Source organism: Gymnogyps californianus, chromosome 4 (genome assembly GCF_018139145.2).
Source record: "Gymnogyps californianus isolate 813 chromosome 4, ASM1813914v2, whole genome shotgun sequence".
NCBI classification, from domain to species: Eukaryota; Metazoa; Chordata; class Aves; order Accipitriformes; family Cathartidae; genus Gymnogyps; species Gymnogyps californianus.
The window spans coordinates 2,206,688-2,495,045 of NC_059474.1; the positions used below are offsets into that span (position 1 = coordinate 2,206,688).

The 288,358-nt window shown below is 44.6% G+C and overlaps 2 protein-coding genes across 2 annotated transcripts; one reads left to right on the forward strand and one right to left on the reverse strand.

Annotated features, from left to right (window-relative positions):
* The first annotated feature begins 4,927 nt into the window (after window positions 1-4,927).
* GFRA4 (GDNF family receptor alpha 4) lies at window positions 4,928-77,277 on the forward strand. Its single transcript, XM_050896340.1, has 8 exons — window positions 4,928-4,986; window positions 63,376-63,654; window positions 66,347-66,427; window positions 69,912-70,257; window positions 73,360-73,469; window positions 74,426-74,560; window positions 74,841-74,998; window positions 77,131-77,277. Exons 1-8 carry the CDS (start codon window positions 4,947-4,949, stop codon window positions 77,275-77,277), a joined length of 1,296 nt encoding a protein of 431 aa, XP_050752297.1. The 5' UTR covers window positions 4,928-4,946.
* A 12,893-nt stretch (window positions 77,278-90,170) lies between these two features.
* ATRN (attractin) lies at window positions 90,171-242,372 on the reverse strand. The gene is made up of 29 exons (XM_050895261.1): window positions 242,011-242,372; window positions 206,086-206,169; window positions 201,972-202,085; window positions 192,547-192,675; window positions 190,294-190,499; window positions 188,259-188,427; window positions 186,807-186,897; window positions 184,839-185,082; window positions 183,150-183,333; window positions 180,949-181,103; window positions 176,274-176,358; window positions 174,455-174,675; window positions 173,166-173,287; window positions 172,501-172,639; window positions 170,885-171,066; window positions 167,600-167,816; window positions 166,149-166,334; window positions 164,122-164,355; window positions 163,261-163,398; window positions 158,103-158,196; window positions 157,152-157,204; window positions 155,398-155,492; window positions 154,798-154,876; window positions 154,238-154,395; window positions 130,772-130,833; window positions 119,397-119,475; window positions 107,209-107,316; window positions 93,219-93,333; window positions 90,171-92,173 (listed from the first exon to the last, which is right to left on the reverse strand). Exons 1-29 carry the CDS (start codon window positions 242,355-242,357, stop codon window positions 92,049-92,051), a joined length of 4,215 nt encoding a protein of 1,404 aa, XP_050751218.1. The 5' UTR covers window positions 242,358-242,372; the 3' UTR covers window positions 90,171-92,048.
* Between the last annotated feature and the right edge of the window lie 45,986 nt (window positions 242,373-288,358).

Below are 288,358 nucleotides of genomic sequence, written 5' to 3' on the forward strand. Positions count from 1 at the left end.
AACTGGATTTGCCTCCACTGGATTTTCTTCCTGGGCTAGACTGCCAAATATTTCTGGTGAAGGAGAGACAGTTCATCCTTTTTCCTCCTGTTTCTGAACATCCTCGGCACAGCAGGTAGTGTATTCCTGTTTTGTTCTGCGGGCTGCTTTGGTAAATATTTCTCTTTGCACACAAACTTTTCCTTAGGGCCCATATGTTTTGACCCTGAGAGGCAAAACAGGATCCAGTTTGGAAACTCAGATTATTGCTGAAGTGAAGAAGGACTGGGTTTCTGCAGTCATTTGGTTTATACACAGCTGATGGGAGGCTGGATGGGTTTCCAGAAGTTTTGAGCAATTATAAGACAATCCTATCAATCATATCATCAGCAGCAGGCTTTTTTGAAGCCACAACAAGGAAGCTTGCAGAGCTGACCTGAAAGTGCGTTGCCTTTTTTTTTGGCCTATTTTAGTCCAAATTTTGAGATTTTCCAACTGGTTCCCAACAGTGAGGTCTAGAAACATTTGGGGCAGGGACTACTCTGGTCTTTCCCAGTTTTGGAGATCACGGTAGTCAGTGCGTGGGGCTTCTATGCCACCTCATACTGCCTGGTGCATCCTCCCCACGTCTGTCTGGCTTTTTCTGCCACCCCAGCAGCAGGTTCCACAGATTCTCACATTTCCCATCCCACTTTTCTGGACAGTTTCTTTCATAGTCTAAACCTCCCCATGTCTCCTGGCCAGCAGTCTTGTCCCTTGTGGGTCACGGGCCAAGAGTCTACCACCATTTCCCTGAGAGGCATTTTGAAGCAAGAGACATTTGTGCATGGGTGCTGTCCTGGGATGGATGGATGGATGGATGGATGGATGGATGGATGGATGGATGTTCTGGAATGGTCCTGGCTGTTTTCCAACTTTCCTGAATTGCATGAACCCCTTAATCTCTCAGTCATCACGTCACCATTCATAAAAAGAGACAGCTACAGTTCTCTTGCCTTGTTTCTATGGCTATTTTTGGTTTAGGGGACCATCTATTGTCATGGGAGTGTGCGTAGTAGGGTCCTCCACAGCAATCCTACTCAAGGAAGACAGACCAAAGTTGTGTTCCAGTTTCCATTGTAACGGTTTCACTCGCACAAGTGCATTTCTTTTAATCAGCATATTTTATGTGCCTTCCCTGCCCAGTGATTTCTCCACGGACCTACCCTAACAATTCTTTCTTTCGTTGTCTTTGCTAAACCTGTTTCTGGAGCTCTGGGGAGCAGCTTTTCAGGATAGGTCTAACATAAGTAACAATGGGATTTTTTTACACCTGACTGATCAATACCTTGACTCATTTGTAAGGAAAGGTAGCAGGTAATTTTAGGAGGGAGGTGTTTGTGTGCATGGAAGGAGTGTTTTTTACTTCACTGTTCATTTCAGCATCTACTCAGCGACTAGGAGAAAGCCCAGATCTGATAAATAAGGCAGCAAGGAACAATGATCCCCCTCTCTTCACAGTATTTGCAGCGTGTCTCTTCTGGGTGGCTTTTCCCAGTGCATGGGTGTCCCGTGTCCCCCCCAGCATGCAAGTAATTACAGAAAAGGCAGGAAATGCCTCCCCGTTGGGATGGGCGCTGGGGGTTGTCTATGCCTGGACTTTCCCCACCCCCAAAACCCCCTGGTATTTTTTTTTTTTTTTTCTTCAAACTTAGGAAGAAATGTTGCTTTCATAGCACTGATTCCTTGACAGCTTCCCCTTGTCTAGAGGGGGAGGTTGCAACTTGTCCTTAGCCCAAAAGAGGACGGCAAGGCTGCCTTCGCGTCGCCTCCTCCAGCTCTAGCTGTGCGGACGGAGGAGGTTGGTGCAGCTTCACTGATTTGACCAAAAGGAAGGTTTTCCTGTAGCTCAGACCTCAACAAAGGGACAAGACACAGTGCCAGGGAAAGCAAGTCCCCACCTCCCTGCTTTCAGCACCCTTGTGTGAGGTGGGACACTGAGCCAAACCCATCCCTTCTTTAATGCAGGGGATGATGGGGCTCAGGTCACCTTTTTTGGTCCAAGGGCATCAGAATATCTCGTTCCTGAGGGGAGGGCAGACGTTTTCCAAGGAAAATATTTTTTCGTTTGTTAAAAAACCCACGAAAACTCCCATACGTTCCAGTGATATTATTTTTCCTGGGCAAATAGCTACTTCAAAAATAGAACACTAAAAAAGAATCTGCAAAATAATTAAAAATAATAATAAGCAGAAAAATCCAATCATTTCCCCAGTTTCCCAGCTAGATGTTTCAATTGCATCTCATTGCAATTTCATTTTGAAATTTGCTCCAACATAATCATACTCTTCTTTAAGAAGTCAAAAAAACCCAGCTCGAGAGTAATGCTTTTTTACTCTGAATGAGGTTTTATTAACACTTTCTTTTTCCCCACTGAGTAGCTCAGGAAATGCTCATTTTGGATATGAAATACAGTTATTAAAGACATTCATTTATTTACAACTTTTCAATGCTGACAGAGGACTAGAAAACTCGCTAAATGAACAGCTCCAGACTGGAACACGGTAGAAACTTTCAAAAGGAGAGGAAGGCCAGGGATCACCCTTTCCTTTTGATTTGCCAAGAGGAAAAAAAGAAAACGTAAAAGAAGTATTTTCTCGACTTCTTTATGCTTTATATATAACACCTACAAATGGCTATATGAATTATTTCCCTTCTCTGTTTTGCTCATGAAAAATAAAAATGTGCAATTCCTCTGGTTTTCCAGGAGAACTTGCTGGAGGATTAATGAGGTGATGCCACAAGGAAATGCAAGTTAAGAACTCTGAACAGCTCCAGTGAAAAAACCTTCCCAGAGCATTTAAATACCTGTTTAGCTAAAATACCTGACCCAGCAGTCGAGAAAAGCTCTCGCTGCCAATGTTCAAAAGCACTACCTGAGCTTTCAGTGTGGGAAAAGTGCCCTGGTGCTTCTGTGAATCATCAGAGGAGCCTCTGTGTTAAGAAGAGAGACAGGGAAGGAGGGAAGGAAGGACGAAGGAAGGAGAGGAGAGGAGAGGAGAGGAGAGGAGAGGAGAGGAGAGGAGAGGAGAGGAGAGGAGAGGAGAGGAGAGGGAGGGGAGGGGAGGGGAGGGGAGGGGAGGAAAAGGGAGGAAAAGGGAGGAAAAGGGAGGAAAAAAGAAAGAAAACCAAGGGATAGAAAGCTAAAAGAAAGAAAAAGAAAGAAGAGAAGAGAAGAGAAGAGAGGAGAAGAGAAGAGAAGAGAAGAGAAGAGAAGAGAAGAGAAGAGGAGAGGAGAGGAGAGGAGAGGAGAGGAGAGGAGAGGAGAGGAGAGGAGAGGAGAGAGGAGAGGAGAGGAGAAAGAGAGAGAAAGAGAAGAAGAAAAGAGAAGAAAAGAGAAGAAGAAAAGAAAGAAAAGAGAAGAAGAAAAGAAGAGAAGAGAAGAGAAGAGAAGAGAAGAGAAGAAAAGAAAAGAAAAGAAAAGAAAAGAAAAGAAAAGAAAAGAAAAGAAAAGAAAAGAAAAGAAAAGAAAAGAAAAGAAAAGAAAAGAAAAGAAAAGAGAAAAGAAAAGAAAAGGGAAAAGAAAAGAAGACCTTTGAAAGGGCAAGCCTGCATTAGGAGGAGGAACAGAGGTGGCCGTGTTTACAGGGTACTGGCTTGGAAATGAGGCTTCTTACTCTGTTGGTCAGTTAATTACTGGGTGAACCTGAAGACATTACTTCACATTTTGTGTCTCAGCTACTCCATGCATGAAATGGAGGTGGTGGAATACGATGCTAACTCATCATCATAAAGATTAAGGAGCCAGGCTCTGCTGCCTGGATTCCTAAAGGAGGGTCACCCACCGGGACATGGGGCTTAAAGATGGGGGAGGCTGGGGTGTGGGAGAAGCACCAGGGGACGGTGGCGAGGGACCTCTTGCAGGGGCTGGATGGGCTCCGTGCACCATGGGGCAGGAGGTGTGGGGACCTGGATGGAAGGTTACGGAAGCACACGACCTGAATTTACAGAGGTGGTTTTTGGAGGAGATTCGGAAAATGTTCGGATCATGTTGCAGGGGATTAATGGAAAGTATCATGGCTGGGAGGGGTGGTAGGATGTGGCCCAAGACTTCAGGGCTGTGTCTCTGCTAGCAAACGGTCAAGACCAGGACACAGCTCCCAAGGGGATGGGGCTGGTGCTGGTGCTGTCATCCTGAGCTAGCACTCTGAGGCTGCAAAGAAATGGGGGTTTGGGGGTGTGGGGGGATGCCGGGACCCTCCAGGAGGGTAGCGGGGGAGAAAGAAGACAACCTGGGGCTGGAAGGGGTGAAAGGGGCCGTACCCCGGGGCGCTTGGGGCTCGCTCAAGACACAGGTCCACGACCTGCTCCGGGTTGGGAGACACCCCCCCCCCCCACCCCGGGGACAGGGATCCGGGGCCGGGGAGGCGGGGAGGAGCGGGGCCGGACCGGCAAGCCCCTCCCCGCGGGGCCGCGGCCGCGGAGAGGCGGGGGAGACGGCGGAGGCAGCCCGGGGAAGGCGGCGAGGGCTGCCCCGCCGCTCGGGCACGGCGGAGCCTCCGCCCCGCGGACAGAAGTTTGCTGCTGAAAGAGGAGGGGGGGGGGGGGGGGGGAGGGAAGGGAAAAAAAAAAGGGGGGGGGGAATACATAATTTAATAAGAATAAAATAAGGGAAAAAAAGCAAGGAAGCCCCCCCCTCCGCAGCCGCCCCGGAGGGATGCGGCGAAGAGCGGCCGGCGGGAGCCCGCGCTGCCCGGCCCGGCTGCGGGCATGACCCGGGGCCGGAGCGGGGCTGAGCCGGCAGCGGTGTGAGCGCTCGCCCCGGGAGGGCCGGGCCGGGGCGGCGGGGACGCCTCCCGCCCTGCCCAGCCTCCGCGCATCCTCCGGCACCGCCTGCGCGGGCCGTACCGAGCCGTGCCGAGCCGTGCCGGGCCGGTCGGTCCGAGCCGTGCCGAGTCGGTGTGATCCGAGCCGTGCCGAGCGGTAGGATGAGGGGCATCCTCTACTTCTGCACGCTGATCCTCCTGGGTGAGTAGCGCGGCGGCACGGGGGAGGGAACGGGGTGGGGGTGGGGGGGACGGGGACAACTTTCTGCTGGGGTTTGCTTGCGGGGGCATTTCGGCCACCCCCGGGCACGGGAGGTCTCCCCCTCCCCAGCACCCCAGGAGCAGTGGCAAGCCCTGGGGTAGCATCCCTCAGCTTTCTGTTGTCTCGTTTGCTCTGGACGCAAGCGCTGGGATCTTTCCTACTGTCGCTCCGGATAGTCCTGCTTGCCGCGGAAATGGCTAAATTTACCCCGGGAATTAAGGCACTTCTTGCTGGGGAAGAGGAGCTTGGAGGGCTGTGTGGGGGAGGAGGCAGATTTTTGCACAGCGCCGGGCAGCCCCATGGTGATGGTGAAGCTGGAAAACGTCGAGGTTTGGGGCCGGTGGGAGTGGGCTGGCAGCCCCAGCTCCGCCGCTGTGCCGTGCAGCACCGTGCACCGTGTCCTGAGCGCCGACCTGACCCCAGCGTGTGTGTGCGTGTGTGTGCTCGGGGGTTCCTGCTGCAGATTTCCTCTTCCCCCCCCCCAAAATAAAAAACCCCTGGGCTGTCCTCACGGCTTTTTTTTTGCACCGGGAGCGGGGGGCTAAGGACCCCAGCTGTCTCCCCCGTCCCTCTGTGAGCTCGAAAGGCAGCCCTCATCCAGTGTCGTGGTTGGGAGATGCTGTCCCCCGTGGGATGCCGCCGTATCCGCGCGGACGTGGTCTGCAGCACCCGTGCTTTGAGCATCCCGCTCGCATCCTTCTTTCTCCCCAGCTCGGAGCGGACGGTTCTCCTGCGTGCGATTCCCGGGGCTCCCCGCATCCCTGGGAAGAGCCGTGCGGGAAGGGGCTGCAGCCCCGGGGGCTGGCAGCACAAGGCAGCGGGCAGCCGCGGCTGGGAGCCGCCTCGCTGCCTGGCTTTGCCTGGATGCAACCTCGCCAAGCTCCTCTTAGGGTATTTATTTTTTTTTCCCCCTCCCTGCGTTTCTTTGAGATAGCAAACCCAAGATTGAATCTGTGCTTAAATAGACCGGGAAAGGCTGTTGGGGAGGCAGGGGGTAGGATGCGTCGGTCCTCTTCGGGTGGCCACTGGGGGAAGAAAAGATCTTGGGATGGATCGAAGTGGCTGGGACACCCCGGCCCGCCCGGCATGGCCCGGCACTGCCTCCTCCGCACCCCCGAGCATCCCTGCTGTAAGCCCATCCTCCTGAGGAAGACCCCGAGTAGGTTTTTTCCCTCGGTGAGGAAGGCTTTGTCAGAGCTCCAGGTAACTCCTCTTGCCGGCTCTCCCTGTCACTAGATGTCAGCAGCAGCAACTCTTGCAAGTCCCAAAGGCGGGGGGGGGGGGGGGGGGGGGGCGGATTTCGACCCCCCAAGAGGTGCCGTCTCCAGCCAGGGAGTGCTTTGCTCCAAGGGTTTGGAGGAGCACCAGGACCTGGACATGCCCCAGGCTGGGACGGCTGCTGCCTCGCAGGGGCTGGAGCTGTGCCCTGGGCTGGGGAAGGTCTTAGCCTCCCTCAGAGGTGGGGATTTTTCCTGCAAAGCTCTCAGGGCCTCTGGGTGGGAATCCAGGTCTCTGCAGGATCCATTTTCCAAGTGGTTCAGATTGACTGCCTCACTGATTGACTGCCTGATTGACTGATTGGTGGACTGACTGATTTTCTCTAGAGAAAGTGGACTTAAAGAGCAAATGGCCAGCTCTCCATTGTCTGCAACGCAATTGGGAATAGTGGGCAGGTGTTAAGGGTACACTCATCGCCTCCGGTCCAAGCCAGAGCAAAGCCATCAGCTGGTATTCACCTTTTGGCCTTCTGATCTTGGGGTCTCCGGAAGGACCTTTTCATCTCTGAACTGGCATTTGACCCCTGCCAGCTCAGCACCATCCCAGCAGATGCTGTTCAATGCCCTCAGCCCGCTCGCTAGGTATTTTCTAGATGTTTGTGTTATGGATGGACGAGGGCTGCTCATTTAGATGTGCCTGGGGACATTCTCCGCAGGGATCGAGGGTGCCGGGGTGCCGGGCTGGAGACAGCAGCCTCTGCAACTGCAAGGATGGCAATTCCCAGCTTCATCCACGCTGGCTGCACACCATGTGGGCTGCAGTGTGAGCGCCTTGCTTTTTGTGTGTCCCCCCCTGCCATTTTTGGGATGATCCTGGGTGGAGGAGGCAGGGCTTGGAGAAATTAGGGCTTTCCGAGGTGGGACTAGGCAGCGTCACCATCATCCAGCCTGGATGGAGAGCTCCTGCAGCCACTTCATACCCAGCTCCCTGGTGGCACAGGCACGCAGGGTGACCCAGCCCAGGCAACTTATGTAGTTGAACACAATTTTTATTTTCCTCAACCGCTTTTCAGCCAGATCACCTCCCTGACCTGTCTCACCAGCAGCCACATGAATGCCAGTGCCAGCGCCAGCGGGAAGGACAGAACAGGAGCACACAGCAGGGGACAGGGACATGGCTTTGGGGAAGTTCATTGCTGCTGTAGTGTCCCCTGATATTTGCTTGCATGTGTAGTATCAGCTAGAAATCCCACCCACAGGACAGTGGTGAGGCACTCAGGAAGACTTTATGGAAAATCAATGCTCTAGAAAGCACTGATATAATTAAATACACAGAATATAATTAATTTTACAAGGACACTGGGTTACACCTGTAACCAGCCCCCAAAAGCATTGCCCACCCCTTGTGCAGCTTTCAGAGGACACATCAGTCCCTGCACTAACAAAATGATGATTAAAGGATAAGAATGAAAATCTGGGCTAGAGTTGAAAGCAGTAGTTTGCTGTGAAGTGCCCATGGGACCAAGAGTCATTTCTGGACCATTGCGATGGAGGGCAGGATCCCAAAATGGCATCTGGGCTGTCTTCTGCCGACAACTGCCGCGTTTACCTGGCAAGTTTTACTGCGCTTGGTCATTAGCATAATTTCTGGCATATGTTTCCCACAGGCTCTTCACAGATGCAATCAAACACAAGAGATCGTCTGGCGGATTTTCACCTGGTTTGGGAACTCGGCTCCCAAGGGGAGAGCAAAAATCTCTTGAAAAATGCGTCGGTGTGTGTGAGAGAGGGAAACGCTCCTTAAATTAGTGCCTTTGTCAGTTCTGACAGGAGCAATCCGTTATTTGCATCAATAAGAATGTGATATTTATGTCTCTCCGTATTGGTGCGGAGGAGAAATAAAACTTCTCCATCAACAGGCTGTCCTCAAACACTGTGCAAATTCCTCTGCAAGGATCTCGCCACTCCCAGAAAGTATTTTTTCCAGAGCTCTGGAGCCTTAAATAGTAATTACTGCTGGGTAAAAATTAGTACTAGTTAAGTCTAATAATTAGTATGACTTACTGTGAATAGTGTTTTATTTTGCTTTTGGAGACAGAAATGTCTTCTCTGCTCTCCTGGCAATTTTCACAGATGACTTCTATTGTGCTTGAAATTCCCTTCATCATTTTCACACAAGACTTGTTCATTTTTATAACTTTCCACTTGGTCATTTTTAAACATGACTTTTAATGTCACTGAAGTTTGCCACCTTTTGATAAAAATACTCTGCTACCAAGATATGCATGATATCTTTTTCCTTCCAGTGGACTTTATATTCCTTTTGCTTCCTTAAAAAAAAAAGAAAAAAATGACCTCTTTCTTCTCAATCCGAAAGTGGAAGAGGACAAATTCAAAGGTAGTTCTCCTGCTAAAACAATTTTTTTAGAAGGACACATTTCACTGAAAAAATAAAAAGGAACAAAACTGTGAAAAGCTTGTTCCTGTCAATCTTCAGTTCAGTACAGCTCCCTTGTTTCAAATGCATCTGTCAAAATCCCCTCTGGTAACAGCTTCTGGCAGTGAACGTCAAGCTTGGATGGACTGATGGTGGGAGCTGTGTGATAGTGGGTGGGGGAGTAGGGGTGGGAAGACATTTCCACCACCTCATGTGGACTGCCTTCGTCTCTTTTGGCCATCACAGCTTTAAAGATTCAAATATGGGCATGTTGGGTCTGGACTCCTGGTGAAAGCAGAGTGGAAGATCATGGTTGAGAGGATGAGTTTGAAGAGGTGGATGGGAAGTAGAGCCATGGATGGGCATTAGGTCCTGGAGATGGAAAAGGAGGAAAACCAAGTTTGGTGTGACTGGGTGAGGGAGTGTGTCCAGGAGGAGGTGGTGGTGGTCAAGGTGATGGAGGACAAGGACCCAGGACTGTTTTATGGGGAGCAGGAAGGGTTTCCAGAAGGTGAAGCCACCGTTTGTCCTGGGTAAGTAGAACCTGGGACTGCCACAGGGAAGAAAAATGAGTGTGCAGGAAGGATAGGTATCTTCTAAGGTCATACCACATTTAAATCACCCGTGACTCCTCCAGGATTTGGGTCTAATAACAAGTGATGCCACAGCTGGCTGTTGCTGAGCTGTAGTGAGCTTGACAGATGTTAAGAAAGGTTGTTATCTTCGTGAATATTTCCAAGTATCTCCCTGCATCTTACTGGAGCGGAGCTGGTAAGAAGTCCTACCCCAGCTGCAGATCTGCTTTGGGGGTCCTTCAGTCACTCAGCAGTGACACATCTTTCCCTGCTGCTGGGAATGGCATCCATGCAAGGTGCAGGGCATGGCCAGAGCTCTGGTGTGTCCTCAGAGCCTGGTCATCTCCTGCACTCTTTGGTCCACTTGACTGGAGCTGTTGGGGGGACTGGGATTTAGCTGCCTGCAGCAGGTGGCTTGAAGGAATGAATGACCCTCAGAGACAGAGACTGAATAAACCTCTCTGGGCCCCTGGTCCACTGCTTGACTGTCCTCATGGGGTGTCATGGTTTAACCCCAGGCGGCAACTAAGCACCACGCAGCCGCTCGCTCACTCCCCCCTCCCAGTGGGATGGGGGGGAGAATCGAAAAAAAAACCCCAAACCTCATGGGTTGAGATAAAGACAGTTTAATAGGACAGAAAGGAAGGAAAAGTAATGATGATGATAATAATAATAATATGACAATAATAATACTAAAAGAATTAGAATATACAAAACAAGTGGTGCACAATGCAATTGCTCACCACTCACCAACCGATGCCCAGTTAGTTCCCGAGCAGCGATCCACCCCTCCCAGCCAACTCCCCCCAGTTTATATACTGGGCATGATGTCATATGGTATGGAATATCCCTTTGGCCAGTTTGGGTCAGCTGTCCTGGCTGTGTCCCCTCCCAGCTCCTTGTGCCCCTCCAGCCTTCTTGCTGGGTGAGCATGAGAAGCTGAGAAATCCTTGACTCAGTATAAACACTACTTAGCAACAACTAAAAACATCAGGGTGTTATCAACGTTATTTTCCTACTAAATCCCAAACACAGCACTATACCAGCTACTAGGAAGAAAATTAACTCTGTCCTAGCTGAAACCAGGACATGGGGAAAAAAGTGTTTCTCTGTATCCCATTGGATTAGATATATATTCCCCCAGCTCAGAACTGCCTTGGCCATATCCTGTCACTCTTGAGTCTCATCTCTTTTCACCTCCCTTCATGCGAATCCCTCTTCTTCCTCCACAGGTAGCTCCTCAGTGCATATGTTCCTCTTTCTGTCCAAAGCCATCTGGAAAGCAGTTTGCATGAAAGATGCGGTAAAAATAGTTGTGTGGTGGTTTTGATTTATTGAATCCAACTGGAAAATCCTGTCTGCGATACCTGCCCTCACTGAGCGCTTTGACAGAGTTATTAGCAGCACTCCCCACGCTACTGCTGACATATGGGTTGGGGGGTCGTTTTGACACACAAGCACAGGCAGCTGGTTTCAAGTTCATGGGTCCAGTTTATTGAGGAGAAAGGAATGGGGCAGGTTTTCTGGTGCTTCTTCCAAAAGCAGGATCAAATTGCTCATCTTTCAGACATCGCCAGGCTAAGCCATCTATTCTTTACCCCCAAGGGGATGGCAGTCCACTTTGGGATGGGATTTTAAACAGGTCCAGATGCTAAAGGGCTGCGAGTTAAGACCTGAGAAACTGGTGGGTTTTGCTTTCCTCCTCTCTTCCTGTTCCTTGTACAACGAAGAAAAAGGCCAAGCACATAATTCGAGTCAAGACTCAACTTTAATGTTTCTGTCCGAGCTGCAGGTCTTTAACTGTAAGCGGTCCGTGCTGCAGACTGCCTTGCAGGAGGCATTGCACACACGTGTTTCAGATCTCTTCTGCCTCGAGGGAGTCTAGCCGCTAACGGCTGCGAAACCCACGAGGAGTGGAGGTGCCTGTGGGAAGCGCTCGACTCTTCAGATAGATAGATAGGCAGCAACGGGAGCGTCTTTGGGAGTCCCTGTCTGCGTGATTTGAGGTCTCTGGAGGCTCAGAGCTGAACCGGACCCACCAAATGCTCAGGGCAAGTCTTGGGAGAGCTCCAGGGTGTCTTCAAAGATAGCGAATTGAACACAATCTCTGCAAAATAATCAGGCTTTGCTTCAAGCTTTGCATCAAAGAAGGCTGGCTGATGCCTCTGCAGCAGCCACCTGGGAAATCCCATCATTCTTGATTAATCAGAGCAAAGGAAACACAGGGCAGCTACAGCCTCGTGGGAAGGGAGCCTTCACTTGGATGATGGCTGTGAATTTTTTGGAGCAAACCTGGTGTCTGGGCCACCACTTATACAGAGTTCATGTGGTCCTGTCAGGGAGAATTTTATATAAACAGTGAAATCAACCATAAAGGTTTTGAATTTCTCAATTCATCTTCTTTTACTGTGGCAGCCTTTATTGAATGCTTTGCTCTATTATTTTTTTCCTCCTGCTGTCCACGCTGGACCCTCCATAAGTATCAGCTCCACCATGATTACAACTTGAATTTCTTTCTGTCCATTGCTCATCTGCATCATCCATAACTGGTGTCCAGGACCTGCAGACTGGCTCCCAAAGTGCTGGCTGTAGATGCAATGATCTGGCTTGCAGCCAACCTGGCCCCTTCTTCAGATTTGCCCCAGAGACAAAAGCCAGGAGGAAACTCATAGCTTCTCAGAGCTACCTGTCTCTGTGACTTTGGATAAACAAGTCTTAATAACAGGCTAGCTATTTCTTCTGAGATTTTAACTTCGATGCATGTGAAGAAAAATGCATCTCCCCATGACAGCCTTCACGGCAATATCTCTCAGATATTATACAGCTGACTCGGTTACCTGCAATCTGGAAATAGGTAGCAGATGTCTCCTGTAGCACCACGCATTTTTTCCTTTGTTGCTGTCTGTGTTTTCCTTTGATGTTCGGTATGTACAGCAGAAGGCACCTTAAAAAGATGTCACAAGGCAAGAGGCGACATAAATCCATGCACACTGAATCTTCTGTAATAAAGGCTGCAGGTTAGGACGATGTGTTTGCCATCTACTAATGGAGAGGAGAGCAAACCAGCATGCTGAATTATTAGACAGGGCTTGGAATGAATCAAAGCCATTTGACCTGTTTGTGTAAAGCCCCAGACAAGGCTGAGTTTGCCTAAGTGTTTCCTCTGCACGGTGAGGAATTACACTCCTCCTTGCAAGGGTTAGTTGATTTGACACATGAGTTATAGCAATTTCACAGTAGGGTTTTTTTTTTTGCCCCCCCCTTCCAATCTGTTTGTTTTGTTTCTTCCTCTTGCTACGAGAACATAACCCAGCGAGGCTGCTTGAGAGACAAACTGCACACCTTGGTCTGCCTGTCACAGCCACGTCGTCTTTCGGAGAGAGGGCACGGGCAGAGTCATCTCAGCTGAGCTTTCCTTCCAGTGTGGGAAAAAGTGCTGAGGGGGTCACGGTGCTCACAGCCTATAAATACATTCAAGGTAACGTGAAGGAGTTGTTCTCTGCCTCGCAAGGAGCTGGAATGAGGAGGAACTCGAGCTGCGCATTAGGAATAAAAGCTTTGCTTTCAACCAGGACAACCTCTGATTACTTAAAGGAAGGGGGGAGAGCAGGTTTCCCTTTGGGAAAATGATGGGATCACTTGGGGGGTTTGTCAGGCTTTGTAGGTTTTAGCAAACCTTAAAGCCATAAGCTGTGCTGCTCCGAGGAACTCCTGAAAGGTGGTCGGGTGCCCCATTCGTAGAGAATTTCCTGGTTTTCCCTATTCGATTGGAAAGCTCGTCTTTTTGTGACGATTTAGGATGTTAATTGCAAGGAAAAACTGAAGGAAATGTCCTGAGACCCAGATGAGGAACCTCCTCTAGGATCCAGCCTTAAGAGGCTTTCCTGCTGTTCTGGGAAAAAGATCAGGAACTGCAACACGAGACTTCTCCATCGGGGCCAGAAGGTGTGGGAAGGGAGCAGAGGAGAAGGTCCTGAGCTGATTCTGGTCTGGAGGTGGGAAGCGGAGGAGAAAGGGCTCCTGAGAGGTTGGACAGAAGATGCAGATGAAGCTTAATCGGGAATCCAGGAGCTGGGAGGGCTGTAAAGGTCTGAGAGCCATTCTTGAGCTGGGGAAGCCCTAAGGGTTGGATTCCCCCGTCTGCAAAAGGTGATGTGAGTCTCCGCAGGCAAAGTGCATGTGAAGTGACAGCTCGGGGACCCATCCGTCAGCGTGGAGTGCGGAGGCATACACACTGGGTAAAGCAGCCTCAGAGTTACCACCCTCCTGGGACTAATGCAAGGAAATTTATCTCCCTCTCCTGATATTGTTTCATTCTTCCTCCCTACAGACCCAGCCAGGCCAATCCTTAATGTGTGCTGGAAAGCCTGTTAGTAATTAAGTACCTGACTCGAGGGGGTCCAGATCTCTAGTTGAGTTCATTATATGCTATCACATTACCAATAAGTTTTAATTATAATCAAAAGGGCTAGAGCAAAAAACAAACTAACAAACAAACGAACAAGAAAACTCAAATAACAAAAAGAAATCCAGTGAATTCGCCAAAAAGTGCCTAATCTGCAGGTTGAATGCTGTTCCACGGGATGAGGTGTTATGGCATCTGTTGCTGGGTGTCTCTCAGGTTTTAGAGAATGATGCAAACTCACTGCATCACAGTGTAAAATAAGGATATTTTTAAGGCAGGGAAGTTATTGCGAGGCAGAAGCAGGTGACAGTGCAGCGTTTGACCTGGGATATTTGTGCTTGTGTGAAGCAGCTAACTACAAGCTGGGATCAAAATTTCTCATCAGCGTATCAGGAACAATGCGACTTTCAGCAGCATCTGCTGTGCACACAATCTCCCAAGCTCTTATTTCGGTACTCAGGCAGGAACCGAATTCAAGCGCAGTAGCTGACTAATCTGCTCTGAAGATCTTCCCATATCCCCTACACAGGGATCGGTGATCCTGCTTTGTGCCGGGATTAGAGATGTGCGCTGCTAAAGAGAAGGGGCTGAATTCAGCGATGTGCCACAGAGATGGGAGCAGCCGTGGGGTGCAAAAAATAAAAGCCTCCGATAGAAGAGCAGGGTGGAAAACAGAAACTCATTTGCCCAGAAAAATACTGGGCTTTTGGTACAATTTGGCTTCTGAACAACAGTGACAAATCAGGAATAGTAAAAATTGCAATAAAAGATAGGGAGTGGAAAATAAAATGCTTATTGAGGATAATTCCAGGAGAGGAAAAATGAGGACTAAAATAAAGCCCCAGATGTTTCTGTTCTGTTTTACCTGCTTTTATTAAGAAAACAGAAAATGGTCTTCTCGGAGGGACCCTGGACAGGAAGAGAAATGGACCCTGTTTCTCACTTGTCCCCTGCCCGCGCACCAGACAGGGATGGTCCCAGCAGGCTGCAGGAGATGGGTTTCACCCCGCCTGGTTTTCACCTGCTCTTCTGAACTTTTCCTTTAAATCAGCGGAGAGAGGTTGACAGGTCCAGAGGGACATCTACCCTCTCTACAGATCAGTGTTATCTCCAAGAACGTGAAGCGAATCAAAGTGACAATTTTAGACCTTTCCTTGATTTTGCTTTCAGTTCAATGAGATAAACCCCACCTAAGCCACCAAGGTTTCTTGTCCTCCAAGAGAGCAGCTGGTGATGGAGGGAGCACTCAAGGAGCCGTCATTTCAATGTACCCAACTAAAAAAATAAGAAAGATGAAGAAAGTGATATTAAAACATTATTTAGCACTTTATTTTTCTGCTTGCAAACCCCAAATTTCCCCAGGGAACACATTTTCTCATGGTTAAAAGAGAAAGAAAGAAAGCCAATGGGAAATTTCCAACTGTTTCACAGACCTGACGGCTCGGGTCACAGTGATGATTGGAAGTACCTGCAGTTGGTGACTCTGCTGGGGGTCACAGAGGCCACTCATAAACCACACAGTGCTCAGGAGCCTTTGGAGCCATGGGAATTTGATTGTCACACCTATTAAAATCCCTGAAGTGGTTTTGGCCATGGCCAGCTAGCCATCTCCTGGGCACTGGTCAGGAGCTAGCACAAGCCAAGGACCATTCCCAGTCCGTTTGCAAGTGGTTGCTCTGTTTTGAAGGGGAAGAGAGTTTAATAGCATGAATGAGGCAGTTCTGGGTCATTTGGACGAGCACCTTGAGTTTCCTTAATTAACTAACCTAGGCACAGCACGAGAGACCACCCTTTCCCTCCCAGACACCGTCCATTTCTCAGACAGCCTGCAGATGTTGTTGGACAAACATGTTTCAGCTTAATCTCTTTCATCTACATTCATCTTCCTTTCTGCTGCTTCCAGCTCAGAAGGCAGGACACTAACAATGACATGAGATAATATAAAATAAATGGTAGTGCTGGTTAATTTGTTCAGGAACAGATAAATCCCCCTGTTTCTAATGCACGCAGGTGCGTGCAAACCCACATGCACGCAGACCCAGCGAGAGGCCGAGGAGGTGCATATGCAGAGCGAGTCCATCAGACGTTTCTTGCAGAGCCTGTGCAGCAGCTGTATCAACTCTGAAGTGTCTTCTCCAACAGGCAAAGCCTTTCTTGGCTTGCCATTGCAGTTAGCATGACCTCGTGAAAGACAAGACACATGAGAGAAGTCTGAGGAAGCTTGATTTATCCAGAGTTGAAAAGGGAAGAAAGACACAGGAGAGAACATGATCACACTCTATAAATACCTTCAAGGTAACAGTGCAAGGGAAGGAAGAGGATTAGTCACACTTCTGTAAGACAGGGAGGGGAGGAGAGAGAGCAACAGCATGAAGCAGAGAAAGAAAAAGTTTTAAGCTGAGTATTAGGAGCAAAATGTTTAGGCTATTTTTCTTTCTCGTTTTTACTGGAAAAAGAAATTGCAGGGCCTCAGTTTGGGCTAAGCTTGAGGCTTGATGAAATTTTTTTTCAGGAGGGTTGTGGGTCATGGGCCTGAGGACTAAATGTGCATCAATGTGTAGGATCTGCCGGTCCTAGGTGCGTCTGTGAGTTAAACAAGGGGCCTGTGCAGCCTCCAAGACAGCAACAGTGTCACTAGGCACAGGGTCATCCTGCTGCCGGGTACACTTGGAATTGAGGGTTGGTCAAAGTTCTTTCGCTCCCCCTTTTCCCTACACCCCGTGTATCCCACACTCACAGAATTATAGAATCATAGAATCATAGAATGGTTTGGGTTGGAAGGGACCTTAAAGATCACCTAGTCCAACCGCCCTGCCATGGGCAGGGACACCTTCCACTAGACCAGGTTGCTCAAAGCCCCATCCAACCTGGCCTTCAACACTTCCAGGGAGGGAGCTCCCACAGCCTCTCTGGGCAACCTGTTCCAGTGCCTCACCACCCTCACAGTGAGGAACTTCTTCCTTACATCTAATCTAAATCTACTCTCTTTCAGTTTAAAGCTGTTACCCCTTGTCCTATCACTACATGCCCTTGTAGCGATAGGACAACTATCACTACAAGGTTGTTGAAGGTACCATGGAAAGATGGTGCTGCTCAACCAAGGGTCTTCATGGTCATTTGATGCTAGAGCTGGGAGGTGGCTCAGTGATGGATGAGGAGTCAGCCAAGAGGCTTGGCTAGCCCTGGGCTCTGCCTGTTGTTAATAGGTGATGAGGTGGCTCCTCCTCCTCTCCAGTAAAACAGCCTTGCTCTTGGTGCCTTAGACCTGGCCTCACCCTCTCCAACTCCCAAACCCTCTTTGCTCCCAGGACATGAGGCTTCCTGCCCTCAGACCTGGCCCCATCTTCCCTGGAAATGGAGGTGAGGAAGGCAGGAGCTTTGACGCAACATCCCTGAGGGATTGGCTCCAAGTCAGGCTTGGACAATCATTCTTATTGTCACCTTCCATTATGCTGGGACTCAAAAGTGAACGTTTTCCAAAAAATGTGGGTAGCTGCTGCCAAGATTTTTCCCTGTCTCCTCAAGCAAGTGCCAAGAACTCTTTCTTCTCATAACAAATCAACTAGCCAAATATAGGTGTCCCTGGAGAAAACCCTTCAGGCTAGTAAGATTTAATGAGTTGATTCAACTAAAGGTAAACAAGCTAATTATGCTGTTCTTCAGCCTGTGGTTTCCTGAGAAAATGAATCTTATGTATGTCTGTCAGTCTGTCCACCCCAAATAATTTTTGAGCCCCCTGGCCAGGTTAGGTAGGTTTGGTAGAAGTCTCAGAAGATGTTCAGATCCCACAGGTTGATGTGAAATTCGCTGTGGAAAAGGGAATGAGCTCCTAGCGTTGCCTACTGGTGGAAAAGTTAGCGAAGTTCATAGCAGAAAAGGTGCATGTGAAAGGAGATGTAGAAATGCAGGCTCCTTTCATCGTGCTACTTATTTTTTCCCAGCTAAGCAGTAAAGCGTCTGATGCAGATCTGCATAGAGCCAAAGAAATGGCTTCCTGGGACCATAAAAGCAGTCCATGCAGCCTGCCAGTCCAGGGAGAAAAGGCAAAGTGAGAACTTTATGTGGGTTCAGGATTGTTCCTTGGAGGTAAAAGCAGCTGAGCAATGTCAAAGGGGAAGTATGGTCCTGTGGATGTTAACCATCGCAAAGTAGCATAGCTGTGGATGCTAACACAATGTGCCGTCTCTCAGACGATGCCCAGAACCTTGGTCCAGTGTCATCTGCACCTTTCAAGGAGGGCTACATTTTCCAGAGGGATGGATATTAGCATGGAAATTTGCAGGAACTCGCCCAGGTTGGGTTTGCTTGCTGTGGTGTCACCTTGAACATGCCAAGGACACAGAAGAATTGCTCAGCGGGGCAGCAGGTAACTGTTGGTGATGAAGGGAATTAGGGAAAGCAGAGGCTGGTCTTCAGAGGGTCCATGGGGCCAGGGTAGAGCCTCCCAAGATGAAGTGCACCTCGTTGGACAAAGCATGGACAACAGGGAACACCTGGTTGTAGTAAGACTTTTCATCAGCTTCACTGCCCAGTTCAGTGTGCGCTGCAGCTCTGCTTGCACCTCCCACGTGCTGCTCAGCTCAGACATGACACACAGCTTTCTCGATCTCCGTCATCTGACGTGTTGGGTGGCAAAGGTTAATGGCATGGCATGCAATGGTCGATAGCTGTCGACTACAATAGATATTGTGACAGCTTGCAGCAAGGAAGGGACAGGGATTAAGTGAATTGGCTGGTGCTTTCTCCGCTTCTGTGCATATGATTTGTGTGCACCCATCTGAACCTCACTGCTCATTCCCATCGTCCCATGTCCTGCTGCCCCACAAATTCAGGGGCTGGTCCGGAGGTGCAGAGCTTCGGACCTGCCCCATAGTATTTTATATGGAAATGACAAGGTAAAAGATCAGAAGGAAAAAAATAGGTGAGAGAGGGGAAAAAATGTTCCTTCATGGTGCTTTTGTTTTCTAACAATGTTGACATTATGTGGAGTAACCAAGTATAAAATCTGCCTATCGTTTGGGAGCTGGTGTGCAGAAAAGATGCTATTATGTGAGCCTTTTATGCCTCTTTACCCTGTCTGGATCAGAGGAGATAAATGCGTAGATAGGAGCTGAGGCTCCTATCTTTATTTAAGCTGTCAGGTACTGCTACGTTCTTTTATGCTGATTGTTATAGAAAGCCTCCACAAAGAGATATATGTTTCTATATTCCCCCACGTTTCCTATTTTAATCTATAATTTAATAATAAAAGAGATGTATTTCCCTATATTATTTTTATTTGTAGTGTCAGTGCTTCTCTTTCACTCTTATTTTTCAAATAAACATTCACAGACACAAAGCACTTAAAATATGCACATATTCAATCTTCTCTGTTCTCTTTTGGGCTCCCTTTTGACTATTATTGCAGTCATACTTTAATTTACACATTAGTGCAAAAACATTTTTAGTATAAAACAGGTTCCCCGTGGGGACGGCAGACTCGCAGTGAGCACATACGCATGAATGCATGGCCATAGTTACATTCAAGCGCGTTCCCACACCACTCCCACATCCACATGGCTCACACATCTAAGGTTAAGTACAAGTACACATGAAATGAGGCAAAAGCCACATCTGTCGATGTGAAACAGTCAACAGAGCCAGGAACAGGTTGGAACAGGTTGCCCAGAGAGGTGGGAGATGCCCCATCTCTGGAAACATTCAAGGTCAGGTTGGATGGGGCTCTGAGCAACCTGATCTAGTTGAAGATGTCCCTGCTCATGGCAGGGGAGTTGGACTAGATGACCTTTAAAGATCCCTTCCAACCCAAACCATTCTATGATTCTAAGTATCCTTAACCCTTGTCCTACTGTTGTCCAATCTGGTTATTTATCAGCTCACTGACATAATTTTGGCTCCTCCTGACCAAACAGTGCCTTGGCATACTTAGGAGATGTTGTAGACCCAGGACTCATGGGTAAAGGTGTCTGTGCTGGTGGGGGAAGGTTTAAGCATGTGGGCACAGGCAAGCCAGAATGTACCTTTTGACCTCAGGGCCAAAGATTTTGTCCAGGCTTGTTTTATATGGTGGTACAGATGCCATCAGAAGCAAGGAGCTGACCTTGGTTTCCAAAGAAATGCTTCCCACCAGGACTTAGCCATTTCTCAGCTATTCCTCAGCACAATGTGGATGCTCTGAGGCCAAGTTACAACTGGGTCAGCAGCCAAAAAATGTGAATAGGAAATATATGGGGCATGGAGCTTTGCTTGGGTAAGTCCATGTTTGACTTCCTGCTTCTTCACAAGCATTGACAAGGACAGGGACTTTCTCTTCCTTTCTTCTGGCTGAACTTCTATTGGTTTTACCTGTACATACCCCCATGCAGCCAACTATCCAGTAAGCCCAATGCTTGTGAAAGGGGTTGCTGGAAAAGCAAGTGATTGACATATCGAAGGACAGGGAGAGCACTGATGCCCAAGACTGATATGTGGGGGCCAGGAGGGACAATGGAGATGCCATTCTGGGTAACTAAAAGTGCTCCATTTCTAATCACAAAGCGTTCAGAGGTAAACCAATCACTTTGATGTTACATGAGACTATTATCAGATGCTGGGGTTGACTTACCCATCAGGGCTTGGACAATATCTTCCAAAATACTGAGATGCCTTCATCATATTAGGACACTGGGCTTCCCATACGTTTCTGGGAGAGTTAGGTACCTCAGAAGGAGGTAGGTCATGAATGCCTATGGGTCTGGAGCTAGCTATCTAGTGTATGTTTAGATCTTGGGTGAGTTTGCTTGAGTTGAGCCCATAACCATAATTTCTCTGCAGCTTGGTCTCTCTGCAGTTTGTGACCTGACCTGCTTGAGACATTGGTGTAGACAGCAGTCAAATGGCTCCAGACAACAACGTAGGTACCACCTATGGTTGAAGCAAGCAAAGGGCTTGTGAGCTGTCTTTCTCTCGAGTTTAACAAAGGTCCTTAAAAACATTTCATATCTCACTTCTTCCTCTGCAAAAATACATCTTTCAATCATCTGAAGCCACTTAGAATCATTTGTCTTTTGGGGGAAAGTATCTGCCTTCTGTTTTGTTTTTCTTTTGAGGTTTAAAAAAATGTAATAGCCCTTACTGACCTCAACATTTTCAGTGAGCAGATAGCACAGCAGCACTTGGGAACATCAGTTTGATTGACTTGAGGCTGTAGCTGGGCTGGGCTGTGTGACCAGACTATATCTCCTGAGGTGCCTGATGACTGCCTGGTGTGCAGAAGTCCTGCTGCGGAGCCTGGCCTTCAGGAGAGAAGGGTAACTAAAGCTGTTTGAACAATTCCCAAGCAGCAACTTGGCAGCATTTCAGATTTAAAATAGTGAGACAATTAGTGGAAGTAGTTTCAGTCTCGATTATTTCCCTCTTATGGCAGAAAAAGAATCTGTGGAAAACTGGGACTGTTTCTTTCCGAGTGTGTTGAAATCATATCCAAAAGGGAAAGGGAAAATGAGGGAATCCCAACATTGGCCCAACATCTCTTACTCCTGCACATCTGAGCCCTGTTCCATCCAGTACCCACCTCTGTCCAGCATCTTCTCAAGTCCTGGCTATAGAAACTATAGTAGGAGTTACAAGGGTTGTTAGCAGCATTTTTACTCTATATCTGGTCTAAATCCAGCCCCCTAATATCCAAGCCATAGGAGTTATATTTTTTAGTAAAGAATAGGAAAAGTGAACAGCTATATAAGAGATTCCTTCTGCTCCCATGTAAAAACTTCCGAGATAAAAAATTACACGAAAAAGCAACCAGGAGTCACCAAGTCTAATAGAGACATGTCTCTCTTCTAGTGATTTTTTTTCGTTTGGGTCAGTATTACTGTGTTTAAACCTCAGATCGTGCCACTGCTGTCAGGTCAACAGGGCTGCAGGATGTTTCTCGACCTCCATCACTTCTTGTGGTGGCAGTGGGAGGGTTGTTCTTGGAGACGTACAGGAGTCCAGATTCACGGAGGGACCGAGGGCACAAAGACTACCTGCTGATTCCTCCACACTGTGTTCAAAGCAAGGAGTAAAGTTTCTCTGCATCGCAGGAAAGCAAAGTTGGAAAGGACCGTTTGGTCCTCTCCCTGCCAGTTCATGACTGGCATTTAGATTGGAAAGATGCACAGACCATCTTTTCCAGCACATTTCCCAAGACCTAGGAAAACTCTGTAGTGCAAACTATAAACATGAGCTCCCTGCACCCCCTGACACACGGTGACTATTCCTGCGCACGCTGCCTGTCCCCTGGGATATGAGCTCGGCCACACACACCCAACCATGCACACCAATGCTCTGTGTCCTTCAAGGACACAGCCACAGTTTAAAGTGCAGGACAGGCTCAAGAACAGACTGAAGCATTTTCTTCCCTGGGGACCTTGCACCCACGTTGCCCACGTTGCTGCCCGGCACCTGGCTGGAGCACAGGTCCACCGTATCTACACAGTGTTTTGGAAGAGCTTATTTGAGACTGGGAGGTCACCTTTTGTGGTCCTGGTCCATCCAATCCACCGATGTCTCTGCCTCCCAGAGAGGTCCATGTGGGAGTTGTTATTGGGACTGACAGCATGGACAATGGGTGTGTAAGGACTCAACAGTAGTCTTAGTCCTACCAATGACCTGAACCTCTGCTGAATGACACGTATCCTTATTCATGTTTTTCTTCCTACGCAGACAGGGAAAATACATGCACTTTGGCTTCATATAGGAAATGAATCAAAAGCTTATGCGAAGGAACAACACAGCTTGGTCCCACTGCAAAGCTTTGTCCTCTTCCACCCCTGGCCACCTCCCTTGGCAGTTCATGACAACCAATTTCTACCTGTGGCTGTGTCACAGGCCCTGAAAGGCTGCCCATCTCCCCAAAGCCTGCTACAGTGAACCTCAGAGATCTGGTCTAATCAGCAGGTTTGCAGAGAAAATGAGGTTTTTTTTCTTCCTGGCTGACTTCCAGCAGCAGCAGCTCCAGCTCTCCAAGGCACATCTCAATTAATTAATACAGTCAAACCTTATTAGAGACAATCGTTGGACAGAAATTACCCAGTCCTGAGTTCTCTTTGCTTTTCTCCTTGTTGTTTCTCACTGTTGCTTTCCTCCCTGATGCCTTTCTCGCCAGCGAAGCATGCCCTGGCAAAGCCTGATGTAGAGTGGGAGCTTCTTTAGTGTGCAGTGGAAGTCCAACCCTCCTCCTAGCCCACAGCCCTGCTGCAGTCGAGGTTCCCGAGCAGATCTCGGCACAGCCTGGCCAGAAACCGTGCAGTCAGCTGAGGCTGGCGGCAGCAGGTTACAGCAGTCGGGGTCCCAGGGGCTCTTCTGTCACCTCAAACTTGACGGTGGTGGAGTAGCAGTGAGCTATTTCTGTGAGACAAGTGAGAAAGTGACCCAGAAAGCCTCTGTGATGGGGGCCACTGAATCCGTGCTGAAAAGCCTCCAGGCAGATTGAGATTTGACCTGAGAGCCTCTGAGGCTCCTAGGGAAGGAAGGAAGGAAGGAAGGAAGGAAGGAAGGAAGGAAGGAAGGAAGGAAAGGAAGGACGGACGAACAAAACCCAAACCCAGCATATTGAAAACGAAAGCACACATCAGCGAACAGAAATGGTGTTTGGTTTTGTATCACCAGCCACAACTGCTGCAGAATTCCTCACCCGATTTTTTTGATGCTTTGGGAAATACTAAAGTGCAGGCAGGACAGGGCATAGTCCTTAGGGCAGTACGTGATTCCGAGGGAGGAAGGGCTGGGGCAATGCCGTGAAGATGGAGGCAGCAAGATCCGCTGCCTGCCCTGCCTGTCGCGAGGTGCTGCTTAATTGAGAACATGTGCTGGGGCTGGGGTTTGCTTCTTGGCTTAGCAGGAAGGGCCTGGGATACCCCAAGACCAGGAAGGTCCCTTTGCCTCAGCTCCCACCTTACAGCTGCCCCATGCGTGAGCCATGGCCGTGAGTTGGTGGTGTAGCGACGTCTGGGCATGCAGCTTGCAAGAGCCCTGGCTGCCCCTGAGCCAGGGAAATGAGGCTGCAGGTGGCAGAGACATGGGCTGGAGGGTGAGCTGGGGTTCATCCTCAGCAGGGAGCAACCATGTCCAAAACCAGGCTGATCTTTCTCAAAACAGTGGTGGCACAGCAGGAGCAGAGGCTGCTTTGTGTCTGTGGGTAAATGAGAGGCATTCTCCAGGGCTCTCAGAGCAGCACTTTTCAACAGGCTCAAATTATTATTATTGTTTTCTTTTAACATGAATGCAAATACATCAGCTTTTCTACGTGGCTTCATTAACTACCCAGCACATCACTCAGAGCCTCACAATTCTTGTCAAGTACCGGCATCCCCGTCCCATGTTCATTGCAGAGTCTGAATTCCTCTAACTCCATCTTGTGATGGAAAACAGGTTCAGGGTAGGATTAAAAAAAGATAACTGTAATTGTTCTTCTTCTTTACAGTCACTAAATAACAGAGCAGATACCTGCCAGAGTCACTACAGCTTACGCCCAGAGTAACTCAGCCCTATATCAAGGTGATACAGGCAAAAACTGAGTCCCATCCTCGGTCTTAGTGGGTTTGAGTTGAAAAGACGAGTGGGGCAATGCCTCATCCCCTCTGTGTGTGGGAAGAAGAAATCCCTATCTTCCTCATTTTGCTTCTTCTTGATTGAACAGGAGGGAAACAAGAAAAGTGCTGCAGGGTCATTATTAAAACTGATCAAACTTAAAATAAATTGACTAACAACAGAAAAATCCTTTTATTACTTAAAGGTCTTGATTTGTCTGTTTATTTTCATAAATGCATCAGGCTGTTTCTTTGAGCCTCAGTACATGCCATTCCATTTCCCAGGAATTTTACCCACCTTTTCCCCCAAAACGTTATCATGTAGGGGATGTGCATCACTCTGCCATGTATCTCATGGTCAGAGACCACCACAAGCCTCACCCGTGCCTGCTGCACCGCTTGTTGGGCTGTCCCAGTGTCTCGATGCGTTTGCCCTTCTCAAGCCTGGCCTTGAGACTCAGCATCTCTCCTTGAAAGCTTCGGCTCCTAGAATCAGGTGGTTATAGGAGAATTTAATTTCTTTTCCCTGAGCAGCCATCTGTCATGCACAGGGAGAGGTGCTAGAAAGCAAAATGTAGAAGACTGTGTCCTCCCATTCCTTTTGGGATGCAAACAGCCTTTCCCTTGTGCTGATCCCTTTCAAGGTATGTCCAGGCTGACTTTGCTTCTCCCGCTACATCTCCGCTGTCCTATGAGAAGATCCTTCTCCTCTCAGCCGCATGCCATCGAGAAGACCTCCTTCAAAGCCCTCAAACCATGGGACAACTCAATATATTTCTTAAATAAATGAAGCATGGAGAGGCAGTTTCTACATCTCCTTTGAGACTGGGGAGCTCAGCTGAGAGATTTTTCAATATCCTGTAAGAAAATGCAGTTGAAGAGGCAATTTTGAGGAAGGGAAAGTCGTGACCAGCCACCCCTGGTCCTGCTGCATTTCAAGACCAGTCAAAAAAATGCGTTAAGGATTTGAGCAGAAGGCACAGCACACGGACTAGCTCCAAGATGTTGAGAGAGAATCAAAACCCTTGCTTCAGATGTGGATGGAGAAGACTGTGCCAGCTGATGTGCAGGGAGAGGCAGTTTTAAGTACGTTTTAGCAGCAGTATGGCTAAAATGCCTGAGCCTTCATCTTCAGCTATACAAAAGGGGAGTTGCAGGCTCCCAAGTCTTTGAGACTTTTTATTTTGAGTGAAAGATAGGTACTCCAAAAATTACAGACTGAACTGGCAAAAGAAATGAAGGAAGTCTGAGGTGCTAATTAAAACACCACAGTCGCTGTTTCGTTACTCATACAGCCATGAAAGCTGTAGAAAGCTCAAACCAAGCTTTACATTTGATGATGCAGTGATATTTTACAGCCAAAGTAACTTTGGCTGCACTGGCTTATTATCAGCCTTCGCAGAACCGTACCTGCCTCCTGGAGGCTGTGAACCCTCCTGGTCCCTGGAGGGACAGAGGGCCATTTCTGGTCACCCTTTTCAAATCAAAGACGCTGTTGCACAGAGGAGGTATTAGGGTGTCTGAAAACAAAGGCATCTTTTGGAGAGGTTCAGAGCACATGTTTACAGATGAAATTTTCTTAGTACACTGGTTGGGAGCGGAGAAATGTGAATGGGATAACAGACTGCCAGCCTTTTAAACGCAAGGCTGGGAGCTGTAAAACCGGCTGTATATGGAAAAGCGAGCAGAAGTCACGGAGGAAGAAAGAGCAGTCTCCTGAGGTTAAACTCTTTCAACTTGAACCACTGCAACATTCAATACTTACAACTTTCAGTACTTAAAGGGGGCTTATAAGAAACATGGGGACAGACTTTTTAGTAGGGCCTGTAGCAATAGGACAAGGGGTAAGGGTTTTAAATTAAAAGAGAGTAGATTCAGGCTAGATATAAGGAAGAAATTTTTTACAATGAGGGTGGTGAAACACTGGCACAGGTTGCCCAGAGAGGGGGGAGATGCCCCATCCCTGGAAACATTCAAGGTCAGGTTGGAGGGGGCTCTGAGCAACCTGGTCTAGTTGAAGATGTCCCTGCTCATTGCAGGGGGGTTGGACTAGATGACCTTTAAAGGTCCCTTCCAACCCAAAATATTCTATGATTCTATGATTCTGTAACAACCTTTTGGTTGGACGGGGCTCTGGGGAAAGCAACCCCCTGCCAAGCCCCCGCAGCCAGGCTTGGAGAGGGGACCTGCAACCAGATCCTGGTGGCTGCCACGAGGCTTATGATGGATGAAGACGGCAAAGCACGGGCTCTGCTCACTAATCACCAGGAGTTTACTCAGGGATAGATGCTGTTTGCTTGTCTCTCAAGCCCTACTTTTGGATTTGGACTGAAGGCAAAATGGGCATTGGAAGGGCTTGGCCAAACAGTTGTTGATGTGCCTGGGTGTGGAGGTGTTGACAGTGCTGGGGTGAGAAGCAGAGGAGGGTTTTACTGCTCCTCTCCAGTGCTATTGTGGTTTGCTTGGCAATTTTTCAGACCCTCACCCCTCGCCACAGCCTGAGCTCTTTAGTCACCGTCTTTGGATTTTCTCAACAAAAAATTTGTCTGATTTCCAGAAGTAGCCAGCTGTACACCTTTCATCACCCCCCAGATGATCTGCTTCGTGCCCCCCTATCCTGCCTCACTCTGCTCCCCGCTGCCAGCACTCAACTCCCACCCTGGACCGCCGGCACCCGCACCTCCCCATACCCACCCAAACAGGCAGCTCCCTCCCGAACACCCCAAACCATTGTGTCCCTCGCACGGAGGTAAGAGCTCAGCCACAGCGCTTGCAGAAGCATTCAGCAAAGGTGATACCAAGGTGGGAGAAGAGGAGGAACACGATTCGGCACAAATCAGGGTTGTTACAGAAAGCCTTTAACTTTCGCCAGCCCACTTGCTACTAAACCCATGTGTTGCTTGGAGAGAACCCACAAAACCTGCTTTGGAACACCAGTGCTCACACCGTCTGTATAAGACCCCTCTTTTTCATCAGTCTGAAAGAAAACAAAGAATTTTTCCTTTTAGAAGCATTTTCGTTTTAAGTTTATTAATACTCAGAAGTGCTTCTGATGTCGCTATCACAGTAAAGATGAATTATTCCAAATCAATTAAAATGACCATGTAAATTATCAGCACAAAATTTGACCAACTCATAAGTTTGCCTTTAAAACACATAGCTCCTTCCCACCAAAGCCCCAAATAGCAGAGGAAACCTTGCACACTCCGGACTCACCTGATACAAACACCCGTGCGTGTTTGTAGGAACTGTATCTCTTAATGCAGGATCCGAGGCAGGTGGCTTCTGGCTTTGTGGGTTTTCTTTGCTTGTATTTGGACCTTAATGTGCAAATATGTTATTCTTCGGGTTTGGAATAGTTTGCAATATTCTTCGTGTGACCCCGAAATACTTTGCTTGAGAACTGCTGCCATGCACAATTCCTTGTAAGCTACTGCTAAAGGAGGTTTTTATCTGCTCTGTAAGCAAAGATAGGAACTTTGGTTAGCAGAGGCAATCCATGCAAAACCCAAGCGCTGTGTTTGCAAACTGAGTTATAATAATGGTTATAGCTATTCCAGGGCCGTAGCAGGAGCAGCTATTCATTCTGGGAGGTTCAGGTTGGGCAGAGGAACAAATGAGTTGGAAGCAGGGATTTTAAGCTCAGCAACTAAACTAAACTGAAAACCCAAGTTAAGCTAGTACACAGCAGTTAACGGGCAAAAATGGGCACGGGCTGTGCGGGCACCTGTGGTTCTTGGGGGACATCTCAGAGACCCCTCATCTTCCACCCATTTCTTAGCATCTGGGAAAGCATCACCCCCTCAGTTTAAAAAAATGAACTCTTCACACTCCTTTAATAGCAAGTAAATGCTGGGGAGAAGCCGCTGTTTTCAAGGTTATACCCAGGAGGCCTGTCAGAGTGTATTTAATGCAGATTTTCTCAGCCATCCTTAGACTAGAAACTTAATGATATTTGAAAGGAAAAGAAACATCCCTACGCTCCAGCAAAAGGGAAACTCTTTTTCATACTGCTAGTCCCTCTGCACTGGGGACCAGGGCGGTGGCAGTCAGCAGTCACCGGGATTTCTAACCTCGGTGAAGGCAATGGTGAGGGGATGGGGTGGGCGAAGGACTCTCACAGTTCCCCGTTTCAGGGTCTGGGTCTGATGTCTCTTGCGCCAGTGCATGAATGTCACTGCTGGCCGTTTTCCTCGGGGCTCTTTGAGTTTGGGGTCTCGCTCTCCAGGTTGTTTTCTTGTCAGTTTGTCCCCAGGTCTCCACGTTCCGGTGGGAAGCAGAGACTGCTCTGGGCCAGTCTCTCCTCAAATCCAAAAGCAAGCAGCTAAAAAACCATTATGTGTTTTACATATTTGCACTGTATTTCCTCATATTTGCACTCTCATTTTCACTCTTTTTGCCCTCAAAGGTCTGATCTTAGGGCAGAGAGAGTGATACTGAAAATTTTACACATGGTTGCAGTTGTCCTGTGGCCCAGGGCTGTTGTTATATGGCCACTCCAAATATCTCTTGATTTTTTCCCCTCTAAGTTAATTTTTTCCAAAGTTTTGCAGACAAGATCCAGTAACCAAAGCCAAGTAGTTAAAACACCTAACTCTTTTTTTCCCTCTTTTCCTCTTGTTTGCACAGGACATGTCTGTTGGCATCACAAAACATTATTTCCTTTTTCAGCCTTTCCATATTTTTTTCTTTATTTAAAATCTTTTAAGGAGGCTTTTACACTCTCCATTACACAGCATTTATTTTGCACATTGTATCAAACGCCCATCAGTATTGTATTTATGTTACTTAAAAAGTCAGAGGAACTTTTATCCTCCTGAACAACCTTTCCATAGGGACATCCCTGGGGTCAGATGATTTTGAGTTTAATATGAACAGTGTGTTGTGTATCTGAAAGTGGCAGTGGTGCTGATGAGGTGGAGCACACTTTCTGCTCATAGTCCTGCTTTATACTTGTGTTTTTCCATGTCATGCAACGATATTTGTCCTGGTTGGACATTCGTCCCACAATCTTCATTGTCTTCTGAAGACCTTGCTTTTAGCCAGAGGTGAAGCACACTATCAGAAGATATCTCAGATTGCAGATACCTCTGCAGTACCTATGGAGAGAGGGGCAGAGGGTCTTGCAATGCTGCTTTTGCAAGAGTGACCCTGCACCTGAAAAACTCTCTTTATTTAACCCCTGCCCAGGGAGAAGGTTTGCAGGCTGGTAAGCCATCCCTTTGGGTGCTGGGTGGCATAGGACAGACAGTGGAGGGACATGGTAGCTGAAATGCTGCTGCAATAACAGGACCCCCAGGGACCCAGGGTGGAAGTTCCCTGATGTGAATTTCAGTATAAAACACCCGTCAAAAGTAAAGTTGTAGGATGGCTCCCCCTCCTGTGTCTTTAATTGATGCTTATCCTCCTTGTTACTCCATGGAGGACCACTTTCTAAATGTTTTAAGGCCCGCTGGGTCTTCTGGAGTGGTACAAGACGGCATCATGCAGATATCAGGTAGGCAACCTGTGGAACTGCTCATGGCAGGATATTGTGGACGTTTACGTGGGTCTGTGGGGAAACTGGACAGATTCCCCAAAGAGAAATCTGCTGAGAGTCGCTGCCTTGCATAGAAACCACTTTTTGCTCAGGATGTCCACCGGACGAAAATAGCTGAAGGCTGGCAAGGTATCAGAGGATAGTATCATGTGCTGGTCCCATTTTCGTAGTCTTCCCCAGGCATCTTCTGTTGGTCACTGCTGCACGCAGGCTGCTGGGGGAGATGCACCTTAGAACGGCTGCTGCTATGTAAATCTGGGTCAGAGGAGGTTAAACGCCACTTTGTGGGGTCAATATGTGATATAAGGACTACAGAGCAAAGGTCTGTCCAGCTCGATCCTTCTCTGTGCTCCCAGCTTAACATTATCAGCAGCTTAAAAACTTCCTAACTCAGAGGTTGTATCTAGTCCCTCCTGTTTAATAGCCCCGGGGGATGCTGCAGCTTCATCCCACCCGGACAGGCGTCCTCGATCCAGGACTCCTGCTTTGCTGTTCTCTTTCAGTGCACTTCCAGTCCAAGCTCCACGGATGGACGGAGTTAAGGCTGCAATTTGTTTACGGGGGAGCTGGAACCGCAAACCCCAAATCACTGAACAGAAAGCATCAGCCTCCCCGGACTCATACGTCCTCTGTGGCTGCCATTCTGACTTCATAAGAAATTAATTGCAAGTAGCAATGCACTCACGCTCCCCCTGAGCAGATGCTGGGGGAAGAGGGGCTCGGTGATGCTGGCAGGATAGGCTCGGTTTGAGCACAAGCCTGGTCTTGTGCCACAACCCCGCAGTGTCTTCCCAGCCCGGCAGGGAGGGAAACCGGACGGACAACAGATGGAGAGACGAACCCAGCAGGAGGAGAAAATGTTTTGAGAAGAGAGAGGAGGAAGAGAGAGGAAAAATGCAAACAAGGGGGAGGGTGCCAGCGTATTAGAAGAAGACATCGTTTGCTGGGATTAGTCGTTGGGGTTGTTCATGCCCAGGGTGCTTTCTGATGCTAATCAGGCAGGTGAGGGAAGAAGGAAGATATAAACCTCTCTCCTAGGGTAAGAAGGGATGTGATATCTTTGCTAAGAAGTGAGGAGGGAGAAAAAGCACTGCTACCTGAAGTCCATGGCAACGTTCGCAGCATGGAGCTCTGAGTCGATAACTTGGGGCAGAAGGGATGGTGGGGCAGGCTTTAAAGAGCTCATTTATACGCCTGGAGTCAAAATACTTCTCTGCTCGCTCTGATCAAAGTTAAGGATGAGCTTTTCACCCATCCCTCCGGGGCAAAGCTAATGACTTGCCTCTGAATCCACCAGCCCCATGCTGTCCCCCTCCCACCCCAGTCCAGCTGCTCAGTCCCTGCCGAGGTGGATGGACTGGTCCTTGCTGGGCTGTCTCAGTCTATGCAAGGATGGAGGTGAAAAGGTGGAGGAGTTCAGCTCTGCGGACATGCTCAGGGTAGAGAGATGCCACAGGACTTCATGGCAGCACCGGGAAGGACTTTTCCCAGCATGTGTGTGCAGGGATGGACATGACAGTGCTTGAATGCTTGAGATTGGAGTGGATTTAAAGGGGCTTTTATAAACTTCTGTAGAATTATTTTGTTAGGACTGGTTTAATTTTGGTCACAGATGGGGGAAGATTACTATTTTGTTCCCAAAAAAGCTTTGTCAACTTACCTCTGAAGCCTTTGAAATCCAAGAGGGAGCAAGTGCATCATGACAAATTACTCCTGGTTTCTTCTACAGTGTTCAAAATTATTCTAGTTCTTGCAGGAGATCAAGAGCACCAGCTCCTGCCCCCAGATAACAGATTTTCTCAGGACCCAAACATCACCTGCATTTGCTGACTCAAACAGGGAAAATCGTAGCAACTTCGCAAGACCCCAACTTTGCAAAGCTGCTTCATGTAGAGTGGTTTGTGTTTGACAACTTGTTTTCCTTTAATCACTGAATATGCAGGGAAACAACCCAACTCAGGATGAGACCACGGACCTCAAACAGGCCCTGAGGCTGAGACCCAGTTATGAGATAACAGAATAAGGAAGGGTGAGAGGGAAAGCAGGAAAGGGAGGTGGTCTGGAAAGTCTAACTGAGCACAAACAAGAAAAATAAAGCTTAGCTTTGTGAGTCTGGAGTTTGTGCTTGTGCAAAGAGCAGCAGTGCAGGACCTATGCACAACTTGGCAAGGGTGGAAGGAAGGAGTGCTTGCTGTCCTGGGATTAATTTAACTCGTAGGAATGTAATCCCAAGCAAACCAGTTGATTTCCAATGTCCAGGGGAAAAAAAAAAAAAAAAAAAAGGGCAAAAAAGTACAAACCCCAAATACACCCACCAAAGAGAATTGCAGTGATATATAAATAAGCATAGGCGTATCCACACCCAAACCCCCCGATTCCCAGCTAAATTCCTAGCTCTTCATCCCCGTACTTAGGAAGGATCTCTGCTGATTCATGTCTGCTGAAGTTCTGGCTCAACAATTTTAAGTGGCCAGCGTTCCTTTAAAAGATAATCGACACCTCCAAAGGCTTTTCTTTCTCCTATCCACCTTCCCACCAGGATAAAAGATTCCCCCGCATAATAATTGGCCAAAATGGAAATTGCACACGTTTTTCCCTAAGGTATGCACAGCTGAGCATCTGTGGTCTCAGCTGGGAAGTTCGATTTTATTCAGCCATTCAGCCCGGGTGCTCAATAAAAAATGCAAAAGCGACAACAACAAAAAAAAAATCAAAAATCAAAGGGCAAAGGAAGGTAATATTGCTGCCAGCTAAACAGCTCCTTTTAATCTGCGCTCCATCCTCCTCCTCCTTCTGAGGGGGAATGGTGTTGTTATTAAAGTCAGATGAGAGGGAGAGATGGGATCCTAGGTGTGCGGAGCTGGAGTGGTTTGAGGAGATAAGATTTAATTTTCAGAGGCAGAAGCTGGAGCTTTGTTGTTGCAGAAGGGGGTGTGTATGTGTGTGTTGGGGGGAGGCTACGGTGAACAGGAGAGACGTTTAAACTTTGCTTGGTATCAGCGCAGGACGGTACAGGGCTGGAGCTGTGTGGTCAGCCAGAGGCAGACCCAGCTGGAAAAAAAAAGAACTATTTCTGTGGTTTTTTGGATGGTGATTTCGTCTGAAAGCTTCCTTTCTTTATTGGGAAGAGATGGGAGCTCCTAATGATACAGCCCCTGCATCCTTTATGGCATCCCAAGGCATCCAAAGGGCATGGGGCACCTCTGTATGGGCATGTAGATCCTGCCCAGTCTCTGCACTGGTTACAATGGGAGCTGAGACAGCTGCCAGCGACATATTACTACCTTACAGATCTGCTCTGTGACACTGAGGTCCATGCTCCAACCCCAAACTGGTTAAAGAAGTCCCTTCTTGCTTGTGACACTGGGATTTCCCTCTCCTGGTCCCTGTGGCTGGTGGTGGCTGGAAGGGCCTTCTGCTGCTGATGAAATGCTCAGGGATATTTGGGCAGTTAGCCAGTTTTGGAGGAAGGTTGGAGATGATACACAATGCAGTGCAAGCCCAATTTTCCAGACATAGCAGCCCAGATTGAATCCCCGGACACCAAATAAGCAACCTGATTTGGAGAGGTGCTGACTTCGCCCATTCGATGCCTCGATTTTGGAGGAACACAGACAACGTTTGGCACCTCTGACAGGCAGATCACTGTTATGCCAGGAGTGGTTGCAGGCAGCCACTTCCAGGATGCCAAACATGCTGGAGTTAGAAGAGAACCTGTGTCGCTCCTTCACAATCTCCATCCTTTCAACCTCTGCTCAGAGCCTGCATTTTCCAGCCCATTCTGGGAAATTCTCCATTATCGTTACAGATGATAATGCTATGGCATGGCACAGAATCACTGAGGTTGGAAAGAACCTCTGGAGATGATCTAGTCCAACCCCCATTCTCAAGCAGGGTCACCTAGAGTCAGTTGCCCAGGACCGTGTCCAGTTGGGTTTTGAATATCTACAAGGATGTAGACTCCACAACCTCTGTGGGCAACCTGTTCCAGTCTTCAGTCACCCTCACAGTAAAAAATGTTTTTCCCCTGTTTAGTGGAAATTCCTGTGTTTCAGTTTCTGCCCATTGCCTCCAGTCTTGTCACTGGGCACCACTGGGAAGAGTCTGTCTTCCTTACTCCTCCCAACAGGTATTTATCTGAAGGCAGAGCAAGAGCCACAAAGCAGAGGCAGACTGGACCCAAGCCCAGGGCTCAGCTGAATTTCTCAGGTCAGGGGTGTGTGAAAACTTGAAGCCACAGGACTGGTGTGGGGCTCAGGGGAGTTTGGGCTGTCCCTTCTTTGCCACTGACTTTTCGTGTTCCCTGGGGAAGCCACCTCACCCTGTCAGGTCCATGCCTGCCTTGTCTCCTTGCATTAAAAACCCCACAGTGATGGATGACTGGCTTCTCCTTTTTATTATTTTGAAAAGGATTTAGAGTACAATAACTACCCTCGACGCAAGGAATTCCACCTTTTAGCACTGAAATGGAGAAAAATTTCAGCAATAGCCTCAGCTTGATGAGAACCGGGTGTTTTCCTGTGTTCCAAAATGCCCATTTTTTGTCCCGAGGTGCTCATGTGGTGCTGGGAAAAGAGGGGAGAGAAAAGGGGAGGATTTCCTTGTTACATGAAATTGTAAGAGTCTGTGCATCATGACTGCTAAGGAAGTGTCGTGGTTTAACCCCAGCCAGCAACTCAGCACCACGCAGCCGCTTCCCCCTCCCCGCTCCCAGTGGGGTGGGGAGGAGGAAAAAAAAGTAAAACTCGTGGGTTGAGATAAGAACAGTTTAATAACTAAAGCAAAATAAAATACACTACTAACTAATAATAATAATAATAATATAATAATAATTGTAATGAAAAGGAATATAACAAAAAAAAGAAATAACACCCAAGAAAAGACAAGTGATGCACAATGCAATTGCTCACCACCCGCTGACCGATGCCTGAGCAGCGATCCATGCCTCCCAGCCAACTCCGCCCAGTTTATATACTGGGCATGACATTCCATGGTATGGAATACCCCTTTGGCTAGTTCGGGTCAGCTGCCCTGGCCGTGCTCCCTCCCAGCTTCTTGTGCACCTGCTTGCTGGCAGAGCATGGGAAATTCTCACACTAAACCCAAAACACAGCACTATACCAGCTACTAAGAAGAGAATTAACTCTATCCCAGCCGAAACCAGGACAGGAAAAAAGGGGAAAAGCATCAGTCAGACGTGTTTTTTGCAAATTCCAGCTGGATTTGCCACTGAGCCTGCTCTTACAGTCACTACTTAAAGACACAGCAGGGGCAAGTTCAGGCCCTCCTTTTGTAACTCACCCCAGATGAAGTCTCTGAAAGATGGTGGTTTGGGTTATGCCCATGTAGCCCCATCCAGAACCTTCAAAGAACTACTGAAGATGCCTGTTGGTGGTCAGAGAGGAGGACCCAAGTGTTAGTCAGGGCAGGTGGGGATGGAGGACTTGTTTGCTGGTGCTCAGCAGTCAGATGTTGGTACAGTAGCTCGCTGCTGCTTCCCTTTCCCCAGCTTTATTCTGGTTGGTATTGCTCTGGGATTGCTGCATGATGGGCACCAGAAAAGTCCCATGATCATCTCCTGTTGGCTGAGATCCATTTAATGAATTGCCAGAAAAGCAACAGTAGAGCCCGCCAAATCTCTATGGCAAGAATTAGATATCAGTGGTTTGCAACTGTGAACTGTGGCTCAGAACACCCATGTGCTAATCTCAGCTTTCAAATTATCCTTTTTGTCAGGATCCGGGCTTTCTGCCTTGGTCTTGAAGACCTTCACAGCAGGGACCACCTCTCCCTATGCTTTAGAGAGAGGTGGTGACATGGAGGGGGACTTCAGAGCCTCCTGTGCTACAAAAATCATGATGCCACCACCGTCAGACCCAGGGTGAAATAACAGAGAAGTGAAGTAACTTGCCCAGGACTGTGCCACCAGTCTGTTTCAGAAGTGGGAACAACCCTGAGGACTCCCAGTTGTGTTTGATGCTCATCAACATGCCAGCAGGCTTTTCAATGAGAAACTCAACCTTAATCCTCACAAGCCCATCTTGATGGGCTTTTTTTGGTGTTAACTAGTTGCCAAACACTTGATCAGAAAAGTGTCTCTGAGCTTTAGGGGAGTGAGAAAAACCCCCCACACTTTCACAGCAGGGTAGGGATGTGAGCTCTTAGAGCAGACATTGGTGTAAGACAGTGAGAACCCTCTGGATACCTGAGTGTGTAACATTCAGACATCCTCCTGCATTCATAAAATTGGGGTCAATAACACCATTACTGATGCTAACAATGGCAGCCCCATTTCCCAGAGTGTCAGCTGTAATAAAATAGCTCCCCAAATGTCAGGCTGAGCATAAAGGATATTAGAAGCCTAATGGAGCACATTCATACTTCTAATTGTGAGTAAAATATCAGCAAATGACTGAATACTTCAACAGGGTTGTTTAATAATTAGGCCAGGATGCAAGAAATAGGATTCAGCTTGCTGCTGAAATGAGGCAGGGCTTATGATGAGGGGAATAAAGAGAGCCTTTTGCAAAGGCAATTTGAGACGAAATATTGCTGGAAGAGTGCTGTAAAAAATGTCATGGATATGGTCTCAGCATGCACAGTCAACGGGAGGGCGAGCTCACTACACTTATTGCCCAGGGAGAAGACTGCCAGAACTAGATGTTGGTGAATAAGCTCAGTTTAAAGAGCAACTTTGTCATGTTTGCTTTCATTTGGGTTTTTACATCAAAGACACCTCGTTTATCCTCTCCTCCAAGCAAAAGGCTACAAGAGGCAGAGCCATCCTGCTACCGGACCAGTAAGGAAAACCCCGCGCCTTTGAGCTAGAAACATGAAAGACCATCTTTGTGACCCTGCTTTGACTTTGACAGTCTCCGGAGATCCTCCCTGTCCCTTGATTACTGCGCTTCTCTGAGTGATGCCATCCCTTCGTGTAACTGTGCTAAACTGGCGGGGAGATATGGCGTTGCAGAGATATGGGAAGTTTTCCTTGTCCTACATGGGGACACGGCACTTTGGCCACCTCCTCTCACCACTGTGTAGGAGAGACCACTACCTTTGGTGGTTCCATCCCAGACAACGTCCATCAATGCCACCGTGATGGGAAGAACGTGGCCAGAAATGGCACAGCGGATCTGCACAGGGCAAAGAGGGTGTTGTGAAGATAGATATGGGGACTACAATAAGGTAATTGGATACTGCTGTGACAGAGGTGGTGAATGCCTGTGACAGACAGACAGGAGATGTTTGAGAAGATCCCAGTGGATTTTAGGGTACAAGTTTCCCACCAGTGTGGTGCTGGCTGGATTTTGGGACAGGAGAACAGGTGAAACGATCTGTTCTTGCCTCCATCGGTTCTGTTTACAACTCCCATGGCACTTTCGGCAAGATCAGTGGAGTGTGATCGCTGGCATCCTGGCCCTGTTCCAGCAGTAATAATTATATCCTGCCTCCCCAAATTCCTCCTGTACTCTCAATTAGAAACAATTTTCTTCTTCACTTCATGACCCAAACAGTTGCCTCAATTAGTTTTGCAATGTTGATTAAACAAGCCAGTTCCTATAGATGGTTGGAGAGGGCTTGGGAGTCCATGGGGATTCGAGCACTGATGGAATGCACAATATTAATAGAAATCAATAGAATTAATGGGTTAATTCCGTGCTAATACATAGTGCTGGAGGAGAAGTTAGGCTAATGAAAATGCATGTATTCCCTAAACTATTCCATTTGCATCAGATGATTCATCCACTACTGCTTCTTTCAAACAACATTAGTGAGATTAAAAGCACATTTACTAAGTGTACATGACCAAGGGGGGAAGGGAGCACAAAGTTGCTTTCAGCAAGCTCTGCCTTACCAGATTCTCTGTGTCAGGTGCTCTCTCTGTACCTGGCTGTTTGCAGGTTAGCTGGGGAGCAGGGGAGAACCGGGGATCTGTTGTGGAAAGGGGGATTTTCCTTTGAAGTAAAGCAACTCTTTGCTAGTGATTGCTAGATGGTTTGTCCAGATATGGACCCTTCCCTAGACCTGCCCTGGGCTAGCTAAAATGATGGTGAAAAGTGAGAAGCTGTAGCTATTCTGATGCCATGCTAAACCTTGCCTTGCAGTGGCTTTGTTTTTCTTACACTGGATAGACTGACCAAAAATCAAAGTTACAGCTCCTGGGTTTTCCTTCCTCTGGTGCTGATTTCTGATTCGAAATGGGTCTCAGTGGCACCAGTAAAATGGGGTCATAATTGCAAATATCCGGGGCTGCAAGAAGAAATGCACATTTTCAATACGCTTGGACATCCCCGGCTATCATTGAGCTCCAGCCCTTGTCAAAGGCCCAGAAGAAATATTGGTGAAGTGGGGTTCATTTAGTCTGGAGAAGAGGTGCAGGGGGATACAACCTTGAGCAGCAGAGGACATAATCCATTCCTTGCATCCTTTCATATAAGGCAAGATGTCACAGGCTTAACATGAGGCAAGATCAGGAGTTAGAAAACACTTTCTGAGCACTGGGAAAGAGAAACACTGGAGCTGTAGACATCATGGAGGTGTGTAAAGTGCAAGTCAGATGCACATCTGTCAGGGATGAGTGCGACTGCAAGTCAAAACCCTTGTTTTTGACTCAGGTCTTAGAGAAGCCCAGGTACAAGGTTTCAAAACTCTCCAGACTCCAGTAAATTTTTCAACTTTCTCTTGTCCTTGCAAAACTAAAAGGTCCTCCCACCTGGACCTCGGTGACCACAAAACCAAGTTTGCCTTCATAAGAAAGGATTGAAAGAAATATCCTTCCAGCGTACCGGGGATTCGATAAACAAATGGCATCTGGGTAGAGCCTGTGACCAGACACTGCATCCCCTGAACACACCAAGGGCTGTACTGCATACGCCATATTGCGTATGCTGTATTGCATGCGTTGTATTGCATATGGGTATTGCATACGGGTATCGCATACGTTGCATTGCATATGCTGTATAATGCCTTTGCATTATTGCGTATGCATGACCAAAGAGCATTTCAGCTGTGGCCCTGTGTGGTCGGTCTGATAAAAGAGCCCTTTGTAGGCTGCATCTAAAGGCCACCCGGGCAGCTTATGACTCACTTCAAAAACGAGGCAAGAGTTTGCTGTGGGGGCAGTCCAGACACCGGCCACAGGGCAGCCTCAGCCTTAAAACCAAACCCACCGAGCAGGCGGTTATTCTAACCGAGCAGAGCAGGCTGCGAAACCTTTGGAGTTTGTTTCCCCTCTGCGGGAAATATTGACAAAACCAGAGGCAAGAAAGACAGTCCCGGCAGCCCGCTGAATTTCTGGCAAAAGAGCAAATGGTTTTGGCCGAAAAGGAGGTGATTTGGATCCTGAGCTGTATCTGTAGCGCATGCTGGGAGATGAACTCCAGCTGCAAAACTCAGAGCAGAAGTGAGCCAGCTTGCAGGACTCACTGTGGCCACAGATGAGAGGCCACATTTGTCTTAGTTCGGGTTTTCAATTTAAAGGCAAAAGTATCTATCATCTTCTCTTTGTCCATGCATCTCCATTTGCTTTCTGCAAGGCCAGAGCTTTGGGTGGGTAAAAAGAAATGCTTGATCCCACAGCAGTTTGGGAGACAGCGTTTGGAGAGATTAGTTTTGGGCATCTCCCCAAAACCGGAAAAGTTTAAGTCACCTGGACAAAAAGCTTTGTTGCAAACAAGCAGCAACAGCCACTGAGTTTCCCACGTGTCATAGCAAGGCTGATGTGGAGACTGAGGGTCCTGTGTGTCCCACTGCTGCTTCTGCGTCCCCGAGCTCAGGGCTCCCTCTCCCAAAATCCCTGTGCTGCCCTGGAGTTTGAGTTTGTGCAATGAGGCTGGGCTGACGAAAGGGGATACCTTTCAAGTGACGGGCAGCCCTCGCTCCCCAGGAACGCTACAGCTGGCTGTTTCTTTTGGAATCCCACTAGCTCCAGTCTTCCTTAAATCACCAGCTGACTGAGTCCTGTTATCTCCAGAGTACCTCCACTTTCCATTAAAAGATGTCTTTTTTTTTTTACCCTAGACTATCCCAATCCATGCTTAGGAATGAATCCAGTGGTCAGAGCTGCTGTCAATATGCAGATTAACTTGTAATTAATGATAATAGGTTTCCTTTTAAAAATTGCCATTTGGGACAACTTTTTCCCCTCAAAATAGGCCTTGCCCAAAGTAAAATGTAGGGAAGAGGTTGTTTCATTTGGGGGAGGGAAGGGTTGGTTAGATAATTTGAGGGAAACCTTTCCTTTTTGGTTTAGATGAGGTTTCTAGCCAATTCTGCTTTGTCGAGTGACTCCACAGCTAAACTTGGGACTAATTGCCCAAACTCACCGCTCTCTCGATAGCATGAGCAACAAGCTTTCTCCTGCTAACAGGGGGTCTCTTATCCTCTCCATGGGTAGCCATGAGACAGCGCCTTTACCCAGCCATGCACATACAATGTCAATACAGTATTTTCCTTAATTTACTAAAAGTGACATTGATTTCCCGCTTGATCTATCATTCTTCTGGAGCTAGAGCACCACTGTGTTTTTCACATAATGAGCTCTGCATTCAAAAGCACTTATGCGATGTGGGAACCTCATTTCCAGAAGTGTTTTACAAGTTTAGGAGCGTGTCTCCCGGACTACAAGATCAGGAGGAATCTCTCATTCCTGTGCCCATTGGTGTGCCTTGGCCCTGGCCCAACACTGCATCGAGGGTTCAGCACACATCAGGCTCTACTTTGACCTACGCTTTGGTCTCCATCGGAAGGAAACCTGGATGCACAGCCTGGAAGGACCCAGGGAGCATGCAGACCAGGACTGCTCATTTCTGTGACTCTTCCTCTCCTCTCTTGATGAAGTATGAGTTAGTTAGTTAGCAATGTAGAGGTATATGAGTCTGTCTTCACTGTGCCTACCTTAACTGGTGGCTGCTGGGACTAGTCATGGGTGTGAGCAACCATGGTACAAAGTCACTCCTGGTGTGGGTGCACATCCATGTATTGTTCGGATTCCAGCAAGAGGCAATATGGACATGAGATGTCCTTACATTATCACCCAGAGAGGAGCAGGGCAGATCAAGCTCAAGCTGCTGCTTCCTCTACTCCCAAGCCAAAACGCATGATCCCACATGCAACCCCGTGGCCTTATTGTGGTGACACGAGGGAAGAGTCTGGCCTGCAGAATGCGAGTCCCATGTAACTGGCATGCGTGCTGGTTCTGGCAATCGTGCCACAAGGCAAGGGATGTGACAGACACATTCATCACATGATTTTCTGCTGCTGAACGTGGCTTGGAGGGCTTCGCTCTGCTCACAGAGCAGCCAAATACCTACAGTGCTCAGCAGGAGGTCAGTCCACGGTGCTCCATTTGATACAGTCCTGCATAAGCAAGTGGCAAATGAAAACCAAGTGTCCTGATTTTCATTTTCATATCCTTCACTCCTGATTTGCACCACAAAGAGGACATCACTGAATATTCAGAGCAGAGACTCTGCAACAACCTTGCTGACCACTAGCAGGGCCAGAGCCTCCCCAGTATAGCTGTTTGTGTGTCCAGAAGAGGAAGCAGAGATGACCAGTCACACCAGCAAATCATCCAGCTCATGAAACTTACCTTTAATCTCATACTTTTATACACCACTGACTTCACTGCAGAACTGACACCACCAAAAATAAGACCAAGGTCTGTTCCTTGTGCACTAGAGGCATCTGTGACACTAGCAAAAACCCAGAGTCACCAGACTGAGCTCCGTGGAATTACTGTGGCTTTAAAGTTGTGTAACTGTGATTAAAACCTTGTCCTTGCATTAATTCATATTTCACAGGCCTTTCTGATGTTTCACGTTGTGACTCCGCTGGGGAAATTCCAGCTGCATGTTCTAGATTCATGATCTGTTTTATTTTGTCATCTATTCAGTCTCTTGTCACCGTGGCTACTCAGTCAAAGGAGAGGAAAATTATTGTGGCTTTCCCCGAGGCTGGCGTAAATCAGCATAGCTTCAGTACAGTTGTCTGAGTTAGCCGTGTCTTCACTCGGTTGTGCCAGCTTCTAATTTCATGAAATTGGGGATTTCTCCATAGAGAATGACATTGCAACGAGCTGGGAATATGCGGCACAAGTGTAGTACAAAATTCCCAGCTCGCAAAAGCAACCTAAAGAGGGACTGTCTGAAGCGGGGGTGGATGGAGAGGAACGGTGCCTGGTTCATGACTTAGAGCCAGTAGACAACTAAGTTTGCAACCAGCATCACTAGCAAGAGGATCGTCTAGTTCAATACCTGGCCCCCAACCATCAGCCTAGACTTGTAGGACATACAGAAGGCTTGAGGCACAATGCTTGCTGAACCCAGGTGAGCTTCACAGGCCAGAGAGAAGTTCAGCCCACCTCAAATCTGTTCCCATTAAGTCTGTCCCTGAAAAGTGCCCCACAAGAGCTGCAAGAAAACTGGAATTGGGTCAAGTATGAAATGAGCACTTCAGAGAGGATGGCTGTGGTCACTCGTGACACAGAGGCATCTTGAAAGAAAGTGGATCCAGCTCCAGAAAACAGCCAAAGCCAGGCTGAAATGATCAAAACCCTCTCAAGGTCTTAGGAGCTTCACCCTTACTTAATCAGACACTTCTGAACTGGCTCCTTCTTCAACAATGGAGGCTCTCCGTGCCCCAGTGAGCACTGAGTGCCATCAATGGCACTGTGCCTTGGGGTCTGCTCCTGGGCACAATCAGGCCATATGAGCAAACCACCTTGGCCGGGTAAACCAGCCATGCATAGACACCTCTGTTCTGTGCCTGGACCTAGCTCTGGAGCGCCCCAGGTTCACTCCAAAACCACTAGAAATAAATACCCTATGGCTATCACTTACCTGGCAGTAAACCTGGGATCTCAAAGCTCTGTGTGCAGAAGCCAACATCTCCAAAGCCACCTCCCAGCTGTGGAAACCAAGGCATGGAAAAGTTGAGGGACTTCCAGTGTCATTGCTAGGAACTAGACCAGGAGCCCTCATCTGAGGCTCATGTGTGGCGTGCAGACCACGCCATCCCACCAGGCATACATGCCACCTCTCCAAAACAGGCTACACGTCCTCTCATGAGGCGTAAAGCATACAACGTGGTGTTTACTACTGATCCCATGTGTGCTCTTTAGATGTAGAGGATTTGGGAGGGGAAGGGGGTTCAGCAATGCCTGGAGATGAGATGCCTGTGCCCCTCTCTGAGGTAATTTGGGAAGCTGTGAAGTGTTTATTTTGGAGATACTGAGGACAGTGGGAGGTCAGCACAGGAACATTACACCTGCTAATATCTTGTGGGGGAGAGAGGGAGAATGGTCTGATCTTATTAGAGAAGGTTAAGGTTGAAAAGCCAAGCAGTCAAAAGACAGGCGATGACAGACCCAAGGCTGTCTGTGCAATTTAATTCCTTTCCCCTGGTGCATGTCCATTCTGATATGGTCTTTAATTGCACGGTTAAAAATATTGATACTGTTCTTGGACAAGATAACAATCGGTAGCGTGGAGGTATTGAGTAACTGAAGACACAAATCCTCATCATTGGTACATAAGCGAGGCAGGTGCAATGAGCTTTTTCTTTGTCTGAATGCAGGGTCCAGGTTTCCAGGATGGGAGGAAAAACACAATCTCTTGTCACAGAATGATGATATGTTGGCAGAGAGAGGAGTTAGGGGCCATGGCAGACAGGCAGTTCTCATGATTTGCTAAGAAGATGTTGTAGGCAGGACTCAAACCCTTCATGAACACAGAAATGAAAACTTCACGCTGGAGCAGACCAGCACAGTTGGAGTGGATGCCAAAAAAGTTGGGACGGGCCCCCTCCCCATGCCTGGGAGAGCAGATTTTGAACCATTGGATCAGTGGATTAAAGAACTGCAGAAATAATTTGTAATTCTGCAAAGACCTTCCAGGGACAGAGATTTTAAGGAATGAAGTTGTTGCAGAAGGGAGATGAGTGGTGCAGTGATCCTGTTATCGAAGTGTTTTCAAGAGGAGGGGAAAAAAAATTTAAACCTCACAGGGAAAGCAGTTACAAGAGGCGGGGGAAGAAGCTGGGCCAGACACAACCCAAGGAGCCAAGAGAAGCACATTTTGGCAAGAAGGGTGATTAACCATTGGAACAAACTACCCAGGATGACAACAGATTTCTTTTTCTCTTGAGGTCTTCTAATCAATGGGGGCTCTTCTCTGGAAAATACACTTGAGCCAAAGACAAATTATAGGGGCCATTACCGCTGTAAGTGGATGCAATCCTTTGGCCTGTGTAAGGGAGGAGGTCAGCTCTGACATCCTGGCCTCTGAACCTGTGAATCATATAGTCCTTTTGCTTTCTGAAGGGCCCCTGCCTCACTCATGCAGGCAGCACTGAGGGATTTAATCAACTACTTGCTGACCACAGCAGAACGGTAATGCTCGCGCATCCTGGCTGTAATGCAGGTCCTGATAGGGGAGCAGCCAAGTGCTTCAGACCTTTCCCCTCTTCCACCCATGGGTGTTTTTTGCTCCAAATAACCTTACACTGACCCACTTCTAGACTATGCATATTAGCTCTGTTCTGATCAACAACCACATCCACCCTCTCTTCATCCAACACAGAGCCTTCATTCCTACAATCCCAACGCCTACCCTAATTTGCTGCCTCTCCTTGACCTCGTTTACTCCATAACAGCTGCTAACAACTCAATACGAGACCACACAAGCAAGGGAGCTTGCACTCGCACTGACATCCTAGAAGTGCCCGCTTCTGCATTTCCAGCAGGATCCTCCTCTGAGATTGTACCAGTTCTTCATGGGTGGGTCTGGTCTGGAGACAGGCTCATGCCCATTCCTTCCCGGCTGTCACCTCTCCCTCGTGGTTTCTGTGGTTTTAAATGCGTGTAGCAATCCTCTTTTCCCAAGGGCACTTGGTTGCTACCTTGTTTGGTGTTTCCCAGCCTTCTGCATCGAGACCCTTCTGCTATTGAGCCGGGTGCCACAGGGAAATACTGTAGGAGCTTAATTCTTCCTTGGGCACTGGGAACCTCGAGTTCATCCACAGCTGAAAAAACACTTTGAAGATGAAAAGCAGCCGCTGCAGTTCTTTGCCTTATTGTTTATCCCCGCACACAGCCAGGAACGCTGGCCCCTGACTGCAATAGCACTTGCGAACAGAAGTATGACTCTATAAGGTGAAAGGCAGCAGAGGAACTGGACTTGACTGGTGGTATTGTCCCTGGCCGGGTCCCAAACAGCTCTGAATTACTTTTCATCGTGTGATGGAGGAAGGGGGTCCTCACAGTCAGTTGCTGGCACAATTTTGTGTTGTCTTCAGCAGAGCAGCACAGGGCTGAGAGCGGCCTCAATGTGCCATGTGGGGGGAAAAAAGGGTTATTGAAATAACAAATGCCATTCAAGGAGAGCTATGATTAGCTGGACTTTATACAGACAGTTAGGAGGAAAGCTGAACTTTATTGCTTCTGGCTTTTTCAGCTGCCTCTGGTCTATTCAAACTTCATGACACTTAATATCAGATTAAACATTAAACTTCTCTAAACTGGGAAACTGAAGTCAAGAGAGAGCAGGGAAGAGAGACCAACCACACTGTTACCTATGTTGATTAGATGATAGAAAATGTGATTTCCCTTTAAAGGTCCTGTTGATTTAAGTGTCTGAAATTCACTGATGTGCAATAGAGTTTTTAATAGTCCACATGTTGCTGGTAAACCTTTATAATCAATTTCCCTTATGCTCTTCTCTTGTATTATCCATCATAATCATCTTCTTCCAGCTCTCCTCAGCAAGCAATTCTGAATTTCAGGCTTGTTTGCAACCTGTTGACCCTCGCCCCCTCATGAAACCGATGAATAATCATTGAAAGTGTGTTATAAATAATTGCACGTGTACTGCAGCCAGTAATTAAATTTTAGGATTCTGCTCCTGTTCCTGGGTGGACTCTTGCTTTACAAGGGTAAGAAAAGCCTTCGAGCAAGTTACTAGACCTTTGTACGGATCAAGTTGTTTTGGATTACAAGATCATTTCTTACAGCAAAATTCTTCTTCGGTTATTTGAGTTGAGACTGAAAATAGATTTCCAGGACAGAAATAGGGAGGGCATAAGGAGAAAGTTCAGCATGAAGGTTCAAACCTTGCTTAATAACTTATTATTATTTAATTTCCTTCCATCCCCTGGGATCTCTAGGATGGAAGGAACACGTAATTGCCATAAATGCAGGTCTAACTCAGGTGAAGACATCGTGACTTTAGGATGCTGTTTCCTTCCTTGGTGTTTCAGAAGTGTTGCTTTCCAGGGGACCCAGTGTTTATAGCAGATGACACTGCTGGCACTTTGCTTTTGCGTTGCATTGTGAAAGCCCATCCCACCTTAAGCAAGCTCTGACGCGAGCTGGCTGGTTCCAGATGCTTTATTTAATCCCTGACACAAGCCAGAGGTCTTCTCTTTAATCAGCTTGCTACTTCCCCTGACAATGAAGTTAATGATCCCTGCTGTGGCAACATTTGACACCTGGGACTTAGATTTTCACTATCATCTCTCTCTGTTTCAGTGCACCTTCAGCAAACATCTTGTTCCTATGTGACCAGGATTAAGCTCCAAGGATTGCATCCCTCTAATTTCATATAAGTGTCTACCTACAGCTGAGTTGGATGCCCTGCCTAATGCTCTGCTTGGTTTCCACTTGCTGCTCCAGAAATGTGCAGGCTTCCCATGGGACTGTGTCACATCTGCAGTCCTGTTCGTGTCTCAGATACCCTAGAGCACCTCGAATGGCACTGAGCACCCACAGGTGGGCGATCGGCTCCTCTAGTGATATAGAAACGTAGACACCTAGCTCAGATGGGATCAACTAAATGAATGCAAGACAATTCCCGTCTTCCTTCCTCTATACAGCCCTTCTATGACAAATAAATAAATATTTGCTTTTTATTCTATATTTTCTATTTTATTTTTTTAAAACACTGCCCTCATCGTTCATTATCTGCCCATTTCTGCCTGCCTCCTGCCCAGTGCCAGGGGAAACCAATCTGTCATCTTGGTTTTGGAACAACCCCAAGACATGGTCAGTTTTTCTTCTCTCTTTCTCTCTCTCTCTCATATTGTTTCCACTGTGTTTCTCTGTTCTGTGGCCTCCACATTGGTTTTGTGCATTGTATTACTAATAGTTAGCTGGATGAAATATCTCTTTTGCTCTCCCTTTTATGAGATATATTTGAAAAGACTTGCCAAAGCTGCTTAGATCTTGCAATGCTGCTTCTTACTGCTCTGCGCAGCACTAAATATTACACGAGGTACAAATACGAGGCTTGCATTGCTTCCAAAGGTAGATTTTTAACCCGAGTTTGATGATTAAAATAGCACCTCTGGGTCTAACTTGCAGTCAGCCCCTGATGTTCTGGGCAATGTAGATATACATAATAAGAAACACTCCTGTGTAAAGTTGTATTAATGCATAGATTGGAGTTATTATGTGACTGTATTGGTATAGACTATACCGTCATGCTGGTTTGGGATGTGAAGGGTGGATTTCAGCTCCTTCTGAATTACTCATGGCATGTCCCAACTCGTGAATACTTGCATTTACAGCCTCAATGTCGTTTTAATGTGGAGTTTTGTTTATTTCAGTATAAGTTCTCATGGTTTTGCCTTTTTGCTCTTCCAACACAGCCTGCCTTTTCCCTTCCATGGTCTCCCACCCCGTGTTTGTTGACTGTCTCCCCCCGTCAGCCTCGTTGGCTATGATGGGTGACCACAGTTAAGTGAGGCTCCCTAGTCTCTCCTGTAGTTGCTGAAGGCATGGAAGTGTTTCCAGAGAGTAACTCCAAGCATTTAATTTAGTTTTCTCTACGTGTTGCCTAACTCTTAATCAGCTCCGTGTTGACTACCTCTCTGCAGTGATGCTGTAATATATATTATCTACCTATATACATACCTACATTTAAATACATATATATACGTAAATACATATATATATAGCTGCATACCTAAATTCCAGCTGTCTTGCATCAGTGCTCATTTCTCACTGCCTTTTCCCTTCCTCTCCTCTTCAGCAAGAAGCTTCTCCAGTTTTTCCAACTTGGCTTCCTTCTCCAGTTTCAGTTTCTGCCTTATTCAGCCTCACTTATGCTTTGGGCTCGCAAACTCCAGCCTTCATGTTTAATATCTAGTGTCAGAAGCAAAAAAAGGTCAGCATGAGAAGAAAGGATGATAGATAGACACAATGACCTGGGCTGGTACAGACATGTACACAATTTTGTCTTTGAACCCAAGGTTGCCTGGAAAAGTGCCACTGGAGAACATATATTGGAACCCTGTGGCTTTGTAAAGTCAGGAGAAGGATCTCTGTTCTTTGATTTTAATCATCATTCATCTTCATAAAACTTCAGGGGGGTTTAGCTTTTGTTTGAATGAATTTTGTGACTTCCAGAGAAAACAGAGGCGGGGGAGTATAATTGAGAGCTTGTTTAGTGCCAAATTCATCTTAAAGCAGGGAATGCAAATCGCATAGCAAGTGTTGAATTATATATGATTAAAACTGCTTCAGCCCTTGCAAAGAAAAATAAAAAAGAGCCTTTTTATTCACCGGTTAATCATGTACAAAAAAAAGTGGATGGAGCAAAAATGAACTTAATCACAGAAAAAGGGGTCACAGTTCCTGCTTGACATATGGCTGAGTTCTCTATCATAACAGTGCAGTGCAGAATGCGCTGTCATTTAAGTGTTTTAAAGAGGTACATTAAGAAGAGAGTTCGTTGATAAATGACCCTTTAAAAATTGGTGAGATTCTCTCCTTACCAATGAATGCTGAAGGTCTGCACAGTTGTCTTGGCCCATCTTGGATGCTCTTGTGTTTTGCAGGCAGAGCTGGAAGGTTCTTCGGTGCTTAGTTCTATATAATGATGTATAGAATAGATAAGAGTGTGTTGAAACCACTGAAGGCATGATCCAAATACCGTCCATTTTTGCTAACAATTGTTAGTCCGGCAGTAGTTCAAACTCAACACCCGTGGACTCTCCTGATCCATAAAGTGCCAGAGATCAAAGAAAATGTAATATTCTCCTTGCTTCTCTACAGTGAGAATGGTAACCTGAAAATTAATCCTGGACCCTGCTGAACCAACAATGTTGACATGCTCTTAGGACTGGTTGACGCAGTGGGCATCACGGCTCCCTCAGAGAGCTTGCTGAACTTCATGTACTGAGCCCTCTGTCCTTGAAGGCATTGCACTTATTTTGCTATTGGCAGGAGTGGACAAGGGGATGCCACGTGCTCTGCCTTAACATCAAGCCTGCAGAGATGGTCTTGAGACAAAGGAGGGTGCAGAGTGAACAAATGGGCTCAGCTTGCCCTTGAACAGCAGTTCCCTCAGCTCTCTGGCAAGGATGGCAAAGGAGGACACAGACCTCCAGCGCGTGCTGAAAGGTGCTTTAAAAAACCAGCCACCTTTCTGCTGCTTTGGTGGCAGAGTGTCAGCCTTTGGTGGTGGCCAATGGATAGCTACAGAGCTTCAGTAGCTGTGATAGAGCCTGGTGAAGCAGGGAAGAGCTACTTAGGGAGTGCTGGCCAGATCTATTTGCTGAACAAGGCAGAGGCACTCATGGATCTGAAAGTTAAATACAAATGGGAAAACATCCTACCATCTCTCCTGGGATCTGGATGTTCTCTGGGGCTTGATCAACCTGCCCAACGCTGGGCTCTCCACCATCCCCAGCAGAGCCCTGTGCTGAGCCAGTAGGCACCTACTTTCTCTGTGTTTCACTTCCAGAATAATTCAAATGGCTAAATTTCCTGAGAGATCCCATCGCCATGCTCAGCGCATGCCCAACCCTGCATTCAGTCTCAAACAGCTTGTCTTTCGTTGGTTAGTGTGGTGGTTACAGCTCTTACCTCCCCGATGGGAGGGCTTCCAAACCCATTTCTTTGGCTTCCCAAGAGAGTCCCTAACCGCCAGCCTGCATAATTATCCTCAGAGGAGGAAATGCTGCTTCTTTTTTTCACAACAGTCTTACCAGGCTTCCTTCTTCTCAGCTTTGGTTTTACACACCTTCATGTTGAATACTTCAGTGAAGTCACTGCTGATTAACACCAGCTTAACTGCGAGAAGAGGGAGATGCCTTGTTCTCGGAGAGCCAGGCTTCACACGGACTTTACTCACCTTTCACTTGTGTCTGACTCCAGCATGGTTTCTTTGATTTTGAGGTGGTTGTTCTCACTTTACAAGTCCACACCAGCCACAATGTCGTCAATAATTGACAGTGTCGCAGGAACGGAGAACGGGAAGGGATCACACGTACACAGCCTGCTGCTCCAGCAGAGAAGGGAGGATGCAAGAGCCGTTTCTGACAGATGCTTCTGTAAATGATTCCGCTGCTGGGCATTAAACAGACCCTCTGTAATCTGTTCCACTTTTTAACTTCCCATATAACATTTTTCTTAATATCTAACTAAATCTCCCTTGCTGCACATTTACTCAAAATTACTTCTCATCTTACATCCCATGATGGTGGAGGGCTATGTATCACTGTCCGCTTCTGAACCGTCTTGTTTACATATTCGAGTGCTCTAGTCTTGTTTCTTCACAGCCTTCTTCCTAAACAAAACAAACCCAGTTCTTTCTGTCTTTCCTCACCCTGCAAAACCACTGATAATTTTAACGGAATTCCTCTGGGATCTTGTCATCTTCCTTAGCACGTGTTGTCCCATCAAAAAAGTGGACCCAAACTTCAGCTAAAGCCTCACTGCAGCTGAGAAGTGCAGGATAATTGCTTCCTGTGATAAATACGCACCACTCATGTTCCAAGCCTCGTGTTTTCTGTTGCTTTTTGTTGTTCAGCCTGTGACCACCTCCCACCCCACGGTCATGTCTCCCATACTGCTGGCAAGCCACCCATTTCCTAGGTTTACTTCTTCCTCCTGCCCTCTCACACTTGCATTGCCCAGTGCCACTTTTGCTTCTGTTCAGTGTCATCCTCCTGATTTCAGACACTGCCTTTAACAGATCAAGATAATTCTGAATTCCAGTCTTGTCCTGCACATTGCCTGTGACCCCCTCCTCGTCTTCTGTCAGGCACAAATTACATAAATCTGTTCTCTATTCCATCGCCTGAGTCATTATGAGAATATTGAACAGTACCAGACTCAGGACAGACTCTCGAAGACCTTCTTAGTCTGAAAATGTGCCTTTGCTGCTCTTCTTGGAGCACAGTATTCCTGAGCACCCACTTTACCATGATTGCTCAGAGGCCATTCTTATGGGTGCATCGTATGGACCTGTGCCAAATAGCTCGCAAAAGTAAAATCATACCATGTCACCTCTTATTCTCCTGGCCAGTCTTATCCACATGATTGGTCTATAATTCATCTGGTTCCTTCTTCTGCTTCTTTAAAAAGGGCATTTCTTTGTCTTTGTCCACTCCTTTGGGATCTTATTCTTGATGAGGACTGGGAGAATAAAGACGTTACTTTTCTACCATTTCTTGTAGTTGATATACACAGACTCTCTGACAGGTAGCAGCAAGCCCTGGGAGAACAGATTTCTGTATAAGCAGCTGTGTGGCATGGGGGGGCAGGGGCGGGGATTTTAAAATGGTATTTGAAGAGAAAATCTCTTATTCTGTGGAGAGTGTGGTGGGACATGACAGGAAGCAGCCTGGATGTCATTCTGAAGGTCTTGCCGAAAAGGATCCTCAAAGTGCTTTATCTCCTTGGAACTCCTGCCCATCTCGTCACCCACCACATGTCCTGGCTCAGGGAACAGCAGAAGCTCAGGGTCTCGCACTTCATTTTCTCAGAGAAGCAGCCCATGACATGCATGCCAGATACATTTCTGTTCCCGATTTATGAGTATGTATCTGTCCATCAGTGGATCACCAGCACAAACATCCTTCTCCACACCCTCAGCCTTGCTCCTTGGTTAACAACTCCTCCATAGGAATTGGCTGCAATCAGAGACCAAGACAGATGGAAAGCTTTTTACTCTTTTCATTTTTTTCCCAGTGTAAATGCTTTTTCAGGTTTATATCTTTAAAGAATCTGAAACACTGGATGGTATCAGGAGCAGGAAAGTGATACACTGCAAAGAAGGGTAGCCCAGGAAAGAGGAGTGCTGGGATTAAGGGGAGTTAACTAAGCTAAAACTTTAATAAACTGCAAAATAAAATTCATCAGCAGTGCGGATGGATCACTGTCAAGAGATAGGTGAGGTTCTGACTTATAAGTAAGGTCATCAAAAGAAGGAATCTGGTTAAAAAAAGAGAAAAAAGGAAAAATAAAACAGTATTAAGATGTCTTTAAAGGCATTGGTGAACAAGGCATAGAAATCTGTGCTGTCAGATCCTAAGCACTCAGTTCTTCAGCTTCCAGAAATGCTCCTCTGTTCATGAGACAGAAATTAAGGGAAGGGTTCAGACTATCTACTAACATGGAAAATAATTTTTAAAAATAGAATCCACTGCAATGTGCCTGCCCCTGGGAACAGCAGGAAAGAAGAACAAGTCCCTCAGACTGAGATTAGATCCTGAAGAACTCAATAGGAATATTCAGAGAAAATATTTTCTTTTGCCTGCCAAGGGAGATGTTTTCAAGACAATGGCTGGAGATGTGTTTTCTTTTATGCTGTTAGCTGCCCTTTTTGGGTCCTGCAAATTGCCCTGACCGAGAAGACTTTGAAAGTCTGCATTTTCAATGCCCCTGGTGGGAGCTGTTCCTTGTACAAATTTCCCTCTGGGTTTTAATTTGCTCCTGAGACTTTTGACAGGGAAGTGTAAGAATCATTTGAAAGAAATGAGGGCATTGCAATACACATAGATGATATCCTGAAAGATTGAGGGGGGGTGGGCAGCAAAAGGGGAAGACAACAAAAGGCTGAAGAAATGGGTCAGGAAATGGAGCATGGCAAGAGATGTCTAATTTAAAATCAGAAACGTGAGATATTTGGGAGAAAGTATAAGTGAATCGACATACACACAGACTCTGGCCAAAGCCAGGTGATTACAGAAATGCTGCTTTGACAGATAAGTAAGATTTGCAGAGTTTGGTTCCTGGAATAAAACGAGATGACAATTCTTCTTTCTGGGATGTTATGCAGAAGGACTCAAAATGAAACAGGACTGCCAACCTGGCCAGGGAGTTTTGAAAGCCAAACAAAGAAGCAAGCAAGCACCTGAGTTTTGGCAAGCTGTGTCACCCAAAGATGAACCACCTGGCCAGTAAATCCCTCTGTAAATGACTCAGGATAGTGTGACAAAACTCTTGTGCACTTTGCAGACTGGTGGCATTGGTTTTCAGAAATACTCTGGAGACAGCATCTTAATGTATAGAGGGATGTCTTTGCTGCAGAAGATGTTAAAGAAAAATATTCAGGTAGGGAAGAGGGAACCCAACAAAAAATGGACCCCAAATTTATTGCTTCCAGAGCAAAAATCTCATTGACCTTCCAGAAAGCAGGAAGGTGTTTAGCTTTCATTTTCCCGCTGCATCCATGAAGTCTGAGTAGTGTGCGAACCAGGAAAACAAGAGCTGAGAGCAGGCACAGTCGTGAGAGTGTTTGAGGAGTCTGTTCTTGAAGACTGTGTGGAGAACAGCGTAACACGTGCAAATCTGTTGGAAGAGATTTCTCTAATCTCCAACGCAGTAGGGAATAAACTTCTGGAGGCCATGGCAAAAGACAAGAAATGTCTTTTGCAGAAAGCTATTAACAGTGTCACTGAAAGAAGGCTTGGGAATTACATATCAATTCAGATCAGAGCTTTCTGTAATTGATAGTATAGTGTACAGATGCAAGAATTAGTAGTGCCAAAAATACTGCAGTCCTGAGGTATTCTATAGAATCTGTGAGATCTTGAAAAATGTATTGCAGTGGTCACAAATGAACACAGAGATGAAGAAAATGGATAAATGGATATGCATGAAATGTGTCAATAATTTCTACCTTAGAGAGAAAAAACAACGATGATGGATCAGATATGGTGGACCTGTTGGATTATCCAGGGTACTCAGAGACTGCATTATTAGAGACTCTTCTATTAAAGTATCTTGTAGGAAACAGTAAACCTTTATTTGGCAGATATGGGCTTTCAGAAATGGTCATGTTTTACATCAATCCATACTTAATTGACAGGAGTTTGCAAGATTTTGAAGAGTTGGTGAATGCCAGAATTCTTCAGTCAAATGATTTGAAGAAAAGTGGAGTTAAGGGAGCTAAAAAAATTACATATATATGTCTATATATGTGTATAAAACCATTACAGGCTCTGGAAAAGATCTGTATCTCACTCTGCTGGACTTAAGATGACTGCCTTTAAGGCACTGATCATTGCTAGCTGAAATCTTGCTCAGAAAGCTGAGGATTAGACTGCCTTGCTTATTCAGATCTGGGCTGGAAAGCTGAGCTGATCTTGAGGCACAGATAGGTAGATAGATAGTTATATAAAAATACATGTACAAAATCAAATGATAGCTGAGGAGCTCAGTTACTACAGACTCTGTGGCTGATGACCCCTGAATGATGTTTTAGTGGCAGCTGAGCATAAGCTGCAATGCGAGAAGAATTTCTGTTCGCAAAAGGGGGAGATGTAAAGGGCTTACGCTCAGGTTAATCTAGGAAATAGAGACCAAGAGAACATGTTAACAGCATGTTCTCCAATCTCCAATCTCAATATAGGCCTGTGAAACATTTCTTTTAAATATCAATCTTGCTACAGGTGTGGACTGTTGAGGAACCCCAAACACCACAGTACTAAGCTCTTTGGGGATCTCGCAGCTCAGTGACTGTATTTAAGGAGTATACACTTATCGCTGCTCTGCCTTGAGAAGAGTAAATGTAGTAATTTACTACATTAGAAGTACCAGAGAAATGCCTGTACTAATAGTTGGAGCACGTAGCACTTTCTTTCCTCTAAAGACTGGAAAATCAGCCCCATGGCAATTACTGATACTGAACTTGAGCATGTCATCCAAGTAGGGGAGACTGTTGTAAATGTCTAGCATGTTGCTGATGTCATGAATACTGCTTTGATTAAATTATTCTTTAGTTCTCCCAATTCCCCCATATATAGACCTCCATTTGTCTTTGCGTGTCTCTACATAGGATTGTGCCACCCTTGCCCCATACCTCCTGCATCTGCTTGCAGAATGCTCCGCTTGTTCCTTACCTTAGACTTATATCTGGGACAGGGACTTTTTATTTCCTTTCTGTGTGCTAAACCCAGCTGACAACCAAGGTCATCGACATCTTGATGGCGGCACAAAGCAAGTCATCAACATTGCAATTGTAATTGGTTGCCCAGAGAGGTGGGAGATGCCCCATCCCTGGAAACCTTCAAGGTCAGGTTGGATGGGGCTCTGAGCAACCTGATCTAGTTGAAGATGTCCCTGCTCATGGCAGGGGGGTTGGACTAGATGACCTTTAAAGGTCCCTTCCAACCCAAAATATTCTATGATTATATGATTCTATGATTTTTTTCAAGTCTCCGGCCTCTCATCTAAGATTGCCCCTTTTTGCCGCAATTCAGGGTGGCAACATGCTTAAAAACATCCTTCCCCCCTCCAGTGGGGGATGGACTTCTATCTTTGGGGCTGCTACAGCCAGATCTTGCTTAGAAAAAGACTTCATTGGGACTGTTGCTTTCACTGTTGTAGTGGAGAGCTCTGACGTGTCGCACACTCTTCTCAAGGACATCAAAGAGGAAGAGAAAATGTCACAGTGCTGGACAGGGCAAATGGAAGTCAACCGCATGTGGAGCATTACCAACAATTGCTATCCTTTCTAGATCGCTCTCAGTTCATCCGAGTGCAGCACCAATTGAAGTGATAATGACTCCTCTTTCAATGGCAGCTTTCATTCGAAGTATTTTGATATGCCAGTAAGAGTTGCTTTAAAATGCCAGCAATAAATACACATTCAAAGCAATACACTTAGTGCCTCGGCTGCAAAGTCCATATATGTTCCCATCAGCTGTATTTTCGACTGAATAAATGCTAGGCATGAACAATACTCACTGCATTTTTCCACCACCCTCCCTCCACACACACACACACACACACACACACATGCACGTGTACGCACACGTTTTCTCTTCCCTGCTCTCTGGAGAGAACAGACTGAGGTTTTCCAAGAGATGCAGGCAACCTGTATGTTTCTCACTTTGCATCCATGGCCAGTTACACTGCCTCACTGGGCCACGTCTCTCCAAGAAAATGCATAATGGATTCCTCTCTTAGGGACAGGATGCCTACAATGTCTTCTTGGGATCAACCTAATCGGAAGAGTAAAGATCATTCTGAATATCAAGAATCCTCGATGTTCTTATTGAGTCACCTTCCCTGGGATGTGCTTTCTACAGCACACGAAGGTCAAATACCAGACTTGAAGCCACAGGAAGTCACGCAATCAAAGCTCTTGCTCACCATCATCTTTTGGGTGAACAAGGGTATGTCTGAGCCCTGTCTAGCACATAAGGAGGTCTCTGGACAAGGAAAACGAGAGATCAGAAAGGGGAAAGAAGACAAGGTGGTATGACTGAGCAGACCCAGCCAGAGGTAGACCTAAAAAGGAGCCATCTTGGGTCTAAATTTGCTTTGCTGTGCCTCAGCAGAGAATTTTTATGTCTCTACCATGTGGCCAGGACATTTTAAAGTCAAACTCAAGTGGAACTTGTGGTCTTATATGTATCTGCTTTAAGTACTTAGAGATCTCCTCTAGCCCTTGAGACCTCACAGTCTTTAATACAGTTGTCCTTACAGCTCTCCGCTAGATATGCTCTTATCTTCACAGACAAGGAGCTGATATCCAGAGACCCTCAGTTATCCCACAGGATGGGATGCTTATTTTTAGGCACCCACGTTAAGATCCTAGTGATCACAAGCCCCACTAACCACCGTCTCCTGTTGGTGGTATAACTGGTTAGCTTTGGGATGGGGGAAGCACCTCTGTTACACGAGAAATCAGGGACTGAAGCCCCCCGATATATCAATATCATGGTGTCCCCAAATTTTGGCAAGCAATGAATGTAGCATGGATCATGTTCACTGCCAAAACTTGTATCTTGTTGTATGATATGGGTTTCAGAGTACACATTTCAGAATAGTGTGTACCCAGTTTGAGGCTTCATGGATGCTCAAAAGTTTTAAAGCCTTCTTTCTGATCAGATGGATTAATCTTATTCGGAATAGGTACACAACTATTTGCAACCAGGTCATGCACTGGGCATGACGGTCTGATTTGCATCTTCCTTTCATAAGAATACTGTTTATAGCTGATTCGGTGGTTAGTCTAGCTGAGTCAGTCCAGCAGGACGGGACATTCCAGAGGCATCTTTAGAAAACAAAGGCTGAAGCCTTGTCAAAAAGGATGTGTTAGTGTAGGAGAGTAATGATATCTAGGGAGACTTCACCCCAAGTTGTCATGAGAGTTTTCATGAAGAATTCTTTTCTCCTTAAGGGTAATGGAGGCATGATGTAACTTCAGCAGACCACAGACACCCAGAGGGCTCCAGATTTTCTTCCAACTTGAAAGTTTGCAGACACAATCCAACAACTGATGCCCCAGCCCATGATATTTTTTTTCCAGCCAGGTTCTAGTCATTGACTTGGTGGGGGACAAATAAATTGCTTCATCTTTTCAGGCTTCATCAAAGTCAGAGTGACACTTGCCTCCTTGGCAAATGGCTAAGAGAGCTGGAGATGAGAAGGGCTCTCAAAGACAAATTGGGGATTATTGAGTTCTTCTCAGCAGATGTCTAAAACCTGACTCACTGAGCCCTCTTTGGCTTTCATTTAAGACTTGTGGCCATCACATTTCACTCTCACTTTGCATTGTAAGTCCTCACAGGGCAGAGAATAGCGCACTAAAAACATTTGTGCCTCATCTGACTTGCGCAGATCCATCATGCCAAAGGACAGGCGGGATGGCTTGCTTAATAAAATTCCTGCCACAAGCAGGGGTCTTGACCTATGGGACATCTCAAGTTTTCAGGCTTCTCTGAAGGTATCTAGGTGTCATGTATTAGTCTATGATAAGCAGGAAGACAGATCAGAGGAATGTGGTTTCTTCTGGGTTTGATTCCATATAATGAGTAAATTATCTTCTACAGGGATCAGCTATTAGAGGAGAAGAAAACACTTAGTGAATGTCATTGTATTTATTTGTATTTCCCCAGTGCCTGTAAAGTCCTGCTTGAAGGCACCGAGCAAATGCGGACAAAAGATTGCTTATAACCTGAAAGCAAGGGGAGAAAGGTCAGAGTTGTAGGTACAAAGAGTCAGGCAGCACATTTTTAATGCCTGCTCGAGACATGCAGCATGCTGTTGGCCTGAACTTTCCAGTATTGCCTTGACACCCTCAGACATTACGTTCCTGAGGTGTTCTCAGCAAATTCCACCACCCCAGTGCTGACTGGGAAGAATCACTAGCAAAAGAAGATCAGTTTGCACTGTGGGATTTCATTATGTGTGTGTTAGGTTTGTAACATAACCATCTAAGTTTGTAACCATTTAAGTTTGTAAGAAACCATCTAAGTCCACAGAGGGCTGATGATAGCAATGAATGGTGTCATCCTCCTCGCATGAGCTGCTCTGATCTAATCCAGCAAACAGTGAGCCAGCCCTCAAAGTGTTCATGGTGTTGGAGCACTGAGCATGCACTAAGCTCAGGGCAAGACAGACGGAAGGGGACTTTCCCTGGAGAACAGCATCCCGAAGGGGATTGCTGGGCACTACGAAATCCAGATGACATAGTTCTGCACAAGGTGTGTGGGATCTCCTGGGAGGGCTGTTCTCGAGCAGGTTTTGGGGAAGGACCATTGGTATGGCGGAGGTGTTTACTGGGGCAGCTCTGCACACTCTGCAGCTATTTCAACAGTAAATGCGAAATGAAGTTTGAGCTGTATACAAGGGCTTGTTCCTTAGGTGATCCTGAGCACTTGGCTGTAAAATCATGACGTGAAAACGTAGCCTAAACAAGGTTTAGCAGTGACCACCTGCCTTAGCTGCCTGGCCACAATCATGCATCTCTATTGGTTTATGAATATTTGGCAAGTACTAGGAATATTTCTTCCAGACTCCCTTTCCCATCGTTTTTCACTCCAGGACAACTGTGTGTAACAACTTATTTCTGCCAGCTCTGGGTCAGTTGGAAGTTTCTGGATATCAGGCAGTTGCCTATTAGCTAGCACCAACATCTGTCCTGCAGGTTTAATTTGACGCAGCCTATTAGGATTGCCCAGTGATGGCCATTTCTCCCAGCTGAACACAGAGGGATGGTCTGGTGCCCACCTCAGGTTTAGACCCCGGTTCTGCAGGCATCTGTCACGTTAGCACAGGATGCAAGCAGACTTTGCAATGTACTCTCCCGGCCGTTTACATGGCCTATGTGCTGGCTGGAAGACTGACTCTGGCATGAAGAGAGCCATCCACCTTTGCAGGAAAAACAGGGCTTGTTGAGGGACAGCCTCCCACACACCATGACATGTCACATGTGATGTGTCTGGTCAGCAGAAGACCTCTGAAGTGCAGCAGGCGCATGAGGTGGCAGAGCAGAAGGGATCCCACAGCATGGAGGATGCATGAGCACAGGAGATCCAGCCTGAGCATGAGGGGAGTGAGAGGCAGGAGCCTTCTTCATCATACTTGTACTCACTGTGCAAGATTTGGCAGGCCTGATGTAGGAAGAGTTATGTAAAAGATGTCCAGCTAGCCTAAAGGGGTAATAAACCACTCCTGTTGCTTTGTTGGAGATTTTGGGTGGTTACTCTCCTTTTAGCAGCAAATATTGTACAAGCAAACACTAAAAGTTCTGGAGTCAATAGCTTGTCATGGAACTAATAAGTGTTCATCACTCCCTAGGACTCAGGGGTGTAAAAAGATTCACACCTAATACATACAAAAACTGGAGGGGAGGGGGACGTATCCCCAAGCCCCAGGTTGAACAGCACCATGAGAAACGGTGTGGTTCCTCCTAAAACATCTGAAGCCCAAGGGTTGGTTGGATCAGAAAGGCAGAGTGGCAGGGCCCCGTGTTGGTGCTCTCCAGGCATTTTGTTCACCGTTTCCAGCCCACACAGGGTCACCTTCACGCTTCTGTACCCCAGGCACGGCTGCATTTCCTTGGTGAAGGAAATGGTCTCCTTGGAGGAGAGTCAGGCCTCCTTGTTCAACAAAATGCACTTTGAGATACCTGTATAAGAAGAACCGAGGGTTTGTTAAGGCAATGGGAAGAGCCAGATTTTTCTCTTACTCCCGCACATTAGGAGTAACTTTATGTAAGTGTCACTGAGGTAAGCAAGAGCAGAAACAGATGTGGAGCATAGCTACAAACAGGATGTGAAAATAAACTCATTACTCCATCTGCCCACCGTAAACAGCGTGAAATTAGCAGCAAGCGAGGAATAAAAATCCAAACAAATGGCCTTTTAAAGAGAGCAGAGGGAGCTGGAAGGTCTGTTATTAGAAAAGCAGAGGCACGGAAATCCCAAGCCATGCACAACCCGGTGCATATCCTGAGCCCCCTGGTCAGTCAGGGGCAGAGGTGGAGGAAAATCCCGTGGTGGAGAGTCCGCAAGGTGCTATTTTTGAAGGCAAAACCAGAAAGGCCACTCCATCTTTGGGAGAGAAGACCTGATTTTGCTTTTGTCCCTGCCTGTTAGGAAGCACCATCTATTTTATAAGTCACAGAGATTTCCCCCCCCCCCCCGAGAGGCACTCTCTTAATGTTGCATAAAATTACTCTCTCAGGGGTAGTGTGAGGAGGAAAACGTGGCGTTATGTTGTCTCAGTTACAAAGACAACGCTAACAATAAAAGCCCCTGAATGATTTGGTTTTTAAGTGACATGATTATGGAATGGGTCATTCGTGACGCTCCACTTCAAGTTGCTTCAAGCACCTCTGTCATAAAGTCTGAATGGGGGTGTTTTATGCTTTGGGCTTGGGCTGTAAATATTCACCCCTGGCCTTTGTTCTATGAAGCAAGTCTCAGCTTGAGGATATATTTACTTAAAATTTTGCAAGAAAATTTCTCAAATGGTCAATCTGCTTGATTTATTTAAAGTGGGATCCCAAACTGTTTTACAGCTTTTACAGGCTGGCTGTGTTTATAACCATCCTGGGGAGTATCTTCTGCAATTCATGTAGCGGAGAGGGGGAAGGAGGGTCATAATTTCTGTTTTAACCTACTTTTCTAGCAGCTGACATGACACTGACAAAGTCATCTCTTCTAGAATAAAACCTGCCATGCTTTATCCTCATCCAGAGGAGATCCTTTGGAGAAAGCCAGGGCAAAATAAGTCAAGCACTTTTTTTTTCCCCTATGGATTCTGCTCAGGTATGTGCATGGAAAATTCAGTGGTGTCTGAAAGCAGAGACTATGAGCAGCTCTGGCTCATTTTATGGATCTCAGTGAAATTGCAGACCAAATGATATTTCAAGGAAACTGGTTCCTTGTGTTCGGAGTTCTTCAAGATATGACAGCCCAAGGCAGAGTTTCCTACATGTTGGAAATAATTTCTCTCTCCACATTTGGCAGATCCAAACAAGCCTTGAGTGCTAAATGAACCAGGTCTATGAATAAATCAGGGGTAGGAGAACTCAAATTTGAGGTGTTGTGAGATTCGAAATAACTGAAAGCTTGATGTTGGCCATGAGGCACTTCAAAATAGTCTGGAGTTTGATGAAAAGTTTTGCATTTGAGATGCCATTGGGATATTTCAGGAGGAAACCTCCTGGTGGGTTCACCCAAAGTTTGTAATAAACGTAATTGAAATATCTGAACTCCAGCTGCTACCTTCTACTCTAATCAAGAGCAACAGAAGCAGCTCCTTCTTAGCAAACACCCTGTGGCTGCTGAGGGAAGAGAAATGGATATACTGGGCTCAAGCGCTGAACTGGGAGGGCAGCAGAGGCAGGTGCAGAAATTCAGGGCCGGAGAGGTAGCAGGTGGAAGGAGGAAAAAGGGAATTTATAGAGATATCAATAGACTCTTGGAGAGAAGGGAGATCTTATGAAGTCCTCAGAGATGGAAATCAGGGCCCCACATTTTTCTCAGGAGAGAGGATTTTCTAACATTGTCCGAGTTGGGTCTCACCAGGAACAGACCCTGGAGGGGCTCAACCAGAAGGTGCCCCCACCTTATCTACCCCTTCCCTTTGGATAGGAACCAGAAGTTATGTTAGGGACAAGGAGTTCCTTTGGGAAGTATTTGAGAAGTCCCCCTTCAAGGTCATGACAGCAGTTTCAGTTTTTATAGTACAGCAGGATCTAAAATTACATTATAGGCACAGGGACTGATTCTCCCTGGGAAACCAGGTTTCCCTCCTCATCACTCCCCCAAGCCATGGTGCAGTCATGTCTGACCTACGTCAACATGCTCCAGAGCATCACACCAACTGGAAGGAGTGCGATTCGCCTTGTCCTGACCTCCGTCTCCTCTCCGTCACCTGGGTGCCACCATGCCCCACTGAGCACGGCTGAGCCTCTGGCCCTGCCATCACCGGGGTGCAGCGATGCAGCCGTGGGCCTTGGAGTGAGCACGTCCCCAGGAGTCAGTCTGGATGTGGCCAGCCTGCTTTAGAGAGGAAGAGCATTTAATAGCATGGAACTGGTCTGCTCCAGGCCATGGGGGCACAGCACCATTGAGCCCTGCTGAACTGATTTATTGATATGCATGTAGCAATAATGTCTTCCTCCCATGCTCTCGTCTATCCTTTCAGCATGGGGAACAGAGCACTTTTTGTATTTTTACAAGTAACTCTGAGGAGAATTTACAGAAGCTTGGAAAAAGCCAAGACAAAACAGTGGGAGTCCTGGGGAGGTGGTGACAGTGAACAAGGGCCAACTCCTGGGACACATGTGGGCTGACTCCATGTCAAAACACCCCGCAGAGAGCCATTCATAGCTTGAGGGAGGTGTAGGCAGAGTTAAATTGTGTGCAAGGAGGAGAGGTTGGGGTCTCCATAGCATTGGGCTGCTGTTAATTTTGGAGGGCAGAAATGAGAGAGAGAGCTGGGGGAGCAAAGTGTTTGGAAAGCTTTTGTGCTCCAAGCAGGAAAGAGCAAGTACCAGGAACTGGTCGAGTTTCTGCCACATATAATCTTGCTTCCAGGCTAACCCTGTCCAGGGTCACTCTCTCAAATCAGGAAGAACCTGGTCTCCAGGAGAGAAGTGACCTCTCCTTCTGGCTCCTCAGCCGGACGCCACATGCATCTCACTGCTGCTGGCGGCCCAGCAACATGAGAGAGAGGGTTGGGTTGAGGTGTTGAATCTCAGGTTGTGTCTCGTCTCCTTAACATCCCTCCAACTTCCTTTCACCCGCTCCTGCTCCTCTGTGACGCTGCTGAGCAGTGCCGCAGCACACTCGAGCAGCCAGTGCTCCCCATCATGTGGACAACCCATGAGTAGAAGTGGCAAGCCTGGGCATTTAAACCCTCCAGTTGACCTGCTGGGGAGGGATCTGCCCACTTAAAGATTTCAGAAGCAGGGTCGTTGCTTGTAGAGTGGATGGTGATGAGAGGGATTTCCACCTCTGCACGTGAAGATGGACATCCCAGCCTGGTCCAGCTCATGGGAGATACAATTCATTTCCCGGCTGGGGTTGCTCCATCACTCTCACACCACTTCTCTGGTTTTCTTGCAGAAGGTATGGCGGAAGCTGTCAGCTCAAGCAGGGACTGTCTTCAAGCAGGCGAGTCCTGTACCAACGACCCCATCTGCAGTGCCAAATTCAGGACCCTCCGGCAATGCATCGCAGGCAATGGAGCCAACAAGCTGGGCCCAGATGCCAAGAACCAGTGCCGGAGCACCGTGACGGCCCTGCTCTCCAGCCAGCTGTACGGCTGCAAGTGCAAGCGAGGCATGAAAAAGGAGAAGCACTGCTTGAGCGTCTACTGGAGCATCCACCACACGTTGATGGAAGGTCAGTCGAGCAGGGTACTCATTTCTGATGATCTTCCCGAAAGGGAATTACTGCTGGGGCTTTCTGCAGAGCTCCCCAGCACCAAAGTGGCTGCAAAAAGGTCACTCCTGTAGTATTCCGTTCCCTCTCAAGACCTACTGACCCGCACAGTAATGGCATGTTGGGGAAAGCAATCCTGAAAACCTGAGACACCTCCTTTTTTTTTAAATCTGCCTCTTTTTTATGACGTTCCCAGTATAACTTGAGATCTTTTGCTGGGGAAATGCATGGTATGTTTTGCATCTAAGTATGGTAGCCAAGATCATGAAAGCCATGGATTTCACCAAAATGCTATGCAAAGCATGGGCATTGAGGAAAAAATAGCATGAACTTGAAAAAATCATTCTCTTGGAGGCTCTCAAATGCGCCAGTGTCTTTGGGTTAGTGAAGATTTGGGGCTGGTGACATCAAGTTGGAATTTAAAGTGTTCCCAGAGCCAGTATTTAGTAAGTTTGGATTTTGACGTTTTTTAAGAGTCATCATAAAAGTGCACCTCAGTGGCCATAACTCTTCCTTGTCAGGCTGGTGAGTATTTTATGCACCATGAAAATTAAAATGGGGAATAAAACAGAACCTTCCAGCCATGGGCTGTGAAATAGATTAATAAAACACTGCTGGCTGAAAGCTGAAAGGAAAGGTGCAGGGGTGATAACACAGGCCAAAAGGCCAAGTAAAACAAAGAGGATGGAAACTATAATGCACAGGCTTGCCAGAAAGGGAACTGCTTGATCAAGTTCCCGGAAAGCTTTCGGGTGCCACAGCTTGCAGGGTGCAGAGCATGGTGATATGAACTGACTGGGGAAATAAGAGACCTCAGCACCCTCCAGGATCCAATCTTTCCCATAATTACTTGCCAGGTGAACTTGTGTGCATTGAAGTGAAGCCTGGGGAAGAGGTGGCAATCCAGCCTCTCCATTCATCTTCTTAACAGGCTGCATCGCAACTCCTTCCCCGCTGACCTTCGTGGCCTGAAGCTTTGGACACAGTTCATCTGTGACATGGCTGTGCAGGACAGTGGTGTCAGGAGGACTTCCAGCTCCGGGACCACTGCTGGAAGAGCAGTGAGAGGATGGCAGGGAGTGCTGGGAGCAGGCAGGGGCCAGGCATGGGTCTCCAGATGCAGAGTAGGAGGTGGGTGCTGGATGGCCAGGTTGGATGGGCTTCCTGCCCAGCGGCTTGGGACCTCCGTCTTGGGGATGACTGTGAGAGGGCTGTTATCAGAGACTGCCAAGACTCTGCCCTACTTCTCCTCTGCTGTCGTGTGCTGAGCCCCACATTTTTTCAAGCACTGAGTTCACTTGCAATGCAGATTCACACTCCCAAACCTTTGATTTCCTTGCCTTAATTTCCCCGGGGAAATATATTTCATAATAGTCACATGTTTCAGAGTCCTTACACATGTTTAATTGACTGAGAAAGGAAGCCAATCCACATGCTCCGTGTAGAGCTTTGTCTCTCAGTCATACATACCCAGGAGGCTGTAAAAAGCTTCCTAGAAGCCCTCTTATAAAATCAATTGTGGAAGTGTGTGCTCAGGGAATTTACAAAGCATACTATTTACTCAGCTTCTCTCGAGCGCGCCTGTGTTTAGCCACCTTCCCATTTGGAGACACAATAACATGATGACAACCTGATAACAATTCTCTGATAAGGTGCTATATCATCAGGACATAAAACTGCTACGCTGGAACATACAAATGGGCCCCTCTCCAGTCAGTAACGATGCAAGATATTTCAATGAAGGTGTAAAGCTGCCTTGTAATGCACCTGTGGTAATTGCACAGGGCTGTGTACCCTGGGAGCCATTTCTTCCTGACCACAGCTGGTGATCAGCATATGCCCGGAGCATGAGGTTTGATAGTCCTTTTATCCCAGCCAGTACATCTGCTGCTGCTGTCCATATCCATCTAAATGTCTAATAAAAAAAAGAAATGATACTGAGCTGTTTGCTTCAATAATATTCCGCAGTATCCATCAGGATGACGGGGCATTACAGACCGTGGAGCGGATGAAAGGGAAGCACCGATTGAATAAAATTAGCTTCCCAGCAACTTGAAAATGAAAAGGGGAAGTTTCTGCGGGAGCTGTGGGTCATTAGCTCTATGCCAAGTAAGAAAGGGCTGTTGGCAAGGAGAAGAGGAGAGGTGTTAATAAATATGAAGGCATGTGTGTTGCCACACACACAGCCCTGTGCACAGCCCTGGCGATGTCCTCAAAACTGGTGAGGACCGTTGAGCCAGGGAGGGACCTATAGGAAATAGCAAGAAAGGTGATGGAAACCCCATGTATGTAGGGAGCTGGTGGTTTGAACTCTGCCCATGAGCAAGAGCCTGTGCTACAGTCTGGTGTCCTCAGTGGCAATCCCTGTAAAGGGGCCCAAGACTTGAGCTATAGAGGGTTGCAACTCAACAGTTCCCCTACTCTCAAGCTGTGATATATTTTTAAAAGCCAGTTACATCCTATTCCCTTCTCTAAGGATATGGCTATACATCAGTTCCTGTGACTCTGAGTATCCATTTACTTATGGCCTTTAGAGCACACGTCCCCTTGGACCCACCAAGCAAACCTGCACTGCGTTTGTTGAACCTTGTACGTCTCGGACATCCCTCAGGAGCCTCAGCTGCCTTCTCACTAACTTGTCTTTTCAACCCAGGCATGAATGTACTGGAGAGTTCCCCTTACGAGCCGTTCATCAGAGGCTTTGATTACGTCCGACTGGCATCCATCACCGCAGGTAGGTGGGTGGGAAGATGCTCTTAGACTGACTGCTTCAAACAGGGGGGAACTGGCTGTGGGATCAAGTGCTATGGACAAGGCAGTCCTTTGTGGTCTCTTGTGGTCTCTTCCTAAAGCAGTGCTGAGATCTTGCAATCATTTTTCAAAGGAGCTGCTTATGATTCCTGTGCTATAGTGTTGGTAGAAGAACATGTCCTAGGAAGAAGCACTTGTGATTTGCGTTCTTTGGCTTTTTCATGTCCATACTGTGAAGGGCTGGGACCAACGGACATGGTAGGAAGGCCTCTTCCAATGAGCCATCACAGATGGGCTGATTCTCCATAGCAGGTGGATGACCTGTGCCATGCGGACACCCTGCTGAGCAGGGGCTGCTTGGATATCGTTAGGTATGAGAATGTACTTCCACATCAGTCACAGGGTCAAACCCTGCAGGCAAAAAGGTCAATAACCCAACCTACCCGTTGATCCCAGCCGCAGCCTTTAACTCCATGCCCTGAGGGCAGCCTCAGGACTCAGACCCATGTTCTGCTCTGCATCATGTAATCCACTTAATAACGTGAGCAGAGCTGCCCGACACCTTTTAACCCCCTCGAGGGCATGAACCCCCGGCTCAGCAGTTAAAAGGTCAGCGCGGTAGCTATTAAGCCATCCATCACCAACGTCACAGCTGCCACCACAACCAGCGTTCAGCTCTGCTTAATCACCCCAGCCGTGGCGAAGCTTTACCAACGGTGATTTTTGTTACCAAACTACCTGTCTGGGAGCAGGTAACGTACTCCCCGTGTGCCTCTGGCAGACGTGCCAAAACAGCAATCCTGTTGCACCTCTTCCCAAACGTGCACCTGACTCTGGGGTGGCATCCACAGCCGGAGCGCACCCAAGCGAGTAAGGAGCAGCACGTCCCTGCAGCCGATGGATGTCTGCAGTCCCCGTGATGGCGAGGCACTTGTTAGGTGAAAATGTCCAGGAGCAAATTAACCCATCGGCCCTTGACAATCTGAGCAGCGAGGGGAAGGGGGGTGCTCCCTGACCTCACATCTTCTTATTGACTCCACTTGACTGATTTGAGCATGGAAAGCGAAGCGTGCACAAAGCTGTTTGCCAGGTCATGGCCTTCTTTACTAGAGTTTTTCCCCTTTCGCTGAAAGTCCTACAGGGCTCTTCAGAGCACGGCGAAGTCTAGGGACGGGGATTTTTATGCATGGCATTGTCAGGTTTTTAAAGCAGATTGAAAACGGTTGGGCAGCAAAGCAAATGGGCCCAGAGCAGCAGGGATATGTATCAAAGGACTCAGCATTCATCTAGGGACATGAAGTTTCTTGGTTTAACCTCTTTTTCCCTATTTATACTCATCAACACCTTCTATAACATAACTTATGACCTGCCACTCCATGCCTGTCCAGTGCCCAGGATCATACAGTCAGCGTTGCCAAAGGACCCTCTTTCAAATCTACCAGAAAAAAAAAATTCCCAAGAACTTGAAACATAAGACATCCCCATGACCGTATGTCAAGTCAGAGCAACAGATATTTTTAACCCAATTTTACATAAACAATATATGGCCACTATTAAAACTGTACAAACAGAATTATATCCCTCCACTCTAATTGTAGTGGTGATTTAAAAAAGCACATCCTCTGTTGCTGCGTGGGAAGAGGAGAAAAGCTAGCGTGTTCCCTGTGATTCATTAGCTGAATGGGTAATGAAACCCTTCCAAGTAACTGTTTCCTACGTGTTTGCTGACAGCTCCCCAGCGTAAACCGATGCTCTAACAATATTCATCTCCGGGCATTTTTAAAGGGAAGTACCTACGTGGTGGGAACACAGCAAGCAAAAGTTTCACCCACCATAAAATAACTGCAAAACTTGGAATTTGACTTCCAGCTCACCATAAGCAGCGGGGACAACAGGAAGGGAAAAATAAATGCTCGGAGAAGGAGCATCTGATAACGTCAGTGAAAATGAAGGAGGGCAGCCAGTTTTGAAGTGCTCAGAGAGACTGTCAATGTTTTAACACTTGTCAGCAGTGACTGGCTGGTTTTAACTCCTGGCCAAAGATAGGGTTTGACTCTGCATTGGAAATTTATCATTCTGGGGATTCTTCCTCTGTGAAAAAATCCTTCTCTGCTAGGGAGAAAGTCCTTCTAGTGTGCTTCAGGTCACGGGCTTAATTCAGAGAGGTGAAAAACGGCTTCAAATTCATTTTCTCTCTCACGCTTGGAGGACCCTCATCTTATCTGTCCGATCAGACAGAGCTTAATGTCTCAACCGACTCCTACCAAGGAGTCTGTAGCATTTCCCCCCTCTATGAAACAGAGCCCCATTCATCTTGAAGGGGCCCTAAAAACAGTGTTATACAAACACCTTTCCTCTTACCTACTCCCCACATGTGCAGAGGAGGTCACTGGCATATAAACTCGTGAGACCCCCTATTTGCCTACTGAAGACAGTGTGTTTCTCACCCGTCACCACAGTTTTTGCCTTATTTTCCTGATTGTTCCCCCTGCTGCAAGTTTTCCTCCACCTTCCCTGCATCTCTACAGCACACCCCTTCTCTCCCACCCAGACTGCTAATCTGGGACTTTCTTTCCCCTCTTGTTTAAGAGGGTGGAAATGCAGAGTGATTTCGCTGAAGCCAGCGAAGGGGTGACCTTGCAAAGGGTGTGGGGAGAGACCCGCATCCGCTCCCATGCAGGCAGCATCAAGGTCCCAGGGGCATCGGGTTGGATGGTAGCTCTGATCCCCATCCCGTGAAGGCACTGTCGCTGCTTAGGATGTGGGCATACTGAGCAGGACTGGTCTGGATGGGAGAAGCCAGAGCACGGTTGTGGCGCGTTGAGACCCAGACAGCTCTCACTTAGCTGGACAGGTCCTGGGATGAACATAGCACAGCTGCTGTCAAAGCCAGACTTGACTCTCTGGAGGCCTGAGGAAACTCATTGCACAGGGTAGAGAGTCTGGGGTGCGAGGGTTAGTGCAGACCACCCATGTATCAGGAGACCCAGCTTTGCCACTGACGTAGTGTTTGATCTTGAGCCACGTTTTGGAAAAAGAAGAGATCCCATCACACTGGTGGATCCAGTCATGGCCATAAGGAGATGCACTTTCTAATGACTGCTGTCTTCCCAGGCCTCAAGTTGGTTAATTCACGTTGGCAAAGTGTTACGAGATGCCCAGGGTAGAGCAAAGCTTCATTTTATTAAATGTAGGAGCTTGGTGGAGCAGGCTCTGGGGTGTGAGGTTTGTTGTGTGGCCACGGCACCTCTTGGGAAAGGTGAATAGGGAAAGGGGATTTGGTCCTGCCAGGACACAAAGAGCAAATGTGGACTTCACCCTGGCCACTCCTTTCCCGGAGCGGGTGGTGGTCTCACCGAGGTGGCCATGGATGGGAGCAGGATGGGGATGAAGGTCTCGGCATAGGGTGGTGCTGCCGGCGGGGAGGTCAGCGCAAAACCCCATCACCGTCTCCCACCACCCCACAGGGTCTGAGAACGAGGTGACCCAGGTGAACCGGTGTCTGGACGCCGCCAAAGCCTGCAACGTGGACGAGATGTGCCAGCGGCTGCGGACGGAGTACGTCTCCTTCTGCATCCGGCGCCTGGCCCGGGCCGACACCTGCAACCGCTCCAAGTGCCACAAGGCTCTGCGCAAGTTCTTTGACCGCGTCCCGCCCGAGTACACCCACGAGCTGCTCTTCTGCCCCTGCGACGACACAGCCTGTGCCGAACGCCGGCGGCAGACCATCGTTCCTGCCTGCTCCTATGAGTCCAAGGAGAAGCCCAACTGCCTGGCACCTCTGGACTCCTGCCGGGAAAACTACGTCTGCAGGTAACGTTTGCACACTGGGGTGGCCGACATGGAGAGCTGTCCCTTGGACAAGCCTAGGGTTCATCCACTGGTGACAGCCCAGTGACCAGAGCCAATGCACCCACCTGAAGGATCCTGTCTGGAGGCATCCATTCCACCACCACCCACCGACACAGGCCATTGCCTGAATGGCTCCTTCCCATGACGCACGTCCTTCTCTCGTAGTCTATACAGGAGGCGTTAACAGACAGAAGATTTGAGAAGTTTGTGCTGGAGCTTTTTTAGACCTTTTCTATGGGGTTTTGGTTTTGGTCCTATAGAAAGACCTGCTATGGAAATAGTTCCAGGAAGGTGCAAGCTAAGCAGGGATGTGGTGTGGGCTGCTTGCAGCCACTTTCACCTATCTGTCTCCTCACTGTCTATCTTCCCCAGCCCAGAACATTCTACAGGAGCACCCAAGCTATCCTAACAGTCACAGCCACTTGTAGATATCTTAAAACCATGGCTTTCTTTTTTTTTAATTAGAAAAATTATTGTATATATAAAAAATATACCTTTCTACTGCAAGGCTGGATGTCCTAGTGATTGCAATAGGAGTCTCAGAGTCACAGTTGTCACTCCAGATCCACCACGTAGTATGTGGCCAGGGTGGTTTGCTCCTCTGTTTCCATTTAAGCCCCATGCATGCACACGCGTACAGACCCATCCCAATGTGCACACTCACACCCCTTAAGTGTTTTTCCCTCAGCTGTACTATTTTCACCCCTCTATTTCTCAAAAAGTCTTTGATATTCCAGAAGGTTAATCCACATACAGCTCTCAGGAGTGGAGCTCATCTGTCAGTAACAGATGTAAGACCATAACAGCAGCCGTACTGCACCAAACGTGGTGGTCCCAGCCCAGTGTCCTGTGTGTAGCTGTGGCCATGAGCAGACACCTGGAGAAGAGCACAAGAGCAAGTGAAGGACACATCTTCCAGTATTGTCCCAGCCTCTCTTGTGGGCTTTGGGACTTCCTGAGCTGACCTTCCAGCAGCCATCCCCTACCAGCACGTCATCTTTAAACTGCAATAAAAAAATCATGTCTTTTCACAAAGGGAGGTGAGAGCAGCAGCATCCTCTTGGAAGAATGGAGTAGTACTAATACCCTCACTCCTCTGCACCCCAGAAACATGGATGAAGGAGAACAACTGAGCTATACATCTGAAGCTGACTCTGAAAGATGCAAAGCCCCTGAGCCATACCAGCTCTTGCTCAGATTTCCCCCGGCTGCCCAGGGAATCCGAAATGGAGGGGTACTGCCCTCTCCCTAATGAGACAAGCAGGCCCAGCGGGGAAGAAGAGGTTCAAAGGGGAGAGTGTTGCTTCCCAGGAGGCTGGAAACCGTTTCCTGCAAGCAGCACAGCTGTTAATTATCTGGTTCCTTGGTCTCTGAATATATAATATAAAACATCCTCTAGAGACATGGCGGGAACAAGGGGTTGATGTGTGACCCGGTCAAAGCTAGCAGTGCAGAAACCACAAGGAGAGCCAGGAACAAATCATGGCACTTTAAAGAAATAGAGTAAAATAGTCCAGGGCTAACCCTGCCTGCACTGCTTAGTCCTCTTGCAGCCTCTCCACAGCTGTAACCCCTTGAATTTCCCAGCTTGGAGGGGCGAGCCCTAACAACATGAATAATACAAAACCTGAAATCAGTACCTCCCTCTCCTAAATAACGCAGCAAAAATTCGGGCAAGAAGAGTTTGCCCGGCCATGGCACAGGAGAAAGGGGTTGGTATGGGGCAAACATGGGAACAAAGAAGAGAAAAAAAGGAGAAGACAGGGGACGAGCAGAGAAGTGGGCAGGAAAGCGCAAGTCGGAGTGCTGACGCTGACCAGGAGCACTGACAAAACGTCTGGAAGAGAAAGAAGGACCGTGCTCAGTTTTTCTGAGATTGCCCAGGCAGAGCAAACATTTGAGGTACCCAGCTCACAGTTCAGACACTGCAAGTTGTCATCTAAAGGGCCCTGCCTTCAAGTGTCGGCAGTGCTAGTGCTTGCTTGAGTTTCCTAAGCAGCTCAGATGCCATGTGAGATGCCGCCTTAGCTGGCCACAGGATGCCTGTTTAGATGGATCTGAATCTCCAGTAGGTCCTATGTCCCACCTGAAAGACCCATGTGGATGTTTTAGATATCCTACAATGATGTCCAAACACCACTAGATGCCTATGTGCCAACAACTGACTCATTCCTAAAGAATTAGGTGGCAAATATCTGGTTGGCAGCACGACTTACAGAGTTTATCCAACCAAGCTAGCAGGGGAGCCACATGCAAAGGGCAATCTGGAGATCTGTCTGAATGATGCACCTACTTCCCTGCATGGCCCAGACACTCCCAACAAGCCCAGTGTCCGACTCAAAGCTAAGTGTGGTGTGGTGCTTTGACCTAGACAATGTGAAAACCAAGGCACAGTGGTCTGTGGTCAGAGCTGTATGTCATACACCTCTTGCTCCACAGGCTCCAGAGTCCAACCTTCTCCTGAGAACGGGTGCCTGCAGCAGAGGATGTGGCAGCAGCCCTGGTGATGGTTAGAGCATTTCATATCTGAGCCTTTGGGCATTTCCCTTAACCTGAAGTTGACCTCGTCTACATTTAGAGCATAATCTTTGAAGAGGGAGAAACCGGACCAGAGTGATTCTCTCTTCCAGCAAATCAGCCCCCAAATGAAGGCTTAGGTCTCTAGGAGAAGTTATTACCCAAGGGTCAGATAATGGCAAGACAGAATGAATTCCCTCACTGTCTGCAACAGCTTTTTCCTCGAAAACCAGCTTCACACATCAGAAAACAAACATTTCTTCCAAGACTGGACCTTTCTTGCAGTCCCAGAGGAAGCCTGTAAAACATTAACGACAGCACCTATTCATGTCTCATCTCCAAGGGATAAAATGCACTTCTGGGTTTGTTGGGGGGGACAGGAGAGTAAGAAATGATATTCGTTCAAACTGGTTTTGCAACACCTACAGCAGCAAAGGATTTTGCAAATGTGTTCCCGTTTGTAAACACCACCGGTGTGCTATTATGTCCCTTTTTGCCCCGAATATCTGTGCTAATATGTCGCACTTTGCCCTCTCGCTCCATCAGGTCGCGCTACGCCGAGTTCCAGTTTAATTGCCAGCCGTCCCTGCAGGCTGCGAGCGGCTGCCGGAGGGACAGCTATGCTGCCTGTCTGCTGGCGTATACGGGGATCATAGGTAAGACGCTGTGTCCTTCGACTGGTCTCTCTCCCACTCTCTGGGTGGGAAATAGGGAAATATCTCCTCTGGGTGGGAAACATCTCCTCTTGCTCTGGCCAGCTAAAAGCTGTGAGGACAGTAAGGTGGACAGCTGAGACTGGGATCTCAGGGAGATGCTGGGCTTTCTCTCTGCAGTGACTAGAGAAGGAGCCCGAGCCATGAGCATGGGGTAACTCTAAGATAGCTGCAATGGAGGGAGAAAAACCATGCACCATGGGCTGCTGCAAGAGCCCAGCTTCTCTCTCAGGTGGAAACAGATGGGCCGTCCCAGGGCATCTGCTCTGTCAGGGGTTCCCTGATGCCATCACCAGTGATGCCACCGGAAATCAACCTTCCACTGCCATCTTGCTGACTTCAGAGGATGTCAAATTAGGTTTTCAGATGCTGCAGAAACCCAGCTGGCAGCAGTTAGCACAAGCACATACAGAGTCCAGAGAAGCGCCAATGGCCATTGGACTTGGTCCATCCTGACAGACGGGATAGATTGACAGCTTTTTGGGTGAAGATTTCATTCTGGTTTAATTCTTCTTTGTTGTCTCTGACCATTCTGGAGATTGAGTTTGGCTTTTTCAATGACAGCGTGGAAACCTTTACACACATTCACATACAGTTTTTCAATGTTATTAGGGAACCTGAGTTCCCAGGAGCTGCCCGTTCCTTGGACTGATAGCACGTTTTAATTGACTGAAGGCTTTGTTGGTGGTGGGGTGAAAAAAAGGGTTGTGACTGCCCCTCTTCTCCTCCCTGGGAGCAAAACAGACCTGTGACACCAGCACTTGAAGGGTTTTCTTGTCCTGCCATCACGGAGGGGCTCAGCTGAGGCTGTAAGCAACCCAAGAGAGCAGCAAGGAGGGATCATTGTCCCTTCTTGAAGTACCAGTCTTGCGGTAACACTTCTCCATCCTTCCCGGCAGGCAGCCCCATCACACCCAACTACATCGACAACTCCACTTCCAGCATAGCTCCCTGGTGCACGTGCAATGCCAGCGGCAACCGGCAGGAAGAGTGTGAGAGCTTTCTGCATCTCTTCACCGACAATATCTGTCTCCGTAAGTATCGCCCGGCACGTTGCTGCTCCGGCAGCATCGCCCGCAAGCTGGTGAGGCTCCTTGTGAATGAGGGTATGAAGATGCCCTGGTCCTCAAGAGTCGATAGGTGTTCAGCTCCCTGTGCTTTGGGTGAACTTCAGAGCTGAACAAAGGAGCTCTGAAGACCCTCCGGCATGCATTTGGGTGATGCAGTCAAAGGAGGCTGGAGAAGGCATGCATGTGCTTTCCCTTGGAAATGTTGCCCTCACAACACTTTTCTCCATCTCTTTCCCACACAAAGAAAATGCCATCCTGGCCTTTGGCAATGGGACCTACCTGAATGCAGCTGCGGCCCCATCCATCCCCCCCACCACACAGATGTACAAGCAGGAGCGAAATGCCAACAGAGCCGTGGCAACCCTCAGAGAGAACATCTTCGAGCACCTCCAGCCCACCAAGGTAGGAGAGGGCTGACCTGGCCCTAAGAGATGCTTGGCCGTGTCTATACCTCCTCCATGCTCTCCAGCCCTCCTCACCTCAGCTGCCTCTTCCATCTGTGTCATTTCAGCTACGTGCAGACATCCAACCTCCCCTCCACCTCCTGGAGTCCCTGATTCACCCTCTTCTTCATGCCCTCACATATTCTTCCCCAACATCAGGCACAGGGCTACATGCTCCTAGCCCTGACTCTGCCCTCCTGCCTGTTGGTCACCTCCTCTTTTCTTTCGTGGGTGCTACAGGGAGATATGTTTTTTTCAGAAGTACTGGGAAATCCGTGGGCTTTTCAGGAGTGTAGAAGGGGAGCCAGGACCACTGGTTTGGCTCCTCACCCTCCTACAGGGCAGCCGCACGGCTTCAGACAAGCATTTCAGCTGCCTGGGACACAAGTTCCTCCCTTGTTAGATGAGGATCCTGGAGGTCATAACGTAGAGGCTTAACTGACTAAGGTTTGCTAAGCATTGGAAAATTTCAGATGAAAGGTTCTAGTCATCAGCAAATTGTTAGTATCAAAATAATATTAAATTGAAATTATTTTAAAACAAATAACCGATTAATTTACTGATGATGGCAGTAGTGGGCATTAAATATTTTATTTTTAAATAAAAAGCAATGACCTTGATTTGCCACCCACCAGACTAATTTTCAGATTGAATTATTTTACTGTTGAATAATTGATAGTGACCCTGATTTGCTGAACATTCGGGTAACAGAAGCTGTCAGTTAACGAGACTCCGAGGACTGAGCACGGGCTTTGCACTGGGCTAGCCGATACCTTCAGAGAGCTTCCACACACGGGGTTTTTTAAGCCTCTTCCCTGTTTCTTTTGCTGGGAAAACACCCGATTCACCTCCCTCCACTCTCTTTTCACAGAGCAGCAGGTTGGGAGGTGCAGAAATGTGGCCCCAGCTTCCCTCACTGCTTTTCAGGGCATTGGTGGCCATGCACAGCACAGGCATACTTTCATCAGGCCATAAACTTTGCACCCAGGAGATCTGGAGGGTTTGCTTCTAGCCGGTGCTCCCCAGACCTTAGTGCAGTCCAAGTAGTGGCCTGAGGTCCAGACCTTGCACTGAGAACTTTATCCTGGAAGTGATGGAGAAGCTGTGAACCTTCCTCATCACTGACAGTCCAGCCCAGACAGCCAACTGCCGCTGCCACCAGCAAGTGGGAAGCTGGAGAAAGCAACTGCAGTAAGGGATGGCCCTACCACATGGCCAACCTCCACCTGACAGCAGCACATCCCTCTGCTGAGGTGCGAGTGCTACTGGAGCATGGTCCCTGCTGACGCTGCAAGAGAAACCGGGGAGCTGGGTCTTGACTTTGGACTCAACTTCAAATCCAGATCCTGTTCGATGTTTAATGAGGTTGGTGCCCCCGGACCTGAGGAGGAAAGCTACGATGGACCGATTAGTCCATCTGCTTCCCATCTTCATAGCAGTGCAGAGCCTGGGCTCTAAATTATCTCAGTTATCAACTAATGCAAATAGAGGTCTCTAGCAAAGCAAATTTTCGGCCACAGATGTCAATGCACTGTAAAAGGAGAAGGGTGCAGTTTGTCTGCAGGGGGTAGGCACCCAGGGTGGGAGTCAGTCGCGCAAACCCATGCTCTGTATTTTGGAGTAAGCCACCTGGCTCTCAGCTGCTGCTTGGTGAAATATCTTCCAGCCCCATGGAGATGTATTCAACACCCAGGGGACATCTCCACCTGAAGAGGCCACCAGGTCAAGCCGCTGGCCAGCAGTGGCTCCGTAGGCTGCATGGATCTCCATTGACCGGAGTGGGCATCCAGGCCCCCGCCTCACACAAAGACACCTCCAACCAGTGTCCAAACCTGTGGGCTGCACATCCAGTGCTGTGCCCACAAGGTGACCCTGCTGTATGCCACAGCGCTACCACCACCTTCACCACCATCTCCAACAGAGCAGAACTGACCTCCAGACTAGAGCTGGGGTGTCGAGACTAGCCCTGGCTCCCTCTGCACAGGCACACACATAAGAAGGCTGCACCGTCCCCAAGCCCTAAATCCTCAGAGGGACCGAGGTGGGCAACAACCAGACCACTCACCCCACGCTGCCTCCTTTCTCTTGCAGGTAGCTGGGGAGGAGAGGCTCCTGCGGGGCTCCACTCGTCTGTCATCAGGGACCTCCAGCCCAGCAGCTCCCTCCCGCTGGGCAGCCTCTCCGCTGCAGATGTGGCTTCTCCCCGCTCTTGCTGTGCTGAGCCTCCTCGTGATGTGAAGCAGGGCGGGCACACGCCAGGCAGAGACTCTCTTTGTGTTGATTTCTTTACCAAACAACCAGACCAGTAACTTTTTCGGGGGGGTGGGGGGGTGGGGGGGTGGGGAGGAGGGAGGGGATGGGAAGGAGAGGTGAGCGTGTGGGCATCCCTTCCTCCTCCTCATCTGTCTGCCAATTTATTTGATTTTATACAATCAATCAGCATCGTCAACAACCAGCTCATTCTTGGTCCTGGCCACCTTTCCACCCCACAGCTTGGTTGTTGTCTCTCCAGCTCTCTGCGGATGGGGTCGGAGCCATGGACAATTCCCTTGGAAAAGGCGAAGGAGAGAGTTGAGCCAAGAAATGAGAGCTGCAAAGGAAATGCTTTTGCCTGCCCCAGCCAAGAGGGGAAAGACTTTTGATGGATGAAATGTCAGGAGGTTTCTGAAGCCCTGACTCACGTTGGGGGGCTCTTGACAGGACACGTCAAGCGATGTGGAGTTCAGACTGTCTCCAGGGTTGCTCAGGACCTGAAGGGCAGCCCACCTGGTTCAAACTGAAGAAACCAGAGCACTGGTGAGAAGGTGGTTGGCTTTGTTCACCGGAGAGGATCCTGAAGCACCTCTGGGGTGGACCAAGTAACCACATTACGAACTGGCTGGCGGGGATTATCCACCCGCTTGAAACCATGGCCAGCGTGCAACCAGCATGCATCTCCAAGCTGTCACCTACCCCTCGGGCCCTCCTTTTTAGAGAAACATGTGTCATGTATTGATGGTGTTCAGGAAGAAACACGTGTGTTGCGTTTTGTTTACAGCTGGCTTTCTTCATGTCCCGACCCTAGCATCTCTATTCACTGGTCCTGTAACGTGTTTGGGGTAGGTATTTTCTTGTCACATCCAAACAACCAGAGGCCAATGTTGTCCCACTCCAAGCCAACCTTTCTCCATGAGGGATGAATGTGTGAGCCCACAGGCAGGACTCGATGTGAGCCCAGCGCAACCCATTCTCACGTGCTACCTGTGCATTTGCCGGTCTCGCAGAGAGGCAGAGGGTCTTCAGTCTGGGGATTTCATTAGATTTCCTAGGAAGAGATAAGATAGAAAAGGTTTGCTAGATACCTCCCTGGGGACATAAATATCCAGCCAATTTGTGGAAAGGCCAAGTCATGAATAACGTCATGGGTAGGGAGTGGATTGCTACGGTTCCCCTCCTTGAACTGCTGGCAGAGACAATCACTTGTGTCCAGATTAGCATGTGAAGGACGTTGCCTCCTGCCAAGTCCTGTTTACTCAGCCGAGAGGTCGTTTAAGCAAAGGCTGGCAAAGCGACCCACTCTACTGACCTGCAACCAGAGCCCAACTGGAGGGCGAGGACAAATGTCTCTCTGGTCTCTTGGGGCACAGGGAGGCAGATGTGTGACCTTGGGCTACCTGAGCATTTGGGGGTCTTCCCTTGAGGAGGTGAGCTGAGGACTCCCAGTGCCTTCTTAGGGGACTGAATCCCTCGCTAGATCAAGCCAAGAAGATGGCAACGAAGCGTGAGAAGGTTTCCCAGGATAAATGCTTACCTAGGTTGACTGCCACAGGTGGCACAGGAATAGCTCCAGATTCTCCCTGAGTATTTAGGCCTGGGCTTTGCAGCAGCCCATTTATTCCTTGGTTTGTGCTCCTCCAAGGAACATTGTTAGTTCCTTAGTGTTTGGATCCATAGAAAGGCTTAGCAGCAGCTGACGCAGCAAGGTCCAGCACTTTTATTCCCATTCCCTGCAGAACTCCTTCCATTGTTTATTGCTTCAGATTTTGCTGAGGAACTGCAGCAACTTTCTTGGGTTTTGGTCCAATATGAAACCACTCTTGTTTTCAGTTGAACACTTGTGGATGTGTAAGAAAGACATGCACAGAAATCCTCCTGGCTGTATCCTATCCGAAGCTCTGCTCCTCGAGGTCCTCGGGGCTGTAGCATCTGGTTGTCAAAGTGCCATAGCCGTGCACTGAGTTGCTGTGAACATCTCCCCTTTATCCAGGACATCATTGGTGTCGTTTAGAGAGACCGTGGAGACATCTATGCACCAAGTGACACAACTACTAGTTGCAACTCTGCAAAACTTGTGTCCTCTGAGCCACAGGTGAGAAAGGGATTAAACCCTGATGCTCAGCCCTTCAAAGGCAAGGAACTACCTCAACATCATGAGGTCATGCTGTGAATTGCCGCCTTCTGCCGCTTTCCTTTCAAGTCCTGTAGTCATGCCCTGCTCTTTAATCTTGCAAGGGCTGAGTCTCTGCGTAGGATGGGCATGCAAGAGTCAGCTGCTTTCCAGGAGTACCCACTCCTGCAGTCTCTCATGGCTCCACTCCTGTGTCTCTTACAACTCACTGGCGGTGATGTTGAAATGCCACTTTGCCAGTTCCTTCTCTGATTGACAGCCAGCAGAGATGATTGATAGACTTTTTCTAGGTGGTCAGGATGACTGGCAACGCCACTTCAGCTCTCCCTTAGGACTGGTATGCTGTGAAAAATAGATGTGGAGTATCCTACTCATAGACCGGAGGGGATGGAGGAGACCTCCGGAGGTGACCTAGTCCACTACCATGTCCCACAGCAGGACCAATGGTCTGTTTACACTTTCTGGCAGATTCATCTGAAATAATTTTTAACAATTTCAATGAGAGACATCATCATCTCCCCTTGGTTTATATCTTGCTTTACAGACTCTTTAAGCATCACAGGCCAACGAGACCCTCAATTCCCATTGTTGTGTCTTCTCAAGTCCTCAGTTTTGGAAGGATGGCAGACCAACAGCTAAAACTGACAGCCAACTACCATGGATCATATCACAGAAGCATTGCATGAGAAGCTCAAAAAACATGGCAAAGGTCTGCCGGGATCCCTGCAAAAACTGCAGTGAGTTAGTGTAAATGGGTGTCTGCTAGCGGGGTTTCCTCCCGTGCCCTTGATTGAGGGACCTCGAAAGCATCTGCGGAGTTGAGGTTGCAGGTCTGAAAATGCACTCCCTGTCCTCAGCCGTTGTCCTGTGCTGTGAGTTTGGATATAGCGTCCTTCAAGCACTGTCCCAGGGTTCCCCGTGGTCTGGGGATGCTTCGAAATGAAGTAAGGCAGAGAGCAATGAGCCTCTTGCCCAGCAGGAAACAGCCAGGGGGTTGGGATGGGCACTCGTATTCTACAGGATTAAAAAAAATAATAATCCCCAAACCTGCATGACTTTTTCCTGATCATTTCACCCTTTTTGCCAACGTTTAATGTCAATTCCCCCTCCAAGCCTGTTCACAAATCACACTTTGCCAAAAAGGATGGCTTTTGAGCAGTCCTTTTGGAGGAAGGAAACCCGATCACATTCCTCCCCACCCACAAACACACGCGTGCACAGGCCGTTTCTTTTCCCTTGTGAAAAGTCAGTAATTTTTTTTGATTAAATTTCATCTCTGTTGAACTCTGTGAAGTGAACCACGGATCTTCATTTTTAAGTCTCTTGACTAACCACCAAAGTCATAGCAGCTGCTTGTAAAGGCAAAGGACTGAGCGAGCCAAGAGAGAGAAAGGGAGACAATTTTTTTAGGAATTACTCCATACCTGGGGACTTTCATAAGCACAAAGAGTCATGGGGGAAAAAAAAAAAAAAGAAAGAAAAAAAGAACCAGCCAAACTTTCCGTAGCCACCGAACTCTATTTTTTTGGCTGCTCAGCACCGTTCCCAGTGGTTTGGCAGTCCCGAAAGCCCGTGAAATATTGTGTATGTACAAATACCACATCGTCATCAAAGCAAGAGCGTGAGCAGGGAGTGAGACACCGCGGCGGGGAGCCAGTGCTGGAGCAATAACCCCATAGGTAGCAGGGTGATGCTAAAGGCTGTGTGCGTATGTGTGCGTGTGCGTGCGCGTGCACGTAGGGGAGGATGGTTGATGTCTGCCTGTACTACTGGGGTATAACCTGTACTTATCTCTTCTGTACATGTCAATATTCAAACATATCCATGAATAAAGCACACATGCATTTTCCTCACCCTCTTGCTCCTGTCTGCGACGCCAGGCTGTCCGTCCCCGCATGTCCAGGCTGGTGCATCTGCTGAGCTCACTGGTCCCGTGCCGTAAGAGCAGCTGGAAGAAATGGGGGGGATGTTTTGGGGGGAGTTGGCAGAGCGGCGGGGCTCAGATGCCCCGTGCTTGGCTGGAAACCCAGCTCTGATCTGCTGCCTACCAGCAAGGAGGGGCAGCAGGTGAAAAACTAACTCTGCTGAGATGGAGAGACATCAATGCCACCCGGGAAGGGGACACGGACCCACGCGAGTCCCGGGGCTGCTTGTGCTGCACGCGGGGGTGAAGCATGCAAAGCTTTGGGAACAATTTGGGGAAGATTTAACTCAAAGCTGGTGCCAGTGCGGGAGGAGGGAGGCATTGCAAGATGTAGCAGGGATGGGAATAATTGCACCCGCAATTAGTGGCACGTGGAGCCACTAATGCTGAGATGCCACCGCGTAACCCGGGTGGGTGGAAATAACTGGGGGCGGCTGGTGCTGCACCATCCCGCAGGGCACAGGAGGAGGGGAGATGGAGGAGGAGGGAGGGTGGCGGTTCATGCCAGCCGGGGAGACTTCTGTTCATGCCACGAACATCTGTGAGTTATTTTTGGCAACTTAAAAAAAAAAAAAAATCACAGGAAAATTGATTAGAGGCAAATTGAATGTTTTCTTGCCAATTTTGGGTGGAAAAAAAAAATTCTAGAAAACAAATGTATATAAAATTTATATAAAAATACCCAGTGAAATTCAAGTCGGTTCCTAAACACAAAGTGAATTCAAGGTCGAACCCAGAAATATTGCACCTTTTCTTCCCGAAAATCATGTTTGTCTTCATGCGTGCACGAAGCAGCTGAGGATGCAGAGGGGGAGCAAAGCCTGAGGGTTAGGGCCAGACTTGGGACTCTCATCAAAGCCGCTTCCTTCCCCGCAACGTGCAGGCTGTTTTGGCGGCTGGGGTTTTGCCGACACAAAGAAAATTTCCTGGGAAAGTTCCAGCCGGTTGAACCTGAAACGTGCTGTGAAAACGTCGCGGGTCGGATGTATTTTCCCTGCTTCTCGGCAGCTCGACCAAGGTCAGCACCCGAAAAGCTGGTGGGGCTGGTCTGGGGACAGGGGGACAATCACCAGAGCCCCACCAGGGCCAGACAGCCACTGGGTGTCAGTGGGGACCTGGCATTGAAGGAGACCACAGGACTCTAGACGGGACGGCATGTGCTGGTTTGATTGATGCAGGGTGAAGCACGGGGCTGGTTAGGACACCCTTGCTCTGGGTCTGCTTCAAGCAAGCCTGGAAATCACCCTAAATTTAGGGTGAAGAGATTTTGGAGCAGGAGCATCACTAATAGCTAGAGGGGGCTTTGCCTGACCCTCACATCTATCACATCTCCGGGTCTGGGTATGGTTTCTTGGGGCACAGGCTGTGCCCGCAACAAAACTGAGCCCCACTCCCTCCTCCAACCAGGGACATCAGACAGGGACAAACGCTGAAGCAAGAGCAGGTGAAGTGATTTTCCCCAATTCCCAGAGAAAAGGTCCTACAACCTCTGTAGCCCCCAGGACAGAGAAGAGCCCGGGGCGTCTCTGGAGGTTCAGAGGAGAGACCTGCAGGCAGGACCCGATGGGGACCAACGATCCCCCATCGCGCTGCGACTGCAGACGCAGCACAAGCGAAATCCTGCAGCTGATGTACAACCGCTGCGAGGGGACGTTTAAAGCAGAAACAACAATTTACCATCCGTTATCTCCATGCGAACGGTGCTAATGTGCTGATAGGGGTGGATGCATCTCGCTTCGGTTATTAAAATGTTGTCTTTCCGCACCGAGTGCGGAAATGGCGGATGTTAGCCGAAGGGAAGCGCTCCAGAATTAGCTCTGACATGAAAAATGTTCAAAGCGCTTTTTTTTCTTTTTTTTTTTTTTCCCCTTTCTTCTAAGGAGAAGTGGAAACGATTTCTGGTGGGAGCAGGGATCCCAGGGAACGTGTCAATGGAAATACTGCCAGTCACGCTGTCGGAGGCACGTCGTGGCTGCGGGCTGGAAAGCAGACCTGATAAAACAGTCAGCGAGCTGCCGGTGGGACGGACGGAGAAATGCGGACACCAGAGTTATCTCCGTGCTCTGCTTTAATTCCCCATCACAACGATGCTTTTTGATCAGCTGTCACGATGCAGACCTCCCTGCTAAACTTCTGCTTCTAAATTAAATTCAGGGGTCAGCGTGAGGACTGGGAGAGATTAAATCCCACCCTCCCATGGCATCGCTGGTCACCACCGGTGGGGTGAGATCAGAAACAGCCCCGGTCCTGCAGGCTGTGGGCTTGCGGAGCTGTGTCCCGGGATTCTCGCCAGCAGCAGGGCGATAAAGAGGAACAAGTTGTTATCCTCCCTGTTAGAGCCAGAGTGGCCAGAGGCACTTTTGGCAGCGTGTTTTGGCTAAAGTCCCTGCAGATGTAGCTTCTGAGAGATGCACAAGGTCTGAGTGGGGACCCAGGAACACAGAGAAGCGGAGGGGGAAGGAAGGGTCCGATCGCGCATCTCAAGGTGGTTTGAACCGTCGGATCTTGCTCTTTTGTTTGGGGGGAGATTTTACCTCCCCTGAGACATCCCTAGTGTAAACCCCTGTACCCGAGCTTGTCACTGAGTCTCTGGAGTCACCGAGGAGAAAACGGCCCTCCAAGGGCATCACGGACCTGACCTCAGTGTTGGCCATAGAGCGATGACTGGTGTCCCAAAATCGTGTGACCGAGGGCGTTGGGGCTATCTGTGTCGCAGACGCAGTTTGGGGAGGTGTTGCTGTTCCTGGCCACCCCTGCAATGGGGAACACTGGGAGCTCAGCCCACCTCTAACTGACGGCGGCACCCGTGTCCTGAAGCACCACCACCAGCCCATAAACTCATCAGCAGGTCCCATCAGTCATCTTATTAAAAGATCTCCCCCCACCTACTTTATCTTACGCCGTTGAAAATGTCTCTGAGTTTTCATTTTGTCACTCCGTCCCCTGCTTTGTTGCTACTTCATTAGTTCAGAAACCAAAAACCCCAAGGAGAAACACAAGAACCTCTGCAAATTGTTTTTGCCCAAATGGTAGGCTGCGTTGGCTATGGCGCTCTGGCTCATTTGTACACCTCTCTTTTCTCCCCTCTTCCCATTAATGAGGAAAAACCCCAAACGTTGGTGCTTTCACCACACCAACAGATGATTTCACTACCAACCAGTGATGTGTAACCCATGCAAGAGTTGCCCTAAACCCCACCTTTTGCTTGGGTAAGGAGAAACACCACCCAGCCTCCAGCCCAGGCTTTCTGTAGGGTGGTTGAGTTAAATTGGTTGCTTTGTAAAAAGACTTCAAATTGCCTCCTTTCTTTCTGTAGATGATTGATATTTAAGTCTTGTGGAAAGAAAAGCTGCATGGCAAATCCCTCTCTGGCTCCTTACCCGACTGCGTTCATTAATGATAGGTGACAGCAAAGAGCGTCGTCCTGGACGTGCGCAGAGCCTTGGAGAGCCTCCACGCTCTCTTCCATTCCTTCCCTGCAAACCTCTTTTCTTTGCTACAACACAAGAAGAAAAATCAGAGCGGGGATGAAATACGGCCCCATACCTCCACGTTTTATCCTGCTGTCCAAAATGAGCTTAAGCTAGCTTTAAAACCACTACCCCCTGCCCACTTCATTTCAAGTCTGGACACACCACGCTGTGCTTTCGGACTGGCGTGCTCCATTCAGCTCGGCAGCAATTTCTGAGAATTGGGCTTCAGCATCCAAGTTTAATGCCATGGGATGAAGCAGCACAACGGTCTTCGGAGACGGCGGTGCCCGAAACCTTCATGGCTCATAAATGTCAGGTTCGACTCTGCTTCATCTCAGCAGTGCTTAATTTCAAAGCTGAAGAGCGACATAAAAATAAATGGAGAACAACGGATTGCGTCTCGGCAGGAATCTGTTTCTGGATGCCGGGTGTGCTGCACGCGGGCTTCCAAGGGGTGGGAGAGGTCACCTCCGACTTTGCTCTCCTAGCTTCGGCGTGCATCTGAAACACCAGCTGGCACCAACATTTGATAAGGTTGCAAAATTATTAGCAAAACTCTTTGGATGATACAGTCTCCAGGGATGTCAGATTTTTTCTCTTCTGATTCAAAGGAGCGGTTTAGTGGAAAAATTAGCAGTGAGAGGGAAAGAAAGGGAAGAGGCCGAGATTTTCTATTTCTGTTGGGCTTATTTAAACCCTGAATGCAGAAGCCCTGAGCTTTGGCACAGTAATACAGTCGCCGAACCAAATAAAGACCAGCTGTATTATGACAGCAAGGACTCATGACCCCAGCGTTGAGGAGACTGGAGCAAATAAATTCCCTCTTCAGCGCTGACCGTCCCAGATGACCTGCATGGAGGATGAGCCCCTTTTTCTCTACAATGAAGACTTTGACACCTCTTTAGGATGCTCCTCCCTTCCACCACCCTTCAGAGACAGCTAGGGAGAATCATACAATCATAGAATGGTTTGGGTTGGAAGGGACCTTACAGATCATCTAGTTCCAACCGCCCTGCCATGGGCAGGGACACCTTCCACTAGACCAGGCTGCTCAAAGCCCCATCCAACCTGGCCTTGAACACTTCCAGGGAGGGGGCATCCACAACCTCTCTGGGCAACCTGTTCCAGTGCCTCACCACCCTCACAGTGAAGAACAACTTCCTTACATCTAATCTAAATCTGCCCTCTTTCAGTTGAAAGCCATCGCCCCTTGTCCTATCACTACATGCCCTTGTAAAAAGTCCCTCTCCAGCTTTCTTGTAGCCCCTTTAGGTACTGGAAGGCTGCTAGAAGGTCTCCCCGGAGCCTTCTCTTCTCCAGGCTGAACAACCCTAACTCTCTCAGCCTGTCTTCATAGGAGAGGTGCTCCAGCCCTCTGATCATCTTCATGTCCCTCCTCTGGACTCGCTCCAACAGGTCCCTGTCCTTCTTATGTTGGGGGCCCCAGAGCTGAATGCAGAAGATCAGGGACAAGAGCTTCCCTAAAGCACCTTAGGGAAGATGTAGGTAAGGGTGATGGGTTTAGGGGACTGCCAGGCAGCGGGCGGACAGGGCAGCGACCCCCCTGCTTTGGTGGAGGACACGACCTCTTTTTCCTCCTCCCGAATTCGGTACCTGGCAGAGGGTGGCCACAGCCTGCTCAGGGAGAGACGAACACCTTGAGATCCACCACCACCGTGGTAGAAACTCACCCTCACCCCAGCCAGGAGTCTTTAAAAAACGTCTTGAGTTATTTCTTCCCCCTATTTTAAGAAAGGGGGGGGGGGGGGGGGGAAGAAGAAGAAAAAAGAAAAAGCAGGGGAAAAAAATTTTAACCAGATCATCTACTTTTTATTTCAGAGGAAAGATTTGCATTATTTACTTTTATTTATATACATGTACTTCACATTTGTATTTAAAATGCACAGACCTCCCAATAATCTTCTCGTTCCTGCTTTAAATTAGCTGTTATTTTACAATACAAAAAATTATACCAAAAACTGCAGTCCTAAATGTGTGTATGTATAACACCCACAATCCCCAGCAATGAAATAGTTTACAATACTTGCTCATATTTACATATGAATGCAATAAATGCTAAATTATACATATTAACAAACTAAGCTCAAGTCTGAACACAGATAAGAATCGTAAATAATTACAGAACAAAGGAAAAAAATCCAGAATACAATTAATTCCAGGATCTTAGTGTAAAGAACATTTATTGTGCACAAATTTCAGCGTAATATAAAACTCTATTTTTATTTTCTTTTTGCTTTTTTTAAAAAAAAATAATAATGGACTGACTTATGTTACACTCCTCCACAATTTTTTTTTTTTTTCTTCTTTCTTCTGGTGAAGTTTGTGGAATCAATGATAAATGTAGAAGAAATGTCTAAAGAACTATAGTACCTGGAAGACGCACAAAAATAGTCCATGTGTAGTGTTAGAACAAAGTAATAAACTGAACAAAACCAGCCCTGATGCAGAAGCAGAAAAAAACCCAGCATATACACATTATTGTAGGATTCCTAGCATGGGAAACTAATCTAATTTAAGCAGCTATCAGCAGAAAGAGTGTGAACTTGACTAAAATTGCCAACACCACGTCCGAAAATGAGAAACGCCCACCCGCCCCTCCCTTCCCTTTGCTCCCGCGTCCCCGAACGCGCGGGCGCGCATCTTCCGCTCGTACCTTTCCATTTAAAGCAGGCGCTGCTCCCTCTTCCCAACCTGCTCTGGCAGCTTAGCTCAGGAGACTCTGAAAACCCAAACCCTCCCTCCCTCCCCTTCCCCTACGGTATTCCTAAATGAAGATAAAAAGGAAACGGGAAAAGAAGAGACGTCCGCAGCTTACTGTGAGTTGGATGGACGAGTTTAGAAGTCGCTCCTGGCATGTAGGGTCCGGTGTTTGCTTTCTCGCCAGCTCAGTGCCGGCAAATCCCTCTTTGCAGGGAAAAGGGTTTTATACAGGTTGAGAGATGCAGCTGACGCCCTGACCCTAACTCAGGGTCTCGCGGAAAAGAAAAAGCAGCTGCTGACATCGGGAGCAGTTAAGGACGGAGGATCAGCCTCGTCTTTGCGGCACCGGACTTTCAGCGGGTTATGGGAGAAGCCTCAAGTTTTATTTCAGCCTCTTGAGTGAGGGTATTTCATCAAAAGCTCGTTTCAGCTTATTTAGGGCCAAGCAAGCTGAGCTGCCATTTTAAAACCATACTCTAAACCCAGTGACTATGTATTTTGGTAAACGTTTACCACAAAGAAAATGTTTCTGAGCAATATTTAGTATATAAAACTACCCTAAGGAAGCGTGTATCTGCCAGCAGGGGCTGTCATGCTTTTATGGTACCATACCATCCAATTTTGGTACATTATACGCTATAACTTTATGCGAATCGCAGCCATTACCCCATCGTGTATAGCTTTATTTTGGCAATTTCAATACAGCGCATTTTAAGCCCAGGGAGAGTGGCAATAAGCAGAAGTTGTGTCCCACAAATCTTGTTGTATCCAACATCTTGACCCATACCGTGGCAGGGTCTCCTGTCACTCATGCTACAACACAGTCCAGAGAAAATCCTGGGCTAAAAAGAATGGAAAACGGTGAACCAAAAAAATGTATGTTACTTGGAGATCCAATGGCACTGTTGCTTTCTAGAATAAAAGGGCTACAACATCTCTGATTTTTTACTAAATTCTTTTTAAAGGCTACTCTCAAAGAATAAAAACGTGCTGAGGGTTGAGACCTTGAATGCTGAATTTCAGCCAGTTACAAACGCTTGAAAATAGTGATTTTGAATGGAAATCACTGGCACAATCTTAATGGCAGAGGCTTAAACTGCTGACTTAATCCTCCAACTAATGACTACTTTAAGTACATTTATTACTTGTCTTCAAGCATTGGTTTTTTCCCCCTTTCAAATGGAAGAGCCATATTTTACTCTGCTTATACATTTAAGTGAAATGCATTTGAATACATAAAAGTTAAGTTATGCCTCCCTGCTTTATACTGCAAGATATCACGAATATAATTCGATGTTTCTTTAAAGCTCTGGAAAGTTGTCTAATACTCATCATATGAAGAAGTTATTAAGACAAAACTCATACATCATTTAAAATGCATCAAAAATACATTCAATATTTTTCTGGTTTATATACACTTTAAATCTTTCAATGTTCTGCACGCTACTGTATAGTTTATGTACAAGTGCAAAATCGGTGTGTTATTTTTCACTTATTTACAGATTCTCCCATGAAATAAGGTTGCTCTTTCCTTCCCCTCACCTCCAAAAGAAATAAACCCACAAATACTTCACTTTTGATATTGGCCTGGTGATAAACCACCGGCAATTCTTCTTCCCCCCATCCATTCTCACCTTCGTCTCTATTTTACCTTTAAGTTGGGATGAAACTGTTTGCAGCAGAGATGTATGAGAGTTCTCTTTTTCCCTCATCAGTATGGAGATAAGATGCAGAGCAGAGCTACATCCTAAAGGGGCCGTTTCATTTTATTTATATAAATAAGTCTCGTTCCTCTACCTACATTTTTTGGTTCTGCTAAACCTCAAAGTTTGATCATTTTTGCTCGTCTTTCCAAGATCTGACACCTAACTTTGGGGCTACACTTCTGGGCATACTCCACCATAAGCTTTTAAGACCAGACAACCCAGCTCTCTGGCACGGGGGGGGAAAAACCAAACCACACTTACGTCTTTTTGTTAATGTAAAAATATATCACCCCTCCAGGCCTATTGTTCTGAAAGCTGTTTCTGTTCAGGAAAACCTAAGCAACAACTTTAAGCACCTGCTTAAGTGCTGTCCTGAATATGGAGACTTAAGCACTAGAGCTTTCTCAATTTGGGTTGGCAGTTCTCCTCCCCCCAAAAAAGTGCTGGGAGAAGCAAGAAGACGACATCTCTGAACGTGAGGACGTGGCATCACGACTGAAAACGTGTAATAACAGGGGAGGGATTTTAGTCCAGTATTATTTCTCTAGTTCAGGTTAACACATATAACACGTAGGAAGTTAGAAAATATTTTCAGGAGATGAATCTGTCTGAGGTAATCTGTGCATCAGTTAAAACTTAAATTGCCTAAATCCCTTCATTCTAAAAGACAAAGCTCACCCCTTTCCCTCCCATAATTTCTTTTCCCCAGAGGGCATTTAAACTTTTAGTTTAGGAAGAGATGCATTTTTTTTATATATATACACGCACACACACATATATAAAAAAAATGCATTTTTTCCACAATATTTTTTCTGCAGTCCTGTTGTATTTGTTAAATGACACATTAAATGAGAATGATAATCCACCATAGTCTTTAAACCAGCAGGCTGTCTCCCATCACTGCTGTCCGGACACGCACAGCAATTCACATCTTTATTGCGATGCTGGCGCGCTCCAAAGATCATCTTCAAAATACATAGTTCAAAAACAAAACCCTAAAATGAGTGGCTGATATGTGATCGATCACCAAAACGTGCACAAAAAAAAAAGATGCAGTTACTTGGGTTTCATTTTGGAAACGGGTGCTACCTGGCCAGGAGATTCAAGCGCACTTTCCTTCATTCCCCTCGATTTGTTACTTCTCCATTTCATAAATACTAGGTGTCCTCATCAGAAACCAGCGACTCAGCGACCTGAATGAAACCGCACTTACGGTGATTAAGCAACAATTACACGCCTTGTTTGGCACCTTCACGTAACATCTTCCTACCAGCTTCAACATTACAACTTCGCGTGGCCCCGGCACTGCGTCACATTCCGGAATCAAGGCAGACGTTGGGCACCAGCATGCACAGACTGATGGGGTTAAGTCCAACCTTGAACCTCAAAACATAATCCCAACTAGTCAGAGTACTTCAGATGGTTTGATACATCCCCCAAAGCCCCCTTCTCTTTGCTGCTTGCAAGTCCCTTCCGATCACCAACAAGCCACCTTCTTCAACATCTACAAGAGTTCAACCCCAATGGGAAATATCAGTAACTGATCATGTAGAACTCAAACCTGTAGCCAAACGAAGCTGCTCTGCTTGCTTTTTATTTAAAGTTCTTTTTTACTTCATCCTCAAATGATGTGGCACCTGGAGTGTTGCTTTTTAAACACCCTGTAAGGAGGCGGAGCAAATCTTACTGCTGAGGAGCGATGCCTCTGAGCCCCGGCACGGCTCAGCTCTCATCCAGAAGAAGGGCAGGAGGGAAGGGGGAGGGAAAGAGGCCAAATGGGCAGAGAAAATCAGAAGAAATATAATTTATCTGACCTGGAACACAAACTGCTTCTATTAAAAGCGCTGGTGAAACCAGGAGTTTTCTTATGAGATACTGAAACTCTGCTTTCCCTCCAGATATTTCCATCTGGTTGAGTAGTTTGTTGGTCAGGAAAATGCCATTTTCCCCTGACTGCACGCGATATATTACAAAGAACACAGTTTGCCTTGGGTGACTATATGTGTGTATACATATATTTAAAAGGAATATAATTATGTTGAAATGTGTGTAGCAGTCTCCTCACTCCCTAGATCTGTTCAAGTCTAGGCACTTGTGTGTGGTGTACTCCAAGCAGGTTAAGACTATGTAAACACTGAGTCCTTCAAAAGCAACATTCAACTTCTCCAGGTATTGCATGTGGTCTCAGCAACACGCGACATCAACCTTTAAACCATCCCAGCTTTTGCCTTCCTGATGTTCTAGACCATGACGACTACAACAACGCTGTATCTGGAAGAGAGTTCCACTTAAATAATGAGGGAATAAACATATAATATTAAATGAAAACAAAGGATGAAGATGCTTTGAAGATTAATAGTAGTGTTTATGTGTTCAGAGCTGACACCTGTAAACACTGCATCTTTTTCTTTTTGTACAGTTTGATAAATACATGAACTACAAAGCACTTTCCATGTATAAACCTGAGTGTCATTCATATTGGACTACTGTTCTATTTACACTGACCATGAATGGCGGCGATCGGATGTTACTGGACCTGCAATAAAATTATTTTACTTTAAACTTGAAGAAAACAAAGGAGCAATCTGAAGCCACGTGTCAGTAAAACTTAAGTGGAGCAGTTGTCAAATAAAGCCAACTATCACGTAGATGAGCGAAAAAGTTGGGTTCAAGGAAGTTGTGTTTTTCTGAGTGCTTCTAGTCTCTTGTGACACAACTTGGAAATCTTTCTCCTCCTCCTCCTCGGTATTACTTTTCCATTTTGTTTAAAACCCTATACAGTTTCTGATGTCCATGCATCAAATACAGGTTCCTGGCTGTGCAGGGGGCTGCTGTTTCCGATTTCGTATTGCACCCGATTTCTCTTTGTAGGCAATTGGCATCTGTTGTGAAATGTCCACCAGTGCACTGGCCACTGCAAGACCTGAGGCAACAAAACAAAACAGTCACGGAAACAAATCCTTCCGCCACAGCTGAGAAAAACCCTCCAAGCCACAAAATGAATATCATTTTTTGAGAGTTTCTTAAAAAAAGCAAACTAGAAAAGCATTTTGGCTTAAGAGATTAAACTCTAGCGGCTATTCTGAAATAAGCTTTTAAATACTGCATGTTTTATTGAAAGCAACTGCAGTAGAAAAAGCTGGAAATAAGAAGTGTGGGTATTAATGAACGTGAAACCCATAATATTGAAGGGAGGTGTCTTTCTCTGCACCAGTAGATGGGCTAGAATAAATCCTCAAAGCACATGCACATGGAGGTTCCACCGCACTTCCCGGACCCCCGTCATCTCTGCAACCTCCTCCCGGCAGATCCACAGACAAACCACCGTTGGCCATCTGGGACTTAGCTCAATAAAGCTCACAACCAAACCACCCCGTCTCAAACCCGGCTAATGCTCTTTTATTAATCCTCTGCTTCACCATGCTCACCAGGCACTGGAGAAACCCCAGGTAAAATCACAAACTGCCCAGGAGATTACGTCTCGGTGCCCTGACATCAGGTTTAAGGGTGAAGGGGCTGAGAACAAGGAAACCTTAAGCTGGATGGAGAAAACTTCTTTGTCCAGAGCTGCTAAGAGGAGGGCATGGATGCTTCGAAAGGACTTGATGTCTCTCTACAAATGGAGCTGGGAATGAAGGGGAATAGGCTGGGAGATAAGTTACTTTCATAAGTAACTACTGCAAACCTGTCTGTACCAGATCCTCCTTTTTCCCCAGCCATAAATTAAAGCATAATCCAAATATCAAATGTTCATCCATCAGCTGACCCAAGAAATTGAATCAAACCTCAGGTCGGAAGCTAGCAGGGCCCAAACTAGCTAGCTTAAAATAACCCGAGCACATCCTTAGCTGCGGTGTGGACACAGCAATTACTACAGGATCAAGTCTGAAACTGTAAGGTGACTCTGTAAGGCCGGGGAAGGAGCACAGAGTTAATACCAAACCAGCGGAGACAACGATATTCCTCACCTGACTGTCCTGGTGGTGGTATACCCCCAAGTCCTCGAGGCAACCTCACGAATACAGAGAGAACGGCTGCTTTGTTCCCAAAGCAGGGCTCCAGCGCTATTGGCTTTGGTACAGTCTGCAGCGAGGGAAGGAAGAGGAGAAAACAAATGTTATACAGTGTGTTACACCCTCCCTCTCTTCCCCCAGCGTCGTCTTTTTCAGATCGTAAAAGCTTCAGGGCGTGAACCGTGTTTCTGCGCTTGGCAAACCTCCAGCACGTAGCTAGCAAAGCTAAAACCAATGTTCGTAACAATCAAAACCCTAGTCATCGCAAAAAAACACATTTACTTAATAAAAATCTAGCTATTAAAAAGTCAAGCACTGCACAAGGCTTGTACTTCTCCCTAAACTCAGTAACAAAGGAGCAGCTTATGCTAAACAGCAGGATTGAGTTGTTTTTTTCCTTTGAACCCATCAGCAGCGTATCACAAATATCGGCACGTCCGACCACCGCGATTCGTCGGTTCAACTTCTATTTCCAGAGTTTAACTCCACATAACACCTTCACAGCACTGTATGCATTAACACGGTAAAGAACATTTAGCCTCAAACCACTCTCTATTTCACTGTTGTTTCCTTTAAGCTGGGTTCCCCCCAATTTCGTCTTTCATTTCTGTTCTTTCCCAAGGGGTGGTGTTCATTTTCCAGCCGTCTTCCAGACCACTCTGGACTATGTTCTTAGGTAGCTGGTTGCTCTGGGAGCTGAAAGTGCTTTAGAAAGTCTACTGGATTGTACTGTCCTTTTTTAAACTGAAAAGCAGAGGATTCAGTAGAGCAGAGGACTGGTTTGTGATCCTGGCTCTGGTTTCAGTGACCTGTAGTACCCTAAGATGGACTACTCTTAACATGCTTTACTGAAGCCCGTTTACTTTGAATACGAGTATTTCACACTTACATTACAAACATGGACATGAATTAAAGTTTCAGAGAAAATGTGAATTCATAACTATGAAGATATAATGGGCAGCCAGCTTTCTCCCACCTTAGAGGAGCAGGGAACTGGATCCCTTGCCGACCCTCAGTGTCTCTGGACATCACCCTCCTGCTGTACTCGTGTAAAGATTTTATTTGAATGATCAACAGCTAATTTCACTATGTCATTAGAAAGACAAAATGCAACAGCACAGCCCAGAAACTAAAATATGTTCTTACCTGAGCTGGGCCCCGCTCCCACAAGCAATTACACGCGATCAGCGTTATTGTGGGATGGCACAACAGTAAGATGAGGATGCAAGTCTACGCCTATAAGTTCAGGTATAAGAGAGCGCCTTCTTTTGTTCCACATAAGCAAAAAAAGCTGAGAAACACTATTTTACCTGATACGCTCAGTGCTTTCTGATTTCTTGTTTAGTATGGACAAAGTCTACCCTGGTATTAATGAAATAATTATTGCTTTTTCCATTAGGCATAAAATTGTGCTACTGTACTTAAATGTTCAACAGAAACTCAATACAATGCAAGACACTGAAAAAAACCGAACAGGAGTCAAACAATGCTATTAAATTACTGCTACTCAATAAAAAAGAAAAAAAGAGATGACAGCAAGCAAAATGAAACTTAGAACTGTTTTCATATCTCATATTTACTGTAATGATTGCAACAACAATTTGTTAGTCTGTGCAAGGTAGATAAATACGTATTCTACAGGCTATAACGATGTAAGCTGCCGTCTGCCTGGTTTATGACTGCAGATTTTTTCATCTTCTCCCCACCCCCAACAAAGGGATCAAACTCAAAATAATGCTTTTCCCACCAAGCAACCAAGCATACCCTGGTGCTATATCCCACAGGCGACTCAATTATCAGAGGTAATGGAGAGAGCACAGAGAAGGCAACTGCAGAAATACAGCCCACGGACTTCGGGTGTACGAGTGGGAGCACGCACCGAGCACAAAGTTTATTTTCTTTTGGAGAGAGCCAAGTACCTGACTTGTTCCACTGTTAATAAAAGAGTCCTGCTGAATCCCAGAGGTTGGAGCACGGTGCTTGGGCATTACAGCGAGCACTCACGCTCATCCTCAGCGTTGAGCAGAGCGAGCAGCAAAGACCAAGCAGAGAAGAAGTAGTGGGGGGAAGAGACGGATGAAGGACCAACTGAACCAGCCTAGAAGAGATTATCTCTTCTAATACCTTTTAAATGTATTTGCTTTTAACTCTTACTGGATTAATGGCCACAAAAATGATCAGAGGGCTGGGGCACCTCTCCTATGAGGAAAGGCTGAGAGAGTTGGGGTTGTTCAGCGTGGAGAAGAGAAAGCTCCAGGAGGCCTTATTGCAGCCTTTCAATATTAAAGGAGGCCTATAAGAAAGATGGGACAGACTTTTTAGTAGGGCCTGTAGCAATAGGACAAGGGGTAATGGTTTTAAACTAAAAGAGAGTAGATTCAGACTAGCTATAAAGAAGAAATGTTTTACGATGAAGGTGGTGAAACACTGGCACAGGTTGCCCAGAGAGGTGGGAGATGCCCCATCCCTGGAAACCTTCAAGGTCAGGTTTGATGGGCTCTGAGCAACCTGATCTAGTTGAAGATGTCCCTGCTCATGGCAGGGGGTTGGACTAGGTGACCTTTAAAGGTCCTTTCCAACCCAAACCATTCTATGATTCTGATTCTAACCAAAACGCTTCTGCAACTCTGTTCCTTCCCCAACATAAATTGTTCAGTGCAACTCTACTCCAATATGCTTTGTAATGTTGTGGGGATGCTCAGCAGCACGCTCACCATCCTCCAGCCAATATGCAGAAACAGGATGCTGGAAAATACTTCTCACGGTCACCGAATCCAGCCCTTCACTAATGCAGGTGACTGCACATAAAAGTGAAATGCTCTGCTTTAAAAGTAGTTACATTTTCAGCCTGTGCCATCACCTTTGTGAGACCTTTCCAGAGGCTCCCTGCTTCTGGATCTCACCGCTCTGACACCAGAAACTTTCTTCTAACCTCAATTCTTTCCCATCTAAATTTATTCATCCCTCTGACGTTCTTCTGTGCCTTAACCCTCTCCCTGGGCTTTACTCTGCTGTACCTCTCGGCCTTCGTTTGGCTCATCTGAATGAGCAATGCTCTGAATTTCTTCTCTGAACACAAACACTCCCTTCTCCAGCTCTCCCAACAGTCCCTCTCTGCACCTCGTCTGCTGCTCTGGACCATGGGTGACCTGAGAGGCATTTCAAGCTTTGACAAGGCCTCTGTAACAGTATCAAAACCACCTTGATTCTGCTGCACATCATAAAATGGTAAGGAATAGAAGTAGTTCATTATACAGCTCTCAGTCACAGAGCTGACGGGACTTTGAGGGTAATTTAGCTCATCTCTCAACCCCAAGCAGGACCCTTTCTCCTCCTCTGCCCTTTCCAACTAATGAACCCTGAGCATACAGCAGAAACTCTCATTATGAGTCCCTGTGGGCACAATCTTTCCCTTTCCATGGGATTTTTATTTCGTTCCTCAAGGTCACACGTCTTCCGCCTCTCTGCTCTCCTGATCCCACTCTGAACCATGAGGAGCTCCTACACGCAGGTGTTGCTGGTGCTGAAAGAGCCCCAAACAGGCAGCCAGCGCTGTCCCCCAGCGAGTGACAGCAGACCCCGGCCATGCCGATACCTAAAATTCAGTGTTATTTCATGGGGATGAGTCGGACCCTCACGCTGCAGTGAATTTTTAATCTATCTGATGTACTAAAGATAGTCGAGAGCAGAGGACATGCCTCTGAGCCTTCTTCCTTCCCTTGTCAACCTGCTCAGAAAAGCTGAGCGTTAGTAAAAAATTGTTAATATTTCACCGCATGGGGAACTTTGTTTCTATTACCCATGCAAAGCAAGGAAGTATACTCTCTATACTGATGCATTCAAAATCTGTCAGGCAGTTGCAAGCTAATTTGGAAGGAATTAAGCACGAGATCATCTTGCTGCAGCTAATCTCGACCTTAAATCTAAAAGGGGAAAAAATGGTCTATTGTCCATCAAAACCAGCCGTTTCCCTGAGACAAGCTGCAGTTAATAACAGCAAAAACCAGCATAAAGAATCAAGTCCTGCAAATTTATTTTTTGACAGCACCAGTTCAGGCACCTGCTTTTTGAACTGTGACTCATACTGCATCTCATCTCCAAGCGTGCGCTCGCCAGGCCACGAGACAAAGCGCAGCCTGATGAAATGACTCACGCGTCGAGTGACGGGAATGATGAATTTGATGCAAGCAAGAGGTCAGCCGGGAGTGAAGGGCATAGTGTGCCCTCTGCGACACACAGAGCAACCTGGCGGTGGTGCCCGGGGACCGTATTCTGCAGACACGGAGGAAAACACGTGGGTAATTCAACCAGCAACTTAATGGCTATCTTGATTGCGGATCTCACTCACAACTGGCCTTGCCGTGAGCCCGCTCGTGTTTTCACACGACCTATGTAGGTGCTACCACGGCGCAAAGCAGCTAAGGAGAAGCTGGCTGGCTTCATCAAGTTGAATTTTTGTGGGGAGACCTAAGAAGAGCTCACGTCTCCTTCCCTTCCCCACGTCTGCAGATGCCTGCCTCCTGCGTGGTTTCTGAATGCTCTTGTTGCAGATCCAAGCTGCTTTTCTGCAAGAAGGTTTGGAGTGGACTTGGGAACCAGAGATCAGGTCATTCTAAATGCTTGTGCTTCAGCCTGACAGGTGGCTTTTAACAGCCCACTTAAAAAAACCCCATAAAATACGCAGATCTCCAAACTTTGGAACACCTTTCATCAGATGGTTAAAACCAGCCTCCGCCAGAGACTTCCATTTAGAGTGTTTTGATAAACCCACTGTTGAATTATAGAAGCAATTCCTTTTTATTGAAGGCTTAATGGCACAATAAAGTAGACATTATTCAAATCTATGCAAATAAAGTGCATCCCTCAGACACTTGGCACACGATGACTGCTTCACGCGGTGCCTGAAGAGCGGAGTCCCACACCGGGACGGGGACACAGAGGGGAGAGCAGAGCCCAGCTGCTGGAGCGTGTGGACAAAGACCACAGTTAACGGGATAACAGGATCTCACCTTTGGTGGTGGGTCAATCCATACAAGTCAAATTGCCATCCAACAGCCCATCAGAAAGGAGCCGTGCCCTTGACTCACAAAATACAGAGCATGCTTCCACGCAGCCAACACGCACAGAAGTAGTAAGAAACGCGTAGCCAGAAGACTATCTCCCATCCGGTTGCAATCAGGATGGAGGTCAGCGAAGGGGATGCTGTGCTGCCCGGGATGTATCTGTGCTATGAACAGACAACTGCAGCTGGTCTACCTGGCAGGCACGCTTCCCTAAAGCTACTTCTTGTCCTCAAAGAAATATTGTGAGTGCGCTGGAGTGGCAATTTCACGCAGCGGATCATAGAATCATACTTTGGGTTGGAAGGGACCTTTAAAGGTCATCTAGTCCAACCCCCCTGCCATGAGCAGGGACATCTTCAACTCGATCAGGTTGCTCAGAGCCCCATCCAACCTGACCTTGAAGGTTTCCAGGGATGGGGCATCTCCCACCTCTCTGGGCAACCTGTGCCAGTGTTTCACCACCCTCATTGTAAAAAATTTCTTCCTTATCTAGTCTGAATCTACCCTCTTTTAGTTTAAAACCGTTACCCCTTGTCCTATTGCTACAGGCCCTACTAAAAAGTCTGTCCCCATCTTTCTTATAAGCCACCTTTAAGTATTGAAAGGCCGCAATAAGGCCTCCCTGGAGCCTTCTCTTCTCCAGGCTGAACAACCCCAACTCTCTCAGCCTTTCCTCACAGGAGAGGTGTCCCAGCCCTCTGACCATCTTTGTGGCCTCCTCTGGACCTGTTCCTACAGGTCCATGTCTTCCTGTGCTGAAGACCCCAGAGCTGGACACAGCACTGCAGGTAGGGTCTCATGAGAGTGGAGCAGAGCGGCAGAATGCCCTCCCTTGACCTGCTGGCCACAAATAGCCTGAACCTTTCTCCTGCAACGGACTTGGACGGCTCCTCCACACCAGCGAAGCTACGATCAATGGAAATGGTGGGAAAAACCCAACAACTAGGAATCGGGATAGTGCAAACGTCAAACAAAGACCAAAAAAAACCAGCAAGGACCTCTCAGCCTGGTGACTAGATTTGAACACGCTTTACTGGGCAATGGGCAGCGTCAGGAAGGTGAACTGCAGCATTTGGTTTTTAACCGGGAAGCGCCATCACGCGCTTTGTGTTAGGCAGCGCTTGGAAACAGTGACTACCCTTTTTTGGATGAAAATACAAAGTCAATGGTATTTTACTAAGCGGTGAGACAAGCCCATTGTTCCTGGAGGCAGCGAAAGCTGTTCTCAGCTGTTTTCCACAGATGACTTTACTGGCCAAAACCGGCATGAAAAAGCCAAGCAATTTCAGTTGTTTATGAATTCTGATATGTACTTAATATGCGTAAAGCTTAAACAATTATAGAAGTTAAAAGCAGTAAGAGGCCTATTAGGTCGTCTAATTAGTCCGCCTTCTCCAGCAGGATTTTCTACACAAACGAGGCATTTTCCAGGACTTTGTCTGGGCTATTTCTAGGTGACCCAGGTGTGGACTGCACCATCAGTTCCCTTGGGAGACAATTTCACAGCCAAACGCTTTCCGCAATCAAGTTGAATTGCATGATGTTCAACCTAAACATTTCTTTTTTATTTCATCTCATTATTTCTATTTACGCTGCTTATATTCGACAAATTCAAAAGGTTAATAATGTGTCACATAAAACTAATGGCTAGAACAATAAATATTCTGTGTAATTTAAAAAACACAGCATCAATTTTATTTAGGTTCTGTAATACACTGCCAGCATATTGCTTTTCAAAATGTATTAAAAAAAAAATACGGTAGAGAATTTTTTTTCCTTAACAAGAAAACATATTTCTGTGGTTTGATCAAATAACTCTTACATGGTTTTCAATTTCCAGCAAGGAAATTAAAATAAAGGAAAAATCTTATGGTGGGGGAAGAGGAACATTACTGAAACAGTTCAACTTTATTATTTGATTCCACTTCTTCAGATGATTTCACTCTGTAGAAAAAGGGTCAAATTCCATTTGCAAGTTTTTAAATTGTGCCATTAAAAGCTGAGTGAACGTTTGTAAAATAAGTTACAAGCCATTTTCTATAAAAAAATAGAGTATTAAGTTTTAAAAATCATATTCTCAGGGTAATATGTATGTCCTCCAAGATAGAGATGAATGAACTTCCAGCAATAATTTGCAGTAAATGAGTCTAGATTAAAAATTTACATTTACCTTGTCCCTGATATCTACCTTGGAAGTGACACAGGGGCTGGGGAATGAATTGCTCACAACTCGGCCCCAACACTGGGTTCCTGCATGTGAGGAACTACATAAAAATCATATTCAAACCCTTAGATGAATGCTAACAGTCTGAAATTGAAAATACAGATCCGAGCAGACTGAGTTACCAATAACTGGGAGCATATAGGCAAACCAGCCTCCACGGGGCACCGAGTTTGCTCCCACTGCATTTAACAACTGCTTTCTATTTTAAAAGTGCACATTGTCAATCCAGCAAAACACAGACACAAGCTCTCGGTGATGGAAAGGATTTCGCTAGGCAAGTTTGTATTTCAAAAGCAGTCACCCTGAAACGACAAAATCTCATGTCACAGCTATGAGCATTGCCACTCACGTAAGCCAACACTCGCCCTTCTTTTTCAATTCCCTGCTGATGCCCCGGGGAGGGGATGGGATGGACGAGGCCATAGGTAGCAAATCTGGGCAAAATATATATGGCCAACGGTGGATATTTATTTTGATTTTGTACGGGTGAAGAGGCAGGATTTTTCTGGTTCTTTTCGACCACTTGGCTGGTTTTTGCACATGAAAAAGTGTAAGTAAAAAAAACCAATGAAATAGGACAGTTGGATGAAGACTGCAAACACAAGACACAAAACAACTACTTGGCATAAAGGAATTCAAATAGGTCCCTGATAATGTTTTTTAGAAGCTGCCGGTGTTATTAGTACTTCAATCAGAAGACACGCTCGTTTGCACTAGGGGGAAAAAGAGCTTAGAAAAACCCTCTCCTGTGGGAATCTTCGTGCTCCTTCCTCTCCCTCCAGCAAACTCCTCCTTATCAGCTAAAATCAGGGTCCATTCTGCTGAAAACTTTACAGTCTTCAAATCTAAAACTAGTTAAATCTCAATTATCAGCCAAATATTCCCTAAATACAAGGCAGACTTAACAGATGTCTCCACTGATATCAGGATAGCTCCCTTCCAAATATTTATATTCCATATTATATTATGCAAGTGGCAAAAGTTTCCCCCCCAAGTCCTTAATTTTGCAACAGAAATCAAAACAAGATACCCCGCACTAGTTAGCTGGAAAGAATTCATTAGGTGAAGGTTTTATCAGGTAGTTTTGTTGTTGCTTTCACAGTACGGATCACAGCCAGACTATATGCAGTTCTAGTGCAGCTAATCCGTTTTACACACCTCGGCTGCCCAAATAACACTCCCTTCTTACCACTGGCAACTCCATCTAGCACGGCGCTCCTTCAAAGGGGATCATACGCTTTTCCATGATTTAGCAAGTGGGCCCGCATGAGCAGAATTAACACCAAATATAAAGTACAAGCTGGGATGTCGCTTCTCGTTGTACGTCCCTCGTCACCCTGATGCAAAGGGAGGGCTCCTGCCATCCGCTCGCGCACACGGGCCGAGTCTAATGAGTGGAAGTGCTTTTGCTAAAGACAAGGGGACAGCTACACACTGACATGCGTTGAACGCCTTAGCGTTAATGCAAGGAAAAGCTCCTAGAACCAGCAAATGCTAGATACCCCAGAAATAATACTTTAGAAATCAAATTGCATTTCAAAAGGCAAGCTAACAGGCCCGAGCAGCCTGCGTTAGACAGGTCAGGCGAAATAAAACCAGCCTTTCTGGCCTCGAAGGCTGCGCGTGAACCATCTCCAGCAAATGCCACATCAGATTAAGAACATTCAGTTTGTGTTTTCCCCCCCCTCAACTTCATCGCCTTCCTCCACCCTTATCCTTTTGAGGATAATGAATGACTCTCCCTTTCAGCTTATTTATACCACCTCTGAAAAACCCTAACCTGCTCTGTCCCCCTCCGATGCATCTCGATAGCCTGCTCATTTCTACTCGAGACTACTTTTATATATCACGGCTCCAGCCTGCCGTCCTTCCAAATCTGCCTGCTTGCATGAGGACTCCCAATCTCAGCTTGGTGGCACGGCTAAGTGGGAGACTTCGTGCTCACCGTGCTTACGCTAATCCAGTTCGATTTAAGTGAAGTGGGTTGGGAGGGGGTCACAGAAGCCGGTCCATCAGCAAATTTGATGGACTAATAGCGGGTCAATAACATGTGAAGTAAGAGAGAAGTGAGTCATCAAGAGTGACAAGAAGAACAGGATAAAAGCTGTAAAACCCATCAGTTCCTTGGCCCTTAGCTGTTCTTCCCTGAACTTCTCTCACTGCGTGAAACAGCCCAACGTAGAGCTACACGTAAAAATTCTGATGAAGTCGCCCGTAGAAGCGCTGGAGCTGGACGATGCTTCATTTCAAATCATTCCTCACCGCAATGGTACCCCTGCGGCTTCCCCAAACCCATCGCCCCGTGGCACAGGACTTTAACTACTTATTTCTCTGCTCCTTCCTGATGGTTGCAATTTCGTTGCAATGTAAAAGGAATTTCACAAGGGCACCACTCAGAAGTGAAATACAAGTAGACTGAAAATATAAATGTGTGGTATCCCTTGCCCACTCCTAAATCAGCCCACCGCTTCATCTCTGTACTTCTTGAACAGATGGGACCTTCTGGCAGTCTTTAAACCACTCAACAGCACTTTCTTCCATAACAAAGCAAACTAATTACTAGAGTGAGATGCTATTTTCCATCAATTTTTCTGCTATTTTTAAGGAATCAGCCAGCTTGGTGAGCTGATGTCTGATTAAGGATTTACAGTGAAGCTATTTTGCCCTCAGAAGCTTAACGCAGCAGAATTAAATGGACGTCGGCATGAAGGTCCAGAACATGCTAAATGAACTTCAGAAGGATTTTGCTCACCACATACTTCTCTCACTCCATTTAGGCAACTATAGATGTGGGCAGCCTGTCAATCACGGATGCAAAAAATAATCGCCTCTTAGCACTGGCTTTGCACGCTGGATCCCTAAACACAGCACAGCAAAGGCCGCTCTACGGACCAGCTCTCCTAGGCAAACGCTCCGTTTTACAAGAGCGTTCTTCAAATCCTCTAAAAGCTTCCAAGACAATTTTTTTCCAGCTTAAGGATAATTTTTTCTAATGCAACAACTTTCTCGTTGATCCTGTAGATGTTTTGCTCAAGCTAAGCATTTGCTTGCTATGCTGTGTACGTGTTCTGCCCAAGAATCTACAAGCGTTAACTTCATGCCGTTACCAACTTCAAGATACCTGGAAATCAACGTCAAAATTAGAAACTTTCCAAATTCTTTCAGGAAAGCTTCTTCTAAAAATGGCTGCAGAGGACTACAGACTTAGATTAATTAAATAACAAGACCTAAAAAAGCCTGAGTTACAGTAATACCAGTTCAGACACTTGGATGAGTCCCAGATACCCAGGGATGTTAAATACTCTTAGAAAAAAAACTGCGATACGCAGCACCTCCGAATGCACAAAAAGCTGCAGAGAAAAGCCAATGGCTTTTGTAATAACTAAGCAAATATAGCGGTGGATTTGCGATCCAGTGGGTATTTGTTGAGTGGGAAATAAACCAAAGCAGCTAGTTACGTGTTGCCTAGCTGCAGACTGTAATATGAATAGTTTCCCTGCAGGTAAATCACTTTCTATTACTTCTAAGTACCCCAGGAAAAATACTAATTGAAAACACGGTTCTAATACTGTCCAGCTGGAAAACATTAGCTTAGGATGGAACAGGCTTGACACTGGCTGCCAATTGGCTACGCACAATGGAAAAGGAAATTAATCTCTTGCAGTCAAGATGTCCCATTTTCCACTTCTCCTTTGTAACCCTCAAATAAACTCGTTATTAACCAAAGGCTTTGATTCACATGGGGAAAGGAAAACATCAATGCGTTTATGATAACGCAAGTCTGGATTTCTTGCATTAAAACGAAAGCTCTCAAATTTTGTCACAGTGAATGGCAGAGTAACTGGAGAATGGCTTACTACGTCCAACAACGTAGCAACATTTCACCCTTTTCTTGGCTGATAATTAAAGAATAGACAAAACACAAAGAAAAATGCAGTTCTACAATTCTGTATCGTCCCAGCCCATTCTCCCGCAGCTCCCTCCTGCTAAGAGCTTTCTTCCCATGCAGGTGCAAAAGGGATGAGGAGAAAAACCGAAGCTGACCCCACAGATATTGAGACTGCTTTTTCACTTCTATTTAAATTCATTTATATGCAGCATCCAACAGGCCAGACTATCTCAGAAGGGTCATTCCCCAAGTTCCTCACAACCCACAAGCTTCCTGAGCCTTGCCTCCTCTCCATGAGATTTCAACTTTGCTGAAACACTCCAGACTTTTCTGCATACTTTTATCCCCTAGCCAAATTCTCTAAGATGATAAAAAAAACTACATAAAAACCCCCAAAATTTAGCGACTCTCCTTGTCACAGGAAAGCATCCTCGTTTTGCACCCAGATCTTCCAGCAGATGAAGTTATCTGCTGGCACAACAGTCCATGTCCACGTTCCCTACTTGGCTTCTGGTTAGTGTACAAGGTTTGCACCATTTGCCTGAATTAGTCTCGTTTATGCTTGAAGTTGATTAAGAAACATTTGTATGAGTTATCAGCACAGAGGGTAATTAGCAGTTGGTAACAATTTCTGGGTCTAAAAAAGGACATCTGTCCACAGTCTTACTTATTATGCTTAAAACCGGCTTCTCCATTCATTTTTGAGTAACCCAGGGAGGTCAGACAAGTGAGATATGGAAGATGACGGCAGACACAGGAAAGCAAGGAAGCTCAGCTGCGAGTGAGAGAAAGCTGAAATCCTGTCTGTGGTGCTGTCTATGCAAGCACTTCAAAAGAGAAGAGTTCAACATTCCTATAATCAAAGAAGAAACTGAGAAGAAAACAAAAAGCAGAGAAGTATGGAGGAGAAAGCCAACAACAAAGCCGAAATGAAGAAAGAAAAAGCACTGCCAGCTGAACAAGAGGAGAAATAACACATAATCAGAACATAAGAGATCCAAAGTTTACTATCTTCTCTGTAGTTTATGAGTGTAGACAAATTTGTTAGAGATCAGAAAGTTTAGGACAGCTTTGTTCCGGCCTGATCCTACAGGAGAGGTGCTTTTAGTTAGCTTATTTCCAGAAAATGGAAAGAGGGGGAAAAGAAGTGCCCCCAGACAGACAGACTGCAACCCAAAACCATCAGCAGCCAGGCTACAGCCTCACAAATCCGCCTCCAGCCTGATGGGAACATCCATACACATCCCACGGCTTCTTCGATGAAGCAATGAAAAAAAGGCTCATTCTAATTTGTTGAGTGACAATCCAATTTTACAAGCATGTATTTCAAAGTCTTGGTGAGCTATTAGCGGCTAATGACTTCCAGTGCCTACCATCCTTGTAACAGAAGTAGAGAAATTGCAAAATCTCAGAAAAACTGAGCGATCTGGAGTCACATGAAAGTCAACGGGGAGTAGAACCACTCAGAGCCTCCTCCCAGAGAGAGGTCAGCTTAGCTGCCCAGTCACTCAGTTACCCCAAATTACTGAGCGCCTTTGCAAATTTTACTTTATTTTCACTGCGCTCCAAGGTTCACCTCCGCAAAACAGGGACAATAATCCCTGACTTCAGAGAAAGGTAACGATTAATTCATGAAGCACTCAAATGTGGGGCAATCATAGGAATCGTTCAAGCTTGGGACTAAAGGTTTGGATGGAACACGGTAAATAACCAGAACAAATAATGAAACTAAGACAATATATTGAAAAGCTTCTTCTACGCAGTGTCCGCCCAGAAGATGCTGCAGGACACCAATCAGGTGGAAAAAGTGTTACAACTTGCCATGGAAGACTATATTCACACATAAATAAGGAAGAGCTAAAGCTATACAGGCAACCTTAATTGTGGCATTTCCTGACGCTAAGGCCAAGACTTAAATATTATTACTCACCAAACAGAAGTTCTGGGGTCAGATTGTTTTCATGCGCTTTACAATAATTAAAATACACACATTTTTTTATAGAAAAGCGTAACTTATTTTCTTGTCACAGTAATAGAAGGTGAGAAACTTTGTGCCTGGACTAATGAGGAAGAATTCCAAAAAACTGAAGTCTAAATAAAACAGAACAGCTACCTTAGACAGGAAACAAAAATAAGCAGTGTTCTCAGGTTCTTAATTTTTTCTTTTTGTCTACAAGTCTGCTAGTCAAAGCATCACATTCAAAAGATCTTTTAATTCATTAGTCTCCTTTTAAATATGCTTTTCCTAAAAACACAACATGTTGTGTCTAAGAACATGCCAGCCTGGTGTAAGACAATGAACTCCACACTCCTATTTGCACATCGCAAGATGTATTCGAACATATATTTATAATCAGAAGCATGTTAACACTATTACAGTACACAGACATGATTATATTCCTGTTTGCTTTGAGAGATCGCAGAAAAATCGTTTCTATTTGCAGCACCTATAGCTATTTCTTAGCCAAATGTTCTACTGTGTAAAGCTGCATTCTTTTCTATTACAAGGCATAAAAACTAACAAGGCAAACACAAAATCTCATACCCTATGCACAGTATAACTTTTATCTAAACCAGCCCAAAAGTTGTAAATGCATACCTGAAGGGATAAAAGCAAATGAAAACCATATCTGTTGGCCCTCCCGGACTTATGGTTTCTTGCAGGTATATAATAAATAAGAGGATTTGGGATTATTGCGTTAACCACAGTTTAAAACAAGCATCCATGATTAATTGTGGTAAGGACCGTCCTAAAGCACCAGCTCTCACCTTTATGCTTCCCCCAATGAGATCTGGCGGCTCTTCATCTGTTTCTAAGGCAACGTTGATGGAGGCGAAGGGGCGACTTGCCATCTGTTGCATCTCACGGAGTAGTTGCTAATGTAATAAACAGAAAAATATTATTATCATATTGTTCCAACATAAAGATGAAAAAAACATGTATCTGAGAGGTTGTACCCAATACGAAGGGATATCAATGAATACGGAAAAAAAAACCCTCCTCGTGTTTTAACGGGCTTAAGGGTACAGACAGGTAATTGTAAATATTCACGTTACTACAACTTAACAAGTTATTGCAAGTAAAGCTACACGCACAGTCTTAGCCTGACTCATTTGTGAGGGAAAATGCATCTGCTTAAGTCTCCATAAAGCAGTTATTTACTTTTTAAGCTGTGATATCCTAGTTGTTTGTCATCACCTGTCTGGGGCCTGACAGGACTCCACAGGATTTGTGGGAACCATTTTTAAATTACACTAGCAGCAGTTCGTAACTACGGTAAGAAAGAATTTGATATTTTTTCTAACAGCACTAGCAAAATGGTGTCAGGCGCTTATTGAATAATCATCTTTTTTTACTGTTTGTTTCTTTTCTGAACGCAGCAAATGTATCAAATGGCAAGCATGTCCTTGTTGCAGTATGTTTTATTAAAATAGAAAACCTTTTCCTGGGTAAATCTCTGCAAGTCTTCATGACACAAGACATCTTTTTATTGTACTCTTACGCACTTTTAAGCGTTACGATGCAGCTCCCTTTTTTTAAACACACGAAAAAAAGACACTTCCCATACAGCTAGGCTGGAAACAGCATTTCAATTTTAGCTGAGCTGTGGACAGGCTTCTTTTTGGCTTAAGCAGCTAATCTCCAATACTAACAGCAACCTACACAACCTATAAGTGGATGCAGAAACCATAACCCTAATTCCAGAAGCAATGGGTCTGATGTGACTCGGTGCCCCTATTTAATAAGGGAAGAGGCATACAGTTTGTAGAGCATGTAAAAAAGTGCAGCAACTGCCTAAAACCACTCGTTGTACACAGCTTTACACATTTAGCATTACTACTTAGCTGCAGCAATGTTATCCTCTATTTTTAAGCAAGACTGAGCCACTACCAAATGCCCTCTGTACTTCCCACCATCACCACTTGCATTTCCTCATTAAGTCTGGGCAATTTGACATTCCGAGCCCTAACCGATCATTTACAGCACTCAAAAAGTGCTGAAGAAAACACCACAAAACGCATCGTGCCCCAAAAAACCCCCATCCAGCCCAGCAGAAGAGGACACAGCACGCAGGTGAAAGGAAGATGCTGCTATCCAGTGTGCAACTCGTTTGGACAAAACTAATTACATCAACATTTTCTTTAACTCAAAAACCTTCTATGGTCTTTTCTTTGTCAAGTCATCTTTTAGTTTTGGGGTTTTTTTTTTGTGTAGAAAACTGGAAGATTGGCTCTGTAAGCTTGGGGTTCAGGCAAGGTTGCAGGAAGGCACGGTGGGATCAATGCAACTAAGCTTGGGGGGGGGTTTATAAACCTCTATGGCTCTCAGTCTAATAAAAAAAATATAAAATTTCACTGCCATAAAAAGCAAGTGGCAAAGCTTTGCTTACTTTCTGAAGGGGAAAAAAAAAGGGGGGGAGAAAAAAAAAGGCATTTCAGAGCAGATTGTAGATAGTCACAAAGCAAAAAAACCCAAGGAATTCACACAAACAGAGCTGTACTAAGCGTTTGCAAGCAAACTTGTGTGTAACTCACACGTGGGTAAAAGAATTCGAGGAGTTTTCGAATATTTAAAGCACACCAGCAGATTGCAGACTAAAGCAAGTGTGAAACAGATTGCTGGGTTGTTGTTCCTGCAATTGTCCCCTTCAGCTATCATAAAGCGCTTTGTTTAATGGCTATAAAATCAAAGAACAAGCTGTCCTGATGAAGATGTCCAAGAGACTTATGAACTAAAAGCTATTAGCTCTTTGAAGGAAGTTTAGTTTACTAAAGAAAATGTGCAATTTGGCAACATGACTCCTACTGAAGTCAATAGTAGCTTCAAGAAATAAAACCCCGAGCAGCACTGCAAAGGCAGAGATGTGCTACAACACGAGCAGTGGGAAAAGCAACGCTGACAGCAACGTTATTGTCTTCGTTTTCTAAACTGGCCAAGGAAAGCCATCGCTTTCGGGGTTGTCCCAAAGCCAGCTGACTCTCAGCATAACAGTGGCCAAACCAGGTAAAACCAAAGGTCCAAGCTGCAACCAAAGCAGAAAATGTCAAATGGAACCTCCTTTTCCTAACACCAGTTTCTGGCGTAGCACAAGTCACGTTACAAAAATCCTCCCCAAAATTAAGAATAAATTTGAGAAATAATTGTTCTGTAACCACAATGTCACTCTCTCCCCCAAGGCATGCACTGTGCATGTTTAACCTGTGCACGTATATATCCTTCAATATATTTGTTTGGTGTGTCAAAATTTTGGTTAGAAGATTTTATTATGTTGTAAGGGAGAAACTGTGGCGTTTCCCTAGCCAAGACTTTGAGCATGTCATTAGAAATCAGCAGCAGTTAACATCAAGATACCCCAGAACCTGGCTTACCCTCATTCCTAATGATTGGCTTTCTGAGATTTAAAATAATGAACCTCAATACTCTTTCAAGCAAACCTTTGGTTTCTAGATCAAACAACTAATAGGACAACCTGGGAATATTTTAAATCGCTTAGGTCTGAAGAGGATTTTAAAGGCAAAACGTTTGACAGGCTTACAATAAAAACACATCAAAAAGCGTGTATTGGAACACACCACTGGCTTTTAATATTTAAGTAACTGCAAACTGTGAGAACCTACACAACTTTCATTTGCATTGATTTCTTTTTTTTTTTTCCCCCCCCCGCACTATCAGTAGAAAAACTCCGTCCAAAAAAATCACAAGTTAAAGCAATCGCAGAACGGGAAGTATCAAAACAGTGCCTGAAGGTTTTGGTGCAACCAGACACTAAGAGAACCTGACAATAAACAAAAACTCAACGGTCTACAGTGGAAGAGAAAAAGAGCAGGGAGGACGGGAGACCGCCGAGGTTGCTCATCTCATAGCGCCCAGGACTAGAGGTGCAGATCCAGGAGCGAATGGTGCAGAATTGCAGTGTTTCACACCAGTGACTCTTTAAACTCATACACGTTGAGTAATGGATAATCCAAAACGAATAGTGTGTTACTGATGGGAGAAAAACCGCCAGAGGAACTGAGGAAAACCTTTTCATGCAGTAGCACAGGCTCTCACGCAAAAGAAAAACAGCTATTCAGGTTACCAGGTTAATTGACTAATATAACCTATGCTGTGTTTTCTGACAAGAAAAGCCCGAACATTTTATTCATGATAATAAAGCAGTCACCGGTCTCTGTATAACCAGCCTGCTACCATCCATCTCAGCAATTGCCCCCTGCAGAGTCTCTTTTACGAGCACAGGGCTACGGTACCTTTCAGGATGGGGCTCTGATATTTTCAGCCATGAAAGGATGCTGATTTTTCCAGAAGAAAGCCACACATTTTGGATTTTATTTGCTCCTTGTAAAGAATGGCTTTAAAAAAAGCTAAGCCGAACAGCTATCTAGAATTTGTAATGAACTCAAGTTTTTACGTGAGTATTTCATCTCAATTTTCAACAGAGACGAGAAGGAAAAAAGTAGAAACACAAGGAGGAAAAAACCATGGGTGTGCTAAATGAACAACAGGCACGGATGAGCTTTCATTTAGAGTAAAAGCAAAGCAAGCAGGACCCCACAAGAAAGGGAGCAAAGTCATTTCCAGCAGACAGGACGTATTCAGGCAGGGTATCAGCAGGAATGTCTGGTACCATTACACCAGTCTACGGTCGAAGGACGTGAACATTAACAGGGGGAGCCAGAAAAGAGCAATAGTCTTATCAACAGGTTTTTTTTCTCCAGGAAATGTGTAGATCTAATTCTTCAAGGAATTTCTGAAATTCAGATCTTTCTGGACCCATAGCTTGTTGTTTTTACAAGTATAGCTACTCTGGGCATCCTCAGGAGATAACATTTTGGTTTTAGAAGAACTTTTGTTGAAGATATTTCAACAGAGCAAGCTACATGTTCCTTTACTTTGATGAGTACAATTAAAGGTCATCCTTTGAGGATTCATATTACAGCCTTCGAGGCTGCAATGAATTTGAGATGGTGCTCCAAAGCTAAGGCTACAATCAACCTACTGCTGAACTGGGCCTCTACTGCTGTATTTCTGAACCACCATGGAAAATATCAAGCTCCACTCTGTTATGAACAAGCAAAATCACCGGTTGTGTTCTCCATGCTGTCCACAGGCAACTTTAAAACGCAGGAGACTCTGAAATCAGCTGTGTGCTTTGAACCACTACCCTGTCTGTATTGCGAAGATAAACTGGTCCAATGGACCAAAACCCAGAGACCTCAGGAACAGCAGCGAGTCTAAAGAAAGTAACAGCTCCAGTGTCATGGAAAGAGAAGAAAGATAAGGAAGATACAGAAACAAACCAATTTGTACTCTTGTTGTTTAAGACCTTTGGGGGGGTGGAAGATTTTGGGGCAGAACAGAATATTTGGGATTTTCCTGTATCAAGCTGAAGCATGGAGCTCTACCACACAGAGTATGAAGATATTATTCTCCAACATGGATTCAGCAACTCTGGTTGCTGTTGATCCCCCCCAACTGAAGCTAAACAGAGGGTGATAAGAAAACAGAACAAAGTTGTCTCCTCCTTCCTGACCTGTCTTTGAAATAGCATCAGTTTTGCAAAGTTATTCAAGGCTGTCAGTCCTCTTACATGCTCCCTCCGAGGCTCCGCACAATGTATAGAACACACAACCCAATCAAATATCTAAAGGTCTCGCTGCATACACTGAGCAAAGGGTAACGAAATTCTCCCAGCAAGGCTTATTAGCTCTGACTTGGCCGCTTGCTAACCAAAGTCACAGCGATTTTGTTGAGGTCAGAGGACCTCCTGTGCTTCCAAAACATACTGGGTAGAGCGGTTGCACTGGTAGACAGGCATTTTGAGCTTATTCCTGCACAGCCTGAATTGCTGCAAGAGCTTCATTTGAACTCACAAGGTGGCTCGTCCCATTTGTGCACAAATAGGTATTTGCGTATGCACATAAACTATCAACTACCTATTGCCAGGCATGACTAACTTAGAAAACCTTGTCTGGAGAACTTGTCCCAGAGCTCTCCTGTGATGACATCTGCCAAAACTGCGGCTCGCAAGCTGGCATCGCTGTGCATTACTTTGAAGTAACATATAAATCCTGGTGTGGGAGCCTTTGCTTTACGTTATAGTTACTTGGTGACCTTGGGGGAAAGGGGAGAAGAGAATGGGAGTTACCTGCAAAATAAAAAGGGGCATCAAAGAAACAAACATACAAGATATAAATATTGCACGAAGATGAGCCACATTGCCTCAGAAATAAGTGATTTAAAGCATTTAGCTACAATTACATTAACTACCATGTAAGTCAACAAACAAACAATTTTCTCTGACACTTCCATCATCACTGAAAATTAAGTTTTTAAGCCCCTAGAGCAGTGCACATATTAATGTTAGCTAATTAGTTTTGTAACTGACTTTGCAGGCTATGTTGAAAGAGAGAGGAGGAGAGAATTAATGTTCAAATGCTTCTCAATAGGCATTTCCACACTCTAAAACTATAACAAACCAGAAAGCAAAGCTTCTGGGAAGTTGCTTCATGCTGAAATGACAGAAGATATTTAATTCAGGGCTGATTAAGATAAGGAAGTTATTCATCATAATCATGCCCAGTAGGAGGGCACAGAAAACCTGACCTTTAATAAGAAGAATAAGATATCATTTCTTTTTAAAAGACCAGAAGTATATAGTTCGTGCAGACTAAAATATGTACTGATACCAGATAATTACACAATAGCGGAGCACACCTTTGATTGACTAGAGCTCTTCTAACATAATTACACAACACTGCTTCTCTCCCTGATTTTTCCAAATAGCTAAATTAGATACCTGTACCACTGATTCTTACCATCAGAGAGAAACCTAGGAGTCTGAAACGACAACAGCTTCAATATACATGCAGTTGTGGGTTTTTTTAAACGAGGCTGAACTCCCCTAGAGCTAGACTTGATAGCCCAGCTTCATCATCGCAAATACTGGCCAACAGTTCTTTTTTGGGATATACTAAAACCAGCTGAATTCTCTAGAAGCCACACCGCTAAGGACTACGTGAGAAGAGCTCAGTTGGATGCCAACACTGCGTATGTGATTGCCAACCCCATATGAAGGTGTCCTACATGGACATATTAAAGCTACAAATGGTCAGCTGTAACTGGCCATCTGCAAGTTCAACCAGGGATGAGCTCAATTAGGCACAGAAGTGACAGTGGCATGTTCAAACAAAAACGGACCATCAATTTCCCCCTAAGCTGGAATCTCTTGTCAACATTAATATTTTGGGATGTTTTTCCTCTTCAGGGCATCTCTTATTTCTGCTACAATTTCCTTCAGTTGGTGACCAAAGCCACACAGATCACTGCAGAGAGCACGCAGCCTTTGTATTTTGGAAAAAGCCTACAGGCACTATGAGTTGGTTCCCATTCACAGATTTTAAATTTAGGGATAGCGGAAAGATACAATTATTTGATCTGACCTCCTGCATAGCACGAGCCACCGAATTGCACCATGTGATTGACCTAGAAAAGATCCTTCCAAAAGCACTCAAATTCTGAGCGCCATGTTTCTAAAAAAAATTGTTGGCATTGCTGCTCTTGCCATTAAAAAGAGGAGAAAAACAAAACAGCTTTTGACTTTTTTACCCCCAGTTGCAGACAGTGGGTGTTATGCCTTTGGCTAATCGTTTAGAAGACCCTCAACCCATCATGAATCTTCTACGATTCCTTTTCACAGACACTGACTCACATCATCAAATCTCAATATGTTCTTCCTTGGATAAAATGAGTAATTTGTGATGCTTTAGTCTCTCGCTTATCTTCCAGATAACAAATTAATCTTGCAGTGTTGTTCTGTACCATCTGCAACACCCAAGACATTGCTGAGACTAGAGTGGACACAGTACTCCAATAACTGGTTACACATAATGCTAACACTATGCTCTTATTTTATTACTCTACCTATAAACGCAGGAACTGGGAATTTATGTACGGTTATTAAATCACCACAGCCACCATCATTTCAGTCTATTGTCCAGAAAATAGGTATTCTGGGAAGTAAACCCACCTTAACTGTTTAAAAAAATACACACACAAGCTTATGTTTCACACTGTAATGAGACAACCGAGTATGCTAACCACGTAATCTAGACCTGCTTAGAAGTAATCGGCTTGCCATGATTTCTCATTCCTCCAATTCGTGTTTCCCCTGCAAACTACACCAACAACAAGTTAATATTTTCTTCTCAGCTGACAGACACTGAATAGTGCTGTCGGTGCTATCGAACAAGAAGGTCTACATGCCAAACGACTGCTGGGAGCTTGGAGAATATAGCAGCAAATTTCGGCACCAGCCCATCTCATTTCTTACAAGCCCTCCAAAGCACCTGGGACTGCCCCAACCTAGGGACATTTGTAGCCTGGCCTTTTAATGTTCCTGCATAAGGCTGATACCAGATCCTTCCAAAACACCACTGGAGACTCTAGACAGCGATGAAGATCCTGATTTACAGTTATAGTTTGAAAATATGCCAATCCTGGAATCCTTTTCTTTGACAAAGGATGTCCTAAATCACAGTCTAGGAGAGAAGATATGAGAGATGAATGAAATACTAACAGGTGAGAGCGGGAAGGGGAAGAAAACGAAGGCAGGGCAATAAATAATACACAGCACACATCCCTTGGAAAGTCTTTGCTGTAAAAATGAACACAGAAAACTGCCTGCCTAAATGGTATTCAGTGTTCACGGATGTTACAGCGGAGGATGCCGGTGAAAAAAGAAGCGCTGCTACATTTTGAATACGCTTGGGAGGGAAAAAGGTTTCAGCAATGAGGTCAGGAAGGAGAAGGATAATTCCTTCAGTAAATCAATACACAGAACCCATCCTGAATAAGTCGAGCAGCGCACAGAGTAAAAACGTTCAGTCCTGGACAGTCTTGGCAAGAAAGAAGGCAAAATGTAGACAGTTTTATGTATGTTAAGGGTGCAACTGAGCACTAGACGCCCAAATTTAGCTATCTCGGTACGTGCTTGGTGTTGATGCTCCCAACGCATCCCGATGGGGCACAGAGAGCGATCCAGCCGACCCTCACGCAGACAGTTACACTGGGTCAGCCAAATCACTATCCACGCTCCATTTGCTGGAAACGTTAAGAGAAGCTATTTCTTGCCCGAAGTGGAGGAGATGAAGCGGACTGAGGGTGAAGAGAACAGGATTTAGATGCTAAAATAAAACAATAGGACAGAAAATTCACGACAGCAGATGAGCGTATTAAATTTCTAATGCCACTCTCGTATTTTGTGCATTATTCTCTATTACCACCTTGATACATTTAATGTGTCATTTTCTAGAGACAAGATAGAAAGGTTTCCTATCCCTATTTCCTAATGTCATTCACCTCATCCTAAGCCTCCTATAAAAGCTGCCTTTTTATTTCCATTTTCGCTCTTTAAGATGTCTGAAGATACTTAAACTTGGTGCTCACTGGAGAGGGAATAAACACACAATTTACAATCCCATCTCCTCCATGCCTGATATGACACAAATTGTTGCCATTTTTACTTCAGGTCAAGTTTTATACTCTGCAAGTCCTGAACTTTTACTCAGTGCTCCAAACTCATCTTCCTACAACTATACATTTGCTACACCATGTTTGCACACCCAAAAGACCCTTTAGCCAGAAGGCTGAGGAACATCAGCACTGACACGTGCAAGCAGCTGCTCAAAGAGGATTAGCTGCAGAAACAGGGGAAAAAAAAAAAAGTCAAAAGAATCTTATATATTTTACAAGATCCTGATGTAGATTCTGGATTTGTAGTACACTGCTTTCTTAGTAAGGAGTAATGCAAATTGAGTTTCAACCAAATGATGCTGTTCTGTTCCATTAACCTGATACACCAAGCACAGCCGTACAACTTCTCCCAGCACAGTTTCGAAGCAATACTGTCTGAATAATTTTGACTACTAGACCTTTCAACGCACTCCCTTTTCTGTCCTATACATATCTCAGATTAAGCTTCAGCTATCTACTTTTCACTCTGCACTGCGATAAGAAGTTAGGCACTTGCAATGCTTATACTGGAAGCAGAAGTGACTGATAGCTGGGAATTACCTGCAGATTGCATTATATTTTCCTTACTTCTGGGTTAAGATTAGAGAACAAGCGCAGAATTACTACAGCACAACCCATGGGAGACAGGCGACTGTAACTTGACTACTTCTAAAAATACAGCCCAAACCAGAGAAATATCTTCCTCCAGGGCTGCAGCATATATTAACCTAAAGCTTACAATATGCTGTCTTAATCGGGTGTCCTGCCACTGCTGCTTTATCACCTTTCCTTTCACCCTGCCTCTAAATTGTAATACGGTGGGAGGAGGTCAGGAGGTGGTCTCCATCAACTGCATCACCATTTACAGAGGGAGAAAAAAAAAAAGCAATAAAACAAAATTTGTTGTTTTCCAGTCCAGCCTGCAAACTCTGTGACCCAAGACTCCTGTAAGGGTAATGGAGAAAACCGAAGAGAGCAGCCACTTCTGAAGGAAGGAAGAACAGCAAATCTAAAAGTCACATGCTTCAAAACCATCCTCAGAACAACAGATGAATAAACTTGTGTATACTTAAAACTTGCAGTATTGTATTAATCATTATTTTAACTACTAAAGTTTAAAGGGAGCCTTGACAGGATTTATTGAGAGTCCATATAAAAAAAAATCCTGCAAGCTATAAAATCACCTTAGATAATACCAAAAAGTCAAAGAACTTTTGGGCAGGCTTCTGTTTCTGGAGACAGTCTTTATTAACATATCTAATAATGGCATGGCAAATATTTAAAACAGTGTCCTCAAGTTTTACAAGCACTTCTAACAAAAAAGGAATGGAATAGCAGAGATCTCTGAACTGCAAAACAGAGTCACTAGATGTAAAGAAGGAGTAAGACAAATAACAGCAAAAGACAGGAATCAGCCAGGAAAAAAACACACTGATGAACTGCCCGTCACATAGCCACACATGTAAACTGAATTTAGACTAAAACATGCCAATACGTTGCTAGTACTCCAGCTTTTTTCCCTAAAACATGCATCAGACTGAAAGTAACTTAATTTATAGAGACTTTTTTCATTTAGGCCACTGCTAAACTATTTTAACTGAGCTCCAAAGCACAGTATTTACTTCTCAGTCTATATTCCTTATACATTCCTAGATAACATTTAACCCCAGGAGCCAATGGGGAATGTCATGCTGACTCCAGCTTACTTTCTTGCCAAGAAAGTGAGAAGGAAAAAAACAGCCGCCCTAGTCAAAATTTATCTACCTTCAGAGAATACGGAAAACCTCAAAGACTTAAATTATTTCAAAGATTAAGGGTTATCTGTTTGAAAACCACTGATTATATTATCCATTTGAGTTCACTAGTAAGAGCAAAAACATCTGAAGCAGAAAAAGGAAGAAGAGGAAAAGAGTTATCAGACATCATTCTGCTTTATTATAAGAAAGGAGATCCTCAGATTCAATAAATTTATACTATTCCCACTACTGACTGGAAAGTACAACCAGATACAGATTTTTGAAGATATGCAAGAAACGGGCACTTGCACAGAATTTCAGCACTGTAAAAATTAATCTCCAGAATACTCTTGATCAACTCCTACGTATGAATAAAACACCCTTGAATAGAACAGTTACACGGCTGGGTGCCTGCAGCTGCCAAGAGCTTCATCCCAGCAGGACCGCCGGGAGGAAAATCTATGGGAATGGGCAGATTTCACCCTAAAATCCAAAAGCAGGGGAGAAACACACCTCACTCCTTAGGAAAAGATACTTGGTCTCGGGTGACGATTTATAGATGCTTACATATAGAAAGTGCACATGGACTCACTTGAATAAAGTCCGGCTTCTCTCATTTTGCATCTCAGTAAACAGACTGCACAAGACAAAGCTCCTCAAAATAATCCCAGGCGCAGCCCAGCCTAACCTCTGCTATATTTGTACATTATACAGGGCTCTGCCTTCCATGCTTTTAGTGCTCACCACAGCAAGAAAACCCCAGGAACGTGCGGTCGTCTGCCTCGCAGCACACAGGACTTGCTTCTCTACACATTTCTACTACACATTTCTACTACACATTTCTACTACACATTTCTACTACACATTTCTGCGTTTGTGCTTAAAAATGAGAAATAAGGACACATTCTTTATGTTATTGAGGGATAACACACTGGCCATCCTACCTCGGTCACCCTGCGTGCTTCGGGTGTAACATGAAATTAGCTTCAATTGAGAAGCAGGAAAAAAGGGGGGGGGGGGGGGGAATCACCAAATGCATCAGGGATAAAGAAGGAGGAACCATGCTTTGGGGGGTGTAAAGCACACATTTTTTTTACATGCTGCAAACAAGAAAAAGTTGGGAAGCTGGTATGGTCCATGGCTAGGTGAAGAGGAGAAAGCTCTGGCACCAGAAGTTGTCTTTTTAAGTAGTACACTACAGCTTTCCAAACCATGGGTGGCTTCTCCCACCTTTCTCTTACACTACTATGTTCCAGGGAAAAAAAAAACCCAACCACCCCAAAACATTTAGATAAGCTTTTAATCTGAAAATGGAGATTAGCCTTTTTTTTCTTTTTTAACAGATTAAAGCGGGAGCTAACGTGGTTCAGAGGTTCAGCGCAGAAACTTCCTATTTTGAAACAGATGGAAAGAACTCCTAATATGCGGTGGTTTTGTATTTATGCTGTCTAGAACCCGAGTTCTGGGAATGCAGGACATCCACCCCTTTTTTTTTTTGTGCTTTACAAAACTGCAGCATCGAGATACTAAAATAGCATCATTTGTCACTGAAACTGTAATCAAAAGTACACTATTATAAATCCCTAAACGAAGCATTTAAAGATTAGTGGAGCTTATCCTTAACCGAAGGTTAATGCTATGCATATGTGAATAAATACAATACTATAAAAGTCATTTAAGAGATAGCATTCAAATTTTGTCATTTCAACCTCTCTTCGTCGCGATGCCCAGCAACTTTGTTTAATCTTCCAAACCACAGCTGCCACCAGGAGCAAAGACAGGAAACAACTGTAAAGGAAAAAAAATAAAAATACTTATTGTCCTTATTCATAACATAACGGCAGCTGAAAAACTCTAGCAAATCAAAAAAACTAGACTAAAAGTTCATATAATACTTAGAGGTACTTTGACGAAAGATAATACAGCAGTGCAAAGTGTTTTGCACAGTTCAGTGCTCATGACACCTGCTGAGGAATGACGTACATCTATTTTCAGAGAAAACTGTTGTTCTAAAGTTACCTATTTGACCTCCTTACACGACATCCACCAATTTTCACCACGAAATCACAAGAGTAAGGCTGAAAGATTTAATCAAATTGGAAAAGCTAGTATTGACTATCTTTGGTGATACTTAAAGTGAGAGGATAACCCAAAAAAGAAAAGCCTTGAAAGAAGCAGAGAGAATTGATTATTTTTCCTTTTCCAAATTACAAAAATAAGATAAAGTGTATAGTAGTTGGATTCTTTTTAACTGGCTGTTGCAGAACTATAGGCATTTCTTGATTTCCCCAAATCTATATTGCTTTTCTTAAATCTAAAGAGGAGAAAAGGATGAATAGTTATCAACTTCTAGGGAAAATGCAAGAAGCAGATTTAACAAAAAAAGCAGTTGTAATAGTAAAAAGAATAATAAAAGCCGACTTTATTGACAGTTATGATCTTATCACACTGAATACTTAATAAGCAACTTCAAGGCACACAAGCTTCCTAAGACTAACATTTTTCCTTTTGTATATCTGAACCCCAGTGAAAGCCTCTCTTCTCAAGTACTGCGCCGATGGGTAAGAGAAAATGTCTCCAAACTTCCTTCCCCGTGCTGTAGCGTACATTTAAAGAGAGCGCTTAAAGGAAGATTAACCAGAATAGATGACTTATTTCCTGAAGTGCACTATTTACGCCAACCGCTGTGCTCTGTGTGTTTGAACGGAGCTTTCTGCAGAAGGGGGAACCAGCGTGCCCCTCTCCCTGCCTCTGGGCACAGCCCGGTTCTCGCCGTTCTGGGGCTCCCAATGGAGACCCACAGCCACGCAGGAAAGACTCCGGTGGGAGAAAGACCGTGACCGCTCAGTACTCCCTGCCTTCGAAAACAAACTCAGCTCTGCTTCCAAAAATCGGTCCTTTTTGCAGATCCCCAAACTTCCTATTTCCAAACAACGTTGTGGTTTACCACTGTGCTCTCCCACCGTGCTCATACAAACGCCCACGACCCCGATGATGACTTCTTCTACTTGGACGTGAAGCCACTGTTGCACGGCTGACCAAAAAACCACGGCTTATAATGATGGATGGCATCTCATCCCACCAGTTCCCTGTTGTTCCCTCTCTTCATAAACGCCGTGCCGTTAGCTTTATACAAGCTGCGATGGACCGCAGATTTTGCCCTTCAAGCACTACTTCAGCAACCGAGAGTCCTACTTTACAATGGCAAACTCTTTAGCAGAGAGTAATGCAAAGACGTGGAAATATTTATCATTAAAAAAAGGATAGACAGCAGGAACCATTCCCTGAGATGCAGAAAGAGGAGAGCCTGTTCCCAACTACATACCACTATCCATAGCCTATATATCGTGAAAACTGTGTGTGATCGGGCACCAAACACTCAAGGAGCAGCCGCTGGGTAATGTGACTATATTTTTCAAGCTTAGATATGTACAGAAATATGTTTTACTATCGTATAGTATATGATATTAAAAAATTAGCGCTTGTGTGACTTCAGCATTAAAATGTCTGCACAGTTTTTAAAGACTCCTACGGTGCCTACTTCTTTATAAATTTAAGCAGGATCACAGAGAGATTTGTTTGGCCTTTTTGCATTTTAAGAGGTATGTATTCCAAATCACTTCCCCCACATCTTTGCTACATGTTAAAATTTGACATTATTTCACTGTAAAAGCCTGGTCATTTTTCTGCAAACACAAACAGTTTAGACAAGCACTTTTAATGGCTATTTTATTTTCCTTTTTGAGAGGTACCAGATTATTACTGACTTTTGCAGTAAAAAACTATGTGCCCCCATCAACTAGTAAAGCGTATACATTAAATCTTTAATTGCTATTTTGGTAAAGAAGTTAACATGCATTATTGATAATTGAAGATTTCATACCTTCGGCTTTCCCTTTCTCTCCCAAAGCTCCCTGCCACTGCACTAAGCGCAAGAGCAGACTACCCGTACCACCTGGAAACGGTATTTCTCTCCTGGACAAGGTCATGTCTGGACTAGATGGATTTTCACTTTTGCCACACCTGAACAGGCACAAGTGAATGATGGACTAGCAAAAGTTTTGAGTGCCCGCATTTGTCTTGGGACTCCTGTTAGCTCCCCATGGCATGAATACCATGACACTTACTCGATGGCTTTGGTAAGCCTTTTTTTTCTTCTTTAAGCTCCCTTTTTCTCAAAGAAACCTGAAGTCTTTCTAAGGTGCAACGTTTGCTTTATCTCCGAGGCCCAAAGAGGACAGTGCTCCCTGAAGAGCAAAAATCTAAAATATATCCATGCGAAACCAGCACAGCTGAGACCATGAGCTAAATCTTTGGTCTGCTTTGTTTTCAGTAACATTTTAACATCAATGTACAAATGGAGGGTGGAAATAAAACAAAATCTTCAAGGCAGCTGGGAAAACTGTTCCTGGCTCCACGTTTAAATTGACCATGAAAACAACAATATTCAAAACATCTGCAGGAGTCCCCAGGACAGGCTGCCAAAGCGCAACGCCTGCCAGGCAATCGTGTTCACGTCGTGACTCCAGCGAGAAGTTTCATCTCAGGATAAAGCATTTTTGATGCAGCTTATGGGCAACGGCTACTGCCATGGCTTATCCGAGTCTACCTCCTCCATACCCCTTTATTTGGGGAAAGGAGATGGAAGTCCAAAGGGCAGAGGAAAAAGGCCAGATGCTTCATCGATCTCCAGCACCTCTGTGTTATAAAGACCCATTTCAGAGAGATTTACCTTCAGGAGGAGTTTCTTGAGAGGTCAAGCGTACAGATTAAGCTGCTTTGTGCCATGCAAAACCTGCAAAGTCAATGAGATCTCCACCTCTCTGTAGGTGACCCTTACAAGACGTATGTGCTCCATTCACATGTATCTATCAGACAGCACCAGAAACATACATACCGAACTGAAGATACATGTCAAAACATGCTGAACTCCTATGAGGATGGCTCCTTTTTAGGAGAAATGTCACCTCATCGAGTTGTAAACATCAGGTATGGACCTCTTATTTTTGGTTCATTTGAACACGGCGTCTCCCTACATATTCGTTTACTCCCTTGGAGAAGGAAGCTAGAGTGGAGAACTAAAAGGATCGCCTTTATCCTTATATTAAATCCCCTTTCCGAAATGCAACATCTTCCGTGCCAGTCTTTCATGGGTTTCTCTTTCCTGCCTCACTTCTGGCACCACAGCCAAGACTTTCTGAAGAAAGCACAGAGAGGAATTAACAATTAAGGACTAATAAAAACTCTAAAACACTCACCACAGTACCCTGTATTTCAGAGGAACAGCACCATACATCTTTGTACCGTCACAAGGAGGCAGCAAATACCCACAAAAGCTATAAAATCACTAAGGAAATATATCTTCCCCCTGCACTACCTCCCCTTGGCAGCACTCGGGGAGGAATTAAAGGCAGCGCCTGCTTGCTGGGCTGCAGTCCATCACCTGCTGGAAGAGCCCCAGGGGTAGAGCAAAGTCAAGATCTATCTGCTGGGTTTACTCAGCCTAAACCATCCTGAAACAAGTTAAAAAGACCTGTCCTCACATCAGTAGCTTTAAAGAAGCTTTTTTTTTTTTCCCCCCATACCTTCTCTTGGAAAGCAACTGTGTAAATATGGAAGCAGCGGAAAGAAACAGCTGCGTGGAATGAGAGCCGTGTTGGAAAATGATTTGGAGCGAAAGCCTACGGTTGGCAGAGTCCTGGTCAAACGCCGCGCTCTGCCCTGCTTTCTCCTGAACAGCCTCAGCGATCTCTCTGCCAGCTACGAATATCCACCCGTTTCCAAATGGCTTTAAAAATAAACCTTCGCTGCAGGACTTGCTTTACCTTCTCCTTCTGTTTTTTTCTCCTCCAAAAATAATAGCCTACCAAGAGCCTCCTTCATTCCTGAAATCCACTGTTCATTCAAGCCTTCTCTCTACACCTCCCCCCACCTCAAACAACGTTTTTCTATTGTCTCTCTGAAAAGAACGTAAAGGGGACAGAAACGTTCTTGGGCTTGTAACATCCCAGCGCAGTCTGTACGCAGTCCTGCAAATGTCACGTGCAGGCGAAGCAGCCCATCCAGTAGCTGTACCTGAACTATCAGCTGTTGGATTTCCATTTTCCTAACGCCAGTGATGAGTCCGGTTCAAGAGCAGTTCAATTTTTCCAACAGAAAAAGAAGAAACCAGAAAACTCAGATGTGAAACCAGACTGGAAGGAAAAAGAGCCATCTAGAGACATCTAACACTCCTGGAGAGTTTTTCGTCCCAGGGAAATTGGAACATGACTCCTCATTTGGGTCAGGTTCTACCAAATGCAGCTATCGTTGGCCTGTACAAGTTATAAAAGTTTATATTTATGCAGCATAAATATTGCAATACAGGGACAAGTTACATTTACATTTTATGGACAACACTTTGATAAACAGCTTAAGTAATATTTATTTATTAGATTATTTAAGTACAATCAATGAGCAACATTGTTATAAGTAATCTCCCCTCAGTTGGCCTCAACACATGCATTAATTGTTAGTTGATAAGCCTTCAGTGCTCTTTATACTCACAGGGTATTCCCACCCTGACACAAAAATCTGAACTTAAAACACCCTGTCTGCTTTTATTCTGTACTCTAAGCTCCTTTTCATAGCAGAAGGGATATTCCTCCACTCCAGGTATCCTTAAAACTCTTCAAACAAGTACACTTTCATTTTTAAATGGCTGGAAAACTTCATCAGCACTTTGATATGATGCATTCTCACGAGGAGAGAAGAAAATCCATCTGGCGTATTAGGGCCTAATTATTAAATTCTCCTACAATGTTTATCAACATCAGAATCGCTAGTAAAAAATGGCAGTTTTAAATGCCAAAATATACAGCAGCTTCAATACTAATATGCTTTAACATATATAGGTCACTTAATAATTTCAGAAAGCACTGCAATGACTACTAGAAACACATCCCAAATTATTTTGATGAATTGGAAGCTATTTAAGTGCTATTTAAAAGTACATTTTAATATGCTGCAGAGTTATAGGACACATTTTTAAGTACTCGATGCATTAAACCTCAAAATAATTGGAACAAGTACATAATGCTGAAGGAGTGCACATGGTTTGCACAGTTGGCCTTTGCCAAACAGCTATCTGCAGCCAACAGCAAACCAACAGATCTGATCTACAGATTAATGACCTTATTTTTCTGCTGAAGATGGCACCAAGGTTTAGCAAGCCACAACCCACCTTGTTTGCGGCAGGTGATACTATTTTTCTTTTGTATCTCTTTTAAAAATCTCCTTACTGGCTAGCACAACCAATCTCACACCCTGTAAAACGGTGGCAGCTTCCATAAACACAAGATCTAACTAGAGGTTTGAGGTCTTTTGGGAAAGCAGGTATTAATATATTTGTCTGGTTTTTTGTTTGTTTGTTTTGGGTTTTTTATTTGTTTCTGTTTTGCTTTTTAGGGTTCAAATTTGCAAGTCCTTCTACGCTATCACAAAGGGCATAACATTAAATAAAGGGAAAAAATCATCTTGCAGGTCTAGAGGATGGAGCTTTAAGTAAACACACCAAAAAATCATGGGACACATGATGAAACCAGCATGGAAATCAGTGTTATTTTGATGTGTATTTTGAAGGTTTTTCCTTCATACTATTTTCAGGCAGGAGAAGAAGCTACTCCGAAGGCAGGGACGTCTGAGCAGGCTGTAGCTACGAGTGGGACTGGGGACCAAGCACGGCGTTGGCCCTGCAGACTCCTTCCATTCTCAGTTCTCCTCTTCTGTAGTCTCTGTGCCAACCTGGTCATCTTGTCAACTCAACTCACGAGAAATACCCAAATGAATTACAGTCAGCGGTCTGTGGAGAGCTATGTGGCTCGCCCTACAGTGGACACCTATGTCTGGTAACTGAATTGCTCTTTGGTGTCCATCAGCTGCACTGACTAGAAGAGCAGCTTCGACACAACACACATAGAAACCTAAATTAAGGTGTCAAAGCTATAAACTAAATCCCAGTCAATCAAGGTTTAAAAACCCAAAGTGCTTATATCACACCCCAAACCACTACGTTGTCACAGGAGACTTCAGAGGCCAAAAGCATAAATGGGCACAGATAACGATAGGACTAATTAATGGAGAGAGACCAAACGGCCTCACTGCTCTGGTCCGTGTGCGACCATTGTGGAGGACAAAGCAAAGAGTGATGAGGACAACATGGAAAGAAGGAAGTCACGGATGCTGAACTGTTAAATTTCTTCATCTTCTTTGAAATAATGTGAAGATATTCCCAAGCTCTTCCTTTCCCTCAAAAAAAAAAAAGGGGGGGGGGGGGGGATTCAGACTGTATTTTAGGCACATATTTAGTAATGCCATTTGTGCTGCAGTAAGAAATTACTTAATAAGCAAAAAGAGTAAATAAAGTATCTGCAGCACAACTCTAGATTTGAATTACTGCAAGACGCCGTTCCCACTTATTGAAAACACTGGGCGAATGCTTACAGCCAGGAAAAATAACATGCAGCACATTAAACCATCTGCCTGACTGTTGTACGGAGACAAATACCGCTCCCTCTAAAGTTTTTCTGAGGAACAAGTCCAATTATCTGCACCAAACTAAAATTACACTATTTGATATTCAGACCTTAGTAGAGGCACATGAGCTTTCATGTGCCACCAAGAAAACACAAAATGGGCAACTTTTGTTCCATTTGTGAAATATACGCATTTCTCTAATAATAACTGTAAGACTATGATGTGACTAGAGAGAGTCAGCATTGAACACCCATAGAATGACATTTCAAGGGCAGATATGAAAGACAAGACATACAGCAGTCAAGAAACGGGGTGAACTGTGCACGTGAGGACACAGAACAGAAGTGCAGTAGAAGACATCAAAGGTCTATGGTAAATCAGTGTAACAAAGCTCAGGATGAGATCATAGAATAGAACCGTAGAATCATAGAATGGTTTCAGTTGGAAGGGACCTTTAAAGGTCACCTAGTCCAACCCCCCTGCCATGGGCAGGGACATCTTTCACTACATCAGGTTGCTCAGAGCCCCGTCCAACCTGACCTTGAAGGTTTCCAGGGATGGGGCATCTCCCTCCTCTCTGGGCAACCTGTGCCAGTGTTTCACCACCCTCATCGTAAAACATTTCTTCCTTCTATCTAGCCTGAATCTCCCCTCTTTCAGTTTAAAACCCTTACCCCCTTGTCCTACCGCTACAGGCCCTACTAAAAAGTCTGTCCCCATCTTTCTTATAAGCCCCCTTTAAGTACTGAAAGGCTGCAATAAGGTCTCCCCGGAGCCTTCTCCAGGCTGAAGGTGATTATATTTAACAAAACCTCAGAGAAAAATCGATTACCCATTCACACTCTCACACCCACAAATGCCAAATGTATTGGCCAGCTGGTCTGGCCAACATCACTTGCGTCCCAGAGGACAAGGGATGTTGGCTGTCAGGTCCTCGCCACATCTCCTGGCTTCTTTCCTGGAGACACCAAACCTGGTTTATAGGGTTTATAGGTCTTTTATACCCTGTAGGGCTCAACAGCTTCTTTGGCAGGACCCTTTGGCTTCAGTTTTGTTCACTTCATGCTTCCGACCTTTTAGGCAAGTCTGTTGGTCAATACCTCCATCTCCTCATTTTGAGTTTCTTAGGGCTGCTACGCTAGGAAAAGGAATGGCAGCGGTGACGTGCTGCGACCTTGCTGCCACCCTCCTAGTTTTGGAGCAAGAAGTCTCCTCCTGACTAGTTGCAGGGTTACCAGCATGATCCTCGACTCTTCACAGCCAACTGTGTCACCAGTTAGAATACAAACCACGCTTTCAACTCTTGTTCTGCTGTTTCTTGTGGTGCTTACACATCCATATTTCATTCAAACCATTCTTAATACTCCTCTTATAAATCTCTACAGAACTGGCCAATAAAGCAGAGAAGCACAGAAGAAATACAGATGCTTTTTTTTTTTTAAATAAAAGGAAGAAAAAGGATCATTGGTGAGCAATATGAGTTTAGAAGGCCACATATTCAAAATAGTAAGTATTTCCACATCTTCTGTATGCAAAAGTACATTGGTGAGAAATACATATTATAGATAGGTGTGGTGGCATACACAGATTTTTTTGGAAGACAAGGAAGCACAGATACTAATAAAGATGTTTACTAGAGACTGTCAAAATAGCTCAAATTATCTGCTGAAAGACAACAGCAAGATTTGTAAATTAGAGAGCTATGTTATGAAAAGCAGAGGAGGAAACAGAAAAAACAGTTTGCTTGCAATTCATTTAGCTTTGCAAAGGTTAACAACAGTTAGAACATCATTTCTCCTGCGGCTGCAATCATAATGCAATATTAATGACCCTGTAACTTCACCGTTCTACCCAACCTTTACTCACTGACATTTTCTTAGCTTAAAATAAAATACTAACGTGTTGCAAAATAAAATAATGGTAACATACAGCCACACACCTGACTTCATGCTGAACCCTGACTCCAGAAGGAGCTCCAAGAGCCTAACAGCACCTCGAAATGCGAGGCACACCCCCTCTGACCCACAGTAGCCCAGCTCTTAAATAAAATGGAAATCAAATCCAGCAGTCACTCTTCATCCTGCTCCGCACTGCCTGATGTTGTTTAAACGCACGGCCAGGTTCCTGGCTTCTCTGTAACGTTTTGTGCCTCAGAGAGTCAGTCCAGCCAGTGCCCGTGATATTCCATAAATTCAGCAGTGCTGGAGTTTGGCAATCCAGCTTGCACTCCACTCCGTTGGAAGGACTGACTTGACCTAAATCATCACAAATGTCAGCGATGGAACTGAAAATCTAAACCCCCCCGTCTCCCTGTATGGTTCTCCACGCAGCTCAAGGCACAGCTGTTTCTGCCAGTAGCACGGCAGAAGAGCATGTTTAGGATGGGGTTACAACAAAGCGGAGAAGGTGGCTTCTAGAAGATGGAAATGGGCCACATCACACCACCAGCACAGAAAAATTTCCAAAATTGCCTGCAGGATGGCAACATGAAGCAAGACCCTTGAACGTGCTAACAGAAAGTCATTCTAAACATCCATTTTTCAGAACAAAGTCTCTTTTTGTGTCTTACACTCAAAGAATTGATACGTATCTCAGTTTTCGAGTTAGAGGCGGCCTATTTCTCAAAGGTGGTTTTACCAACTGTCTTTAGGTTCTGCAGAAAGCGTTTTCATTGCCTCTACCCAGTGCGCAAATTTTCAGCCAACTCTATCTCATTAACATCACAGGGGGCTATCAGATATTACTTATTTATGGTCTAACTTGGATTCAACTGTAATTATGAAATGCACCCTAGAGCATTAAAAATGCAAGCGTTTCAACAGTTTCCCCTACAAACAGCAGAGATGAATCATGCTGTTGTAATACACTGGCTATTTAGCAAGTTATAGAGACTGTAAAATAAAATACCAGGAGAGGAACTTAGCAGTAGTTACAGTTAAAGAATCGAACAATTTTTAATGCATTATAAATGCTGAGTTGGAAAACACCAATAAACTCTCTTCTCCCAAATACACACATTCTTATTCCTCTGGCATGTTCGGATGTTAAATAATACTGCAACATTACTTCTCAAGGAGATCCATGTGATAGCAGGGAGGGAGGGAAGGAAAATCACTGTTGACTATCTTCAATCTGCCTAACTTTTAGACATGTATTTTCAGCTTCATGTGCTCATTGAGATATATAATGCACATATCTCCTGCTTCAAACTGTGATTCTCTTCCAATAATGGAACTGGAGGAACCTCTCATATTAAAGAGTTTCAACACTCTCATATGCAGGTGGATCTGGGTCTGCAAAGAACTAACGGATAGTTTTTAAAGTGCACATTGATCTTATGCCACTAAAAAGGAACTAAGGAACCAACTGCTTCCCTATTTGTTCTCCCTATAAGTAATGACCCTGCCACAAAGACTTTTAGGGAGGACCTTGACTGTGATGGATTCAGCAGAACAAATGCTTAAGTCTGATCCAGGAGTAAACACTTACTCCGTATCAATGGAAGCAAGGTGGTGGCTCAAGCCTGCTGTTTACCTAGGACTGTATTAAAGCACACGCCACTCTAAAAGCTACATACTAAAAAAAACCCCCCCAAAACCCTGATATAAACCACTTGTCTGAAGGACCCATCTGGAGAGCTCCTTGTTTAAATTAAATTTAGCATGGAATCTAAAGCAGGATATTATTCCCACTGCTCATTTTAAAACGGGCATAATATTGCCTACTTTAAAACAGGTTGTAAGATCTGGAGTACTGTTTACTCCATGTATATCCCTCCTGAGGGAGTTCTCCTTATTGATCAAGTATTGGTTTATATTTGTATAAATATAGAGGCTAACACATTAGATTTTGAAACCTTAAAGAGATGGCCTGCTATGCTTCGGGAGACATTGAACCTCTTTGTTAGGGCTACACTTTTTTGGAGGATGGAAGAGGAAACAAGTATTGAAATTGCTTCTGTTGGTTCCAGCTCCTAGGGAATCATCAGTTTGTTTCACACTAAGAAATGAACTTTCCCAAGCAGTTCATGAAGGACAGAAGGGTATTTGGCTTCAACTGTGTTGAAACGTATGTTTGTATTTAACTTGACATATTTTCAGAGTTCACTTTAAAATCAAAAGGTGCTGCCTAACGAGTTTGAAATTAGTCCATGCTTAACTCTTTGCAAAAATCACTTCTTTAATTTACAATTTCTGTCAGGCAATGTGTGAGTATCCGCAATTTCTATAAGTCACACATTATTTGTATGATGTGGCAACTGAGGAGATGTCTTCTATACCATTTTAAAACTAACTTCTCCATTTCAAAAAGCCTCCCTCACCCCCAACCTCCCTTTCCCTGCATGCATAGGACAAGATGCATTTGCAAAGATGGGCAGACAATTTTCTTAATGTATTTCCTAATTAAACACTTCAAACATAGTAGAAATTTTCATTTTCTAGGCTGCGATGTAAGGAGGATGTTTGAGTAAAAAAGCCAAAACAACAAAAACCCAAACACTATACTGAAAAACAAAACCCAAAGATCTTTCCTAAAGAAGAAACATTTAGCTGTCTTAAATGAAAAGTACCTGAAAAATGTCACAAAGAACTGTACCAGGTCCATAAAGTTGCTGTGTTGTGAGAATGCAATCTGCAAAAGAAAAGCAAATGCTTTCTATTACTTACTGAAAAGCAAATTCATATTTAAGACGCACTGTTGCAGGGATCAAAAAATTACAACGAAATATGTCTTTACTTAAGTTAATTAACGTTTTTGAACACTGTTTTGAAAAAAGCACTGAAATATTCTGAGGGAAAAGACGACAAACTATAACTTCACATTATTTTGAAATCATATATCCAAAAAATGAATCTAAACAAGTAACATCTCTCTCTCCCAACAATGTTCAAGGAATAGTCTTCAGTTAACTACCTTGGAGAAAACACTAGTTCAAAAAGTTAGAACACAGACGTTTCATAGAGCTAAAAATAGAGCATCTTTAATTATTGTATACACAGCAACCCAAAGTACAACATTTAAAAGTTCAGAAATGCATGCTCCTATTCAAACAATATTCGTACATCAAAATCTCCTTGAATAAGTAACTTACACCAAGAGCAGCAAAAAGGCATGAAACACAGAAGATAATAGATACTGTAAAAACAGCTATGGCATTCATCTTAACTCACTTTCCTGCAATCCACTCAAACTGCAAAGAAAAGTGAAAAACAACCGAATATTTTGGACAAAAAACAGAGGGAAGAAGCGAACAGGAAATTGGGAGGTGGTTAGAGGCAAAAGGAAAGATTAGGGAGCCTGGTTAAAAATAACAAAGCAGAGGGGAGGCAAGCCAACTTCTGCAATATTAGGAATCAGAAGTTCTTTCCAGGTACCTCCTATTTCCTCTGACTATCAATCTCAGCACCACAACAGGACATTAACTCTTTCATGAAGTAACTGAGTTGATTTCAAAACTAAACTGCAATCTGCACTTACAAAAGCTTTCCATGGATATTAAATTCACTTAAGGCGTCATTTGTTGGCTTTTTTCCTTAATAAACTGCATGTTATGGTACCATTAGCATAAATACAAATCTCTCCTCCCAGCAATAGTCACATTCCAAAAATCATTAATATATGGAAAACGAGTCATCACTTAGGTTTCTGTTGCTCTAAAATACCTTCTATTATTATATTTGCTTTAAATATCCATTGATATAGAAGCTGACCAAAATAATTGGTATAGAAGCTGACCAAAATAATTTTCTTATAAATATATTGAAATGCTCTTAAGTTGAAAGCTCCTTTACAGTGCATAACTTCTGTTTCACTGGAAAGCTAACTCGAAACCTGCAGACCAGATGCTTGTGACGTCAATATTACTGCCTACAAAAGACAAGAAAACACATAGTTTCTTGCTGATTTTTTTTCTTATAAACTGCTTCCCAATAGCCTTCTGATTAGAAAAAGTGAGTATGATTTCACTTTTTATTTTAAAACTCGGTGCATGGTAACCGAGGTGGTTTTAGATTCGCATAACTATTCTGGCATTTCTTTAAGGCAAAGAATTTTCTTACTAAAATATCACATCCCAAAATACAAACATGTTCTATATCCAGTATATAGAAAGAAGGTCTGAGAATAACTATGATGCTGACTGACTATAAAGATGCATTTCAAAACAAAGACCTTATTATGTATCAACAGCTTATATTTAAAAATCCTTTTGTAGAAAAAGAAAATTAAAAGCACAAAGAAATCATCAACAGGCCAGTCCTCTGCAGACGATCATTAGGACCAGTTTCTGTGATGGAAACCAAAGCTTGCTCCAATTAGAAGAAGAAACAAGTATCTGCTAATTTTAAAAAAGGACAGATTCTATGAAAGATTAATGAGACTGAGAACTCATCTCTAAACTGTTACCAGAGAAGGGCTTCTCATTTTTTGATAATACAAGTGTAGGAAATAAATAAAACAGAGAAGGAAAATTTGCGTTTGTTTAACACAGAAGGACGATAAACGCTTTACCAGTGGTGGTTCTTTTGCCTACCTGTTGGAGCTTTTCTCTTGCAAAGACCAACTGAGGATCTGTACCTCATACACAGGTTAAAAAAAAAAGCCGAGGTTGGTTTCTGCAATTTACTTCAAACAAGCTGAAAACAGTTTATGCTATTAAACCTGACCAATCTGTGTCACAGGCAATTTAGTATCATAATTGTTAATGGTTTGCTTACTTAGAGCTTAATTTCCCCTAATATAATCTGTTCCTAGGACTTAATTCAGTTACATAGAAACTTTGGTTAGAAATAGCTGTTAAAAGTAGACTGTTCGTTCTGGATACAGGAAAAATATGACACAAACTTCTTAGCAGTATGGATTTTTAATTAAGTTTAAATGACAGGAGAAGATTCATTTATCCATTCTCAAAAAAACTAATAAACTTGTACCAAAGGAAGAAGCAGTTCAACTGCAGGAAACCACCGTGCATCTCGCGCTGGGGATTGGGAGAGCCTCCTCCAGGTACTGAGCAGAACTTCAGCTCAGCTGCAAAATCCCATTGCCACTTTCATAACATACGTGTCTTTCAAAGATGCTTTATACTGTGTTCTTAGGAATAATGCAGTATCCTTAAGTAGTTAAGATCAAAACAGATCAGAAAATTAATTACGTTAATTCCAGAGAATATTATAAAGCTTGTGTTTATCTGATCTGAAAAGGTACCTGAAAAAGCATACCAGCCTATCACGCTTTTTCTAATGCCACATCATTTGAAGTATCAAAACAATCTGGCTGCCTTCCAGATGAACAAAAATAGCTGGCTATATGGACTGATAAAAATGGATAATTAAGAGCTTTACTTTCTTTATCATTTGATTAGCATCAAGTATTAAGCCAAGAAGAAAATTCGGTTACCTCTAACTAGCCAACATCATCTCAAAAGCGCACTAGTTTTGAAATCAGTACACACACATTTCAAAGGACTTAACGGCAAAGTACTTGGCCACAAAATATTGTGAGTAAAGGAAAAGCGATTTGAACCCAACTGACATTTCAGTAACAGCTGGTATTTCAAACTCAAAATACTTCTGGAGTTAAACTACTGCCTGTGAATGATAGAAATTTTGACAAAGAAATTGGGACGATTACATACCAGGAACTGGTTTGCATTAGTACCTGAGTTTGTGCTTCAAGAGAAAAGAAACTTGAGAATGATTTCAAGAGAATAATTTTGTACAAAAATGGGTCCAGCTGACTTTTAGTCAACTTCCTATTTTGAAACAAGTTCATTCTAAGCCTGCAAGCGCAACCCTACCTAAAGTTATTTAAGCCTCCATTCTTTTGATTTACAAGTGCTTTGAACTCATTAAAAAGTACTTGAATTTCACAGACCACTAGAAAAATTAGTATCACCAACCCAATGAGAAATTCTGTAGAAATAATTTTTTTTCATTAAATATAGCAAGAAACCAATTTGAGTAACTCCTCTCACTTACCTGTAATAAACAAATTTACACATAAATCATCACAGCATAACTCCTTCTACTTGTGCTGGAACTTACTGTGATTTTAGAGAAATAGAAGCCAAACTATCAGCCACCATGGGGATGGGGCAAATCTCTCTCCAAACCCCAATAATTCCTAATATTATACATAATATTAGTACTCCTAATCTGAACTTGTTAACTGAAGAACCACTAACATACTGAAGAACATTTCAAGTACGGCATTTTTAGAACATAATTTAGTACGTTTTGGGTAACTAAATGCTTGAGAAAACTGAACAAACACAGCAAACATTGTTTCTACAACTTTTCTTTCCTTGCTAACAATTCAGGATTATTCACATGCTGTATTTTTGCCTTTCTCCACTATTGTATAAAGTGACTCAATTCACATCAGCGCTGCCTTTCTTTTCAACCCTACTTCATATTCGGGATGAGAAAAAGGGAATTGGAAATGATATTTTGAACAGGACACACTCCTAGAATAGAACTGTAAAGGAGAGAAAAATAAAAGTCTAATTAACTTATGAAACCAGAGAAGTACAACAGAGAAGGCGCAACGTGAAGCAGGCTACTGGAGTTTGGTGCTTGCTGTGAATTCAGAAGATATCAAAAGGTCCCTACTGCTAGATCCATTACCTCACCTAGCAGGTGGGAGAACGCTACAGCACTCGTGTTTTGAAAGCCTACGGGACCACACAGCACTGAAAACCACAGAAATTCAGAGATTTCAGGCTGCTTTGTTTTTTATTTAGATACAGCCCCAGCGCCGAAGTTAACGAACAAAAAAGCAGCACGTAAGACTGCAAGGCTAGGAGCTGCAAAGGCTTCCAAAGAGAGAAAGCCAACAGCCAAACAAGCTGCAGATGACATTTATGTACATCCTCCTCTATTGCCTCCTCAGCACCTCCACTGTCTCTTCTTTTTTTTTTTTATGGTTAGAGGCAAGGATTCAATCTGACCTTGGAGAATACAGACAACAGTAACAGGATGCTGTGGCCTGAATGCTGAGTGCCCGCGCTTCTGTCAAAGGACCTGCTGAAAAACAAATGGTTTTTAAGTATTCTTGAGCGATGCCAAAGTCATCAAAACATTCATTGTGCCCTCTGTGATAGCGAGGCGGGGGAAAGACTGCTCTTCTGCTCAAGAGAAACATCGTTCCCTGTTTCAGTTCTCCTTTAAACACAAATACAATGGGCTTTAGTGAAACACGTGGAAGAAAACACATATTGTTCTTGGTGCTCTCCACTCAACAGGAGCAGCGAGCCAACTCCAACAGCCTCGGCGGTGAGGTTTCAGGAAAAAACGAACCAATCTAGCAATCCAGCTCCACCACCCAAAAGGTGGTCTCGGCTCTGCCACATGCTGCTGCTGTTTCACATGTTCTGTGAACCTCTTTAATGAGCCAAGGCAAGTCATTAAGCCAGCAGAGAGCTAACTGCAGGAATGCAGGGCCTTTTGCTGGTATTTTTGAGCTGACCCTGCTCACTGAGGGATGAGGCAAACTCACCCAAGGGAGGAGCAGGGCAAGATGACCCTTTTCAGGCAGTTGGCTCTCAAATCATCTCAGTAATGTTAGCTCCGAGGACAACTTTTCAGAAGGAAGCATCTGGTCACCTCTGCAGATGAGATTTATGGGATTCAGACACAGATTAAGACATCTAAATACAGGTATATGCCTATTGTCCCTTTACACTCAATGGAAACCTCATCTATGATTCAGTTGGCCAGTGTAGTTGTCTAGTACAGGATTACCTGAACAGTTCCATATCTAAGTCTCCATCTATAATGGGACCTTACTCTCCCTTTAACCATTTGTTCCCATATTTCCCATTACCCAGCAAGAGCGTACAGTGTATTTGCAGCCGTTTAGTAAACCAGATCCCACAACCCACTGCAGCTGCAAACTAATCTTTCCTGAGCCAACTTTCAGGTGGATCCATACCCCGGTCACAGTCACTGCACCATGGTGCAATGTGATGCCACACCACAGAGGCAGGAGGACATTCCCTTTCAGAGGCACCATGGATCTATTTTAAATGAACAGCAAAACTGCATCCAAATTTTGAGGTTAGGAAGAAAATTTAAGCTGACTCGACCCCTGTAAGTCTTCAAAAGCTGCAAGAACGACCTGTTCCACAGGGAAAGATTGTCTAGACAGAAAAGTTAAACCATAAGTTTGAGAGAAGGAAGGGTCTTAAAGCAATTAATTGTAACTTGAAAAACTCTGACACACAACAAATTGAAGTGGAGCGTGATTCGGAGGTGGGAGATCCCAGAGAGTTTGTAATACACCTGATGGTGTAGGTGTGGACATCAGAAGGAGGAGGTGTGATGCTCAATTGAAAGCTGACAACTTTGAGTAAGGGATAGCCATCCACAGCTGCAACACCAGCTGATCTGACAGCTAAAGGTCCAGGAGAGGTGAATCACAGAAAGCAGAGAAGTCCCAGACGTAAGTCCAGATTGATCTGTTCCTGCTTGCATTAAAAGAATTACTCATTGCTCATCAGAAGCTCAAAAAACAATATGCATCCAAGCACACTCAACAGACTGCTGCTTTATATTTTGTAGAAGAAAAACTTCTGGCCAACTTGGTGCAGCTGAAGAGGTTCACATGCTCAATTTACATTCTACAACAGGTAAAAATAAAACCTCCACTAAAATTTGATTTTCACACCTACTACTACGAGCCACGTTGCTCCTGTGTGAAGGACCAATGAAAGAGATAAATGACTTACTCCTCACTTGCCGCAATATTAACTAAGCCATTGAGCTTTATGGCACAAACACTTGATACTGTGCAAATATAAAAACTAGTTCACTTCTGAACTTATACCGAGACGGAAATCGATTTATATTCCAATACTGTGCTGCCTTACTGCAGTAGTCACAAATTGTCACTTTTCAGCTAATTGGCTGCAGTCAGCACTTGGCTCACAAATGCCAATTATATATGCTTTGTCTCCCCATGCGAACTCTCAGATTGCCGTGCAGAGCAAACACGGGCATAGCTGCCTCTAAATTAAAAATAGTGCTTTAGTCCCTCATTTCTCTGCATCAGAAAAATTACCACACAAATCTGACAAATGGGAAGTATTTGTTCAATAAACAGCCAGGTGTTGAACAGTGACGCTCATCTAAATTTAAAGTGCACTAGCAAACAATGTTCTGGAAAGTCCCGTAATTGGAACGGCAATCTCAGATCAGGCCCCGCACACCTGCTCATTACAGTAACGCACTACCAAATGCCACGAGAAACCCGAGGCAGGGCCAGAAAAAAACTCAGTTCTTCTGAATGTCAGGCAAATACCTTAAAACTAAAGATCGTAGGTTCCCATAGATGTCTGCCGTATCCACTCTCTATCCTGTCCGCACACTGAAGGTGGCAATGGTCATGCAAGAGAAGAGTGGTAAGGTAACTGGAGGCTATTGTAGCAATTTTGCAGAAGAGAAAAATAAATACAAAAATAAAAATAAAGATTTAAAAATTAAAAAAAAACCCTAAAAATAAAAACTAAAAAAATATAAAAATTAAAAATAAATACGAAACAAAAGGCCCTAGCTCTTGCTTTCAGAGCTATGGCAACAAGAGGGAGTAGCTGAAGTAACAGCAAAGGTAGGGCTGTGGTGGTGGTGAATCTCACGGGTCGGGCAGGCACCAGCGGTAGTGTCAGGCTGTAGGAAAATACAGGCGAGAATTCACAGCCTTGTAAACTCTCTTTCGACACTGGAGTTCGGGGTCAGTTGCTGGATGCTCCTTCCCAAGAGCTCCTGCTCTGTGCCTGCTGTGAACAACAGCGGCACGCTTGCGGTTGGTATTAAAGGATTGTGAAGGACGATTTCTGATAAACCTTGCTGCAATGGGTTAAGAGGTACTGTCCTAACTCTTCTCTCAACCAGGAGCTAAGGAGCCTCCAAGGAGGGTTTGAGAAGGCATTCACACCTATAATTCTGCCCCAGAAAAGCGAAGTGCCACTTCTCAGGCTGATCTACGAGATGGTGGCTTTCCATGAAGTCCTGCGTTTTGCATTGCAGCAACGAGGCCGTCCTTGCAGGTGACTCCGTAGGCACAGCAGCCGAGGTGAAACTGAAAATTCAGGTAGCAACTTCTAAAATAACCTCAGCAAAAATCCCCATTGGCTTTATAAAGTTTGAGAGAACATTCAGTGAAGAGGTGGCGTTCAGGAGGATGAGGAGTAGATCCAACAAGCTGAGATGGCCAAGTTATAATTAAAAACTAAGTAAGGTGGATTTCCATGGGGAAGAGGACCTCTAAGGTGCATTTCAACTCCCCTAAGCTTCGGATACGATCCCTCCCCAAAGCAGAAAGCAGAATACACAAATAATTCTGCCTCATTTGGGTTCTTGCAAACAACTGAACTGGGTGTTCAGTTGTTTCAACTTGTTGAATTCTGGTGAATTTTTACAGAATAACTCACTCTTAAGACTAAAGTTAAAAATAGTGTATTTCATGATAACGGCAATTAAGTTCAGGCAAATTACTATCATCAACTGGAGACAAAGACTAACAACATTAATCACTTCTAGCAGTAAACAGCACCACAGACTTCAGTTATAGAAAAGAAACTACTTTAAACTATTTTAAGGGTTTTGAAACAGAACTGAATGGTCAAGATTCTCCCAACCTTGCATACTGCTTGCAGACAAAAATCTTTACTTACCATTGGCCTCTTAAAATCTAGGTATTGGTAAGGTGTCCAGGTGAATAGCTTTGAATGCAAATTTTATGCTTAGAATTCAAAGGGAAAAGAGTTTAAAAAAAAAAGTATAGAAGAGATGATGTCATACTGCTCCTGCCCCCAAACAACTCACTTCCGAAGTGCTTCGTTTTGTCCGAGAAGGGATTTCTTGTTGCTTACAAACTCTTATCCATGCCTAACCTTGAAGACTGACCTACAGGTTTGGAAGAAGTCACCTGAAAAGGGATTCTTGGAGCAATCCTATATGTTGCCTGTTTTAATCCTACAACCTCTAAGCAACAGTACGTTCTCAAGCATAGCACAAAAACTTCATGCCATTTCTACTTTAAACGTTTAACTAGAGGAAAAAAACCTCTTGGCTAAAAGGTCTTGCTTATTAAATGAAATGCAGGTAAGGAGTTCACTCCTTTAAGAGGAATTCAGCTGAGAAAACCAATGCAATAAAATCCCTCATTTAAAAAAAAAAAAGCACATTTTCCACTGCTTGATTTAAAAGCAACAAGTTCAAAAATCGGAGACGTCTTGCAAACCTATATAAAATATCAACCCTTACACTGGACCTCAGATGTGTTTATGTTGCAAAGCTGTTTTGAGTTATCCTGAACTCGGCACCAGGGATACTGCACTCGTGTGTTCGCCTGAACGCCCGACACTTGGCAGGCGGCTTGCAGGGGAAGCGGGTACTGCTGGCCGAGCCGAGCCAGGCGCCCCGAGACAAGTCCCAGCAGCAACGCTCGGCTCGCTCACAAAGCGCTAAGCAGTTCGCTCATGCCACAGAAAGAAGAGAAGAGGTTCTAATCTGCAGCTGAGAATAACATTTTGGTTACAGAGCAAGCTTTCTTGCCACCATATGACTTTTTTAAAGAGAAAAAAGCTGATGTATTCCTTATTTTAAATGGATTTGGATTTATACGCAACTGCAACAATTATTCTGGAGACAAGGCAGTTTTGAGCTACTTTGAAAAAAGCATTAAAAATAAAAATGCCAAAACTAGACACAGAAAGCGAGCCGCTAGCATTAAACCACTCGACTCTTCCCAGTTGCAAGTCCTCAAGTACCTCCCTCCAGTATCAGATGCTGCTGTGTGGATGCATTCATGAAGGATCCCATCCCTTGGCTTCGTGCCGAGCAGAGCTCTGACACCATCTGTGTGCAGGATAAGTTACGTGCAGGATAAGTTACGTGCAGGATAAGTTACGTGCAGGATAAGTTACGTGCAGGATAAGTTACGTGCAGGATAAGTTACGTGCAGGATAAGTTACGTGCAGGATAAGTTACGTGCAGGATAAGTTACGTGCAGGATAAGTTACGTTCGTCAGCATACCAACTATTTCTGGAGAGTTTCAACACGGAAAGTATTAAAACTTTAGCATACAACAGCTCAAACACTCTCTCAGACCCTGAAAGTCCAGCAAAAAGATGAGCTTTACAGTCTACAACCACTTGTGTGCCAAAAACTTAAAAGGAATAAAAGTTGTTTTCCTAAAGAGCTTGCAATGTAAGTACACAAGTGGGAATCAAGAATAAAAAGAAGACTAAAGCAGCTAAATACGTATTAGCCATTTTTTTCTTAGGCTGCAAAACAGCTGACAGATGGAAATGGGCAAAACTTTATGTCTTCCATCATTTCTGACCAGACAAAACACTGGAAATATATGCAAGACAGAGCTCGGTGTCGCAGTGGTATTAGTGGAAAAAAGCTCTGTCTCCCTCTCCGAGGAAGCCGTGATTTCTAAGGATCATATGGGATGAAAGATTTAAAATGTTTATCAATCTGTATCACAAAAGGTTTGTAATACGCCAGCTGCAGAAGTCTCTACGGAAATTCTAGTGATTTACATCCTTAATAAACTAAAGTAGTAAAATAAGTAGATATATTTATATATTATATATATTAAAAACTATATATATGGTTCAAAGTAAACTAAGTATATATGTATATAAATAACCAAATAAAAGTACCTTTTAGCGACAACATCTCTCACATTATTACACAATACCGAAGCCACACGCTGTTTCAAACCTGGTGTCACATTACTACATGAAGTGGCAGTAATAAAAAAAAAAAACCCAAACTTACTTTCAACAAACTACCTATTTGCAGGGAGAAAAAAAAGATAGAATAATCCAAGACTTGTGCAATAATTGAAAGTTCAACCAATTTTAGCATTTTTCAAATGATGCACTTGCATAGTTATGAAATAAAATGCTGGGAACTTTAACAAATGTATTTTTCTCCACTGCACACCCATGAGCTGGAGAACTGGCAGCCTGATCTGTGTTTCCAACGTAAAACCAGACGAAAACCATCAGGTACTTTGGAAGGAAACTTTATGCTGTGGAGCACAGGGTATACGAGCTCACGTAAGGGCTGATCAAAGGCTGCCTCATTACACAGTATCAATAACAGTTTTGAAAGCTGTGAAGTCAGAAATCATAGGCTGGGCTGTTTTACTCATCAAGGTTTTATTTGTTGAGAGCCTTGGCTATGACTTTGTGTTAAAGAAATCATAACATGAAAAAATAACACTGCTGGAGAGGGAAAAATGAGCAACCTATACATAAGCTTGTATATTAGCATTAAAAAAGGACAGGTAGTTACTATCTATTACTAAAGGCTTTCTAGAACATGAAGAACTTCCCAGTAAAAGACTGAACTGACAAATCAATCTATCGTGATTTATTTCAATCCCCATGGTCAGAATATTCACGTAATCTAAAGAGACTTTGGGCCAGGTGTAAGAACCAGGACGGTGCTAGTCTTGCATGCAAATCAGACTGTTTTAAGAAATCATGACACTCATAATTAAGGAAAAAGAAAAGAAGAAAGAAAAAAGAAACCAATTTAGGAAAAAACCAACAACAAATCCCAATCATCCCAGAAATCTATTATTATACAGGGCTGTGTGGATTACACACCGCCCTGACCCCAACTCTCCACACTGCTTGCCAACACTGCTGGGAGCAAGATTTGCCAATACCGTGTAACAAAAAAACAAACAAACAAACAAAAAAAAAACAAACAAACAAACAAAAAAACCCCCAACTTAATATAATACGAAGTCAGGAAAATAAGTGAGACAAAAAGAAGTTTTAGCAACATTCCAGGAATGGTTTGTTTTTAACAAAAGCAGACCAGCAGAGCCATCTGAGAGCTGTTATTCGAGTGCTGGTGGCTCTGTCTTCACGTCGGTTAGCTAAACAAGCCAGAGGCTTTTTGGTTTTATCACCCTGTGTTAGTACGGGATATGTTTTTCCCCCGTGGTTTAGCCAGGCTATATCTACTGTTGCATTTGAGTATGCTGGCTTCTTGTATTTTATTGGCAGTGCACTTTTCTCCTCTTCATTAACTCTGCTTACTATTCTTTGACTCTTTAAATAAGCTTTCGTATAAGGAAATATATCTAGCTCTTTTTGGTAGCTGTAAAAGCTTCCCAGCAATGGCCCACATCGCTCATTTTCTGAAATATATTTGAACTTGAGGTTTACATTTACATTCAGCAGTAGCACACTGTATTTTCAAGAGTTATTCAGCACAGAAGTACAGCAACTGCAAGCAACCAGCACATCATCACCTGGCCTCATCCAGGAGAAATTAATTGCTTAATGCGGACTTTGGTTCCATAGAAAATTAATTCTGCATTTTTTTGATACTATGCTTTCCAGCCCTGAATCTTAAAAGGAAAAAAAAAAAAGATCAGCTTCCTTAAAAGTAAGACAATCCATACGTATCATACTCTCATATCCAAAAAAACCTCATCCTAAGAAATCCTCCTGGTACTACTAAATCTGAATCTCAGTCTATGTCTCTCTGTTCTCCTATAACTTTTCTTATTTATGCAGCCACAGTTTTGCAATAGCCACACGAGCAGACTTCCAGTGCTATACAAAGATATTACAAGAAACCTCGCAAACAAAGATACGTGAGTTACTACAGTTCATCCCAAATAGAGCTCAAGTTGTAAATATAAAACCCTGAGATTTCACTGGTTGGGTAAAAGGATAAAAATCCCATGCGACAATAACAGCACTTGGGGAACGTCTAGCGTGAGCAATTTTGAAGGTTGCTGAAGCCACCACCTCCAGTAAAAAGTACTGAAGTTGCAACACGTCCTAGCAAGGGTTAACTGCCTTTGAGAGAAACTCTAGTTTTTAAGGATTTAAGAAGCTGCTAACAAAAATACTACTTAATATGAAAGGGAACAACTTCTAAAAGGAGAAAAATGTCATTGGTTGATGCCAAAAATAAGAAGGCAGGAGCAGATAAAAAGGAAGCAGCTGTTTCATGTTTTAAAGTATCATTTAACTGTTCTGTTTTAAATCTTTCCGTCCCCAGCAGAAGATGTCAGTTTGCCTGTTCTGAAAAATCAGCATGTAATTGCATGTCTCCAAAAGTAATTACATTCAACAGCAAATTTCATCAGATTAACAAATTGATTTACGTTTCATTGTTCGGTTTGAAGCAAACCTCTCACCACAGCGAGAGAGATGCAGTGAAAGAGGCTCAAAAGCACCTGCAGTTATATCTAAATAAAGGCAAGGGACATCATTAGCAAACAACTTCGGCATTCCAGTGCTTTCAGAAGCAAAAGAAAAAGAACGTTTTTGGAACAGAAGGGTCCCAGAGAGCTAAGGATGATTATATCTCCGCACCTACATCTCTTCCTCATTAAAGGTGCATGAGGCACACCGAGGACCTGGCAGGAAACCTATCAAGATCACCATCCTCAGTACAGTTTCCAGCCTACGTAATTATTTTATCAAAGCAATCACTACCTATCTATATGTATTTTATTCTCTTTGGCCAACAACAAAGACGTTTTTTCTTTCCCTTTAGCCTTACTGAGAGCTTTCATTCGACTAGCCTGTGGCTTTTGATTACAGAACGACATTAATTTAGAGAAAGGCTAGAAACCTCCACGGGCCACGTCCAGTCCTCAGGGATATTTATGCCCTGTATCAAATACCTAATGTTTCCTCCAGAGACAAATCAGGGTATCAGAATCAGTTACAGACTCTGCTTTTTAACTGCGGTACGGTTTCTTTGCTCTGTCTTATTATGTGCATTATCAAAGCCTTTTAGTTAGGCTGTAAACCTCAGAGGTAACCCTAGAGAGCATCACTGCTGGCAATATTCATGTCACCTTAAAGAGGTCAAAAGCCTAAAATAAAAGGAAGGTGGAAGCGTGGGATCTGACATTCCTCCAGCTTTCTTTTTAAGCTGAGGGATACTGTATTCCTCACCTGGCAGGAGCTAAGGGTACCCCAAAGCTTTCCTTGGCTGTAGCAAAGTGTCATCCATCATTTAGCTCTGCAAGAAAACAAATGCTTCCCGAACCACATTAAACACTGAATGGCAAGTAAAATTAAAGCTTAATTGAAACTGGTATTAAGATGCATGCTAATGGAGACCACCTGTTTTATGGGTAACATTGCCAATAAAAATAGCAGGATGGAGAAGGAGTATCAGAAGAAGAAATTCCAATACTGCTTTAATGAAGGAGGTTTCCTTTGAAAAATGAGAACTTGGGAAGATTTCAGTATTTGCATACTGCTGGACACAAGAACCATGAAACATTAAAATAATGACGATAAAGATCAGAGCAAGAGCTTTGTCTGAGGATTGTAAAGACTTTTTAGGAATGTAATTCCTGGCACTTTATAAAATATTGGCTACTATTTCCCACTTAAATAGCCACGTCCAGCATAAGAGAAACTGGGCCTGCTTTACTCAGCTAGAGAACCATTCCTTAGAAGAATCTCAGTTTAGTTTATAATTCATCTCTACTCTGAAATCCAGCTGACACCAGCAGCATATGGCTCCACGTGAACTTTGCCCACATACTAACACAGGAAATATCTACTGGCTTAAGACACGTTTAGAACGTTACTGCCAGCTCCGCAAAGCCAAATAGATGTGAAGAGAATCTGCTCTCTTACATTCCTACATACATTTTCAGCGTATCATCGTAAACCAGTGGGAACTGGTTTGCAGGTCAAAGGAGGCGATTAGCGAAAATAATATAATCCCAGAGCAAACCTTTTGGTTGCAATGAGAGGCAGAGCAGAAGTCTCTTGATGCATGGGAATAAACAGAGCTTAGGTTGTTCCCTTAGGCTAAGGAAAGAAGAAAAGGTCATAAAAATGTATCAAAATTAGTAGTCACAGGTCTAATATACAAAGCACTCGAATCCAAGAAAGTGTCATTTCTGAAAGCTGTATTCAGAGCAGAATCGTACTCCCACATCTATCTGAAATCTTATTCAATCGCAGCAGTGCAGCTCTTAACTGGAGCACTAAAATGTGTATTTTGCTTCAAAACTTGGATGCAGTCATCCTGGCAGTGCCTGCGCCAACAGTAAGTTAACAAAAGCAACATAAGGCAGTGACGGGAGAGCCCCAAAGGAAGGCAGTTCATTAAAGAGTACATCATCCAAGAGGTTTGCACGTAACGGTTTACATTTCTTTCCTTGGGACGGCGCACACTATGGTTTCTGTACACACAGCAGCAGGCACGCTGCGTAACCCACGGATGTGCGAGTGTACACACACAGGTTAGTGACAGTCACCAGGTCCATCACCGAAAGCAAGAGCTGCAAATGAAAGGCTGATTTAATTACAGCATACCTGAGGCTGTCCTCAATTTTCAGGTCTCCCATTTGTTACAGTTTCTGCGCTTGAACTTTTAGCAGCTCCTCAGAAAGCAGCGATCAGTTTAAGGGAGATAAATTGTTTCCACCTTTCGGTTCACCATTCACAATTTCAGCAGATGAACTAGACAGCAATTCAACACTTTGATAGGAAAATATTTGTGACCCACTCACAGTGAACAGCTTATTTTGAAATATCGAGAATAATTATGACAACACATTATGTGACTGAATTAAGCTATCCACAATGCACTAACTTTCTGTGTAGAAAGGAATAAAGCTTTGGAAGAGGCTATCTAGACCCACAGTCCTGAAATACATCAATGGGAGGAACCCAGGAAAAAAGTTTCAACAGCCCATGCAGAAGTTTGAGAAACTAAATGTAAACAGCAGAGGCAATTTTAGCTATTTTTCCACTATAGCCTTTATGAAATCAGAGTGGAAGGCAGCAATTTAAGTGACTTGGGAAATTTCCCACTGGTTATCAAATACTTCCAGTCCTCAAACAGTGTAAGCTGTCTAATACTGTTGCAGCGCTCCACCGAGCAGCACGTGCAGCGATGCTACGCAGTCACGGTGGCACTTTTTTGAAGCCCAACATGATGATGAATTGCCGAGCAAACAATACATAGTGAATATCCAGCGAGATTTTGCAAATGGTATATTTTGTACGCAAGAGGCTGCAAAATCCATTCGCCTCTTTTTGTTCCGTGAAGCATTTGGCTCATAATTAACGTTTAAGCACATTCAAATTAAAATAGTTCAACCAGCACGAGGGAAAGAGAGGAGACAATTGCCAGTTAATGATACAATTACAAACTGTTTTTTCCTTAATCAGCTCCTAGGCATCTTACATATACTCAGAAAGTAGAGATCAATGCAAAAGGCTTCATAGCGAGGGGTCTGAATCTGAGAGAAAAAAAAAAATCTAAAATCAGGTGGGACAGAGTGTTAATGAAAACAATAGTTTGGGTATGAAACAAGGCAAGAACACAAGTTTATATGTAGTGAGTGGTGGAAAACACCATCAACAGTAAGCTGTAATGGAGCAGAAAGCTTACAGCCGTTAAAAAGGGGTTGAAGTTAGCTATATTAGCAACTCTAATTTTCACCCCCTGTGCATTCAGGAGAGGGACTCACTTACTGGAATCTGCTCCAGGTAAATACATGCTAGTTTAAACAGTGTTAAAAACTGCTGACATTTACACAACTATCAAAAAGAGTTTCAAATTCTCACCATGAACTACTTGTCAGCTCCAGAACTGAAGCTTCACCTCTGAGTGAGCTGACTTTTGTCTGGATTGAAACCCATGAAAAGAAGTCCTCTGAAAGTTTCTGCATTGAATTTCCTTGCTTCTTACTGTAATATTGTACAGCTGATTATTTGTATTCTATAGCTCTTTTCTAATTTGAGATAGATTTCGAAAGAATAACAAAGCAAACTTACAACAAAGATTAAGAAAACAGAAAAAACAGTGGGGGGAAAGATCATATTACATTTACATGACTACAGGAAAACATCAACCCTAACAACATCCACTAATGTCCTTTTCTAAAGGGTGCACACTCAGTTTGGTGGAAGATAAGGAATATTTAGGGCAGTGCTTTCCAAGCAAAAGAGAGAAAGGTGAACAGCTCTGGTTTGCACAACGCTTATAAAGTCACCGTGGCCATGCCAGACAAAGTTTGTTAGCTGAGAGGAGCCGCAAAGCGGAGAGAATGGAAATATTGAGACGTTTTCGACACACCTTACCTGGGTTTTCAAGAAAGCTTGGCAAGCTAAGGTTTTAAGTGAAGTCCGCAACGTAGCTTTCATACTCGGAAACCACTCAGACAGGAGGCATTAGGAAGCAGATTGCTGTATTTTGAAAGCTTTCAGCATTTTGCAGCTTTAGTTCTTTTACAAAATAGTCATTTCAAGTCATTAAAGCAGGCAGGGAAAGACACCCTAAACCAATATACTTAACACAAAAAAACCCCCGAACTGAAGTGGTTTTGAAGAGAGGTGGAGCAAGAAGGGAAAAAAAAAAAAGCCAGAATTCAGCATTGGCAGGGACACATCTATCTCTAACACAAAAGAGCATTTATACTCTCCAAGTCCAGATTTTAACAGGCGAGAAGGGAGGGAGAAACAGATTTCAATCAAGGACTTCAGAATAAAGTTTCTAATATTTAAAAAAAAATAATGTGGGTTGTAGATTAATTGCTCTGCAATAAAGCCTACACATTTCTGAAGTTTTCTGTTGCAAGGTTTTCTATATGTAAACACTTCTGTTTAGATATATCTACTGTATCTGAATTGAAAATAAGCCAGGGTAAGAGAGCGTACGTACAATGACTGTTTACTGTTTACTATGATATTCAAACAACCAAAAAAAACCCCAAAACACCAGTTGGAGATGCTGCACTGCACAGGAACAGACCAAACACATGCGTAAGCTGCAAGGTGACGCACGCACACACACAAGGAGAGAATATTTTCCAGCCGTCTGGCAGTAGCAGAGTTTCACTGACTTCATCATACTACTTATATTAAAAACTCTCTTATTTCAAAAGGGAAGTTGAAACATGTTCTGTAGCTGCAAGAAGTTTAATAGTGTAACTGCAAGGAGCAGAACTGTAGGAGGCAGTCTCTGAGACAGGAAAAACACTTTGCATCCTGCCCATACTGCAACATGTAGTTTTAATTAACGAGTCAGCTTGCCCTGAAGGCCTAAACCCAACTGCATAGGAACTTCTATGCGGTGAAATAAGGGATGACCACTTAGAAAAAGAAATAAGAGAGGGAATATGGGAAAGGTCCGAGTAAAAACTATTCCTGAGAAGAAAGGAGCACGGGGTGAGGGCTGAAGGGGCAGTCAGGAAAGCAGAGAGGTCAAGAAGTGAGAAGTCACCCCACGGCTCTATTTTAAACTTTGTAGTAAGCCCCAGTCAAGGATTGACTGCTAGGAAGTCTTTGTCCCAAAAATCCGTACCATGATTTATCTTCTATTTTATCTTATTGAAGATAAACTTCTACAGAGAGCCAAGACTTTATAAAAAAGGAAAAAATAGGGAAAGCAAATAGGAAAGAGGTACAGAAAGGACAGGTAGGAACACAGATTGCAATTAAGGGCAACTGAGGGCAGCTCAATCCACCATGGAAGTTCGTGCAAGATCTGAAAGGACGCAGTGAGTCCTGGAGACAAATCATACTTTTTTTACTGACTTTTCTCTAGTTTTTCCTCTATGGAACCATTACTTTTCATAATACCATCTCCTACTCAACAACTGCTCTGAAAAAAGTTATCAGGATGGTGAGGAGGGAAAAGAAATTGGTTAGAGTAAAGCAGTACCCCTGGGCGGTGCAAGAAGTGTAGTGTCAAACTGTACAGCGTCTTAGTATCCAGGGTGGAAAAGCTTTCATGTGGCATCAAATCCGACAGCATAGTTACACCAGACGGTGAATGGACTGAAAGTACACTGTGATACCAGCCAGAAGCAGATCTATATGGTTACAGGCTCTTTATGAAGGAGACAGGACATCCCTCACAAGGGTAGACCTAGCAAATATGGGCTAAGATGAGGAGATAATGAAGTGGATTGAAAACTGGTCAAATGGTTGGGCCCAGGGGGTGGTGACCAGTGGCATGAAGTCTAGTTGGAGGCCAATAACTAGCGGTGTACCCCAGGGGTCAATATTGGGTCTGATCCTATTTAACATCTTCATTAATGATCTGGATGATGGAGTGTAGCCCCAGCAAGCTTGCAGTTGACACCAAACTGGGAGGAGTGGCTGATATACCAGAGGGTCGTGCTGCCATTCAGAGGGACCTTGACAGGCTGGAGAAACGGGCCAACAGGAACCTCATGAAGCTCAACAAGGAGAAGTGCAAAGTCCTGCCCCTGGAGAGGAACAACCCCAGGCACCAGTATGTGCTGGGGGCCACCCAGCTGGAAAGCAGCTTGGCAGGAAAAGACCTGGTGGTCCTGGTGGGCATCAAATTGAACATGAGCCAGCAACGTGCCCTTGCCGCAAAGACGACCTATGGTATTTGCTTACCGTGCAACGGCTGCATTAGACAAAGCATTGCCAGCAGGTCAAGGGAGGTGATCCTTCCCCATCTACTCAGCGCTGGTGAGGCCGCACTTGGAGCACTGTGTCCAGTGCTGGGCTCCCCAGTACAAGACAGACATGGGCATACAGGACAGTGTCCAACAAAGGGCCACAAAGATGATGATGAAGGGACTGGAGCATCTCTCCTATGAGGAAAGGCTGGGAGAGCTGGGACTGTTCAGTCTGGAGAAGAGAAGGCTCAAGGTGAATCTCAATGTATATAAATACCTGAAGTGAGGGTGCAAAGAGGATGGAGCCAGGCTCTTTCCAGTGGTGCCCAGTGACGGGACCAGAGGCAATGGGCAGAAACTGGAACACAGGAGGGTCTGTCTTGAACATCAGGAAAACACTTTTTTACTGCGAGGGTGACCTAGCACTGGCACAGGTTGCCCAGAGAGGTTGTGGAATCTTCATCCTTGGAGATACTCAAAAGCTGCCTGGACATGGTCCTTGGCAACTGGCTCTAGGTGGCCCTGTTTGAGCAGGAGGTTGGACCAGATGATATCCCAGAGGTCCCTTCCAGTATCAACCACTCTGGGATTTGGTGAAGAAGACGACCATGCTACTTGTCAAATTAAGGAATGCAAAATGCAGACTCAAGTCTCCAATGGTTGTTAAAGGACGCAGAAGAAAACTGGTCTTATCTCACACTCAGACAAGCAATGCTGCTGGGTTGCTGTGAGAAAGGAGAGAGGAATGCTCTGTTGAGCTACAATGAGATCTCCAGTGAAAGGAGGTGCAGGTGGGCTTCCAGGAGAAGGACAACAAAGCCACAGCGACGTAACAAAAGAACTGCTATTGTAAACATGAGAAAGGACTGGGACATTCAACACCAATACATATTCGGAGAAAGATGACAGAAAAACATCAATTCTGGGGAAAAAAGTTTGTTAGGAACTGAAGAGCATGCTAATAGAAATCGTAAGGACCACATGTTCCTGGACGCGGTATCGCTGCCAGACTTCTTCACAAAAAAAGAGTCTCTCAACCAATAAGAGCTGATGCTATTTTAGACTTTGTTTTGGCAAGTAACAAGGACAAGAGCTGGTGATATAAAATTACCTTGGATTCAGTGCACACAAACACATTCATATTAAATTAAGAATAAAACGAGGTAAGTGTTGTAAGAGAATCAAAGTTCACTCTTTTTAATGATGAGAAATTAAGTAAGACAGTAAAATCAAGTGGACTAAGGCGATAAGGAATGGGAAAGCAGCCATCTAAGTATTTCTCTCAGGTCAAAGATGCAAAACTGTTTGAAAGCTATATTCTCAGAACTAACATCAAAAAGGACATTAGGAACAATTAAAGAGTGTACGTATAACGGAGAGGAAAGGATTCATTAGCAATGTCTTAGAAGCCAGCAAGTAGTACAGAGATGAAATAAGACCTGCCGAATGTCAAGCCGTGCTAGACCTCAGCAAACGATAAACAAAACAGCAAGAGATGTTTCAGCCATACAAGTAAAGGAGACCAGAAAGGGAAAGGGAAGAGGGTATGCTGTAAGGATAGGCAAGAGGTTAAAACCAATCAGCTACATCCCTAAAACTAAATTAGAGCTTTCATTAAGGACAAGGACACTGAACATAGGTGCAAGGCAAAGCGTCTAATGGGAACAAGGTTATAAAAAGATACAGAACCAAAGTGGAGAGAAAACTCAAATGTTTCGATGCATTCAAAGTCAGTGAAAGCAGACAGCATGCAGCCCAGCACTCCAAAAGAAATGGCACATGAAATAACACTTCTGGTAGCAAGGCTGTTAAAGCAATCTACCAGCCGAGCGTGGCCGTATGGAAAATTTAAAACTTGTATTTAGAGGAGGGAGAGTCTAGATATTCACGCTCCCAAGATCTCAACAGCATGCAAAGTTTCAGGACAAGTTTTGAATAAAAGAACTGAAGTAGTAAATGAAAAACTGAGATCAACAAGCAATAGAGCTGACAACAGTAATGTGTGCTATGCCAGTCCACTATTTTCTGTCTCTAAAAATAATGAATTGTATAGACCGAGGCAGTACAGCTGAGCTAATCCAAATTTCATTATGGATATCAATACATCGGAAATTCCTGGGCGACATAAAAATGGTGAAGATTATTTCAAGAATCATAGTGGTTGAAGAGGACAGAAATGAGTTCAAGGATGGCATTTGGACAGACTTTGACTGATATATTCATTAATGACACAGACCCAAAAAGAAAGTGTGCTAACATCACAATCTGATAACAATGTTGAAGGAGATAATTAATTAAAATACGGAAAAGACCCACACAGAAGAACAACTAGATGATCTTCAGGACTGGCAATATTATCCAGTACCAGCAGCGAGGTAACATTTTACGATGCTATTAGGGACTGAGAAGAACGTTCGCTATCAAGACTGGGAGTTCATCAGTTGGAAACCAAGGATGTGAAAGAACAGGGCGTATTAGTCCAGATTAAAATGAGTAAAGACTATTAATTGCTGCAGCCATGAGAATGAGCAAAGCAAAATACTGCCATAAAAGGACCTAGAAAGGTCCATAAAGAACCTAGAGATACCGCTGTACAAAGCAATGGTGAGACCTGATCTCCATGACCTTATACATGGCTGACCAAAGCTGTACAAGTGAGACCAAGACAAGCAAGCACAGAGGAAAAACAAATGAGGCATCTGAACCTGAATAATCTGTTTCACAGGACAAGATGACGAGAGTTTGTCTTGCTTAAGCCAACAAACAAACACTAAAGGCTGAGAGAGGATATGACCTGTCCACATTCATCCAGGGAAAGCGGGAGACGCAGCCGCCAGACAAGAAGATGGAAGGGACATTTAAGCTCAATGACAACACTGGCATAGGAAAAGCTAGCAGAAATTCACCGTAAGTACAGGTAGGGTGGAGACTGGAGTAAACACAGGAGAGCTTAAGGGACAGGACACAGCACTGTTCTTAAACATCTACAACGTCCTAACACACAGTTCTGCATCAAGAAATGGCAAATAAATAAATCAGGGTAAGGTACAGTCCAGCACTAATTATGGAAAGTAAACTATCAGCCAACATAATCTGTAAGTTAAATAAAACATGATTTTTTTTCTGACTCCTCTGATTACCAATTTGATAAAAGAGAAGCTTGAATATTTAAATAAATCATTATGCAAGTGCCCACCTTTGTACGCAGGACGTTACTTCCTCTACTGAAAGCCGTACTTATATTAAAAGAAAACAATGAGTACTTGCTGCTTGAGTATCCAATGACATAAAGGTTTTACCTTGCAGCTCTTGCAAACTCCTCCATATCTAAAAATTAGGACTTGACAATGAACCAAGACTTTACCAATTTGTAAAGTAAAAACTCTCCAGCTGGAAAATGATTACCAATATTGTAAGTGATATTAAAAAGAACTAAAATGCAGTCCAAAGTCAGTCTATCAAGTCTACCAGCCTGCAATCAACAAGACAAAGTTTCCCCGAGTACTTAAAACCCACCGTCTTTACCAGAAGTGACGCAGGCATTTACACATGTATTCCTAATACTTTTTTAAAAGTTCAGGAAATACCTTGAAAAATATCACTATAGCTTAAGGACCTTTTTTCCAGGTGGACCTCATTTCCTTGCTCAATATTATCATGTGCATTATCTTTGCTGGAAGTGACCCCTATGGTGAGTTTGTGTGGCTGACAGGTCTGAAATATCAAGTAAATTAACGTGCAGTTGTCAGCTTTCACATAAGAATTGGTTGAATAAGGGTGAAGATGGAAGAATTCGGGTTTCCACATTTGACCAAGCTTCTTAAAAAAGGCAGAATTCAAACACACAGAGCCTCATCTGAGATCTCTGTTCCAGACCTAGAAGTACTTTTGTCCTTCAAAGGACCCCCATATCACTCAGAGTACACTGCAGGTTGCTACTTGACTTCACCCAGAGCAAGAATGTGGCCAAGGTTTCTCTGAATTATGAGCTGCCACAGCAGTTGCAGAGCCTCTGTGATTGCAGTCTGTGATCTATGAGTGTTTTCATGATCCACCAAGCTTTATCCACTGCTGCTTCAGCACTAGCCTTATCATCACAGTCAGTCTGACACCTGAGGCAACGTGTGCATTAACTTACTGCACTGAATTAAGGGAAAGAATGAGCTTCATCTTATTCTGCAGGTACCACCAATCTCGGGCAGCACAAGGAGAAAGGGGGATGGCCCCCGAGCTGTGCTTTTTCAGAACAAGACGTTAAAAAGAGACACTAAGAACGTTTCCTCTGTTTTTTCATTCCAGGCTTGGGTTTTGGCTATACGAGTCTTTGTTTTCTTCAACATCAATATCTATACATTTGAAGTCAGAGACCTCGTTAGAACATAGCCTTGTTAATAAGCGAGCATCCCACTTTATTTCTCAGCGCATTTTTAGATCCACTGGGCTGAGGCAACATCAGAAGATGACGCACCTTTTTGCTCTTAATCAGGAACATCAAACCCTTTGTCTGCTGCAGGATTATATTGAGAGCTGGTTCAGCTCAGACAACACAAAGCACACCGATCTGCCACATTGCTTGAGAGAAAGAAAAAAGTACTTTTAAATAATTATACACATGTTAACAGCTCCTACCTGTATTTTTATCGGCCAGGTGAAATTGCTGACGTAAACGAAGAAAGTGATGTTTGGATTGTTGCGGAAATCAAATTTCTCATTGGAGAAACTGTCCTTGTATTCTTTTATATTGGTTCTTGAAACAACTGGAATTTCCTCCCCAGCCTGCGTGCCAGCTGTTTTCAAATGTTAAAAAGTAGCAAGAAAAGATGTTTCAATGCACACTTTAAGTGGCAAACAAAGAGGGCGACGCATCCTGAATTTTAATGTTACAAAACTAACTATTCATCTGAACACTACCATTTTAAGCTCCATTGCATTATCAAAATCCCTGTGTGCCAAAATATTGCATTACTAAAAATCAAATTTGCACCTTTGATGTTTCCAAAATACACTATTAAGATAGAAAAACATAGTTCTTTTTAATGTTTTACTTCTGCCCCCCAGGCTTAACATTTAAAATCATTACAGAACAAGTTCATAGGTTAAAAAAAACAGTTTCCCCAATTAAATTTGCATTTGTTGAAAACTGGTAACCGAAACAAACTACCAAGAAACTTAGATCATGCTCATTTTACCTGCAAAACTTGTGGACCAAGTAATGTTGAGGTTGAAGTTTTTAGATGCATTGATAAACATGTCCAGGTCTCTGTTTTGCTTGGGGGAAAAAAAAAGAAAACCCATTTTTAGGATAACAATTTTACTGTACTGTTTCCTAGCAAATCTTCACTGAAAAAAAAAACCTTGGAATTTGTTATTTACATGAAGCAAATACATCAAGCAAAAAACTATTTACGTTTTCCAAAAGCAGTATTCTCCTCCCCAAGGAAAGCATAATAAAGAACGAAACAAGCCATGTGCATGGAATAAAACAGGAAGAATAGAGACACAATGTATTGGGTGAACAACAAGCAAAACTAGAGTAGCTCAGAGGTTGTTCCAACAACCGTAAAGAATCAACTGTGGTTCCTTATGAAATTTTACCATGAAGATTTGACACTGCGTGGCCAAGCCAAGCTCAAAAAGTTCTAATTGCTTTGGGGAGCTGGACATACATGCCACATTAAGAGACTACATCTGGAGACTCGCAGAACTGTAACAATTCATCGCCTCCATGTCCAAGAGACGACAAACATATGCCCAAAGGATGAAGTTTAAAGGGAAAGTAGAAAATTTACCTCTTCGGGTGTTGCTACAAAGTTGATTGCTGTGTAATAGCGATCATCCTCTTGAGAAAGGCTGAAGGTGAACTGATAGTCAATGAGAAGAGTATCTGTAAGGAATGCACAGAGAAAGTTATCCCGTGTCTTGGAATAAAACAATCTTCTGCAAAGCAAGGCATGATGTCACTGAAGCGTTTCTTGCACTGCGAGCACAACTAGGAGTCACCGCGCTGTTACAAATGACTCCAACCTATGCACGATCCCACACAAAAGGGCCAAAAACCTCTTTTTGAGTCTAGAGGGGAAAAAGATTCTGTTCACATTTTCCAGGCAATAGCCTCCAGCCTTAATCTAAATGACTGTTCATACCTATACATTGTAAAAAACATGACAAGACATTTACTTTTTCCTTACTGCAATACCTCCACGTGCTAAGGGAATACTTGCAAAATAAAATAGCCTGTATAATCCCCACTTGGGAGGGGACTAAGTTCCATGCACGATAAATTTCTGTACATCAGTGGACTGTACAGGGAGGATTTCTGAGGAGCAGCTACTTGTTAAGGGACCCAGCTGCCATCCTACTCTGGGTCACATCATGTCCAGGCACGCCAGGACCAGTTTCTGGCCTACCTGTATGCCCTCCTATGCTCATGTCTGCCTAGGGCTGGGGTATCACCTCTTTGTTAATCGACAGTGCACAGCCAGTTTGGGGGATACATCCACCAGTCTCAGTATCCTTTTTTTAAAATGCAGTATTATGACTTGTACATATTCCTGAACCCACGCAGAGACATTCCAAGCAATAATAAATACGAAGCTATACACCAGGTGTTATTTTTCTCTTATTGCCTCCTGGAGACCCCTTTTTGGATAGACACAAGCTAGATAACCTGCTGACGTCTACCCACAACTCCTATGAAGCGTTACGACAGAAATCTTCAAGGAAGAAAACCAAGTGAGACTGAATCTGTACAGCACAAGGTTGCTCCTGTAAGAGTTGTAAAGTTCTGTCTTTTTCCCCTTTTTGCCCACTTTACCACCGTGCCACTGGCAGCAATGAATCAGGCCATCCTTGTACAGAGACTGTCAAGAGAAGCCATCAGCGCCCTTGCTTGGCTACGCAAGCAGAATTCAAATTTGCTAAATACAGCATGTTGATAATTTCTGTGTTGCACAAAAATACTGTTTGAGACTTGCATCTTTATGTAATTTAAGATTACATCTATCCAGGCCTGCCAGTGTGCTGATTGCTAATATTTGTAAATAGAAGCTGGAGAGTTTCCATTAAGTAATCTGAATCTTGGCAAAGTATCTTCCCAAATTGCACGGGAATCCAACGGTTCGTTTCAGAGGAAACGTGGCAATTTTGAAACCTTACCCATTCTAACATGGAACAGACTTTTTAAAAAATAGTATTTTGCACTTACAAAAATTCTAAAAACATGCTTTGGTTTTGACTTATTAGGTATATATTTCAGAGTATTCTCCAGAAGACCAGATTTCATTTCAAAGTCACGTGAAAAACATTCAAAAGTTTGTTCTGAAAGATCCAATCATCAGACAGACCTTATCAAGAAGAGTATTTTCATTCTCTTTAAAGAATACCTTTGTGAAAAGTGAAGTTTATTAAAAACTATTTTTTAGTCCTTCCCTTAATCTCCTGTATTTTAAACAGACGCTGAGGCAACTAAAACTAGTTTTAAATAAAGTATTTTAAACTTCAAACACATTTTTTTATCTCCCAACAAAATCCCAAGAGTACTCACAGTAACACGTTCCTTTAAGTGGATTTCCCTGATATCTATTTTCAACTTCGCACCTAAAAAGAATAAGTATTTTTTAATAAATGGGATTTTTTTTTTCAGTTCTATTTATTCCCAGCCACTAAAAATCAGCAAACGCCACCTGTGCCGATAACAGTACACAATTAAAAATAAAAGATGCACGTCTGAGCTATACTGAGCTGCTGAAGAAATTCCACGATCCCTGCAAGTCAAACTAGTATGCAGTAAAAATGAAATACAAAATTCTGGATATTAACCTTTGCATGCACTTGGAATGTATTTATTAGCTTTTCACAATGCACGGAACTGGATTACTACAGTCAAAACTAAAGTTTCCATTTACATTCACGGCTATTCTAGGATCTAGTCCTATAAACGTTTATCCATGTGAGCAACACTTTAAAAATAAACCTGGCAAAGAAATTATTTGGAATGAAATTATTTCCACTAACATTACACTAAAAGCATTTGTGTTCTGTTACAGAGAAACCTCCAGCAAATTTGTTGCTCTGAGACTGCTCCATTAAAATGCTTGAATGTCAAAGTCTTATTTCAGATCTATTTACACTCCCCCAGAACAGCATCAGAGCGCACAGACAGTAAAAATCTACCAATTAAAAAGAAACTATTGAGGGATAAAGCAAAGTGGTATGTATAGTTTGGGGGCGGAGGCATTATTTTTTCACCCCATCCCTTCTGCACGACATTCCCAGTTGCAATGTTCTTAAAAATGGAAATCTTCAGGAAATCATTTTGTTGATGTTATCCCCCCAGGGGAAGCACGGCTGGCTGCACCGCCAATGAAGTTAGTCAACTGTCAGCAGGAAGAGATGAGCAGAGACATCATAAATACAATCATTAAAAAATGTAGGGGTGCCATGCCGGTATGCGCACAGCCTTTTGATTTCAAATAACAAAGTGAAACGAACTCACAGTTGACACTCGTCTCCTTTTATTCCCTTGGTGGTGCAGAAACATTTCCCTGTATTTGTGTTGCAGACAGACGCGTGGCCATTGCACTTGCAAGCTGTTGAGCAGAGGGGGAAAAAGATGCAATGTTGAATGAAGCAAGAGAAACAGATTCGATAGCAATTAAGTCCTTTAGTTGCCAAACTGAGATACATCAACAATTAAAGTGCGTATGAAAACCCATTTGGTAGTCTTTGGTTTCTTTGTGATAGAGAAGGCTGCCAAAAATAGAATCGCGAGTCAAAACGAAGTGAGTGCGGGCTCCAGGACCGATGTTTTGTATCAAAATCATGATCAGACCGTGCTTTTTAGCCTCAAAAATTTATTTAACTTCCTCTCTTGTTGTTAGATAGCACTAGGGATATCATAACTGGCAAGAAAAAGAACAATATTTGGAATAGCTTTGGGCTTGCTAACCCATTTCAGTCAAACTCAAAACTCTTGAGAGAAGATTATTTTTGCAAATAAAGCAAAGCTCGTGGTGCTTTTAGGGCTTTTTCTAGAAATAAATAGGCCTTTGAGAAAATAATGTCATTATCAACATTGTCAGTGTATCTGCAGTGTAAAACGGCTGGTGCTAAGAACACGATGTCCATGCTGTAAGTGGTTTGGGGCGCGTGCCCCAATATATTTTAGAATAGCTTTAGCCTGGTCTCACGAGCTGAATGCCACCGAGTCGTGGCTGAAGCAAATCAGCGCGTCCCTAGACCACATCAGGTTTGTGGCATGCCCAAACAGACCAGCTCATATACTCTGAGCCCGCTCGAGATGCAAACCAAGGTATGACAGTGGGGACGTGTGGGAGATTTGCTTCAAAAGAATGCTCCTGATTCAAATTAAAATGCTAACATTGACACACTTTGAGACCTTTATTGATAAAGAAGTAGAGGCGGTACACGCAAAAAAAAACCCAAAACCAAAACAACAAACAACAAAACCAACACAAGCGGTTGTCTTTGATATAATGTTCACTGTAACTAGAAGAATGGATATAATAACTTTTCCCGGAAGGTAGGTGCCTTTTAGAAGTTGTTCTACCCATGACCTGGAAGGTGCATTCATCTGGAGCTGTGCATGGGAGAGCGTACAATACAAGAAGGGAAAAAGTAAACAAAGAGAAGATCCCTCATTTGCGGTCCCCCAGCTTGCTGGAAATAGTATGCTTTAAAAGCTGGTGCCTCCTCGTTAAGAAGACATACGCCTTCTCATTAAGAGGACATGTGCCACTCAATGTACCAGCAGATTCTTAGACATGAAGTCCCCATCTTGAATATCCTTGCCAACCTTGGACCTTATTTTACAAATCCTTTTGATGTCTTCTTTATATTGGCATGTAATGGAAGCTATATTGTATCAGGGACACTTAATTGTGCTTCTCAGATGTGGATGAGTGGTTTCCTAGCAGCAACACGGAACAAAATATGAAGAAGCATAAAGGCCTATTGTGGGAACAAGTAGACTGAATGAAGATTTGACAAAATAATTGCATTCTGTGAAGCACTTCTCATTAGTGGCACTTTAAAAAAAAAAAATAATCTTAATACTATTGAGAATGTCTTGTACTTCCTTCCCTATGCTTTGCAAACGGTAAGTAAAGTGAAATTTGATCAATATTCAACATTAACATACATAAAAATTAGGAGAAATTTCAAATTTCATGTTGTTTAGACCACAGTATCTTCAGCACTAACATTAATGCCTCCTCACCCTGCTCTTTAGCCACATGCTTATCAAGAAGACTGAACACTCAAATACTTCTATTTAAAACAACAGAGTCTATTTATTTATCCATTTTCCTATGAGCCCCGTAACTGGAAATCATTCAGTAAAGGACTGGAATATGCACAAAGAGAAATTTTCTCATGGCTTTTCAAACAACTATGAAGTTTGGAAACAAACTATTGACAAAATGTACTAGACACCCTCGCTGGAGTCTAAAAATGAAAATTTCCCTCCAGAGTCTGATGCTAGAGCAGAAAGCCAAAATTACTGGAAATGGCTTTTTGACTGTGAAGCATGGTAACAGTCTGACGATGAACCACCTTACAGGGAGTCTCCTTCCACCTTCTTCACAAACCATGGGTCACAGAGTCATTCAGACACGGTCACGGGGATCGCGCTCCTCTTCCTGCATTTGTGACGGTCCAACGTACCAACAGCAACCGCATCCCCCGCCTGCCCAACACCATTTTTCCATGCCAAGTGCTTTAGCCGTTCTCCAAGGCCGCCGTGCAGCCCTGGGAGGGGGAGCAGGCAGAACCACGGCACCAGCAGCTCACCGTGGGCCACCAGCAAACGCTCCACGGAGGCGTTCAGAAGCGCTGCCGCAGCAGCAATCTGATTTCAGGCATAATAGCGCCTTCCGTTCTCTTGCAAATAACTTCCTTATCTACCGCCAGCATATTTTCATGTGAAACTTTAATCAGAAAATTCAAAAAATCCTGAATGCAGAGAAAGCACCTTGCAGCTATTTTTACATTTGATGTGCTGCATTTCCTGCCCTTCCCGATTAACGCTTCTCTATGTTGGACACCTCCTAAAAGCAACTGCTGAGGAGTGATTTACCTACCATTTAGTTATTATCTGCCCAGCTCTGCAAACACCAATGCCTACGATGATAGGCAAACAATTCTTTCAGAGAAATAACTGCAGTTGGTCAAAATTTTTTCAACACAAGCGATATTGCAACGTTCACCTGCTCTGGTGGCACAGAGCAGCAGGAAAAGGCATCTTATTCCATCCCCTCTTCTTATTCCTCCCTGGCTTTTGAACCCCATCGCTACCGCTTCCAGCTCTGCGTAGCCTTACCTGTTTGAAAGGCTACTGCTATCCCAACAGTGTCACTCAAACTCCTGATGGCTCAGCAGAACGGGAAATACCAAACACTAATGCTTTTTCCAGCACGGACTATTTGCCATTTTGAGGATATTTATGGTCCCCGTGCTGCTGGGGCCATTGGGCTAACGTTGCAGATCTCCACATCAAAGTACACGGACTTGCACTAGGCACTAAGCGTGCAAACGCACGGATGCTTGTGCATCAGGATGGAGTGTACCAACAACCACCTCCAGCACGGATGTGACCGCAGGCTCTAAAACCAGAGCGGCACACAACCTTGCACATAAATGCACAAAAAGACTGAAATCGGCACATCATTAACGGGAAAGGAAGGAGGGACCGTGGCTCAGAGGAGGGATAAAAGCCAGAGCTGGCTCTGTTGCCTGTCAGCCAAACCTTATCTGAAGAATTCCCCTCTGGAAACCTTTTCACTGAGCAAAAATTACTAATGGCCAGCCATCGCTCTGGCTGCATCAGGTAGGATGAATTCCTCTCGCTTTCCCTCTTCCGATCCACCTCGGTCTTTCTGCCCAGCACCCTGCTTCCCTCATTCTTTCGTCTTCACAGTAAACAGCGTTAAATCACAGCAAATTAAAAACCTAGGCCCAAAGCACTTGAGAGCAAAGCACTTTTGACATGAGCTACTAGTTTCATCAGATAACGAATGAATGCTGTTCCACAGTCTCTCAACAGATTTTCTAATTTCTTTTTCAGGCATCTGGATGACTTTAGTCTATCATTCATTATCTCAACAACAAACTATTTTTGGACAATCCTCATGCGAAAGAGTCCAAAGTAACTTGCTCTCAAATTTCCACATGCATAGAAAAGCAACAAGTATCAAAAGGCACGTTGTGATCCAATGATTAAACCTGAATGCTCAGAGTAGAATTATATATTTTCTCAGCCCAACTCAGTCTCAATTTATTCATTCCTGCACTTCAAATTATCTTCACACAAAATGAGTTTACAAATATCAGCGGTATTTAATCTGGCAGATAACGTTCTGAAATAAAGTGTCAGAGATGCTCCTTTTCCTTTGGACCTGTGCCGTTGTGTTGTCTGTCATCATTTCATATCCCACCTACTCCAACACCCTTTTCTCTAAGTAAGGCAGCCTTGTCCCTGCCTGTGATCTTTTCACCCCTTTCCTTGAATCTGTCCGCTGGGAGGTGGGTCTTCGCAGCCTCAAACATCACCAACTTACTCTTGCTTTAGGAAACAGGACGTTCATGCTCCAGTTACTGACTCTCATCTTCATCCAAAAGGTCGATGCTACTTCCAGTAAACATACTAAATGAATTTCCAAGGATTTTCTACTGGATTGTCTCCACACTTGGAAGGAGCAACTCAAAGTCTTCAACGTCCCCTCATTAATCACCTTCACTTCAGGATGCCTACAAACCACCCACACTCATTTCATGGAAGTACTGACACTACTCTGACACCGAACAATGTTATTTCTGTTCTACCTTTTCCATCACTGTATCTAATTATATCACTCCACCTAACTATACTCCATTACAGCTCTTCGGAGCAAGAAGCACCTTCCTTTACATCTGGCATATCACCTATCACAGCTGGATTCTAGTTTACAACTGGTCTCCCCATGGTACAACACTACCAAATTCACAGTAATTCAGAATAATGTTGCAAGGTTGAAGGGCAAAACTCCAAATCTTACATGTTCATTTCTCAGTATTACCTGTATTGGTCCTTCCAGAAAGATTTTTTTCCCAGTTTAACTGAATCTTGCACAACCGAAAAAAGTTCTTTGTGCCAAAGAGTCCCAAAGCACTTTACAAACTTAAAATGCAGTTTTAACAGGGATCACCTAATCCTCAACTGAAATCCAGCCAACTCCTCACTAAAATATGGCAAGCCTTTTATGAAGCAGACAATTGTAACGATAAACGCACACATTAACCGAACGTAATAGAAGGTGGAATTTAGATAAGCAGAAATTTGTTCAAGACATTGGGATTAACACTGTTTCTTTTCAAAACAGCGTCATCAAACACTAAAACACACACATTTTTCACTGTCGTCATTTAAAGTTTACAAAGGAGGGTAAAAAATCATCTTTGTCTTGGGCAATGAAAGTCAAAGAACTTCATCAAGCAGTTTCTGTATCTTTGATTTGAAGAAACAAGGATTGTGCCTTGCTTGCAGGAAAGAAAAGATGTATTATCAGGATATAATTTCAGTTAAGATAGCAGAGGAATGAGTAAAGAGCGAAAAACATCAAAGACTTCAGCGCAGGAAGATTTAAGGCATCACTTACGCTGACACGTTCCTCCATTAGTCGGATCACCGTAGTAGCCCGAGATACAAGTTTCACAGTGTTTGCCGGTTGTCAGATTTTCACACTTCTCACAGATGCTTTCATTTACACACTTACTGTGCCCATTACACTGGCAGGCTGAAGAAAACAGAAAAGGATGAGTATCTGTGCTCAAATATAGCACTTCATATAGAGCCTCAAAAGTCTGTGTTCTGCAGAGGCTGAATGAAACCATTTCATGCGCCTTCCAAAGAGGCTCTTGCAGTTTTGCTAGCGATACATGAACTCAAAGAGAAGTCTGTCTTGAAAACCTGAAATTTAAAGCCACACATGGAAAACTGAACTCCAAAACATTACAGGCATATTGGACAGACAGGACTGGAAGCAGCTGGTGAGACAGATTTCCAAGGAGGAATGGGGAAGAAAGGGTTTAGCAGCAGTCCAAGTAATTTCATGCTATATGTTTGGTGTCAGAAACGTTATTTCAGAATCACCCTGAGCACTACTAACAGTTAAATCAACCTTCAAAGAAAGAATTGCCTTTCTTTCAAACAACCCTAAAACGAATAAACAAACAAAAGTTTAAAACTCGGTAGAGGTTTGCAGGGAAAGGAAAAGTTTCGCTAGAGTAATGCATAGATAAGTCTCCATGCAGCAAACCTCTGCAGCTCACCTGCGGATACCTGCACAACTCCTTCCATCTCAAAATATGTTATTTCTTGTTTGTCTTCCAAGCTCTTTTTCCTCCCTCCATTAACAGGAGGGAACACAGACATCACGATAGTCTTAAAAAGTCTCTCCCCTTGCATTTAATTGTTGCTACGGCTGAAAGGTTTGAACAATTAAACGTCGCTCATTTACCTGGACACTGAATAAAGGACCAATTATAGCTGTTCTCCACAGGACACATGCTGACATTAAGGACAGGCTCCAAGCTGTGTTTCCCTGTTGCGGATGGGGTTGGCATCTTGACCGGACCTCTGTAGGAGCCTTCGATGCACTTCCCCTTGCCGGTGTTGCTCGGATCCGTGCACCACCCGCAGCCGGGCTGCTCCAAACAGTGAGCACACGTGCAGTAGCCTGAACAGTTTTCAGCTATATAAAAAAAAAAAAAACCCAAACAAACATCAAACTCCGGAATAAATCACTGTCCCAAAACACAGGCGACAACGAACGCAGAAACCCTTGTATGTCTTTTGTGACCTTCAGTATTTATCTCGCCAAATCTGTAAATATTTATTCTGATGTTCACAGTAACACGTATATATACTCATTCCTATCAGTATATTTATTCTAGAAGCTAAGATAACTATTAACAAAGGTTGCATTAATCAGTGAGTTATGAAACAATGCAATACACACGTAAGGTTTTTCTAACCATTACACGCCACCCACTAAAACCAGAGGTTAATGTTCCCAACTACAAAAGATCTCCGATTGATTTACAACGGATCAGATGATAAAATGAGCCATCTGGAAGCAAAGGCTAAAAAAACCCAGTTTAGTTACTTGCTTTGAGTCTCTTCTTACCACACGTTTTAATATCACACGCCACTATTTCAAGTATTTATCTGAGCCAAAAAGCACAGAATACAAATACAGAATAGAATTTGTCTTCTTAGGATGCTCCGAGTGCCACATACAGATCCCCTGGGCCCAGCAATCAATTAAATCAGAGAAAAACCATCGCCACCCTTTAACCGGTCCTTTCTCAAATGGGATTGTATTTCAGGGGTGACAAACTCTATATGTAGGAAAGTTTTTCTATTCCCTTCCCAATACCCTCTTAAAAAATATTTTGTAGATTCTTGGTGTTCTAAGATGAGCAGGCTTTCTATCTCGATGTTTAAATTGACAATATCTGCCTTTAAAAGAAGGAAAGTAGTAGAAAAACTTTGTTTTCCATTATTTCAGCTTACTCATCTCCTGCCTGATGGTTCCTCCAATTTTTGACTTCTGGCCACACGGGAAGTTCACACTCATGTTTGACAGCTACCTGAAACTAATTTGCTCCATCTCTTATTTTGCAATAATGAGATACCCAGCTTATTCTCATCAGCTTCCAGAAGTTCCTGGAGCAACCGCAGCAACTCAAACTGCCCAACTTCCCTCCTGGGGAACACAGGCACCCCTCTCCCTCTGCTACGCCGAGAGCGCCGGCTTTCCTGACTCCTCTGCTCACACTCAGCTCCTAAAGAATTCAACGTAAATCATTTCTAAAACTGTTCGACCACGTTTTAAATTTCTAGACTACTTCCCCACAGTCTGAAAACAGAAAGCAATATTCCAAAGCACCATAAATCTTTTCCAGTTTGCTCCCAGCTACCTCAAAGAGTAAAAGAAAAAAAAAAAATCATTTATTTAAAGTAAGTTCGAAATTCCTACTGTGGGCTATACACAGACAATACTTCAGAATAAAACAGTTGTGTAAACCCTAATTGGGATTTGATACAGATAATCTAATATTAAATTACATGGCTCCATATATGAATAAAAGAGATACAGAAGAGATACAAAAAGAAGTTAATCACATGAAATTATGTAACAATTAATTTGAGGGATAGGAATTCAAATAATGAAACAAGTACTTCTCCATTGAAAAAAAAAGTGGAGATTTCATCATCTCACTCGAAAGCCTTCACTATCTGCCATTTAGTTTAACTGATAGTTCCCATAAGCGGGACCGAATTCTATTTAATGCTTTACATGATGCAGAGTATACCGCAGGATGGAGCTGCACACACTAAGCTCCTGGGGCCAGGTACTTGTACCTTTGTCCAGGGGATTTTCGGTATAACCGATGAGCAGAGGTTGATGACTTTTGCTAGCAAATGTCAGCAAATACAAGACTCCAGCCCATCCGTCAAGACGCAGAAGCAATTACTCACGCGGACAACTGCTCATGGTGTACCACTCCATGCACTGCCCGTAGGGGAAAGAGGCCACGTAGGCGTTGGAGTCCACGCACTGTTTCATGTTGCTGCACCACATGCACTCGGAGCTGCCGCTCGTGCACTCCCCGCACATGGTCCGCAGGGCGCAGGGCGTGCGGCACTGCTTGGCGCTGTGGTTTGCTGCGGGCAGGAGGACAAGAGTCAGCTTTCTTCCAGAAAGAAAGAGGTAACGAGCCCCGAGATGGAAAGACAGAAGATAAAAAGCCCTGTCTATTATTCAGGCTGAAAAATAGTTCAGTATCACAGGCTTGAAACACTTCGTTTGTGGTGTGGTGTTGCTGGATGGAGCTGGCGATATCTTATACCACGGTGAATACGAGAAATGCAGCGAGTACTGTAAAATCATTTCTCTTATGTATCCTTCATGAGTGTTAATGCTTTTTAAGGTATTCACCTTAAGAAAATTTAAATAGTGTTATGAATGTGGTCTTTATCTCTCTGCAGGTCTGTTGATGTGTTCCTTAGCTATTCTCCCAACCGAAGTGTTGGGAAGAAACCCCACATTTTATGTGAGCACACTGGCATGTGTTTTAAGTTATTTGATCAGTTCCACACATAAAATGAGTATCGAAAGCAGAACTAACTCAGGAGTTGCTGGTGTGAGCCAATGCTTTATCATCTGTTTCAAGTGACTGTTCTCAGACCATAAAAAACAAGTTAAAGCTTAAACCAATTCAAAATGCTGCAAGTTAAAATATACAAAATTTTGAGTTCAGGTTCCACATTCATGATCTGCATCCTGCACTTCCACAAAGAATGATTTAAAGTGGTGTAGCTTACTCAGAAACTTTATGTAATCAGTCAACTTTCTTAAAACTTAGAGGCACTTATTCAGAAATAATCAGCTATAATGTAGAGTTAACAGACCAAGCCATTTTAAAAGATACTCAGTTCCAACAAAGCTAGAAGACTTTTCCCAAAAGCAAATAGCTTCTTTTTCAAAGTTCTCCTATCTCCAAAGTGTCTTGCCCAATTAATTTCAAACTTTGATAAAATCCTCCTCTGGCTACGGAGCAGGGGAGGGGAGAAAGGGGAGTTCAATTGGAAAGTAGCTTTTAGTTTTTTTTTTTTTTTTTAAATGGGAGATCGCTCCATACCGTAATTAACCTAAATGTCACGTTCAGGTATGCAATTTAGAGCAAAATAATTAAACTATAACGTAGTTCAAGCATTTTACAGTGAACAGCGTAAACGTAGAGCTGTTTTTAACATCTCCGACTCCCGTATGAAATACCTACACAAGACACGTTCTCAGAGCTACTTTTCTTTCGCAAAGTCACGACGCAGCTAGTTTTAAGTGTAACGAAGGGGATCCTCTTTACTCTCTAGGAAATACTTATTAGTCAGCTTGCTCCCCATGAGACACACAAGTTAGATATTGTTACCTGGCCTTTCGCAGACGCTGCCGTTGACTTCGTTGATACAGGTTGCTGCCTTCAGTCCCTGCTGGAAAGGCTCGGCTAAGTAACCACAAAATCCAGCATCGCTTGGTTCATCGGGGAGCCACTGGAGCAGGGTGTTGGTGAAGGGAGACATGTCTTCCCAGCACCAATACGACACGTTGATTTTCCTCAGTCCAACCCATGGAGTCAAAGTTTTGGGCTAGAAATAAAGGAAAATGGTAGGTTTAATACCCAGTTTTATTACCTTAGGTATTAAAAGAAAATACACATCACCATATAATGCTCATAACAACTTTGCCAGGTTAGGTGTTGCAAAAATGTAATACGGGAAGTATTTGTTTCTCAGTGCCATCAGAATTAAACACGACAGAGGTGGAGAAATCTTTCAGGAAACACCAATTTTTTTTTTTTTTTCCCCAAACTACATTTCTAGTTACCTAAACCAGGAGGAGAACAAGTCAAACATTCACACCGGCTGACTGTTAAGGGAGAAGCCGCTGCCCGAGCATTCACACACCGATCAAGGAGCTGCACACACACCACCCGAGACGTTAACCGCTCGGACCGGAGCCCCTGAGCAGCGGGCAACTCCAGTGAGGCGACGGGTGCCCCTTCCGACTCCTCTCACGCACACACACTCACCCTCGGGCGCTTCTCCTTCCCTCGGGCTCGACCCTAGGTTCCCCAAAGCAGAATCTCTAATCAAGGCGTTCAAAATAAAAAGCGTAGTTTATTCTATCTATGATGCACAAATTGAGACAGGTCGAGCTGGGTGCCTCCGGAGAGGGACCCCAAACACTAAAATCCCGGGCCAGTTATACCCTTACTATTTAAGTTCCCACCCCTCACACCATAGTCTGGTCCGATAGTACTATTTGGGTCTGGGGTCATCTTCTCTCTCATCCAGTCCTTCTTCTCATCTCTAGGCAGGTTCTTTCTCTTTCCTGTGGTTTTTTAGGCTAGTTGTTACTATGCCTCCTCTTCCTGGCTCAAACTGGCTCTGGGGCTTTCCGAATCTCCTTATTCCTCCAGTCGGGGAATAGGTCAACATTAAACAAAAGCATTAAGCAAGCTACGCGTTCTGCTTTATCATGAGCGACTACTTTTCAGCAGCTAAACAAAGTCCTTAAAGCCCTCCGAAACATATTAACAGCCTCTACAACTTAGATGCATTCCTGTGCTACTACAGCCTCACAATCTTATCCCGTCAGTGCCCCGTGCTGTTGACGTCTCGTTCGGCTGCAGCCCGCATGCTCACGCAGCTCAGCTTTGCCACCTTCAAGAGCACTGACTACGGAATTAACTGCAAGTTGCTCTTTCTATGCGTGTGACTCCCATAAATGGCTAGACACGGGGGAAAAAAAAAAATTCTGGAGCTACAGTTTGACATGAGGAAGAAAACTAGCAGTCCCCTATACCATTTAAATGATACCATCTACCTACTCTACAGTCTGACTAGGAGATCTCTGCTGTTTAAGAGTGTGTATATATGGATGGGTGGAGAGACAAAGCAGGTCAAATCTAAATTCGTATCGCTGGCAATAAAATTCTCAATATGAAGAACCCATAACACAACTATTTCTACTGGCAATTTATTTTTTGGCACACTTATTTTGGGGAGAGACATTTTAACTGTATTGGTACGATACGTTATTTTACTGTGAAAATCTTTTCCCCATGAAAGCGCTTTGGTGGCACAGCTGTCCTAGGAAGGCTTTAGACCATACATCTTCCCTTACTGCTATATCTAACCATCACCTACTTCAAACTGATTTTATGCACTCTTAAACCTTAGAGCTGCAACTTCTGACAGCAACAGGGTTACACAGCACTACGTGCCAACACCAACACGTTTTCTTATTACTACAAAACATCTATACACAGCTTACTTAAAAAAGGAGTAGCTGCAAAGTACCGCCTCCTCCAGCACAGCAGCAGCGTGCCATTGAATGGCAGAAGTTCAAGTACCAGATACAGGCTGGCTTTTTAGCAAAGGTATTTTCCCACATTACAAGCGCTCAATACTAATATCCACTAAAAAGGGCTAATAGTCTCTTTAGATTTTTAAGGCTCACTTTTTAAATTATACTGCAGATGAAAAAAAACCCATAAATTAACAATTTTTTTCTCCCCAGTGTAAGGGTTTCAAACGCTATTAGGGAAGGGTTGCCATGTGTCTTTAGGAATTTACACCACACTTAACCAGTGGGATATCCAGAAACACCTGGAGCTGTTAGAACCACGTACTTTTACAATATCCCAGGCTTGGCTTCCCCTCTTTACAAAAGATGGAACAATCTTGCTTGAATTGCACTTTACCTTTTCTTGGTTAAATCGAATCCCCTCTAAAACCCTGTAATTGTTGAAATGCCACTTTAAAATTACAAAGGGAATCAAAGCAGGGAATGTTCTCGTTTCAACAGGGGAATGTTTCTCTTTAGTATTGAAGTACGTTCTCTTCTGAAAAGCAGCAATCCTACTGCCTCCAGTCTCATTTTTTCCTGTATAAAGCTCTTCCTGATTGCCAGCCCTGCCCACAGCGGCCTCTGGGACCCAAGACGAGTTACTCTGATGTGCCGTCAAGCCACAGCAGCTCTGCAGCCTAAACCAGGACTTCAGCAAAGCTGCACAGCATCGTTCTTTGTTAGGGCTTTAGCACCACCTGCACAACCTGCCCTGAATACCTCCGTGCTTCTGCCAAGGACTGGGAAAAAAAAATAAATATATATATTTATTTTATTGATGCATGAAGAGGGACAGATTCCAATTCACTTCTCACTGGCTCCGACAGAAAAGCACCTGCCACTAAATCAAACATAAATAACTCCAAATAAGCCAAGCAGCTCTGCAGAGTAAGAAGCCAACATTTTAAACAGCTGCTTTTCTGAGCGGAATAAATAACTTTAAATGCTTTACATTAAACACCTCCGGTGCCCCAAAGGGACCTTTATTTATAAAATATTGTGTACAAGTCAGGAGAGGACTCCTGCTGCCATCAGGTATCCCACAAGAGAAATGCACGTGTGATTTCATTCTAGAAAGTGATACCTTTGAGGCACCGTGTATGTTTATATTTATCTTTCCCATTTACATTCTCTACAATTTCAGTTCAAAAGCACCCATAGGGTATGTTGAATTTCAAAAGAAAAATCAGTCCTTTTCAGTTAAGAGGCATGTCTGTTCTGTACAGAGCATACAATACCACAGCAAGGACTTTTCCACAGTCAGAGCTTAATTACTCAGGGGACATAAAAGAGAAGCACTCACCGAAGACTGCATCTTCTGCAGTTCCTTTAGAACAAATTCCACCTTTTTCTGGGTCGTGAGAGAAGCCAGCAAAGCACCGTTGGATCTGCAGGACAGTTTGGCATGATCATAGTTCTCCTTGGCGTTTGTAATTTTCAAGCAGGAGTTGCCAACCAAATGCCAGTTTGTTCCGCAGATATTTTCTGGGGGGGGGAAAGAAAGTAAACCCAGAGATGCAAGCGACCTTCACAACGTTCAAAGTAGCGAAAGAACTCTTCCACCAAAATAAAACCTACAGCCCCATCCCAAACCAGCATGACTTACTGGCGTGCTCAGAAGTATCTATGTATAATACTACCAGAGGAAAAGAAAAGCTGCTTAGGGGAGCTGAACTGCGACGTCAGCATTTAGTTATCTGCAGTAGGTAGTCAAAGCACTTATTACAACGTCAAACAGTAAAATCATTGTAGAAGAAAGAGCAAAGGAAAGCAAAAGAGTATTTTGCTGATGGCTTAATGCCATTTACTCAACCACAGTTGTCAGGATACCTTTCGACAGAAGAGGGTTGTTGTGCTAACCCTGTCCACAGCCCCGAACTTCCAGGATTAATCCCTGTTTCATCTTGAGCACAGCCATGCCCACTACTGCAGAACTCCTTATACTTCGTGGTTAATTATTCCCCTTACAAAAAAAAAATCTGATGGACGTTTTCAGTGTGAATTTCTGCAGAGCTGATGTCTAGCTCCAATGTCTTGGTTTAGATTTATCTAACAGATGGAGAAGCTCTCAAGTGTCAATTTTTCAGATGGGCTTTTTACACATATGATCAAGTCACCCCCTTTTCTACAACAAATTAAACAACCCAAGCTCTTTATCTATCTCATTAAAAGATGTTTTTCTCGCTCTCATGGCTCTTCTCCGAAGTCTCTTCATTTTCTCACTCTTCCAGACTAGCAAACGCCAGACCTGGACACATCCACACCTATTAGAGTTACTAAGGGAAGGCTTTTCATGCCCATTAAAAGGTCCTGTCTGTGTTGCTTTTTTCCCTTTTTCTATATTTTATTAACTGCACATGCTAATCACTGAAGATGCTGTATTTCTCTCCCAGTCACTGGGGGGGGAAAAAAAAAAAATGCTACTACAGAGGGACTAATAATCAACTCCTATGAGCTCCCACTGGAAACACTCTAAGAGAATTTTCCTTATTCATTTTAGGTGTTATTTGCCTAATTCATCCAGTATGTGCCATTATGCTTTTGCACAATTCTAGTTTCTAAAATTAAATAGCATGCATTATTAAATCTAATATCTTGCAGAAGCCTATTATATCAACAGTACTGCTTTTATCAAATGAAAAGAGAGATATGAAATACAGCCTAACAATTATACAAATGATCATACTCCTCTTCAGACAACTGGGACTGAAGAATACTCCATCAGACTTTCTGAATTTACTAGAAATAAAGTTTCATACCAAAGTTGGTATGATTAAACAACATTATTTACTCCAGCTTAGCACTAAAAGATTACAGATTTGGGGGTAAAAAATGAAAAACAAACAAAAAAACCCCTCACAACTTTTGGACTGGGTAAATTTGGGTTTTTTTTCTTACACAAACACAACCAATACCTACCTGGTAAAGCGATGCACTCCTGATTCCTAGGTTCCCACTGACAGTTTTGATCCATGGCACAGCTTTTACAACTTGTCTTTTTGTTACAGTAATAAGCAGGGTTATCCTTAGGACAATTGTCATACAGAGTAATAGGAACCTAAAATAAATAGCACAGATGAGGCTTTTCCCCATCCAACCAATGTCGGTTTATAACAGCCTTGACTACCCCACTAAACTTCACAGTTCAGACCTACAAAGCAACCTATATATTCAAAAGCTGTGACACTGGACATAGCCTGCACTGTGGTTTCAAGATATTCCCCCAAGCCACCATCTGACACATTTTCCTTACTAGAGCTTTTACAAAAGGGTTAGTTTTTTTTCTAGGGAATGCTCTATTGATAGCAAATCCAAGTGGCTATGTGCCTTACTGAATAATTACCCCATCGTGAAACCTCCACCTCTTCCCCTGCCCATAGCCATCCTCCTAACTTAAGTGGAGAGTCCCATGAAAAGCCCTTGGACCAACTTGAAAAAAATTCAAGCGTATCAGCAGTTTAGAGCTAGACATGCACTGGAAATAACGAAACAACAGGGGTCATAATACTGACAGATGAAGGCATCTGGACATTCGATATTTCAAAGGCTAAATTTAAACTACAGAAGTATTAGAGAGACTTTACCTGTTCCTCTGTGCAGTTGTTATGCATTGAGATACACTGGTCAGTGCACCATTGACAGTTGTTTGTATTTGCTGTACAGCTATAGCAGTCTGTAATCTGATCACATTTTTCATTGTCTACAACTATTAAAGAAAAAAACCTGCATGACCAAAAACAGGCATTTCCTGACAGAGCTCTAAGAACTTGATTATATATAGCAAAAGATATAACCGAACAGTAGGGCCTGTAGATTTTCTGTTATCGACTACTTAGTAAATCAGATACTTTCATGTGATTGAACTGATAGAAAATTGCATTCATTTGCAGCATCAATCATTTTTAGTGCCCACGGAGCCGTAAAACACACCACCAGAAAAGGCACCAAGACATGGAAGCGCATGAACCGAGACTGGGCATGGACGTTCAGTCAATGCCCACTCAAACGATGCCAGAGGGCATTTCACAAGGACGGTGAACATCTCCCACCGCAGGCCCATTTTGCTGCAAGCCTGGCCTTCAATTACGTGGAGCATTTTCATGCAGAGCTTGAACTTTCCACTTCACCTTTCCAATTGCTTATTGCCTGTGTTTCGTGAAAATTTATTGTACATTGAGAGCCCATCAAAGCAATGTCCCTTTACATCAATTTCTATTAAATAATTAAAGGCTGCCATCTATTACAGAATCAAGGTTCGTATAATTCAATTCAGAGCAACGAATGCATCAGGATAAAGCGCTGAAAAGTTGTTTAAAAATTATCATAAGGGGGAACACAGGAATCAGACCTTAAAACCAACGTTCTTTTTGTATGCCCCTATCCATATAATACTGTAGAAGGAAAAATAAAGTAACTTTTCTTAAAGCACTGTTCCTGCTGTCTCTCTTGAGGAGCAGGATGATGCCGCAGGACCCAGATCCCCCTCTCATGCCCTGTGGTGCTCATCAGCAAATTGCTGGCTCTCACAAGGTCAGTTCTTGGAGCAAACATCTACAGAGCAATGGTCCAGGCCTGATTCCTGACTGATGATGTCTGTTTAGGATAGGAAAGTAAGTACAAGCAGCACGGTAAGAAAAAAAAAAATCTAACAAACAAGCAGCTTCATGGGGAACGAGAGATGGAAACATCTCCACATCACTGCAGCCACTTGGTGAGAGGAAGGTCTCCCAGGGCACGCATGGAAGCACAACTACAGTCCCCCATCTTAAACTTGATCTGATAATGGCACACAACTAACGCAAGACAGAACTTGGAAAAGAAGAAGACCCTACACGCCTTTTGGAAAGGGAAACGGAAAGAACGTGACACATACCTGGCTTGGGAGGACAGTCTTCAAAGACCTTTTGCTGCTGCTCTACCGTCGCCATTTCCCAGGGGACACAGTGAGGAGGGGTGGTAGCCCACACGCATCTGACGCCAGGACCTGCTCGCAAGCAGGCCGTTTCGTTGTCAAAAGCTTCACATCTCTCGGGTGTGTACTTCAATATGTCACTCAGGAGGAGGCTGTTGAAGCCTCCAAATACATACATGGTGCTAGACAAAATGGAAGGAAAGAGATAAAAACTTGCATCTGTGTTTATAGACCACGCACTGCTGCAGGTCAATGCGATTCAAGGTGTGAGTAAAGTGTTTTATTACATTCCAGCATGTATAAATCCAAATAAATAGCTCTTGGTTAAGGAAGGCACTAAAGCAAAGGTCAGTCAAGTTCCAGTGTTTCAGAGAAGCCAGAGAGTCTCAACACACGGGTGTTGAGACAGAGTCAAACCTATCCGAGGTCATGGACCGACCTTCCCCTTCAGCCACAACTCTGGGTGACAGCCGATCAACGTGACTATACATGAAATGCTGCAGAAATGCGGGATCCTCCTGTAAAGAACAGTGGCAAGAGAGGGAGGAAGGCTAGAAATCAGGGAGATGGTATCACACCATTAAACCAGCGTTCAGAAACTGCGACAAAACAATTCAGTCTTGTCACATCTCGCTACACCGCTATGACAAAACCACAGTTATTTTCATGGCTGTTAGCAACTGAGCAGAGTCATTGTGTCAACTAAAAAAAAAAAAACCCAACTCAAAACAAAATAATTTTGGGGGGGAAGTGTTTTTTTTTTTTAAACCTTCTTTAGTATCACAACTGCTTAAGGCAAAACATCAAGTTTCATTAGTTACACAAAAATGCCACCCAAAAACCCCTGTGCATCCATGTTTGTAAACGCACATTTAAATACAGTGAAGAAGAGTCAATGCTACTGAAATAAAAGTTTTGGTTGAATAATAAGTATTTTTAATATGATTTTCACCCTATCTTAGGAAAGAACTAAAACATAGGCTTAATTGTCCTTCATGGGAGCAAATGCACAGCTGGTATTCAGTATACACGGAAACAAACAGATAGTGAGATTTTAGGGACAAAAGGAGTACCTAGAAGTACACCTTCCTTTTCAAGGCAGTGACAGTTATCTGCCTGGCTTAAACTGAGCTTTAAATAATATTACTGACTTACAGGAAGTTATCCTCAAAGGCTAAAGGAACCAGAATGAAAGACTCCTAAGAAATATCATTTCTCAAACTTGGTTCCACAGACTCAAATACAATAACAGATGTTCACCTGAAAGCACGGATACTATTATAGTGATACAATGCTTAACAGCAGAAATCTCACCTATGATTTCACCTAAATACTGTACAACAAGTGAATGGTAAAGAAGAGCCACACAGGATAAGCTATGGAAACTGAAACATGGACAAATTTAGAAAACACGAGGGAAAGTATGACAACAGAAAGTTGTCACTGCAGCTAATTAAGAAATAGAAATATGAAATAAATGAAATTACAAACTTATGAAATAAATAATAAATAGAAATATATACAAATAAGAAAAAGGAATAGAAATATAAAAAAAATTTTTTTGAAAGAACTAAATGAGCTGAGACAGTTTAGTCCAGTGAAGAAGAAGGGCTGATAGGGACAGGAGGATACTGAAGACATTACAAGAGTGAAGATCTGAGAACTTGGAGAGGTTTGCAACAGATCCTCAGCCCCCTGGTCTCAGTGTTACTGATCTACATGTATACATTTATTGAGGCATGAAAAATGCCAACACCCCCCAGCTTGTTTGTAACCTTACCTGTTGTACAGCACGGCAGAATGTCCAAACCTGTTCACATCGTGATGGAGACCCGGGCGAGGAAGAACAGACCACCGATCGCAAGCTAGGATTAAGGAAAGCTCATTTCAGAAAAGTTTCTCAGTATAATGAATGACTCAACTTACGTAGCACGTTTCTTCCTGAAAGATCCCAAAGTACTTTAATAACTATAGAGAGACCGTTCCACCCATCACCAAAACGCAAATCTTGAGTGAAACAGGACAGTTTACAAAAGCGCTGCGTTATCTTCTTTTGCAAGATTTAAGACTTAAGTCTTCACCCCAGCTGCCATGGCGTGACAAAAAGGGAAAGGAAGGATGTAATGGCTCTGCTCCGTCATCTAAAACAGTTCATGAAAAAGAAAAGTTTCAGGGCATTGTGTTGAAGGTGTTATTCGCTTTTTGGCGATCATGTGTAATTAAATGGCGGTGGCTTGAGTTGCTTTTTCTCCTTTACTGGTGGAATTTTTCACTGTGTAACAAGTTCAGTTTTTATCTGTTTATATGTGAATTATTTACAGTTTTGCCCCAAACCAGTATCACTGAGAACAGAGACTTATCTTTTTCTTTTTTTTTTTTCCTCCCATTGCAATTATGTTCCTAGAGGGTAGATATCCATGTTTTTAAAAATATTTTTCACTCGTCATAGCTTAAGGATTTGTGGTTGTTTTTCTCTTGTAATATAATGTGAGATTATTCCATCTTTTTCTATTAGCATAACATTTTTAAGTTCTGCTTCATTTTTTACTTGGTTTCTCAGGTAATTTCTTCCTTTAGGCAGCATGAAAAAAACCAACCTAAGAAACATATAACCCACCGAGCAATCAAAGCACCAAAAGCAGGAAAAGTCAGCCCAATTCGTATCACAAACTTTGTAAAGTGAATGGGATCACCTTGGGGGCTAACGTCCCAGAGGCAGTTGTATGCAATTTATGCAATTAAGACAGAAGAGTCAATCTGCTGTAAAGATCTACAGAGCCCTCAAATACTCGAAGATTCTTTAATACAAGATAAAACTGTTGTGCCATGGACTGAACCTCTGAAAAGAAAGCTCACAAACCCAAACTAGTACGCAGATAAACTGAGAGGGCAAAGGAAAAAAAAAACCACACTTATTAATTTTTTACCAAATTTAATTGGAGAATTGTTGGGTGAAACAACTGATCCTAACGTCTGCTCCAGCAGAAACTTTTGTTCAAGAGTGCTGATAAATAAAAGACATAGGACCCAGTTGGTTGGATTTAATACTTTGATAAATTGTGATTTTTAAGTTTATTTTTAAATGTCATTTGCTCAATTTTCAAAGAATTTAATCTAGCCCAGCATCACTCCTGAGACAAGCATGCATGGTTCCAATTTTTAACAGGAGACTTCAGCAAAATTGGACAGCAATTTGCAATTTTTTAATCCATCAAGTTGTGAGCTATGTGAGGCCAAGAAACATATTTTTCTAGATTAATAGAAGGCCTGGAATGTTTTGCTTTCTAAGCTTCTTCCTCGTCTGTAACTGAAGATCAAGTATTGGAAAAAATGAATAATTCTGAAACTACAAAGAATCCTCTCCTTCCTGACTTACGAGTTAAGCCAAGCCTAAAAGTTACAATGCACAGGATTTATTAAAAATACTATTCAAATAGAACACATATGCTATGAAAACATCCAGCCTCTTTCTATGTTTGTCATCAGAACTGAATTTTTGATGGGGTAAATAAAAGAGTTTTAATTTCTCTCCTGTGGGGAGAAAAGATCATTATACGAGTATAGCCTTTACGTGAACATCTCACACTGACTTTTAAAAAAAACAAACCATAAAGTTAAAACTTATTTAGCAATTAAAAAGAACGGTTACTTAACCCAGTAACTGCATTTTGAGACAATCTGCCTGTGAAGTTTCTATTCTTGTTTTAGACACATCCCATACGCAAGGGAGGTGATCCTTCGGAAAGCACAACCCTTGCCTTTTTACTCCTGGAGATGAACATGTAGCGATGAAAGGGCTGCAACTCTCACTCGGCTCCTTTGCTGCTCTGAATTGTTGACAGGAGGCGGCAAAGGATTAAGCAAGGCATTTGTCCACCCAGAGACAAAACTGCTGCAGAGCAGGAAAATCTTCTACAGAGGCCAGAGAGACCAATTTTGGGGATAGGAAGTGCTAACTAGTCATTGCAGCGTGCAGAACATAGGAAAAATACTGTGAGACTGCTCTACCCAAGTGCTCACCCAACCTGAACATCAACACAATCCAAAAGCTTGTCCTGAGAAGCAATGAGAAATGCACTTGCACACGGACAGCTGGATTGCTATCCTAAAACCTTCCAAAACTGGGCATTACTTGGACAATTTGGATTGAATACGCCCCAACCTGGTCAAATGGAGGATAAAAGGATAAGAAACATTAATGCATTCTCAGATCTACCTAATCTGCTAAACCCCCAGAGAATCTCAGTACACATCTCAGTGACATCTGTTTGCATCTCACACACAGAAAAAAGAAGATAATATGTCCTCACAGCACTCGATGCATGTGGTCTGATCACTTAGAAATTTAAGGAGAGAAAAAAACCAGAAAAATTTGACGAGGTAAATAAAACGAGTTACTGCAGAAGTAAGTTTTAATGGCAAAGGTTAAAGAGAAGACCTGTTTTTGAAGCCTTTATTTTAGACTGCATTTTAATTTCAGTTTTCTCCAGTCTTCCAACCATCACTATGACCACTACGATACTACCTTCATCAACAAGATGTTAAAAATGCGCAAATTAGCCAGACAGTATCCTATAGAAGTAGGGAGCAAGACAGCCAATTACTAAGCCTCTCCTCCAAAGGCATTCGGTATCAATTGACCTTGCTGTTTGGTTTTCTCCTGGGTAGCTTGAGCCTTGGGAGCATCAAGGGATAGATAATGAACACATAAGCATGTTAATATTAAAGATGTGATAGCCATAGCCATCTATGGTGGCACGACCACAACGGTCTTTGATATTTACAATGCTTCCCCACAGTATATGGGTTTATTCCCATAGAGACCAACATGAACATGGATCAACGTAATTACTGCAGAGATCATGCATGAAGAACCACCAAGTAGGTGTTTCTGCTGTGACACTAATGATCAGCCAGCACCCTAACGTATTCCTGGTAGTGCTCCTGGTCCAATGGGATAAAGCAAATCGTGCATAAGGTGTCCTGCCATGAAAAGAACAGAAAAAGTGGTCTTTTTTTCCGAAAAAAAGCAGCTCTTTCCAGACTGAGAGTCTCTGCCCTAAGGACTGAGGGTACCCAAGAGCACCAGAACACCCCTCATCTCTGTTATATGACGTGCAATCAATGCAAGCTCTAATTCTCAGCGTAAAACTGGTAAGGACCAGGCAAGTTGAGTACAACACTTATTTCATGTAACAGGAACCTGCCTGTTAACTAAACTGAATCAAAATGAACATAATTATTGGCATATTTTGTCAAATTAATGCAATTTGTGTTTTATACCTAACAGACAGTTCAATGGGTCAGGGAAGATAGCAAAATGTAGCAAGAAAAATCTACCATAATTCCTATCAGACTTTAAAAAAAATCACTCTGTCCGTGACTGTTGAACTACCTCATTTTAATTCTTCAAGAAAAAACTCAAAATAAAGCTAGCTAGGGATTTCACAGGGATATATTTCACACAATAAATTCCACAGGGATACGACTTGAAATCACAGGAAGCAGAAGGGAATGATCCCTGTAACAGACAGCAAAATGGCACAAGGATGCCAAACCCTGCTGCTGAAAAGTAATCCATTCACTTGCATATTCCTTTCACAAACCAGGAGTGACATCTCAGTGGACGGTCACTCCGAGAACTCAGCTTTACATGATTATTTCAGGGAATCAGTCATGAGAGCCCACATTTAAGGAATTCTGAGAGCAGAAGGCAGAATGTGATAGGAGTACAGAATGGTGTTTTTCTCCAGCATGAATTATCTGGATGTGCATGCACCTTCTTTTATATAATTTCATCTCTTTTTCTTTTCTTCTTCTTAAATGCATCGTCTCTGGACTCCAAATGCACAAATCAATGCTGCCCTCTTCTGGCTACTCACACTCGTCAAAACCCAATCCTTCTAAATAAAATCTAATCATTTGGCTTTATTGTTAAATAGCACTTATGGGGATATTTATGCTTATAAAGTACACATATAAACAAACTGACATTACAAACAGCACAGCCAAACAAGTCAGCCAGCCTGCAGTTAAAACAAGAGCGTGCAATGTACAAGTTGAGCTTCAGCAGGGCCCAGTGCTTGTAACTGTCCTAACAGCCTGCGTTTTTGATAAATCATAGATTAAAACAGACTCAAAATATCAGGATAGCTTTATGGCTGAGATGGTAGAACAATATGCTTTCTGTTTAAGAAATAATTTTTTATACACAACCTTGGGCATTAACTGTTGACCAAATAACTGCTGCTGTGTTTGCCTAGAAATCACTGCACCAGCTCATTTGCTTAGTAATGGGTAGCAAGCTAAATGAGCCTCTCCTGATTACACATTCTTCTGCAGTATGCTTAGTAGCATTTGGTATAATATACCCAGCATGTAAATTAGTCTTCTTGAAGACAGCTCTTTTTGAATATCCAAGAATTTTTTTTATTATTGTTTCTGCAAGAACTTACCAATATCATACGCCATAAAATCTGACGAAAAGCACTTCGCGCCGTGGCTCATGGAGGTGTCGTTGTGCGTGTTTCCTCCAAACACCAGCATGGTTCCACTCATTATCACAGCCGTGTGCAAATAGCGAAAAAATCTACTGTCTTTAAGAATAGTCCTTCAGAAATAAAAATATATGTATTAGTGAAACTGATTAGTACCTGGCAAAGACAAAACAATCCATAAATCCAAGTTGAAGGAGGTTTCGGGGTGCAGGGAGGAGTGGGGGGGGGGGCGACAGTATTTAACTACTTTTCCTAATGAGGTGTTTAACAACTTACTTTCCACACTCTTCAATTCCTCCTGTAATTTCATTCTCTCATCTTCCCATCTGCTTGCCAATTTATAGGAGAAATATATCTATGAAAGCCTCTTTCCAAAGCTATGGGTCTTAAAATCATCAGTTCCCTAGGGATTATCAAGTTTTCACACTAACTGGGCTTTTGAGCATAGTCAGCTAAACCTGCTGATATGGACACTGCCTGGGAGGACTCCAATATTTTATAGTAACTCTGCTTTCATAGTAACCTAAAGAATTCTTTCAAACTGGGCATCATCTGTTGCTCAAAACTAACAAATCTATTTTAAGGAAATCTATGCAGCTGCCGATAACGGAGCCCCACAGCTTAATACCTGCAAAACTCAACGCCTCATCCGTGACTAAATCATGGGAAGCATTAATCAAACTCGCCACTGACCTCAGCTTTAATCAGCATGATTAACGGCACCGAACGCAAAGGGTCATCCTTTGTATAATTTCCCTACTATTTTGAGAGGGTGGGATTGCAGGAAAATCCCGATGCGGCCACGTCGGCGTTGCAGGCAGCGGTGTCACTGCCTGCAGGCTGTCACAGCGGCAGTTCTGCAGAACAGCAGCATCCCGAACGCAATTTGCACTGAAGCCCAGACTTTCACAACGAAATATTCAGCAAATGGTATATCAACGACCCAGACCAGGGACCTGTTCCGAATGCACGAGCAGCGGGGTATCGCAGCGCACAGGCGCTTTCTGAGAGTTACTCTGTCCCTGCCAGGGCTACGGTGTCAGACCGTGAAGCCGCCAGTCGAAACACCGGAGGGAACACGGGGAGAAACACGCTCGCCAAAATAAAGATCAGGGGACTGCTTTTTTGCCCTTCTATGAAATCACAAGAGAGAGAGAAGGCTTAAATTACTGAAGAATATTAAAAAAAAAAAGTCAGTGACACCCAAAAAAAGCATAAAGATGGGCAGAAACTCCTACACGCCTCGCTGCAAGGCGACTCCTTGCCTGTTCTGACAGTCCTCTTGAGACTGACAAAATAAATGCGACGAAAGGAAGTTGGTGCTGCAGCGGTCTGGAAGAATATTGTCACATTTGTGACATTTTCTGCCTATTCAGCCAGATTTGCCCGCTCCACGGCTGAAGTGGAGGATCAAACGAACCACGAAAGGAAGCGTGGTTATGACTGCATGTACAACAGAGCAGGAAGGAAGGTTTTTAGAAATTAGTCACTAGTTACTTTACTCATGAGTATACACTCATAAACAGTTGTTGCAGAAATACAAGCTATTTTAAACTCTCAAAAAAAGAGATATGGTGACTCAAATTTACATGTGTTAATTCCAAAGATCAGTCTTTTTGTCAGGAGCCTTTAAAATCAACTTTAAGAAAAACACAAAATTGAGGAAAATGTATTTCACCTCTATAGCTCAAAGTTGTGAAGTTTTGCTATAGCTTTTTAATAAAAGTCACCTTTGGGCAGAAACAAATCACAGAAGAATTCAGCTTAAGAAACGAACGTTTCAAGCAGTTACAGAGCCAGAAGAAAATGGGGTTATAATAGAAATTCTTTTGCGGTCTTAACTGCAGAATGAATTATCGCTTACTTGACTGCAGTAACTGCACTCATATGCACAGTCTGTACTGCTGGCAAGAAAATCCCATCAAATATTTTTCTTTTCAGCTTTAATACAACAATAGATTAAAATGGATTTCTTGGCTCGTTCACAGCCTTGATTATATGTGATTATATGATTCTCTATTCATAAAGGGACATAAAAATAACAGATACAAGAACACACTATCTATCCTGAATGCAGGTAACTGTCCTACTGTACCCCACCCTCTTGTCCACTACAAACAAAAATGACGGGGTGGTATAGAGGAAGAAGAACTACTTACCACATATGGGAATCAACTTCATATTTGTACAAGTCATCTGCAAGCCTGTATTTGTTGGCACTGAATGCTTTGTAACCTCCGTGGATATAAATTGATCTTGTATTTGGATCATAAACACTACTGTGACCATACCCTCCTTGCACCAAAGCTCCACTCGTCTGTAAAATGTTCCATGTATTTGTGGCTGAGAAATGAAAAATGTGAGCGACAGAACATGGTTAATTTATCTCCATTAATAACTTACCAACAAATCTGGTGGTGAAACAAATTGAGTTTCCCTTGACTCAGATCTAGACACTGTCTCTATCACTTCATATTCAAAAATATTCTCCTTCAAGGAGTTTATTGTCAAGAAGTATTGTCAAGTATTTTTAATTGGACCAGAAATATCTCTTCCACAGTCATTTATTACATTTTGCAGACAAGCTAAGTGAATGAGAGATACAAAGTACAGAAATAATATATTGCATTTCAATGACATGAAAATGCCAGCGCCGTGGCTTGATTTGGAATGGTACCCAAGAGCACTTTTATTTTATATATATAAAGCCAGACAGCACTGAAGCCAAGTTAAGTATGACTGTGAAGAACACTGCAGTTAAAAACTAATATGTGATTAATGATCCTATATCTCACTCACTAAAATAACATTGCTTTGAAGCACTCCAGACATAATATAGTGGCAACTGAAACAAAAATGCCAAATTACACACCAATTCTCTGTAGCAAGTGCAGAATGAAACCCTACACAGGCTTACTAACTCCAGGGCAGATGAGGCACACAAAAGGCAAAGGAACTGAATAGCCTGCAAGATCACATGTGGGAGAAACAGAACAGCAGAAAAACAAATCACTGCCCCACACATCCTGGTTTTCTCTAGCTTTCTCCTAGAGGAAGCAACCTCGCTCATCTGGACACCAGCGAACCAGAGCAGGCTCCAGCAGATCCTCTGGATCAGGACGACTGAAGGATAAGGATAATAGGTCGGAAGTGCAGATAGGGCCACTATTTCTGACAATAACCAGCACATTCATGTTGTGAACTTCCTCTGCTTAACTATGTTCTCTACCTGGTCAGTGGAGCAAGGGACATGCCTCCAGAGAGCCATTTCAGAGCAGCTAAGTTAGGTATAAGTTCAGTTCATCTGGAGAACTTCCTACGCTTCTCCACTGGTGAAACTAGAAATCTCTGGATCCTCAAATCAGAGTTTGGACTATTCCCAGAGATACTGGGATCAGATCATATCAGAGATATGGGAGTCCAGAAATTCACTGCCTGTTCCCCTAAGCACTCACTACTGGGGACATGGGTATCAAGTTAAGCAGATACTTGGTCTGAATTGTTACAGCCATTCTTGTATTCGCAGGATACAAAAATAATTTCAAAAGTGTTTGCTTTGTCAGAGAGGAAAATTAATCTAAATTGTCCCACAGTTATCCTGCTTTGTCTCTCAATTACAGCTTTTTTGTCTTTGGGACCTAACAAGCTGTATAAAGCTGGAAGCACGTGGCTGCCTGCTCACTGTTCGTGCTATACAACCACTGGAAGTTAGATTGAACTTCTCGTAAGTACAAATAGAAGGAGAAGAACGTATCTGTCTGTGTTCTGCTATCTGAATATGGATCATTTAAATCATTTTCAAACCAACTGTTAAAATTGAAGCGAATGGTAGGTAGGGCCCCACTCACCCAGGTTGTATTCCTGGACATTGCTGATATACCCGTACAGAGGGCAGTGCCCAAAGATGACGAGCATGACCGCACTGCCGTCTTGGAGGGTGACGATGTGTGCTGAGTGGCCAACAACAGCGTACTGCTCCTTGGCTTTCGGCGTCACTTGAGCCCAGGTCTGGGTGGGAATGTGGAACACCCACAGCTGGCTGGTCACGTTCCCCGTCGCATCTATTTTGCCACCATACATGTATATATCATCCTGAAAGAAGTCAGATTTAAAATGAGGCCAACGAGTTCGGCGTTTAGGAAACAGCTAATATGTAAGTAATGAAGTTATTATATTTCATCTTCTCTCAGCCTAAGTTCTTCTCCTCTCTCAAGGAGAAACATATCTCCTTCATCAGTCACGTTTGGTATGAAAGCAACTACGACTGCCAGGGTTTCTACCCAAGTCTGCAATGTCAGAATACCTTCAACATACACAATTCACCCTACATCAGGGTACAGAGGGGAAGGGGTGCGTGGGGCAGGATTGACCTTCAGATGACAGACATCAAAATTTAGGTGCCTGTATGCTAGCTGAGTGTCTAAATATATATAGAAAATATAGTGAAGCCTGGAGAATAATTCAACTGATCAAAAGCAGGGAAGGTGTGCCTACTTTTGGGTGAGCTGACTTGCTCTCCAGATTTCACTACCTGTACTGACTAGGTCTGTTTTCACTATAAACAGAGCTCAGAGGCTCCCAAAGGCACCCAAAGTTAGGCACCTGAAGTCAGATGATTTAATACGCAAGCTGAATCCCTCCCATAGCTTGCAAATGCGAACAGCAGAAGACAGCTGGTAAGAAAGGTCGTTACGATGGAAACTCCTCTGTGTCCGTACACTAAAAGCTTTGTCTTCCAAGTTAATACACTGACAAAAAATGAGGACCCTTTGGAAAGAAGACAGCCAGGATAGTTAGACAGGGTTTTATTAATCATCCTGTAAGAGCTAAGCTCCAAAACTCTATCTGGTTTCCTTCGTGGGTTTCTCCAGGCATCTCAGAGTCAGTCATGAATCCACCAAAGTGTGTAGTGGAGCCCTGTTTCCCTACTGACAAGGTGGTAACCTTGGAAAGGAAAATTCTCTACTACAGCTGGTGCTTCTTGGGAAATTCCCGAGAACCACTGCTCATCGCTGATAGCGAACCCACTATAGTGCCCAACTTGTGAAAAGTTATTCGCAGGATGTGCATCAACCCCTCACAGGTAGGGATTTCCATCCTTCTCAGGTTCTTCAAGTGTTCTGTTTGTGAATGGTGCTGTGTAGAGTTTTTCAAGTGTTTATAATTATGCTTTATGTAGGCTTGCACCGTGATGAGCTAATTAACATTCCAAAACCAAAGGTCAGTAAAGGATTAGCTCATTTCCTTTTCAAAGACTTTGCCATTCTGCTCTCACGTGGCCTGCACCCGCAGCAAGGCATGCAGGTGAGAAATGAGCTAAGAAACAGTCAAATCCACTTGCTGTTTCAGATGCTGGAAGAATAGATTCAGGGGTCTACTGCAGAAGCAGAGCAGGCTCCAAAAATCCCTAATTCGTCAGCTCTGCTTTGGTGCCTTGCACAACGGAGGTCATAAAAATATTTCTGTAGTTTACACAAAAGGCAGTTGGGAAACCAGCTGAACTCCAGCAAACCCGAGCCATCAGGCATGTCTTGCAAGCACAGACAGTAAGAAGGAAATAATGGACTCACTGACCTCCGTCAGCCTTAAAATCTCTGAGAAAAGGGCAAAGAAGGAACACACAAGCAAAGGAACTACAGACTTCCTAGGATACCAGTCCAAGGACTCCCTGGCGTACACGGACTGGGAAATCCACCGACAAGCCTTTGAAGGAGAAATGCTTCTCCCAAAGCAAGACTGATCTGTGGAAAGGGGTGGGCGTAGGGGGAGAAGAGGGAGAAATCAGCCAGGAGGTGAGTCTGCAGCACTGAACTTACCTTATGTAATGCCAACGAATGACCATATCTCATCTCTACTGAGTTCACAGTGTTGTCCAGTGGAAGCCACTCTTCAGAAATAAGATCATACCTGTATAATAAAAATTGAATTCATTTCCCAAGAAGTAGATATTAAAGTTGAGAAAACTATTGCTCATCCTTTCCAGGATTTGTGGGAAATTATTTTATGTAACAAAAGTCCTAGATATCAAGATTTCAGCATGCACAAAGCACTCACAGACTACTTATGGATTAAAAAATCCAGTCAAGCCTGCTCTGTTCCTTAACGTCCATGTATTGATTTGCTTTACCCTGAGTTTTCTTTCCCATGCAAAACCAACAGCTAATGCATTGTCTATTAAGCTATGACAACTTACACTACATGATCCACCCAAAAGAGCAGCAAAAGTTTACACTAAGCTCAGGTAAGTTCCAACTAGTTGATAAAAAAAACCTGTCAGTGTTTAAAAGGCACTTTTTAATTATGTCTTTGTCATTCAAGCGTATTTTTTCTGTGAACTTGAAACAAGATAAACCCTCTTCCCTGAAAATGGCCTGTGGCTTTTTAGATAAAAGAATGAACTATACTCGCCAGGCTTACAGCCTTATAAGATAAAATCATCTCTGAGAAAGCGTTCAATGAAGCCACAGGGTATCTGTTGAAAAATCAGGCATGACTTTGAAAGAGTAAATTGTGGATGTAATCAGCAACTAAGTGTGCATTTTCAGCTCCTCTTTAACTTCGCCTACAAGAACTATTATCTCTGGACACGAGTACGGAACAAGCAGCTCTCGCTTAGGTCCATGCAAGTGAGGTACGCAGGTATCCCTGGGAAAAAATCCAGCTTTTACCTAAATCTGCCCAAATACTATCAAGCTCAAGAGGAAGCCTGAAATGTTTTTTTACGGGGGATTTCCATGAGGTACACAATTATTATTTGATATTTTAGTTACTGTTAAATCTCCTCAACTAATTGCATAAAGGTCATCATCCTAAATGCCACTCCCTGTTTGGTATCCCATCCACTATGCACAAACGTGTACAGTAATCAGTATGTATTAATTAAGGAGCCAAACACTCTGAAGTCACACAGATATAATATAAGGAAGGGCTAATAACACAGAAGCAAAACTACCCTCTTTGAATACGAGGCCAGATATAATTTAGAAGCTAGCCTAGCAATATATAGATTATAGTTAAATGCTGTCAGAAGCAGACGAATCAAGAACTCAGTGAACATTAGGAACCTTACGCTTTTTCTTTTCCAAAATTAGCACCCCTCAGCAGTGTTTTCCCACATCTCAAACATGAGTCTGAAGTTTTTATTACTGCTGTTTTCCCCTGGAGATGGAGCGTAGGCCAAAGTACAGCATGTCAGATGGCATTTTCTAAAAATAATTCTCAAATCTAAGTTCTTCTACTTAGACTTTATTATCTAGGTTTATACTCACGCTAAAACCTTCTGAGAGTCAGAATGATTGAAGACATAGCCTCCAACAATCCACATTTTATTATCATGGATTATGGTTTTGTGAGATGCTCTAGGAAGTTTTGGAAGAGAGTGTTCCTCCCGGGTCCAAAACGACTGGTTTGCAGGAACAGGAATTGCACAGCCAGGGCCTGGGGAAAATAAGGTTTAAAAAGTAAGTTGATTTTTTCCAAAGCCTGTATTTCAGCTAGAGGTCAATATCCTGCGCCACAGGTGACAAAGATGCTGCGTGGCCAGGTACCAGGTGAAAGCTGTGATCCTCGCTTCCTTGCCCACACCAGCAATCCGTGAGAGACCTGGTGTGCCATCTCCCAACTGTAACCACGTACTTCAAATTTAAAATTGTTTTCAGAACTAAAAAGCAATTCCAGACTAGACGAATCGGTGATGCAGCAACGCAGACACTCCGCTCTGTTCGCCCCGCTGTGATTACAGGGGGGCACGGTGCAGACCCCTTCCCACTCCACACTAAGAGGGCATCTTCCAGCACTTATCTAGGTATCATGTGCCCACAGAAGCCCCAACACAACCTGTGAAAGCTTCAGGAGACCTGCTCAGCAGCACGCTATAAAAACCCAAGGGTCTACGGCTACCTTTCCTTCTTTTCATTCCTCTCCTTCTCAGCAATACATTTTTGTGAACTGTTCACTTCTTTTTTGCTATATTTCTACTTCTCTTAAACCAACTTTTCCACTGTCAGGCTTCCCTTCACACTTCCCCACGGTGCAGCAGAAGAGAAGCAGCAAGCGGCAAGGTCTCAGCAAAGTAAAAAGCCGCATGGATGCTCTCCCTTCTTCTCAGGGACAGCCATCCACGCGCACAGGGTTACTACAGACAACAGACAGCACAGAACCTGCTGAAGAGGCTCAAGCCTTGAAAATGGAATAGGTTTATCAGGACAGCCTTTAGGCAGTCATAAAAGTGAATCACTGCGTAACAGAGTTATGGGCTTGATTGTAAGAGACAGCATCTGCTCGTTCTTGCCAAGTTTCTACCAGCAATAACCTCCAGTTCAGGAAAGCAGACTGGAATCTAGTTTATCACCCTTGAAAAACTCCTGGCTGCTGAGGCATAGGGACTATTTCCAGATGTAAAAAAGTTTCAGAATAAGAAAGGGGAGAGCAGCTTGCATCTCATTCTGCTATGGTTTGTTTTGGGGCTTTTGGGGGGGTTTTTTTGGTGGGTTGCTTTTGTTTGGGTTTTCCCCCCGCCCCTTACACACTAACCTGCTACAGAAATGAAAGACAGGGCAAAAAGAGAGGTAGGCTAAAAATTGAGCCAACATAAGCCCACCTTTGCTGTCAGTCCACAACCAGACTCCAGAAAAGCATCAGGAGGCACTGCACTGCATAAGGGGATGTGGTCTTCCAGCCCTGAAGTACATTACCTGTGGCTGGTTTTACATCCGAGAGGCAGATGTGCTAATCTCAGTACTGGGTGCTAATGGTATCCTTAGGATACTCATTTTGGATTCTTTCCACAGTGCCTAACATACTGTCTGGTTTTGCAGCGTAGCTGAGCGGTGGTAGCTGGTGCTGCCAGTGCTGTAGCTGGTTGCATTTCATATAAGACTAATTCTTCCACGTCAGCGTATCTTTGCAAAGGAAACATGTATGTTTGGTCGAAACTGTTGCTAAGACTGACATGGCTGACGAGCATACCTGGGCATGAGAGCAAGGCATTTTGTGTGTTCAAACATTAACTACTGCCACCAGGCTCAAATTTGGTGTCGGTGCACAGGAACAAGGTTTAAAGTTTTTTATCTGATGCCCGCGCACAACAGGTTGGTACTGCTTTGTATGGTAGCATAGTTGCTTTTAAAAGCATTTGTTACAAATGAAGTATGATCTTTTGATATAAAAAGGCAGATACTTTGTTCCTAGCCAAAATGCTAAGACTTGTCAAGCAGAACGTTCTCAAATACTCCCAATTAAACTGCAAGAGCCATACATAGAAAAGGCATCCAAGAGCTTCTCTATATTAATCAGGAGACTTACCTTGCCAGCCTGCAGAGCATGAACATGCCTTAGTATCATTAAAGTTGCAATGCCCTCTCTCGGGCGCCCCACAATCATCTGTGCAGTAGGGAATATCACAAGCTTCTCCCTTCCAGTATTTGGCACATTCACATTCAGGAGCACTGCTGCTGTTATTGAGCTTGCACTCTCCTCGGCCGGAGCAATTATTGGGACACATATTGAAACTGCGAACATCAGGGAAAGAAGGTTTGTCAGTAATGAAACAGATTCCCAAGCCGTACCTCTTATTAATGAATACAAGAGTGTTGTTGAACAAAAGTTGATACAGCTGTTTGTTAACATACAAACCACGGAGAGCCGCTCATCTAGAATCTGATGCGATGGACCTGTAGAGATTTGCTCTCTGTCTATCATCTACAGAGCTGCCTCACTTAAAAAGTTAAACTTACAACTCCTCTGAAAAATTATCAATATGATTTTTAGCCATTTGTAATGCAAATGAATTGCCTTGAAATGCTCAACAGTAAGTGAAGAATTTAATTGGTGCTTAAGGCTTTTGTGGTGTCTGTGCAATTTATACTTAAACTACCCACAATTAGGTGCTATTCTGGGATCCGCTTACCAAAGGAACACACTTGAGATGAATCCCAAGCCAAAGATGTGCCTGTTTTGAATCATTTCTGATTTTATAACATCTGCAACGTAGCTGAGGCAAAACCAGACACATCCTTGGTGACGATCCAAATTCACAGACCTATTCATTTCCAAATTCCAGTTTTCGCCAGTGTATCAACCAGTATAACTCACAGATGGGGATTACTACCCATTATTCTCACTATCATGTGACAGCTGGAGTCACTGGCTCCAAGACCATAATTTCACAAGTGTTTGTCGAGTACCTGTGTCCAGGAGTAACTATAAAGACTGTCAAACTGAAAAGAAATAAATACACCCTTTTATCTACTCTCTGCAAAAATGTTAGGAGGAAACCTAACGCCAGAACACACAGAAGAAACAAAACACAAAACAGTACTTGAAAATTGTTTGAAATGATCAAGAGAGTGAAGAGTTAAAGAAATATTAAAATATCTTAAAGGAGCTTAAAAATGGCAGGTTATTCTTTAAGAGAATGTCTCCGTTGTACTGCAATGGTGCAACACTGTAAGCTGGCGGTAGATGGTGTTGTGGCTTATGGTATCAGCCAGGCTTTCAAAATGCTACTGCTTCAGCTGCTATGTTTCAAGTAACTTTTGCACAGGCTCCTCATTTTCTTCTGGAGCTTTCAAGGGGTGCTGGATGTTCTGTATTTTTCAAAAAATCCACTGTATATGTAAGTGCTTAATAAGGATGAAAGCACCAAGACTGGTATTCAAACACTAAGTACCTCATTTTAAGGAAAACTTTCAGTTTTTGCAAAAAGTCAGTTGTGACCAAGGATTTTGCAGCTGATTTTTTCTTTTGAGAGGTGAAAAATTCTGCCAGTTACATCCAAATTAAAATCTCACGGTGCAGCACAAACATAATTTGTATCTGCAGGAGCAAAAAAATTCAAAGCCCATGATCCCCACCAGAAGCAAGAAATTCCATCTCTGCTAGTACGTCCATAGTGAGATCGCTTACTTCAAAACAAAACCTTTCTAAAACCAGTTGATGAATTAGGGAGTACCCTAGAATTATTTTTAAAAAGCTTACCACTGAGGACTAAATATATGATAGCGAAAAGAAAGCATTCACCTATAATATTTAAAATATGAACCAAAGAACATAACAAAATCATTTCAGACTAAAAAGGAGCCAGATTAAGTGGTTCGATCCAAGGACTGAATAAGAAAGAGCATCCCAAAGAAAACTGCTTGAAAGTCCTCAACAGTAGGTACAGTCCGGTGTCCCAAGTGAAACGTGTGTGCTTATGCAAAAGCCTGTTTGTGCAGAAGTATCTCTGCGGAATGCATAAGAGCACACACATGCACAGAATACATCCATTCTGGTTGACTGAGTATGATCAAATAAATCTAATATCATAAAATAAATAATATGATGTCTTTTTGAGCACACATTTGCCCACGCCTGCAATTGACAACTGAAGTTAACGTTGAGCACATTACAGTTATTAGCCGTTGCAAGGGTATAATAAAGATTAAAAATCTAAATTCAAGTATCTACTCATAATTACATGCTTAATGGCAATTGCTTATTTCAAGACAAAACTGAGAAAAGAGAAAACCTCCTTTTGCTCAACCTGCATCGTGACTTTGGAGTGGTACTACTTACTTATATGTGATGTTAAACCCTGTTAAATTATAGGCAGCATCACTGAAGAAATGCAGAAGGGCATATCCAGAAGTAGCTACAACTTCTGGTACTGTTTCATTGCTATCTTTCTCAGGAACAATAAGACCACTGGAAAAGAAAAAAAAACAAAACAATGTTAGAAGTGAAATAAAAGGGAGCAAAGCAACAATAGTAAATGCATCAGTATTAATAAAACAATTGAAACTCAAGGTGTTTATTTGCATCTATTTGAAGTATAATGAAGATGCATCAAGTAATCATCATTTTCATCCAGCAGTGTTATCAGATTGTTTTTCTTCAACAGAACTCCTTAAATACTCAAAAAAAAAAAAAAGTCTCGACATTGTGAGTATGCATACTCAACCAACCCTCAAAACAACCCCGTTCTCAAAGGCATAAGAACCCTCCAGACCCTCTCCGAAAGATAAAACCACATTCTTCAGGGACCATCTTATTAAGCCCTCTTGCTTGGCTTAATTATCTGCAATACAGTGGCCATGTTACTGACCAAGGAGTGCAGACAAATTAGGATACTGAGGCTATCGAGAGTAGCATTACTGCCGCCCTCAATATGCACAACTTCGGTCTACAAGAAGGAACGGCTGCAGAAAGGAATGCAAATAGAAAACCCTGAAGTAATCACCTTGGCTCTTGTGAAAGATAAACATATATTAAAAGTATTTAACCTGAATAAACCTGAAGCTGTCTAGAATTTGCTATTATTACCAAAAACCTACTTCCCCTCCCTTATTCTGCTGTGATTTAAACAGGACCCATTCCTAAAACAAGGTAGCACATTTGAAAACACAAATTAGCGTGTCCCAAAAGCATAAAACCTGCTGTACCAAGCCAAACTAAATGTTTGCGGAGCCCAGTATTTCCTCCTGACTATGGGCTACAGCAAATGCTTAGGAAAGACTGTGACCAATAAAGCAAGTACGGAGCACTTTGGTGATGTATTATCCAGCTTCCAGAAACCCACAGTTCAGGTGCTTTGACCTGGAGAATGCACTCAAGTCAGCACATTTAGATAAACCATTCATCCATGCTTCTATCTAATTCCTTTCTCAACCATTTATACCCTTTTCACCTGGAAAGTCGACAATTTAACTCTGCAATGGTAGAGAAAGGACTTCTTACGCTCACTTTACATCTGCTGCCTGATCATCCACCGCTGCCTCCTGGGCTTTTCCTCTATGAGAAATAAGTACAATCACCCTTACTCACCATCTTCCTCCCATCCGCTCTTTCATAAACTGGATGTGATGAGTCGGATGGAACATTTGTTGTCTTTTCTGTCCCAAAAGGCTGTCACACTCACTATTCCCACCTCATTCATTGCTTCCCACTTCGGGTCGCCTCTGGCTGTTTCGCTACGCCCTTCCAGGTTCTGTGAGATCCTCCAGCCTTTTAGTTTTCCAGGGCTGGCGGAGAGATGTGAGGACGGTGGGCAAGACTATTTACAGTATTCGAGATTGGACACAGTACAGATTTATATAATGGTTTGCCAAAATAACTGGAGTAAGCTGACAAGGAGACTAAATGACTCTTGAAAAGAGTAACTACTACCTATTTACTATTGCACAAAATAGTTTGTATCTGAAAGGGAATGTTTATTCTTCTTTTAACAGAAGCCTGACAACAACAAAACAAAGAATTCAATTGCTCCCTCATACAAAAGACGTAAGAGCAAGCATAAATTTGAAGTCTATTGAATTTATTTTTTTTAAAAGCCTTTATCTAACCAAGGCGCACTGTCTACCACCACCTATTCACAGTCAGCTGTTATTTTCTTGTACAGAACCGTCTTTCCCCCAGCCTCAGTCCTATTTTCAAAGGCTAAGTCGAAGCTTTTTGACAAGCAGAGACTCCAAACCCCAGAGCAGAACGTGTCGGGCAGGGAACCGAAGGCAGCTCCGGTCGCTCCGGGGCTGCAGGCAGGCGACAGCTCTCCTGGGAAAGCAGCCGAGCCCCGTTTCGTGCCCTGTGACTTCTGAATATCCGAGGGCACCATCGACTAAAAAGCAACAATGAAAAGAATTTTTTCCCCCTGAAAAGAACTCACTTTTCCTCTTTTCAGATCTATTCAGAGCAGAAAGCAAATCCATTTGAAGACAGTTCCCTAGGACAGGGTAAATGAGTTTCTACACCCGAGGAAAACACAGCTATCCCCAGCAACCCATTCACATCGCCTGTAAAGCACTTTTTTGTGACCTGAATTTTTCTGTCCCCGCGATACAATACAATGGTGTGCTTGAAGAATAACGCAGACACCCAGCGAGCCTTTCCAAAAGCTTTTGCTATAGAAGTTGGGGTTGTTTGCACCAAAAGTAACAGATGAACGTTGTTACCTACGGCGGGGTAAGCCTGCAAACTGTACGATGGCCCTTCCTGCATGACAAGTCTTACCATGGACAAAAAGATATCCTTCATTTTACCAACATGCCATAAAAAAGCAGTAACCTGATCCCACGTTTTGGCTAAACAGCTCCAGCACATTTGCAGGTTATCTAGCTCAATAAATAGTTCCTTGTCAGAAAGCCAATTATTTTTTCCTCTTTCAGATCTCAAGGATATGGGATTAACAGGCAAAATTCACTGCCTTTTTCTCCATATGTAAGAGGTGCCTGTTTCATTCTAAAATTTGAGACTTCTGATCTGAAGATCATCTTTCCCAAAAGACCGTCTCCCGCAACGCCAAAGAACAAAAAAAAAAAATCTAATAAACTTCTTCTTGCTATTTGGTTCATAGTTTTCCTTTGTAATGCAAACTGTAGGACGGTACGTCTACGCCACAGGAAAACAGACATCTGAATATAATTCAGGGTAAGGCAAACTACAGCTCAGGGACAGGAGAAAATTCCTTTGTTCTGGTTTATTCTTCTTTGGTCTTATTCTTGCAGCACTTATCACTGATATTACAGGGCAATCTAACTGGAAGGCCCTGGAGAGGGGAGAATAACGGCAGCAAAGAATAAAAGTACAGAGTGAATAGCAGTAGTGAGAGACGACAAAAATCCCCCTTGACAAAAATCCCCCCCAATAACCTTTCCTAATAAAAGGACTAGCACAAAACAATTATTTGTTTTCTCTTAGAAATCTCGATTTTGGGATTTGTTTGGGAAGAATGCAGGTACCTCCGTAGCAAATGCTCTCACCACGTCTCCCGCTCGCTCCTTTCTTTCCATCTTTTTCTGATGACTCGTACGTAAATACACTAAAGAGGACATTATCCCACCTACACATGTTTAAAACAGCCTGATGAAACTTAATAGATAGATTGTAATTTCTTTCAGAGAAATCCATGAAGAGAACACAACACAACGATAACGATCAGGTCCTTGAGAGGTTGAACCTCGAAAACCGTAAATAAATTAGTGTGCGCACAGCATCATTTTGAATAAACCAGCACAAAGAGAATTTACATTATCTGCCATGAAAAAAACAATCCAATAGGCAGAATCAGAATGATAATGCAAAACTTCCTTTAAACGACAATCCAGAATCTCTCGGAGACTCAACTGTGGCCAAGATTAGCCTATTTCACAATGTACCACTTCTATTTCTTTTTATAAGGTTTCAAAACATTTCGCAATCATCACTACTCCAAAGCAAATAAATACTCCTACTCAGCTAAGCTATCCAATGACGCTATTTCTTAGACACTGAAAGGCAAACCTCTGTTTTGCCCTGAAACAACTTCTATTTTCTCTGCCCTGGATTTGTAGAGGCAGTGGCAGAGTGAAAAACAACATCCAGGAGACCCAACCCCTCTGTCGCCTTGCACACACCGCCTGCCTTCCTCTCTCCCCTACACCATAGAAAACCGGGAATTATTTAAAACGAAGGGCATCTCCTCTATTACTTTTTCCTCGATTTGTTATTCAAGCATCGTGGTGATGGTGTATTCATCATTTTCTCCTGAGACACAACCTGCCAGCGTGGCAGAGACCAAAAGCGTAAGAAGCTCTCTTCAGCAGAAAACAGTCAAAAAGGAAGAAGATGGGAGCCACGAAAGGAAAGGGTGGAAATAAAGAGTACAGATCACAGAGAAGTGAAAGGATAAAGGTGATACTGAAAAATCAGTAGTACCTTGGCTTCTCAATCCATCGAAATGCAATGCAAAACAATTCTCCTAATTTTTAAATACTTTGATCCATCTGGACACACACGTATGCAAAATGATGCCATTTCTCCGTTATTAAAAAACAGTCCATGCACCTCACCTATACTCACAACTACAAGAGTAAAAATAAACAAACCAAAAATAGAAATTACAAGAGACTAAAAATAAGCCAATGCCAAAAACTAAAAAAGGGGAGGAGAAAATAAGGAGACATCTCAAACTTATTTTCTTAAGGGAAAAGCTATGATTCTTGTGCAACAACATGACTCCCAAACATGGACTTTTAAGGAAACAAAGCAATTACAATGACACTTCTTAAAAGAAAAAAACACAACAAAAAAACCCCTCATTATTGCAAGCTGGCAATATCCCAAAGTACAATTTTTCTGGAAACTATCTTCCCTTGTGGCACTACAGACAGACCCAGCTGCTGCAGCACCAGGGCAAGCCCGCCTGCCTGCCCGCAGAGCCCTCCGGATCAAGGGGGCTTGCCCCAAAAACCTCCTCCGTTCTTACATGATGGCTCTTTCTTCCGGAGACAGTTGAACAAGGATAAACCATAAACATATTAAAATGTGTCTCATGAGTCATTCAGTAATTTTTAAGGATTATGTCACATGGTGAGTGTGACTGTAAAAGCTGTATCTCAAGAGAACATGGACTGAGAAGCCTTAAAAGAAAGAACACGGTTTTTGCCATTACAGTGAAGAAGTACTTCAAAAGTTAAAATATTATTTTAATATTTAGTCCCGGAGAGACAGACCATGCTATCAGCCATGGTGCAAATACCTTTTCCTTTTTTAAAACCTAAAGATTGTTATCATTCAATACCCATGAAGCTCAATACAGGATACTTGAATTAATTTAAAAAAAAGTGCATTCTTCAGTCCATCAGAAACGGTTTAAAAGAACCGAGGAGGTGAAGAACTGAAGAAACTTTCTGCTCTAAACTTCCTTTATAGGCCTCGATTTAACTCAGAGGATTTACCTTTTCAAAACCCTAAAATAGAAACTCTCTTTGTCCATCTTGTCAAATTGATTTGGTGTTTTTGAAGGGGATTACAGGTTTAGTGAACAAAAGCAATTTTGATACAATGCATTTGCATTTCTCTAAGATATCTGACTTTCTACCACAAAGACATTTTGATAATCAATTTTCACACAATCCAAGGATCAGCTGGCTCACCGATGGGCTCGCAGAGTAAATGTGAACAAGGGAACATCATTCAGCAGGTACATTTTTAGCAAAATCCCAAACATATTTGCTCCTCACCTTACACCAATCCTTTTTTTTAATTTTTTTTTTTTAAATCAATACTTTAAGTATTGACAGAAGTTATTGTGGATGCAAAGAAAACAAATAGAGCAAAATAATGAATACTTAGAGGACAGGCTGCTAAGACAAAAAGTCAACTGGTCTGCTCCATGAACTGAGTGTGTGCATGATGACCGTATTGCAACACAGTCCAGCACAGGGTTGTAATATCATATATCCCCTATCCCCTGTCCCAGGAAGCGGAATAAAATCTGATCTGGGAGGTGATAGTTGATGATGTGCTGAGTGCCAGCTCCATCAGAAGAGGGTGAGAACATCGATAGGGAAAAACCTGGTTACGCACAAGAGCAAAGCACACCCAACGCATGGCAAACAGAGCAATAAAACTTAAGCATTGAACAGTCCCTTCGGCTTCTTTACGCAGAGCACGTACACCCGCAGTTTGTTCTCTGCCTATACGTGCCAGAGATGAGGACCGCTTCTTCCTACAAGTCTGTACAACATCAGCTCTAAGTTGATTAGCTCCTCTGGATACTCTCGTAACACAAATAGTACCGACTCAACACGGTTTGTACCTCTCCCAGTACAATTAATCCTCATTAGCAACCCCCCTGCTGTTATCAGCTGATCATCGGCTCTAAGCAATATAAGACAAGTCGATCGTGAGGGGTAAGCAGGGTTTGCAGGCTAGTTCAGGAAGGGCACTGAGGACAAAGCAGAAGAAAGAGCCTTTGCGTGTGCCCACGGCAGCAACGCGGGTTACGATTTCTGGCAAAGAATTGAGGGAATGGAAGGAAAAAAACAGAAGGGGGACAACCATACAGCATACCAGGACGGGCAGAAGGAGCGAGGTTTGTTTAGCCTGGAGGAGAGACGGCTGAAGATGGGGTGAAATCTAATTGCTGCCTTCGACTACCTGAGGAGAGGTTACAGAGGAGACAGCACCAGAGGCTCACAGAAAAAGGACATGAGACAACAGAGGCTGCAGCAAAGGAAATTCTGATTCGATATAAGATGCTTTTTTTATTATTGTTATTTTTTAACATGAGGGTGGCCAAGCGCTGGACCACTGGCCCAGGGGATCAACGACATCTCCATCCTTAAGAGAAATTCACAACTTGACTGGGCAAAGTCTTGAGCAAGGGCCTGATCCCACTCTGAAGCTGGCCCTGCTTCGAGCGAGGGATCAGACCAGGGTCCCTTCCAACCCAACTCACCCCACCTTCTGTGCCTAGACTCAAATTTGGGCGTACAAGTGCCGTATTCACCCGCAAGTAACGAAAGGAAGGCGAGCTGCTCCTGTTTTCCGAGGGTACGAGAGCTCACGCGGAGGCACCGCAGAGCAGCCATAGCTCAGCGAGCGGCCGTGGGGCAGCCGCTGCCATCTGTCAGCCCTGCCACCACGAGCATCCATCTGGCACCTGATGGCAACCGCGAGGTGCTTCTGAGCCGTCTCACACCCCCCTCCCAGCGCCAAGCGCAGAGCCCACGGCCAAAGGTCTTGCACAAGAACGACTGGTTTTGAAGAGGAAAACATCCCCCCGCCGACCAGCGCAAAACGAAAATAAAGGTGCAAAAAGCAGCTCCAGGAAATGTTTAACACGGAGTAAAGTTAAAAACAAAAACCACAAAGTTCACAGACGGTGAGCGTAGTTTATCTGCTTCAGATTTCTTCATTCTCTCCAGACGAACACGCTGGATTTCTGTTTCCTCCGCGTTCTTTTATTGCATTTTTGAAGCAGCACATTTACATAGTCTCATGTTGCCTATGATCACAAATATAAACCAGCAAAGATATTTTTAAGCCCGCTTAATGGAAAAAAAGCTTAATATACAGGACCGGACTGCCCTGGGGGCACTCAGACTACGACGAGTTTAGTAAACAGTTTATGCAGACACTTGCACTGTGTAAATGTTTGCATTATGCAAATATTTATTGCAGTTAAAAATTGATAAAACCGATTTAAAGTTTCTCCATAGTCCAGTGCTGAGGATTTCCAAGATCATCTTATATTCAGGGTAAATACCATATTGTGAACAAACATAAGTGAGCATCAGAAGGTCAAGAAAACAAGACGAGAGCAATGAAGGAAGTGCAGGCTCAGGCAACTGCTTTAAAAAGCCAGGGAGGTAACAAAAACTGAGCTTTAGAGAGGGAGGAATTTACAGAGTTTATCAACAAACTCTGAAAGTTTACAGTGTCCAACTGAACAAAGCTCAATCATGCAAATCCCCTGGCACGGTGCAAAAATAGTGAAGAGTGAAATATGGTTATGGTTAATATTAAAATTTAATATAAGCCAAGAAAAGAGATAAAATATGAAGACTGCTCTTGAAAAATTCTAGTGCATTTATTTTTGTATCAGAGAAAGGTATTTTTCAACAGATGCTTTTTTGCACTTCATCAAAATGAGAAGCATCTGCTATTTCCTGAACTTGGTTTACTGAACAACACAGCTCACTACTAATGAAGATGAAATTCAAATGTCATCTAAAGCAGCAATTAAAAAAATAATTGAATATTTTTTCCTACCTCAAAAATGTTATTGTATTAAGCTCACACTTGCTTGTCCTCAGGCACAGACTTCCTAGTGATTTACAGATGATTTTATAGTCTGAACCGTAATTGTTAAAGCTGTGAACTACTTATAACCTCAATTTAAAAAGCCTATTAATTTTTGGAAAACACACAAGAAACTGCAGGCACAAATCATGATCATTTCACCTTTTCAACAGCATATCAAAAATTAGCTCAATTAGAGCAAAATGACTATGAGTCAAGATCACATTTCTTCTTCTTCCTGCATATCAATTCAGTGCATGATACCAGGAGAGTGCTTCCAGGTTGCATTTCCAGGGTTTTGGAAGTTGTTAGAAAAGAGAAGGTTTCTTCTTCTTCAGATGTGGTGAGAATAACATAATAATTTGTGTGTCCTGTTTTGACCTCAGGTTAGTCTGAAGGTTTACAGGAAGCATTCTTTCACTACAAAACAACTCTGCATTTTCAGTTGAAGAGCAAAAAAAACGTGGTGTTTTTAATTTTTTTTATCAACTTTTTGTTCCTATGCTGATCTTCCCTCGTAGAGATTACAAGGATTTTTCAGAACAAACATGAAGTATTTTTAGAACTTCATTTCACAAATGAAAGGAAGCACAGCAGAAGGTGAATTCTGGAAATAGTTAATCAGCCACTTGGAACAAGCAGAGTCCAAAGGGAACCATTAGTTTTTCCATACACAACTTGGGATTATTTTTCTAATTTCAGCTAAAAGAATAGAAAACATAAGGTCATGCTTGTCACTGCAAGACTAAAGTACATAAATGCACAAGTTATATTTATGTCTCTTCGTGAAATGTCGACTGTTAACCAGCATCCAGAAATTAGTCTCTCACCACAGACAGATGAGCCAAATACCAGTCATCCATCAGAAGCACAGATATTTTTACACGTTTTTACAAGGTTGTCTGACCCATCGTTGCTGTTTCTGAACACGTTCCAGAGAGTTTAAAAATTTAAATTTTGCAGTACATAAGGATATATATAGTTCTACGAGACCTATATGTCTGCGATGTTGATTAATTGGCTTTTGCCTTCTGTCAGCATTGACATACTGTGAGTTAAACTTAAGTCATGTTCAAACCTGACAAATGGGGCAGTTTTCTACTTTAGAAGGAGCCTGCATACCACATCATCTCAAGCTCAACCAGATGACAATAATTTTTTTGTCTCTCAAATAATCAGGATTTGGAAATGAAAACATAATACTTACGTGCTACAGTGGAGTAGCATGATTTGTTCATTGTAAAAGCAAAAACAACTCTTTAATTGTTTATGCTGACGATGACTGCACAAAAGGACACTTGCTATATGTGCTGTATTTGCAGTATCATATATTTAGATTACTGGAATATATTTCTACTGCTAGAAGCCACATTTGATTCAGGCTCCAAGTTAAAGAAATATCATTGTGTACAGTTAGATTCTTACCAAGGGGAACTTACCTAAAAGCTGCCAGTAAGGGAGCGTAAATTGAATCTCCATCATACACATACAAGTGGTCCCAACTGCACTCTGTGGCAAAGTGATTGAATCGAAGCCTGAGGATTGTGTTTGGCCTGTAAAAAAACAACAATAAATAAAAGATTTGTAATTAGCCACTCGACACACATGACAAAGTCCCTCCAACAAACTCCTCCAGTGTGAAGCTCCTCTCTAAACAAGACTAAAACTGAGTGACTTAGTGTAACTGTAGATGCATCAAACATGCTGTGGCTTTCTTTTTTGGTGTGCACGCTCCCCCGGTATTAAGCAATAGATTCCTTATGGTCAGAAAAACTGTGTCCTTAAACCTTTCCCCACCACCAACGGCAGAAATTGAAGAGCAGGAACCGCCAGCCCTCTGCTCTTTACCAGTACTGACTCCCCTAATGACAGGGCTTTGCAGGGGTAAGCATGGAAAATCTACATGGACAATACATTCACATGTAGACGTGGCGCTTAGGGACATGGTTTAGTGGTGGACTTGGCAGTGTTAGGTTTACAGTTGGACTCAACGATCTTAAAGGTCTTTTCCAACCTAAATGATTCTATGAAGAATCACAGCCACCATCAGGGAACTAACCAGAGCTATTTTTCTTGTTCAAGGGATTTTCTGCAGATTGATATGATTACGATGGCCTGAGATTATTTACTCGCCCAGAAGCTGGCAGAAATCCTTCTATTACTTTATTACTTGTGCAGTACTGCAGGATGGCCCTCCTGAGGGAAGCCCCTTGAAACTGGAAATATGCCTGAGTGGATGCTAACTAAAGAAATTCTCAGTCTTGCTCACCACCTTCTGGGAGCTGGAAAAAAACAGGTCAAGAGAATGCAGAGGAGACCTGTCTTCTACGGGATGGGAGGCCCTGGCGCTTTACCTTTTGCCAAAAGGAAGGTCTTTGGTTATTATTTGGACTGTCAAGATGCAGTAATCACTGACTGCCCGTCATTCCTTACAAATGCTAACCACGTTGCTTGACTTTCTTCTGGAGATGCGTTACCAAAAATACTGAGACCAGTTAAGAATGGAAGAGCTGGAAGTCCTGGGAAGAGACTTGCTGCCTCTTCCACCTGAATGCAGTGGGCCCAGCACACCCCGATGTTAACACCACCAGTCAAGAAGAGTCTACTCTGTTGACTTACTAAGTCAAGAGAAGACCATCAAGGGGCCTGATCTTCTGAGATGTATCAGCAGGAAAAAGGTTTTATTTAGCTGATGTGAGGATGGAAACAGTAGTTCAGACACCAAAACACATCAGCACTTCTTTCACTCCACATGCAAAAGATGCCCACTAAGCTATAACCAAGTAACATGCATTTAGATACCATTAGTTTCATGGCTAATATGCAAAGATACATGTAAAGAGAATCACACAGAAGCCACAGCAGATATCTAATTTAGGGCTCAGCTCAAGGAGGGTGAAAACACCACTAACATTGTGCTTGGACCCTGAGATAAAAAGAAAGTGAATCTACAGCAGCACTGCTTTTTCCTACCCACAGCTGTAGCTGTTGAAAGAATAGATGCAAGTGATTAGGGATGTCTCCAACAGCATTGCCCTTGGGTTCAGATGAAATCCTTGTTCATCCTTATCAAATGAATTAGCAAAATGTCAGCTTGCCATAGAGTCCTTCCTTCCCACAGAACGGGAATTCTTTAGGGAGTTATTCTGCAAAAGAATAATTTTTGATAGGCACAATGACCTACTCCAGGCCTTTGGAAAAAGAGCAACAGGTGTAACTCAAGGATAATGTCTTGCTTAAAGAAAAGGTACAAAGAGTACTCATCGTTTCAAAACTGAGCAGCCCATGAAATTGTAGGGGGTTTGCTTCTATTTTAACCGTCTGACAGCTGTAGAGCAGAAAGAAATACTTAATCAATGAACGCTTTAAACCAAGAAGAAAAAGAAAGATATTATCTTTTCTACAGCTAACAACTCATTAACAGACAGCACTCATTTGCAGAATCACAAGGCACATGGCTACAGGATCTGCCTCAGATGGGATCCTCAGGCTGGATGGATCTCATCTGCCTTGTCTCATGCTCCCGGGGAAAAATGAAAAGGACACCACCGCGATGAGGACACAGCACAGACACCAGCCAAGAAGAGCCAGGAACGATGCAAAAAGGAAACGAGTACAGTAAGGAACACGTGGCTTATTTTACATCTGAATTTATCTAGCGCCTTCGATTGCACATTTGGATTGTACCTTCACATGCTAACCTCAAAAGCCCTCCACATACCGGTATGCTAGCAATGAGGTGAGTGCGCTCAGCAGAATTTAAGAGCTTTGCAGATGCTGTTTTCCAACTCCAGATCTCTCTGGGAATTTCACATTTGGCAGAGAGCTTGGGCTATTTTCACAAGGGTGCATATTTCAGCTGTTTTAATCAGCGTGATTATCTCCTTTCTGTTTACCACCATCCTCTAACAGCAGGGTACAAACAATCAGAAGCAGGAAAAGGACACTGACTTAAATGCCTGGCTACGAAAGAAGGAGGATGATTTTTTTTTTTTTTTAACACCTCTTTAGAGCAAGTAAGATCTCACTTCAAACCCCACGAAGTGATTGTTCTCTAGGAAGCCTCTCAGTACTAGCAAACAAAGGCTGAAGGAGCAGTTACGGTGACATTATTGGGGACCTGTGAGCAGCACTTCACTTCTGATAAAAACATGAGTCACATTATCCTTTAGGGAAAAAAGCTATGAAAGGCAAGCTGCCTGTACTAGAATTGCTGAGGCTGGTTTGCCTGTAATAACACCCTTGCAAAACATTTTTTAATTATTTTTTTAAAGTATTAGTTTATTATTATTTAATTATTCCAAACTGGCTGCAGTTGTATTTTTATTACCTACAAGAATTAAGAGGTGTTGCTACTTACAGCATCTAACTTTTCATCTTAACCGCATTGAAGAACTGGGCTCCTTATACAGTTAATAGTGAGTGGTAGGCTCCCAATTTCAGTGTTTTACATGGCTCTCTGGAACAGCTTAGTCCTCACCTTTGAACATCTTGGGAGCTTAGGTATTTAAGTTACTCATCCAAAATAAATGTCTGAAGTAGATGAAGGGAATGCCAATTCCCCCCCACCCATCAGACCTCCCAAACATAGAGAGAAGACTGAAGAAAAAAGTGTACTCTGGCCTTTAAGTAAGTTCTGATCCTCCAAGATGCCAAGAGACCTCAGCCTACAAGTGTTCAATGCAAGTGAAATCATTCATGCTCTCTGACATGACTTGTTCCTATTCACAAAACTCTCTACTTACAGATTCAGGGAAGAGTATGGAATGTGACTTAACGCATAGCCGTTAACACACAGCATCATAACTGACCATGCAAAGTTTTAGAGACTAAACAAATTGATTTTACAGTCCTGGCGTCAGCTTGGTACTATGAAAAACATATTTCAACAAGTAAGAGGCTCTGAACTGCTGTACCAGCAATCAGATGACAGTCAGAAGATGTGCACTAAATGGGCTACTGCTAAAATCTCTGCAAGAAATCACTAAGCAATATAAAGATCAAACACAGGAACAACAGGGAAATGAGAGGAAGATGTCTAAGGGACTTCTCACAGTTTAGAAGACCTTTGCCAAAAAAGGTGAATGGTCTCTCTGAAGTCCTCATGGCCTAGTGAGTAAATAAGTATCTGCAGAGCATCATTACAGAAAGTCATTCTTCATGAATAAGGGCTTTAATAGAGTTTGCTCTATTTTTTTTCATACTGCCAAAAAGTCCCATACATAGTGAATCCCAAACATCGAATGGCCGACTACGGTAACAGTTAAATAATTTTTAGTTCTTTATTTACACAGATGCATTTATTCTCATTTTCCACATGCAGTTTCAATGTGAAGGGTATTTTACACTGCAAACCTCAAATTGAGAAGTCAGTTTGGAGGGCTCAGTTGCACAAAAAAAAACTTATTTACCAAGAATATCTATGTGCTGCCCTATCTAGTTTTAAGAATAGCAAAAAGAGAATCATGAGATCCAAAAATGCTCACTATAGATAAACCTCACCTAAAAGTCACAATAAGCAACACTAAAACCCAAGACGTTTCCTACACTCACCTTCCTTCAATAAGCCAGGTGCATTTTGTTTTGTATTTGTAATTTCCAGGCCCATCCGTTACGTACCCTGAAAGTCCAGTGAGTCTGTAAATAAAAAAAAAAAAAAGACAAGCATTAGCCTCCAATGATATTAAACATTCATAAAGGATTTCCTGAATATAGAAGATCCACCATCAGATTTTCATTTACTTAAGAGCCACTACAAACCAAGCAACAACAATGCAACACAAAACCACGGGGCAATTGGGATTCTCCCGTTAAACTCTCTGTACATGCTTTCTGATGATTGTCCTTAAAGAACAACAGTTGAGAATGATAGTTTCTCTATCAGATTGATGGTATTGTTTCAAATCAGCACCCTGGGGAAAAAAAAAAGACCTTCCTCCACAAACAAGACTAATACACAGACTAATACCATCCAGTCAGCAAAAGGAATTCCCTAACAGAAAAGCTAAAGTTATTCTTAAACTATTTAGACAGACTACACATTTCTTGCAAGAAGTTCAGATGAAGTCCATGGCACAACCTCTTGCCCATTCTGTATTTGACTCTTCACAAAGTGCTTGATGACCTCCTGAACAGAGGACTGATCCCCATAACCCTCTAGTGCGAAATAAGATCTTAACTCCTCATGCATCAAGGGCTGCATGACTGAGAACAACGTCAAAGCATGGCAGTTCCAGGCATCCCCCACCTTCGGTCGCGTGTTCCCATCCCCATGTCATCCCATATTAAGTGATCGAAGTCAAAGAGCTGAGTGGTCCCCACTGCCGGGATGGTGCCAGGACTACCCTATGAACATCCCTTCCCCTCTGCACCTACAAACAGGAGGTGACAACTTGACAATAGCAAAAGACTTCAGAGAAGGATGCAAAAGCAGAAAGGTACAGTTGGAATCATTCATCCCAGGACACTCAATGAACGCCAGCACTTAAAACCATTAAAAATTCAAGATGCCACTGAAAGCGAGAAGGGAACAAAGCCAGCAAAGGACTCATTTTTGTCAACATCTGCAAAACATTGTACAGTGCAAATTCTAGACAACTGCATTTGTCTAGACACTGCTTGCAGGGATGCTGAAACAAGCAGCAGCAAACAGTGGACAGTGGGATCGAGTGCACCCTCAGCACGTTTGCCGACGACACCAAGCTGTGTGGTGCGGTCGACACGCTGGAGGGAAGGGATGCCATCCAGAGGGACCTGGACAGGCTTGAGAGGTGGGCCCAGGTGAACCTCGTGAAGTTCAACAAGGCCAAGTGCAAGGTCCTGCATTAAGAGGAGCCCTGAGGAGAAGGACTTGGGGGTGTTGGTTGATGAGAAGCTCAACATGACCCAGCAGTGTGCGCTCGCAGCCCAGAAAGCCAACCGTATCCTGGGCTGCATCAAAAGAAGCGTGGCCAGCAGGTCGAGGGAGGGGATTCTGCCCCTCTACTCTGCTCTCGTGAGACCCCACCTGCAGTACTGCATTCAGCTCTGGGGTCCCCAGCATAAGAAGGTCGGGGACCTGTTGGAGCGAGTCCAGAGGAGGGACACAAAGATGATCAGAGGGCTGGAGCACCTCTCCTATGAAGACAGGCTGAGAGAGTTGGCATTGTTCAGCCTGGAGAAGAGAAGGCTCCGGGGACACCTTCTAGCAGCCTTCCAGTTCCTGAAGGGGGCTACAAGAAAGCTGGAGAGGGACTTCTTACAAGGGCATGTAGTGATAGGACAAGGGGTAATGGCTTTAAACTGAAAGAGGGCAGATTTAGATTAGATGTAAGGAAGAAGTTCCTCACTGTGAGGGTGGTGAGGCACTGGAACAGGTTGCCCAGAGAGGCTGTGGATGCCCCATCCCTGGAAGTGTTCAAGGCCAGGCTGGATGGGGCTTTGAGCACCCTGGTCTAGTGGAAGGTGTCCCTGCCCATGGCAGGGGGGTTGGAACTAGATGATCTTTAAGGTCCCTTCCAACCCAAACCATTCTAGGATTCTATGAAACCCAGTCTGGAGCTCAGAAGGGTGTTCTGATGAAAAGTCTGAAACAGACTTCAGCGCTATGCTTAACCTTTTGTTGTGGTATAAAGGAAATTGATATTCATGCTCATTACTTGTAATGCTCATTACTTGTAATGAGCATGAATACAAGTACTCGAAAGAGTGAGCAAAGCCATGCAAAACCTTGTTTCACATTTCCATTATTCCTACTCAAAATGTGACACACACACACATCCACACTGTAAGACAAAATGAAGGTAGCAATCTACTGGCTGCAGCTGTAACTTCTCCTTTCCACAGATGTTAACAAGGTATGTTTTCTCCAAAGACCATGGACAACACACAAGACAATCACACTTCATCAAGGCTGAGGGAGATGGATCTAGCAGGACTTTAGGGCAGCAGATCTGATACTGAGATTCCACATCTTCTGCCTTAGCATAGAGACTGGTAGGAGCACGCATGGCCTGAAGACAAAACCAAGAGCCAGACTGTTGGGACACATGCTCCCATCTCATATGCATTAGTCCAAATATTCCAGATTGGTTTTAACAGATAGCTAAGTATAGCAGAAACAGTTGAAAATACATTATGAGGGAAGGATGACATCAAATGGAAGCAGTATCTGAAGATGCCCAAACACCACGTTCTGGCAGAGCACATACTGGCACCTGAAACAGGATTCCTACCTCGGGAGGTTATAAACTCCATCGTCGGCACATGGCTGGAACAAATCACAGCCTTCTGGCAAAATTAAATCGTCCTACTTAAAATACAGTTTCAGTAAAACAAAAACACTCTGCAAAATCAAATTTGGCAGAAAAGAGAAGGAAGCAAGATCAGAAGTTCCCAAAACTGGTATCTTGGAACCTTTTGCTGTGTCTTTTCCTAGTGATCTGTTAATGTTATCATCTAACCTTTTTTAAATATTTTGACTGAGTCAAAATGGTTTTCCAGAATCTTTTCCATAGAGTACTTTTAAGGTTCATCTCTGATCCAAATTAAAAAGGCAAAACCCACAGATTTTGAAAACCACCTTCCTCTTCCTCCATATTAATTATAATACTTTTCAACTTCAGAAATTTAGCTTAAGCTTTTTAAAAGCCAGTTACTGAAGTTCTGCAGGAGACCTACATTTAAGCAAGTGAAGAAACAACTCCAATTTTCAGGAGCACAGGAAGCATCTGTACCTTCTATGGAGACACAGATAGATGTAGATAAACAGACATACACACACTCATATATATCTATTTCAAGGTTTCAACATCTTTGAAAATTCAAATTACTTATCTACTGACCAGGAATTTACAAAAACAGATGCAAATTCCAAGTTGTAGGCAATAACATCCAGACTTTTTGCCTAAAAATCCATCCTTTTGAAAATATCATCTGTGGAAAAGCTAGGAATCAAACTGTACCAACACTTCAACACTGACAGCACTTTGCATGCAACCAAGAGTAAACAGACTCTGGAAACCTGAGCAAGTCTCTCAAGCTGAAAACAACCTTATGCAATCCGTCGAGCTCTCAAAGAGCCTCTGCTCAGAAAACTTTTTGAACAATTTTCTCTGGAAACAATTACTAAATCATTCACCACAGAAATGCTATCAAGAGTTATGGGGGGGGGGGGGGGGGGGGGGGGGGGGAATATTCCCGTTAGAACTGTAGCCCCAGCCATGCCACTTCTCGGGGCGGGGGGGAGAGCATTTCAACATCAACATAATTTAATCTTATTTCAGCAATGCAAAAACAAAACACACCATTTCATTTTTAAAAAAATAACCAAAGTCAAATTTCTTTGACATGCTATTAGTTAAATACTTATCTGTAAGTTACTCAGATTCCTTACTAAGCTTTAGAAGCTGATGCCATTACAAACAAATACAGGATATTAAAAAAACAGAGTTGACGTCTCTGAAAGCAAAAGAAATAGGAACTAAGTTCATATCCCCCGTACTGCCTGGCATGGGCAAGGCATTAGCAGACCCACGTTACTCTATAAACACTCTCCCAGAGATAGGCTCCAAGACAGACAGAAATAAACACTAAGCACTAAAAGCAAACTGAAGCTGGAATTTTATCTTTACATTCAATAGAGAAAGCTAAACTGACCTCCCAGCTCTAGTTAAAAAAGCTAACAAAAAGCCCTTGTCCCTTCCAACTCGGTCCTGTTTGCGCTATACGTGACAGTGGTACTGGTGGGCACTGATAACTAGGACATGTCCTACACAATGTTTTGGCTTTGTCTGTGAGCAAAGGCTCAGGAAGGGAATACATGAGTAACCCGAGGAGGAAAAACACTCCAGGAATGAAGTACTTCAACGTAGGACATTTTCATAACATACATGGGGCTATGCACTAGAATCACTCTCACGACGTACACCAGAAAACTCCTACCCCTAGGTAACCTACTACCAACGGCACCAGGCTCTGAGGTCTTTTGCCCTACTAAATGCTTTGTGCATACTTATAATTTTATCACTCAGATGCAAAAATGAGATTCCAGAAAGCATGGAAAGGTATCGATTCCCATTTGTCTTTGCTAACTTGGTAGTACATGACGGTACATGACTTAGTAGTACACCAAGCTGTGCGGTGCGGTCAACATGCTGGAGGGAAGGGATGCCATCCAGAAGGACCTGGACAGGCTTCAGAGGTGGGCCCAGGTGAACCTCATGAAGTTCAACAAGGCCAAGTGCAAGGTCCTGCACATGGGTCGGGGCAATCCCAAGCACAGATACAGGCTGGGTGATGAGTGGATGGGGAGCAGCCCTGAGGAGAAGGACTTGGGGGTGTTGGTTGATGAGAAGCTCCACATGACCCAGCAGTGTGCGCTCGCAGCCCAGAAAACCAACCGTATCCTGGGTTGCATCAAAAGAAGCGTGGCCAGCAGGTCGAGGGAGGGGATTCTGCCCCTCTACTCCGCTCTTGTGAGACCCCACCTGCAGTACTGCATTCAGCTCTGGGGCCCCCAGCACAAGAAGGACAGGGACCTGTTGGAGCAGGTCCAGAGGAGGGCCATGAAGATGATCAGGGGGCTGGAGCACCTCTGCTATGAAGACAGGCTGAGAGAGTTGGCATTGTTCAGCCTGGAGAAGAGAAGGCTCCAGGGACACCTTCTAGCAGCCTTCCAGGACCTAAAGGCAGCCTACAACAAAGCTGGAGAGGGACTTTTTACAAGAGCGTGTAGTGATAGGACAAGGGGTAATGGCTTTAAACTGAAAGAGGGCAGATTTAGATGAGATGTAAGGAAGAAGTTCCTCACTGTGAGGGTGGTGAGGCACTGGAACAGGTTGCCCAGAGAGGCTGTGGATGCCCCATCCCTGGAAGTGTTCAAGGCCAGGTTGGATGGGGCTTTGAGCAACCTGGTCTAGTGGAAGGTGTCCCTGCCCATGGCAGGGGGGTTGGAACTAGATGATCTTTAAGGTCCCTTCCAACCCAAACCATTCTAGGATTCTATGCTACTCTACAAGAAACACTTCTGTACTACTTGGGTGTTACATCTCCTACTCTGCAAGGAGCAGCTGCTACACCCTAAGAAAACAAAAAAGCAAGGTCCTTTAAGTATTCTGTGATGCATAAACACACATACACATAGGTGGAAAAACACACACAAAGCATAGGTAATGCATTTAGCACCTACAAAGCTACAATAATGATTTTAAAACCTCCAGAGTGGAAAAAACTATTGCAAGGATTGGTTTACAAAACTCAGATTTAAAAATATATCCTTACATATTGAATATATATACACTTATGTGCGTACACATACTACTTAAGGCTTGTTTCAAACATTACCAGGGGGCAACATGTTATGTATAGCTGGTGTAAATTTTTCACTGATTTTCAAGTGGACTGCAATATTTAAGAATCAAAAGGGAAAAAAGGGAGTTAGGGAGCTGAATCTACAGCACACGTATTCAAAGGGTTCGAACCTCGAGTGCTGCCTATTTCACCTTTTTGTGAGACAAAGACAAAAGGAAAGCAATGAAAAGGATGAAGATCTCTCAAAAGAGAGCTTCAAAGAAATATTTTATGTAAAAGAATTCTGTGTATTTAGCTGCTCCCTGCTAGTTCTGGGAGCCCCTGAAAAGCACAACGCTAACACAAGAAAATCAGACAGCAAGCAATGGTATCTCCTGGGTAAAAAGCCAAATCTGAGTACTGGAAATTACCAGATAAATCCATGGTTTTTTAATAATAACACGAGTCATACTAGCAGTGTATATTTTTCAAATTACTATACACTGACAAAGTTCCTACAGAGACATGAACTGCACAAGTAGGCAAAGACTCAAAGCTGTTATCTAATTACCATCTAATAAATCTAAAGCAATTTTCTTGCTAATAGCTGAGTACAAAAAGTCACAAAGTCGAGAGCAGCTTATAACTTAGGACTAAATCATTTTGCGGCACTTACTTCCAAAGCATTGCAGCATTAAAGGTACACTATGTGCTGGCAATGGGGTGTTGAATATATTTATTTTCATCAGATGAAGTACAAAAGAGAAAATGCAGATTGTCTTTTCTTCATTACTCACCAGAAAAGGTAAGCAGGCTGGTTTGGTTAATAAAATACATAAAATGGTCATCAATGGATTTCAAAATTGGTTTGTATTGCTTTCAGTAAGACTGCAGTGACACTTATCACTTATAACGCCACAGAAGACTTATTAGCATATGGTCTGGAGAGTTTTAGTACAGCCTTTCCACTAAAAAACCAAAAAAAGAATGGGAAAAAAAAAACACCAAACAAACCCCAAATCCAGTTGCTCATCCTAATTTTGAAGTTGCTAAATCTAGAGACTGATGCAAACAATGAGTTTTCCTCCTCTCTCCCCTTTCCTTCCCAAGTGTTGCTGGGCTGCCTCAAGCACACCACAATTAAAAGCCATTGTTTCGGGTAAATTTGAAGTTGAAGCCAATAAAGAAAGGGCTGTTACAGCCTATTACCAGAACAATGGCATTCTAGCTTAAATTGATTAACAATTTAGCTTTGTTCATTCTCTCAATAAACGCACTGAGGTTAAAGGATATATCCTTCTAGGGTTTGCTATAAGCAAATGCCCTAATTTATAGGCATGGAATAGTGATCACCCACATAGGGGATGAGAGAAGCAGATAAACAAAATCTATGCATCTTTCTCATGAATTTCTAATGTATAACAGCTAAACCCCCTCTCCTGCCAGCTAGGTGCCACACGACAGGTACAACTGGGAAGATATAATTAATTACATGCCAGGTCTCACATCGATGAAGCTAATGACATTACTGCAAAATCAAGTTTGATAAGGATTTAACCTATGCAGCAGTAAGTACCTAACCAAAGACTATGAACTACTCTGGGTGTACAGAGAGACTCCCTCCCACGTCCAAAGCCCCCAGTGCAACCAAGGTAAGAGTCCTCCTTAAGGTGAGTAAACTCATGCAAAAGTCACTGCTGCCACCGTAATCCCAGAAGTGTCATACCTGATCACCTTAACTCTACAACGAAGGGTGCAAAGTCACTGCTTGTTCACCCTAACCCTTTTTCAGTTAGTCCTCCACGGTGTTATCACGCTAGTTTCCACATCAGCTTGAAGACAGCTCTGCCCTGTGATTTCCAAAACTCTGAGGTAAGAGCTTCTGGATGGTGCTGCCCCCCTCTTCAAGCAGCAGCCCAGCTCATGTCCTCCTCCTCGGCTGGTGACGGGTTGACACAGGATCTGAAGAAAGGTCCCAACCTCAACGGGGACACTCCTTAACAGCTCCAGCAAAGAGCACTCAAGCAATTCCCATCAGGCCAGGAGCTGCACAAAGTGAAGGTGCCTCCCAGTAGTTTGCTACAACCCCAGCTGATCTGAACACTCAATTTGAAAAGTGAGAGCTCAAAATTCCCACAATAATGCCATTTACTGCCATACTCTGCACACAGCCAGGAAATCCCTACAAAATCTGGTGGCTTTGCAAGCAAAGAGCATCTTCAACCATTCTCACAGCAACATGCCGCTATTCCAGCGCTTGCAAAACCATCCTCTGCATTGCCTTCATCTGGGTTTTCCTCCCAAAGAGAATCAGGTATTTCAAGGTTACTCTGCACCACTCTGCCAATCTCACCATGGCAAAGAGGTCAGAGAGGAGTGATGATCACCCTCTAATGTTTAATAGCTTCTGTTTTCATCCCACTTCCCATGGTACAGTTGATTGATGCTAAAGAGCTGTCTTGCTTGGGGGGGGAGTTGAATGACTGACACAGTTAATTCGATACGGGAAACACTGTTTCTTCAAAGGAAGAGATTAGCTTTGCCATTCTGTGTGAGATATGTAAAAATATGGAAAGTGATTTCCTGGCTGCTGATCAGAGATAAGGGCAGTGCCTGGAAAGCCCTTCGAGGTCTGAGAAAGAATGCTCAGAGAAATTGCAGCAGGTAAAACATATCAACACAGCCTCTCCTGTCTGAGTCACAACCTGCAGCACTGATACTCACAAACCTGCTAAATCCCTCTTTGCTCCTGAAAGATATGCCTTGATCTGACAAGCTGCTGCGCTCCAAAGAAGACTGAATTACCGTGGACAGCCTGAGAGAGATCAGAAGGAACAAATGCTGCTACAGTCTTACAAATCATTAAGTCAACAAGCTAGAAACCAAATATTTTCAAACACTGCCCCTCTCCAGTTGGCCACCAGTATCTCCATCGCACTCCCGATCTTGACACACTGTCCCAACTCCTGCTCTTCTGCTGTCACCGAAAATGAATGCCAATGAAGTTGTCTCTTTTGGGGCTGGCTGGTGCCTCTGCCGCTGGAGCTGGCAGCTGCTTTCAGCAGCAGCACCGGTCTTGAAATGCGTCCCCTCCTCGGCTTAAATAAGCTGAGCCACGCCTGGAGCTCCTCCCGGTTGTCTAGTTATTCCTTTAAAGTTTCGCTTGCCCAACCAGCTCTGCTGCTGGGGAAGGAGAGGAATTTCAAAGACACTGAATCTAAAAACGCACTTCAGCTCCTCTTTATGGAAGAAGCTTGCTCTCTCTCTTACCCTACAAGCCCAAAAGTTATAATAATAAGTAAGCGAATTATATCCAGGGAGAAATCATTTGATAAAACACCAAATTACCCAACCTCAACACTCAGACAACAGAAACAATGAAGGTAAAGCTGATTTCCCTCCTCCAACCCCATTTCCTCATGTCAGAAGCACTGAAAAAAACCCCAAAACAACCCTGTGCTGGATCCCAAAAGACACCGGTATTTCACCAGTTTCACAACCACCAGTTAGAGACACTGCCTTGTACTAACATCCACGTTTGGATGCACCAGAAACGCGCTGTAGCTCCGCCTGATGTTCTTGCCTTTAAGTTTCTCCAGCTATTAACTTCAAACTGAAAATATCTCAAATTTAGGTCCCTGTCTATCATCCTATTTCTTTATTTCCAGCCCCATCTCAGAGACCACACGACCGCATTGTTCACTGCATAACCTCAGCTTTATCTCTGCTGAACCAAACATCCAAGCTGCAATATAAATGTAAACATTATTGTGCACCTTGACTACTGCAAATTCCTCCCCCCATTCAAATTTACTGGGGAAAACAAAGAGAAGATATTATTATCATTACACCGCAGGAACGTCTTCTTCAAACAAGCAGTATTTTCTACGTGCAAATTTCTGTGGCTTTGGTCTACTACCTCTATATTATCAATGATCTCTGCCTCCATACCACAACTACTCCAATCTTGATTATCAGTCTTGTTTTTTCTTCAAAACACTTTCCCCAGTGCCCGTATTCTATGCAGAAATGTTACCATGACAAAAGGCCACTTCATGACATCCCCTTGAAGTCCACCTTTATCCAACGCCCATACCTGAGACAACGGCCACGCAGATGGTGTACGCTACAACAGTTGCCTATTAAGCTGATGTAACAGTTGCACTATGCTTTCCCCATCTGTTCACAAATCCATTTATTGGATCTTGGCCTAGTTCTTTGAAATAAAGATAATTTAGCTGCAAGTGTTTGTAATGCCTAGAAAAACTCGACTCTCAGCCTTCACTGGTGGTCCTGAAATGCTCCTGGAGTTTACAGCAGTAAGTTATCTGCTTCACGCCAGGCAGGAGGAGACAACAGTCCAGAGCAGAAGCAAGTGAAGCTCGCACATCATAAACCATCTAACTTTGCAGCAGAAAAAGGAATATATCAGCCCCTCTCTTCCCTTGCACACAATGAATCCTTAGAACATTTGGCCAAGAGCCCTTACAAACAATCTTACCCCACACAAATTGCCTCAGCATCACCCAAAACTCAACACCCTGCAAGACTAAAGGAAGGAGAAAGCACGTTATTGCGATTGTCAAAGAGAATCATCAAAGGCTAGTGATGAAAGATCTCCAGAGCCAGACAGGTCCCACCAAGGTCTACCACTGGAAGATCAAAAAAAAATTCATTGCATTAGATGATCCAGCCTGACTTCAGGTAATATATAAAACAAACACTATAACCTATGCTCATGTAAAGTGTATCTTCTAGGAAAAAATAATCGTTCTAAATATACTCAGAAGGATTAAAAAAACCCCATGTCATTTAATTTTTCTTTTTTCCTTAATCTGTGTCCAAGTTCCAGTTCGCATTTATCAAACTTTAGCTCCAATCATTAAGTTTTTGTTCAGTTTTCTAGAGGGGGTGTCCTGGTTTTGGCTGGGATAGAGTTAATTTTCTTCTTAGTAGCTGGTACAGTGCTGTGTTTTGGATTTAGTGTGAGAATAATGTTGATAACACGCTGATGTTTTAGTTGTTGCTAAGTAGCGCTTATCTTAAGCCAAGGACTTTTCAGTTTCCCATGCTCTGCCAGCAAGCAGGTGTGCAAGGAGCTGGGAGGGAGCATGGCCGGGGCAGCTGACCCGAACTAGCCAATGGGGTATTCCATGCCATGGAATGTCATGCCCAGTATATAAACTGGGGGCCAGTTGGCCAGGGGGAGCTGGCCGGGGGGAGCAGATCGCTGCTCGGGCATTGGTCAGTGGGTGGTGAGCAACTGCATTGTGCATCACTGTTCCCCCCCCCTTTTTTTGTTATATTCTTTTTCATTACTATTATTATTAGTCTATTTCATTATTATTATTGTTAGTATTATATTTTACTCTAGTTATTAAACCATTCTTATCTCAACCCATGAGTTTTACCTTTTTTCCCCCGATTCTCCTCCCCATCCCACTGGGAGCGGGGGGGGGGGAGTGAGGGAGCGGCTGCGTGGTGCTTAGCTGCTGGCTGGGGTTAAACCACGACAGGGGTGAGGGCAGAATCCTTTATTATCTAAATTCATCATCCCATTCTAGAAGGTTACAGAGTCTCTTTTTAAAAAATAACGTGTTGGCTACTTAAATTCTGGCTAAAAATTAAAAATGTAACAAATTCTATGCAAGATTCTAGTTTAACAATTTCTGCTTGTATCACCTGTATTCATACGTGCAAGATTTCCAACTCATATTAGGGTAAAATACAATCGGTGTAATTTTAACAGAAAAGAGTCTACACATATTCGGTCTATGCAGAACCTTAAATGAACTTAACACTTATCTAGACAAATTTTTCAAAATCTTGCAAGCTTATAATAATCCACAAAAAATAATTTTTACAAAGGAGCTATTTTAAACTATTTCAAGATGCAGTTTCCACTTCTGATTCTACCAATTTGAATCCATTTTTCTAGCAGTCAACAACTTTTCACTCGTTATTCTGCCCTCCCCTCTGTTTCAAAAGTTAATTGTGATTCACACTCAGTTGCAAATAGCACGCGAGGTTTGTCGGATAATTTTTCAGCACTTTCTCAAAATTAGAAATATTCAATTAGTCAAAAATGTATCTTAAGTACATGTACAAGCATTTAAAGTGCAGTGCACCACACCTGTGTACCTTGTAAATAAGGCATCGTAATTAAAATTTTTAAAGCACATGCTCAGAATTGACAGACACGTAAATATTCTCCTCCAGCTGAAGAGCACTTTACTTTGATAAGCTTTCCAGTTACCAGTCCTACATTTAAATCCAGGCAAAAGCATTCACCGGCGGGATGTGTGTTGTCTTGCGAATGAAATGGGGTTGAGCTGCTGACTTAACCTTCCAGCCAGCAGGAATCGGAAATAAATGGAGTTTAAGGCCATCCCCACGGAGCAGAAGACCATCATCCTGCTGCACTTTGCTAAGACATATGCAAAAACCCAAGTCTCTACAACAAAAGTAAAATCATCGGCAGCAATCCTTTCCCCTTTCCAAAGCTACCCATGAAACAGCCGCCCAATTCTTCCTAACCACTGTACCCCAAAAAACTCCATTCGAACCCTCAAGAATCATGTTTAAAGTCTGTTTTAGCTGCAAACCTGGCCCCTCCACCACCGCTGATTTCCAGGCCAAATGCAGAGCAGCATTTACAGAAAAGCTCAAGCCACAGATCAGTCAATTTTGCAGCAAAAAAAGGAAAATGAAAATATTGAGACATCCTATAAATAAATATCACAGCCTGACCCACTTTCCTAACAGGGATGGAAAGAATTCCTTTTATTTCCTGCCTGACATCCAAAAATTTCTAAACTACGTATCAGTGTTACCTGCTGGGAAAATTGTTCCCTAAAAAAAAAAAAAAAAAGTTAGAAAACAGCTTAGTGTGAAGGTTAACTTCCATTTGGTCCTGACCTGAAAAAAGGATTTTGACGCACATCCTCCGGTGTAGATCACTAAAATAGAAGTACATCCCAAGATCCAGATAGGGTTTTGTGAACCTACAGAATGCCAATCTCTAACGTTTTAAAGCAGGTTTCTGGCTGAAGCGACAACAGAGAAGGTCATGCAAAGAGCAGGGAATCGATAGTCAAAGAGGAATCCAGGCTGGAACGTGTGTTTGGGGCAGCCTGGGTTTGTTTACATCGATTTGTTGCCGCAACAGTTTTTACTGAATATTCACAAGAGCTCCTGCACCCAATACCATGCAACAAGTGGCACAGGTTTTTTTCTGCTTCTTGACACCAGGGACGTAGCAATGTAGCATTTGACAACTAAGCATCCAAAAACAAACTTGGAAGAAAATATTATATTTATTAATGAAAGATTTTCAGATAAGATAGTAATCTAATTATACCTTGATAAACATGCTAATAAGGAAACTGTTCTCAAGGATGCCACTAGTACAAATAATGCAAGATCCACAGGAGCCCTCGTAAGCATTGAACATTAAATTTAAACTTGAGAGAACAAGAGAAGCGTGGTCCCCTAGAAATGAAGTGTATATGTTCATATCATACAAGGATATACTGCCTGCCCCAAAAAAGTTCTTCTCACATGTATTACCTTAAAGAATGAAAGGCATGTAAACGTTATTTGGCTATAAGGAGGGGACAGAGAAGAAATTAATTGAGGCAGATGGAGAAGTCCACAGAGCACCAATAATAAAAATAACCCAACCTTTTTGATCAGTACAATCTTCTAAAATCTGATTAAAATATTCCATTTTGTACCTCATTTCAGTGAATTCTGCTCCCAGACATATTCTCTCCAGCCACATCAGCTCCCTTTCCTAATAGCCCCTCCAGCACATACACCTGAAAGATTATGAACGGTCATTCAACTGGGGACTACGACCGCTGGCGCACGGAGATGAACCCAGCTCATTGCTGATTCTTGACCGCAGAGTCTAGTTTTGTTTCCAGCTCTGTTCCCCTCCCACTGAACGTCTTTCAGCACCTGCAGAAGCAACTGGAGATGAGCACCCACCTCCATAACATGAACAAGCAACACTTATCTTAAGATAGCCAATATCCAGAAGAAAGAAAGATGGGAACAAAAAGCTCTCTCTTCTAATTTCTGGTTTTACAGGGACTTCTCATTTCCACATACATATTGGTACAGAATTGTAATCACCTTCCATAAACACTTAGTAGATCAGTCCTTCTTCCCTCCCCTTATATCTCCCAGTTCAAGCCAGTTGTTCCTCTATCCCATGGACTGTTGTGCTAAATTCTTAATCACAGCGAGAAAAAGAATGATTTGTAACCCCTTGCAGAAAAGCACAAGTGGTATTTTCCCCAAATGACTCATTTTTAATGAAAGCAATTTCACACCAAGTAGAAAAAAAAAAGGAGCTAAATATTGAATACTTCAAGTATTTAATCAAGGCAGATGTATACAGTTAGCTTCCTTAAGAAGTTCCCCTTTGTTAAGTAGAACAAAACTCAAAAAAAAAAAGAATAATCCAGATGATTCGAATTCAGGCAGGGCGACATTTACATACTAAAAATGCAAATACCGAGCACTCGTACAGCTACGTGTTCTCACTCCTCTTGTGCTTCTGCTGCAGCAGTGTGCTGGGCTCATCTACACGATACGCCCCCAAACACAGTCACACTGCTGCCGAAATAGGTTACATATCAACATAAAAAAATCTGGCATTAAGACAGTAAACAAGGCGGAGGGGTGGAAGAAAAAGAGTATATTGAACTCTAAGGCTCCTCAAGAATTAATTTGCTATCAAAACGCAACTCGAGCACATCTATATATTAACACCAACCTGTACGTTCGACTCGGCACCAGAAATGCTGATGCTTAAGAAGGTCAGCGCAACACAGCCATACGTTCGGCGAGCATAAAAAATCCACCTATGGAAACCCTCCAGTGCGCAGACATTTATGAGGGGAAGTTAAACGGCTGGTAAAACTCCTCTGAAAGAGTCAACAAATTTGATCAACTCTATGAATGCTCTACGAATCCCTCATTTAGTTGCCGCCATAAGGAAATACAGTTTTTGATACGATGCTGTTCACACCTATAAGATGGGAAGTCACCTGTACCAGTTTACACCCAGATATGCAGCCAGTATCCTGGCTTAGTGAATGGAGAAAAGGCCAGACTTTATGTAGATTTGGTTAAATCATCTTAATCTGTTAAATGAAAACTTTCTACTGCTGGCACAAATCGGTTTAACCACACTCAGCTTACTCCACTAGCTGGCCTAAGCTTTTCCACCAGCTTCTTGCAAGAATGAAGGAAACCCATGCCACTCAAACCACCACAATGTTTATTTAAGAGCCTGAGAAAATAAACCAAATGTGAAAGACATCCAGTAATTCAACAGCTCTGAACTCAAGGAGGTGAAGAGAGTTGGAGTGATTTTCAAATACTGGAGTGCGTTTGTCAGCCTCGCTGTGACCAGCAAGCATAAATCCCTTAGGAAAAGGGGTGTTTTTAGCCACTATAAACTGCTACGCTTTATTAAATGTGTCTGCACAATAAATTTTACAATCCGTATCAGGTATTTCCTAACCCACCAAGACAGATTCTTGGCTATTAAAACACCGAGCCTTGATTCCTTACCAGGATGGAAGAAGCAGCAACAAAACTCACTTTAAAAAAAAATTCTTCCAAAGAACAGACTTTTTAAGTGCATTTTAATCAAGCAAAGACTATGAGAAACCGTTTTATTTTTGGAATAAATGTTGAAAATTTGGAAACAATGCACTCATTGGCACATAATACAGAATTTATGGTTTGTGTCAATGCAGCCTTAGCAACAGACTCGCTACAACATCTTTATAATCCAAGATCTGTTAGCATTTCTTTACACGATAAGTAGCTCTTCAGGGTTTGTCTATGAAACAGCTCGGCAGTGCAGGGAAGGTCACAACCGCCAGCCTACTGATTTCTCAGTTGCGGAGGTGGATATGCAGACTTTTTTTTTTTTTCCCCCTCTCTTTTCTTGTAGTAAGGCAGCATCTAACGTACAGCTCTTGATAATCACCACAGAGCTAAGAAACTCTCCCTTAAAAAAAAAAAACCCACAAACAAAAAAAAAACCCACAAAACAACAAATCCAACAGATGAACTATTTAACGAACACTGGTGTCAATCCAGAAAACAACACAATTGTGGGCGTCCTTCGAGCGCAGGAGCCGGGGCAGGCTCTCGAGGGGCAGCTCTGCAGAGCTTGCAGCCATCCAGCAAAGAGCCAAGCTCCCCGAGGGAAGGCGTAGCTGCAAAAATCATTGCTTCCATCTCCACCTCTGCCATATGCACCTTTCCTATCGCCTCTGAAATGACTTAGAAAGGAGCTATTCTTGGACAATAGCAGGAAAAAAAATGAAATTCTATCTGCTCCCAACGGATTTGTAACAACAAAAATAAAGACAGTGGCTCAACACTAGTTATGCAAAGTTTTGAAGTAACCCCTCACTTCAGTACCAAGCTGAGCATGATTTACAGGCCACCTCTCAACTAACAGTCTCTAAAAAAAAAAATCCCACCTCCTTATTTAGGATTCAGTCATCACGAATTCTTTCCTCACTCTGGTAACATCCATAGAAAAAGCATGTTTGCACTAACAAGGAATTCTGCACAAAATGTTGCTCTGTTCACATTAGTTTATTAAGAAAAACAGGAAAGGAAAAGCTTTTGCCTTGTTCCAGTTTCCCAGTTAGCTTCTTACATTTTCATTTTGTTATCGCTATTCTTAACTGAGATGTCTTAAAACATTACTTACAAGAGAAACACCGACCACCTACGGTAAGCACCCTTAAGCCCTGTAAGAAAAAAGTTCACTCCTGCCTTAAAATTGCTGAAACTAAGACATGATACTTCGATGTACCCTATTAGGAAGGATTAGCAGAATCACTTATGCGGAGTCCTCCGAAGCAGAAAGCAATAACCCACTTCACGTCGAGTGCTTCTCTCCGGCACGCTCAAACACTGCTGCATTGTCCGCCTGGCCGCCCTCTGCCTTTGTGGGAAGGATTTCAAGGTGTTGATGTGACTTGTGAGTCTACAAGGCTGTTTTCCTCTTGACTGTACTTTTATTCCTGGCCCAAAGCAGCTCTCCGCCCTGCTGTTGCGCTCATGAATGCGCACGGGCATAGCATTGAGGGCAATCTTGGTGTCTTAGTACTCATTTCTGCTATTTAACACAATAAATACCAAACTTCAGGTTATTAAAAGGAGGAAATTTCAAGCTGAATGCTTCCCAGACCTAACCACAGACATATCAATGCATCATAAGGTCAGTAACTTCCTCTCATCTCCTGTGCTTTAAATTAATCTGTCAGAGAGAATTTATAGAACAAGGAATAAGAAGTGAAGCAACCACGGTAATAAATCCCTCTTTGACACATGAAAAATACAAAGGTACCAGTCACTGGACAACAGTTTTCAGGAATCATTTCGTTCTTATGCTAAAATTATCTATGCAAAGGTATAAATAAAAACTCATGCTGTTGGCGTCTTTTTCAGTTTAAAGGCAGCCAGGCACATTTAATAGACTTGCAACCACCGCTGACACAGTGGAGAAGTTTCGTAGTGGACTCTACAGACTTCTTTTAACTATCAGCTTCAAAAGATTCGCACGCAGTGGCTTCAAAGACAAAAAACATAAAAATGACAGCTGCACAATGTTTCCTCAGCAATCTTAAAACTCACACATCCAATTTCAGAGCCCATCCGAGCATCCCAAGTATCAGGACCACAGAGCGCTTGACTAGGTGGGGTTCCCATAGCCCAGGTCACCTCAGAGCCCTTTTATACTTGAATACACAGAGCTGCAATCTCAAAAAGCAAACTTGATTCATGGGAAAGCAGAGAGAAAGGTGGTGCCCAGCTCTCAGGAGCGTCACCGGCCGGGATGAGCTCTGGGACGAAGGAGAGCTGTCACGGCAGACCATCACAAGTCCAAGCAAGATGAGGATGGGGATCCAACTTGTTTTTCCCCTTCATCCTGCCTGCAGAAACAGATGCTTTCTTGCCTGCCAAGAGCTCTGCGGTACTATTTTGAGCTTTTTGCATCTCATTATTTAATTTATTTATTAAAGCCTGATTCGGGAAAAGGGAGACAAAACTTGCTCAAAGCATTTGGGTTTTATTTAGATTAAGCCAGGCTGTTCAAACTGGCTCGTAGTCAAATTGTTCCACTAATTACAATCCCTATTTTAGAGAAAGTGGAAGTATCCAGTTAGATTCTCCAGCTGCATAACCCTTTACTTAGAAGGTGCGTTTCTCATCTCAGCAAGTTGAACAAGCAGAGTTTGAAGCCTCCGACAATTCTCAAACCATGAAATGGCATTCCCCAGGAAATAAGTCGATTTAAATGTTAGCTGTAAAATTAAAGCACGTTAACTGCTCACCATTAGTTAAATATTACAGGTGAGAAAGCAGCAGCTGCCCTAGGTACAGCATGCCCTAGCACTGCCACCCATTTCAAATGGAGGTTAATGGGCAATAACACCACAAAAGCGGTGAGGATCAGCAGCGTTTAAACCCTTGCCATCAACTACATAACAAATTACATAATGATTTTCTTTTTTCTCCTCCTCTCCTAAATGACTGTCTGAAAGGGCAGGTATTTTAAAGACAGAAAAAGCAAGAACTGATAAATACTGGATGCTCAGCATTTTTAAGAGCTGGGCCATTAATTTACAAGCTTAACTTGAGCCACCTTTTTCTGCTATGTGTGGTCAACAGTTTTAACACAGAATCCAAAAGCGTTTCATGAACAGCAAACATACAAAATCCTTGAAAGCAGACAGGGCTCTTCGGCCAAAGACAATTATTAAGCTAACTCATCCAACGCGGGATGGGACCTTTCACAACAGAGCCTTTTAACATCAGAGAGCAAACAGGACATTTTTACAGAGTTCGTACAAAATTTGCGAGTTAAATGTAGCAGAGTTTGCTGTTGCTTCCGAACCCAAACAAACTGAGTTACCATTTGCATGACAGGTTTACCACCTCAGCGAGACAGAGGATTTCATACCGTTAATGTTGGTTGGCATAATAATCAATAAAAAATTCACACACAGAGAGCGGGTAGTAAAAGTCATAGCTGATTCATTTATTACGGGTTTGGTTCAGAGCTGTCTTTTGCCTGTGATTCTCACTGCTCTATACTGAACTGAAAAGCAGACGTTTTCCCATGGCTCTTCGTCCTCTTTTCTCTGGAGACAGAATTATTTCTACATGAGCAGTGCTGTGACTTGTCAACAAGCATATATTGCTCTGCCAAACGAGCCTTGATACTCCAAAACCTCGTCCGGCCACTAATTTGCTGAAGAGCATTTAGTGTCCTGCCTACCCTAGTCACATTTGCATGTTTACTGAACACGGGTGCGTTGGCAAGAGGAATATTGTATGAAAGTCTCAGCGTAGTGAAGCGTTACATAAAAATTACATGTTAGTGCAAGACCACTGAAGGTTACTAACAGTATCATTTCAGAGTTGTATTAAAAATAATCACTTTTTGACCCAAAGAGGAAGGTTGCAACAAATGAAAAACCATTTATGTGAATAAATCTAGGAAAGAAAAAAGTAATTTGCAAATACGCCTTACTGAAATTTTACATAAAAACCTAACATATACAATCGCTGTTGCACAGGTTCCACCATTCCTCACCAATAATATAACTTCCCATGTTAGATTTTATTTGAATTTTCCAAATCATTAAAAGCTAAATGGTTGAAATTAATGTTTCAATCCTACGAGCACTTAAGCACATAAACTTTATCACATGAACAGTGACTACATGTACTGTTGGGTCCATCACACAAGCGACCAAAACTGGCAGAACACAATTTCCAGCTGAAAGCTGGAAAGATAAAACCTTGCACTAAAAAAAAAGAAAAAACAAAAAAACCGACACCTGAACATTATAACATTGTAAGCAATGAAAAAATTGGACTTTCTGCAAATTAATTTGATATACAGAAGAGTACCTGAGACCTCTTGTGAGGCCCCCAAGAGGTCAGGCTTCCTCAAACAGTGGTTTTGGGGTTAACTTCAGCGCCGGATGGAAAGCACAGGGTGAGAACACCCAGCCTGCTCTGCTGTCAGAAGTTCGCCATGCCGAACAATGCTGAGCGATAACATAAACACATTATTTTGCTTTAATTGTTTCCATTCGAGGCTGTTGTTCTATATTAAGAGCGTAACAGGCCTTTATATAACTTTTCACATAGTTAAATTTCAATATGAAAATATTTTTTCCATGTGGGAAAATACTGACATAGTAACGATGAGGAAACAAAATACCTGTATCTGCTCCCAGTCTAAGCTGTGAGCTGGAGAGCAACATGTCAAAAAAAAAAAAAAGACTTCTAATACAATTTAATAGGTTTTAAAAGGGAAGACTGCATGACAAAATGTTCTGCAGCTATTGGCTTCCAGTTTGTAACGCACCTGAGTAGATGTCACCAGGTTGTACAGCAAGCGATGCACAGGATCATCAAAGGAAGTGAACCATCAAACTCTCCGGATTAAACGTCCGGACTTGTTTCATTTCAAAAATCGTTATTTGTTCCATTTTTCAAAATCACGGGAGGAGTGTTACATGTTTGGCAAAGTGCACCATCAGTAATTGAAATAATAGTTTATGTTTAGCACCCGTAAAGCATTGCTGAATGAATACTACCCGTTTCTTAAGCTGATAAGAAATAGCTGCAGGCAAGAGCATTTGCTAATCAATAGACATAAAGAACTTAAGCATAAATGACAACCAGACCCCCTAAAAATAAGAGCAGAAGAATACTCTTTGCTAACAGGTGATTAAAAGAAAAAACATCTGATCAGAGGATGATGATATTACCCAGGAGATGCTCTTGGAGTGCTTTGAACCATAATATCATTTTCCCCCCTTCTCCCCACTGCCTTTTTACTTTGTCTTTCAAAATGCATCATGATGACAAATAACAACCATTCAAAGAGCAGTTACTGTTTTTGGGTCTTTTTTGTATAACTTCATCTTAACAGGCTTTTTCTGTAAATCACCGTGAGCGTAATGCCACATTGCGCACTGCTGTTTCATCCCCATTCTGTCATTTTATTCACCCCGCTTTTTCAGGATGATAGTGTTATCTCTGTATCCAGGCTTCCCAATGACGTCATAAGTGATGTAATCAGTGCACATCTGTGCACTCTACCCAGGTCATGAATGAAAATATTAAATTAGGTTCCAGCTCCAACTTCTTACCAAACAAATACTCCCCTTTTAAACTCCACCGGTTTAACACCTCATCGACTGCTGCCCTTCGATACCTATCATTTGAGAAGGAGCCTGATTAATTTTATGTCAATAGAAATGACGGAATGGAAGATAAACTTGCTTGTCAGCTTACTCCAGTTTTCCTGGCTACCACACCAAAGGGGAAAAGTTCTTCATACGTCACGTAGCGGAGTCCAGCTTCTCTATTTCAATAATACTCCGGGTGACATTGAATCAAACAGGCTTGCAAAGGCCAGAGAGCATTTATCTGTTACAGAAGCATTTATCTGTTACAGATGCCTTCATCCTAAACGATGCTTAAAAAACATCCCCCCCACACATATATCAATAGCAGTCTTGCCAAAGATATATTTTGTTTAAAATAGCATCACTTACAAACGGCCAACCTACCTGGCAATTTCTGTCTGTCTCCAATCATTATTTCCTTTAAAACACTCTAAAGCCTCATTTGCTCTCAAGGTCAGATTGATGGGTCTATAGATATACAGATCATCTTTCCCACAACTTTGTTTGTTTGTTTTAAAACAGACACTGCACATCACTATTCCACAGTCCAAAGACTCAACTAATGTTACTTCCTATGACCAGCTCTTCACCCTCACTATTTTTAAAACTGCTCTTAAAAGATTATGAATACACCTGCCTGAGGGCAAAATTCAATTATAATTACATGGAGAAAAGATTTTAAAAGTGAATTAAGGATATAAGACATAACACGACTTCCAAAACCTAACCAAAGCATTAAGATAAAAAGAGTAGCAATGAAAAAGGCAGAAAATTTGATTTGAACCAGTGAACGTGAATCCCATCAGTACAAATAATCAAGACAACTTACAACATGGACTATTTTAGGGGGAACACAATCCAAATGTTATGACTAGGACTCCTACATACTCCCTCAATACAAATAAGTAATACGATACGTATCCATATGTACCATGCTCTCATTTCCAGCACTCATCATGAGCTCTGCAGTTTAACAGTCAGCTTGGGAAAGGACTCCGCATTCTCCAAAACACTGGTGTGGAAAACAGCTCTCTAAGACCAGTTTTAGATTGACAGCTAAGACTGATTTGCATCAGAAGTCTGACAACACCCCAGCCTCAGTGTACAAGGGCTGCAAAGTACCTACTTGTACTGAATCAGTTAGGCATCAAAGCAGTTAACCAGTTCATAAATCAATCCTGTAATTCCATCCTGCATTAATTCACTTGGAGAGGGAAGTGTGCTACATCCTTCTGAATTGAAACTTCATTGAAAACACGGGGAAGAAGGCAAGGTACAAACCATAAGTGTGAAGAAAAACAAAAACAAAAACAAACCCACCAGACCAAGTGATGCACAGCGATTTCCCTTCCCCATTTTCAACCCTGTTGCAATTTGCTGCCATGAGTTTGCTGTTGGTATCACCAGGAAGGAAAGGCGGCTGAGAAGCGTGCTGTAATCTCTTTGGCTTCGTCCGCACATGCTAAGCTCCTGCAGAAATATTTCTGTAGGTGACCTGGAATAAGGCTGAAGGTGGCATACTGACATCACATAGCTTTAGTCACCTAAAATACTCAGTGCCTATGTTAGCACGGTCATCTCCCATGCAGTCTATGGATAGTGTTCCTCAAAAGGCAACAACGTTTTACTTACATTTTTAGATCCCAAGCAGGGTTTAATTTCAAAACACCACACGTGAAAAGTTTGGATTTAGTTTACCCTACAGGTAAGTGAATGTCTCAAACAATATCAGTGCCAGCAAATGTGTCTTTAAGATATTTTATTGTATAATCAGTAAGACCTTTGCTAACAAGATGAGGATGAGAAGATATATAATATACTTCACGTTATATATATCAAAACTACTTTGGACAACTATTTCACATTGCTGACCTGGTCTTCTTTCCTCCTTAGCTCCATCACTTAAACAGGATATTACATATTAAGGAACAACAAGTGACCTGCACATTAATTATTTTAATTCCACACCTAGGTAATTGTACGGCTTTACCTACACGACACGTGTTTTACACGTAAGAGGCACAGAGGTAACTGTCAAGAGAGGAATATCCCAACAAGAAAATTTAGAAACTTACCACTCCTACTATTGTCACCCCACACAGAAGTTACAGCAACACGAAACTAATTAGGGCCAAATTTTTCCAGAGTTTGTTTTTAAAGACTTTGCCTATATATTCAAGAGCTAATAACGAACATGTACGACCCAGGGAAAAAGCTTATAAAAACACTCTTAACGACAGAGTGATTTCCATTCTAAGTCATTAGCAGAAAGGAGAACCTCTGTCAAAATGCCAGACAGTCACTGGAGAGAGAGAGAGATATTTATGTGTGTGTATATATATTTAACCCCATTAAAATTATAGCTATCAGGGGTTTTTTATTTAATTGGAGATTAAAGGGAAAGCATCTTGTGCCAAATCACAGTCCTGACCTGCGGTTAATCTGTGGCCCATCACAAGCCCATCAACAGCCCAGACTCCCAACGGGCTTCCGACGCTCAGTCTGTTCAGTAGGCACGGCACCTTGTACTACTCTTATCACATGTGTAGATTCGGAGAACTTAAAAATTCTCCACAATACTTTCTGGCCTCAAAATGAGTGTTTTTTCTTCTTCAGATATGACAAAGATACCACAGAAATCATTCATAGTGGTTTATCTCCTCCAATATCGATGGATAGTGGCCTTCATCCAGCTACTCTTAAATTTTCAGTGTGAATTTGTTGCTTCTGGCCACACCATTCACAAAATTGTTATGCTACAAGACACTACAGGAATCAGCAATTCCAGCATCCTATAAGTCTTCCTAAACCAGAACAGTAAGATTTCCTTCAGTGAATGACGGGAGTTCACGTATTATTTATCGACATGGCTACAGAAAAGCAAGACAGCCTTGATGCCCAAAGAGGGCCCTGCGAAGCCCAGCCATGAAGTGCTCAGGCTTTTGCAAATTTGCTGATGTCCATGACTCCATCATAACTTTAAATCAATGGGAAATGTATAAAAAATTAAAGTGTAAACAGAAATCAATGGACACATACACAGTTGTCTCCTACAAAATTTCCTCTTCAAATCCACGGGTAAAAGCAAGGAATCCCTTTCGAAGAGCTACCTTCTCCTGTTCTCCAGCCTCAACAGAGGAAAAAATAAATCTCTTTTTCAGGTAATGCTACAGAATCTGGGTCTACAGAGAAGAGGGAGAAGCTCACTCCGCACTACCGTTTCCAAACTGCAGTGGGTCTGCAAAGCAACAGGGCAGAGCATCCTTCCCTCCTCCTCACACATGGTGTAAAGAGAAGATCTCAAATCCTTCTTCAAGAGATTACAGAAACACAGCTCCTTCCTGGAAGGCTGCATAAAGCCTGCATGTAGAGAAAGATCTAGGGACTGAGAAGGAACACAAAGGTTAGAAGAAGATGGGAACAGCAAAACTATTTGCATCACAGCAGTTGTGCATGCCCTGAGTCCCATGGCACAGCCTCTGTTTTTAGCCCAGTAGCTATGTTTTTACCCCAGAACAAGATGCATCGACCTACAAAAAAAGGGAAAACCTCCCTCTGCCTTCCCTGGAAGAACCTCCAGCCCAGCCACAGTGACTTGATCTGGAGGACAGTGCTTGTTCTCCAGCGCAGCAGGTCTGCGGGCCTCCATCACCAGCAGTCCACCTCCTGCAAGATCTCCCCAGCTTCGGTGAACCTCGTGGTACAATACGGCTTACCGCCTGAGGAGGCCAGGTATACAATTTTATAGGGTAAGCTACTACGCCTTCATGTCTGCACTCACGTTTCACCATGTTTCTGTCCTAGCTGCCTTGAGATGCTGAAAGATCAGTGGGTTTTAGGAGGCTGGAAGTACGGCAAAGGATGTCTTCTTCAGCACGATGTTTCATCTCATGCATACCCTCATGCATACACATCATCTACTGAAAACAAGCAAACCTCAGGCACAAAAGATATTCTGATGCCTTGACCAGCTTTGATCAGATAACATGATTTTCACATAGTGATTTTTTTTTCTTTTAATTCCACATGACAAATTCCTGTCAGCATTGAATAGAGAAATTAAGATCACATTTAAACTTCATCACTTTTAACACACAATATCCTTTTTCGTAAGCCTCAGTGAAGATGATTTAGGCATATTTATAGTAACATTAACCACATTTCTTCTGTAGGACAGTATTATTCTCAGAATAGACAAGTTGAATACCAGTTGCCATGCAAAATTGCCATTAAAATATGCCTCTAAACCTCCAAATTCCTATATAAATAGCGTCATCATCAGAACATCTTTAAAACATATAAATAACTTGTCCTTGTTTCATAGATAGATAGGGAAACCAAACCAAGAAGATCAGATGATGAATCGTACTTCCATTTGATTCCTAAAGTTGTGTCGTCATTTATTCTCAAGGGAATCGCGCCTGATGAATGCTAAGGCTACACCCCAAACTTTTTCAAAGTAAAACACAGATAAACTGATATGGTGGTACTTAGAGTTTTGGCAGAACTGAAGCGGGGGGGGGGGGGCAATACTGGCTGTGATACCATCCTTTTCTTTCAGAGGAGACACTCCCACAACTTATAGCAATATAAAACCTGAGTATCTTTGCTTAAAAAGACATTATCAGGAAATGTGGACAAAGAAGAAAAGCTGCTCTCTCCCTGCAAGCTACCAGAACACATCGCACCTCCTTTCCAGCTAGCATTAGGCAAGGGAAACCCGCATTTTCTTATCCATAAGCCTCGTTACAGCTCACAGTAACCGAAGCCCTGCAGAGATTTCCATTTGTGCAGCCATCCACCATTCCTCAACCCCCGGGCTGGCACAAGCACACCGTTACAGCTCTTCCTCTCCCATTTAGCTCTGGTTCAAACCCTAAGTCCCGACACTGCCGTGTCTGCCAGCCGAGGATGCGCGCAGCCACCCAGCGACAGGGCTCAAAAGCAGAACTGGAGAACAGAAGCCAACTCGCTTTGGTCTCAACTTCAGACACGTTTCAGAAGAAATGATGTCTGCATTTTATAAAACCAACTAGTGTGCCAGCCTTGGGTAGTTCTTCATTCTTTCATTCCCTTTGCCTTTTCAGGACTGAAGTCGCCTTACCCCCTTTCTATTCTTCCTTAGGTGCCGCTAGAAAAGTTACAGGCTATAAAGTCACTACAGCTTTTCCAGCTGGATCGCACATTCCTGTTTTCCACCAGAAATCCGAATCCCCGTCCTTTCACATTCAAGCACCAAACCTGCATAGAAACTGTTATTATGCCACTCACATTAGGGAATTACGCACATATTGAGACAACATTTGCCTGCTGTCCCAGAAATCTTCAACAGTTCAGGCTGCTGAGAATAGCTGCAAATGATCCAAGAATTACTGTTTTAATGTTACTATGTTTTATGTAGCTCTCAGTTTTCTTTGGGCTCACCATATAAAATCAGATAAAAGAAGTTAACAGAATATCAGCGATATCCACTAGGAAAAGAAAAAAAAAAAATATTTCTAGCAACATTAGAATGGATGTTTTCGAAAAAATGTGCTTAGGCAGGAAGTCAAGTTCTGTTTTTGACTCTGAACCACTTCAACACCTCCTCAAAATGATTCATACTCCAAAAGTTGAACAAGGGCATATTTAAACACCCATTACCATTCCTGAAATGAAAAACACTGACTTTAAAGAATCGCTGCAACCTGTGCTTGTGAGAAACAGACACCGACTGACCCAAATTTAAAGATCTGCCTGTTATGTGTTTGAATGCAATAAATCGATCAGTTAACAAAAGTGCACTAACATACCTTCAAGCAAGCAGGCAGCAACTATAAATAAATGCATCTGGAAATACAGAGTCTATCTTGTACAACAATAAATTTAGTTCCAAATTTTTCAACAAAAATAAAAGCAACTGACTATACAATTATGCCTGTTCCTAATCTCCATTTGAAAAAAATAAAAATCACAGAACCATCCGTGACCTCAAAAGTAATTATTTCCCAGTATATTATTTGAAATTCAGTACTTTTCTTCCAGAGGACCAGCAACTTCAACGTCTGCTCACAATTCGGATACAGTAGAATATTTTTTTCTAGCAGCACAGAAGTCCTTGATGGGAAATAACGCGGGAGTTTTCCCTGATTTTTTGTCTTGTAACGCCGACCTGCACAGTCAGCATTTCAGTCCCACACTACTTCGCATCTCAGGTCTTGCAATGGCTAGAAATTTTTTTTCTTGGCATCGCCTTTGCTGATTCCACACAAGATCAAAGTATGTAACAAAGGCAGACATTGGAGATACTAAGCTCTGAAATCGCTATAAAATTCATGTGACGCTCTCCATTCTGCATTAATAGGGTATCGGTCGTGTAAATTAATCATTAAACAGGCAGGTGCACAACTCTGGCAGGAAACATCCTGCACATTGCTACAAAAAACCTTCACAAAGCTGTCTTGAAAAGTTTATTTTAGAAGAACTCAAACATGTTCTCGATCATAACAAGCAATGAAATCCAAAAATTGTGCACAGGGTGAACCTCAATCATAGATTTTCTCCAGATAAGGCAATTACACTCAAAATATCTGGCAACAGTGCCACAATACCAACACTTAGAGTATTACAAAACTGTGAAAGGAAGGATATAACGACACATGCACAAAGACACTGGGGGGGGGGGGGGGGGAACCCAAAAACCACTCAATACACAGCTATACATTATACCAGCAGCAACTCACTAAAGCTAAATCCACTGGAGGTGTAATTTTTTTTCCATAGCAATACTAATGACTGCAAAACAGCAGGGATGAAAACTACCACAGCTTTAACAGCAGAGTAATTGAAGACAGTTATTCTTTCACTTCACAATGAAATAATATTAAATCCAATGTAAATTTTCTGAATGGAAAAATAGTTCTCACCTTCCGTATTTGAGTTCATAAAAGGAGTTTACAAAAAATGCTAATTCATCTGTGCCAAGCTTCTTATACTTTGAGTAGACAAGCACCACCTTGGAGATGGGTATTAAATTTTCATGCAATACAAACACTGACTAATAAGAAAGTCTTCTAAAGGGCGTTTTCCTAATGTAGCCTTCCTTATTTTGTGTCCTTTCAGATTACAGAAACTAGCAAAGAAAAAAACCAAGGTTTCTGAAAAACAGGAAATAGAAAGAGAAGACAAATAATAGAAAAACTGGGATTTTCACAGCTGCGTTCATACATCCTGCATTAGTCTCTACAGAAAGCTGAGTGGCACTGGCTAATGGTAAAAGACACTACAGATAATCTTCACCCATAACAGTACACATAACACCCTGTACCTACACGAAGCAACAACCCCTATTAGAGTTTTTGCGACATGCAATAAGCACGCCTGAGATGAGTGTTGTGTACAGCAACGCTATTTCTTCTGCGCCTACAAGCTCAGCAGGCATGGCAGGGTAAAAAAGGGAGTTTACCTCTTGGAAAACCCTTGGTTCAAATGCCCAGACCATCTCTGCTAGCACGATCTCCCTTAAACCAGCTTAATTCCGCTTCTGCATTTTCAGAGAACTGAAAATTCTGAATCTGATGATACTGCAGGAAACCTGTTTTACCAAACTAAGCCACAACCAGTACCAGGAACGTTAACTAGATCCTGGGGTGTCCTAGAAGCATTTCATACAATCTGATTTAGAGATCAGCTGCCCTTCTTTAGCAGGAATATTGCTCAGCCAATCAGTAAAACATTTAAATTCTTCTTCATCATGCGAGATGCACTAAGGCTATTATCAGCCCAAAACACTGACTCCATTTTCTCTAAAACTTTATTCTAAAAAATCCCCCACTATTCTGATGTACCAAATTTAGCTTACCAGATTTTCACATGAAGACTGTTCTCTGTGTGATTAAGGTCTCTTAACCAACCCTAACGATTTCATGACTCTGCAATCAGGACAGAGCCCTTCCGTTTCAAGAATCCCAAGGATTTCAGGTTCTACAAGCCAAAACTGTGCCCTGAATCGTTTGCATGCAGCACATCCACCGAAACCCTCGCAGCAACCTGCGTCTTTATCAAATAAATATTTATTTTAAGCAAAGGGAGGGAAGGGCATTAGTGACACTCTCAAGTAGACTCTAAAGAAACTCCATGTGGATCAGCCACAAACAAAGCAAGGGAACAAAAGCAGGAAACAAAAAGCAAATATCTTTACTGGTTCAGTGTTTCAGTGACTAAATGAGTATTTGATTCAAAGCCGTGCACAAAAGCAAATTATCATCTCTGTTCTGTGCTGCAAAATTGATTATCAAATTTTCCAGCCCTGCTTTCAAGACACTGCAGTGGCTACACAGCCAGATGTTAGCACATGGCTATACAAGAACAAAGTACTGTAATAAAATTGTTGCGGCCCCTCTTAGGGTGAATTCCAGTTTGTAGCTGCTCACTCCTCCTCCACCAAAACCACTTTACCTACAAAATCACATAATTCTCAATGCCGTCTTCTGCATTTTTTACTATATCTTCTCTATGCTTTAGAAGATGCGATTTAAGAGCTCCTAAAGAACTACTTGCTGAGAACATTTTGAGTGCAGGGAAAAAAGCAAAGCTCTACCAGATCAAGAAGCTAATTCCAAGCGCTGTGAATGGAACTTTAAATTGGAAAAAAATTCTTCAAGGAAACTGGCTTTTTAAGAAAAGAGCACCCAAGAGTATCATAAATTAATGCAATAATACAACAGTTTGGTCAGCAGCAGCATTATCTCAATATATAGAGGATTTTCAGCGTGGATTTTCATAGACACTTACGTTAGGCGCAGTAAGCTCATGGTTTTAAATTTGATTGCTCACGAATCAGAGGAACAAGCCAGGGAAGTAAAATCCGTCACATGCATTCCGAACATTATTTAACTTTATCAGGACGCACGATAAAAGCATTGCCGGTCCTAGTTCTTTTGAAAGCTTAAAAAAAAAAAAAAAAACCCCAAAACTGTTTCTGTGAAAACAGTGCTAACCTCAGTCATTTGTTGGTATTTCAATAGAAGTCATTTATGTTAAATGTAAATTGACTAAGATGGTAACAAACACCCGGTTGGACACGAGCTTATTTTGGATCCATAATGAAAGAAGCAACTGAGACTGTGAAATAACGGAAAAATCAAGAGCAGTGTCAGACAACTTCTGCTAAGCTGACTCAGGCAGCTCTTCCCTGGTATTCAAACAGACATAGAGAAATGAGACAGAAATGTCTTTCATGTTGACCACTGCAGAAAAGGAGGTGTTTGCAATGAAGTCTGAGGCAGCGATATGTTCCTGGAGCTGGCAGGCAGAGGAACGTTATCCTCTACCTGCACCATTCCCGGAGGTCTCAACGCTCAAGACATGCTTAGCAGGAAGACAGCAGCTGGATGCTACTTGCTCCTCTCTCTCACAGGTTGAAACCATGAGCTGTTCAATAATTCCAATAACTAACGCTCCAACGGCGAAGACGTTTGATGTGCATGAAGCAGAGATGACAGGAAGGATCTAGCATGCCCTGCATTGTCTTGCTGTTCTGAATTTTCCGCTATTGACTCCTTGCTACAAAGCAGACTGAAAAGTAATGACAAGAAGCGAGTTTATTGCAAACATTAACAAAACCTCACGCAAGTCAAATATGTATGCTGGCCGTTCAGTGCAAGGCAAAAAGTGTAGAACATCTCCAAAAACATTGATTTCACAGATGAATTTTTGTTCTTCAAACAGCCCTAGTAAAATATCAGACTGTCCAATAGAACAGTGAGAGTAACAATAAAACAGTGGGAATTCAGATGAAATATTAGCCATGAGTTTCTCTCTCAATGAACAGACCATTTAAATACATGTATAGCTAGACAGAAATATAGATATGCATACGTAGACAGATATACACACACACTTCCTAGCAAAATTACAAATCCAGAGTTGGAAATAATGCCTCCAACAACTAAATAAAAGCATATAAAGGTTTTTTCCCCAGTGTATTCTTTAAAATTGATAATGCTTAAGTATTTCCTGCTTGAATAGCTTATTCTTTTATTACCAGTGCACCACATTTGAGCGAGCCTTTCACACAGCAACATGGAAGAGAAAATCATTTTAAAGCACAATAATGTACTAATGAAAAGAGAGAAACAGAATGGAGATCAGCCACAAATGCAGCACCCAAATCTAATTTGAGCACTTAAACTGATTTGATTCAAATTGCCAACATCCTTAGATATATTAAGTAGTTTCCTGACTTTCCTAAAGCTTTAAACTGCCTCAGGTAGCTTTTTAAAGACAATGGTTTTGTATACTAGCTTTTGACCAAAAGTTCCCATTTATTTAAGAATGGGAACTGTGATAGTTCTTTGCCAGCTAGCAACTCTCTCAGGTTATGATTTACCCAAAGCTTCTAGAGATAAAATTCCTCTTCACTGTAACATTCTTTGGCCAAGGACACTGTATCACCACCGACTCCTTAATAACGTTCAATCAGCAGCCCATAACTGCCTCCATTAAATTAATAAAAAGGTAGTTTAAAAGATACACTCTAATCTTTTTTTTTTCCCCTCCAACTGTCACGTTGCATTGTTAAGCACTGCTTAGCGTTTTCCACCTCCCACCTTAAAAAAAAAAAGTATCACCATGAAAGGAGAACCAGTGCCTTTACACACAAAAACCAGTTTCCTGGAATCATTTGGTATTTCATTATATAGTCAAAATATAGTCTGTTCATATTTTCAGCTACAATCGTACATCAAATTGCCCATCAGTGTGCCCATATACACAGTTCGCATAACGATTACTGTTCCAGAACCTAAGCACTATCCTGAATTTGTTAATCCAATCCTCTACAATCTCTAACCAATAAATCTACATAAAATAGCTGTTATTTCTTAACCTGTGCTTTACCTCCCTCAGCAGCCCTCGTCAGGCAGCCGGCTGAAACAATTCAATTCAAGCAGGACAAGAGGTTGTGTCACTGAGCTACGACAGCGCTTTGAGGAGTCTGTGGTCTCAAAGCTCGCAGCATCCTTTTGACTGTACAACACCCAACGCTGGCAAGTTCGCTTTCGAGTTTGGTGCTCCTGAGCTCCCGCTGCTCGAAAACGTTATCTCCGGTGTGCTGCTGCAGCTCTGCGACCGGGAGGTTTCTCACCCCTCCCAGCAGACAGCCTCACAGCAGCAGTCCTCTCCTGCCCAGATTATGGCAGCTTGAAGCCACTGGCCTGCAGCAGACTCCAGCCAGCACAGAAGCCCGCTGGAGGTTTGTACAGGAATAGAAAACACAAGCGCATCAGGCACGTCCTATATTTTCTATTTCAGCTTCCTTTAAAATCAAGATCTTTAAAGATAAAGAACTCAATTGGCTGGTTCCACAGCTTCAAAAAAGAAAGTCACCTGAAGTCCTTCATAACTCAGTCTTCCACCCCCCAAGAGCACGACTGATCTGTACAGAGGTCAGTGTTTTCTCAGAAGTCTTTCCTACAGCCAAAAACAATCACTAACAAAACCACATGCAGGTACACTTCTGTATGCCTCTTTCTTTTTAAGAAGTCACAGCACACCACACACGCTTAAAAAATACTCCACACATCCGCATTAGAACAGTAATGCACTGCACATGATCTCCCCTTTTGCAGTTTGGGTGAAACAAGAAAAAAAATGGTCCCCCGGGGTTTTTTACCTATATGTCTAACTGCAGCCTAAATAAACAGACTTTACCAATGAAGAAGGCAAGTACACTATTAGCGGACTGCGACACGAAGCTACAATGTTCGTTCTTCGCTGCTAACACAGGAAGATGTGAGGGATTAGTAGGTCAGTGAAGCACAAGTTGTATCATGACAACCTCAGCGCTCAACGTAAACAAAGAAGTCAAGGCCACAAATATAGTCATCATATACATCTAGATAAGGACAGGAAGATTAAACATGCCAAATTTAATTACATCTTTCAGTCAAGCAGATAAGCATGTGGAACATACCACACTTGCAAAATAATTTTCACCTGCCCCTCTACTTCCCATTTGTACCTACAGCATCTAATAACACGTCAAGTCTTTTAAAGCCAAGCTCTTGACAACCACGCACCAAAGAAAAACCCTGCAGTGCCATTTCTGACAGGAGACAGAGTAAACTCAAGGCACGTGAAAGTTGTGACTGCAAAGCTCTAAGCATTGCTAAAAACACTTGTTTGCACTTTTCTCAGAGCTCAAAGTTTAAAAACATTACTGGAAACTTCAACTCACTAATAAATAAATAAACAAACAGCTCAATAAAATACCTAGAGAGAAAAACACGCATTATATTTTCAGTCAAAATTTTAGACTGGAATTGTATGTGAAAAAGAAACAAGAAGCTTTATCAAAACAGGTAAGAGGCTAAAAAAAAAAACCAAACCCATTAGCAGTGGATATATACCAATTCTTTTTTTACTCAGCAGCACTAGTTCTGCCATTCAGAAAAGACGACTCTGCCTTTATTCAAATCTAGTCCCTTTAAAATGACCAACATCCTAAACCACTTGAGGAAAGTAACAGGTAAGTGGCTATTTCACAACGCTCTCTCTCAACTAGAAGAAAATTCTTATCATGACAGTGGCAAAAGACATGAAAAAGGAAGCTTTCAACTTCCAGGGCTTGCCTAGCCTGGCATCGTTTCCACACAAACCCCCTTTCAAATTACCTGCATCACACACCCATCTACAGACTGTCAAAAAATACAAATAAAAAAATAGAAACCTCAACTCCTAAAGCACACAAAGTCTTTTTCCTCCATGAGTTCGGCTTATACAGACAGCTCCCCTTCCCCCAAATCTACAGCAAGCATCGTCGAAGGGTGGTTGGTACTCTCCATAAGGAGCTCCCCGAGAAAGCAATCGCTGCCTAGAACAATCATCCTTCTTTTCACTTCCTTCTTTTCCAAGAATCAGCTCTGCCCAGGGAATTCACCTAACGCACGCAGACACACACGCTGCCACAGCTGATAAAACCAAAGCAGGTAACCATCTTACAGAAACCCCTTCCACTGAAAACGTGTGTTTATACAGAGAAGCCAGGGTGCATTTTCCAGCCTATTCTCACAAGGATTTCCAATTTCTCATCCTATGGGATAGACTTTAGTCACAAAACCCAACTGAGCATCCCATCACCACCAGAACTGGCCTCAGCACTGCAGGCAATGCGCTTTCCAGTATCACACAGCCCAAAGATCACTTTCCTCCTGTGCAGACACCCCGCACACACACATATTCGCACGGCCTGGACAAGCGCAGAGCTGGGAGGTCTCCATCCCCCTGCCCAGAACCACCCTTTAGCCTTTTTTCTCAAAAAAAAAAAAAAAAACCCAAAACAAAAAAACAACAAAAAAAAACGACCCTCCCCAGAGGCAGGACCCTCACACCACCCCCCGTCCTGCCTGATCCCCTCCAGCTGCCCAGCTCTGGCCTTGTCCCCCAGCAAACCCAGGAGCTTCCTTCCACCAGGCTGTTATTCCCACTGTCCCTCCCCAAGAGCCAGCACCGCTCCTGCACGAGCTCCTCTGCTCCAAAAGCTGAGCCCCCCCACATGCCAGCTACCCCCTTTAAGATGCTGCTTCTCTCCCCCATGCACACCTCTCCCAATTTCACCCTTAACCAAAACCAACGCTCACTTACGCTGTCTGCCAAGATGAGCCTGCTTCAACCCCCCCTATTGCCTCCACCCAGCCCTAACACCCGCTTGCATGCCCTTCCTCTCCCACTCCGACCTGCTCCCAGCCAGATCCAGTCCCTCATCTGCAAGTTAGTCTTTCTCCCGTATCTGCCCCCGCCCAAGAACTGGCCCCACACCCACGCTGTCCTCCAGCCTGGGCACCCGCTCCTCGCTGCTCCCATCTGCCTCCAACACCAGCCACCTCCACGCACAAAACCAGCCCTCATTCACCCACCATCTTTCACACTTATACAGCCCCCAAACGTACCCCTGCTGCCCCCAATATGTCCCCCTACCCAATCCCCTCCCAGCTTTACTTTCTCTCCAGACCTACTACAACATAAACCCAGTTACTCGCATTCACACAGTCCATTGCACCCAGACCCACACTTACCTCGTGCCCTGCACCCACATCCCTGCTCCTACACACCCACAGCCCCTTAAGACCCACTTCTGATCCCGTTACCCCTGTGCAACCCCAGCAACCAACGCCCAAAATACCGTCCCCTCAGCGTCACCTCTTTGCAGTACAAACACCCTGTACTCACCAACTGCTGCTCGCTGGGGCACCCGACACCCACACCTCATTACTCCCAGACCTCCCCCACGCAGCCCCAACCGCTTACATCCCCTGCGGACCCCCAAACCTGGCTTTGTGCGCTCTCACCCCATCACACCCACGCTCCTGTCACCCCTCAAGCCTGCCCCCCTCACAGCCACATGCCCCCCAGACCTCCCCCTCTGCACCCAAGTCCCTGCTGTCACCCCGCCTGGCTCCCACCCCAGCCCTTTACACCCACACCCCGCTGGATCAGCCCCTCACGCCCACACCCCTCTTGCCCTTAGACTTGTCCCTGCGCAGACTCAACCAGGGACACCCAAGCCCCCGTCGTCCCCTCAGCGCGCTCCCACCCAGCCCTTACACCCGCACCCTTACCGTCACCTGGATCTGCCCCTCGCACCCATGGCCCCGCCGCCCTCAAACTCGCCCCTGGGCAGCCGCGGAGGCTCCCACCTCTTCTGAGGGCCCAAACCTCACACCCGCCTCCCTATTGCCCCCAACTGTCCCCTGGGGCAGCTTGAACCAGGGTCGCCAAGCCCCTGTTGTCCCCCCCGCCCGCCCCCCTCACACCCACGCCCCCCGGTGCCCTCAGAGCTGCTCCCGCCCGCTCCCCTCCCGTACCCCAAACCAGCCCCGGCCCTCACACCCACGGCCATATTGTCCCTAAACGTCTCCGAGCCCCGACCGGGGACACCCACAGCCCCCCCCCCCGCCACCTCCCGGGGACTCACCTGAAGCGCCCCCCGCAGTGCTGGCACTGGTCGCCCACCCAGCCGGGCTGGCACTCGCACTGCCCGCTGGCCGGCTGGCACCGCCCGCCGTTGGCGCACGGCTTGTCGCATTCCTTCGCCGCCTCCTCGGCGGCGGCGGCGGCGGCGGCAGCGGCGGCGGCGGCGGGCCCCAACCCCGGCAGCGCCGGCATCAACAACAGCAGCAGCGCCAACAGTAACCGGCGAGGCGGCCTCCCGCCCCGCCAGCCCGGGCCCAGCCGCGCCGCGCGCTCCCGCGCCATCTGCCGCCGCCGACGCCGCCGACTCCGAGAGGGGCGGGCGGGGGGCGGCGGGACAACGCGGACCATCCGCCGCGGCGCCTCACCGGGACGGTGGCCGGCGAGGGGGCTTCCGCCGCTCCCGCTACGGTGGCCGCGAGGTGGACGGCGCCGGCGAGGAGGGGGGGGGGGGGGAGGGGGAGGGGGGAGTCGAGGAGGGGGGGGCGGGAACGCGCCGGGACGAGCGCGCAGCAGCCAGGCGGCGCCGCCGGGCCGCGGCCGATGACGTCACCCGCACGCCGGCCACTGGCGGCGGGGTTCTCCCTCCCCGCCCCCAGGCCAGCGAGTGGGGCCGCGGGGGGGCGGACAGAGCGGCCCCGCGGCGGGCGCCTCTGCCGCCCGAGGAGCATAGAGCGGGGTGGTTTCCTCCCCCGTTAGGGGTGTCCCCGCACCCCCCCCCCCCCTCCCCGGTTGTGCCCCGGGCAAAGGCCGCTCAGAGGAGGGGTTGACCCCCCCGCAGGGCCTGCTTCCCCAGCCACCCCACAAAACTCGGCCCCCAAAGCAGCCGTGGGGAGCGGGGAGGCCCGGTGAGGGTGGCACTGAGGTGTGTGGGAGGCCTCGAGGCTGAAAGGGAGGGAAAAGAAGGAAAAAAAGCTGAGTTTGGGTTGGGTTTTTTTTTCATTTATCGCTCTTGCTTCGTTTGCTGCACGGTCTTCCACTTGTGGCTGTGCAGCTCTCTGCAAACACTGCCAGCTCCCCATGCCGGGGGGGTTTTGGTGAGGAGAGCTGTGTACCATCCCCGGCGATCTCCACACACGACTGGGGCGGAGAGGGGGCCACCAAATTTACAGGGTGGCGAGGCTTGGTTTGCTGCAGGGCTTCGGGCAGCGGGAAGGGATGCTGCCTTACGCGGCTGGAAGTGGGAGCAGTTAAAGCTGGAGTTGTTCACGCTCAGGTGATGCTTTGGGGTTTTCCAAGTGACAGCTTGGTTAGTGCTGAGATCCGCCATCATCGGGTCTGGCTTAAGCAAAATAAGCAGTCTGCTGTTTGTGCAAGAATTACAGCGGCACAAAAAACCCAAGCTCACCAGCGTGGGATGTTTGTCATCGCTTGGTAGTAAAGGTTTCCTGCTTAAAATTGGGGAGATGCATCTGTCTTACAATTGTGTAAGGAAGAAAACGGGGATCTGCAAAAAGGGATACCTTCCAGCCCTGGAAAACAAGTTAAGCTAGTGCTCTCCAAGGATTTCTAGGCCTTCATTTGTAACAGCAAAAGACTGAGGGAGGAAGAAGCGAAGCAGTTAAATCTCTGGTCCTCTTCTAAGTTCACGGGCAAAGCAGCAGACACTTTTCTGTACACACTAGCAAGGATGCCCTTTGCGGCAGGAAGGGTGGAGCAGAAACACAGATGCTATTGCAAATTTTCATTTTTAGCGGGGTGAAGAAGGAATGAGAAAGTTGACGATGTTGGAGTTCCTGGGTAAATGTTGCCTTTGGTCTGTCTCCATTAATCCCTGGAGTTACTCAAGTAGTTAATTTAATACCTGGTTTCAAACATGGAAAGATGTCAGCAGCTGTGCTGGTTTGGGCTGGAATAGAGTTCAGTTTCTTCGTAGTAGCTAGTATGGGGCTACGTTTTGGATTTGTGCTGAAAAGAGCGTTGATAACACAGGGATGTTTTCGTTATTGCTGAGCAGTGCTTACACGGAGTCAAGGCCTTTTCTGCTCCTCACCCCACCCCACCAGCGAGTAGGCTGGGGGTGCACAAGAAGTTGGGAGGGGACACAGCCGTGACCAAAGAGATATCCCATACCATATGACGTCACGCTCAGCATATGAAGCTGGGGGAACCAGAAGGAAGGGGGGGACGTTTGGAGTGATGGCGTTTGTCTTCCCAAGTAACCGTCACGCGTGATGGAGCCCTGCTTTGCTGGAGATGGCTGAACACCTGCCTGCCGATGGGAAGCGGTGAATGAATTCCTTGTTTTGCTTTGCTTGTGCACGCGGCTTTTGCTTTACTTATTAAACTTCTTTATCTCAACCCACAAGTTTTCTCACTTTTACTCTTCCGATTCTCGCCCCCATCCCACCGAGGGGGGAGTGAGCGAGCGGCTGTGTGGGGCTTAGTTGCCGGCTGGGGTTAAACCACGACAACAGCTGAGAAATTTTTTTTTTTTTTTTAAATGAAAGGCAAAAAAAGATACTATTCACTTTTTTGTCCTATAAAAAAGGGTGACCGGGGTTTAGGTACAGTAATGCAAAGACAGACAACAGACTGGATGGAAATAGCCAACTGACCATATTTGAATAGTTCATTTGTATTTAGAAATCAAAATATTAGTTACCTGTCTGAGCTGAAGGAAGTTCTTCAGTAGGAGCCTCGGTGATTTCTAAGAAGTGAGTTACCAGAGATAAGGAAGGGTGTTGAGCAGATAGGAAAGGAAACAGTCTAAAGAGCAGTTTGTGTCTTCTTGTCAGTCAAACATCTGTCTAACGAAACCATTGTTCATATATTTTACCTTTTCTGCTTGAGGCCCCGAGAAGGAGAATGAAATCTTGGATTCAGTTTAAAAATGCTGTGCTGGGCTGACCTGGTATCCAAAGGAGACGTAAAACCAAAAAGATGCAAGAGATGAGAAATAGGTTACGAATACCATCTAGGCTATACAGAGGCAGAGGCACAGAGAGGGTATTTCTATATGCATATATGTTCCTGGGACACAAACGACTGCCAGCATGCCCTGAATCTGCAGGTTCAGATACCATCCACTGCCATTATGCAAGGTGCTGCCAGCAAAAGCCAGTCTGGCTCCAAGACTCACCCAGCTCAGGATACAGCCAGCGCATGACGCTGCTCTCTGGATTGTCCTCTGTGTGTCACTGTGGTGGGCTGACCCTGGCTGGACACCGGGTGCCCACCAAAGCCGCTCTATCGCTCCCCTCCTCAGCTGAACAGGGGAGAGAAAATATAACGAAAGGCTCATGGGTCGAGATAAGGACAGGGAGATCACTCACCAGTTACCGTCACGGGCAAAACAGACTCGACTTGGGGAAAAATTAGTTTGATTTATTACCAGTCAAATCAGAGCAGGATAATGAGAAATAAAACCAAATCTTAAAACACCTTCCCCCCACCCCTCCCCTCTTCCCAGGCTTAACTTCACTCCTGATTTTCTCTACCTCCTCCCCCCCCGAGCAGCGCAGGGGGACGGGGAATGGGGGTTTGGGTCAGTTCATCACACGCTGTCTCTGCCGCTCCTTCCTCCTCAGGGGGAGGACTCCTCACACTCTTCCCCTGCTCCAGCGTGGGATCCCTCCCACGGGGGTCAGCCCTCCACGAACTTCTCCAACGTGAGCCCTTCCCACGGGCTGCAGTTCTTCACGAACTGCTCCAGCGTGGGTCCCTTCCACGGGGTGCAGTCCTTCAGGAACAGACTGCTCCAGCGTGGGTCCCCCACGGGGTCACAAGCCCTGCCAGCAAACCTGCTCCAGCCTGGGCTCCTCTCTCCACGGGACCACAGGTCCTGCCAGGAGCCTGCTCCAGCGTGGGCTTCCCACGGGGTCACAGCCTCCTTCGGGCCTCCCCCTGCTCCAGCGTGGGGTCCTCCACGGGCTGCAGGTGGATATCTGCTCCAGCGTGGACCTCCATGGGCTGCAGGGGGACAGCCTGCCTCACCATGGTCTTCACCACCACGGGCTGCAGGGGAATCTCTGCTCCGGCGCCTGGAGCACCTCCTCCCCTCCTTCTTCCCTGACCTTGGTGTCTGCAGAGTTGTCTCTCACATCTTCTCACTCCTCTCTCCGGCTGCAATTGCTGCTGTGCAGTAACTTTTCCCTTTCTTAAATCTGTTACCCCAGAGGCGCTACCACCGTCGCTGATGGGCTCGGCCTTGGCCAGCGGCGGGTCCGTCTTGGAGCCGGCTGGCATCGGCTTTATTGGACATGGGGGAAGCTTCTAGCAGCTTCTCGCAGAAGCCACCCCTGTAGCCCCCCCGCTACCAAAACCTTGCCACGCAGACCCAATACAGTCACACGGGTGCTGCCAGCGCAAGTTGCTCCCACCAACTGAAGCCAAAAGGTTTCCACCAGTGGAAACTTCACTGGCATGGCTTCTGTACCGCATGCGTTAGTTAGATATTACCAGCTCAGGCCTGGGGTTGGCATCTGGTGTCAGATATCGCTTCCATCCTCTACTTTGTCTCTCCCCACATCTGTTTGTATTTGCTTGCAGTTATCAGAGATAACAATACTTATATTTTCACAACACCTGCTCCTCCCTTCCTTGCCAAACGTAGCTAGTTGTTGCACAAGAGGTTGAAAGTAAAAACATTGGTTAACATGGTGAAAATAAACTTGGAGAAATTGTTCCTGTCCTGGACTTCAGTTGAACTTCTCTGCATCAGTGTCAGACTTGAAGAACTGCTTGTGTGCTCAACAATTTGTGTTTGTTTTTTTTTTCCAGCTAGGTGGAGAAACACAAGATGCCATCTCTCCTTATATCTCTCCCCACCGTTTTTCCGATAGTAGTTCCTTAAAATCGGTAAATCGAAAGGTTTTCTACCAAAAAGCTAAAATAATCAGATCTGTGCGGTGGTTGATGGTTGTTTCTTATCAAGCAAACTTCAGCTCTCTTAAATGAAGAGTTAAGAAAGATCATCCAGCAAATGAGAGTAGGGAGAGAGAGTTCTCACATCATGACAAGCCAATAGTCCAGCTAATAGAGCATTCATCAGCTGCCAGTGGCCAATCTCGAATACTTCAGAGAAGACTAACATCCGTGAATGTTGCACAACAGAAGAAATCCTTTCCTGACCTCGTTAGTGATCGCGCTGTGCCCTGTTGCTGTCTGCATGAAACATTAACTGTGGGCGATCATTATTGTTAAATTCAGTTTAATCTGTTCAATTTTAACATGCAAAGAATGTTCAAAAATGCTTCTTTTTTTTTTTTTTTTTTTTTTATTAGCAGGCAACTTTCCGACATGAAAATACAGTTTGGAAGGGGAGGAGTTAGGTTAGCCCAGAGTGCAGGCTAGGCTATTTTTATTTCGGAAAACAGAAATATTTCATAATAGACGTACTAGAATGATTAAAACACCCTTTCCTGGCAACAGGCGCAGCAGGACAATGGTGTTTTCGCAAACCACACATAGCGAGGGCATTGCATGGAGGGATGGAAAAGTCCCAGGTATCACAGTTAGAAAAAGTAATGTCATCAGAGCAGCACTTAAGTGACTCTCGCACAACTTCACGCAGCACGTCAAATCAACAACTAATTAAGCAAGCATTTCCTTGGACATTGATTTTAGACAAGACTTTACAATGAGCAAGTCCCACCAGCACTGAATTATGTTTGGAGCAAGGAGCTACACTCGCCTCTGTTCACTCTTGCTGCCAAACTTTTATGACCCTGTATGTTGTCGTTGTACGTGCAATTGAATGCATATTTACTCAGCACATATTTGCTCAGTATTTAAGTCAAGTTACTGCCCTCTTCATATGCCCAATGACAGGATAGCTGGAGATGCTAATTAATGAATTGGCCTCTGGGGTGAAATTATGTCCTCATTAAGAAGACTCCCATTGATATTAATAAGGTCAGAACATCATTGCTGATGGCTGAGTCACGGCTGAGCTGGATATCACGGATGTGTAAACAATGGAACTGCCCTGGGAAGCTCGTTGCTTGGTCTGTTTATCTGCGCAACTCAAAATGGATCAAGTCATGGTGATATCTGGGGTCAGAAATCACATGAAGCCATAACCATAACGCTGCATTATACATGCTTTTTTCCTTCCGTTGAGACGAGCTGTTTCACAGGGGCCCTAAACTCCAGAAATAACTCCCTTCCCAAGGGCCTGGAACCAGCTATTTCCAATTAGCTCATAACCCAGCATCGCCAGTTTTTCTGTTCCTCATCCGACCTGCTGTTTCCACCCGTTGCAACCTCTGCTGATGTTCCCAAATCCTCAGCGTCTCCCAGCCCCGTGCCTTCTCTTGAAGGTCCTCCCAGTTGCCCTGCTTGTGTCCAGATGACACGGGGCAGTCTGGCTCCAGCAGCGTGTCCTTGCTCCCTATCCAAAACATCCTCCTTGCTCTACAAACAGCGGGAGAAAGGAAAAGGATATCCTGCCATCCAGCACTGAGATGATCCCTTGCACCCCACCAGAAACTCCTCACCTTCCCAGGCTGAAGAAAACAGCAAGAAAGAAACTCCTGCTATTGCAAAAAGCAGCTCACACGTAGCGCTAAAGCCTTTCTCATTAAATGCAACTTCAGGCCAAGCAACTGAGGTGACTTAAAGCAAAAACCCATTTTCCCCAAAGCTCCTCTTCCCTCGGTGCTTCACCTCTGCAGCGCCGGAGAAGTCTGAGTCTGACCAGGATCGGGCCCAGACCAAAACGCATTCACTTGAGATGCTCGGTCGCTGTCTGGGGAGGTGTGTGGGCCAACCCTACACTTAACAACTGCCACGTGATCTTCCTTCAAAACACTCTCTGGGTCATTTGAAGGGCTTGCTTCGGGTTTTTTTTTCCCTCTCCAGAATTCAGACTTCCTGCAAGCAGCTCACCCTTGTTTTCTTTTGGTTTCTGTGATCGTGTCCCAGACCTCATGCTGGCACAACTCCTCCTTCTCTCGTGCAAATCAGGAGCTTTTCCACCAAAGTTCCCCAGCTGATACAAGTGTCCGAACGGCAGGAGTAAGCACAGAAACCCTCTATTTTCTACCCACCCACCTGGAAATCCTGCCGCAAGCATGTTTGACAACACACTTCCAATTATTAAGCACATTTAGGCATAAACTCGGAGTGTGCTAGAGGTCTAGTTTGACCTTTTTCCGTCATTTAGGTGTGGACATAAGGACCAAAGGTCCTTCAAAAATATGCTTAATAAGGAAAGAAACATAGTAACTAAAGTACTGCCGGGATCAAAGGTCTGATAGATTTGCAGGCACTGTAATGATGACTAGCTGAAAAATACCATCTGCACGGTTGCTGTAGATCTATCATTTTTAGGGTAGGGGGAAACTAGGAATAAAACTTTATTGAACTGCAGGAATTAGGAGAGAAAATGAAGAACGTTGCACCCTTCCAAAGCTGTTGTGGAAATGGTGGTCAGTGAGACGGTAACAACCTCATATGGACCTGGGTTATATCACCAGTCTCTGTGCAGAGCCCTGTAAGAGCTCTAGTGATTACAAATGGTAGGACCTTGGTTTTCTATCTAATTCAAAAGAAACAATATTTCATACTGTACGATTCTGTAGCACCGCAAAGGCTGCTGGATCGATCCAGGTTCAGCAAAAAGCATCGCACTGGCCGAGTTACTCGCAGTATATCTGCTCTGCTTCTGTTTTTCTTGTAGATTTTCTATTTTCAGGTCATGTCTTGAAAGAGCTTTATGGAAAGATTTGACCCATATATCTCCATCTGATTTTAGTGGGAAGATGTGCAGGCTCAGAAGACCAGCATCTGGTTGCCTCAAGTTGGGTAACTAGGAAAACAGAGTGTCTGTTTGGGAAAATGTCAATTTGTATAGACCAGGGACTAAAGTTAGGTCCAAACCTGGAAAGTGTGGCTCCCAGCCCAGAGCCATAATCTCTGTAAAGCCACTCCTCTGAAATCCTGGCGTATTTTGAGATAACCTCCAGCTTCGAAATGAAAATCAGAGTATTGTATAAAGAGAAAGGAGGAAAAAGGAGAAAAAAAAAAGTCGAAAGAAAGTAACTTGCACTTCTTGGGAACAGAAAAAATCACTTCAGCATGCCATCGCTGACGGATATTTTTTGAAAACTACCACAGAATGGTAAATTTGCTGTAGAAAAAAAGCCAACTGCACTTTCAGACTCCGATATTTATAAAAAGAAAGGCTTTGTTTGCGAGCAACTCTTCTGCCTAGCCTAATTGTCCGATTCCAGCCTGCTCTTTGGAAAGAGCGTGTTGAATACATCAGCCCTTCTTTACAAGAACAGAGCAAAGTCCCAAGCATAGCAAGTAATTGAAAGATCATTGACCAACAATAGCAAGTTAGATGCAGTCTGGGGAGAGCCTAGATGCTATAAAAATAGCTCTGTCTTCCCTCCTTCCTTCCGAAACAGAGCCCAGCGAGAGGATAACGGAAGGCATTCAGGGCCGCCGCCGAAGCCCGGTATAATGTGACCCTCCACACATTCAGCTGGAGGGAAGGGGCTGAAAAGAGAGGAGCTGCTGTCATTATGCGGGGTATTCTTGGGAGGAATAAAGGGAGGCAAGGCAGTTTTGTACGTTCAAAACAAAAACCCGAACAAAACGGCAAAGACAGGCTGCATATTGTTAGGGGCCGCCCCAGACGCTCCGCGTTTCTCGCGGAGAAACATCTCTGCTATGGCTGACCTCGGCGATTCTCCCCTCTAACGTCAGGGCTGGGGGAGCAGCTGGTGCCCATGGTGGCTTGGTAGAGCGAGAGCCTCGGCAGCCCCACGATGGGTGCCGAGCTCTTGCCCCGCTACCAACACCGTCCCAAGGGCACGTCGGCAGACAGGCAGGCAGACGGTGCTGGGTGTGTTTGAGGAGGTCTCGCCTCCCGTAGAGAGATCAGATGGGCGAGGAAGAGGAGGAAGGGAAGGAGACGCTATCGCATTTGTGCCTCCCCATCCTCACCTCTTCCCCAGCTCATTTGTAGAGGCTCTTGCAAGCGCATCGCTTCCTTGTCTTTGCCCTTTCTGGAGGGAGTCGAACGGCGCTGCCCAACCCTTATCGACGCTGCTATAAGGAAACGCAATTGCTGCCCTTGACGTGCAGTCTGGCTCTGGCTGACTCACGTACCCGAGATGGAAACACCTTCCCTAATCAGCCCCTGGCACCGCTGTCCCCGTGGCAGTTTTCACCGCCCAGGAACCGGAGTTACCCCGTCAGAGGGATTACAGGGAGGTCAGGCACCGCTCCGGGGATGCAGGTGCGTTTCTGGCTGCTGCACAGACAGACCCTGTGTGGTACCCAACCTCTGCCGGGTGCAATTCCACCAACGGGCAGTAATCAACTGAGGGACTGAAGCATAAACATACCTGTAGACACCGGTTAGCTTTCTTTCTGTCTTTTAGCTCTGCTACCAGTTCTCCCTCTTTCTCCCTTTGGCTCATGCATCAAACTGACCCCTTCTAGCTCTTGGGAAAGACGACTGTGTGTTATTCACCGTCTGGGAGAAGACGCTAATCTCCATTTTCCCAGCTGTTTGAAGCCTTAACCACCTTCCCTGGCTATGCCCAGGAAAGCAGCAGTGGCAGGAGACACCGACCTTGGGCTTCAGGGCTGTTTTAGTGACCCCCTGTCAAAAATCACAGCTGGAGCGTACACCCCTTGCACGCTCCCTTCTCCCTGCCGGAGCTGCCCGGGGGACGGGGCAGGGCTGTCTGCAGTTGTTGAAGCACCTTGCCCCTTGGCTGAGGCTAACGATCCGGCACGTTCGTTAGTAGCTGTCAGGAGAGCCACTCCTGCTGAAGACCTGATGTGGCTGTACACAAAAACACCCTGCTAAAAAGCCAGCCGGTGCAAAGTCCTTTCCACAGCCAACTCCTTGGTATTCCCGACAAAAACAGCCCTGGGGCTCCACATCTCTGGCTCTGCCGCACTCGGTCCGGTGCCCTTTCTGTGCCGTGCTGGGCTGCTGGTCCACAAGCTCTCCGTTAGCTCTCATGCAGGGCTGGCCATAGCTATTAGGAACTTGGCTTCATGCTGGAGAAAAGAGAGACCATTAAAAAAATAAAGTCTCTGAAAGCACAAATGCCCGCATCCTGACTTTTATGAGAGGAGAAACACATGAGTCTAGCATTTGGGCTCTTCTCCTTCAGTAGCACCTTTCTTCTCAAAGCCTTATTATCTTTTTTTAATACTATCCCCTTAGTGGTAATGCCCCTGAAGTTTCTTGCACCTTGCTTACTCTCAGCCAGATTTACACTGAAGGCTGTTGTAGCAGAAGTGCACTGAATCTATATGTTCATGGCTGAGGAATGGAGTTAAATTATGCGTTAAATTATGTTGTCTTGGGTTTCATAGGTCTCATCCTTGAGATATCTTGCAAACTGCACAGCACACTGGCACCAGCAAGGCTCCGAGCTTCAGAGCGTTGCCTGCCCGGCTTTGGAAGAGCCTGCCTGAAGGTAGCTCCTCTTTCACACCCCTGGCGTGGTTTAACCCCAGCCAGCAGCTAAGCACCACGCAGCCGCTCCCTCACTCCCCCCTCCGCTCCCAGTGGGATGGGGAAGAGAATCGGGAAAGAAGGTAAAACTCCTGGGTTGAGATAAGAACGGTTTAATAACTAAAGTGAAATATAATGCTAACAATAACAATAATGAAATAGAATAATAATCATAATGAAAAGGAATGTAACAAAAAAAGAAGAGGGGGAAAAAAAAAGGAAAAAAAAAAACCAGTGATGCACAATGCAATTGCTCACCACCCGCTGACCGATGCCCCAGCAGCGATCCGCCCCTCCCGGCCAGCTCCCCCCAGTTTATATACTGGGCATGACGTTCCATGGTATGGAATATCCCTTTGGCTAGTTCGGGTCAGCTGCCCCGGCCATGCTCCCTCCCAGCTTCTTGTGCACCTCCTTGCTGGCAGAGCACACAAAACTGAAAAGTCCTTGACTTAAGATAAGCGCTACTTAGCAACAACTAAAACATCAGCGTGTTATCAACATTATTCTCACACTAAATCCAAAACACAGCACTGTACCAGCTACTAAGAAGAGAATTAACTCTATCCCAGCTGAAACCGGGACAACCAGTCTAACACCATCAGCTAGGAGAGCTGCTCCTTTTTCATAGTATAAACCGAAAGAGAACTGGGGCTGCGGCATTCAGTGCTAAGTATGACATGGGCTAGGCTGTTGGCTTCCCTGGGTGAAATTATGCTGGTTTAAATCAACTTAATAATTGGCTGGGGACTGTATTTGCAGAACAAATGTAAACCCTGTTGTTCAGCCACCTCAGGCTAATTTGGTTTCAGCAAACACAGGTCCTCTGGGATCCGGAGCCTAGCATTTATACAAAGTTTATTAAACTATGCTTTATCCAAACTTTTACACATGGACTTGTAATTAAGAGGGTGAATGGTCCGGCTGACTTCCGTGGGAGTGGCTGGACGTGTAGTTAAACTTGTGCCTGCAGTTTAACGAGAGTGAAACTTCCCCATGGGTTTGCCCATGCCCTGTTGAAACAGCACATAAGGAACTTGGTTTCTAGATTACATCAACACGTTTTGCTTCCTCCTATCGTCACAGGCCAAACCAGTACGGAGTTACTGATTTTAAATTGAAACCAGTTCTCCAAATGCCTCTTGCACCTCCGCGCAAAATAGTTGTTCAAAGTGTAATTGGGATAATAAAGCCCAGGATAATAACAGCGTCGGAGCAGGTATTTTGCTAGAGGTTGCATGAACAGCACGAGAGAGTAGGAAGTGCCTAAAAGAGGAGGATGCACGATTACATACAGAGCATACACAAAATACAGGGATGTGTTGCCTTATGGACGGAGCAAGCAGAAACGTGGAATCACAGAAAAATTGAGGTTGGAAGAAATCACCTGGTCCAACCCTCCCCCCTTCCTCCAAGCAGCTCAAACCACCTCGGAGCAATATTTGGGGCTTGAAAACAAATGGCTAGTCAACACCTCTGACCACTAAAGCAAGATTAATAGTTTCATGCTACTTAACTCCAGTACAGCCGCAGATACCTACATATTATAGGGCTTAACAAAGGATTAAACCAATTTTAGGAGTGAAAGAAACTTGGAAGGAAGAATGCTCGCTCCTCACTTGTTTAAATCGGTATAATTCCATCAAGAGGAGTATCACCAGGGCATGGTTTTTGGGAGGCATGGGGAGGAGGAATACACTGCTGGGAGCAGACCTGCAACAGCCTTCGCTCAGCGGGGTGAGTCGTCGTAAAATCTGGGGGTGCCAGGGTAGAGGGGTTGCGCAGGAGGGGAGAGAGAAGCCGAAAAGAAAAGGAAACAGATTTGTGTAGGATTTATGGGATACAGTTCATGGAGTTGGAGGCACGGAGGGACCTTTAGATCATCGAGGCTGGCTTCCTGCAACCACGGCTATTTGGCTCTATCCTGTTGCCCCTGCCCCGGGGTGCAAATTGTACTCCCAGCCCATCTGCAGCCCCAGAGGGTCTCACATCTCTGTGCTCCCAGGTGCTGCTGTGAAAGCTCAGCTATGTGGCACAATTCGGGGTGATTGCCACTGCAATTTGAGCCCTGTGCAGCTGTTCAAGGAAGCGTAACGTTTGGCTCAAGGAGAATATTGCTATGTAATCCCTTGGGCTTCTTGGGAGGAAACAGTGTCTCATTATAATCCAGAAAGGTCTGGGGGGTTGGGTTGGGTTTTATTTTTTTTCCCGTTTAAATTAATATTACTAAAATGTAAAATGTGTTGTGATTTATAAAAGAAATACCAAAAGGCTTTTCGGCTTTTCTTCCACCGCTTTGAGCTCTCCTCGGCATCATTATTGTGTGAGTGTCCAGTCTGAGCAAAGGCAGCAGAGGAGGAAAGGTGGGGGGCAGAGGAATGGGAAAAAAACCCAACCCCCATTCTGCCCATTACTTGTTGCACATCCCTGCACAGGGATGCTGCAGGGATGCTCTGCCAGCAAAGGCAGCAGGCTCGGAGGTGGCTGAGGGGCACCACCTTCCCCCTGACGTGCAAGTGCGGGTTCAGGACTATCGGGAGGTGAAGAGACAGCTGCCAAAACAAGAAATGCCCGTTTGGAAAGAGTGGAACTGTCTTGTGCAGCAGCTGTTTGCTAAAAGGATCTACTGCGCGCACACAAAGGTAGCTGCTGCTGTGGTTGTGTTTGAGAATGCAGATGGAAAACAGAGCGGGCTCTTCAGCAACAAGACGCTCCCAAGAGGTGTCTTTATAGCAGTATTGTGTGTATTAGAAACAACATTGGATAGAGGCATTATCTGGGGATCTGTGAGTCAGCTTATGTTTGGTACTGGGAGATAAATATGCTATTTAAGCACATAGAATAATACCCATCTCGAAGGAACAGCTTTCAGACTCAGGCAATCGATATGACCAGCACGTTTGCTAACGGCGTGCAGAGATCAGCGTTAAGAAGTTGTTGTGGTTAAGCCCCGAACAGTCAGAGAGAGCCAAGAAAATACATTCCTTGGCTGAACTGTGTTCCAGCGATGAGTAGGCGGTGATGGCCTTTGCGAAGCCATGGACGCCGTCCTTACTCCAGTCCAGAAGTGCTGCATCGGCTCCAGGTTATTTGATATTTTTTCAATAGCACTGCCTCTGTCTCAGAGGCTGGGATTCATCTCAGCCGCCCTGAGACATTTACAGCACAGATGTCTCCATCTGAGCTAGTCCCAGAGGTTTTCTCTGTAGTCAATAGAGAACTGTAGACGTTTCAGCATGGGATTTTCTTGAGCTGCTTTACATGGATGTCTGCATTGCAGCCCCGTGGCACGTACTCTCTCCTGGGACTGTAAAGTCTGTCTAAACATGACAGATACCTGGATCTCACTCACACTCATCTGCAGACCAAAGCATGGCAGAGTTTTGCATTCATACGGGAAGACTCATTCCTATGTGAGGGCGACCTGTTACGTCTGCCCCATGGCACAGCTCCGAGCTCCAGAGCTCCTGATTCAGGTCTCAGCCCTGCAATGCCTCGGGCTGCTGGTAACGAGTCCTCTTTGCTGGGGGACCATGCTCTCCGCAGTCCTCAAAGCAGTTGCTGCAAACTCCGGTGGGTTTGGCCACAGATTATGTTGCTCAGGTGCTTAAGCGACGCCATGTCCCACTGCTGCGGCGGTGGGAACTTCTGCTTGTGCACCAGGGGACTCTGAGGAACACTTTCTCAAGCATGCTGCCTCCAGTACAGGTTTCTACCTATAGAGAACGATCACTGCTGTAGATCTACATATGCTCCTAAGCAATTCCAAGATGCAATCTTAAAATTGTGTGACTCTAAGGGGCCTTGGGAGGTCTCTCGCCCATCCTCTGTCCCATGGCAAGGCTGTTGCACTGTTACAAACCTGGGCCACATCAGTCTGCTCAGTTACTGGTTGCTGAAAGCAAACGTTGCCCACTCTGTGAGCTGGAGGTGAGCCCATACTGGTGATACAGAAGCCAGAGGTAGCTCGTGATAGCTTGCATGTGCCTGTGTGGAGCTTGGGAAGGGGGGCTCAACTGCTGCTCCTGAGAAGAAGGTCTGGGAGACCCTAGAGCTGCCATGCCAGCATGCAGTGGTGGTGGTGGTCTCTCAGGCCTGGAGCCTACCGTTGCACTTCAGCATGTTCCAGACTTACGTACATGAATATTATAATCTACCACATGCTCCATATGCTTACAACCAGCGCTGGTACTGGCCTGAAGCCCCCACACAGAAAGGTGCCCTGCTGGGGTCTGCCAGCCTGACGTGTCTTCAGATGGTCCTGTGTAACTTTCACTGACTGATGATCACGTGTTTCCTTTAAAATAGTATTGAATCACGTCTCATAATGAGAATGTGTACATTGCATTAATCTGAAAAGAGATCGACATGTTTCTAGTGGGAACGTATAGGTAAACAGAGTATTCAATTTTTCCATTATCAAGCATGATTTATGCATACACCCGATGGCCAAAATGCTCCGGTGCTCCAGCGTTCCCTGCACCAAGGACACAATATATGCTGAATTTCTAGTGGGTTTTCCATATTTCCATTTGAAATATACAGGTATTTCAAAATTTTCACGCTGCTTCTTCTTCACTTCCATTTTGATTATAAATCTCAATTGTTTTCCTGGGTCAATTAAATAATGTATGTGTTGTCAGGACCTCGGGTGAGGATTAGAGTTTTGGTGCGTGGGATGTTAAGCAAAGCAAAACATCTCTTCTGCAGAAAGCTCATAATCGAGTGGCAAGCAGGACTCAGCAAATGGAGGAACCAAGCAAAGGAGGTGAGCCAGATGATGAGCATAAAATTGAAAAGCTGTGACTTTCAGCCTGTGTTTTGCAGACTTCAGCAAGAGGTGGCCTTCCAGGCGTTGGAGGGGAGTTCCACAGGCAAGACTGGGGAGAGAGTTAAGGAAAAAGCGGACCAAAATGTCAGACTCCGGGGGCTGCAAAAGGGTGCAGCTACATGGAGAAAGAAGTTAAAGAAGTAGAAAAGAAGGAGCCGTTGTTTGGTGCAGGCTCGGACTGTAAGACAGTGGAAGGATGGAGTCACAAGACAATGTGTTTGAGGGATGAGCTGGGAAGACGATCCCAGCAGTGATGCTTTATGGAGGAGTCCCAACATGCTCATGGAGAGGTGCCATAAATAACCCTACCCCTCAGGCTAGCTTTCATCCCTTTGGCTTGCGCAGAAACTTCATGACCATGTAAAGTGGCTCTTTTTCATAACGAGGCCCATGAATTATTTTTATCTTTATTATCTTTTTCAGTCTCCCTTTGCTCAGAAATGAATGGATTACCTTTGGGGCAAAAATAGCAAAAAATAGATGATTCGCCCGTACGCAGATCTCAAGCTAAGGAGTGAGGAGCACGAGGGTGAAATAACTCAGCTGGCAACACAGGGAGTTATGAGTGGGAATGCGGGGTTAAGAACGGGGATTTTTACGGTGGAGTAATTTTAACGACACACAACAAGCACCCCGCTATAATTAAGTGCTGCAAAATAACAACCTACCATTAAGTGATCGCATTATAGTCTCAACAGTGAACATATAGCAGGCTCGATAATGGTGTCAAACCAGGATATTCACTGGGGGATTAATGAGCGGTTAAAACACAAAAGCTCCTCGCCAGAAGGTTATCTCCAGGAAATGCCTGCAAGCTCGATTGTTATTACTTAAATAAACAGCGAATGGCATCGTTGAATATAAAAATTTTTCCATTGTCTTATAAAAATGTCAGAATAGAAGTGAAGGGGAAGTATTTTACAGCAAATATCCAGATACAAACCTCTTTTCCACATCTTTTGCCATAGCTTTAACACCCCAAACTCCTTAATTTGCCCACGTGTACCATGCTGTGATCAATGCAAGTCTGACATCATTTTAGGGAGTCCTCTGCCCTGAAGAGTGGTTATTTCTGCCCGAGCTGTTCTGTGAGGGATGTTAATATACTGTTCCCATTTCTAGATTCTTTTTCTCCTGGTGTGAAAGTACCTTCTTCTTCTGCACAAGCCCACAGAGCATGACAAACTGGTGGTTGATGGTTAGAAAAGTTTCAGAAGCTGCTGAGGAACACCTAATCCAAGAATTGGGACTGCTGATGTTGTTTTCCTCAGCCTGGTATCTCACATTAGAGGCATAAGGATTAAAAAGGCTTAGGGAGGGGAGCTCGTCTTGTGTTTGGACGAGCATCACTTTGGAGGTGGCGATTAAATGCTCTGCTGACTGTTTTTAGAGGATTTGCCGTGTGTGAGATGATGCTGTAAAAGTCACCTGTCTACCTAGAAGGTGCTGATGGCTGATAAAGGGGCAAGGCAGGAGGTTGGATGAGGGTGACTCAGGAGCCAGGTGCTCTCAGGGAAATTAACTCTCTTTGTAGACACTGAGATAATGAACTTATTTTAATCTCTGTCATCCAGGACTTAGTTCTGTTACGTAAGCCCAAACTCCACTTAGGAGACAGTGGTGGACAAGGTCCCTGGGGTGAGAAGCCATGGGATTTCGTGGATCATTGGCCACCTCTTGTCCCCAGAGAGAAACTGTCCCCCATGCCCCAGTCAACAGGACGAACACCGACTTAAATTGAAACGAATGAGATTCAGGTGAGTCAGTGGAGGAGTATTTCTTAGGGTGTGGTCACGATAATGAAGCTCTGATATCAGATGGGTGGAGAAGCCACCAAAGCAACATCGCTGGAGATGACCAGGCGCAGGGTTGACAACCACTTGTTGGGAAGGCTCAAAGTATGGACTGGAAAAGCTGTTCACAGTGCCTGTGGTCTTCCTCACTAGGTCTGCAAATCAGTGCTGGAGCAGAGGACCTGTTTCTAACACAAGAGTCTTGAGATCCTCAGCCTGGGATGCCCTGACTTGTGTGTTTGCTACCTTAAGCCATTGTACACGGGCCTCTGAGTTGGGATAGTTCAGCCCAGACACAGTTCAGGGCACCATCACTTTGGCCTGTCCCCGCTACAGGGTGACAGAATTGGGACCAAGAACATGCAGATGGCCAGAAATTGGCCTGTGAAGTTCTCTGCTTTCCAGCTTCTTCACTGCTGAGTTAAACCAAGCTACACGTGAGCAGATACACAGAGAGCGTCCCAGTGGCTCTGCCAGCACCCAGCATTCACAAACAACCCCCTGGCATCTTCTGTGTCCCTCACATCTTCTGTAATTACCCAGAGGACTTGTCCATCCCACCAGCATTGCTCTGTTTCTGTACTGAGTGCCTGGATCAATCCCGCAAGTAGCTTTTCCAGGAATGCCGCAGCTCACCTGCCCTTGGCACAGCACATCGTGCGTCGCAGTCCCATGGCTTTTCTTAAATCTGCTTCTGATGTCTGACTCTAAGATGACAGAGGTCTTGCAGAGACAGGATAAAGCCCTGTGCTTTCCCGTCTCCTCCTGATTACAGCTCCCTGATGCCAGTGGGAGCACACTGAAATCCACTCCAGGTTGCACTGGCTGCCTACAGCCCCGGCGACCGCCTCTCCTTTCCAGCTTGCTAAAGCAAGAGTACAGCATCTCACGTAGCCAGAAATCCCCTATTTTGCACACAGGAGACTGTCCCTCTGTACCTTACACTTAACCTTGCCCAGCTGACCCCAGCCGCAGACAAGTTCAAGCAGTTTCTCTTTGCATCAGCCGGAGGAGGGGATTTTCGTGCAACATTTAAATCAAGTGCATGAGTAACTGGGAACAAAACCTTTTGCAGCAGGAAACGCCCTCGAGAAGGCATCGGCTCCCACCACCTTCTCAGCCCCCCAGCATCTGGCAGAGCCCTTGTCTCCCCCAAAGCGCAGTTTAGCTGCTTCTGAATGGGAGGTGCTATGGGGAGGCCAGGTAGAAATCGGTCGCGTGGGGTTTGGTTCCCTTCTGGCATAGCCGGAAGGAAGAGGAAAAGAAGGGAATGAAAAGGAAAAGCTTATTGAAATCATCGTTTGCTTTCCAGAGCACAGCATCTTAGTACCTCACTTCTCTGCCCCACTGTCATAGCATTCGCCCGGCTCTGGCCTCAGCTTTCGTTCAATGTAGACATCTAACATGCAACCACGCCCAGGACAACAAGGAAGAAACTTCAGGGCTTCAAATCTGCCTTTGAAGCTTTGTTAGGTTCTTCAGTTCCCAGTGCAGTATTTTTGGTGCAGTGGCTCCTGCTCCTTGCATCGCTCTGAGCACCGCTGATTGCTTGCTTGGGCAAACGGGGCTGGCTATTGCAAGGCAGGAGCACAATATATCTCCCCATAACAGCTGAATTGGCCTGAGCTTTACAGAGCTAATCAGCCATGAAAATGCCCCTCCTTGCCATCCTGGAAGAATTGACTTTAATGATGAGAGACATTCTCTTTTCAGCCTGATCAAAAGGGTAGGAGGCCTTTCGGGGAGATTTCAGCTCGTCCTTCAGAGCATCCCGTGTATTCAGAGAGCAAAGGCTTGGCTCAGAGCATTCTCTTAACCCTTTCCTACCCTGGATTAATACAAGACCTGTGCATTTGGTTTTTTAATCCCTTGTCTTGGAGATCTCCTTCATGTGTTTCTCCCAACCCTGAGTGTCTGCAAGTGCTGGTGACTCCATCCTCCTCCCCATCTCCAGCACCCACACCGCCCTTGGCAGCCTTGACTATCTGGGTTGAGTGTATTTCACATGCATTTGGCCAACGACAACTGGTGGGAATGTCGTGGGTTTCTGGGATATTTGTCCCAATGACAGCACAGGCAGCGAGTCTTCTCCATGGAGCAGCAGCGGTTACCGTGGGGTGTCCCACAATTGTTCTGGAGGTCTTGCAAGGGGCAGTGTCAAGGTGTCCCTGGTGGGGGCCACCAGCGATGGCTCGGGCCTGAAATGCCCGGCGGTGATTCTGTGTAGTGACCCGTGATGGAGACCCATGTAGCGATGATGGCACCTATGGCTCGCTGAGCTGCGCAGAAGAAAGCATCCTTCCTGGTGTATGGGAACAAATATTGATAGACCTCTCAAAGCACAAAAAAACAGGCTTTTGATTTGAAAGCAGATGATGGTAGATGATACCAGGGATTGTCCTGCTGAGGGACCTCTACAGCCTCTCACTGGAAATGTTCTTGCACATTAGGTTTAGCCCAATGTCCTGGCATGGCTAAAAGGATACAGTTCTGCCCTTACACCCATGTCCCACATCCCGTCTCACATCCACGCAGCCCACAGATGGGGATTTATCTCCAGCGTGCCCAGGGCTGTTTTCTGCGCCTACATTTAGATTGACAATGCCAGCAGGACCCTGTGTTGCAGACACCTCAGCCATATCGCTATTTTCCCTCATTACCCTCTGTATCTCCCCGAGGCAGCAATTTTTCCTCTTGCTTCCTATCTCCGAGCGTTGTCTCCTAATAGCCCAGTCTCAGCCCTGGGGGCTCTGAAATGTGATAGAAACGATGGATATTTACCCTGCCTCCCAGCTGAGCTGCGCAGACCATCAGGGCTCTAGCTGACGAGCCCAGATTTAGGACACGGCTGCAAAGAATAATGCAGGAGTCAGGGGCTGAGATTTTCAGGGGGTTGGTAAAGCCCCCCCTGCTAGCGAGGTGGCCAGAGGGGACTGTCGGCGTGAAAGCAAATGGTTGTAATTTACCCTGGAGGAGGATACTTACCCTGGAAGAAGAGATTTCTCTCTGGGAAGGCAGCTTGATCTCTCTCACTAGTTATTAGTAATATTAATAATAATATTAACTGGCTTTGCAGCAGCATCCAAGGCTACGACCGCAGAGGACAGGCTGGCTGTGCCGCTCTGAAGAGGGTAGTCCCTCCCGTGGGGCTGTCGCACAGGGGCGGATAAGGCAAGCTGCATATTTTGAGTCACTGTGGTCAGCCACGACCTCCCAGCCTGGGTCGGAGATGGCTCAAAGTTTAGGACCAGCAGTCGCATCGTCCCCGGTCTGTCTCCTGCTGACTGTCCATCAAAGGCATATCATGAACCCTGAGCAAAATATTCATATCTCAAGTAACTATGGAGAGCAGAGAGGAAAGGACGGGCACGTCTGCAAGCAGTGCTGGAGTATAAATCCTTACACTGGTGCTCCTTTTTCCTCCACAATCTTCAGGTACAGCAATTAACAAAGTAATGGGAGTAAAATGATGGATTTAGCACGATCTGAAGACAAATCTTTCCAATTCCTCTGCAAGTTCTCCGTGCCAGTCCGGCTCGAGGTAGAGGGTCATGAATTTATGGCACATCTGAGCTCCCAGGGTTTGCACGGAGTGCCACGGGCTGCTGTGCCTCAGCACTCTTCTCCATGCCAAAAAGCAGTCACCCCTTGCTGTGGGTCAGGAGGGAATATTCCCAATATAAATGAGTTTGTATTATATATAGATGAGTCCCTGAAGGACAAGTCTCTGTCCGAGCAGTTCATCCCACACCTGGCCTTTCTAACATGGCTCTGCACTTCATGGGGAGGGAAGGGTTCAGTCTCTATCACCAAATCCTCCTGATATTACCAGGAAAGGAGATAATTACTCGTGACAGCTTCGCTGAAGCAGCCTGCCCAGTCTAGGGAGGCCACTAAACTCATCACGCAAAGCTAATTGTCACCTGGTGGGAATGGTGCTCGGTCGCTGCCCAGCCATTGTGGATTCTGGTCCATTCTCAGCCCTGATGATTTCTTGCAGCGATTTATTTAAGTCCATATCAGGGTTGCTCAAGAGCTAGGTCTGCAAGCCAAGTCCATCACTCCTGGGCCTGATTTTTTATCATAGGACAATCCATCCTGCCGTGACGGTATCTCTTTATCATGGAACAAGGTTGCTCAGAGCGTGTCACCACCTTATTTTTCATTCACAGGTCATCTGGTTTTGTTTATTGTTCACTAAGAGGAAAGCATGTGTTCAGCCATTTAGGTTAATTAATAGATGATGTCGCTCTTCAGGGAGCGAGACGGGGAAAACACATGCAGGGTTGAGAAGTATCGGTCAGACGAGTGTGCGGCAACATGGGCTCATAAATTTTACATCCCCGGATCTCTCTCCCTGCAGAGTGGTGTTCTCAGCTCTCCCGGGCTTTAGTAGTTCAACCAAGGAAACCAAAGCCTGAGTTTATCTCAAATCAACTGCGTGAGTCTGTGCGCTGGCAGAAAGTCGATGCTGCAGAGCAGCAGATAGCTGCACATGTCCCTGCTCCCAGTGGTGCCTTTTCCATGGCTGAGCAGCCCCGATACCCTTCCCTCAAAGGCCAAGGGTGAAACTCTTCCCTCATCTCTGCTGCAGAGATGGGATTTCAACAGCATGATTCATCTGTCGGGGTCAGGGGACTATCTGCCGTCTCCACGCTTCCCCACGCACTGGAGGTTGTGGTCCTGTCCTCTGAAATGGCCTCTGATGGACCACAGGGCAACGGCTACACAGAGGAGAGACCCTGATGGGAAGGTCCTCTGCAAGCAGGCAGGAAATTACAGCCTTATCTAGAGACGTTGTGGGGAACCATTTAGCAAACTAACAGAAAGTGCTGCACTAGCTGTAGGTGGCTTCAAGAAGGCTGCAAAGAGGCTGGTCAAGCTTTTATCTGCTGGTTTGATGATCAGACAGGTTGTAATATGGTCGGATTCAGGCCACCTATGCGGTACAAATAACTAAAGACAAACTATTGATAGGGTGGGTCAAGCCTTCAATGCACCTACCTTGAAACCACTGATCAGTGGTTTCACCTCATTACGTAGAATCTTAAAATAACTGAGGCTGGAAGGTACCTCTGAGGTCTCCAATCCAAGCCCTGCTCAAAGCAGAGCCTACTTCCAAGTCAGATTAGGTTTCTCAGAGTTAGGGTTTTGAGCATGAAGATCATAGAATCATAGAATCATAAAATGGTTTGGGTTGGAAGGGACCTTAAAGATCATCCCCCCTTTTTAAAAATGGGGGTTATGTTTCCCCTTTTCCGGTCAGTGGGAACTTCCCCGGGCTGCCACGACTTCTCAGATATGATGGATAGTGGCTTAGCCACTTCATCCGCCAGTTGCCTCAGGACCTGCGGATACATCTCGTCAGGTCCCATGGACTTGTGCACCTTCAGGTTCCTTAGATGGTCTCAAACCTGATCTTCTACGGTGGGTGGTTCTTCATTCTCCCAGTCCCTGCCTTTGCCTTCTGCATCTTGTGCGCTGTGGCTGGAGCACTTGCCGGTGAAGACTGAGGTGAAAAGATGGTGATTGCACCTTGCTGTGCTCCTGTTCCTGTGTTTAGTCACCCTCACGGTGCATTTTTTCTTCCTTATATCCAGTTGGATTTCTGTTTCCTGCAACTTGTATCTTGTCCCTTTGCTGTGCACCTCTAGGAAGTCTGTCTCTCAGTGTCTCTGTCATTCTCCCCACCACCAAGATAGCAGAAGACTTTACAGGATCCCTTTAAAAAGTATTTGTATACACCCAGTTCTAGACGTCTCTTAACTATCACTGTTATCCTAAGCCCATCTTCAATCTGGAGATCTGAAAATAAGGAATTGATGCACTGGCCATGTAGGAATGAGTGGGGAAAGAGCAGAGCTTAGCTGGCTCCTGGTAAGGAGCACAGAAGAGGGGCAAGTTTGTCCTGAGGAGCTCTCCATCTATATAGACTTTGATAGGATTGTTTTATTCTATAGCAACCATCTTGCAACTGGTTTTATTTAAATTCATTTTATGTATTGAGGCCCGTTTCTCTGCTCTGTCACCTTCAGGCTGTGGGCTTTATTTGGGATCCTGGAAGCCTGGGAAGCCAGAGCATGCTTTGTGTGAACGAGCTGCCTGTGCTCTGCCTGGAGCACTCCGTGCCCTTCTCTCTCCAGCCTGAGGATGCACAAGACGGGTTACACTCACCAGGCATTAGCATAGCCTTGACACCATGTTGGGGCACACGAACTGTCCCCATGTCCTTCAGCTCCTCAATGGAGACGTATATCCCTTGTACTTCTGCTTGCCCCTGCCCCAAACCGCTCCAGCAAATTCTTCTCTACCACCTCCTTGGTGGACACATGTAGACCTTCACTTCGAAGGGACATATGCCTCTGTGCTTTGAGCTTTGGAAAGAGCTATTGTTTCAGCTACCTGCTTTCATGAAGGTGCTTAATAGATCCTAACAACCACCTTCAAAGCAGGGCAGTGATTAGGCACAGAAGTCTCCATGCAGGCTGTGGTTAGAGAGGAGTCTGCGTCTGTGCAGGCTTCGCCCTGGCTCTCCGTGCTCTTAAGGTGGCCTGCCTGTGATGACGAGGGTTTTTAAGTCTAGTCCAACACCAAGTCTCCTCTTGCCCCACCCCAAAAGTGTCTTTGGGCTTTTTCAGATTAAAAAAATAAATAATGGTGAGTGTTCAGAATTTGCTGCACACGTAACTGCTTGAGTTGGAAGGAGAAATGTGACTTTCATAAGACCCTTTTTCTACTGGCCTCTGGGAGAGAGAGCTCATGAAATCATAAAAGCATAGCATGGTTTGGGTTGGAAGGGACCTTCAAAGATCATCCAGTCCAACCCATCTGCCATGGGCAGGGACATCTTTCACTAGATCAGGTTGCTCAAAGCCCCATCCAACCTGACCTTGAACACTTCCAGGGATGGGGCATCCACAACTTCTCTGAGCAACCTGGTCCAGTGCCTCACCACCCTCACAATGAAGAATTTCATAGTAAATCTTTCATTTATTGATTATAATTAACATTCATTTGCACAGTAAATCCTCTCCTTGCAAGGCCCTTCTGACACCTCCCAGCACTGCCAGAAACTTGGAGACCCAGTATCCTTTTGGTGGCATCGATTTGCTGCAGCTGAGTGCCTTAATGGTTTTAGGAGCTGCACCCAGCAGAAACGTGCCTGTGCAGCAGTGGCCTCAACTGGGAGATTTATCTGATCACCCTCTGAGAGCCTTTAACTGGGACCTCTCCTGGCACACAAGCAGCCTGGTCTGGTGGCATGCTTGGGGAGGACCCACATCACAAGGAGTCCAGCAGCGTTTCCATGTAGCTTGCCGAATCGCTTGACAGAATTACGTTGCGAAGAGCATTGCCAGGTGATGCCAGCTGTGCTTTGAGGCTCTTGGACTTCACAAGCCATAAAAAAGCTTGCAACAAGGACTCAGCTGGCAAGGATGTTAGCAAAGGGAGAGAGCTCGCTTCCCCCGAGCAGCATCGTTGCTGCTAGCAGAAAGACCCTTGTGTGCTTCAGCTATCAGATGTGACTTGAAGACACAGAAGAAGGAGATCTGCTGGGAAAGAAGAAGCTATTTTCATTTGGAGGTCACAAAAAAAGCACTTGTGACCGCAGCCGCCTTACAAACAGAGGCCCCTTATTGTTTGCAGAGACACCCTTGGCAACCTTTCTTAGCAGCCTGGATAGGAACCAAGAAGGGCTTTGTGAAGCCTTATAAAAGGGCATTATGAGCGGGGGGCCCCACGGGCAGGCGGGATGTGCCGGGGTGATCCTCCCTAGAGGGAGCTGTGGGAAGGAGGAATCTCCAGGAGGTGTTTTATACTGGAGCTGGTCTGGACCCAGGCTCCCATGTGCTGGGGATGGGACCATTGCTCCCACCTCCCTGCTCAGAACATCCTCCCGGTCAATAGAGAAGCTGTTTGTGAAGCTGAGCAATCGATGTGGGTGATCCGACTTGAACAGCTTCGCTGAAACCCACCTTAGTGTAACCGTGTAATGGCTGAAATAGGGGTGAAGGAGTTTGGGTCTTGGGCTGCTCTGCTGCAGAACATCTGAGCAGCACTGGTCAGATGTCCCAGACCAAGAAAATTCTGCTTTCCTGTGAAAATGGTCTTTTACGACCACCTGGTGAAATCCAGTCCTTGTTGCTTAATGGGATATTAGTGATCATACCCCAACCCGAAATCAGGTCCTTGGGCTCTGGAAAGGATTTTCCTTATCTTTGGTCACTTGACAGCATGAGTAAGGTCTAATAGCCAAGAAGTACTACTCTCTGGAGGGAGGCATGAGTGTGTTCTAGATGATAAAATAAAGATGGCTTCATCCCAGACTTACACACGTGGTCTCCCACTGCAGGGGGCTCCCACTGTTGGCTTTCTGGCTGGAGGACCAGCTTGCCTTGAGATGCTGACACAGGGCAGCTGCGTACCCAGCCATGGCAAGAGGCATCTACAGGTTTCCTCAGTGAGGATGGATGGTCTAAAAGTCAGGGCTGTTTTTCTGTCTCCATATCTCGGGGTGTCTCATTGAGCCAGGAGGTAATGACGTGGAAGCTCCCAAATCCTGTCCGTGTGCTTGTCACACCAGAAGGACGCATCACCTTGTCAGTGGTGGGAGCAAACAAGCCTTTCAGGAGGAGGAGGCAGGATTACGTGGCAGTCACAGCCAGGACTGCTGCTTCTGCAAGACAGACTCAGAGCAGAGGCAGAGACACTCCTTCTACTTAGCTACCAGGAAGAAAAATCAGGCCAATGCCAACCCTGGGTATATTTGATGGAGATGACAGCAGCGGGGAGCCTTCCAGATGTGCTGGACCACAAACCCTGCAGGGTGAGGCCACAAACCCAATAGAGGCTCTGGGGAATGATGCTTTTCCTCCTTCTTCCCTTGGTTTCGTGACAAAGTCTACCCCAATGCCAGCCCTTTTGTCACAAGACGGGTGGGATTGGCCACACAATGGGGGACCCTCTATTTTGACATGAGAGCTGCACATCTGTCCTTTTACTTGGACGTGCAGGCTGAGCTCATCCGTGACCCGGCGTGCGCCTGTGACACCGTGCAAGGGAGCTACATTTGGGTCATTTGATGCATATGACAGTCAGGGGTGTTGAGACCATCAACAAGAGGAGGCCATCGGCGGCTCTTTGCTTGTACCTGGGGGATCCTTGAGAAGATGGGGAGGTGGCATGAGCCATTCCGCAAGCCCCTTTATGTGAGGATGCCCAGGGCCACCTCTCACCAGAACACCCCCACACCAGGCTGCTGGTCTCCATTCACCGTGATCTGGCAGGGGTGAGATCAGGTTCCATCCCTGGTGCCTTGTATGTGGGCTCCATCTCCTGGCTGCTCTGCAAACCCCACTGTCCCCAGCCCTGCTGCTGCGCACAGTCCAGCTCCCAGCAAGGAGCACGGCACCAGCCGGGCAGGCACTGCCACCACCACCTTCTCTGCTCCCTGCCAGACACTTCTCCATGTAGCCGTGCTTTGCAGCCTGTCCTCTTCCTAAAGACCTGTCAAATCACATCCCAGTTGCCAGGGGTTTCCCAAGGATGTGCTCCTGTTGCAAACCGAGCGGCTCCATCTCATCCCCTTCTGACCTTCCTTTTGGAGCCGGATATAATCACGCCGTACTTCACCGGTCAGGTTGGATCTGTAGCCCCTTCCAGCTGAACTGATCTTCAGCTCTCCAGGGGTTTTGGCTGACGACTCCAACCTCCCCCTGGTGAGGAGCCCTGCCCGAGCCGCAGGCTCTCCTCCCATGTCACTGGGAGGAGGCTTTGCAGCCCACCGTGACAGCGTTTGGAGAAGCTCAGCTTCCACAAGCTGTACTGTAGCCAGGAGAAGCTTTCTCAGCAAGGATAAATTTGCCAAAAATTAGGATCTCAGACTATTTACAAATTCAAGCCAAATTATTTTTGGTAGGCGAAACCCCTGCAGAATCTGGGCAGAGAGGTTGCCGGAGCGACTGGTGAAGCCCTGTTTTACTGGTAAAGTCAGCAGTGGCTGCACCAACCTGCCCCTGGGACTGGCCCTGCGGGTCTATAGGATGCCTTCAACCCCACGCTACAATCTAAAGGGGCATTCTTAGGGTCCATGCAGCAGTGCTTAAATTTAAACCACTTCTCCCTTGCCATAACAACAAGGCTGGCTGGTATCTTGACCTGCGTCAGGGCTCTCTCGTGGTCTGTCCTGATCGAGCCATTCAACCGAGTGTTGAAGCACTTAAGTATTCGCCAAGGCGATGCTGGGAACAGCTCGAGCTGATAGTGCAGGACATTCTCCCAGAAAAGAGAAAATTGAAGCATCTTTCTCTGTTCTCTTTCATTATTCACACAAAATTGCCTGGTGTCAGCAGAGAGGTGGAGAAGAGCATCCCTCAGCTCCGAGCTCTGTCTGGGAGCCTGGGATCTCCCTGGACAGGGCTCTAGAGCAGCACCCTGGTCCATGTCTCCCACCGGGAGGTACTGCATAAGCAGGGAGGCTATGAAGAACTGAGCTCTTTGCGTGCTCTATAGGGGCCCATGTGGTTTTACGTCAAGTGAAACATTCCTGACAAGCGTAGAAATAAATGAAGATTTTTGGGGTTATGACAAGAAGTAAAAAAACAGCGCAATTTTCTAGTTGGCACTTGGGAAGTAGACAAGGACTGCCAATAAGAAATAAGTGATTCAGGGGTCGCACAGATGAGAGAGCTGGGAGCAATGTGATTAATATAAGAAGGAGGAACAGGCTGGCGAGGAAGATGCGTTTTCTAACAGCCAGGAGCAGCTCTCCAAGAAAGGGATGAGAGTCCCAGCATGGGGAACGTGCAATTTCCGATAGGCACAACCCCAGAAAACGTCCCGCTGAGGATGGTCCCATCCTACAAACCCACACCGGTGGGCAGGGCGGCCGCCTGAGCTCATCTGCCGCTTGCTGTCTGACAATTTCTTCCATTTTCACACATCCTCCAGACTTGTAAGACTGGCTCCGAAAGTGATGAGCAGTTGCAAGATTAATTGCTTTGAAAGCACAAAAGGAACAGAAAACGCCTGAAGGCACTGGGACAGATAATATGTTGTATTCATAAAGATTTTAATAATTTATTGCCAGCAGCTGTATAAAGTTATTCTGTCCCCTTCCACCGCGCCTCTTCAAGGACGACTCAAGGCAGCTCGATTCGTGCTCAAGGAGCACAAATCAAAGGATGCCTTGAATCCTTCTAGGTGGAATCATATTTTATTAACCAAAGAAACTTGTTTGCTGGTGAGAAATTAAAAGCACTTTTACCGAGTTCAGGGCTCATGAAAAATTGCAGATGAATACCCTGGAAATCGAAGATGGTGTTTGCCTCGGCTCTCGCTGCGGAACGAAAACCTGCTCAGGGGAAGGAGTTAAGCATGTCTTTAAAATTAAGCAGGTACCTAAGTGATTTCCTAAAACAGAACTCAAAATGCTGCACGGTGCAGCGCTGCAGGACTCTCCTTTGCTACAGAGCCCCACGTCCTTTGGCACTGAGAAGGATGGACATCTGTCTGGAGTTACCCCTTTGGATGTCAGTGCCTTACAGGCAATTCCTGCAACAGGGCATTTGGTTTCTTCAATACGATCCTGTTCACTTACAGCCACAAACCTGGTGATCAGCCATAAAAGACAAGAAAATCTTTCCTAGAAGGATGGAGGAGTGGAAGGGGAAGATACTGGGTTGAAAAGGTGGGGAGAAAAATATAAATGTCCTACGAGCAAGCCTAGAGCACCTTCCATTTGCATTTTGCGTTTTGTTATGTTTGGAGGCATTTCCTTCAAAAATATTATCCTGGTTGTAAAGTGGAGAGCAGGATATTGCTGTGAAGAAATGAACTTGGCCCGAATGTGCCTGGGGTAAGCGGTCATCGTCCTGGCTTAGCTGGTGATGCTGCTCATCGTACAGGGGATCTGCAGACGGGGTTTTGTTGGGGCACCGGTGGTTTGGTGAAGTCCTGTTCGACGTCTGTGATTGCCCTCAGGAGAAGCAGGTGCAGAGCGGGGCTGGCCAGGGAAAGGGGTTCTTTCGTCCTTCTCTTTTTAGGAGGAAATGAATGAAATTAAAAGTAATGAGAAGCAGGAAGGGGTGTGAAGGCCGAGGGCTTGGTGAATGCACTGGAGGAAGACCAAGCTGAGCACCACTTCTGGAGATGGGAGCAGTTTCCATGCTGACCCTCAGGTCCCACCACCACATTTTGTCCAGTTTGATCAAAGTTGAGGGGTGAAGAGGTCCCCTGGCCTAGAGGGGCTGTGGAAGGGACGTTCTGGAGGCAGTGGGGAGGGGGATGGCAGCTGGCACGCACAAGGTGCACCAGGAACCCCTCTCACCACCAATGGAGGAGAAGTTGGGGAGCCCACGGACATGCTGGTGACTACTCAGGGAGGCAGCAGAGCAGGACCAGCCACAGGGTGAGGAGGAGACCACATCAGGCCTCGGGCAGGATGGACCCCTCTGCTCCGGGGCTGGGGCTGCAGGTGGGTTCACAAATAGGTCCAGGTTTGCAGTTGAGAGGAAGAACCTCTCTCCTCTGACCACCAGCTATATCTTAACATAGGTGTGATAACTTCTCCAAGATCAAAGTCAGGACTTTTTTCCTTTTTTCCTAAAGGCTGTGGTCCTGAGAAGAGGCACACAAAGGAGGTGAATGGCCATCCACGCCATTGTGGTGCAACAGTTTGGGGACATCAAGTGAGATTATAGGTTGGCTGGTTCAAAACCAGCACAGAGGAGGGTTAACCTGTGTGACTGGTTTCTGTAGGTTGATGTGGAAGCCAACACTTTCCATGGGTTCAGAAAGCAATCAGCCAACTCTGTTAAACACAGGACCATCCCGTTTGTCCCTGGCATCCACTGAGCCATGGAGAGCTGCAGGCTGGGGGGGTGTCCAGGGAAGGACTGCTCTGCGCTTGCTGTAATACTCTGCTATTAGCCAGGGGCAGCCAGGATCTTGGGCTAAGGGAAGCTTTAGGTTGATCCACTATGGCCATTTCACAGAATCCTAGAATCCTAGAATCCTAGAATGGTTTGGGTTGGAAGGGACCTTAAAGATCACCTAGTTCCAACCCCCCTGCCATGGGCAGGGACACCTTCCACTAGACCAGGTTGCTCAAAGCCCCATCCAACCTGGCCTTGAACACTTCCAGGGATGGGGCATCCACAACTTCTCTGGGCAACCTGTTCCTGTGCCTCACCACCCTCACAGTGAGGAACTTCTTCCTTACATCTAATCTAAATCTCCCCTCTTTCAGTTGAAAGCCATCACCCCTTGTCCTATCACTACACGCTCTTGTAAGAAGTCCCTCTCCAGCTTTCTTGTAGCCCCCTTTAGGTCCTGGAAGGCTGCTAGAAGGTGTCCCCAGAGCCTTCTCTTCTCCAGGCTGAACAACCCCAACTCTCTCAGCCTGTCTTCATAGCAGAGGTGCTCCAGCCCTCTGATCATCTTCGTGGCCCTCCTCTGGACTCGCTCCAACAGGTCCCTGTCCTTCTTATGCTGGGGATCCCAGAGCTGAAGGCAGTACTGCAGGTGGGGTCTCACGAGAGCAGAGTAGAGGGGGAGAATCCCCTCCCTCGACCTGCTGGCCATGCTTCTTTGGATGCAGCCCAGGATACGGTTGGCTTTCTGGGCTGCGAGCGCACACTGCTGGGTCATGTTGAGCTTCTCATCAACCAAGACCTTCCGTTCTGAAACCTCCACGTTTGAAATGCAAATTAATTCAGCCAAGTCCCATGGCTTGAATTATTCTGGGGGTCCAATTACACAAACACAATGATCCCTTTCAGCCTCAAAATCTGTGAATAAAGCCAACAAGAACCATTCTTTTATCTGTCAAAGATCTGGCCCACAGAGAATAATAACTGCTTTAAATTGAGCCTGCTTCAGCTCAGAGAAGGCAGAAATTATATGAATAATTTATGAAACTAGACAGGACACAGAGGGGAAAAAAAAAGATTTTTTTTCCCCAATCCCACTTGACAGTGGAAGAGGCAAAGAGCAAGGCTTCTCTTAATGAAGGGAGGCTGAAGTCTCTGAGAGGAGGGTCGGGTCGGGTTCATTTTGAAGCTGGGTTGGGTTGGCATGACTTGCCATGACTGCCTTTGCTGAGTTACAAGTGACTCATGAGCTCATCTGACTGAGGGGAAAACCAGACAGATTAGATCAACGGAAAAAATACCTAATAACATTCCTTCCATGGGCAGAAACCTATAGGAAAAGCAATCCTTAGACTTTGCACCTACATATCAACCCATTTAAGCATAGCTTTGTCCAAGCCGATGCTCTAAGTGCTGGGGGGCAGAGAAGGACCAAGAGGTCATCCCTTCCTTGGCTGCTCTACCTTCAGAGCCAGGAAAAACTGCCTTGGAGCCTCACACTGCCACGTAGAGGGATTGTGAGAAAAAAAAGTGGCCAAATTACCATCAAGCGTCAAGTGGCTTCATTGAGCTGATGGTGGAGGTGTCTCCCCCACGTCCTCCAGGGACAGACGGGCTCCCCAGGCCTCAGCGCATCCCCCCTTCCCGGCAAGGCTTGCCAGTAAAGCCGGGCTATGCAACTGCTCACTGTTCCAGTGAGCCGCCTCATTTCCATGGAAATAACATGTTCATCACAAATGTTTTGCTATTGCTGCTCCTGGGCTCCTCCTGAGACTCTTCGCTGACCTCTCCAGGCCTTTTCTTTCTTCTGCTGCAATTAATATCCTCATTCACATCCTCGTGGTCTTGGCAAGTCGGAGAGCGGCATAAAGACCTTGGCATTAAATATTTCATTACCAGGCAATGCAGGATATTAACAGGGACAGTTAATAGTAAATGTCCTCTTTGTGAAGGAAAATGAACTAATTTATGACACACTGCCTTGCTTGTTTCCACAAGGGAAGGGAAAAGTCAGGGTGATATCTCTCCAGCCTGCATTCAAATGCCCATTACAAATAAAGCTTAAATCCTAAAGAAGGGTTTGCCCAAAGAGTTTATGTGTTATAGAAATTCCTGGGTAAATAAAGATAGGCAGCTGTGTCTATACGACAACAAGGATTTCTGATCGGGTCTAAGCAGGTCACATTTAAAATCTGCCTGGCTAAACCAAGGCATGGGAAACTAAATTCAGCATCTTTCTAGAAAGAGGACGCACAATTTCCAGTCTCTCTTCTCTTCGCCTTCCTTTCACCGAGCCACTCTACTAGTCTACCTTGCAGTCATTTAATTAATTTGATTAATTAGTCCGATTCTGCAGCATCTCTGAAGCCTTTTCATTAAAACAGAAGTTGTTCCTGCTCAGTCTTTCTCTACACCTCCCTCTTTTTGTCCAGATCTGCAAACTCCCTTAGCATTAACTGTGCTGGTATAGGAAGGGTAAAAATACCATTGTTTGCTCATTTTCATGGTTTTCCTGATTTTCCTCTCTTGAAAACCCCTAGTGCGGGCTGCAAGCTGAATCCCCCATCCAGCAAGGACGTGAGGAGGATGCTGGAGCATCTCGGGACTATTGGCCATGGAAGAAGCCCTCCTGGCCCAATGTGGGGAAGGGATGGAGCGGGGACAGGGGGACAGGACGAGGTCCCCATGGCCTCCCTCCTCCTCTGGCCCCGACCCCAGCAGCAGGGATGCACCATCAGCTGTGGCTCTGGATGCGGCTGAGGAGCTGCATGGCACCGACGGCGCGTGGGGTGGCTTTCCCTCCGCGTAGCAGCTTTATTGGCTTTTAAGTGATATAAACAATGAGTCAGTGACAGATACTGCCGTTAGCATCCCACCCCAGGCTGCCAAATTCCCCCAAAGAGGGGAAGGGAGGGAGCCTTTATACAGCCAGGTTGGTGCCTGCGTTAGAGATGAGCATCTCGGATGGACCAGAGAGACCCTGGGGTAAGCCTTGCCCCCACGCTAAAGCAAGCATGCAGCCTGCAGACATCAAGGGCTGCAAGAAGGCAGTGGGTTTTTCTCGCCTGGTACAACTCCTCGTATTCATTCGAAACAAAACAAACAAGCAGAAAATGCACGGGGATCTTGCGAAAAGACCTGGTAATATCCTCATTCAGTGCCCAGGCAGGATGCACAAGGGGATGATGCCTATGATGGTTTCGTTCCTGTCCGCTTTGCAGCCCAAGTCCGTTCCCTCGCATATGAGATCATTAGATCTTCATTAAATCTGCTTTATGGGCTACTGGCTCCAACCTTGGGCCCAGCTGCTGGAGCAGTGCCCAAACAGTCAGAGCTTCGATACCTCTTCGTGTAGCATCTGCGATACTGATGTAACCATGGTCCTACCATGACAGTCCCGTGGGGAGAAGAACAAGCTACCACGAATATGAGACATCTTTGTATAAAATGCAACCAAACCTGAGATGTTCTTGTTTAACTGCCTGGGTAAAAAAATACCCCAGTCCCAAGCATCGAAGAGGAACAAAAACCAGCTGGACAACAAGCGTGCGTCTTGAATTTCTCTCTTCTGATCTGCTCGCTCTCTGCATTGGAGAGGTGTGGAGGATAAAGCTGAAATCGCAAGAAACCTTTATTCTGTGCTAATTGAGAGCCATCACCTAGCTAAATCGAAGACACGATCTCTTTTTTTCCTTCTCCTTTTTTTATGTCCCAGACCAATTTTACTGTCTCCAAGATTGGTGAAGTGATAATTGCTCCAGCTGCACCGTGCAGTCTACTCCGGAGAAAGCTCCTTGTCTTTAACTCGGGCAGTGATCAGGTGCATCTATATGTTAATGTATTCACAGCCCTTTCTTGCACAGGAAACAAAATAGCTGGTAGAGGACTGAAGGGGAGAGAGGAATTTCATTTTCATTGATTTGGGAAGGCAAAATATTTAGCACGGTAAGACAAAGGAGGTTGTTGTTGCTTTTTGGTGTTTTTTTTTTCTTTTTGAACTAACAAGACTGAAAACAGGAGATAAAATATGCAATTACTTGGTTCCAATTCCATTTCAATCCCTTTTTTCTCACCTAGAGTGTCTGATGCCTGACATACAGACAGGGATTGTTGCTGTGGGTTTCACCCGAATATGTCACCCAGCTCATCAGCTTTTTGCTTCTTTGTTTATCACTTTTGCTGTTTCTTCCTCATCTTTCACGATCAAATCTTTCAGGACTCCTTCTTTGCCACCTGTCACTCCTCAAATCATTCCTCTTCCAGTCTCGGTCGATGGGAATATTGTTTGCGATGTCCAAGGGCTCTCCTCCACGTTAAACCTTATCCGAACAGAGTCACGTCCATGGCTGAAAACCTCCGGGTAGCACTGACGAAGAGGCAACGAGGCTGAAAAACTCTCATGTCTTTTCGCTGTCCCTGCTGAATGACGTGCCAAGCAGCAGATGAGCAGCATCAACATTGGAAAGTAATTGAATTTTAATTTGTATTGGCTGTAATCGTATCCGTAGGCAGGGCAAATTCGACAGGCAGATTTCAACCCAGCCGTTCTCTCTTGGGTGATCGAGATGAGGAGATTGTAAAGATCCTCACTTACTTTCCTTTAGCCCAGAAAACAGACCTCCTGCTTTTTCCTTCCCTGTCCCCCTTGCAGTTCACAACCCCCAAGTTTGTGGCCCCTTTATGGCACCCCACATTTTGGAAAGATCGTGTCCCTGGTGAACAGGAGACACAAAGCTGAAGCACAAGTGATGAAGGTGCCTGCTCACATCCGTAGGTATGGGTCCCTGCAAGTGTGAACTGTCATCCTTCATTACCAAGGATGCCGACGAGGTTCTCTTTTATCCGAAGGCCCTTTGACGTCCCTGTTTTCTTCCCCCATTGCTGCTTTCTCTGCTTCTCCTCTTTCCTGTTAACAACCACAGAGAGATGCCAACCACCTTTTACAGCTGCTTTTCTTCCCGTGACCTTTGTGTACTTCTATATTCACTGATCAAATGTTTGAGGAGGGAGGGAGGGAGGTAAAGGTGTTTCGTGGGTTGATTTATATCTTATTGATGGGATTCTCTCCGGTCCTTTTGATACACCGACTCAAGCATATCAATCTCTCTGGCTGTATTTTCTCCCCCCCCCCGCCCCGAGCCTCCCTTCCTACCAGCAGTGACTCAGGCCGTCTGCGCGGCGGGTTTGTTTTCATGTACCGATACCGACTCTGTGTGCGTGCGAGCATCCACAAGATTAATTTGCAGAACTGCAATGCAGGTAGCATCGAGATTGTTCAAAAAAAACCATGTCGGGGCCGTAGAACTGTTTTTCGTTCCAGCTCAGCCTTATAGGAAGAAAACACATAGGGACCATCTCGTGGCTGCCAGCAGCCCTGGGAGCATATTGATGGAGAGGAGAGGGGAGGAAACTGGTTGCTCCAGGTGTGTCCCCATTAACCCAGTCTGGGATACCAGATTTTCCGCGCTGTGTCCCCTGAGCCTGTACAGGACCATCCCTTCGGCGTCGCGTTAGGCGGGATGCACTGCTTCTGGATGAAGCTGAGGGCTCGACGGCGTGACAGCGCTGGCGGATCTCTGCATTGTTTCTGAAAGCTGGAGGTGAGAAGCTCAATTTTCCAGCCCACTTCCCAGCCCGTCATTGTCTTGATTAGATAAAATATTCTTTGTTTCCTGCCCTAAATGACTGGGTGGTGTTCCTCCACCCTGTTTCACTCAAGCCCAGTATGTAAATCAACTCTGATCACCGGTGGGTTACAGGGAGGGCAGAATTTCAGCACGTAAAAATGCCACACTTCCAAATCAGGTTCTTGCTCTGAGTCAGAGAAAACATTGCAACCTCTCCTGGAGAGTACCACTGAAAATCCCCCAAACCTTCTGGTCAATCAAAATGTTCTGCTTCTATTTTGACTGTTTTCTTTTTCCGTACGTAAGACACTGAAATAGAAAGCCCTTCTGAAATGAAAAATGAAAAGGCTTCACTCCTGAATGTGAAAATGTTCTGGTTTGATATCTTTAAAACACTGTGAGCTTTTTAGATTTTTTTTCAAGCTGGGTTTTAATTAAAACTTCAGTCTCGGGGAAACTTACCGCTTTGATTTGCCTCAGCAAATTTTTCAACCTGGTCCACCAAGAACTACTAGCTGTAGAAAACATGGATCTGAATGATTTGCCTTGTATCCTGCAGATATAGGCTGCTTTTTTATGCCTCCAAATTGAGGGCAAGGCCACTGCAGGCAGATTTTCTCTGCACAGACTCATCCTTCCTTCAAAGCCAACAGGACCAAAGCAAGCTCTGCTCCGGAGATGCTCTCATCTTGCTGGAGCTTGCAAGTCCCGGTGCCTTCAGATCAGAGCTTGCTGCCTTCAAATATAAGGGGACAAGCAGAGCTTTTGCGAACAGCCATGGAGGACGAGCAGCTCTCAATATTAGTCGACCGGGAGCTGAAGCGTGTGGTCCGCTGGGCTATTTGACAAGTCTGCTTGTGGGAGATGCCGGAGTGGTGAAATCCGGGCTGCAGCTGCTATTTGAGTTCATCCTTTCTTGGTGCAAACCCATCACGGAGGAGAAGCACGGCCAGCTCTGTAGCTAAATCGCATGTTTGCTTGCGAGTTGTTTCAAAGTGCCCAGTTTGCCCTTTCAGAGTGAAATATCTCCTGGGTGATTTAAATATAAGGTAAATGGTTCAGAGGCTCTGTGAAACAGGTTTTTGGGCAGGGAAGGATTTCCTACCATGCTGGTAGACGCTAAAGGTCACTTTCTGATAATATTTACACAGACTAAATGAAGCAATTAAAAGAACCGATCTGCTGCCGTTCTCTCTCACAGGAGACTGTCCCAGCAGCGGAAATAACTTATTCAGTGGGAAAAACTCCTTGGAAATGTCTGTCTAATTGGCCAGCTGAGGCTCTGCCTAATTGGAGCCTCTATTTGCCCTGACATTTGAGATGCAGTGGGAGCAAAAATGCTCTTTTGAACCCTGGCTCTCCAGGGTTGCTCCGTTGCCCGTGCAAGCTCAGAGGGTTTGGGCATTCCCACACAATGCTAGATGCAAGAAGCTGCCTGCAACCTTCATTTCTTAGCAGATTGGTGAGAAATGGAAAACCCCTCCCTGTCTCAAGCTATTTCTAACCCTCGTTCCCATCGCTGACACATCCTCACGGCTGCGGCGTGGTGGTCTATGAGCCAGGCAAATTGACCATCAGCCGATGCCACAATCGTAGGCATCAGTACTCAGGCTGGACGGTTGCAGGGAGGAAAATGAGATTGCAAAGGTGCTCCCAGCCCATTCCCATGGGAGATGAGACACAAGGGGTGAATCTCGGATGGGCTGGAAATCAACGGCGAGACCCCACCGACTGCAAGGGGGTTAGATCTCGCTTCTCGGAGGAGCTGAGCAATTGCACAGAGAGCGCTCCGTTTAGCTGGATCAGAAATCTGCGGGAAGAAAACAGATTGGAAGTTGGCTGCCACAGTGAATTTGCCTTATGTTGCACTTATCACACTGTTGACACTATATAAATAATAACATTTTATGATTTATTTATGAACAAGCCTGGAGGTGACCTCCGGCTGTAGACTCATGAAGCTGCAATAGTCACGCAGACATTTGGATACTGATCTCTCAGAGAAAACGAAATCTGTGGAGCTGGCACCAAAGGAAATTAAGAAGATGGGTTGGTTTTTTTGGAGGCATGATTGCATGGGGAAGAAGGCCAGGGATCTTTCATCATGATGGTGATGGGAAAATCAGTTGTGAGGAGGCATCTCAGAAATGGGGCGGAGGAGGTGGTTGGGGATCTCTGGTCTCTAAAGGTGAAAGAAAGGAATTGAAGAAGATGTTGCTCCACGTGGACAAAAAACCCCCGAGCAGTAAGGAACGAATACATTGGAGACAATGCAATAAAGACTGGAAATTTTCAGCTAAGTGGTGCCTCAGGGCTAATATCTACAGGCATTGCAGCAGCAGAAGTGCCTACGTCTTGTGTGCGCCTTTCTGCCTCCCCCCTTGGAGGTCCTTGGAGGGCCCAGCTAAGGGCTCAACGCTAAGCTCTGCTGGGATCAGTCCTCTCACCCCTTTCCTCCAGCACTCTGGGGGAAGCAGAAGGCAAATGTGGTAGAGCTCCCCCATAAAAAGAAATCAGAGAGTCAGCCAAAACCAAAGGACCTGAAGAAAAACCCACCCCATTTGGCTTGGATTAACTGAAGATCCCAGACACTAACTTGGAAGTCCAGAGACTCCTGATTTGTTTTGTTTTTCCTGTGGTTCCCCATCAATGTGGTTGCAAGTCACACTACATTGGGAAGTCATCAACACTTGTTTTCCGTAAGAGCCACCAGACTGTCCGCAAGGGACACCCCGTGTTTTACTCAGGATGGGTAAGAGGAGCCATGGGTGCTGTAGACCTCACCCCTGTACCTCCTGTCCGTGCCCTACTCCCCCAAATCCACCTTGCATCCAAATCTGCCTTGGACGATGGCTAGGGTTGGCATCTGCTGGACCACAAGCCAATGTCTCCACCAGTCAGACCAGTCTCCCTGGTTCTTTGGTTTGATTAACGCTTACAGCGCAGATGTCCTCCCTGCAGCTCCCGTGGAGGTGGGGAAGCAGGACTTCCTGCGGATTATTTATAGGGCACGTCATTATTTATGTTCCACTTATCTTGCTACTGTCATCATCCGAACTGCATTTCAACATCACAAGTTAATGACGGTAGCTCTGTGATGGATCTTTGCTTACACGTTCTTAACCAGCTACAATTTTTTTTGGCCTGTGCAAATGTAAATCAAAAAAAAAAAACTGACTTTCATTTCACAGTTCCTTCACTGGTTTCCTGTGCTGTTTTCTTTTTATAATTGCAACTAGTGTTTATTCTCTGCAATTTGGAAGGGAGCTTGCTGTTGAAGGCATCAGCACTCCTGCATCTAACTGGCTTGGGGAGAAAGCAGGCGGTGTGTGCTCAGAAGGTAATATGAAAACCCCTCATTTCTCCAAAGCTGCTGGGACAACCCCAGAAAGCATCTGAGCAAAGTGAACAGAGTAGCCCTTGGCTCTCACGTGTAGAGGGAGGAGTATGGGGAGTGTGAATTCTCCAGCGCTCCCTGCTTTCAGTGAATTATTATCAAGCCAATTAATCTGTCACTTGAAAATCTCCGTATACGTAAAGCGACCCAGATTCCACGCTGGCATCAGTCCCTCCGTACCCAGCTGGTACTGGAGTTATTTTTCCTTTATGTTTTATGCTCTGTTATTAATGGGAGAATAAAAAAAATGGACTTTTCCTTTTCAGACGCCAGCTAGTGAAGAAGCATAAAAAATAGAAGATGAAAGATTAAGTATGTTTATTTATGTAACATTATTTTGTGTCTGTGGGTTACTTACCAAAACAGTAGCTCTCTGAAACTATCACCCTAAAAGCTGCACAGCAGTTTATTTAATCACTAACTTAAACTTCCAGATGTTTTGCTGATGCGTGCTTAAAATATCCACGAGTAAACCACTACTGTTGTACTTCTAACCAAAGATGGCAGGATTTCTAGTCATTAGTAGTATCAGCAGGGCTGTTATTTAGAGCAATTCATTATTTAATGCTTCTTTAAGATTGCTCTTGTTCCTGTAAAAAGACACAGAATGACACGTTCCAAAATGCAACATAAAAGGCCACAAATAAACCTGACTGGAGGGTGGATTTGTCCGCGTTTCATAAGAGCCAGGAGAATGATAAATAGCTGGTCCTTACTCGATCTGCCCAGGAACTGCACACTGACTCAAATCTCCTTGGACCACAGTGAACAAGATGCTAGAAATCCAGCAAAATTGCACAGGGGCTTTGAGGGATGGGAAGGAGCAAAGGGGGAAAAAAGGTGTTGGGGAGGAGTCTTTCTTTTAAATTGATAAGAAACAACCCTGCAGGAGAGTAGGTGTCGTATGCAAGACCTTTTCAAGCATCCTTTGGGAAAGCAGCGTGCTGCCCACCTCCACTTGCTTTCTGTGCTCGGAAAAGCCATTTTTCCTTTTCATTTCCCTCTCTCATCCCCTGTTAGGACTGTGCCTGTTTCGGATTTTTTTTTTGCTCTGGAGCATAGGTGCAGGCTGCTCGGCTGCTGTCCCAGTTTACCAGTGCTTTTAGCCTCACGGGAACAACCTGTCTCCAAACTTACCAGAGCATCTCGCAAAGCCGTAGGCACTGGCGACGCGAAGTGTGTGGTGGTTCAGGGCGGTGTGCTCCGATCCCAGATGGTCCTGGCGTGAGTCGAACCAAACAATATATGTTTTTCCCCTCTCCAAACAATAAGTTTTAAAAACTTCTCCAGCCTTGCAGGGAGATTTGGTTCATTTTATTTCTTCTATGGTCCTGTGGTGCTTTTGGCAAAGAGGCGGATCCTCCAAAAATCCCTCCCTTGTCTGTTCTTCTCCTCCATCCCCTGTTAGATCGGATCTAACAACTGTTCCCACTGGCGGTGATGAAGTGCAGTCCATCACAGCTTGCTCCCTTTCTGCCTAAAGAAGCAAGTAGCTGTGGGATGCCAAAACCTGGGCTGTGAGTAATATCAGAGGGATCTGAAGGCATCCCATCACCTGAAATCTTGGGGACTACGGATATTTTTAATAGCTGGCCACCTCCAAGGGTTCTGGACCACGCACCGTCCTTTCTCTGCTTGGGACATATAGATTGTGCGTGCACCCACTCCTGCTTCACCCGCAAACCCTGCTAAAAGCCTTCTCCTTAAAAATTGCTCATTTATGCTGGTTTTTCCTGCCATGCAATTCTTGTCTTATAAAACCACCCATCCACTTGACTGGGCTATCAACATTTGTAGTGAGACATTTGCAATGAGTAATGCATCGTCCTCCTGGGAAGCAGTTTGTCTACCACCACCCTTCCTCTTCCTCTCACCCCCTGCAACACAGCCCTCGAGATTAGCACTGTCCGTGTTGGAATAACCTGAGTCTGGCTGAGGTTGGTGAGAAATATCAGATCTCAGGCTGGAAAACCAGAGGGACTCCAATTTACTGATTTAAGATGTTAAATTTAGACTTCAGATCCTGAAAAACTTTGATATAAATTGCATTTGTGGCTTCATTCGGACACAGTCCTCTTCATCGTGACCATGAATGACTGTGTAACAGGTTTTTTGGCTGGTTATTAAATTCTGCCTTTCCCAGGAGGAGGTTGCATTTTCATGATTTAGGGAGGCAGTTCTGAAAACGTTGGTGATGGAGCGGATTCCCACATAGTGGTCATTTCTACCATGCTTTGGGATTCCCTTCTGGTGAAATGCCATGAGGGACATATTGCTAAAGTCCCTCAAGACAAGAAAGGCTTTTAATAGTGAGCTTTCCTTAGGCTCAGCTTGTCATCACCACTGATCTGTCCTTCCAGGACTTGGTCTCCCTCCCAAAGATGACCAACGATTAGGTGCTGCACAACGCTGAGCAAGAAGGAAGGTGATGTCAAAACTCTTGGCTTGCCACCAAACAAACCTTCTGGCAGAAGCACCTTCTCCCTTCTTGTGAAGCATCTGACAGCAACAGCCATGGACCTGGGCTGGTGAAGCAGCTTCTCTGCCCCTCGATGGCTTCTGGCCATAGGCAGACATCCTGTTGCAGCTGGGAACATCTGAGCTCATCGTGATCATAAATGGGGAGTCTTCATTGCCTTCTAAGAACTGGCACCTAGATCAAGAGTTTCCTGAGATGATTGGCAGTAGAAAATTAAAAGTGTGATGATTTTAACTCCCCTATGCAGGACATTTGAATGGGGCAGAACAGAGCAGGTACAGGGTGAGCTACACAGGAGGTGGTGGACTAACTGGACAAGCTTGGTGCTATGGTAGGAGTTTCCCCCCAGGAGTTATGGGGTGTGATGAGCTTGGCTAGATGTTTCCCTGCTTTTAAAGCTGTGTGCAACCGTTGCTTTTCTCATTTTCTCACCAGTGAGCTCCGAAGTGCCAAAATGGAGCTGGAAGCCCTGTTGTCTCTTCTTTTGAGTCACCTAGTCCCTTCTTAATGTCACAGTATAACACCCTGCAATGTCTGTCACAAGAGATTACTGCTGTGCGATGCCACTATGTTGTCATGTGTGGTAACTCTTTATGCAACAGATTAAATTGAGAATAATATCCCTATCACTGCCTCTGCTCTGCCTTCTCATCTGCCAGGCATGATGCCATCCATCCATGAGTCCATTTTTTCAATGCTTAACCTTAGTTAGGAAATGAATATATTGTCCATGGCAAAACATCAGGAATTTCTCCTTGTTCTCCAGGACTCTGATTATATTTGCAGGGTTCAACCGCCTCCCCCAACAAGCAGACCCGAGAGCTGTGCATCGCTACGGGACAACCTCTGTGCGAGCAGGACCTGGCGTGGGATGTGCTTGTCCCCAGAGGGAGCAGCCCAGCCTTTCCCAGCCCAGCCCCGCGGATGGGGAGCGGTGTAAGATGCCTGCTGGCTTCGCAAAGCTTTTCTGAAGCGAAACATCTGCTCAGGTCATCGTCTGCGCTGTTCGTGCACTGCTGCACTGAGCCACGCTGCTGGGGTTGCGGAGTATGTTTTACAAGGGTTGGGCGTGAAAAGGCTGAAAGCTGGACCTGTGGGATTGACCCACGCCGTTGTAAGGGATTTCGGCTTTCATTTTAGAGTTGACATGTAAATATATTGTCATATATGTCAATAGAAAAGCTGCTGGGCAGTGGTTAGAGGGTACGGGGCAGAGCTGTCTCCACCAGCTAACAGCTTACACTGCTGCCAGATGGGCATGGCTGGGAGAGACCGGTTGAGAGGAGAGACAGATGGCAAGATGGGACCGACTAGGTTACAGTTCAGATGTGCAGGGATACGGCGCTGTCTCACGAGGCTGCAGATCCTAAACTATAAGCAGAAAAAATGAAAGCCTGAGGAGGGAGGGTAGCATGCAAGTAAGGCAGGTCCTGAGACTCTGGATGAAGTTCCTGCTGCTCTCAGGTCCTCTGCAAATCTCTGGCTTGGTCTCACATGCTCAGGAAAGATCAGAGCATCAGTGACTGCTCCTAGGAAGCACTGGAAGGGGTTAAACTCCATCTGGGGCCCCTATAGATCTTCCTTCCTCCAAAATTACTAGCCCCCTGTAGAGCAGGTCTGTAGGATACTCCATGTTTTTCACTGGTGGCCCTGGGTAGACCTTCCCAAAGAGGACTTGCGTATATATCTGTGTGTGTACGTGTGCATGCTTCCATGACCAAGTGATTTCATTATCTCTCTAGCTAATTAAGAGGCTGTTTGTGTCAGTTTGCATTCAGCGGCAGCAAATTCACTGCTACCTTTATGGATCGATTTTTCCCCCCTTGTTTATGTGGTTGGCAAACACGGTACAGTTTTGAACCGATCAAATTCATGCTCCACGTACCCAGAGAAGCTAATGAAATTACACTGCAGGATGTAAGCCGCCCAATATGAAATGTAGGGAATTGCAGCTCTTCCTGGTAAGAGCGTTGAACAAACAAGAAAGTAAAGATATTAAACAGGCAGCACGTTTCTGGTTCCCATATAGCCTATGAAGCCTGGCCCGAGGATAACCCCGCAGATGAGTCTAACCAGAAACACACCTGCGCCAGCTGTGCCTGCTCAGTGTCTGTGCAAATAAATCAAGTCCCGCTGCATATTCCCTTCGCCGCCGGAACATCAGCATCTCTGGTTATCCGTGTCCTCCCGGGTTGTGTCTGGCGCCCATCCTGTGCCTTCAGATGGGCAATGGTCACGGATGTGTTTGGTGCCTTACGGAGAAACAGTGACATGAAAACGATGCCATGTTTATTTGCTGAGCAGATGAGAGCATGACTGAAGTTGGCTTAATCGTGTAGTATTCCTGTTTCCTTGGCTTCAAATGAACCGAGTGATTTTTATCTGACAGGCAAGGGGGCCACGTGTCGGTGGCTTGCTGCGTGTCAAGCATGCTGAGACTCTTGGGTGGCTGATACCAGCGTGGAAGCTATTATAGTTTATGGCTCTGTGTAGTTATTGGGCCTCAGAAATGTGAATAAACTACTTTTCTTTTGCATGGCTGACCCCCTTCACCTGCACTCTGACTGCTAATCCGTCTCCACCAGGATTGCTTGTTATACTGCAAGGCTCTGAGCAGCTTCCAAGTGGAGCCATTATAAGATATTAAATCTGGCAACACAACTCTTTTTCTTCCTCCTCTTGAGACAGACGTCTAGATCAAGTGAGAGCAGAATCCCTCAAAGACCAGGATTTATTTTGTTCCGTGCTGGACTCCTCTGAGACAAGGACTTTGCAGAGCCCAGTAATTTGCAATTTGCTGTGGAGAGAAACGCTGGCTTTATTCCCACGGGAGCCCAGCGATCCGAGCAGTCCTGGGCATTACTTTGTGTAGCACATGCACCCTCTGACCCTAATCGGGGTCGTGATTTATAGGATCAAGCAAGTCCCCTGATTTACAGAGCAGCTGTCTGGGAGCTTGTTACAGACCCTGCAGTTCAGGACTGGCTTTCCTCCCGTTGCCTTTACACAGGATTTACTAGGGGTGAGCTGTCTGTAATAAAGAGAGAGACGGGGTCTTGAAATCACGTTCAAACATAATTTATATCTGGATGGATGGATGGATGGATGGATGGATGGATGGATGAATGGATGGATAGATAAAGAGCATTAAACATATGTACATGTGGAATAAATAGGTGTAATTATGCCTTGCTGGAGTAAAGTGTATAATTCACTCACTGCCTCCCTTGGATTTTGTGGTTCTCCCAAACTCATGCCTTTAAGAGAAATGCTCATAAAATGTCAAATAGTGTCTGCATGTGGATATAATTAAAATCCAAGCATGAACACACAATTATTTGAAACTTGTTTCTTCCAGGTTCCAAGCCCTATGAGGCCAGGCTGTAGAGAGCCTAGCGAGATCTGAGTTTAAATGCTGATTCACTGTATCATGAGTTCCTGGCAGGTTATTATTAATTTTAATGACTTTTGTTTTCCTAGAAGAAGCCTGCGTTGGTTTTGGCAGTTAGGAACACTGCCTACAGCAGCCTGGGTGTAATTGCTGTGCAGATCCTGGCAGCAGAGGAGAAGGGAAATGCATGGAGAGATGACAAAAGCCAAGCAGAAAAACTGTCTTGAGCCTGCAGGAGGAAACGGTTACGGTGAATCCCTTCTCTGCAGGTCCAGCAGAGACCAAACCTTTCTTCAGGATCCAGGTATCGCCAGCAGAAGTTGAAGATACGGCTGAGATTTCTGCGCAAGCCTACTATCAAACTTCAAAGAGCGCATGACGAGTTGTCAAGCACCCAGGTGGTGAGATAGGAATCAGAGCTGCCTGAGGAGTATACAAGAGGCAACCTAGCCAGGATGGATGTCTCCATTAACCACCATGATGAGGCTAAAAAGATTTGCAGGTTGGGACACGGACCCGGCTCGCGGGTGGACCGTTTGCTGCTCGGGTGCTCGTGCTTCCTGGCAAAGTCTCGGTTAGTGCAGTTAGCAGAGACAGGAGCAGATCTGAACCTCAGAAGCTCAGGTTTGAACTTGTCCACTCAAGGCAGAGCTGCTCCACGTTATCCCGACCTTTGCAACCAGCCCAGGGCTCTCTGCGGGACCGTCGTTGTAGGGAAGTCGTTTAGGGTTGAGAGCCAGCAAATCTGCAGAAAGATGGCCCCAAAGGGAGCTGAACGCAAGGAGAAAGAATAAATCTCAACGCACAAGCTGTTAGGGTGTCCTCAGGATCAGGTGATTTGAACCCAAAACCAACATCCCCTTTTTTCACAGCCCGGCAGTGCAATGGGCTAGAGTGGAAAGGAAAGCGTCTGTGAGAAATGTGTAGACGTGACAACCAGCCAACACAGCAGGACTCTGAATTACCCATGCTAACGCTGCTAACTCCGGTGCAAACGAGGCAAGAATCCAACGTTCTGTTAAAAGCAGAGCTTCAGAACCAAATCCTGAATTACTTAACCTGTATGTAAATGGAATTTTCCCTGTCTTTCCAAGCTGTACAAGGCCTTTACATGTCTTGATGGGAATGAAAGGGTTCATCAGGGTCTGTGGGATGCTGTGGGACGAGGCACAGCCAGGTTGTCCCTCCTGGCTGGGTAGCTGAGGGCACAGACAAGGTGCCTGCATGCTGTTTTGCAGGAATAGCTATAACGAATCATCTTCAAGCTATATGAATGAACCAAGGTGGAGAACAACTGTCTTCTGCATTGTCCTTCTGCTGTATGGCGCAACCCGTCAGAAATTCATTCCCAAGTGGAAGGATGCAGCCCAGACTCTCCTGCTTCAAGAGAATGGTGTCCCTTTTGATTTGGTCTGGAGATGGATGTGCGGGAGTCACCACGATAGCTCAGATCAGCTACCACAGAGGTCCAGTCCAACGTGGCAGAGAGAAGCAGAGATGCAAAGGTCAGGTTTTACCTTCTGCCTGTCA

Excerpts from the sequence above, each read along its gene's own strand:
- GFRA4 (XM_050896340.1), top strand. The coding sequence starts at position 4,947 with ATGAGGGGCATCCTCTACTTCTGCACGCTGATCCTCCTGG. Across the intron at positions 73,470-74,425 it reads GGCGTATACGGGGATCATAG|GCAGCCCCATCACACCCAAC; the intron begins GTAAGACGCTGT and ends CCTTCCCGGCAG. Across the intron at positions 74,561-74,840 it reads CACCGACAATATCTGTCTCC|AAAATGCCATCCTGGCCTTT; the intron begins GTAAGTATCGCC and ends TCCCACACAAAG.
- ATRN (XM_050895261.1), bottom strand. The coding sequence starts at position 242,357 with ATGGTCCGCGTTGTCCCGCCGCCCCCCGCCCGCCCCTCTCGGAGTCGG. Across the intron at positions 192,676-201,971 it reads CCCTTACTGGCAGCTTTTAG|TGGTCTTATTGTTCCTGAGA; the intron begins GTAAGTTCCCCT and ends TTTCTTTTCCAG. Across the intron at positions 185,083-186,806 it reads ATTCGTTGGCATTACATAAG|GATGATATATACATGTATGG; the intron begins GTAAGTTCAGTG and ends GACTTCTTTCAG.